General features: G+C 39.2%; 10 protein-coding genes and 1 long non-coding RNA gene across 23 annotated transcripts in view; 8 read left to right on the forward strand and 3 right to left on the reverse strand.

Annotated features, from left to right (window-relative positions):
* Positions 1 to 2,524: 2,524 nt before the first annotated feature.
* zgc:153345 (uncharacterized protein LOC566129 homolog) lies at positions 2,525 to 11,847 on the forward strand. Of its 2 annotated transcripts, none has more exons than XM_022681088.2 (14): positions 2,525 to 3,016; positions 3,634 to 3,719; positions 4,046 to 4,142; positions 4,675 to 4,958; positions 5,704 to 5,867; positions 6,139 to 6,285; positions 7,611 to 7,691; positions 7,783 to 7,888; positions 7,976 to 8,034; positions 8,109 to 8,217; positions 8,363 to 8,447; positions 8,558 to 8,696; positions 9,586 to 9,735; positions 10,189 to 11,847. In XM_022681088.2, the coding sequence occupies exons 1-14, from the start codon at positions 2,900 to 2,902 to the stop codon at positions 11,622 to 11,624; spliced, it is 3,060 nt and encodes a 1,019-aa protein (XP_022536809.2). In that variant the 5' UTR covers positions 2,525 to 2,899; the 3' UTR covers positions 11,625 to 11,847. The 2 variants fall into 2 exon arrangements, with proteins under 2 accessions (XP_022536809.2, XP_022536810.2); XM_022681089.2 differs by having other exon boundaries at positions 8,118 to 8,217.
* A 2,663-nt stretch (positions 11,848 to 14,510) lies between these two features.
* ryr1a (ryanodine receptor 1a (skeletal)) lies at positions 14,511 to 122,185 on the forward strand. Of its 4 annotated transcripts, none has more exons than XM_049468560.1 (106): positions 14,511 to 14,723; positions 25,450 to 25,569; positions 25,783 to 25,875; positions 26,471 to 26,491; positions 29,076 to 29,150; positions 29,292 to 29,370; positions 29,673 to 29,785; positions 30,336 to 30,435; positions 32,443 to 32,539; positions 32,640 to 32,714; positions 33,239 to 33,395; positions 34,254 to 34,418; positions 34,605 to 34,726; positions 35,116 to 35,305; positions 36,272 to 36,407; positions 36,606 to 36,701; positions 37,580 to 37,698; positions 37,779 to 37,912; positions 38,212 to 38,453; positions 38,615 to 38,807; positions 39,398 to 39,614; positions 39,877 to 39,981; positions 40,093 to 40,196; positions 40,462 to 40,545; positions 40,765 to 40,924; positions 42,385 to 42,532; positions 46,126 to 46,331; positions 47,108 to 47,282; positions 47,970 to 48,178; positions 48,337 to 48,695; positions 48,832 to 48,961; positions 49,505 to 49,665; positions 50,144 to 50,306; positions 50,520 to 50,606; positions 50,761 to 50,987; positions 51,317 to 51,761; positions 53,178 to 53,747; positions 53,848 to 54,048; positions 54,972 to 55,083; positions 55,163 to 55,306; positions 56,162 to 56,435; positions 58,157 to 58,271; positions 58,390 to 58,522; positions 58,610 to 58,704; positions 58,959 to 59,094; positions 61,353 to 61,539; positions 62,084 to 62,195; positions 65,492 to 65,612; positions 65,726 to 65,895; positions 66,429 to 66,649; positions 66,782 to 66,872; positions 67,298 to 67,438; positions 67,723 to 67,886; positions 68,000 to 68,078; positions 68,646 to 68,735; positions 68,830 to 68,970; positions 69,131 to 69,208; positions 71,009 to 71,084; positions 71,177 to 71,300; positions 71,877 to 71,992; positions 73,315 to 73,382; positions 73,527 to 73,648; positions 74,063 to 74,112; positions 75,370 to 75,430; positions 75,535 to 75,661; positions 76,056 to 76,167; positions 76,361 to 76,442; positions 77,045 to 77,175; positions 77,868 to 78,188; positions 78,426 to 78,666; positions 79,608 to 79,695; positions 79,839 to 79,931; positions 84,990 to 85,160; positions 85,298 to 85,357; positions 88,352 to 88,486; positions 88,929 to 89,041; positions 89,147 to 89,243; positions 89,934 to 90,040; positions 91,004 to 91,055; positions 91,249 to 91,341; positions 97,335 to 97,434; positions 97,623 to 97,702; positions 97,802 to 97,878; positions 98,018 to 98,091; positions 99,963 to 99,980; positions 105,727 to 105,807; positions 107,093 to 107,181; positions 107,628 to 107,756; positions 108,115 to 108,219; positions 112,124 to 112,205; positions 112,462 to 113,771; positions 115,088 to 115,158; positions 115,457 to 115,625; positions 115,723 to 115,809; positions 116,261 to 116,515; positions 117,241 to 117,371; positions 117,533 to 117,575; positions 117,887 to 118,023; positions 118,858 to 118,918; positions 119,021 to 119,167; positions 119,493 to 119,627; positions 120,230 to 120,386; positions 120,701 to 120,765; positions 121,207 to 121,307; positions 121,403 to 121,454; positions 121,750 to 122,185. In XM_049468560.1, exons 1-106 carry the CDS (start codon positions 14,676 to 14,678, stop codon positions 121,843 to 121,845), a joined length of 15,222 nt encoding a protein of 5,073 aa, XP_049324517.1. In that variant the 5' UTR covers positions 14,511 to 14,675; the 3' UTR covers positions 121,846 to 122,185. The 4 variants fall into 4 exon arrangements, with proteins under 4 accessions (XP_049324517.1, XP_049324518.1, XP_049324519.1 ...); XM_049468561.1 differs by having other exon boundaries at positions 91,249 to 91,323; XM_049468562.1 differs by lacking the exon at positions 99,963 to 99,980.
* Positions 122,186 to 122,352: 167 nt separating this feature from the next.
* il2rga (interleukin 2 receptor, gamma a) lies at positions 122,353 to 129,917 on the reverse strand. Its single transcript, XM_022681086.2, has 8 exons — positions 129,752 to 129,917; positions 127,924 to 128,014; positions 127,641 to 127,825; positions 127,231 to 127,370; positions 125,787 to 125,961; positions 124,717 to 124,816; positions 124,102 to 124,186; positions 122,353 to 123,523 (listed from the first exon to the last, which is right to left on the reverse strand). The coding sequence occupies exons 1-8, from the start codon at positions 129,816 to 129,818 to the stop codon at positions 123,281 to 123,283; spliced, it is 1,086 nt and encodes a 361-aa protein (XP_022536807.2). The 5' UTR covers positions 129,819 to 129,917; the 3' UTR covers positions 122,353 to 123,280.
* Positions 129,918 to 131,206: 1,289 nt separating this feature from the next.
* si:dkey-18a10.3 (heat shock factor protein 1) lies at positions 131,207 to 141,201 on the reverse strand. Of its 5 annotated transcripts, none has more exons than XM_015608414.3 (12): positions 141,034 to 141,201; positions 139,343 to 139,451; positions 139,106 to 139,236; positions 137,949 to 138,064; positions 137,791 to 137,866; positions 136,662 to 136,723; positions 136,034 to 136,160; positions 133,949 to 134,037; positions 133,150 to 133,275; positions 132,948 to 133,041; positions 132,521 to 132,614; positions 131,207 to 132,242 (listed from the first exon to the last, which is right to left on the reverse strand). In XM_015608414.3, the coding sequence occupies exons 1-12, from the start codon at positions 141,124 to 141,126 to the stop codon at positions 132,103 to 132,105; spliced, it is 1,257 nt and encodes a 418-aa protein (XP_015463900.3). In that variant the 5' UTR covers positions 141,127 to 141,201; the 3' UTR covers positions 131,207 to 132,102. The 5 variants fall into 5 exon arrangements, with proteins under 5 accessions (XP_015463900.3, XP_007259469.3, XP_007259468.3 ...); XM_007259407.4 differs by having other exon boundaries at positions 131,207 to 132,239; positions 133,949 to 134,040; XM_007259406.4 differs by having other exon boundaries at positions 133,949 to 134,040; positions 141,034 to 141,200.
* Positions 141,202 to 142,871: 1,670 nt separating this feature from the next.
* Positions 142,872 to 171,139, forward strand: slc9a6b (solute carrier family 9 member 6b). Its single transcript, XM_007259410.4, has 16 exons — positions 142,872 to 143,130; positions 147,589 to 147,788; positions 148,338 to 148,415; positions 156,863 to 156,939; positions 159,414 to 159,526; positions 160,935 to 161,040; positions 161,740 to 161,881; positions 162,431 to 162,536; positions 162,636 to 162,724; positions 163,076 to 163,189; positions 163,831 to 163,942; positions 164,086 to 164,239; positions 164,632 to 164,662; positions 167,931 to 168,010; positions 169,852 to 169,957; positions 170,082 to 171,139. The coding sequence occupies exons 1-16, from the start codon at positions 142,896 to 142,898 to the stop codon at positions 170,280 to 170,282; spliced, it is 1,944 nt and encodes a 647-aa protein (XP_007259472.2). The 5' UTR covers positions 142,872 to 142,895; the 3' UTR covers positions 170,283 to 171,139.
* A 16,983-nt stretch (positions 171,140 to 188,122) lies between these two features.
* Positions 188,123 to 218,818, forward strand: fhl1b (four and a half LIM domains 1b). 2 transcript variants are annotated; one of them, XM_007259404.4, is made up of 6 exons: positions 188,123 to 188,310; positions 207,563 to 207,725; positions 212,965 to 213,139; positions 214,030 to 214,199; positions 216,872 to 217,058; positions 217,733 to 218,818. In XM_007259404.4, exons 1-6 carry the CDS (start codon positions 188,138 to 188,140, stop codon positions 217,885 to 217,887), a joined length of 1,023 nt encoding a protein of 340 aa, XP_007259466.2. In that variant the 5' UTR covers positions 188,123 to 188,137; the 3' UTR covers positions 217,888 to 218,818. The 2 variants fall into 2 exon arrangements, with proteins under 2 accessions (XP_007259466.2, XP_007259467.2); XM_007259405.4 differs by having other exon boundaries at positions 188,232 to 188,322.
* Positions 218,819 to 248,122: 29,304 nt separating this feature from the next.
* LOC125784921 (uncharacterized) lies at positions 248,123 to 248,520 on the reverse strand. 2 transcript variants are annotated; one of them, XR_007427543.1, is made up of 3 exons: positions 248,442 to 248,520; positions 248,244 to 248,333; positions 248,123 to 248,207 (listed from the first exon to the last, which is right to left on the reverse strand). It is a non-coding gene; the product is annotated as an uncharacterized LOC125784921 (long non-coding RNA). The 2 variants fall into 2 exon arrangements; XR_007427544.1 differs by having other exon boundaries at positions 248,244 to 248,351.
* Positions 248,521 to 255,651: 7,131 nt separating this feature from the next.
* On the forward strand, positions 255,652 to 262,556 carry LOC125784905 (adhesion G-protein coupled receptor G4-like). Its single transcript, XM_049469075.1, has 7 exons — positions 255,652 to 255,838; positions 256,289 to 256,418; positions 257,388 to 257,497; positions 257,589 to 257,793; positions 261,786 to 261,954; positions 262,321 to 262,461; positions 262,548 to 262,556. The coding sequence occupies exons 1-7, from the start codon at positions 255,652 to 255,654 to the stop codon at positions 262,554 to 262,556; spliced, it is 951 nt and encodes a 316-aa protein (XP_049325032.1).
* A 40-nt stretch (positions 262,557 to 262,596) lies between these two features.
* LOC111195110 (adhesion G-protein coupled receptor G2) lies at positions 262,597 to 273,563 on the forward strand. Its single transcript, XM_049469105.1, has 10 exons — positions 262,597 to 262,916; positions 263,109 to 263,154; positions 263,347 to 263,450; positions 263,603 to 263,724; positions 265,584 to 265,852; positions 265,947 to 266,046; positions 269,499 to 269,779; positions 272,594 to 272,695; positions 272,799 to 272,963; positions 273,187 to 273,563. The coding sequence occupies exons 1-10, from the start codon at positions 262,773 to 262,775 to the stop codon at positions 273,351 to 273,353; spliced, it is 1,500 nt and encodes a 499-aa protein (XP_049325062.1). The 5' UTR covers positions 262,597 to 262,772; the 3' UTR covers positions 273,354 to 273,563.
* A 2,970-nt stretch (positions 273,564 to 276,533) lies between these two features.
* htatsf1 (HIV-1 Tat specific factor 1) lies at positions 276,534 to 287,234 on the forward strand. Of its 2 annotated transcripts, XM_022681082.2 has the most exons (11): positions 276,534 to 276,639; positions 278,879 to 279,043; positions 279,174 to 279,411; positions 279,827 to 279,874; positions 280,004 to 280,158; positions 280,806 to 280,969; positions 283,155 to 283,251; positions 284,112 to 284,183; positions 285,537 to 285,626; positions 285,748 to 285,885; positions 286,107 to 287,234. In XM_022681082.2, exons 2-11 carry the CDS (start codon positions 278,879 to 278,881, stop codon positions 286,395 to 286,397), a joined length of 1,458 nt encoding a protein of 485 aa, XP_022536803.1. In that variant the 5' UTR covers positions 276,534 to 276,639; the 3' UTR covers positions 286,398 to 287,234. The 2 variants fall into 2 exon arrangements, with proteins under 2 accessions (XP_022536803.1, XP_007259465.2); XM_007259403.4 differs by lacking the exon at positions 284,112 to 284,183.
* Positions 287,235 to 287,331: 97 nt separating this feature from the next.
* The window catches only part of si:ch73-52f15.5 (uncharacterized protein LOC100150557 homolog), a 200,036-nt gene continuing 199,009 nt past the window's right edge, over positions 287,332 to 288,358 (forward strand). For both annotated transcript variants that reach the window (XR_007427504.1, XM_007259401.4), the window contains exon 1: positions 287,332 to 288,120. The gene's annotated coding sequence lies outside the window, so the exon portion shown is untranslated. The remainder of the gene's footprint in view (positions 288,121 to 288,358) is intronic.

Consider the following 288,358-nt stretch of genomic DNA (forward strand, 5'->3'; position numbering starts at 1 on the left):
GGCGTCTCCACAGCCCGTCCGCTCCCCGCCATGAGACGCCTGCCTTGTGGTTTGAGCGCGCGCAGTCCTTCGCGGAACTTATTAACCAACAATTTACGCTGTCAATTCCAGTCATGAATAAAGGAAACAAACATTTTACTGATGCAGGATGACTGTCTCTGTGTTATTAAAACCAGATCAAATCAAAGTTATGATGCAATGTAGAATTGTGTTTATTAATTTCTTATTTTCAACAAGAATATCAGGTAAAGAGGTATTATTTTATAAATATGCAGCTAAAAGATTTAGGTCCAAATGTACAATGTAAAAGGAAATAATGATAATACATAATTAATGCAACGTGTGACAGTAGAGCTGCTTTAAATCTGTAACACTGTATCAAATCAAAATAGCTGGTCTAAAGTCTAATACAATGTTTAAGATGTTTAGTGAATAGGCAGTTCATATAATAATTTGGATCAATTTGATCATTTATTCTAACAGTGGCGTGCACAGACATGTTGGGGGGCAAGTGCACACACACACACACAAACACACACACACACACACACAAACACACACAGCTTATCCAGTCCATGTAGAAAAATGTTGCCAATAGAATAAGACTCTCTGGGTGGGTGTGTGTGTGCGTGCGTGTGTGTGAAGCACTACTATATAAGGCTGTGTGTGTGTGTGTGTGTTTGTGTGTGTGAAGCAGCACTATAACAGGCTGTGTGTGTGTACTATAACAGGCTGTGTGTGTGTGTTTGTGTGTGTGAAGCAGTATTATAACAGGCTGTGTGTGTGTGTGTGTGTGTGTGTGTGTGAAGCAGCACTATAACAGGCTGTGTGTGTGTACTATAACAGGCTGTGTGTGTGTGTGTGTGTGGAAAGCAGAACTATAACAGGCTGTGTGTGTGTGTGTGTGTGTGTGTGTGCGGGCGTGCGTGCGTGCGTGTGTGTGTGGGAAGCAGTACTATAACAGGCTGTGTGTGTGTGTGTGTGAAGCAGTACTATAACAGGCTGTGTGTGTGTGTACTATAACAGGCTGTGTGTGTGTGTGTGTGTGAAGCAGTACTATAACAGGCTGTGTGTGTGTGTGTACTATAACAGGCTGTGTGTGTGTGTGTGTGTGTGTGTGTGTGTGTGTGTGTGTGAAGCAGTACTATAACAGGCTGTGTGTGTGTACTATAACAGGCTGTGTGTGTGTGTGTGAAGCAGTACTATAACAGGCTGTGTGTGTGTGTACTATAACAGGCTGTGTGTGTGTGGAAAGCAGAACTATAACAGGCTGTGTGTGTGTGTGTGTGTGCGGGCGTGCGTGCGTACGTGCGTGTGTGTGTGGGAAGCAGTACTATAACAGGCTGTGTGTGTGTGAAGCAGTACTATAACAGGCTGTGTGTGTGTGTACTATAACAGGCTGTGTGTGTGAAGCAGTATTATAACAGGCTGTGTGTGTGTGTGTGTGTGGAAAGCAGAACTATAACAGGCTGTGTGTGTGTGTGTGTGTGCGTGCGTGCGTGTGTGGGAAGCAGTACTATAACAGGCTGTGTGTGTGTGTGTGTGTGTGTGTGTGTGTGTGTGTGAAGCAGTACTATAACAGGCTGTGTGTGTGTGTACTATAACAGGCTGTGTGTGTGTGTGTGTGTGTGTGAAGCAGTACTATAACAGGCTGTGTGTGTGTGTACTATAACAGGCTGTGTGTGTGTGTGTGTGGAAAGCAGAACTATAACAGGCTGTGTGTGTGTGTGCGTGCGTACGTGCGTGTGTGTGTGGGAAGCAGTACTATAACAGGCTGTGTGTGTGTGTGTGTGGGAAGCAGTACTATAACAGGCTGTGTGTGTGTGTGTGGGAAGCAGTACTATAACAGGCTGTGTGTGTGTGTGTGTGTGTGTGTGTGTGTGTGGAGCATCTGTAACTGTAAATAAAAAGAAAATGTACAAGTCAGCTTTGGTAGAAAAGTGCGAACAGTGGGGAACAGTCATTTTTCCACTTTGTTAGTGCAGTGCTGGTACAGGGTCGTCTGCCGTATTTGAGTCAGTACACACCTGTGTTCAGATAATCAACAGGTCAGGTGCGTCAGTCGTTCACCAGCACAAAAACGACTGCTCAGTGACACTGATGTAGAACAGCCAGAAAGTGACACTGGGCCAGCTGTGGGCCAGAAGTATTTTTCTGCTTGCGACTCTAAACCAGCAGTGCCGACTTAGAAACGAGTCCGGGCCAAAGTCACTGGCTATCTGGGACATTAAATAGACCCAATGCTGTATGAATTAGCATCATTATGGCTACCTCTCAATTTTTATACCATATGCTAATATTATTAGTTATATACTATGTGTTAGTGTAAATAGTGCAGGTTTGGCAGGTTAGTACCCAAAATATTATGTACTAAACTGTTTTAATAGTGATGAAGCATTGCTACAGAAGTCACTAAAAGTCCTCACCTGCCGTTTCTGTTTCACTTGCATCATAATCTACCATTTTTATTATTGCTTCAGACAGTCCTCTTTTCGCATTGCATTGTGGGATATTAGTGTCCATTGTAACTAAAAACCGACTGGTTCTGAGTACACTGCATGCTGCGTTTTATGCTGCCTAAAGGCCACGTTCCAAACAGCACACATGCGCACTTTATGTAGCTTAGCTTTACACTAACAAGTGCACCATTAGTACACTCAGGTTTGTTCACAGAGCGGTTTGGGAGGGCCGTACCACCGTATGGGTTTTGCCCAGGTGATCAGACCTGCAGCCAATCATGCTTCGAGCTCAGACCGACCGTTCAAACCCAACAGCTCCGGCGGGGACAACACCGGTGTGCGCACGTGCTCAGGTGGTGGGGAATTGAGGAGGAAGTGAAGAGGTTTGTATGTACAGTACAGGTGTGTGTGCGCGCGTGTGAGTACAGGTACGTGCTAAAATGCGTGCTGCACCTGGCCAACGGGAGCGCGTGCTCGCAGTTGTGCGCGCGCTGAAAACAGCAGGGATCCGAGTGAGGAACTGGAAGAGCTTCATCCAAACCCAGAGCCAGGCTGAGGTGAGGAGCTCCAGCAACACTGCAGTACAGCAGCAGTAGTCCTGCAGAGAGTACCTCAGTCCTAGAACATGTCTAGAACCACAACAGAGCTTCTGAGTGCCTCCAGCTTCAGTCTCCAGTCCTCACAGGAGAGCCTCTAGCTTCATTCAACTTTCCCTTTCCACCTTAAATAGTAACAGCGGCATCATTTAAGGTGGAGTCGGACTGTTCAAAGAAGAAGCTGGTGAATAAGAAACAGCATAAAAAAATTAATTACTTTATTTGACTGTACTTATTCTCTCAGCTGGTGAAAAACTAAATACGTAAACATGATGTTAACACACATATACTTGAATATAAGCAAAAGTATTGCACCCTAAAAAAAGGCCGGTGTAAAGCTTACTTTATAGAGATGCCCCAAATATTTGTAGACCTAAATTATTGAAAATGACAAAAAACAACCTAATAATTTATACTGAACAATATTGATGTTTGGTGTTACAGGATGTCATTGTTCAATAATAAGTTTATTTTGTAGTGTTGCAATATCCTTTAAAAAAAAGCAAGACAAAAATACTTTTAAATGCGAAAAAGGTGTGTTTCCAAATTCATAACACTGTTTAACCATTCACCCTTAGGAGAATCTCCAACCCTTTGCTTTTGGACGTGAGCTGCAGTTGCTCCCTCAGCGTCATGTGACTGAACTGGATGGCACAGTGCCACTGTAGGTTTGAACTGGGGTTTATGCATTTTGAACAAGATTAAAGTTATTCCTGTGTAGGGCTGCAAACGTACTTTCCACGTTTAAACATCTACACATTTAAATGCTTTTTAAATCTCATGTTCAGCTGTTTTTATTGTTTTTAGAGGTGGAGGACATGGCAGAGATAATCGTTGACTAATCGACTAATCAAAAAAATAATCATCAGATGTCGACAACCAAAAAAAACATTAGTTGCGGCCCTATTCCTGTGCTACTGATTGGCCTGCTGGAAATGACACAGCTAGCTAAATTATATAAAATAGATTAAATTTCCCTTCTGTTTTCAGCTTCTTAGTGGAGGCCTGTGAATATTTATCTCAGCATCTACATACTGAAGGGCTTTTCAGGAAAACTGGCTCCCTCAGTCGCATCCGCGCTTTACGGGTAAGACTGTGAAATTCACTCTTGAAATCTAGCTGTGCAGCATAATATGTAGTGTAACATTAACTGTTGTAAGGGGTTTCTCTGAAGAAAACTTTCCTACATTATAATGTTTATATTATTATGTTTACTAACCCCTCTGTTCTCTCTCCCAGCCCATAAGTCCATATTTAAAAAAAAAACAAACGCTTTAAAAACACTGTTCTGAAACATTAATTCTGTGTCAACCCATTTAGCCCTTTGCTCTCCCATTTTTTTGGAAAAAGATGCAACAAATTATATACAAGCTTATATACACCTTAAGTCTCTTAGATCTCTTTAATTCTAAGGGGTGAATAAAATATTTGGAAAATAGTTGTGTAAAAATAAATTATAAGCATTATTAAAAAAAATGCATGAAGTGAACTAAAAAAAGCAGGCGAGTGAATGGCATTAGTTTGACAGCTTTAAGACTGTATTACTTTGCATTCTCAATAAAAATAATTAATTTAATTAACTCCCTTCTTTGTATCCATTTCCTCCCCTTGCCCATTAGGCAGACCTGGAGCAGGGCGAGCATATTTTCTGCCCTCCCCATGATGTTTTGCTGCAGGCGTGTGATGTGGCCTCTGTGCTGAAGCAGTTCTTGCGGGAGCTGGCCCAGCCGCTGATCCCCGTGGACCTGCAGGGCCCGCTCTGCCAGGCTCAGGCGCTGGAACTCGAACACAACTTTAGAGGGGTGCAAGATAGAGCTACACTTCTGCTCACAGCACTGCTGCCTCCGGCCCACGCAAGAACGCTACGATATTTGTGCAGCTTCCTTAGTCAGGTTGCTCAGAGGTTAGAGGAACTACAGAAATGCACCCGTTTCCCAATAAAATGTTCTGTGATTAAATGTCTAATGTAAAAACTATCAATCTGAAGCAAACACTGTTAAATTCTTAAAACTTAATGTGGAATTTTACAACCATCCACCCACTTTCTACTCTTTTTCCTTGATCAGTTTTTTTTGCAACAAGTCTCATCTGAAAACGTATCTTATATACATTTTATGGGGGGGTTAACAATAAAATGTGTTTAACAGGATATAGCCAAACTCGAATCCAGCCTTGAGCTGAGAATTCGAAATTTAAATTGTGTCCTGATATAACACATCACTCTAAAGCTTATATTTGAATCCCAATCGAACACACTGAAAAGCATTTTACAGTAAAGCCTGTTTACAGAGCAGTGATATAATAGGACATTAGTACTGTGGTACATATATATTTTTTGTAGACAATAAGTTTTGTAGACATTATATTTTGGATCATTTTAATACAATTTTGTACCATTGATCTGGGCAATTTTGAGGTCTGCAAGAAGTGTGGTGATGTACATTAATTTTCTGATAAGTCTATAATGTTATTGTGAAAGGCCTAATTGTTTCATATTTAATATGGAAGTGTTATTAGACTGAACTGTATTTGAATACAGTCTTGATACATGCATTTCTCAAAGTTCTTTTAATATAGTGCATTTATCTAATTTGGCACAAGTGTATTTTTTTTTAAAACTCTGTTTTAATGTTAGTAATTCTGCGCAGGTGTGATGAGAACAGGATGGAGGTGGGTAATCTGGCACTGGTGATGGCCCCTAACCTGCTGCAGTGCCCAACGCAGCCCTGCAGGCTGACCCTAAACACAGAGAAGCAGCTGGACCAACAAACACAAGTCATTAAAGTACTCATTTTACATGCTGACCGCATAGGTAAAACTGGGCAAACAGCTCTTTGAACAACATTAGATATGAGATACAACTAAAAGAATGAATGTAGTTCTGAACACGGCATAATTATTATTATTATAAATAACAATGATTTTTTTTTTATATATTCACTATTTAACCTTTTGTTTGATAGTCTGTATTTTACAGTGTACGAAATGTATGCATTTCATAAATAAATGTAAAAACAGTTTAAAAAGTTAAACTGCTTATTTAACATAACCTTTTAATTATGCATTGGCTCTGGATGAATCAGGAGTTTTGCCGTCTTTTGTACTGGACACACTGGGATCAGTGGAGGTGAGCGAGTCCACATCCCCAGCAGATGGCGCTTTGTTCAGTAGGGGAGCTGGACTCAGTGTGTACAGGAGTCTGAGGAGGCAGAGGAGGAAAAGTGTTGGTGGTAAGATTTCCAAAAGGCACAAGCCTCAAAACCTTCCAGCCTAATTTGTAGCCTGTATTTAAGTGACAAAAGCTTAACCTATACAGTGATGTAAAGAAGTATTTGCCCTACAGATTTCTTTTGCTTTTTTTGTTATACTGATATTTTTCTGATTATCAAAGAAACTTTGAGTAAATTTAAAAAGCACTTTTTAATTAACATTTTTATTTATTAAAATAAAAAACTATCCAAACCTAGACCTGAAAAAGTGTATGCCCCCTGAACCTAATATCTTGCTTGTGCCACTCTTGGGGCAACAACTGCAATCAAGCTTTACTGATAACTGGCAACAAGTCTTTCACATCTCTGTGGAGCAATTTTGTCACACTTTTCTTTACAAATTTGTTTTAATTCAGACATATTGGAGTTTTTTTGAGTATAAACATCCTGTTTAAGATCATGCCAGAGCATCTTAATCAGATTTTGACTAAGCCATTCATTTAGTTTTTTAAAGCCTTTCAGAGGTGAACTTGTTTGTGTGATTTGGTTCATTGTCCTGCTACTGAACCCAAGTACATGTGAGCTTGAGGTTAAAAACAGATGGCTGGAAATTCTACTTCAGGATTGTCTGGTAAACAGCAGAATTTCTGGTTCCATCTATTACAGCAAGTTGTTCAGGCCCTGAAGCAGCAAAGCAGCCCCATACCATCACACTACCACCACCATGTTTTACATTCAGCATGATGTTTTTTTTTCTCAAAGTATGTGCTAGTTTTATGCCAGACCTAATGGGACGCACCTTTCATAATATTTACCCAAAATTTGGGGGATCAAGATATTTTTTGGCAAATGTAAAATAGACCTTTGCGTGCTTCTTGCCTTGGAACTTTCTCATGGATAAAGTTTTTGACCTGACTTTCTTTTTATTGAATCATTAACACTGAATTTAACTGAGGCTTAAATGTTGTTCCTGGTTCTTTTGTGACCTCCTGGATGAGTTGTCCATGCCCTTTTGGAATAACTCTGGTCAGCCGGCCACTCCTGGCTAGGTTCACCAGTGTTTCATGTTTTCTCCATTTGTGAAAAAAAGCTCTCACTTTGGTTTGCTGGAGTTCCTAACACTTTTAAAAAGGGCTAGAAAGGGATAGTTTTTTTTTGTCATCATAATTAAAAAAGTGCCTTTTATATTTACTTAGGATATATTAGTCTGATATTAAAGTTTGTTCGATAATCTGATGTAAGTAGACAAAAATGCAAAAACAAAAGACACATCTGTATGGAGGCAAATATTTTTAACACCAGTGTATGTACTGTTTCTGTTTTTTTTTTTATTATTATGTTTGTAGAAATGTTTGTGGATGCCTTCTCCAAACTGAAGCCTGGTCGGACGCCCACCGGTCCTCCTATAATCTTAGACGCTCCATTGGGTAAATCTTAGAGTATTGTATTCATTTGATCTCATATGAACAATAGAGCAGTGCACTAACAAATAAATATAATTTACATGTTGCTGCCTAGAAGAAAGATTGCCCTCCAACGGTCCGACCTCACAGTCTCCAAACACAGTGAAGCGTAAGGCCTCTGATGGATCCCCCTTAGAGGTGGGCGGATCTGCCACAAAGAGGTAGAGAACAAAGAGATGGAATTTGAAGCTGTTTTGTGTGCATTATGGTGCATAAATAATATTTTTGTTTTTTATATGAACATTCAGGCGTTCACTGCATGACCTCCGAGTGGACACTCAATCAATCAGCAGCCATTCTGCAAATGGTGAGTCAGTTTTAGCATATCTTTTGCATATCTTGCATTGCTCTTTAATCTGTTTGAAGTTTGCGTATTATCAGAATCCACAGGCAGTCAGAGTCCTCAGGCTATGAAGAACAGCAAAGAGGATCTTCATCCCAATGTGTCCAAGAGGAAAAGCCAAGTGAGAGCAAATAGAAAGTCATATCGGTAAGTTTATTTACATTGACCAATGTTACCAGCGGAGTAACATTTTTCAATAATAACGTTCATTTTAATCTTAAATTTAGCATGGGTAATTCACGAAGCAGAACTTTTCTTATTGGACAGATAAAGGGTTGTGTGTTCTTTTTAGGCCTCCAAAGCAAGAGAACCAGGTTCACTGCAGGAGGAGGTCACTCCGCTTCTTCACAATGTCGAATAGTGGCAACAGCAGCCCTGTGAGTTCACTCAATCTTTACATGCCTTATGTATCATATCTGATTACATTGATCAGTTTATTGATGAGGGTTATTGAAAGTTTTTCTGTAAAAGAGCTGTCTTTGAACAGATGCATGGAACAACTGCTGACGATCACCATGAACCCTGCTTGAGTGCTTGTAGAAAACTCCATGATGATAAACCACAAAACTCAGACAGTGAAACTTCACTTAAGATACCCTTCATTCTGATAGATGGGCCAAAAACAGGTTGGGATATGTATTTATTCTAAATAAACTAGTTTCACATATATACAGTTTATATTCAACCCACACTGCATTAAAGGGTTTTTGCAAGTTTAGAATAAAAGTTTAGATAAACATTTATGTTATTTTGTTTACAATCAAATCAAATAAGCACTTGTATAACAGACAAATGCAACTTAAATTACAACAATATTTTTTCTAATATAACGACAAATGTCCTTTTTGTGATTTCTTTATTAACAAAATTATTCAACCCTTAAAGGTTGACACTTCTGTTCTTGAAAGTGGTAATCAGGTGTATCCAATTAGGCCTTGAAAGTATCAAAACCTGAGAACCTCCCTCCGACAGGTCCGGTTGCAGTTCTAGGATTTTCCTCATACTTTTGTTTAAGGTACCGGACAGCAGTCGTTGACCGCATCCTTTTTCTGCCACATGCAGAAATGTAGCGTTTCCATTGTGCCTTTAGCTTTAAACTTGCGAATTATGCTTTTAGTTGTGTCTCTTAAAATGTTTAATGTCTTTGCTGTCTTCTTATATTCATAGTCTTGCTTATGAAGAGGAATTGGCACCTCTCTAGACTTCTTCGACCATCTGATTAATTGCTTCTGATTATAGTTCTGTTCACATCTACAGGTGCTTTCAATGCTTGATTGAATACACGTGATTGAAACTTCTGTTCCTGAGAGTGGAATCTTTGAGGGGTTGAATCATTTTGTCAATGAGGAAATCATAAAAAGAAATATTGTTGTAAATTAATTTGCATTTGTATGTTATACAAGTCCTTATTTGATCTGATTGTGAACAAGATATATAAATTTTTTTAACTTGCTAAAACACTTCACTGCAATTGTATATTGTCAACAAACAATAGACTGATCTTCTATCTTGCAGTTGTTATTGGAAGTGAAGTAGATGATGATCCTGACCTGCTCAACTGTAGTTTTGTGGAAAACGCAAATGATGTTCTGCCCCCTGAGACTCCAAAGACTTTTCCCGATTTCTCAAGGCAGGGGAGTGAGCAATCTACTGGGGCTGAAACAGGTACTTGGCATTATTGATGATGTTTACTGTTAAAAGTTGAAGATATTTCCATTGTTGAATATTTGTTTTTTTGAAAGTCAGTGTGTGAATGTAAGTGATCTAACCTAAAGAAGGCTGCAGCTGTTAGAAAAAGAAACATGTCAAGAGTGGAAGGGAAAGGTGTATTTTCAGTAAAACTAAGACTGAAGCAGTCGAAAGCATCATACAAATCTGAACCTCTACATAAGCACAGCCAGCACCTGAACTGGCTACTGCTGGAGTCTAATCAGTGGAGCTCACCATACTGCATTTTTACTGCATAACCTTTTTACCCTCTTGAATCTAGTCAAAAGAAAATCAATAATGTGATTTTAAACTATATCAATTTAACGATCTAAGCTGATCGTTGATTTTGCTCACATGAATATTAATATATATATATATAATGTTATATATAACATTTGTCTTTTGCAGCCCTAGAACCCAGTGAAGTTGATGCTGATTTTGATGACCACTGGGTCTTACTTGAAGATAATTCAGAAGTGGTTGTACACTACAAGGTAACACACAGTAACGGCGAAACTGACATTCAGGCTCAGGCCACCAGTGACGGTGTGAAGTTGAGAGATGCAGTTCAGATTGAGGAGAAGGATGAGCAGCTAACTTTGCAACCCAAGCAAACCAAGAAAAACTCCAAAAAGGGCCCTCGACCCCGCAGGTCTATCAGCATGCCCGAGGTGGCTTTGGAAACATGTTCTGATGAGAACGTTCAGGTTCAGAAAGTTGACATGAACACATCTGCCTTTGATGATATTTGGATGGGTTCTGCAAACTTGCATAGCCTCAGCAGCAGCGGAGGAATAAAGGCAGGCTGCAAAGAGAAGGAGAGGCAAGAACAGAGCGTAAAGAGAAGACATGGATCAGTCCTGGACAGAAGAAAAGATAAAATGACAGATTCTGACCCTGGGTTAAAGAGGACGAGACTGTCTGTAGCGAATCGGCTGAGAAGTTTCAGTGCTCTGGCTGCACTGCTTCGGACTCCGAGATCTGGTGCCCCTCAGCTCGGTCACCAGAGCGGGACAGTGAGGCTCCGCAGGCAAGGGGCTCGCCGTTTTAGCCGCTCGTTCAGCCACGATGGCGTTCCTGAGCTGCTGTCTGTAGAAAGCCCTCAGGAAGACCAGCAGGCGTTTGTGGAGCTTAGTGAATTTTATGCTGATTCTCAGGATCCAGATTCTCAGACACATTTGGATGGATTCCCTGATCAAACAGTGCTGGGCACAGTTTTTCAAAGCTCTCCTAAACAGACTTCAGTGGAGGATCTTACATTGGTTAGCTCACCACAGAGCACTGAGGAGGAGAAGCAGCTTTTACAGTTCGAAGAGCCTGAGTCTCAGTCTGTGTGTATATTGTCCAAATCAAAGGCTAGGGCTCTCGACCCTGAGTTTGACCTGCATAAGCTGCTGGAGCAGCAGTGCCACGTAGCAGACCAAGGCCAAGATCCTATTGTGCTTTCACCGCTGAGACCCGGTGAACCCCCTGTTGAAATTTGTTATGATCTCTCTCCACCATCTCAACAGCAAGAGGAGTTTTCAGTCTCTTGCATGGAGTCTCCTTACTCTTTCTCACATCATAATACAGTGTCTCCACAGTATAGTAGCTTTGCAGAGCACTACCCTGATCCAGACTCCACACATCCGTATCATGGTTCACCATCAGACCACGCCTGCCTTTCTTTAAATGGATTGATTTCTGTCAGCAGCAGTTTGAGTGAGACATGTTCACTGTCTCTTGAACTTTCCCCTCCTGCCTTTCAGTTCCAGCCGCAGGTCTTAAAGAGGCGCTATAGAGACTCCCCCCGCTGGCCCTCACATGAAGTCCGAATGACCATGTGGAAGCCATTGCCCCTCTGATATTTTCATACTTTAATTGACTTTACTCACTTTACTAATATTGGTGCTTATTTTGGGGTATATATATTTTTATGTACACATTTTTAAAACTTGTGTTTTATATATCAGGAATGCACTGTCACCTAAAGTAATTTGCATTTATTTCTGTGGGACAATGTTAATTTTATTACATTTGTTGTCCGTTTGTGACTTTTTGTTTGTTCTTATTAAAATGCAAAATGTATGTTCTTTTGTTTTATTAATTAATTTTAATAAAATTACATTTTTTAAATATTTGGCAGATATATTAAAAGATTTTTAGGGCTTAAAATTAAAGCTATGCATACTTATGACAGCTAACCACGCTGAAACTCATGATGCAAGAATGAGCTACATTCTAGATGATCTGGATTATCATTAAAGTATTTAAACATGTAAAACTCACGTTCAGTCTGGTGCTGTTAACAGTGTAGCATGTTTTAATTTTAGAGTTTATAAAAGGTTAAAATAATAAAAAAGCAAGCATTAGCTGCTCAGTGATTCTCAGTGCTGGTTCTGAAGCATTGCTTTCCCGGGGGTTTCATAGTTTACATACAATCACTGGTTTATACTAATTAGAGCACGCCTGATCCAACTAATCAACTAACAACTAACTAATCTACTCGCCCTTGCTAAGGGCTTTAGTATGCTGTAAAAATATGACTGGAGCTTTACAGCCGGTGTTCTGAGCTGTTGTGCTGTGATATAAGTTTTGTGTGCGTTTTGTATCTTGTAATTTAGAGGATCCAGTGATGTTTAGGAGGAAAATGTACACAGAATAAAACCTATAGGGTTCAGAACATACTTATTTACCACAGAATGTAATAGTTGAATCTTTGAAAAGCCCATTTATTCTGCCCATTGAGAAATTCAGCTTACACACAGAACCCACAAAGTCCTGCCCTTCAGTAAAAACTACCAGTCAATATGCGAGTTGTAAAGAGTGGGAGAAAGTTGAAGTTATTATTTTTAGTCCATTATTTTGTTAAACACTGTACTGTTCATGATTCTGTTTAAATTTGCATGTTTTTAGCATCCTGTCTTTCGAAAGAGTTCATTTTCAGTTCTCACATGCATTGTTTTTGGTGGTATTGGTAAATTATGTAACTTTATACAGCATACAGTTTATTACAATTATTTTGTATTTGTGGTTGGTGTTCTGATTTTACCACTAGTTATATAAAACATTTGTAAGAGATGAACATTCCTTATTCACAATATTTTAAAATAATGAAACACAGCAGGATGACTTTTGGCATACAAGGGTGCTAGAAAATACAATAGATTAAATCACTAAGTTAATTACAGAAAAGGAATGAGTTATAAACGTATGCTGACTAGTTGCAGGATTTATGGTGAGCCTACTCACATTCTGCTTCCCCCATTGTAGTGGCTTGCAAAAGTATTCATACCCCTCGAAAGGCGATCTGAACTCTGTCTCAAAAACCATGATATTATCTGATCCGTGAGATCCATTACCACATCCGTGAGATCCATTACCACCACCAAGCAATGGTAAGAATGCTGACATGTGACAGAGAAGCCCCTAGTGATTCTACCAGACCTGAGAATTAAATCTGTGTGCTCTTTGATAGTTAATTAGTTAAGCCTTCAAAAAAAACCCACCTCAGACATGGAATACCCATCATTAGGCATCTCTTTAGAACTGAAAGTTATAATTTGGCCCCTGTGTGAAAAAGATAGTCAAGCAAATTCTGAAGAACTTTAGGGAGGGAGATTTCCCTTAATTATGATCACTTATTGTAGATTGTTTGTTTAAAAATACAATCTGACTGTAAAGCAGTTAATGGGAACTTTTTCCAGTTTTTGTCTTTGTATTTTATCCAGAATTAAGGTTTATTATGTTTCATATTTTTTTCTGGCTATCAAATAAAATGGTTGAACTCATTGTGACAAGAATGAAAATAATAAGGTTGAAGGGACAATCCTTATTTTAATGCAGTATGGATCTATTTACCTATTTTTCATTTTTTTTATATATTTTATCCATAACATTTTATTAGGCTTTTTCATTTTACTGACTGCCCAGTAAATTATGCATGCAGTTCTACATTTACAACTGATTATTTCTGGATCCAGGCACCTCTGGGCCTCACATTGTGATAAGGTTTTTAGCTAATAGCAACCATTATTTCATATTTAGGTAAGACAGAGGCATTTCATGGTATTTAGCACATATTTGTTTTGCAGCATTGATTTATATATTTTTCCTTTTCATTTGTTTACTATCATTTATTCACATAACAGAATGGAAATGTTAAGCCCGAAAATCTCCATCTGACCATAAATATCATGGTATTTAGGTTAAAAAAGTGACACTTGCTATTATTTGCAGTCTGTCCTTCAAGAGGTGATGATGCACAGAAATAAATTCTTATTTTTAATAGGGGTAAATTGAACGGTGTGATGCGGTTGAAAATTAACTTGGGATGTGTGTTGAAATTGCAATTTTAAATTATTTAAATTTAAATTGCAAAATTAAATTATCTTTTAAGAAAAAAATATATAGTAATGGTCAGTGAGGACATGCATTTATGTTTGCTACTACTACTACTACTACTACACCACAACACATACAAAAAAAAATTAATATGTTACACCATAATGCCACGTTACACCATAAAGATACGTTTTATAAAATAATGACTTTAAAATGCAGTTTTGTTTCCATTCATTGAAAATCTTTAAAGTAAGGTTAAGCGACTGAAAAACCTCTGTGCTTCACCAAAAATCACCCAAAACTCTCCTCAGACTGTAGAATAAAACACACAGCAGTTGTTCTATTTGGAGTAAAGAAAGATTTTATGTTTATTTATAAACAGAAACAACAGGAATCGCCAGGGTCATCTGTTGCACCCTGCTGCAGCGTGACGCGCGTGCGCGCGAGGTGAAGTCGGATTCCGGCGGGGATTCGGAACTCGGCACAACACCGGGCAGCAGCGGAGCGGAGGAGCAGAGTCTGAGAGAGAGGAGCAGCACAGGAGGGGTTCTGTACCTGCGGCTCCGGGCAGCATGGCTGAAGGAGGAGAAGGAGAGGAGGAGATTCAGTTCTTACGAACTGTGAGTTTAAACTCTTTATATTCGTGTTTAGAGAGTTTAATTAACTTACTAAAGCGCAGTTCTGGTACTGGTGCAGAGCTGTTCACAGTCATAAAGAATGTATTCGGATTATAACAAATAATAACAGTGTAAACACGTACTTGCTGTTTAGATTGGTCGGCCTGTTTACTCAAATTTGTACTTTTTTTTAAAGTGCAAATGTTAGTTCTAAATTAAACTAGTGGATATGCATGTGTAATTTAAATAAGTCTCATTCACTACAGTGCCACACTTCTGCACATTGTGATACACAATTGCAGGTTATTAATTCAATTTAACAGATAAAATAGAAAATCTACATAAAGAAAGGCTTCATGATTTCTGCAGTAAATTTGTTTAATTACAGTTATCCAGTTAGAATTTTAACAGCATGTTTGAACAGGGGTGCTCAAAGTTTTGCACACAACTGTACAAAAATGTGAACCATTCCATTCTTAATTATGAATTGGCTATTAACTTCAGTACTCATTGTACAGATAGTGTTGAGCAGTTTGGGTGGATCTATTTTCTTTTTTCTTTTTTTAAAGGCTGTAGATTGGCGTGGGCAGGTGGCTGGATAGTCAGGCATTGTTATCTATTTTTACTGGAGCTGGAGCTGGAACTGGAACTACGGGAATGAAGCTGACCCTTTTATCAGTCGACCTGAGTGTATGACCAAGGCTAATCTAGTGTTAAAAGAACATTTTAGTGGGAAATTGGATGAACCTAACTGATCATTGATCCTGAATTCAGACAATCAAATGTATTTTGTACAATGAAAATGTGCAGTGCTTTTAACTACTGATGCTGTTGCAATGTAGCTCCAGAAAATCCAGTAATAAAACTAAAGACACCAACATAAAACCCTCAGCAAACAAGCCAAGGTGACAGTGGCATGGTAAAACTCCCTTAAACCTGGAAGAAGAAATATTGGGAGAAAACAAGGCTCACAAAAAGGATCCCATAATATCTCACATAAGTCTGTTGTTATGTGCAGGTGTATTGATATTGTCATGGTAGTGGTGATAAGAACTAATAAAAATAATAGTGGCAATAGGGATCATATTGGTGAAAATAATATTAATAGGATCAGTTCTAGTCCATATATAAACATCAGTGTGGTTGGTATTGGAGGGTGGGAAACTAGTCAGAAACTGGTAGTTGTAGCTGGAGGGGAAGAAACTGGTCAGAGTGAGTAACTGTCAGAGTGGTCAGATAGACATTTACTCTAACTGACCACATCAGTTATAGATCATTTGCTCGGAAAAGGTAAAGAAATGAAATTAGTTCCCTAATTTAAAATTAAAGAAGAGAGCTAGGTAACACAGACATGAAAGCAATCTGAAATACTGGAATCCATCCTCTCCACCAACCACAAAGCTGAGAGATAACATGCAGGTTAACATTAATTACCAAAAGCTAAATTAAACAAGTAAATGTTGAAACCAGACTTGAAGATTACTATAGTGTCTGATTCCCAAACGTTTTCTACAAGGTTGGGGGGGCTTTCAAGTTTTGGCAATTAGTAACAAGCCAGTGTCTTGTGATTTAAGTAATCACAACTGTTCTATTTATATATTAATAGTAGACTTTTATAACTATGCAGTAGTTTTATTTAGGTTCGTCTTAGAAGATTCTGTAACACACAATAGCATTATGCAGTAGCCTAGCCATGAAGAAATAAAGACACGTACTAACCAAGAATATCAGGTTTTGTGCTTTTTTGAGTTTACAACAGGAAATGCTAACTAACGTTGCTAAGAAAAACTGCACTGTCTCAGTTTTTAGCAGTCATATTTGTTTTTAGTTGTATTTTTATTTTTATAAATATCAAATGTAACAACAGACACACATAGAGAAACTGAAGCAATAGACTAAAATGACTAAAAGTGCTGTGATTTTGTGATTACTGAGTGATGAATGGCTGCTTTTGTCCGAGACAGTGTCCTTGCCCTTATACCATAAATAAGTGACCCAACATGGGGTGAAATGTGAGACAGATATTTTCTGTAGTTAGACAGGTTGCAGTAGAATGTGATTTTGGTCATCTACTCATGTTCCCATAGCAACACTGTCTACCAGGGTGCCCAGTAGTGGGGCCCATATTTTTCACGATTTCCCCCTGTAACAGAACAGAGTCTCCTCAAATATTATGTCTGATGTGTGTATAGAAGTAACAGAATTCAATTCCCCAACACACTTGTGAGCTAACCGGAAGCCAGTCAAAACTGGTAGTTTGTGATATTGATATTTTCCGTACTGTAATTGTATCTTAGCCCCATTGACAACACCTGAACATTGGGAAACAGGTGGATCAGAATCATGCATTAAATGTGATGTTAATAAAATAAAACTTTTAATAATAAAGATTTAATGTGATTAAAATTCAGGGTTAGGAATGTTACTTTAGAGTGTTAGATTGTGTTGTCATTAGCTGTTAACATTTTCACTCAATAAAATAAATGGCTAGATTATTAAACTAAAATCCAGACATGACCCAGAGTACTGCGACATCTTAAAAACTCATGCTCGCTTACTCCATTAGAAAGAAACACAGTGAAAGTTGTGATCCTGTTTGCCCTAAAATGTTATTTATGAACAAATGAACAATCAGGAACTGAAACACAGTTTGTTTCATTAAGCAAACCCACTAGCACTTTGGTCTCCACTTCAGAAATAGTTATCTTTATTGTTTTGACTTGTTGCCCATAGGGGTGTGCACATCTTGGCTGACCATTATGATAAACTGACCTCCAGGTTGTGAGGCATGTGACCCTAGATCATTGTGAGTTGCTCCAGCCTGCCTGGCACCAATTGCCTCATTCTTCTAAGAATGGACCCTGGTTTAATTCAGTGCTGTGCAAAAGACTGAAAGTAGTAAATTCTATTGTTAGTAATTTTCCGGTTTTAAGCATTATTTCCATTAATGGAGGAAAAAAGTTTCAGTAGACATTATTAATTAAAACTTGTACAAAGACATAAGTGAAATAATCAAAACATATAGTGGCTTGCGATAGTGTTCATACCCCTTGATTTTTTCAGGGTTAGTTTCTAAAAACATCCCAAGCTTTGAACATCTCAAGGAACACTGTTCAGTCCATCATTTAAAAATAGAAAATGTATTCTACAACTGTAAACCTACCAAGACATGGCCGTCCACACAAACTGAAAGATCGAGCAAGGAGAGCACTGGCCTTTATTGAAGGGTAGCAAGAAGAAAACCATTGTTCAAAGAAAGACATAAGAAGTGCCATTTGCAGTTTGCTACAAGCCATGTAGGGGACACAACACCTGTGGAAGAAGTTGCTGTGGTCAGATGAGACTAAAGTTGAACTTTCTGACCTAAATACAAAGTATTATGTGTGGTGGAAAAGTAACACTGTTCACCGTCCCCACTGTGAAACGTGGTGGCAGCATCATGCTGTACAGATGCTTATCTTCAGCAGGGACAAGGAAGCTGGTCAGTGTGTATAAGAAGATGGATAGAGCTAAATACAGGGCAAAAGACTTGAGACTGGGAAGGAGATTCACCATGACCCTAAACATACACCCAGAGTTACAGTGGATGGTTTAGATGAAAGAATATTCATGTGTTAGAATTAACCAGTCAAAGTCCTGACCCAAATCCCATTGAGCTTCTGTGCCAAGACATGAACATTTCACAGACTCTCCATCCAACCTGGCTGAGCTTGAGCTATTTTACACACCCCAAATGACTTGCAGCTGTAATTGCAGCAAAAGGTGTCTTTACAAAATATGAATACAGGGGGGCATGTCACACTTTTTGATTTATATTTTATTAAAATGTTGAAAACCATGTATCATTTTCGTTTCCCTTCACAATTATGTGCTACTTTATGTTGGTCTATTACTTAAAATCTCAGTAAAATACATACAGGTTTGTGGTTGTAAAGTGAAAAATTTGAAAGTTCTAGGGGTATGAATATTTTTGCAAGCCACTGTGTTCTTACGTCAGATAAGAATGTATCCTGACACAATTTTAGATCATTTCACTGTGTAAGAGGTCAGGTTGCACTGTTTGTGCTGAAGTAATACTGAAGTAATATTGAAAACTGGTACAGAGCCATACTGCTGTGCAATGCGTAACAGTGATGGGACGTCTTTAACATGGCTGAACTATGTTTCACAATGGCATCCATCCAAATCCAGCTACAGCTCTATCTTTTTATAGGGCCATTAGCAGAAGCAGTTGCAAAGGTGGCCAGTGTTTGGTATGGTCAGGACTGTGTGTGTGTGTGTGTGTGTGTGTTTCAGACTGTTGCACAGTGTGTTGTTCATCTGATCCTCCTCAGTTCCTATCAAGTTCCATGTTCTGTACAGGCTAGTCCAGCAGCGACTGACGTTGACAACAGTCCGAGAAAACAGAGAAAGCCTTTAAACGGGTCTGTGAACAACACTGAGGCTGAGAGCCGAAGAGATGCCGCTATTCTAGGTCTATATATACCTCAGAGGAGGGATTAGCAGCTCTCTCAGTCAAAGCATGAGCAACAGCTGGTTGTTTCTGTCTATTTAAAATTTGCATTACATGTTCCCTCTTAATGAGAGAGATCATAGTTTTTGTAGGTTTTTTTTTTGTAGCTTTAGGGGGGATGTGTGGTCCATGGATCTTCAGTGTGGTTTTAAAGGAACATGTTTTCCCCTTTTTTAATAATAAAAAGGCCAATACATAAAAAACGTTTTCAGTACAGTAAGCACTATTATTTACATATGATCTTAAAAGCTCTATTTTGTAAACTCTTTCTTAGGGAAATGAACGAACAATGTGTTTTTTATGCTATGGAACATTTAATGGTTTGTGAATGCTGGTTATTATTAAATAATGATTTGGTGAAAATGTCTTTGTACAGTTCTCACTGTGAGCACAAAACAAGAACAGTAGATTATGTAACAGATAGTGTGGAAATGTTGAGAGCATTCCTACGCAGGCAAAGACGTATCCACTTCCACAACGGGTTCATAAGAGTCTAGTGGGGTGTTTTAAAAAATAATTCAACATTAAAGCAATTTCACTAGTTTTTCAGTGGAATGCTGCCTGCCTAAATGTGATACTTGTGTTTGGTCTGACTCTGTGTTCAACGTGACAAGGGCTCCAGATAACCTTTTAAGCACAGAATTCATCTACCCATCAATGATTGTAAGCTGTCCAGACCCGAATGTTGGTGATGTTTTCATGGTGAAGTGCAGTGCCTTTTTATGCCAGATGTAGTGCAGCAATAGTTCAGTCTTAGTGTCCTCTATCTGTCCTCTATCTTTCCAGCCTTATGCAACAATTTATTTACCGTAGATCCACTAAAAGCTCTTTTTGGTACAGCTTGGCTCACATACATGTATCCTTCTTGTGCAGAGCAAATATAATGTTTAAAGGCACATACAATATGGCACAACCCTAATCAGCAGCATAAACCTGAAACCGGTACAATCTGTTTACGTTTGCTAGAAATGAAACTAGTGTTTCCCTAGAATTGTTCACACCTCCAAACTAGCAGGACTCCAGGTATCCAGGTATAACATTTGACACTAATTAATCTTAATGTATGTCATTAACACAGGGGTTTACATACTGTTTCCACTAGCACTGTTGGGTTTTAATGTTTTTTTTCAATGATTATGATTCAAAAATATAAACATTAATTAAAAATGTAACAATATGTGATGAATAAGTGATGAATTATTTTTGAAACAACTGTATCAAAAAGGACCATTTTTAGCCCCCCCCCAAAAAAAAACTAAATACCCATATAAATGATTTCCATTTAAATATTACATCTTTTTTAAAATAAACTACAACATTCTACAAATGTCACAATTTTGTGATTAATCATAATTATCATGATTATGTTTTTAAATGCTCGTAGTTTCTGGTATTTTTGGAAGGAACACAATAAAAATACAGTAAAAGTGGAGTAATTATAGTGTATTGTGGTTTGGGCCTGGCAGACTTTAAACTAGATTTTTTTACTGTATTATGATATATATGATATTTATACTGTTATTGCATATTCCAGCTTGGAATTTTGAAGGATCAGTATTGGGTTGAAAAGATCCATATCACTGAATTATCAAAAATGTAATATTACGTTGTTTCTCCACAAGTTCACTATAGAATCTGCTGCATGCACTGAGAATGCCCATGCTGCACTCCTACTAGCAGCAACAAGTCATGTCATGAGTGTGTTCTTAGCTGCTTGCACACTCGCACTGCATTTTCCTCCACACTACGGACACAGCGTCATATCAGTCTCCTGGTGTTGGTGCCAATACAAGTTAAGAATGTTATTAGGCTAATTTATTGTTTTCAATTTGTTTCACAGCTGAAAATGTTCTACTAATAAGTAAGCATAAAAGAGAGCCCAATTTTCTAGTTTAGGTCAGTATCTGAAGCATTTGCAGTTGTTTGCTTGCTTACATGCTCAAAATGGCCAGAAAGAAATGAATTTCTTTAGAGATGCGTCTGTCTATTATGTTAATAAAGGAAGGCGATGCAATATATTGCAAATTAACTTAAAATATCTTTCGCTGCTGTAAACGACTCTCAGAAACTGGCTCTGACAAGGACAGAAAAGGAGTGGGAGGCCCCGATGCACAACTGTGCAAGAAGATAAATATCTTAGAGGTTGCAGTTTAGGACAAAGAAGCCTCAAAGGTTTTCAACTGAGAGCTAAATTGAACCCATCAAACATTTCAGTTCAGTTCAAAATCAGTATTTCTTACTGTGACAATGTCTGCAATATATCTCCAATTCACCTGACAGCAAGGGTTTGGGAAACTGCACGATTAAAAGGAATCTCTAGCAGGGGCATAGCAGCAAATTCTGGGCCCTGTACACTCTCAATGTCAGTGGGCCCCTTTCCCTGCCAGTATAGGAGGAACGTGAGCGAAAAAAAAAGAATTTGCGTCAGGTCCACTTCCCCCCCCCACTACCACGCCCATGATCTCTAGTACCCTGTTGGGCTCCTCTAGCCTGGATAACCTGTTTTTGTTTGTTTGATCACAGTGTTTGTTTTTCTTAGAACAGAGTGTGTTTGGATCGTATGTTCAAACTGTTTTTTGATCGGTATGCTTATCCCCAGCGTTCGACCTGACTGTGTACGACCTGATTGTATTTAGCTTCTGTGTTCGACCTGACTGTGTTTGACCTGATTGTGTTTGACCTGATTGTATTTAGCTTCTGTGTTCGACCTGACTGTGTTCGACCTGACTGTGTTCGACCTGACTGTGTTTGACCTGATTGTATTTAGCTTCTGTGTTCGACCTGACTGTGTTCGACCTGACTGTGTTTGACCTGATTGTATTTAGCTTCTGTGTTCGACCTGACTGTGTTCGACCTGACTGTGTTCGACCTGACTGTGTTCGACCTGACTGTGTTTGACCTGACTGTGTTCAACCTGATTGTGTTTGACCTGATTGTATTTAGCTTCTGTGTTCGACCTGACTGTGTTTGACCTGACTGTGTTTGACCTGACTGTGTTCAACCTGATTGTGTTTGACCTGATTGTATTTAGCTTCTGTGTTCGACCTGACTGTGTTTGACCTGATTGTGTTTGACCTGATTGTATTTAGCTTCTGTGTTCGACCTGACTGTGTTCGACCTGACTGTGTTTGACCTGATTGTATTTAGCTTCTGTGTTCGACCTGACTGTGTTCAACCTGACTGGGTTTAACCTGACTGTGTTTGACCTGATTGTATTTAGCTTCTGTGTTCGACCTGACTGTGTTTGACCTGATTGTGTTTGACCTGATTGTATTTAGCTTCTGTGTTCGACCTGACTGTGTTCGACCTGACTGTGTTTGACCTGATTGTATTTAGCTTCTGTGTTCGACCTGATTGTGTTCGACCTGACTGTGTTTGACCTGACTGTGTTCAACCTGATTGTGTTTGACCTGATTGTATTTAGCTTCTGTGTTCGACCTGACTGTGTTTGACCTGATTGTGTTTGACCTGATTGTATTTAGCTTCTGTGTTCAACCTGACTGTGTTCGACCTGACTGTGTTTGACCTGATTGTATTTAGCTTCTGTGTTCGACCTGACTGTGTTCAACCTGACTGGGTTTAACCTGACTGTGTTTGACCTGATTGTATTTAGCTTCTGTGTTCGACCTGATTGTGTTCGACCTGACTGTGTTCAACCTGACTGGGTTTAACCTGACTGTGTTTGACCTGATTGTATTTAGCTTCTGTGTTCGACCTGATTGTGTTCGACCGGGTTTGGGAAACTGCACGATTAAAAGGAATCTCTAGCAGGGGCATAGCAGCAAATTCTGGGCCCTGTACACTCTCAATGTCAGTGGGCCCCTTTCCCTGCCAGTATAGGAGGAACGTGAGCAAAAAAAAAAAGAATTTGCGTCAGGTCCACTCCCCCCCCCCCACTACCACGCCCATGATCTCTAGTACCCTGTTGGGCTCCTCTAGCCTGGATAACCTGTTTTTGTTTGTTTGACCACAGTGTTTGTTTTTCTTAGAACAGAGTGTGTTTGGATCGTATGTTCAAACTGTTTTTTGATCGGTATGCTTATCCCCAGCGTTCGACCTGACTGTGTACGACCTGATTGTATTTAGCTTCTGTGTTCGACCTGACTGTGTTTGACCTGATTGTGTTTGACCTGATTGTATTTAGCTTCTGTGTTCGACCTGACTGTGTTTGACCTGATTGTGTTTGACCTGATTGTATTTAGCTTCTGTGTTCGACCTGACTGTGTTCGACCTGACTGTGTTCGACCTGACTGTGTTCGACCTGACTGTGTTTGACCTGATTGTATTTAGCTTCTGTGTTCGACCTGACTGTGTTCGACCTGACTGTGTTCGACCTGACTGTGTTCGACCTGACTGTGTTTGACCTGACTGTGTTCAACCTGATTGTGTTTGACCTGATTGTATTTAGCTTCTGTGTTCGACCTGACTGTGTTCGACCTGACTGTGTTTGACCTGATTGTATTTAGCTTCTGTGTTCAACCTGACTGTGTTCGACCTGACTGTCTTCGACCTGACTGTGTTTGACCTGATTGTATTTAGCTTCTGTGTTCGACCTGATTGTGTTCGACCTGACTGTGTTCAACCTGACTGGGTTTAACCTGACTGTGTTTGACCTGATTGTATTTAGCTTCTGTGTTCGACCTGATTGTGTTCGACCTGATTGTATTTAGCTTCTGTGTTTGACCTGACTGTGTTTGACCTGACTGTGTTTGATCCCACAGTGTTTGGTCCCACCGACTGTATTTGGTTTGTGTTTGACCTGACTGTGTTAGCTCTCTGTGTTCAGTCTGACTTCTTTTGGCCTCTATGGTCCCACCGACTGTATTTGGTTTGTGTTTGACCTGACTGTGTTAGCTCTCTGTGTTCAGTCTGACTTCTTTTGGCCTCTATGTTTGAACTGACTGTGTGTGACTCATTAATATGGTCGTTTTTGTCCTGGGGTGGTGGAATGTGTGTGTAGCAGGTGCTGCAGCCAGAAATAGAGCAACAGAGGGAAAGAGAGTGGGGGATAATAAAGAAAGGAGATGGTGGAGAACGATCTGAGACCACTATAGCTATCTCTACTGTCACTACAGTCACTTTAGGTGCTATATTCTATAATCTCTGTTTCAGTTTTTCAGTTCATACAGTGTTATTTTATTTTTTGTGCACAATCCATAACTCACCCAATAATAAAAAAAAATCATAGAATATTAAGTTATACTTTTGAATCTATAGTGTACAGAATATCTGTAGCACAGGATATGCCCAACCATGCTGCGGTTTGACGATACTTGTAATTGGCACTGGTCTATTTTGACTGCTTATATCATGCAGCTGATCCCTCTAAAAGTGTTCTGGCTGTAACTGGAGCCTGTGTGAGGATTAGCATCATACAGTCTGATCAAGGTTATTCAGCGTCTCTCACTGCAAATCATTACCCCTGAAACACAGCACACTCGCTGTGCTTCTCAGTTTTTACTGAACCAGGAACGGAAACAAACACTGTTTCAATTGTCACTATAGGTTTAGCTCTGATTAATCTACAATAAATCTGATTCTCCCATTTTTTTTTATTTGATCGACCAAGGCACGTTGGCTAACAACTTATTAAAGCTAATATTATGAGTTAGCATTGTAGTAACTGTGTGTTTTAAATCACTCTCTCCTCAGTCGATGTCTCTAAAAGAATTAAGCTTATGTTCAGTCTGAGACAGAGTATCTACTATCTATTGTTATCTAAAAAATTTTAAAATATTGCATACAGTGTTATCGGTATTTGTTGCTTGTTAGCAACATTAGCCCCGTAGCTCCTCTGCCAAACATGAAGAAGCCGGCATTAAACATGTCTAAACTAATCACTCAGTTATGTAATGTGGTGTGTTTGGTTACTTGTGTGATTTGATTATGTGTCTGTGGACTCCTTGACACTATGTGGACAAAAGTACTGGGACACTTTCATGTGCATTGTTTTTTTTGTAAGGTTTAAGGTATCATTTGGAGCATTGTTGTGTGAACTTGATTGCATTCTGCAACAAGTGTATTAGTGAGGTCAGGTTTTAGATGATCACCACTCAAACTCCCCAGCTCATCCCAAAAGTACTGGATGGACCACAGATCAATACTGGGGGAATTTATAACCCATTAGCCCTTGCCTGACTGGGTTTGCGGTGGGGTCTGGGAAACACTTTAACCTGTTATCTGTGTGTGTGTGTTTGTGTGTGTGTGTTTGTGCAGGAGGATCAGGTGGTGCTGCAGTGCACGGCGACTATACTGAAGGAGCAAATTAAGCTATGCTTGTCCTGTGAAGGATTTGGGAATCGCCTCTGCTTCCTGGAAACAACATCTAATGCACAGGTACTGAACACAACAGTCAAAGGTTTGGGGACAGCATGAGAGGTTTAAGGGCTGACATTAAACTTAAATTACATTTTAAGATTGCTTTATTTTTAATGTGGAAATGAAAACAGATTTCTTTAATATGGAATGTTGAAAACTGTACACTGTGCTCTAGCTGTGGTCTGTAATTTTGTACTTTTGTGCATGAAGCATTGATGTTTGATCTTCCAGAATGTTCCACCGGATCTGGCTATCTGCTGCTTCATCCTGGAGCAGTCCTTATCTGTCCGTGCACTTCAGGAGATGCTCTCTCACACCAGTGAGGTGAGTTCAGGCATGGATCAGTTTAAAATGCTTCACTGTATGAACACTGATGCTTTATACACAGTCATATCAGAATAAAATGAGCACACTTGATTTGGAATAAACTTCACAGATAGCATGTGACAAGCACACAAATCTGTTGAAGCCCGTGAAGAGGACAGACGGAAGAACCTCAGTGATCTGCTGCAGTTGGATACCATAACATTTCACCAGGGGTTATTTCCACTATTTGGTTGGGGGTATAAATATTCTGGTATGACTGTGTATTCACTATGTGAGTGGAAGCTTATAAACGAAAGGACAGTGATGAAACTGTTTAAAATACTACATAGTAATTTATGTTCCATATATAGTATTCAAAATGTTTCTCTGGATGTATACATATTAGCTTTTGTGCATCCACCCATTGACCACTAAAATAGAAATATCTACCTTGTTCATCCATTAACTGGCCACTTTATTAGAAACACCAACTTTGTACTTCTATTCACCGGACACTTTTTAAAAACACTTACACTTATATACACTTTATATATGATTTGTTTGTTGTACATGATCCTGTTTCTGATCTTTCTCCCATGCTCGTCCTGGACAGGCAGTGGATTTGGATAAATGGGTATGTCTGAGTATTGTTTTCTGTCTGTGCTGTGAAGACTAAGTAAATATGTTGATGTAAACAACACAATTGGTTGTCCTGATCTGACTACGTCTTTAACTAGCTCACCACACATGCAATTTTGTCTGTCCCAATAACTGCTTTTGTTTGGGTGATGTACTGTCCCAAAACTAATGGCAACAAAGATCATTTTATGTGACTAATATAATGATAATACAATTAAATTAAAAATGAAAGTATACCCTTTAAAAGAGCAATGACCTTTTTAGATTATTTCCTGGACACTGGAATTGGAATAAAAAATCATAGTTGAACTAAATCCACTGTTTTAAAAACGTAACATACCGCCTCATTCACATTATTTCTTTATTAACAAAAATGTAACGGGCAATTTTAGGGTCAGCAAAAACGATTGAGGACATGTCTGTATGTACATGTATGTCTATGTATTGATAATGATGGTTTGATAATGTAATCATCCTGACAGACCTATATGTAATGATACACAAGGGGTCTTTTCAGGCCGTTGTAAAAATATGATATATACAGTCATATGAAAGTTTGGGCACCCCTATTATTCTTAATCATTTTTAGTTCTAAATATTTGGGTGTTTGCAACAGCCATTTCAGTTTGATATATATAATAACTGATGGACACAGTAATATTTCAGGATTGAAATGAGGTTTATTGTACTAACAGAAAATGTGCAATATGCATTAAACCAAAAATTGACTGGTGCAAAAGTATGGGCTCCCTTATCATTTTATTGATTTGAATACTCCTAACTACTTTTTACTGACTTACTGAAGCAGAAAATTGGTTTGGTAACCTCATTGAGCTTTGAACTTCATAGCCAGGTGTATCCAATCATGAGAAAAGGTATTTAAGGTGGCCAATTGCAAGTTGTTCACCTGTTTGAATCTCCTCTGAAGAGTGGCATCATGGGCTCATCAACATAGTTGTTCAGGGGAAGGATACAAAAAGTTGTCTCAGAGATTTAACCTGTCAGTTTCCACTGTGAGGAACATAGTAAGGAAATGAAAGACCACAGGGACAGTTCTTGTTAAGCCCAGAAGTGGCAGGCCGAGAAAAATATCAGAAAGGCAGAGAAGAAGAATGGTGAGAACAGTCAAGGACAATCTACAGACCACCTCCAAAGAGCTGCAGCATCATCTTGCATCGGATGGTGCATCGGTCAACAATACAGCGCACTTTGCACAAGGAGAAGCTGTATGGGAGAGTGATGCGAAAGAAGCAAACAGAGTTTCTGCAAACAGAGTTGCCTGAGGTATGCAAAAGTCATACATTTGGACAAGCCAGCTTCATTTTGGAAGAAGGTCCTGTGGACTGATGAAACAAAGATTGAGTTGTTTGGTCATACAAAAAGGCGTTATGCATGTGGACAAAAAAACACAGCATTCCAAAAAAAAACACTTGCTACACACTGTAAAATTTAGTGGAGGTTCTATCAAGCTTTGGGGCTGTGTGGCCAATGCCGGCACCTGGAATCTTGTTAAAGTTGAGGGTCGCATGGATTCCACTCAGTATCAGCAGATTCTTGAGAATAATGTTCAAGAATCAGTGACGAGTTATGCCAGGGATGGATATTTCAGCAAGACAATGATCCAAAACACCGCTCCAAATCTACTGAGGCATTCATGCAGAGGAACAATTACAATGTTCTGGAATGGCCATCCCAGTCCCCAGACCTGAATATCATTGAACATCTGTGGGATGAATTAAAGCAGGCTGTCCATGCTCGGCGACCATCAAACTTAACTGAACTGGAATTGTTTTGTAAAGAGGAATGGTCAAAAATACCTTCATCCAGGATCCAGGAACTGATTAAAATCTGCAGAAAGCGAGTAGAGGCTGTTATTTTTGCAAAAGGAGGATCTACTAAATATTAATGTCTTTTCTGTTAAGGTGCCCATACTTTTGCACCGGTCAAATTTTGTTTTGATGCATATTGCACATTTTTTTTAGTACAATAAACCTCATTTAAATCCTGAAATATTACTGTGTCCATCAGTTATTAGATATCAAACTGAAATGTCTGTTGCAAACACCCAAATATTTAGAACTAAAAATGATTAAGATTAATAGGGGTGCCCAAACTTTTTCATATGACTATATATATATATATATATATATATATATATATATATATATATATATATATATATATATATATATTTTTTTTTTTGTATTATGCACTTATTGCATCTGTGTGATCATGTGCCCAATTGCATATCATTCTTAAAGGGGCTGGTAAGAAAACATGCATGTGAAATTGGATTATAATCCCTTCTGGGTTATGAAGTGAAATATGGGACCTTTAATTAAATACCTTGTTGTTGATTTCATTTGATACAATAGTTTTTCTGAACTTTCTCCAGACTGTGTTTTGTTTAACCCAGATTTAGTCCAGTGCGCTCACATGCTTCTCCACACTAATCACAAATACGGTCATTCCTCAGTAATTCCTTAGTAATAATTAAACATACTATTACATACATAACATACCCTATTTTTTGCACACACACACACACACAAACTGACACTGTTCTTGGAATTTTCCAGTCATCACAAGGTGGAGGCCATCGAACGCTCTTGTATGGACACGCCATCCTGCTCAGACACACACACTCAAGCATGGTAAGCCTAAATAAACACATTCACTCATATATACACTCTGATATCTCTCAACATCACATCCCAACTGACAAATAATATAAGTCTCACAGTGGAACAGTATTTCTATTATATTTACTGAGATTTACTCTCCTTATGTTTCAGTATCTGAGCTGCTTGACCACCTCACGCTCCCTCACAGACAAGCTGGCCTTTGATGTCGGCTTACAGGAGGACTCGACAGGTGAGCCCTGATTGAAGCTGAGGCTGTTCTTATAAATTATATTAGTTCTGAAATATGCTGCCCTGGTTATACTTTTATGGGTTACTGAAATTCTAAGAATAGCAAATTAAATATGACATATTCTGCACATGTTCAGACTCTGTAAAGAGTTTTACATGATACACTTCCATCATCTATACCTATATATAGTATATACCTATATACTATAGAGTCTGAGTACAGCATGGTTTAATGTAATATATTGTAATGTAAAAGTATATGATCACTGTCTGTTTAATACAGGTGTGTCTGTTTTCTGGCAGGTGAGGCGTGTTGGTGGACAATTCACCCTGCGTCCAAACAGAGGTCAGAGGGTGAGAAGGTCAGGGTGGGTGATGATCTCATCTTGGTCAGTGTATCATCTGAAAGGTACCTGGTAAGTATGTTTGATGAAATTGATCACATGTTGTGACTAAATGAACACAGCCGCAATACAATATACAACCCCAATTCCAAAAGAACACTATGTGTAATGTAGGTACATTTAAATGACGACAGAGTGCAATGATTTACACATCTAATAGATTCATATTTAAATGACAACAGAACAACGTAACAATAACGTATATAGAACATGAAGGTAGCAACACATCTTAGAAAAGTTGGACCGTGCTGGAAAATAAAGTGGTACAAATAAAACAGCTGCAATAGGAGAAAAATGACTCACTGCATAAAAAAGAGCATGTCTCTCAGAAGAAAAGATGGGCCCAATTTCTTCACCAATGTGTAAAAAGCTGCATCTAAAATTATGAAACAATTTAAAAAATTTTCCTTAATTTATAATTTATTCTTTAATTGGGAAGACACAAGACCCATTCTGTGCCAAACCCATCTGCTCTCAGCTTATATCTATCCACAGTCTGATAAATGTTGCTTTTGGAGAAGCTAGATATCACTGCAACTGAAGTGTTTGTGTGTTTTCTCAGCATCTGTCTTATGCCAGTGGAGATCTGATGGTGGATGCCTCCTTCATGCAGACCCTGTGGAACATGAACCCAGTCTGCTCCGGCTGTGAACTGGCTGAAGGTGTGTTTAAATTAGTTTGTTTTCAAACTGAAGATTTTAATCACAATTTGGAACAAAAACTTCAGTGAATCTTCCAATCTCCTGACTGAAAAACTGAACACCCTTTAATCCTCCAGATGGCGCTGCTTAAAAAAAACATTCAAAAAAAGGTGATAGAACCACCTTAAAACTGTTTAATGCAGAAGGCTTTTGCTTAACCATGTCCAGAAGCAGCAGAGGTGGAAAGTAACTAATTCCATTTACTAAAGTTACTGTAATTGAGTAGATTTTATGAGTAATTTGTAATTTTTAAAGTTGTAGTTTTTAAAATAGGTAATTTTACTTTTACTCAATATCATATTGGCACAAGTAATTTACTTTGCTACTGAGTAAAAAATAAAATGCCGAAAAAAATGAGAAAAAAAACAAATAGTCTGAATAAAAAAAAATAGACTTTTGTTCTCCATGGCAGCGCAGCTGAACTTGCAGTGTTTATTGCGGTTAACGGGAGAGACGCTGTGTGGATCAGCTGTGCAGGCTGGAGTCTGTGTGCACGGCTCGGGGGGAACCAGTATTCTGTTGAGTTATGCTACCCATCGATATGTACTTCTTTACGGCACTGCGCATGCGCCGACCAACAGTTTGTTTTGTATGTTTTCATGTTTTTAATGATAATTCCTTAAGTTTTTATTGGGAACATTAAACAATCTGCTTGAATGTGAAAAAAAACATGTAAATAGCAGTTAACGCATAGCAATGGCAAGTTAAAGAAAACTAATAAACTGTAAAACTATAAAAATACAGTTTATAGTCACCTATATGACCTTAAACTTTTAACAGTAAAGAAAAAAATGGATCATAGAAATATATGCCACTTGTTCTTTAAAAATGTTTTATGGGGTGGTCTGAACAAATACTGCCTGAAAAATCCAATTTACTTTAATAATTATTTTATTTATGATTTGTACTTTTTTACTTTAAATAAACAAAAGTAACTATGTAACTTTTACTCAAAGTAAATTTTTATTTGAGTACTTTTTTACTTTTACTCGAGTAGATTTTTAGATGGGTACTTTTACTTTTACTTGAGTAGAGTTTTACCAAAGTAAAGGTACTTTAACTTAATTACAATTTTTCAGTACTTTTTCCACCTGTGAGAAGCAGCGGCAACTTCGCTTGTGCTTGGCAGTATTTCAGGCAGACCATCGCACAGTGGAAACATATATTGTGGTCAGGCGAGTCAGTATTCCAGATCCTGCTTTGAAGAAATGGATACACCAAAAATGAACAGAACCGTCCAGATGTTATCCCTGTTATCAAAAGCCAGGGTCTGTCATGATGTGGAGTTGAGTCAGTATCACTCCTGTGTGCAGCATTCATTCAGAAAAGTACACTGATATCTTAGCACATCACATGCTCTCTTCAAGGTGACATTTTTTGACTAGGGTTGTGCATGCATTTTTAAAAAGACAATGCTGCACAGATCACAAAGGCATAGCCATGGAAGAAGAGGGTAAAGGTACTGGACTGGCACACGTGCATTCCTGGCCTCTACTCAATAGAGAATCTGTGGAGAATTTTGAAATGAAATTGACAGTGACTGTACTGTTGCAAACCTTAAGACGTTTTTGCAAGAAGAATGGGACAAAATAGCACCTAAAACTATCCTTTTTGGATTGTATAGCAGGTTTGTAATGCTGGATTGGATGAAAATTAGCAAATTAAGTGAAGTTAGGCACACAAAACATGAAATATCCTAGCTTTATACTTTCTGCAATAAATGAAATTATTAATTCAAAGTTTAATTTTATCATTTGCATTTAGGGTTTTATTGTGATTTATGGTTGTAGATCTATTGTAATACTCACTGATAAGTACTAAATTACTATAAACAACTGTATATTTGGCCTCCTGTATAGAATAATCTGTGTTCTTGATAACAGTGTAATGAACAATATCAGACAATTTAAGAAAGAATTAAATTCTGGTAAAACAGAACTTTAACTTTAACTTTGTGTTCATACTCAGGGTACCTGACGGGAGGCTATGTCCTCCGACTCTTCCATGGACACATGGATGAGTGCCTGGCCATTCCTGCTGCTGATCAGGGAGCCGACCAGCGCCGGTAAGAGGAAACACCCAGACACAAGCAAACACACACTCGTATAGCCCTGCAGACTTTACTTATGATGCCTAAATGCATGCATTGTTTGTGGAAACTTCAGAAACGCCCATTATGAAGGAGGTGCCGTGTGCAGCCATGCCAGATCCCTGTGGAGACTGGAACCTCTTCGCATTGGGTGAGTGATGCAGGATTACTTATCAATAAAAATATTGACCAAAATGAGCTAGAATTAAATTTTCCAGATATTGGTACATCCAGAGTCTATCAACATATGAACTATGAAAACTGCTGCAGGTCATACAGTTTGAGTTTTCTGTGATTCACAATGTTATCTCAGCTTTTTTAGATGTGTTTATTATGAAAACTTATGCCATGATAACAAACAATTATTAAACTGGCTTTTATTTGATTTTATATCATGGTAAATTGGTTGTATTGTTGCATCTGCATTTTTTAGTCCAGCTTGAATAAAACAGAAGGACCATTTAAGTGGACCTTGGAAGTTCTATTTTGATGTAAAATAAACTTATATAGACTATATAGACCAAACATATAGTGCAAAATATTTTTGGGATTACCGGCTTTTCAACACTTTTCCCAACAAAGACCAGTTTTGACCGTTTGAACTATATTTCAGCAAATGCTGGTCTCTTGGCGGATAGTTCAGCAAGGGGGTTATAGCTCACTTCTTTTCCACAGGTGGAGTGGCAGCCACATTAAATGGGGTCAGGCCTTCAGAATCCGTCACATCACCACGGGGAGGTACCTGAGTCTAGATGATGAAAAAGGACTACTCTTGGTGGATCCTGAGAAAGCAAACACGAAGAGCTCAGCTTTCTGCTTCCGAGCTTCAAAGGTCAGGCTGTCAGGTGTATAAAGCAGAGACTTGAACAGTGATGAAGTTTCCAATAAACATCCACTTTTTAATTATTTCTTTAATGCAGAAATTGAGAGGGTTTGGTAAGAAATGCTGTGTTCTAGTCAAACTTACCCAGTCAGAATTGATTACAGTGAAGCCAGGTATCTGTACCTGAAAAACGTCACTAAAAGTTATTACACCAAATGATTTACAATACACACAGCTTTACAATATGAACACAAATGCAATGTTCAGTAACAGTATTGGATATGCCTTAAATTTAGTTTAGGCTTCTTAAAGGTTTTTCAGCACTTCAGGCATGACTGAACATATCTGTCTCTGGTTAAAAAGTAGTGAACCTTTACCTCACTCTACCTTACGCTATCTCACTCTCTCTCACTCTTTCCCGCTCTTCCTCCATCTTAGTTATATAATGGGAGCACAGTCTGCAGTGTCAAAAGCTCGCTTTTGTTGCTGTATGCAGGTCATACAGTTTGAGTTTGCTGTGATTCACAATGTTAACGCTTTTTTAGATGTGTTTATTATGAAAACTAATGTCATGATAACAAAAAATATGCAATTTATCTTACAGCCTTAAAAAAATCATATAAAAAGACAGTCTGATGCATGAAAAGACACTGTTTTACCAGAGTTGTGAGGAAGATTGAGTCTTAAGTCATCATTAAAATGGTGGAGGGATACATACATTATGTGACAAAAGTCATATATTTTGTAAAGGTTTTCTACTCTTTTACCATTACTCTTCATGAGTGCATCCTGTATAAAACTCAGGGGATGTGTAGGACAGTTCAGTGGGGATAATCTGCTCTGTCTCTGTGTGGTTTGTTGGAGCAGGAGAAGACGGAGGTGACTCAGAAGCGAGATGTGGAGGGAATGGGGACGCCTGAGATAAAGTATGGCGAGTCGATGTGCTTTGTTCAGCACGTGGCTACCAGCCTTTGGCTCACCTACGCCTCTGTAGATGCTAAATCCGCTCGCCTCGGCCCCCTGAAGAGGAAGGTACAGACGTTACCCCTCTGTTTACTGATTTAGTTCCTTTGCGTGGTTAATGAGTATGAATAATTGGAGGTATTTAACTCTATATTTTTAGTGGCTGGATAGTAGAACCAAAAGCATCTAATGTTTCTAATATAAATATATGGTAGTTGACAATGTCGGTTAAATTAAGTTTGTGTGTTTCTCTAGGCTATTCTTCACCAGGAGGGTCACATGGATGATGCTCTGACTGTTGCTCGCTCTCAGACTATGGAGTCTCAGGCTGCTCGAATGATATACAGCACTGCTGGACTCTTCACACAGTTCATCAAGTATATACATATAAACACACACACTCACACACGCAAACACAAACAGTATCATTTGGCAATTTATTTGAGATAATCTAGAGTCATTAAACCCTGCATCACTCCTTCATCAAGTTACGCAAAGTGGTTTTACAGGGTGTTGAGTGTCTGTTAGCTGCCTGGGCGGTTCTGCATGCACAGCTAATAAACAGTCTGGACCAAATGCTTTCATAATCATAAAGTCACGATGATCTGAAAGCTGATGCCTAAAGTCAGCATCCTCATTCTGTAGGGTGGCATACCTGTGTGTAGCAGGGAGGGTTTCTAAGTTGCCTGACTGTAAGTCATAATAAGTGAGTAGAATCTTAACACATTCTGTCTTCTTATTTGGTGATGGTGTCTCTCTCTTACAGGAGTCTGGACTCTCTAAGTGGAAAAAATAAAACACCTGGTCCTCCACAGCCTCTGCCGCTGGACGCTGTTGTTCTCTCCCTGCAGGACCTGATCTTTTACTTCCGGCCTCCAGAGGAGGAACTGGAGCATGAAGAGAAACAGAGCAAACTGAGATCACTGAGGAACAGACAGAACCTGTTTCAGGAAGAGGTCAGACATAAGTCTCTTGCGCTGTAAATTCCTCAAAATATGATTCCCTATCTACAGTGAAGAATGAGTGATAATGAGAATGAGTCAGTCACACCGGGCTTCCAGTACTGCATGTGCTGAGGACAGACCTGAGATGTCCAGCCTGTATAGCTGTGTGAATGTGCCATACCTCTTGCGGACTGAGCTCATAGGCCCCCTAGTGGTTGTAAGCCCTTATTTGAATGAACTACAGCTATAGCCTCCACAATTCAGGGTGACACCTGTTGAAAGGGGTTTTCCTTTATGAGGAGTGGCACATGATACAAACAGCTGATAATGCCAACTAAAAACAGCTGCCCTATCTATATACTAATGCACAAAACTAGACAAAAATTAGACAAAATATATAATGATCAATCTGCCAATGGGGTAGGCAATTTTTAGTAAGATTTATTTCTTTAGTAAGAAAATAATTGATTGCAAAGTCTTAAAATGTAAATTATTACATATTGCTTATTTTGCATTTGACAGTAAAGTGAATTTTCTAAGTAAGATTAATAAAACAAACAAGAAAAAAAGAAAAGAAATTGATTTATTGTCTAGAAATTAGATAAGACCAGTGCCTGTTGCCCTAAAAAGGCCTTAGGAAGGGATGTTTTTTCAGGGCACACCAGTCTATAAAAACCCATAGTTCATATCCATATATATATCGGTACAGATATCTGTGGCATTTTGCCATTATTAATGAGAGCATTTAGAAGGTAGATTCCACTTTATGCATCCATGGCCAATAGAGCCTCGTTGTCTGAGTGGGGATGTTTAGCTGTGACAATATTCTTAAGTGTGCAGTGGGAGGGGACAAAAGGAAGGAAATGCCATATGGTTTAAGAAAAAGCGAAGGAGAAATCAAAATGTCCCACTCTGTACAATTGAAAGTACATTTTTCTTTCTCTTTGTTCATGCAGTTAAAATGCTTCTCTTCCACAGGGCATGATTACTCTGGTGCTGGACTGCATTGATCGTCTGAATGTGTACAACACAGCGGCTCATTTCTCTGAGTTTGCTGGTGAAGAAGCTGCTGAGTCGTGGAAGGAGATTGTTAACCTGCTGTATGAGCTGCTGGGTATGAGATACTGTATTTCACTTACAGCTCACATCACACACACTACACACATACTGATACAGTGTTAACTACATATCATAATTTACATTTGAAATGATAAACCTTTAAGTAAATGAAGAGCTAAATTCAGTGGATTATCAAACACATAGCCAACAAATTAAAATGTACAATTTGTGTTTTTTTTTGTTTGTAATGTAGCGTCACTGATCAGAGGCAACAGGGCAAACTGTGCTCTGTTCTGTGATAATCTGGACTGGCTGGTCAGCAAACTGGACCGACTGGAGGCCTCCTCAGGTAGACACAACTGCTCTTACATCACATACTGAAAGTTTTAACTCTCCCATGTAGCTCCCCCTTACCAGTGTAAAGTTAAAGAACTGTGTGTTAGCAGTTCTTTAAAGTTCTCATTCCATCATTTTTTGTAGTTCAGCCACTGACCTACTCTTAGAGTCTCTGTAAAACGTAAAATCCTCCAAAGATCATCTATGAACCTATATAAACACACAGAGATGGGTAATTCAGGTACAGAAAGTAGGAGTTTTGTTGGCTGAGCCGCAGCAGAGCCACCCAGGCTGTTGGAACAAAATTTTTTACTTTGAACTAGTGTAAACAGAACTGTTCTAAACATGCACCTACCTATCTCAATTGTACTTCGCTGGTGGTGTTTCATAGACAAATTCTAACCATTTGTTCCTTAGCTCTGAATTACTGGGTAAAGCATAGAACACTGATGTGTTATTTGCACAAATAATACAGGAATGGGCTGTTTCTAGCACTGTAAGCTCCTGTCTGAGGAGACGTGGCTGGCTGCGTGGATTCAGCTCTGTCTGTGGGCGGTCGTGAGCCGAGGTGGGCGAGGCTATGAATACTAATTCACGAGTTGATGTAGACACAATGCTTTTCCTGATCGGCTCGTTTTCTGAACATTTTCTTTTACTAGCTACTGCAGACAATGGAGGTTAAGGAAGTTTTATGTGCAGCATCATATACATAGGGAGACCTACTGTATTCACAAAGAACAGGAAAAAGTGGATTTTAGGCAAAAGGAGACCTTTAACCTTTTAACAGTAGTAACTTTATTTTATATCATGTCATTTATTAGCTTTAATTAAATATGTACTGATTTTATATTAACCATGATGTCATGTGTTTGTTTGGTTTCTGTATTTCAGGTATTCTGGAGGTTCTCTACTGCATCCTGATTGAAAGTCCTGAGGTGCTGAACATAATCCAGGAGAACCACATCAAGTCAATCATTGCTCTGCTGGACAAGCATGGCCGCAATCACAAGGTCAGCACCACACCCACTCATATGATATCACCCACAGCTGACCTATACCTGACCCCAGTCCCATACTTATCCTGTTGCAGGTTCTAGACGTGCTGTGCTCTCTCTGTGTGTGTAACGGTGTGGCTGTGAGGTCCAATCAGAACCTCATCACAGAGAACTTGCTACCAGGCCGTGACCTCCTGCTCCAGACCAGCATCATTAATTATGTCACCAGGTAAATTATCTAAATCATCGCCTGGTTAATTAATTCATTTTAGTCCATTCCAATCCAGTTTGTTCTGACACATGAAGTCCTCAATTAGAAAAACACCTTTGCATTAAACTGAACAGTCAATAGTAGTAAGCAGTATAATAAATCAAATTAAATAACATCAAAGTAGCATGTAACATTATTAACAGTGTTTGTGTTTATAGTGTCCTGAACCGCTGCTGCAGAATATAAAACACATTTATCAAAACCAACAAGAACATAAAGACTAATGATAGTGAATCTCTGTGTTTTATGTTTCACAGCATGAGGCCCAACATCTTCCTGGGAACCTGCGAGGGCTCCACTCAGTACAAGAAGTGGTACTACGAGCTGATTGTTGATCATGTGGAGTCGTTTCTGACTCCACAGGCAGGTCACCTGCGGGTCGGCTGGGCGCTGACCGAGGGCTACAGCCCGTACCCTGGAGGTGGAGAAGGATGGGGCAGTAACGGAGTCGGTGATGATCTCTATTCCTACAGCTTTGATGGACTGCACCTGTGGTCAGGTGAGGGATCCACTTCTTTAGAAAGTGTTTAAGATTGCATATATATATTAACATGCTGTTTTCCTGTTAGCTAGTAAATAATCTAAGGTCTGGCTAGAAGGCAGACTTTAGTGTCTTACTGTAAACTGTCACTAGTCATGTCCCACTGCATCTCTGCTCAGGTCGCGTTCCTCGCCAGGTGGCTTCACCCAGTCAGCACACCCTGGCAGCTGAAGACGTTGTGAGCTGCTGTCTGGATCTGAGTGTTCCTAGCATCTCCTTCCGCGTTAATGGCCATCCGGTGCAGGGCATGTTTGAGAACTTCAACCTGGATGGCCTCTTCTTCCCCGTAGTCAGCTTCTCTGCTGGAATTAAGTAAGAAGCTGGTGTACCATCTAACAAGAACCCAAAACAAGTTCTTGTAAAATGCCAACGTTTGTCAGACCCTCAATGTAAAAAAAAATAGAACATGTTAATTGTTACTCAAGAATTCAGTGCATCATTAAAATCTATGCATTATTCAATAAAGCAACAATATTGATTTTTCAGCATAATGAAATGTTCATTATTTGAGAATAAGCATATTTTACAACTTCGGCTTAATGTATGAGAATCCCAGTATGATTTATGAAAACCTCTTCACAATTTATTTTCCAGAACCCCAGCATAGTTTATTGGATCCCTTGTGTACATTCTCAAAACCCATCATAATTTATTTTACAGATGAGATAATTTATAGAACACCATCCTGATTTTTATTAGATCCCCAGTATAAATAGTATTCAAGAGTCAGGAGTTTATTGTCATATAGACAGTAAAACAGGCAGTTCTACTTACTGTACAATGAAATGTTTTGCTAGTCATCCACTAACACAAGCTACTGAGACAAGTAATGCTACCGAGACAAGTAACCTGCTTATGTCTGAGTGCATTAAAGGTGCTGTTTGTTTTGTCTTGCTGTGCAGAGTTCGCTTCCTCTTGGGTGGTCGCCATGGAGATTTTAAGTTTGTTCCTCCGCCGGGTTACGCTCCGTGCTTTGAAGCTGTTCTGCCCAAAGACCGTCTGCGCATCGAGCCCATTAAAGAATATAAACATGACTTAAACGGCGTTAGGAACCTGCTTGGCCCAACTCAGTCTCTGTCCCACACCGCTTTCACCCCCAACCCTGTGGACACAGTGCAGGTACTCCAACTCCTGCTGCTGCAATGATTTCAGAAACACTAGTTTTTATCCTGAGAAATAGCCAGATTGCTAAAACCTGTCAGTGATCTTTATTTATGAATTGCTAAACTTCTTAAAGTGATGGTTTTTACTGTTAACATCACTTTAAATCACTAGCTATTACACTAGCTAAAACACCTTACATTACAAATTTCAGTCAGACACACTCTGCTGTAGTGGTGTACTGTTTTTAGTGTATCTGTTTCTTCCTGTTCCTGTGCAGATTGTTCTTCCTCCTCATCTGGAGCGAATCAGGGAGAAGCTGGCTGAGAACAGTCACGAGCTGTGGGCCGTCACTCGCATCGAGCAGGGCTGGACCTATGGACCGGTGAGTCAGGAGTTTACTAGAACTGTGTTAAATATTGTATTAGATTCCTGTGATAATAGCAAAAATGATTCAAATATTCATGTTTAATGTGTTTTTAATTGTTTGGTTTAGTTTCGGGATGATAACAAGAAGCTGCACCCTTGCCTCGTGGACTTCCAGGGCCTTCCAGACCCAGAGAAGAACTACAATCTGGCCATGTCTGGAGAGACACTTAAGTGAGTGTGTTTGCATTTTTGTCTGTGTTCATCTAATTGTGAATTTTCAATCCCTTCAAAATAGAAATAAAATTCACACATGATGAACATATTTTGCAGCTGCGGGGACTTTTAACTGGTTTCTAATAGGTTAAAGTAAAAGTACAACATTGATGGTCAGGTCTATGAGGTTAGGATACGAGTTAGGTGTTCACACAATCACACATCATGACAAAAGTGTATAAAATGTCTTTTTGTGTGTGTGTGTGTGTGTGTGTGTGTGTAGGACTCTTCTGGCTTTGGGCTGCCATGTAGGAATGGGGGATGAGAAAGCAGAAGAAAACTTAAAGCGGACCAAACTGCCCAAAACGTGAGCACCAACCTCATTTCTCTAACATAGCAAATATACCTTATACACAGATATTACTTCAGACAGACAGACAGACAGACAGATATAGAGCAGACATAAAACTAAACAAACAGAAAAGATAGTCAGGCAACAGGATAGATGTTAGTGTTGTTAGTGACACTACAGCAGCTTTGTGTAATGATTTTCCAGCTGTTTTAATGCTGTGCTCTTTAATCTCAGCTACATGCAGAGCAATGGATACAAACCTGCTCCTCTGGATCTGAACCACGTCAAACTGACCCCTAATCAGAACACACTGGTGGAGCGGCTGGCTGAAAACGGACACAATGTCTGGGCCAGGGACAGAGTCCGGCAGGGCTGGACCTACAGTATCGTACAGGTATTGTCCCAGTCTAGCAGCGGTTGGTATGCCAGGATATTGAGCAAAAAAAAAATGCAGAACATTGCTTACATTTGTCTTTTTCTCTGCTAAAACATATACAAACCCAGACATAGAGAGGGTTTGCCAAATGTGTTTTAAATGTGCTATGGGAAATCCCAGGATTTTGGTAAATTTCAGGGGTGATCTTCAATTTGATCATTTTTAGTCATATATTTATTAAATACAGGTAATAGACTATCAAAAAGTTTGATTTGTCAAGCTCAGGTATCGAAGCAGTTTTTTAAATTAGATTATGCAATATATTTGGTAACTTACAGTAACAGGGTTGCGAGTAACAGGGTTGCAAATCTAGGCTAAGTTGTGGTTTACCGCAGGAACAGATGCTAACTGTAAAATTTAGCTATGTACACAAGATCAAGGACAAACATGGTTATATGAGTATATAAAGTAAATTTTGACTCTACTCATTATTAGTCTTACAAAATGAGTAACAGGGTTAAGTTCACTGAGTGACACACACAACTTGGACAAACATATTTGGAAAAAAAAACTGAAAATTGTTAGAGCATCTACTCTTGGTCTTGCCATGTGGGCAGAAAATGTCCTTGTGATGTCACTTCCTTTGTGCCAGTAGACAAATATTTTTAACTCTTTCTCTGCAGGTAAAATTCCTTATGGTAGCAGGGTTGAGCGCATGTTGTGGGACACGACTTAATATCATAAAAACTGTAACATGCAATACAATGTAGACCAAAGAAGTAAAGGAGATGCATATCAACAATATACAAGAGGAAGTCATTTATTTAGAGCTTATTTTAATTGTTAAATTTGCCAAAGGAGTTAATCACCCAATGTGTGGGACAAGAGAAAGCGGCCATTTTTTGAGGTGGTGCAAAGGTATTCAGTCTTTTCAATAATATCTAAGGAGCTTATTTTTCCACCATATTTTACAGTTTGTCTTATAACAAGTAAATTTAAAAAAAATAGTAATTTATATATTTTGGATACGTACATTTGAAATTCTGGAATGTCTCCTATATATATATATATATATATATATATATATATATATATAGTTTACATTAGTTTACATTAGTTTACATTAGTTTACATTCTGCAACTGCAATAGTGCTCAAGTTCTCTCTTAAATACTCTGATATTTAAGCCATCATTATATGAAAGTTAACATTTAAATGTTTTATATTCATTGTGTTTTCCTCTCAAAAATAAAAGTCCCATTAATACAATAAAAAGAAAAAATTCAAGTACACTGACCACAATGTGAGAACATGAAGAAACGCAGGGAAATAAGGACCATGCCAGTTTATATAGGGTTATTTATCCACTATTCCTTCATTAGTGGTAAGTGTTTAAGAAATTAGTTGCATTGTAAACTGAATGCAGAAAAGTGATGATTGAGTGTTTCTTTCTGGTCTGTTTATGTTGCTGGTGTTTAGGACATTGTGAATAAGCGGAACCCTCGTCTCGTACCGTATAATCTTCTGGATGAGAAAACCAAAAAGACTAACAGAGACACAGTGTGTGCTGCTGTTCGAACCCTGATCGGCTATGGCTACAACATTGAGCCTCCAGACCAGGAAAGCAGTGAGTGTTTTATGCTGATATTTATGCTCTTATTCAGACTTTATCTCCACAGATTCATTTTCTTTCACTACAATAACACCTGCTAAGCTATGTTTAGCTCCAAGAAACAGCAAAAATAATGCTAGGATAAATTGGTCTGGCACAACTTAAATAACATTAATTGAATTATCTTTAGTGTAAATAATATTTAGAGTTTGAAGTAGTGCTGGGCGGTATACCGGTATACTTCAACTGCTATGCGTTTCTCTCATACTGCCACACCACTAGAGAGCGCTGCGGAGCGCCGTGCAGAACAACACCGTCAAACGCTGGTCTAGCTCCATCCTGCAGAGAAATCAGAACGCCTGTCACTACCCGATCTGTGCCCCCCGTCCGATTTGTGCCGCGCATGTGCACTTCAAAATGAGTGAGATAAACAGGGGCACAGATTGGGTAGGTAATGCCAAGGTGTACTTCCGCCCACACTGTCGCAAACAGTTTGTACACCGTGGTGTCAAATTAAGGAGTTTAAGTTTTACAGAGCTGTGAAGAGTGCATTTTCATTAAATTCAGCATTCACGCCATCCTGCAACAAAGGAACGGGCAAGGAGTGAGTGAGTGTGTTAGTGAGTGAGTGAGTGAGTGTGTTGAGAGGGATGGGGGTTCGCTCACATGCTTTCTCTGAGAGTAAAATAAACTGATATGTTGATAAAGGTGTTGTACCTGTTATTTATAATAATTTGCTGTGTATTTTAAGAATAAAATTATTTTTTAATTTACATAAATTCTTTGTTAGCTTGAGAAATACTACAACTGGTCAAAGACCACTCCCCATGATATGGGTATAACCCAAACAGGTTTGTTATAATGGTAAACTAATTACATTTTTAAAATGTCTTACACACCCGTTAATACTAAACTACTTATACATGTCAACAGATTATTTTCCAATTATAATCAGTTTAAACACCTATCAGTCTATCCAAAATTTAGAAAACGTAAGTTAAGCTTGATCAGCGATCTCACAGCGCCGAAAACTGTTGACAGCCGTGGCTACCCGATCTGTGCCCCCTGCTCAGTTTGCAGTGCGCATGCACAGCACAAATCTGGCAGGGGGAACAGATCGGGTAGTGACAACACCTCCTATTTCTGTTTCTACTGTATGAGTGTTTTTATCCCAGTAAAATAGAGCAGTAACTACAGCACTTTTAAATATATTAATACTGTAACGTAAATGATGATTTGAATGTTTTTAACTGGAGAAAGAAGGGAATTGTAGCTGATTTAAATACTGTAATGCCTCTAATGGCTTCAGGAATAACATATAGTACATTTATATTAAACTTGTATCTAACTTCTGCAATAGAACTTTTTGAGAAATGTCTCTCTGAATACTATTTTAGGTTTGTTTATAGTGTTTATGGAACTATTTACTAAAATATTTTATTATGTAAAATAAGCCGTGTTAAATTTGTTAGCGTATCAATTTTTAAGGACTATTGTTTATCTTATTTCGCAATTTTTCTGATAATAAACTGATTTCTTCATATACAGTGCCCTCCATAATTATTGGCACCCCTGGTTAAGATGTGTTCTTTAGCTTCTCATAAATTGAGTTTTGTTCAAAATAATATAGGACCACGATGGGAAAAAAAGTGAATTTATTCAGTAGGAAAAAAATCCCACATTAAGAAATAATTATTTAACATCAAATCATGTGTGCCACAATTATTAGCACCCCTGATGTTAATACTTTGTACAACCCCCTTTTGCCAACAAAACAGCACCTAATCTTCTCCTGTAATGTTTCACAAGATGGGAGAATACAGAAAGAGGGCTCTTTGACCATTCCTCTTTGCACATTCTCTCTAAATCATCCAACGACCTGGGTCCTCTCCTCTGCACTCTCCTCTTCAGCTCACCCCACAGGTTTTCAATGGGGTTGAGGTCTGGGGACTGAGATGGCCATGGGAGGAGCTTGATTCTGTGTGCGGTGAACCATTTCTGTGTAGATTTGGCCACATGTTTAGGGTCATTATCTTGCTGAAAGACCCAGTGACGACCCATCTTCAGCTTTCGGGCAGAAGCCACCAGATTTTGTTTTAAAATGTCCTGGTATTTTAGAGCATTCATGATGCCATGCACCCTAACAAGGTTCCCAGGGCCTTTAGAAGAGAAACAGGCCCACAGCATCACTGATCCCCCGCCGTATTTCACAGTGGGCATGAGGTGCTTTTCTGCATACTCAGCTCTTGTGTTACGCCAGACCCACTTAGAGCATTTGTTGCCAAAAAGCTCTATCTTTGTTTCATCTGACCAAAGCACACGGTCCCAGTTGAAGTCCCAGTACCGCTTAGCAAACTCCAAACGTTTGCGTTTATGATTGTGAGTGAGAAATGGTTTCTTCCGTGCATGCCTCCCAAACAGCTTGTTGGCATGTAGATAGCGCCTGATGGTTGTTTTGGAGACTTTGTGACCCCAAGAAGCTACCATTTGTTGCAATTCTGTAACAGTGAGCTTTGGAGAACTTTTTATTTCTCTTATCATCCTCCTCACTGTGCGTGGTGGCAAAATAAACTTGCGTCCTCGTCCAGGCTTGTTTACCACTGTTCCAGTTGTTTTAAACTTCTTAATAATTCCTCTGACAGTAGATATGGACAGGTGTAGGCGAGTAGCGATTTTCTTGTAGCCATTGCCTGACTTGTGAAGGTCAACACACATCTGCCTCACTTGAATGGTATGTTCCTTTGTCTTTCCCATGTTGAAGATAAATGGCCTCTGTGTCACGTCATATTTATACCCCAGGGAAACAGGAAGTTGTGAATTACTAATTAAATGTTCCTACATACTCTGATCAACTTCGTAAACTACTGTAGAAGTGACAGAAATACTTTTATTAAATTTATTTCCTAAGAATTGTTAGGGGTGCCAATAATTGTGGAACAGGTGATTGTATGAAGAATAATTATTTCTTAGTCAGGGATTTTATTTCCCCCTTAAAATTTACTTGAGTTAAAGGTTGGACTTTACTTTTTTTTCCCATCGTGGTCCTATATTATTTTGAACAAAACTCAATTTATGAGAAGCTAAAGAACACATCTTAACCAGGGGTGCCAATAATTATGGAGGGCACTGTATTGTGTAATTTTGTGGGAAAAAGTAAATCCAATACTAATGAAAGCCTTAATTTAAAGCCTTAGTGTTTTATATTATATGTACTCTTAACAGTACAGTAACTCACAAACCTAAATCAAAGCCCAGTCATGCCAAAAAAAAAAAAAAAAAAAAAATCCATGATATACCGTGAAACCGTCAGAATCTTGAAAAACACTGTGATATGCATTTTTGTCCATACCGTCCAACACTAATTTGAAGTATATAGTAATTTGTCCAAACAGGATTGTTTTCTTAATGTATAGATAAAGCTAGGCTTTATTCTGATAAACAATGGGTGGGTTTTGAGTGAACACAATATATTAGTGTTACTCATGATCTAAAAAGGCTGTGAGTGTAAGGGGTAGTTTGATGTGGTTTCAGTCAAGTGTTGGTGGAGAAAGAATACATAAAACACTACAAGAACAGTTACAGCATGTACCAACCTCTGCCCTCTACAGGTGGTCATGGTGTCGGTGATGGCAGTGGGAATAAGATCCGAGTTTTCCGGGCTGAGAGGTCGTATGCTGTGACCCAGGGGAAGTGGTATTTTGAGTTTGAGGCTGTGACGGTGGGGGAGATGCGAGTGGGCTGGGCCAGGCCAAGTGTCCATGCTGATAAAGAGCTGGGCTCAGATGACCTGGCGTACGTCTTCAATGGCTTTAAGGTGATGAATGAGTTTAATCCCAGTCAGATCCCCTCTTACCCCAAGTGCAGTCAGTTAGACAAGAATTAAACCAATAGCAGCATCTTGAAGACTGAACTGTGTCCATACTGTGTCTGGTCCCTATAGACTGCTGCCAATAGAATAGGACTCTCTGAAGATTGAACAACATTGATTTGTGGAGCAGTGGAACTATTTTCTAGAAAGATGGTACACCATCTAATACTATTGGAATGAATTGTGGAGTTCAGGATGAGGTGGGGTGGTTATCATCCAACAGCCTGACCTCAAGAACACCCTTGTTGCTGAATGAATCAAATGCTCAAAGCAATTATACAAAATTCAGTAGAATGTCTCTTTCTGGACAGTAAAACAGTAGAGACGGTTACTTCAACAAGCCCTTTATTTCAAAATAACCAATAAATGGGAAGGTGTCCCAATACTTTTGTCCATATTGTATATATAGACACAAAACATAATTCTAATGAAAGTTAAAAAAAAAAGTATAATATAAGCTAATAATACCTCCACACATTTAGGCCTGCAGGTAGCACTATGCTAATTGTTGTACACAATCTTACATTGCTTGTTAGCTACATTAGCCTTGTAAATGTCAGTTTAGGCCAACTTAATCTACATGCATATTTCTGTATTAAAAAATATATAATTAGATTTAAATAATAAAACAACTTGTGCATCATAGCTTTCCATAAACTTTATATTGGTATTCTGATTCATGTTTTGATGAGAGGATGTTTTTTTTATTTGGTGGCGTTCAGGCTCAGCGTTGGCACGTGGGCAGCGAGCCTTTTGGGCGTCAGTGGCAGTCAGGTGATGTGGTGGGCTGCATGATTGACCTGACTGAGCAGAACATTATGTTCACCCTGAATGGAGAGATGCTGATCAGTGACTCCGGCTCTGAGATGGCTTTCAAAGACATTGAAATTGGAGAGGGTAATCAAGCACGCCTTATATTAAAATACAGTCACCTGGGAATGAACATAACAATGTAATAGTCACTAAACAGCCAAAACCATACAAATGTAGATCCTTACAAATACTATTAATTCAGTACAATTCTATTAAGTTTGAAAGAGAAAGCTTTATAAAGTAAACACATCAAAATATCTCCATCCAAATAAAAGTGATTAGTATAAATAATTCAGTGTCAAACACTGTACATTTATTTTATACCAAAAATTACAATGCCATATACAGCCCCCACAAACTCACAAAGATTTCATTAGCATCACATCTACAGTGTGTTTCTGGTCCACCTGTACATAGGGGCTGTGTTTGGAAGCTGTATATTAGCCTTGCTTTTACTGTGAATTGATTGTCTGTCTCTGAATAGTGCTCATTTCAGCCACCATTAGGACGTTTCACATAAAAGAGAAAATCTTCTACATACAACTCATTAAATATACCCTGGAGTAGACACTGTAATGGTAAAGGAACAGCTTTCAGGAAGAATCTGGATAAAAGTTGGATTAAAGTAGGACATATTTACAGATAGCTTTATGAAAATTAGCTGATATGACTGAAAGTACAGTGAATAGATTCTTAAAACAGCATTCAGTCTAACAATTTTAGTAGAATTGTGTGTATATTCTTATTTAATAAGAATGAATTCTTCCTCAGGCTTCATCCCTGTGTGTAGTCTGGGCCTCTCTCAGGTGGGTCGCATAAACTTGGGCCAGAACGTGAGCAGCCTGCGATATTTCACCATCTGTGGTCTGCAGGAAGGCTTTGAGCCGTTTGCTATCAACATGAAGAGAGACATCACCATGTGGTTCAGCAAAAGCCTGCCACAGTTTGTGCCGGTTCCAACCGACCATCCTCATTTTGAAGTAAGTGCAAAAGATTGAAAAGCATCAAGGTTTTCAGCTGTTTAGGGTTTTCTTGATAACCACATCAGTAAGCTTGTGATGCTGGTGCACTTTACTTGTACTGTAAGGCATATAACTGGCTATTCTCACCTGCATTTCTCCACTGATATTACTTTCAGGTGTCCCGTGTAGACGGCACAGTGGACAGCGCCCCCTGTCTAAAGCTGACCCACAAAACTTTCGGATCTCAGAATGCTAACACAGACCTGCTGTTCTTCAGGCTGAGCATGCCCATTGAGTTCCATGAAACCTTCAAAGTGCCAGCAGGCCAAACCCCCCTGACCCGCGCTCTCACCATCCCAGAGGATGAGGTGCTGGAGGTGGACCCCAACTCAGATTACGAGCTCTTAAAGAAATGTGCCACACGCAAAGAGCAAGAGGAGAAAGAGAAGGAGCCCTCAGTGCCTAAAGAGCTTCCTGGCATAAAGGAGGGTGAGAATGAGAAAGACACGACTACAGAGAAGAGCAAAAAGAAAGGGTGAGTCGATAATAGAGGTGGAGGGAAAATAATCATCATTTTAATTATTTGTTTGACAGTTGAAGTAAATCAGATAATGTGCAGAGGCCTTTTACCTGAAGCTGCTTGTGACTGTCTTGTGAATGTTCTTCTCCAGGTTCTTCTCCAAGGCAAAGAAAGCTGCTTTTATCGCTCCCTCACCTGTAGTCCCCACTGTTCCCCGCCTGGTGGAGGACGTGGTCCCAGATGATCGAGACGATGTGGAAATCATTTCAAGCACAACTACTGTACGCTCTTTAAAACAGCAGTATCATTTGTTGTAGTATTGAGTAGTTATTGAAAAGTTTTAAGTAATCAGGGGTCGCTAGTTTGAGTCCGGTCATGCTTCTTCGAAATCAGCTGCCGGAGCCCTGAGAGAGCACAAATGGCCTTTCTCTTTCTGGGTGGGTAGATGGCACTCTTTCCCCTTATCACTCCCAAGGTGATGTCAATCAGTACTAGGCGTCTGTGAGCTGATGTATCAGAACCGAGCACGCTGTGTTGATACTACTTGGCAATACTACATCAGCAGTAGTGAGTCGGTGGCTGATTTCACATTTATCAGAGGAGGCATGTGCTAGTGTTCATTTTCCTGGTGTTGGGGCAGTTAAAGCTAGTAATAGGTGGAGTACAGCTGAGTGAATGTAATAATCATCAGAGCTAAACTGGGGGGAAAACGGGGTTTTAAAAAGTTGTGTTGTGAACTAAAACTATATTGCTACGAAATAGTTAGTTTAATCCTGTATCTCATGAAATGTTTGTGTGTGCGTGTGTGTTTGTTTTATCTACAGTATTACTACTCGGTGCGTGTGTTTGCCGGTCAGGAGCCTAGTGGAGTTTGGGTCGGCTGGGTGACCCCTGACTACCACCAGTACGACCTTCATTTTGATCTGAGTAAAGTGAGGAATGTTACCGTCACCGTGGGAGATGATAAAGGAAACATACATGAAAGGTAAAGATAAGTCTGATATAATACCCACATTAGTACTATTAATATATTCATTTATTTTACTCTATCCATCCATTTCCTGTAAAATATGACTACATTGTCAAAAAATACTCCACTATTTAAATGATATGCGATAATAAAGGCAGGTTTAAAACATATATCCTATCAGAACAAACAGAATAAACAGTGTTTATTGCGTTAGACAGTGTTTTTATAATGAGTTGGTGTAAAAACTATTTATGATGGAGTTTTTAGAGGTTAACACATCTGGATTCATTCACCACCACTGTGAACAATTTAACTGGAACAGGCTGTCTTAGACCAAACCCACTCTAAATGACTTACAGTGTTTTACACAATAGATCAGTTTACATAAAATTACCATATAAAGAATATGTGTAAAATGTGCAGTGCGTGTGTGTTTCTGTGTGTGTGTGTGTGTGTGTTTGTGTGGTTAAAGCCTCTGTTTTGCTTTCTCCAGTATGAAGCGCAGTAACTGTTACATGGTCTGGGGTGGAGAGTTCAGCAGCTCCCAGCAGACACGCATCAGTCAGGAGGACTTTGTGATTGGCTGCCTCGTCGACCTTGATACAGGTCTCATGACCTTTGCAGCAAATGGGAAGGAAGTCAATACCTTCTACCAGGTGAGCTGCAGGCTGCTTAACTGGTGTGCATTTTAGTCAGAATAGAAATGTATATATTAGAAAATGTATTTCTAATTTTGCCACTATTTTTTTTTACCAAGTTTGGAGAGCAAATTCAGCACCCCTTACTCAAAATACCTTCCTGTGGCTATGGCCATTGCAACCCTTTACCTGGACCTGTGTGTGTTAGTGATCAGTTGCTGTGTGTTTCAGGTGGAGCCCAATACCAAACTCTTCCCCGCTGTGTTCTGTTTGCCCTCCAGCCAGAACATGCTGCAGGTGGAGCTTGGCAAGCTAAAGGTTTGTGCTGGAGATTTATATATTTATATTTATATTTATAAAATATTTATAAGGGAAATAAGCTTTTAGCTGAATATCCAAGCATGTCTCAAACCACTTTCTTAACTTCCTTTTTCAAGAGTGTAATTTGATTTTTGGTCCACTCTTTCCTCAGAACATCATGCCCATCTCGGCAGCCATGTTCCGCAGTGACCGTAAGAACCCAGTTCCGCAATGCCCTCCCCGCCTAGACATGCAGATGCTAACCCCGGTTATCTGGAGTCGAATGCCCAACGACTTTCTGGCCCCAGACACAGGGCGTGTGAGTGAGAAGCTTGGCTGGATGGTGCAGTGCACTGAGCCACTCACCATGATGGCCCTGCATATCCCAGAAGAGAACAGGTAAAATATATCAGTTAGGCTTCATCCATTCAGCCTACATCACTTTAGTTCAACCCATTCTGGCTACTTCAGTTTGGCTCCACAAATTTAGCCTACAGCAGTTTAGCTTCATCCATTCAGCCTACAGCAGTTCAGTTTCTTATTCGTTTAATTAATGGCAAACTAGCTCCAACTTTTCAGTCAACTGCAGTTTAGCCCTGCTGAATTCATAAGAAGTGTTTTAGTTTACATACAGGTACAGTAACAGAAACAATGTGTTTGATTGAATGCTATAAAGAGGGTCAGGAACTGAAGTGAATAGTAGTGAAAGTTCTTTAAATTTTCTGCAGGTGTATTGACATCCTGGAACTGTCTGAGCGGATGGATCTGATGAAGTTCCACTATCACACTCTGAAGCTGTATGGTTCTGTGTGTGCTCTGGGAAACAACCGAGTGTCACACGCGCTCTGTAGCCATGTGGATGAGTCTCAGCTGTTCTATGCTATTGAGAACACCTACCTGCCAGGCCCGATCCGCAGCGGCTACTATGACCTGCTCATCTCCATGCACCTGGAGTCCGCTAAACGCAACCGCCTGATGACCAACCGGGAGTTCATTGTGCCCATGACAGACGAGACGCGCAGCATCACGCTGTACTCGGATGCGGAGAAGGCCCACGCCCTGCCTGGCGTCGGCCTGACCACCTGCCTGCGACCCAAACTGCACTTCGCACCAACCGGATTCGTGGGGACCAATGCCGACCTGTACACACTCAGCCCCGTCATACCTCTGCAGGTACACACAGGATCAGTCGTGGCCTTTCTTTCTGTCACTCTATTTCCCTTTTTTTTTGCTCTTTCTCTGCTCCCTCTTGTTCGTTCTCTTTATTTTGTTCCTTTTTTTTATTCTTTCTTTCTTTCTTTTTGCGTAGTGCTGAAATTAATGTCTATGAGGGGTAGTAATAGATATTATTATTAATAAGTAAAGTAAAGTTAGAGTAAGAAAGAGAGCAGGCTCAATTTTGTGTAGCTAGCTCTGAAGAAATGATAAACTGCTGTGTGAGTCTGAGGTAACTGAACTAGCTTAACACTAGCTTAACATCTAGATAGTTAGCTTAGCTAACCTAGGTTAGCTGGATAAGGCTAAGACCAGATAAGGCCAAAGTCTGATAAACCACCACTTGGTGTAAAAGTGAGGACAAAGGCTATTGCCTGGGTTTAATGGTGCAATATTAGCTAATTATATTTTAACTGTATTTTATTATTTATTAAGAATTTGGTCAAATTAAACCCGTGGTGGATTCTGAGGCTGAGGTAACTAGCTCGGTTAGCTGGATGAAGCTGGGAAGATCTGAGTTCAACTGTAAGGGGAAAAAGACAATCAATTGGGTTTATTGTGTAACTTTATATTTTATTATTACCAAACCAGGTTAAATAGGACATGTGATGGAGTCTGAGCCTGAGATAACTAGTGTTACTAGTAATGCTAGCTAGCATTAGCTAGGTTAAGTTAAAAAGCCAGTATCCATTATTTGGCCAACCGTGAGGAATGATTCAAGTAAACAGTATATAGTTAGCTTTTTTGAAAATATTAAAATGTGGTGACATGTTAAACATATTTCTACTGTTTTAGCTACATTAGCTAACCTAGCTAGATAAGGTAGACAGTCTGGCACTTTGTGCATCTGTGACAAAATAATTAATTCCTGGTGTAACATTATGGTAGTAAAGATTTACAATCAGCATTTTAAGTCAATATAATTTGTAATTGAACAAAGATATGGTAATGAGTGCAAGCCAGACTGAACTCTAACAGCTGTTTTAAAAATGAAATTTTAAGAGCTAAGGTTACAAACTATTTCTTAGTTAACACATTTTTAAGTATTTAGTATTATTATATGCAGATTACCCTGTAATTTCGAGACCATAAATTATTGATCTCATAGATTATTGATTTAGCTATTTGTTTATTATTATTTATGTATTTTTATTTTATCACACAAAATTCATGCCTTTTTTATGTGCAAAACATATGTTAAAATCAGTTATGTATAATAATTTAGGCTGAATGTACAGTGATTTACCAAATAATGAAACTTTTTACAATTTTTTTATTTTATTTTTGTATGATAAAAAATGATTAATCAGGCCTCTATCTTGTCTCTTGTATCTTTTCTTTGGCTTTTGTGGTCTTGACTACAACTCTCCTCAGATGCTGAAGGACCACGCCCTGAGCATGCTGACAGAAGCAGTGCAGGATGGTGGTCAGGCCATGCGTGACCCTGTAGGGGGCAGTGTCGAGTTCCACTTTGTTCCAATCCTGAAGCTAATCAGCACCCTGCTCATCATGGGGGTGTTCGAGGACGAGGACGTCAAACACATCCTGAAACTGATCGAGCCGTCCGTCTTCAACGACTCTGACCCCCCAGTTCATGAGGGAGAAGAGGGGGAGCAGCCAGAGCTCAGGAGGGAGGAGGGAGCCCAGGAGAGGAAAGAAGAGAAACACAGGGAGCAAGAAGATGAGCTGGTGGATGAAGGGGTCGCTGAAGAAGAAGAAGAGGAGGAGGAGCTGGAGGAGGAAGAGGAAGAAGAGGAAGAACAAACTGAGAGAGAGGAGGAGGGCCAAGATGCCCTGGCTGAGAAAACCGACAGAGAAAAAGAAACCGATGAAGAGGCGGGGCTTGAGGCGGAGCCTGCAGTAGGCAAGGAGGAGCCTAAGGAGCATGAGGATGTGGGAGAGGGGCTACTTCATATGAAACTGCCTGAGTCTGTTAAATTACAGGTGCTTTTTCATGTTTTTTATCTATCCTTTATACAAATTTTGGTTTTGTATAATCCAGTGTAACGTGAGAAAGTGATCTCTTCCTGTATCTCTCTCTCAGATGTGTACACTGCTGCAGTATTTCTGTGACTGTGAGCTTCGGCACCGTGTGGAGGCTATAGTGGCGTTTTCAGACCGGTTTGTTAATCAGGTTCAGACCAATCAGAGACAGCGCTATAACGAGCTTATGCAAGCCTTTACAATGTCCGCCGCAGAGACTGCTAGAAAGACCAGAGAGTTCCGTTCTCCACCACAGGAACAGGTACAGTTCATACTCACACTCCTCACCTCACCTAAGAACACCACCTCAGAGACCACCACATACATCCTTAGAGACCACCACATACACCTCAGAGAACTCTGCATACGTCAGAGACCACCACATACACCTCAGAGACATCTGCATACCTCAGAGACCACCACATACACCTCAAAGAACTCTGCATACCTCAGAGACCACCACATACACCTCAGAGACATCTGCATATCTCAGAGACCACCACATACACAGAGACCACCACACACATCTCAGAGAACTCTGCATACGTCAGAGACCACCACATACACCTCAGAGACATCTGCATACCTCAGAGACCACCACATACACCTCAGAGACATCTGCATATCTCAGAGACCACCACATACACCTCAGAGACATCTGCATACCTCAGAGACCACCACATACACCTCAGAGACAGCTGCATACCTCAGAGACCACCACATATACCTCAGAGACCACTATAAACCTTAGAGGCCACCAGGTACACCTTAAAAACCTCTGCATACCTTTGCAATATCATTATATATTATTATAATATAATATAATTTTCAAATCAAATACAGCGTGTTGGTTTACATAACCCAAACCATGAATATTGTGTCACTGACCAAATATTTATGGACCTAACTGTACCTCAGAGACCATACTCGTACACTTTAAAGACCACTGCGTACCTAATATTTTTTTATTATATGTATTTAATGAGGGATAATTATATACACTGCATAGACTGCCACATACTTCAGAGACCGCCACATACACCACAGAAGCAATTGCATACCCAAGAGATAATTACATACACCTCAGAGAGCATCACACCTCTCAGACCACCACCACCACACCTCAGAGACCACCATACATAGTACCACTACCCACCTTATCCTATACCATTTGTGTGCTTCTAGGTTAACATGCTGATGAACTTTAAGAACTGTCCAGAGGAGGAGGACTGTCCGGTTCCTGAGGAAGTTCGTAGTGGTCTCCAATTGTTCCACAATGACCTGCTGGCTCACTGCGGTCAGTCTGACTCCAGCTCCCCTGTACAAATTACACCCAGTATGAAGCTAATATTGCTAAAGTGTATCTGTCTGTATAGGAGTGCATATCGAGGAAGAGGAGGAGGAAGAGCAGGTGGACACATCTCTGCGTGGGCGGCTCGTTCGGCTGCTGGAGAAGGTGAAGAATCTTCGCAGGAGAAAGCAGGAAGCAGAACCGGAACCAGAGGATGAGAAGAAGCCCAGTGAGACATTTTACTGTGATTCAGTTCTGTCCTGTTACTTGTCCAACAGCCCATAATCACCAATAATCAAGAAACCAATAAAAAGTACACAATGTACATATTTCCTACTTGTTCTTAGCATCTTTTTTATTGCGTATTTGGGATGTGCCTAGCCCTAACTTAACATCAGTGGGTAGTCTTGCTCACCATGACTAACTATTACTGACTCAGAAGGTTAAGTTAAGTTATTGTTTCTTAATACAGGAAAACAAATGTTTCCCTTCTGTCAGCCTGGGAAAATCAATCCAGAATAGAGTTTCTTCATTGCAGGTTTCAGCCAGCATCAAGTCACACTTTGGCAGTAAAGAAAATTGTAACTTGCTCTTAAAACCTACAACACAGTGGTCTGGCAGTCAACCATTGTATAAAACACTTGAATTCCAAGAACAGGTAGCCCTGGTGGGCAAGACTACATACTGATGGTGGGAGAGTTGGGAGGACATGCCTATTACGCAACTATTTGATGCCAGGAGCTAATATGAATAATGTACATTTTGCCTGATGTACTAAGAAATGTTTAGTAAACACTACTTTATTTTCTATATCTCGCCTGGTCAGTTTAGGTAAAATGGGGTGAGCTCTACCTAAATGGAGTGAGTTTAAATTGTTGTTTCAAATTGCAAAAAAAGGGTAAAGGTAAATTAAACACTCAGAAATAATACACCATCAAAGAGTACACCTAAACTCTTGTTGTAGTATAACCTTAAGAATAAACAAAAAAAAAATCTAACATTTTCCACATTTTCGAGCTCAAGGAATGTGCTGTATAAATGTATAATTTGAGTTTTTTTTATGAATTTGTGGTTTATCTGCAAGGCACACTGCAAGAGCTGATCTCCCACACCATGATCCACTGGGCACAAGAGTCGTTCATCCAGAACCCTGAGCTGGTGCGAATTATGTTCAGTCTGCTGCACCGGCAGTACGACGCTCTGGGCGAACTGATCCGTGCCGTGCCCAAAGCTTACACCATCAATGCAGTGTCTGTTCAGGACACCATGGAGCTGCTGGAGTGCCTGAGCCAAATCCGCTCGCTGCTCATCGTGCAGATGGGTCCTGAGGAGGAGAGACTTATGATCCAGAGCATCGGGTCAGTCAGAGGTCAAAGCGAGTCCAAAACAAATATAAACAGTAAAAATAAATAGGTGGAATAATAAGTAAAATAATAAATAAATAATAAGTAAAATTATTTGTTTGTTTTTCTGTAAAGCTATCTCTTATAATATCAATCAACCTTTATTTTAAACTCGGAAGTACATTGAGGGTCACCCTGTTTTACTCAATCTTAATTATTTATTTTACTTCATGTTTTAGTTCTCTTATTTTTTTATTTTTTTATTTATTTTTATATATAAATATATATATAAAAATAAATAAAAAAATAAGAGAACTAAAACATGAAGTAAAATAAATAATTAAGATTGAGTAAAACAGGTACAGGCTGTCTGAAGGTGGTTAGATATTAAAAGTTTAAAATGATTGAGTGACACCAGTGAGCTGAGTTTTAGTGTTTCCTGTAGTGAATTCCAGCTCGCCGGTGCACTGTAGCTAAAAGCAGATTTTCCCAGTTCAGTAAAAACTCTCGGTACCTGGCAACTGATCCAACCACTGGAGCGAGTCTGATAATTACTGTTATTAAAATTGATCAATGAAGTGATGTATTCTGGCATATGACCGGAGAGTGTTTTATAAATTAAAATTAACCAGTGCATTTCCCTTCGTGCAGCTAATGGAGGCCAACCAGCTTTTCTGTACAGATCACAGTGATGAGTTCTATAAGGGTCACCAGTGATGAACCTTAGAGCAGAGTGATATACTGGATCCAATAATTTGAGGGAACTGGCTGAGGCATATTCATAAATGACATCACCATAGTCTAGAACAGATAAAAGGGTTGCCTCAACAATTGTTTTCCTAGCGTGCATGGGGAAACAAGCTTTATTTCTATATAAACAACCCAGCTTCTGTCTACATTTACTGACTAGTTTATTAATGTGAGGTTTAAAAGTGAGTTTCTCATCCAGCCATATGCCAAGATATTTATATTCTGTAACTCTTTCAATGGTGGATCCTGCCAGGGTAGTAAAATTTACACAATTAACATCACTATTAAGAGATCTGGAAAACAGCATTAACTTTTTCTTACCATTTAAAAATAGTTTGTGATTATTTAGCGCAATCTGTAGAGCATTAAAAGAGTTCTGTAGTTTTATTACTGCAGCATGTATAGAATCAGCTGAGCAATATAAGATTGTGTCATCTGCATAAAGGTGTATTTTGTAGTCGAAGGAAGAAACAGAGGCAGCAATATCATTAATGTATATATTAAATAAAACTGGACCCAGAATGGAACCTTGGGGGACACCCTTAGAAATAGCTAGGAAATCTGATTTATAATTATTGAATGCTGTGCATTGTTGTCTGTCTGTGAGGTAGTTTTGGGACCATTCAAGAGCTTTTGCATCAAAGCCAATCTTTTTTAAATTTCTTAAAAGAAGAGTGTGATCAACTGTATCAAAAGCTTTCTGAATACAGATCATTTAAAACCAGTGTTACTGCCGAGATAGTGCTGTGTCCTTCTCTAAAACCAGACTGATAATTGGATAAAATAGAATTTTCATTAAGAAATGATTTCAGTTGGCTGTTCACTAGAGATTCCAAATTTTTTGCTAGACATGATAATTTTGAAATTGGCCTATAATTGTTCAATATTTTTGTAAAAAATATGATGTTTATAACAAATATTGTTGCAGCAATTTACTTGCTGTTATGACCTTTTACAAAAAAAAAAAAAACATTTTTCTTCTTCAGAAACATCATGAGCAATAAGGTCTTCTACCAGCATCCAAACCTGATGAGGGCACTGGGTATGCATGAGACTGTCATGGAGGTCATGGTCAATGTCCTGGGTGGTGGAGACTCCAAGGTACTGGTCAGCTGGTCAGAGTTAATCAACTGAGAGTCAGGATGGCATGACGTTTGCTGTAGGTGGTGTAATGAAGCGCACATTGCTGATAATTTGATTTTAAATTATTTGTCTTCAGGAGATCCGGTTTCCACGCATGGTGACCAACTGCTGCCGATTTCTGTGCTATTTCTGCCGAATCAGCCGCCAGAACCAGCGCTCCATGTTTGATCACCTGAGTTACCTCCTGCAAAACAGTGGCATCGGGCTGGGTCAGACACTTCATTTACCCTTCCTGTAATTCCTAATAAAGTAGTTTAGAAATGTACAGCACCTAAAGCTGATTATTGCTGTTGCAGGAATGCGAGGCTCCACTCCTCTGGATGTTGCTGCAGCGTCCTGCATTGATAACAATGAGCTCGCTCTGGCTCTTCAGGAGCAGGACCTGGAGAAGGTGAAAAACATTTTGCTTATATATTTTGTGGGGCACAAGGTCATTTTTAAGTATGCAATATAGAAAAGAATTAGTTTAATTTGCAGCATATCACAAACAGTCTTATCAAGAGGGAGCATCCACTTCAGAAATGATTTAAACATAAATAAATTTAAGTAGATTAAAAGCCAATAATAATAATAATAAAAAAAATGTCCAAATCTTTTACTTTAGCTCTGGGTCTCATATCTGAATTGTGATGATTCGCTGTTTAGGTGGTGAAGTACCTGGCAGGCTGTGGGCTGCAGAGCTGTCCGATGCTGCTGTCTAAAGGATACCCTGATATTGGCTGGAATCCCTGTGGTGGAGAGAAATACCTCGATTTCCTGAGATTTGCTGTCTTTGTTAATGGTGTGTAAAAGTCTTTATGTATGGATGGATGAATGGGAGTGGAAAAGATGAAAGGATGACTAATGGAGTGATTGGTAGGTAAAGAAAGGCTAGATGGATGGATAAGTATAGAAGGGAAATTGATGGACTGATAGACTAATGGATATACAGGTTGGTGGATGTACAGGGGCGTAAAAACTATTTGCCTCTTTAAAGATTTCTTTTGTTTTTCATATATTTTTCAGATTATCAAACAAACTTTAATATCGGACAAATATAACCTGAGTAAACATAAAACGCTCTTTTTAAATGGTGATTTCCTTTATTAAGAGATAAAAAATATTCAAACCAATCTAGCACTTGGTGAAAATGTGTTTTCCCCCCATAAATTAACTGTGACTTAATTATATTTATGGAAAGCTGAGTTCAATTTCACTAATCACAAGCCGACCTGATTACTGCCAGACCTGTAGAATCAAGAAATCACTTAAATGGAAGCTGTCTGACAACAAGAAGCAGATAAAAAGATCTCAAAAGGCAACACATTCTGCTGCAATCTGACGGAATTCAAAAACAGATTAGAAAACAAAGTCACTGAGTCTGGAAAAGGTTACAAAATAATTATAAGGCTTTGGAACTCCACAAATAAAAAAAAAATGGGACACTGGTGAACTTTCCCAGGAGTGGCCAGCCGAAATTATTTCAAAAGGGCATGGACAACTCATCCAGGAGGTCACAAAATAATAAAAAAACAACAGTGAAAGAACTGTAGGTCTCACTTGCCTCAGCTAAGGTCAGTGTTAATGATTCAATAATAAGATAATAAGACTGATCAAATATGGTCTTCATGGGCGAGTTTCAAAGCAAAAAACACTTCTGACTTTGTGCATCTCACATTTGCCAAACAATATCTTGATGATCCCCAGGAAGTGTTTGCCCCCTTTATGATCCATGATCATGTTTGTCACTCTAAAATGTTTCAGATCATCACACAAATTTAAATATTACTCAGACAACACAGCTAAACACAAAATACAGTTTTTATAGTTTTCATTATTAAGGGAGAAAAAAATCAAACCTACATGGCCCTGTGTAAAAAAAAGTCTTTGCCCACCCAGCATAAAGAACGTCTCATCTCAAATCCCAGTCTCATTTTAAATTTGCCAGATAATGCTTGATGACCCCCAAGACTTTTAGAAAAATACTTTGTGGACTGACGAGACAAAAGTTGAACTTTTTGGAAAGTGTGTGTCCCATTACATCTGGCATAAAATTCTAAACTCTTACAATTGCCTACAAGGTGATGACAGAACAGGCTCCTTCCTACCTGCACTCACTCCTGAAGGCTTTTGCTACCTCCCGGCCGCTGCGCTCCTCCAGTGAACGTCGCCTCGCTTTGCCAAACAAACATTCACACAAAGCAATCCAGACTGTTCTCATACAGAGTTCCCCAATGGTGGAAGAAACTACCTTCCACTCCCAGATCAGGAGAATCTCTCGCTATCTTTAATAAACTCCTGAAGATAGAGCTCTTCAAAGAGCACTTACTCTCCTAACACCTCTAACTAACTACCTTCCACTACCAGATCAGGAGAATCTTTCACTATCTTTAATAAACTCCTGAAGACAGAGCTCTTCAAAGAGCACTTACTCTCCTAACACCTCTAAACACACTAACTACTTCTAACCCCATTTCCTTCTTCCCCTCCTTCACTTCTCTCTCCCTTTATTTCCCTTCAACCTCCTTTAAGCCCTATCTAAAAATGGTTTATCTTAATTCCTATTACTTTTGTACTTCACTATTGTAAGTCGCTTTGGACAAAAGCGTCTGCCAAATGTAATGTAATGTAATAAAAGTAACAGCGCATTTCAGAAAAGCAACATCACACCTACTGTAAAACATGGTGGTGGTAGATAATTCTGCTGACCAAAAAGTCCTAAAGAAGAATATCCGGCCATCTGTTTGTGACCTCAAGCTGAAATAAACTTCTGCAGCAGGACAATGATCCAAAACACACCAGGAAGTCTTTGAAGTGGACTTTCAAGTCCTGACCTGAATCCTATTGAGATGCTGTGGCATGACATTAAAAAAAGCCCGTTCATGATAGAAAACCCTCCAGTGTGGTGGAATTACAACAATTCTGTAAAGATCTGTAAAGAATTTATTGCAGTTCTTGCTGTTATATATATATATATATATATATATATATATATATATATATATATATATATATATATATATGTAGTGGCTCATTGTGGTGTGGGTGTGTTTTCTGCAGGTGAAAGCGTGGAGGAGAATGCAAATGTTGTAGTGCGTCTCCTGATCAGACGGCCCGAATGTTTTGGTCCTGCACTCAGAGGAGAGGGAGGAAATGGCCTGCTGGCAGCTATCGAAGAGGCCATCAAAATCTCAGAGGACCCTGCTAGAGACGGGCCAAGCGTCAAGAAAGACAGGCGCTTCCCAATGTACAAGCACCACCACACACACACACTTAAGCAGCTTTTAACCCATTGGTTTCTTGCTCAGCTATATGCTACTGAAGAAAATATTGTAAATGATTTGATAGCTATTGGTTTAGCATCTTGTGGAGTCCCATAAAGCTCTATTTTCAGGTCCATGAAACTATATATTGAAATGGCAGTGATGTGGTTATGAGAATGTAAGTGCAGGTTTACGAACAGTGTTTATGGGATTAATATTTTTTAACTGCACACACTGGATAGAGAACATTTTAATTGTGGAGAAAATGGGAAAAAATTGACAGAGAGAAAAAAAAAGAAGAAGTAATTGAGCTCCATCCAACACCTTTGGGATGAGATGGAGTGATAGAATCTAATCATCTAACATTATCATTTATCACACCAGTGTTCCAACATCTAATGTAAAGCCTTCTCAGAAGAGCATTGATTGAGGTGTTGTTCACACACTTTTGGTCATTTAGTGTTTAGAACAAACACAGAGTCTGCTGTGTGTAAGAAAGTTCCGTGTTTTTCTGATGATGTGTTGTAGGTTTGGAGGAGAGGAGCAGCATGAGGAGAACCGAGTCCACCTAGGAAATGCCATCATGTCCTTCTACGCTGCACTCATTGACCTGTTGGGTCGCTGTGCTCCAGAAATGCATGTAAGAACATAATCTGTAGATCATATCTTACTGCTCCCTGGGCACTGCAGTGATGGCTGCGCACTGCTCCGGGCACATGTTCTCACTGGAAATTATGAGTGTGTTCACTGCACAGATAGGTTAAAGGTTATATTTTGCAAGAAATAAAATACAAGAAAATGTTTTTTCCAGGAATGTGATGTAGGGCTGGGGCGACGCGTCGACATAATCGATGTCATCGGTTACGAAAATACATCGATTTGCATAACGTGCGTCGGCGCGTCGTAAACATGGCGGCGCCTGTGGAGAGCATTAGAGGTTAGATCGGGCCCAAAAATTCCAAACCGACCCAGCCCGAGCCCGTGCACGTTCTGCTCTAGCCCGACCCGACCTGAACCATAAACTGGCTGTTTTCGGGCTGTTTGAATGAGCGAAATATGATCAGAATTATGTTAATTAACACGGTAACATAGAAGCATAGAACTATTATTTAATTAAAATGATTTTTAAGAACAGCTAAACACAGTTCTGCAAGTCAAACGCGGAGGAGTTCACGTGCAAGAGAGAGAGAGAGACACACACACACAAACAGAGAGAGAGAGATCTGCTTGTTCTGGTGAGAGCTACTCACAGGTGAAGGTTCTCTTTGATCTCCTCGTGCTCATATTCTAGTCCCACACATAATTCTGCAGCTCCCTCAGTGTTTTCTGTCGTATTTTGCGGCTAGCGCGAGCGCTTACAACTGACACCGCGGACCGCGGGGTGCCGCCGCGCTTGTGCCGAATCCGACTCCCTGCTGAATCCGACTCCCGCTTCGCGGACAGAATCGGCACAACACCCCCGCTGTAGAACTGCGGTAGTGAAAACAGCGCTTATAAATAAATTAGTTTAGTTTCACTTTCAGTTTTCATTATTTTCGTTTTTTTTTAAATAAAAATATAATTAAAAAACAGACGCCTACATCTCGGACTATTTTCTGGAGCCCGGGTCGGATTTACGGGCGGGCCTCGGGTCATGTCTGGTTCGGGCAGAGAATCTAAGCTCTAGAGAGCATGGACTCCGGAGAGCAATCTCCAGCTACAAAAAAAACGCCAGCGGGCATCTAAAGTTTGGGAGCATTTCACGCAAAAGGGCAACAATGTGGTCCTCTGACATATGTGCAAAAGGAGCACTTGAAGCGCAAACATCCAGGAGCACTATGTCAACAGGGTCACACAGTAAGTTACCGTTTACATCAGGGTCTCCGCGGGTGTCCTTAAAAAGACTTAAGGCTGTCTACCAAAGGTTTTAAACCTGCCACAGGCAGAAATTATACAGTTTTGGTTTATATTTGTGCATGGCATTTCGCAGTTTCCAGAAACAGTAGCATTATTCATAAGTTCAGGTGTTTAGCTAAGCTAGCTGCCTTAAGTTATTTTAGCTAGCGCCGTCGGCGCTGCGGTGTTACACCGTTTTCTGTCACCGTCGGAATTTTGTGACCAGTGCTCACGGTTATGAGCGTTCATTGGCAAAACGGAAGCTTTCTATACCTACACCTTACCCTCAGCCCTAAACTGAACCGTTTTGGCCAGTCGGGATAAACATTAGAAACGAACACGTTTCGAATCGGCCAGTGCACCGGTCTGCTGAGAACTACTTGCCCGTGGTCACAAAATCTAGCGGTCACAGAAAACAGTGCAACACACGGTTGTGGTGTATGGGAGCTTATCCATTTTTAGCGTTATAGATCTAAACGTGCTGTACATGTAAGTGATTATAAGTGTGGGGTTTGGTTTAGTAGGCTTGTGTTGTTGTTGTTGTTGTTATTATATATAAATATTAGGGGTGTCACGATCTCGATATTTTATCGAAATCGAATCGAAATGAGGTCACGATCTCGAGTATCGAAGTCAAAAAGAGGATCGACGATCCCTCCCGCGCGCGCTACGCAAATAGCGCAGCGCGCTACGCAAATGGCGCGGCACCAACACAGCGCATCCTATTCATTTAAATAGAGATAGCCACTGCATGAGCGCAGTCGGCGGGAGTGTGATCACTGTTTTTATCTGTCCAACGGGGGAGGGGGGGCGGGGGTTGGGCGCGCAGGTTTTGTATCTGTATCTGACGGAGGGGTGGGTGCGCGCAGGTGAGAGCGTGTGAACTCGCTGAAATGCGTGTGTCAGTGTGACTTGAGAACACTGACTATAGATCACAGTGAGGTGGATTAAAAATCTTAAACTTATAATTGACTACACCTGTTGCTTTCCATTGAATTAAAAAAACATCTTTCTCTCAGATAAAGTAAACACAAGCGTGTTTCTGACTAAAATAAAAGCTTTTCAGGAGAGATATAAGTTATGTGTAAATATTTATAAGACGATACCCACATCACTTATCTAACCAGCCTGTACTGATTTCTGCCCCCCAATAATGCTTTCAATAACCTCTTGTAACCCCTGGGAGCCAGGGGTTACACTCTAATAGCCTTTAATAGTCTTCAGTAGCCTTTAAAAGACTTACCTGGCGGCCGTGGTGTGTCCACTAAACTCCGTAGTTATAAACATCCTGAGGTTAGCAGCGCGCTAACTGACCTGTTTATAATGTAATCCGAGCAGTGCCTCCGTGTCGGCTGTTCTAACCTGCTGCTGTTAGCTGCTTGGGCTGAAAGATGAACTGTAGTGAGCTGTATTATCCGGTTAGTGGGGTTAAAACCTTTATTTGTTTACAGAAACAGTAAAAACGGACTGGCTGAGCCCTGTAGCCCGTGGCTGGGCTGTACTGAAGTAGTGACTGAGTGAAGAGAGCGGGGCTTGTGCTGCTGCTGCTAGTGGTTGGATGAAGAACTGCAGCTTCATGTAATGAGCAGTTTCACCAGCCATCCACACACAGCTCTGATAAACTGCTTGTTTTAATAGTGCACACTGTTGCTACCAAAAAAAGTCACTAGATGGCATTACCATATATATCTTAATAAATAATAATAATAATATTTATAATATTTATAATAATAATAATAATAATAATAAATATATTATTTAAATTTTATGAGGCATAAAATAATAACAAGAAAAAAAAACAAGAAAATCGAGAATCGAATCGAATCGTGACCCTCAAATCGAAAATGAAATCGAATCGAGGATTTAGAGAATCGTGACACCCCTAATAAATATAGTAATTTATCGTTTGCTTTAAAACGTAAAATAATAATTATTTAAATATGTTTCTCAATAAATAGATTAGTCGACTAATCGAAAAAAATAATCGTTAGAATAATCGTTTAAAAAATAATCGTTAGGGACAGCCCTAATGTGATGTTTTATTTTGTTTTGTCTATGCAGCTAATTCAAGCAGGTAAAGGTGAGGCTCTGAGGATCAGGGCAATTCTCAGGTCTCTGGTGCCGATTGAAGACCTGGTCGGTGTTATTAGTCTTCCAGTCCAGATCCCTGCATTTGGAAAAGGTGAGCAGCACATATGCAGGGAATTCTGGTTGTGTATATGTACACTGTTTTGTAGTGGATGGAACTTGATGCGTGGTTCCTGTGTGACTCTGCACTTATTTCTTTTGCTCTAGACAACAGCATCATTGAGCCGAAAATGTCTGCCAGTTTTGTTCCTGATCATAAAGCCCCAATGGTGCTGTTCCTGGACAGAGTGTATAGTATTGATAACCAAGACTTCCTTTTACACGTGCTGGAGGTCGGATTCCTGCCGGACATGCGGGCAGCAGCCTCTCTGGATACAGTGAGCTCCACTAATCTTTATAATATGTCCAATATGTGTTTTTAAATACATTTAGCTTAATCCTGGAGCACACGGCGGAATTGATATCATATTTAATTTTGTAATGTAGTATTTATAGTGTACGGCTCCATTTAGGTTAAAAATACTTATTATTTTTAAAAATGTAAAAACCTTTAAAAAGTTAGCTTTTTTGTTTTTTAATGTAACAAAATTCCATGCATTTTTTTAATGTAATTGTAAAGTTCACCATATTAAGGACAATTTTACGATACAATGCAATGCTTCACAACACTAGCCAACAGCCAGTACCAAACACTTTTGTGGCCCCAAGATATTACTAAGCCAAGGTTTTTTATAAGTCTGGGAACAATCTGTGAATTTAGGACCTCGTTTTATAGGTTTAAAATGCTTCGATAAATTGAATGATTCCAATAAATTCATAATTTAACCAGTTAAGGGTTTTATACCCCTGGTACTGCTGGTACTGGTATTATTTTTATCGAGGTTGATTGTTTTGTTATATGTGTTTTCAGGCTGCGTTCAGCACCACAGAAATGGCTCTGGCTCTAAATCGCTACCTCTGCTCTGCTGTTCTGCCTCTCATCACTAAATGTGCCCCCCTGTTTGCTGGAACGGACCACCGGGCCATCATGATCGACTCTATGCTGCACACCATCTACAGGCTGTCACGTGGCCGCTCACTCACCAAAGCTCAGAGAGACGTTATAGAGGAATGCCTGATGTCCCTCTGCAGGTCTGTGTGATGGTCAAACCCTCAGCTGCCAAACATATGTGCCATGAAGATGTTTAATTTGCCCCAGAAGTTAAGAACTGTTTCTTTAAACTGTTTCTGTAAAGCATCCTCCTTCACACGCATCTGTTTCAGGTATCTGCGCCCTTCCATGCTGCAGCACCTCCTGAGGAGGCTGGTATTCGATGTGCCAATTCTTAACGAGTATGCCAAAATGCCACTAAAGGTGCGTAACTGTCCTGGACGCCTATGGTTCTGAAACACTAATAAATAGAACAAGAATGGAGCTTGTGTTCCTGTTAACTTGTATAAATTATATATTTTGCAGTTCTTAAGTGGTTTTATGGTGTTGCAATGCAGGTAATATGGTATTTCAGGTGTTTCCTAGTGTGTTGCCTAGCAGTTGATATGGTATAACAAGTGGTTGCTAGGGGAGTTTATCAGTTGCTAGGTTATTTATGGTAGTTCTATTGTTTTGCTAAGCAGTTGATGTGGTATTCCACAGTTAGGGTTTGAAGATGAAAATGGATATAAATAGAACCACAAATGGGCAATAATAAATATGTGGATATCTGTAGATTTATCTGTGTCCTGGCACTTCTCAGTACACAGGCCTTTACCTGTATCTGTTTATGTATATGTGCAATACAGCTGCTGACCAATCACTACGAGCGTTGCTGGAAGTACTACTGCCTGCCCAATGGCTGGGCAAACTTTGGCGTGTCGTCAGAAGAGGAGCTTCATTTGACTCGGAAACTCTTCTGGGGAATTTTTGAATCTCTGGCCCACAAGGTGAGAAACTGACAGTAGACTTACAATATTTTTTCACTTCATCGGAAACTCTGATGAACTGCTGAGGCACTGCTGAGGTACGCCTGCAAGTGTCTGATACCCTCATTCTCTTACACATCTACCGTGTCACTGCTGTGCTGAGAACAGTACACCAGTCCAATAATATCTGAAAACACTGACGAAATGTAGGGGTAGAGGAGACTCATGAATTTGTTTTTTACAGATTCTCTCTAGTCTTAAACTGTCTTTAATAAAGTGCTGTTTTTTTGTTTGTTTTTTTACAGAAATATGATGCAGAACTGTTTAAAATCGCTATGCCATGCATCTGTGCCATAGCTGGAGCCATACCTCCAGATTACGTGGACGCCAGCTACTCCTCCAAAACTGAAAAGAAAGCTTCTGTTGATGCTGAGGGCAACTTTGATCCCAAACCTGTGGAGACCACTAAGTACTATACATTTATACATGTTATTCACAGCCTTTCTAATTATCTAGTACTACTTTAATGTAAAATGCTTGAATGCTTTACATATTGTGCATTCCTTTTCTTCCTTTACACAGCACCATCATTCCTGAGAAACTGGACGGATTTATTAACAGATATGCAGAATATACACATGACAAATGGGCTTTTGAACGGGTGAGTTTTGGCAGATAGTCTGCTGTCACTTTATAGTAAATACTCTTAAGCTTTAATGAATGTTTAAAAATGTATGAATACTGTAGAAATCCTTAGTTAGCAGTTTGAACACAAATTAAAGGGACAACTGTGAGCTTTTTCTTTGAAAACAGTGACCCATATTCTTTTATACTGTGTGTTCTCCATCAGTCAGTGTTGTACCCATCAGCTTCAGCAGAGATCTGTTAATAACATACTACAACAGTTTCCCTAATTACTCACTAATAATCAGCCTACTCGTCTGATCAGCCTACAATGTCCTGTGACGGATCTACATGTACATTTTATACAAGCAATATTGTCGATTATTTTCAGCATTGTGAATGGGAACTTATTAAGGAACTTGGTAAGAAATTCTGAGTAGTTTTTAACTTTAACCTAAAATTCATTTTGTTTTTAAATGTTGTCTCACTGTGCCTTTTAATTGTTTTAAAACATTATCATTATAACTAATATTTACGTTTAAATATGATCTGTGCCAAATGAAATTAATATTCTGTTTTTTTTTTTATGTCAATGTTTCTCTAGATTCAAAACAACTGGACCTTTGGTGAGATGCTGGATGAAAATGCCAAGACACATCCTATGCTCAGGCCATACAAAACATTTTCTGAAAAGGTATGTAGCAGTTATCTTGTTTTTGTTCCCTTCGTCTGTATGCTTTGTCTGTGCTGCTCATCAAAATGACACCCTCCTGTCTCCTGTGCTGCAGGATAAAGAGATCTATCGCTGGCCCATTAAAGAGTCCGTAAAGGCCATGATAGCGTGGGAGTGGACACTGGACAAAGCTAGGGATGGAGATGAAGATAAAACGGAGAAGAAGGCAGCTCGCAAGATCTCCCAAACTGCACAGGTAAAGCATGAAAAGACACATTAAAAGGGGTTGATAGAGAATTGGCTGTAGTGAACATATTTATATTAAAGCTATAAGATCAGGGTTTCTGATATATTGGTACAGATAGATGTTTCTAATAAAGTGCAAATGAATGCTTCTTTTCTTTTTCTTCTTCTAGGCAACATATGACCCCAGCCACGGCTACAATCCTCAGCCTATAAACATATCAGGCATGACGCTGTCCAGAGAGCTGCAGGTAACATGATGCAGTACAGAAAGTGTTTTACTGTGGGTTAATATTGCATAAGTGTTTACAATGTTCTATAGTATAAAATGCCTTTACATTAATATGCATATGCTTTTTTTTTTTACTTACAAATTCTTGGTTAACAAACACTACACTGAACACCAGTCATCAGATTACTGTTACCTGTTTTTAAACACCCAAAATCATCATTTGTTTGCTTCATTGCAACAGTGTCAGGGCTTTAAAAATGATACAGTAAAGCAGTGTGAATGGATTATTTGCAGTCATATGAAAAAGTTTGGGCACCCCTATTATTCTTAATCATTTTTAGTTCTAAATATTTGGGTGTTTGCAACAGCCATTTCAGTTTGATATATCTAATAACTGATGGACACAGTCATATTTCAGGATTGAAATGAGGTTTATTGTACAGAAAATGTGCAATATGCATTAAACCAAAATTTGACCGTTGCAAAAGTATGGGCACCCTTATCATTTTATTGATTTGAATACTCCTAACTACTTTTTACTGACTTTTTACTGAAGCACAATATTGGTTTGGTAACCTCATTGAGCTTTGAACTTCATAGCCAGGTGTATCCAATCATGAGAAAAGGTATTTAAGGTGGTCAACTGCAAGTTGTTCTCCTATTTGAATCTCCTCTGAAGAGTGGCATCATGGGCTCATCAAAACAACCTGCAAATGACCTAAAAACAAAGATTGTTCAACATAGTTGTTCAGGGGAAGGATACAAAAAGTTGTCTCAGAGATTTAACCTGTCAGTTTCCACTGTGAGGAACATAGTAAGGAAATGGAAGGAATATCAGAAAGGCAGAGAAGAAGAATGGTGAGAACAGTCAAGGACAATCCACAGACCACCTCCAAAGAGCTGCAGCATCATCTTGCTGCAGATGGTGTCACTGTGCATCGGTCAACAATACAGCGCACTTTGCACAAGGAGAAGCTGTATGGGAGAGTGATGCGAAAGAAGCCATTTCTGCAAGCACGCCACAAACAGAGTCACCTGAGGTGTTTTTTTGTGCTTTTGCATAGGCGACTATGTTTGTGGTGTGCTTGCAAAAATGGCTTTTTTCGTATCACTCTCCCATACAGCTTCTCCTTTTGTGCTTTTGCATAGGCGACTATGTTTGTGGTGTGCTTGCAAAAATGGCTTTTTTCGTATCACTCTCCCATACAGCTTCTCCTTGTGCAAAGTGCACTGTATTGTTGACCAATGCACAGTGACACCATTTTGGTTTAATGCATATTGCACATTTTCTGTTAGTACAATAAACCTCATTTCAATCCTGAAATATTACTGTGTCCATCAGTTATTAGAAACTGAAATGGCTGTTGCAAACACCCAAATATTTAGAACTAAAAATGATTAAGATTAATAGGGGTGCCCAAACTTTTCATATGACTGTATATATAAACTGTATAGACTGACAGTAACTACAACTTGCTTTTTAGTACTGTTCCACTTTCTATCTGGAGCACAGTGATCAGAGTGATACCACACACTGAGCTGAAAGTGGTTCTTATTACTCCACCATTCAACGTCCTCATTCTAAACCACATCTATTTACCAAATAAATGAACGTTCTGGTTCTGAGAGATGGGTTGAGAGATGTTTTTGGAGAGTCCAGTTTAATTTTAGCAACGTTAGCCTAGAGTCTCCTGTTGTGAAGTAAAAACATGGTTTGGCTTATCCATTGAATCTGGGGTCAGTGATGAATTGTGATACTTTAGTTTTTTTACCAAACTGTTTCCTTCTGTTCCCTTGCCTCCTTGCTGTTCCTCTCCAGTCCATGGCTGAGCAGCTTGCAGAGAACTACCACAACACCTGGGGCCGCAAGAAGAAAATGGAGCTGCAAGCGAAGGGTTCGCCTCCCTCCTTTTATTTAACTGTGTGACTATATGTCTTGCTCAGTCTTCAGTTTAACATACCCACTCTCTCTTTCTGTTCTGACCAGGAGGTGGTACTCATCCTTTGCTGGTGCCTTACGACACACTGACGGCTAAGGAGAAGGCTCGTGATAGGGAGAAGGCCTATGAGCTGCTCAGATTCTTACAGCTCAATGGATACGCAGTTACAAGGTACAAGTTCACCAGTCCTACTTCAAATACTCCGTGAGATCACAAATGTTGCACTTAAAATTATTTAGTAAGATGTGCAGATGTGCTGTTTTCTTAGAATTAGGGATGAATTGAAATAAACATTTTTGGCCGAAAACAAATTTACACATTTGGCAAAATAACAGGTTTTTTATTAAATGTACCACATTTTCAACATTAAATAAATCACATAGGCTACATTACAAGACTACAATGTGAAAACGCACAATTTCAGCATTTCTTTGCTTTATTTTACCAGTGCTGTTCTTGTAATGCATTTAGCTAGCTAGACACCTAGCAGTGCTACACTGAGAAAGGCAGTCAGTCTTTTGGTAAAGAAAAAAATGCTAAGGCTAAGGTTTTAATTGAAAACAGATGAAGTTGTGAAGAGGTAGAAACCTACTGTTTCTTGCTATTCTTGCCAGCTCTCTCCCACATTTTCTTTTTGGTATAAATTATTCGCATTAGATATTCAATACCTTTGCATTTTAGAAGTGTATTTTTTATAGATTTATATGATTTATTTTGCTGTTTGTTTGTGTATGTGTTTCGTGACAGAGGACTGAAGGATATGGAGGGTGATGTCTCCTCAATTGAAAAGCGATTTGCTTACGGGTTCCTACAGAAACTGCTGAAGTGGATGGACATCGCACAAGAGTTTATAGCACACCTCGGTATGATATAAACCTATTATGAGCTCATGAAGTAATTCATTTGACAGGAAACCTCCCTTCCATATTATTATTTTAAAACACCTCAGTGTCACTGCTGAACTAAAAATAGTTCAACAATCAGAAAAAAATCTAGTCAACAGCATCCTGTGAGCACAGGGGAAGGACTAGAGGATGACCAACACAAACTCAACAAATGAGCTTCTGTTTCTGACTTAACATCTACAAGGTGGAGCAGCTATAGGTAGGAGTGACTAATAGTGTGGACAGTGAGTGAACACAGTGTTTAAAAACTCCAGCAGCACTGCTGTATGTGATCTGCTGGATTATAACTGGTGCAACACAATAAACCGTAAGTCCTGATTTTTGCCCCCAGCATTTTGTGTTGTTTGCAGCGTTTGCACCTCGAACAGTAAGACAAATTGTGTGTGGCGTGCGGAGCTTTTAATTTTAGCTGTGTGGAAGGCCACTGTTGCTGGAGGAGCTGGCATATGTTCACAGTGTGATTTGTTACTTTGCTATATTGTAATCATCACACCAAAGCTTCATATACATTTAGAATTAGCATTAAAAATGTAGGTCTGCTTTACAGACCATTTTCTTGAGCCTGACCTGACTGGGTCTGAGAAAAGGATTGTGAAATAGGGTTGGGCATCGGGTCAGGCTCAAGCAGAGACTCAGCACTCATGCTATGTGTATCTAGATTTGAGGCTAACTTGGCAAAATAAGCTGCAGAATCCAATATCACAAAAAAACCCTTAAATTTCTGCGCTCTGTTCACCCAGGCACTCTGCCATTCACATCTAAACGTTTATAAGTGGAGTTTAAGTGTGTGCAGAATTTTACACTGTTGTAGCCACGTAAACAGAGGACGCAGCTTACACAAATCCCTCCTCCGGTAATTCTGTATACTGTGGTAATGTTCTGATACAGTTGGTAAGAAAAAAGTCAATACCTATAATACCATAAGGAGGTGGTCATCATAGTCTGACTGGACTATATATAAACAAGAAAGATCTCTGTATAGATAGCCTGTAAATAATCTGAAATCTAGACTAATTATAATGTGTAAGAAATTTCACTTTTTACATTTATTAATTCATTTGTTCTACTGTTTTATTCTGTTGGTGGGTAATGCAGTGTGTTTCTTGCCAGTTGTTTTATAATGCAATAAACTACTTTGATTAAATAAAATGATTTTAAATGTATTTAATAAGTGAAATATGCTTAAAATATTTCAGATTTATTCTTTATTATCTTTACATATCAGTATGATCTTTCTGTGGTAATGAATCTGCTTCCTCTGCGTGGCTGTCCGTGTGCAGAGGCGGTGGTCAGCAGTGGCCGTGTGGAGAAATCGCCTCATGAGCAGGAGATCAAGTTCTTTGCGAAGGTTAGTCATTTTGAAATCTGAATGAACTGGGCTCTTTTATGTGTATGAAGTCTGAACGGCTTCACTTACACCACGTTCATGGCAGGAAACAGACACTGAACTGTTAAGCTCTGTCATATAAGGAAGTGTGTATGTGTTTTGCAGATCCTCCTGCCACTGGTCAATCAGTACTTCAAAAACCACTGCCTCTACTTTCTGTCCACTCCGGCTAAAATCCTGGGCAGTGGTGGTCATGCGTCCAACAAGGAGAAGGAGATGATCGCCAGGTTAATCTTCAGTCTTTAAACCACACGAACAGTAATAATATGTAAAGTCTGGAGGTGTCAAATTTACACATTTATTATGACAAATTAATCACAGAAAAATGAACACCTAAAAAGGTCAATGTAACTGTAATAAACACCAGGACCAGAAGAGACACACGCTGATTAGATTTTCTCAGTTTATTAGCAGTTTATTAGGTGTATGTGTCTTCTATAATTCATTCATTTGCTCACAGAACATTTCATTAATTTTTAAATCGCTTGACAGCCCAAGAAAAATCTGTCATCTTTCTTATTTTCCATTTTTCTGACTATGCGTTCCTTGTTCTCCCAGTGTTTTCCTTTCTTGGTCACTTTGTCTGATTCTTTTCTCTCCCTCTGCTCCTTCCTGACCTTCTGCTTCTTCTTCTGCTGCAGTATTTTCTGTAAGATGTCTGCTCTGGTCAGACACAGAGTATTTCTCTTTGGTAAGATCCCTGCACCTGCACTGATTCTATTCTATTCTGTTCTGCTTTGCATGGTCCCTTTCTTAACAGGGTTCATTTTGACAACAAATTTTGATTTAGTTTTAGTCATAGTCTTGTGACGAAAATGGCATCTAGTTTTAGTCGACTAATTATCATAAGAATATACTCGAATAAAACTACAGTCAATTTAGTCAACTAAAATGTAAAGGGTGTAAATGTAAATGTAGATTTACATTTAATTATCAACTTTACACTTGAAACATGTATTAACCAGTTGTGTAATATTATTATTGATTAAATGTGAAATATATTTATATTTATGTATAATTTAACATATATTTTACATATTAACTTTGAGTCGAGCCCCATAAGTAACAACAGATCACAGGCGAGTCTGTCCTCCCGGGTTTTGTATCTGATCGCGGGTACTGAGAGACGGGTACTGATTGGTTGACAACCCTGCTTGTCAACCCTCTCCTCCTACACTAAGGTAGCAGTGATTGGATCTCTTCCTAACCGGTCCGTACTATTTAGTTTTCGTCTTGAAAAAAAGGTTCGTTGGCGAAAACTATGATGAAAAATATCCGTCAACGAAATTAACACATTAACACTGCTAAATCATTTGTGTTAACAAAATATCATTATTATTATTTTTTCTTCCCACGGGAATGCATTCTGATGTGGCTGTAAACCTTTGTCAAAAGCTTCTACAGCTCTACAGTTTTTTTTTTTTTTAGCACAAACATAAACCTGTAGTATAGGTTTACAAATTTTGTTGTTTGACCATGTAGCGCAGCACCAGTTTGGAGATGATGTGATATGTAAGAAATACATACAAATTCTGAAAGAGTTTATTAGACTTAGTTTAAAGGTGTTTGTGCGTACGTATAATCAATATATTGTCATCATTTTGTATATCATCATCCATTATAACTCTCGCTATGAGAATTATTGGTGAAATGTTCAGAACTTTGTACAGTGACTTTCCCCTCAGACCCCAACTGAGAGAATATACACAGCTTTTTCTTAATTTAGCTTTAGTGTCTGTGTAATGATACAGATATATTAAGTATTTTGTTTGTATAATTAATTTGTATCATTAGGGATAAAACATCTAAACCTGTTGAATAACATTTACCTTTTTTAACATGTTTACTATTTACCTTTAAAGTTAAACATCCAAAAATATTAAGAATGTTATGTGCCTGTTTGTGTGTGTGTGTGTGTGTGTGTGTGTGTGTGTGTTTGGTCATTCAGGCACAGATGCTCCGGCCATCGTTAACTGTCTCCACATCCTCGCCCGCTCGCTGGATGCCAGGTTCATTTGTCATTGCTTGTATTTTTGCATCAGCTTACTCTTCATTCATGTCTCAGTAATCCTTCAGTGAGTGGCTGCTTTGTTCTGCTTCTGGTTCTCTGTAGGACGGTGATGAAATCTGGCCCTGAGATTGTGAAGGCTGGGCTTAGGTCGTTCTTTGAGAGTGCAGCTGATGACATTGAAAAGATGGTGGAGAACCTCAAACTGGGAAAAGTGTCCAAAGGCAACCAGGTAATGAAAGACAGACAGATCACCTGGGGTGAGTTATAGTAAGAGTCTGCTTAGCACTTACATTCTGGCAGTTATGCTTCACCATGTAGGATAGATGAGAAAATTATATAAAAAAAATGTCAATAAAGAAGACCTCCTTAATACATGTGGAGGTGTTTAGTGTGGAGGTGTGAGGTGTTTTGTGTTCAGATTTGTATATGTGGTTTCACTGTTATTTATAAACATGGATTGAAATACAGAGCTGAACTAAACACACCAGCGTTCTAAAGTCTTAATATATTTTTGTCCATATATATTGATTGGTAGATAATAACTTGAATAATTACCTGATAAAACGTTGGTGTTTTTTGTATGTTGTTTGTCTGGTTTAACACTGGACTCCTCTGTGTCTTAGCCAGTGAAAGGTGTCTCCCAGAATATAAACTACACCACCGTCGCCCTGCTGCCTGTCCTCACATCACTGTTTGACCATGTAGCACAGCACCAGTTTGGAGATGATGTGATATGTAAGAAATACATAAAAATATATCTGAAATATATTATTAGATTTATTCGTAGTTCGAAAGTGTTTGTGTGATTCTTTAGTACCATCTGCACTGAGTTTTATCTATTCTTTCTGTACAGTAGACAGTTACACTATGATGTTGTTTCCTAAAGATATTACTTATGGTTAAATGGTTTGTTTGTGACTGATTTTAGTGGATGACCTGCAGATGTCCTGCTATAGAATTATGTGCAGCATCTACTCTCTCGGCACAGTCAAAACTCCTCATGCAGAAAGGTACTTTTAACCATATTCTAAACAATTTTTTATCATAGTCTATTCTATTGCACTTTGTTACAGTTTATATATTTATATATCATTTTATATTATATATTTTTTTCTATACCATGCTGTTTCATGAATGTCTTTAGAGCTGTTGTTGGCAGGCTACAGCCCCCACCAAATGTTTTATTCTATATATTGAATGAGCTTGTGTTTAAACTATTTTTCTAAATCAGCTATAAAGTATGTTTATAAGGTCATGGCTTTCTCTAGACCCCCTAGTCAAGTGTACCCCTCCATTCATAAACATATAATGACATGCTTGCTATGTTCTGTCACAGTGTACTGACTAAACAAATACTTTCTTTTTACTCTTGATATTGTCAGTGGTTTCCTTACGCTACAACCCTGCTAAAAGTTGTTTATCATAGATAGAAAACAGCTGAATCTGCTTAAGAGTGAGTTAAGTGTGCAGAATAATTTGACATATCAATGTAGTTTCCAAGAATTCTAAAATTCAGTGCTATCTGTCTCTTTGTGAAACTCTGCTAGGTAAGACTCTAGAGGTTAATATAAAAATGCTAAATGTTTAATTTGTTTGTGCTCCTGTTTCTCAGGCAGCGCCCCGCTCTGGGCGAGTGCTTAGCCCACCTGGCCGCTGCGATGCCTGTGGCCTACCTGGAGCCTCAGCTCAATGAGTACAATGCTTTCTCTGTCTACACTACCAAAACCCCCCGAGAGAGAGCCAGTGAGTGGATTCCTGTTTACAGCATCTCTGCTGACACTTTATTCTAAAATATGTCCGCAACAGTTCCTATGAATCCTGTGTTCATTATGCAGTATACCTTATATCAATCATCCTAAGCTTGTTTTATAACTCATAAGTGCTTACAGTGACAAACCCTAACACATTATAAAGCACAAGTGTGTGACTTCATTAAAATATGCTTTACAATGCCTTATATTAGTATGTTCAGTGTTCTTATGAACAAATATAATGCATTATGACGCCTCTCTTAACAAAGTTACATACTGTTTTTTGTAATCTACTGTGTACTAGTATAATGTATTATGTATGCTGTATAATGCTTTATAAATGCATTATGAATACAGGATTCATATGAAGTGCAACCAAGATGTTTTATGAAAAGTATAAGAAAGAAGAAAAGCTCTTTATAAAAACCTGTAGAGAGTGGGATTCATTTAGCAATCTTCTTAAATTCGGTCTACATCAGATTACAGAATTTCCTAGATCTCTTATTTCATAAGGATGGATCATATAATCCTTATAAATTGAGCAAATCCCAAATGAGAAAACATTGGTCAATATCAGAATCTATGTTAAAAGTTGTCTGTGTGAGGAAGAAATAAGAGTGGCCCAATATGATTAATGATATATATTTAGTGCTTTTTAGTTACTGCTTTCTCTCTTTCTCTAAGTTCTGGGTCTTCCTAACGAGGTGCAGGAGCTATGTCTGGATATTCCGGAGCTGGACATACTGATGAAAGAGATCGGTCACCTGGCCGAGTCTGGAGCTCGTTATACGGAGATGCCTCATGTGATCGAGATCACTCTTCCCATGCTGTGTAACTACCTGCCCCGCTGGTGGGAGCGTGGACTGGAGAACTTTCCACAGCTGGAGGGGCAGCTCTGCACTGATGTTACCTCAGACCACCTCAACCAGCTGCTGGGAAGCATCATGAAGATTGTTGTGAACAACCTGGGCATTGATGAAGCTCCCTGGATGAAAAGACTTGCTGGTGAGGAGCAGCAACACTGGCACAGACTGCTGACATTAATACAGGGGTGCAGTTGTGTTGTTTTGTTTGCAGCAGTTAGTTATTTATGCAGTGAAGAACATGTAGTTCTGATTGCAATTACTTTGGTACCCAAGCTGTCACTGAGAATTTGGTGTTACCATGCATTAGCTCAGTAACATGTATATTGCGATTAGCTGTTACTGAGAATGTGTGTGTGTGTGTGTGTGTGTTTTACAGTGTTTTCGCAGCCTATTGTAAGCAGGGCCAAGCCAGAGATGCTGAAGTCGCACTTCATTCCTACCATGGAAAAGCTGAGGAAGCGCACAGCAAAGGTGGTGGCTGAGGAGGAGCATCTGCGCATGGAGGGCAAATCAGAGGGAGACGAGGAGGAGGGGACCATTAGGGACGAGTTCGCTGTTTTGTGCAGAGATCTGTACGCCCTCTACCCTCTGCTCATCCGCTACGTCGACAACAACAGGTGCAGCGCCCCCTCACTGTCTTTTAGTTTTTACTCATCCAGCAAGACCTCCCTGAAAATTTATATTCAAGATGTTAAACAGATGAGATGATTGATGATTTAAGTATGATAATTAGCTGTTCAGACATAATCAATCAATGAACCTTTATTTTGAGGAACATTTGAGACACATCCTCATTTTAATGTAACTGAACATTTACCATAAACACAAACTGAGGGAGAAAATAAAAATAATATTTTATTATATTATTTATTATAAACAAAAAATAAGCATGCTAAAACCATTACATATAACTTATATAAAATCAAATTACGATAAAAAAAATAAAATAAGAAGATGATGAAATATATTTTAACATATATATATATATATATATATATATATATATATATATATATATATATATATATATATATATATATATATATGTATATATATATATAAGAAATACTTTAAAAGAAGAAACTCTAAAAACATAACATTATTTTTAGGTAGATGGTTCATAATATATAAACAGAAATAAGGAAAATTAACAAGAACTAAAATATAGAATGGAGGTGGTTAGAAATTAAAATTATAAAATTACTGACACAAGCAAGTCAAGCTTTACTGTTCTTTGTTGTGAATTCCAGTTAGCTGAATTCATGTGACTAAATGCAGATTTTTCATGTTAAGTAAGAACTCTGATCTACGCATTTGAGTATGTTGGATAATGATAGTTATTTATATTTATCAGAGAACTGATTTATGCTGGCATGCCAAACAACCTATTCATACAGTGATGAGTTTTATAAGGATCACCAATGGGTGAACTACTATAATACTATAAGGCTCCAGTGGTAGAGGCATATTTGTGAATTACATCACTGTAGTCCAGGTAATAAATAATAAAGCTTATTAAAGTTTAAGTGTTTTAAGGTTCTTGTTTGGGTTGTTTCAGGGCAAGATGGCTGACCTGCCCTGACCCTGATGCTGAAGAGCTTTTCCGGATGGTGGGAGAAGTCTTCATCTTCTGGTCCAAATCGCATGTGAGAAACTCACTTCAGAAAAGTAGACTAAATGCAAAGGGTTAAACTGTTGTAAAATAATGAACAGCCTAATCTGCTGTAATTTTTAGGAATAGGGTTACACTGATAATCTGAATGGTCGGGACTTCTCTCTCTTCCTGCAGAACTTTAAACGTGAGGAGCAGAACTTTGTGGTGATGAATGAGATAAACAACATGTCCTTTCTCACCGCCGACAGCAAGAGTAAGATGAGCAAGGTGAGATGAGTGGTTTACAGGTCCCGGCTGAGAGGAACATTCAGGAGCACTATATTACCCTCAGGATTTAAAGAACATTTCATTTGTTCTTGTGCATTTAGTTATGGAGCAGAACTGAGTTTCCCAAATACCTGTTTGCACAAAGCCAGTGATAAATAGTGGAGCGATCATCACACTAAACTCGCTCTTTTCCAGTAACATTATTTAAATGCTACTGACCTAAGTAAAGAAAAAAAACCTGATTTGTGGATGAAAACGTTTCCATCTCACATCATTCTACAATTTGTTGTTGGCTAATAGTAATATAATATAAATCAAGCTTCTGACAAGACTTTCAACATAATCAAATAAAGTAATTAAAACCTGGTAACCAGGATTAAGTATGGGGTTGGGATTATGCACAGGGCTGTATTTGATTTACCTGCACCCCAAAAATTATATTTTGGCAGGTGAAAACAGGCTAATTGATATATATGTATATATAATACAGACGTTCTCATCATGAAAGTATTGTATGTAGACTGTGTAGGACTTTTGCATGCCTATATTTTTATACTAAAACAAGGTGATTGAATTACCTGCTTACTGAAAGAGCTCATTTTGTAACATGATACAACTATTCTTAACCTAATGTAAATTTTATAAGAAAGTAAATATTTTCTAAAAAGAAGTATACTATTGTCAGTATCACATAAAAAATATTTTACTTACTGGCAGTTCTTCCTGACAATGCATCAGAATTTTATGTCAAGTCATTTTTAGATTATTAAGTCAAAAGAAATGTATATATTTATTGTATGTCACTGGTCCTATCTTTTTTTTCCATTGTTTGAACCCTGTATAAATATTTCTGGCTAAATAGATCAATAGAAATGCTCTATTTTACACTGACTTCCATTCATAAGTAAATCTAAAATCACAATTTCTCGTACATCTTCGTCGAATCACATTACATTATTTTTACGTTCTGCAATAATTTAATAATGAGACATATTTATTGTCGAGTAACTACATTTGAGATGATTTCACTTCTCAAGTCATCCAATTTGCAGTCTAAGGTTAGGATTAACTGACCTAATTTACCCTCTAACATGAGCAGCATGGTGTTGATGAACCCTGTTCTGAAACAAAAGCAGATCATTGTGTTAACCCAACAGCCTGGATGCTCATCCACATGAAAAGGTAAAGTATTAAAGTGATGTTAAAGGCTGGTCTGGACCTACTGTCCAGTGAGTAATGGATGGATGTTGTATGGGTTATATGAAACGAGGCTGTCTTTGTGTGCGTGTGTGCGTGTGTGTTTTGTTAACGGATTTCTCTTTCTGACTGTTCCTTGTCCCTGTGTTCGGCGTGGACGCTGCTGTGTTTCTAGGCTGGAGACTCTGAGGTTAGATGCTCTTCCTGCACGCCCGCTGTGCTGCCGCATGGCACCCCACATCCTGGGGGTCTTTTCATCAACCCCCCTGGCACACTGGCACCCACAGCACTCCAGCACCTAGTACACTAGCACCCAGTGCATGCCAGAATATAGCAGCAGCTTTGGATGAAGCAGTTAAAGCAATAAAAACTGCTTTTGCCAGAGGTGTCATTAAGCTGATTGTGACACATAGTGTCTTTGGCTTCATATTTTGCTTTTGGCTTTAGTTTATATAAAACTTGATGTAATTTGTTTTAATAAAACCAGAATATGGCATTTTTTATTTTAGACAAATGTAAAAAAAAAAAAAAATCTGATTAGGGAAAAAATGTATATCTAAAAGATTGTACCAGTTATTTCTATACATTGTACTTGTTTAATGTAGAAAGATATTATGACCAGATGTATGCATAATTTCTTGCATTATTAGTAATTTTAAAAAACATTATTTCAAATGTATTCGACCAGCTATAAGGCTATGTGTCTATTTTATAGCTCCGTTTACATTACCAGACTTGGCTACTGCGCTTGCAGAGATCTCCACACGGGGAGAGGGTTGAGGGTGATTATCATAACAGGGGTTAGCACAACAGGTTAGCACATCGTCGTGTCTTTGATTGAATGTTTTTGTTGAGGGCTGAGACTTTATCTATGAGCAGACCCCTTATGTTGAGCTTTACAGGAACTCCCATTAATATTTGAGATTAAATTTAAACAATAAAATGAAAACTTAGTCTAGGACTAGACTTAATTCTTGTCTGAGAAAACACTTACATTACTTGAAAGTTATGTTAGTCTTTACACAAACATGTGTAACTGCATAATTTTAGCCAAACAATCACTGTAGTGCTTTAAGCCTCGTCATGCCTGTGGACAGAAATGCGCCCCCTGGCTGATGGGCGCCTCCAGTCCTGCCGGTGTGTGCAGGGGGGAGTCTGAATGGGGCGTTTGATGAAAGTTTCTGTAGCAGACAGTCAGGCTCATGGCTCTTGGCTTCTTCATCATAAGCTGGAGCCTTGAACCATCACCCTGACCGCTCTTTTAGCCTGCGTGCACCACTGTCCGGGATGGGATCATCACACGTATTGTTTCAGAAACAGAATCAGTTTCTTGTGTTTTTTGTTAGAAAGGCTGGTTGCAGAGTTGGCGTCCAGGACGGTTCAGCTAAGCCAGTTTATGAGATCCACTCAATATTGAACCGTATATTTCTGTTTTTCTCATGAACTGGCTGATCTGAAGGGAAACTGACTCCAGCCTGAGTGGTTGGTTGGTTTGTTTTGTTGGATTTTTGGATTGCAATACAGCTTCCTTGAGGCCAAGGAGGCAATCAGGTCCATCTCATTAATTCCTGTTGTTCTAACAGTTGTCTTACTGGAATATCGTGGTTTTAAACTCCATGTAACTCTTGAACCCCTCCCCATCCTTCCCCTTTTAACCCATGACCCCTAATGCAATCAAACATAACTGATTGAAATGGGATTGTGGAAAAAAGGGTTGTTAAATTTGCAGTAGGCAACTTACAAATTGTGCTTTATACCAACATTACAACAAGTCCTCATGCTTGCAGACAAACCAATATGAAATTGTCCTCAGTGGGCCAGTCAGTGAGTTCACTGGTGCTAAACAACACAAAACAATGCAAAAATAAGCACACACCCAGTGTGACCCAAGGAGGTCCTGATATAGTCCCTGTTGGGATTTAAGAGTGATGCTATGCTGTGTATCTTACTGGAATACTTAACGCTCAATGCCAACTTCAGCTTTGAGTGGATTGTGGGATTGAGTATATAATAAATGTTCAGAGAATAAAAATCAACTGTAAAATATATGTGTACATATCTTTAAAATGTACAGTTGGTTTGACATCACAAGAGGACATTTTGAGAAAGTGTATTATATTGATTAATTACTCATATAGTCCTGCGTTTTTGACAAACATGTAAACGCAGTATTTACTAGCAGCTTTAGCCTGGTACCTCTCGTTGTGTACTAAAGAAGCACATACCAGATTCCAAACATGTCTGGGATGAACAAATACAATTTTCAGCAGCTATTTTGCAAAATCTATACATTTGAAAACATACTTTTACATACTGAAACAAGGCAGTTAGATGGTTTGCAGGTTAGTATCAGTATGAGCGTGACTGTCAGGGTCACATATCCTACATCACTTAGCAGATAGAGCATGAGCTTTTAGTGTTGTGTTAGTGTGACTTTGTGATTTGTGTCTCTGTTAGCGCAGATAGGCTTTACCTGCAGCCCTAATGCATGAACTCTGTATGTTTGAGTACAGTGTGCATGCTTCACATTCCCATAATACAAGCATGTGCATCTTCCCTCTGTAAGATATTAAACTGATCTCTAACTGGTCTCTCTCTCCCTGCAGATAGAACAGATAGATGAGCTCAATTATCCTCCTTTCCTCCCTATCTCCTTCACTAAGCCTCCTTCTCTTGTCCTCTTTGACGACAAGTGATATTAAAAGTTTGTGGCTACCTTCCCATTAATGATCCCAACATTTAAAACACTAAATCAGCCCTCAGACTAAGTTCATATATGGGCTTATTCTGGTCATTAGATGAAGGAGGATTTAACTAAGTCGCATACCAAATTTTGAAGCCACTCCAAAGAAAGTGCATAGAAATTAAAAACGTTCTGAAAATTGTGTAGTGCAACATGTGTTGATTTTGAGTTTCCAGTTTTAATTCCAATCCTGAAATTCCAATACTGAAATCCTTTAGCCCTCATCTTTACAAATAAATATATAAGCCAACATAATAGCAGCTGTCAAATAATTCAGCATTATATACCTTGGCAGGTATATTTGTAGTGCTATAAATTCGACTTAAACATTTCTGCAGATTTCTCTGCGGCTGTATTTTCTATCAAGTTGCAATCTGGTATGTAGAGTCTATTAGACATTCAACAAGTGATACAAAAAAAGCAAGGCACCCGAATATTAAATAGATTCTGGATGCTATCAGCCAATTAGATTTCAGGTGGTTTGTGACAGGTACAACAACCCTCCAGGTGGGTAGATGGCGCTCTCTCCCCACATCACTCCTAGGGTGATGTCCACAACACAGGGCGTCTGTGAGCTGATGTACCAGAACCGAGCTGCTGCGCGGTTAAAATTAATGGGTGCTTGTAAATATTTTAGGTTTATAAAACATTTCAATATTAAAAAACAAATTACATTTATGACAAAGCCTTTTTAACTAAACATTAATAAAGTAGTTTCTAATTAAAACCATATAAAATGATTAAAAGTAAAATGTATGTTTGAAAAGGTAAAAAAAGTGAAAACACATTACAAATGTTCAAAACAGCTGCTGGATTTAGTTTAGTAAAGAGTTTAATGGAATGGCAGCAAGATGTGAGACTCAGGTGTTGGACAGGAGAATGACCTGCTAAAAGCAGTCAGATATCTTTGGTTTCTTGGTTTATGCTGTTTTTTACCAATATAGGAAGTTAATTAGATAAATAGTACACTGAAGGGGAAGATTTTGTAGGAGTGTTATTGTCATTTGTGCTCGGTTGTTCTTGTGTTGTTTCTCCAGGTGGTGAGTATAACGTGATTATGGTTTTGTCTGTCTGTGTTCTGTCTGTGGTCATGCTGTGCTGTCTGGATCTGACTGCAGGCTGGCGGCTCAGACGTAGAGCGTACCAAGAAGAAGCGACGGGGGGACCGTTACTCAGTGCAGACGTCGCTGATCGTTGCAGCACTGAAGAAGATGCTGCCCATCGGACTCAACATGTGCTCTCCTGCTGACCAGGAGCTCATTAACCTTGCCAAGATCCGCTACTCTTTGGTAGAGTGACCGCACACAGAGAGTATATTTAACCTTCACACACTGACTGAAGGCCCCACATAACAAAAGATTAAATGATCTTTCATCTGACCTAAATATGTAATGTATCGTTTTGTGTGTTTATTACTGTTCGACAGAAAGATACAGATGAGGAGGTGAGAGAGTTCCTGCAGAATAACCTGCACCTCCAGGGCAAGGTAAAGGACAAATACAGCCAACAGCTTCCCACTTACAGCCTCTTCCTGCTGGAACCCAGCCTGACCTACAACACTGCATCTGAGCCCGAACCTGACCTAAGCCTAATCACTTTGTTTTAGTAGTTACACAGTGCAACAAAATAATACTGTCTTGAAAGGCAGGGTCAGAGCTCACTGTCAGCCATGTTTGTGTCATTTCCACAATAAACAACAAAAAAACCCAAATGTTAAAACTGTACAAACTGGTTTATTAATATTTTTCGGAACTTTAGGGTCGGGTTCAAGGACAAGGATTAAGTCTTGACCTTGACTAAATGTTCCTGTCAGTTGGAAAACTCTATTCAAAATGCTGTTTAGTCCAAAACTAGGCTGAATCGTTGTTTGGGAATCTGTCCCTCATAGAATTAAACCATTCATGTTGTTAAGCATTAATAAAGTTTTGGGACATGGACCAATTCTCTATTACTCTAGCTCCTCCCCTTAGTCCTATTTATACCTCCCAGTCTCACCTCAACCTCGCATGACTTTTGTCTCAGGCTTGCCTGTCACTCCCGCTGCTTTGGATCTCGAGCTGGTTGCCCGTGATCTCCGTGCCTGATACCCATGCTGGCTTGGCGGTTTCCGGATCCCTGGCCCGACGTGCCCACTTCCCGACACAGCATGGCTCTCGGTGGGACCGCTCTCCTGTGGCTTCGACCTTCCAGACGCTGCATCCTCCGTCTTCAGCCCCTGCGACGTGTGCGGACCTTCTACACACCCGTCCCTGCCTGCACGCTCGTGATCTCTTCTTGGCACTTAGGCTGTGTGCAATAACTTCGCCGCCCGGCTCGTTTTTGACTGCAAGAACATCCCCAAGATCTTTGATTGTCTCGCCAAGGCTCTTTCCTGGATATTGCTTTACGTTTGCGCCGTTCCATTCATTGTGCATCTGCTGGACGACTTCCTGGTTCTGTATGCCCTGTCTTCTCTGCCTGCTCATTGTGTCTTTTTCCCTGCCATCCGTTTTTCACAGGCTGGGCGTTCCACTGTCCGCCAGAAAAAGGTGAGTCCTTCCAGTTTACTTTGTTTTTGGGGGATTTTGCTTCTTGATTTTCTGGAACAACCTCATCGTACCAAGCAGCAGCAGCTGTCACTTCCTGGCCATCTCAGTTTAGCCATGCCCATCATTCCACAGGGTCATGCTTTTATTTCTCATCTCCTTCATCTTGCATCCTTTGTCACATCTAATTTCCAGTACATCACCCTGGACGATTCTTGCCCATCAGAACTACGTTTCTGGCTTCTACTGCACCATCACTGGAATAACATAAATTTTTCTTTGACGAGGCAGTTTCTGACCCTGAAGACATCCGTCTCTTTACGGACGCCGCACCGTCTGCCGGCAGATTTTACAGTAGCAGATGGTTTGACTCTCGCTGGCCTGGTGAATTATGTCAGCTGCCCCCAGGTCATGAAGGGCAGATGAAGCGTTGAGAGCTTTACCCCGTACACATCGCTGTGCTGCTATGGGGACACGAATGGACACAATGCGTCATCTTTACTCATTCCAACAACTTAGCTGTAGTCAATGCCATCAACAAAGGATGCCATATCTCCGGCGTCTCACTTGGCACTCCATAACGCACCATTTTATTCTTAAAGCTGTATATATTCCCGGTGCTTCTAACCCTAATGCTGACTCCTTGTCTTGTTTTCAATTTCAGAGATTCAGGATTTTGGCTCCGCACTCAGCACTCCATCCAACTCCGACTCCACCTTATTTGGACACCATCTTCCCTCTTTATGTTCCCTCTACCAGCTAAACGCCGTTTCTCCCAACACTCTATCAACATACTGGACAGGATGACAATGTTTTCGCCAGTTCCACCACTTTTATTAAATTCCCTTTCCAACTTTCAATCTACAAACCACTGCTAACTGCCTCACCTTTTCCATCAAATCATCCTGCTACTAACTTCTTTCACAAACTCCTCCACAGTTCACCTTATCCTTTCTCCAGTCATTACCAAGTCACCCTACGGTCCGGACAATACTCTCCTAATATTTCCCCTACCCTAGAAGCTATGATCCTACAAGCTTTCTTTGTTTTTCACCACTCCCTCGATTTCTTTCAATCCCCTCATTTTCAACATCAAGCAAAGCAAAACAAATTTGGAATACATACTCGTGTTTACATCTTCAAACTGCACTCTCCTCTCAGTCCCTACAAACCTCTCCAACTTCGGCACACTCAAGGCCCATCTCAGTTCTGAACTGTGCCCAGGCATTATAATCTGAGTTCACGCCCCCCTCGCATCATCAGGCTCGGTCCATTATAACAAAATGTTGTTAAGCATTAACAAAGTTTTGGGATATGGACCAAGCCTCTATTGCTACAGCTCCTTCCCTTAGTCCAATTTATAGCTCCCAGTCTCAACTGACTTTTGTGACGTTCAACCTAGCACCCAATAACACCCCATCATCTCCCATCTCAAGCAGTTCTAGCAATATAATCTGAGTTCACGCCCCCCTCGCATCGTCAGGCACGGTCCATTATAGCTAAATACTGTAGGGTTTTTTTCTTCTTCTGTATTTCCATACACCGGAACCCTGTCCCGAACCTATATTTGAATGACTTCAAATGTAAATACCCAAATAACATTGTTTACATACAGTTTAGAATAATGAACCATGTAAACCAGTACAGTTGGATAAATTGTATTAAGTAGAAAAATTAAATAAAATGAATAAAGTAATGAATAAAGGCTATGACAAAAGAGCCAAGTACTATGTATGAATAACACTGAAATATTTACATGTATTAAAGGAAGATAGAAGTGAGAGGAAATAAGTAAAGAGAGAAAGAAAGGGAATCTGGATGCTCCAAGGTGCCCCATAATGAAAGAGATCCTGATTTTATTTTTAATATTCTGAACTGGTTTGGATGAATATATGTGAAGCCTTGGAGTATGGACTCTTTACTCATGTCTCTTTTACTGGTCACCCCCTCTTCAGGTGGAGAACCCCTCCATGCGCTGGCAGATGGCTCTGTATAAGGAGATGGCGGGGAAGGCGGAGGATGCGGATGCTCCTGAGAAAGTAGTGAAGCGAGTGCAGGAGGTCTCTGCGGTGCTTTATCACATCGAGGTGGTGAGTACCTCACACTCATTGCTTTCTCTGAACATCTTGAAGATTACACTGACATTGGCATTGCTACCATTACATCTGGGGAGGGGGGGGTGTCCCCCTAAAAAAGCTCATTTTAAAAGATCAAAATTTATCAAAAGATAAACTCATTAGCAAGTTATTGGAATTACAGTTATTACAGAAAAAAATGTTGTAATAAATGTTGGAGCTGCCCATTTTTCCTTCTTCCAACACCTCAATGTCAAGAACTGACTGTTTAGTTACTGATTATATGCCCCCTCAATATAGGTGCCATTAAAACAACCTCATCAATGTTATTAGCCAGCAGTGCTTTAAATGTTATGGCTGCTTGTCCAAAATACAGATAATTGTGTTCACAGACTGTCAGAACTGTAGGAATTCACTTTATAGTTTTTATACAGTTGCACTCTCTTCTCTCACTCAGACGGAGCATCCTTTCAAATCCAAGAAGATGGTCTGGCATAAGCTGCTGTCCAAACAGAGGCGTAGAGCAGTGGTGGCCTGCTTCAGGATGACCCCTCTCTACAACCTGCCCAGGTAAGACTGATCTGCCTTTTAGGAACAATATGATTTGTTGATATATTAATTTTGTTTCTATACCAATGTGAAGGGTGGGCAGATTAATCAGTTCTGCTCTCCCAGGCATCGAGCGTCCAACATGTTCCTGGATGGTTATAAACGGAACTGGCTCCAAACTGAAGGATATTCTTTTGAGGACAGGATGATTGATGACTTGTCTGTAAGTGCAAACACCACTCACACACCGGTCACACCGGTCACATCTTCATATGATCACAATGTATCATTGTATTTTGCGTCATTATAGTGTAGAGTGTGACCGTCTGCAGTACACTTTACGTGGGGAAACAAAATGAACTGACTCTTTTACTCTCTAAAGACTTTCACCACAGTTTAGTCATTTTCAGCCCCCCTTAATTTAGAACTCCCCATCACACAATGCTGCCAATGCTTGGTGCAGAATGGAGGCTATCATGCTCTTCCAACACCTGTAAAGGTCAACCATATCTTTTCACAATGCAACTCAACATGCCCACGATGGCTAGCACCACCTATGCCAATTTTTGGGGGTGAGGGAGGGCCATCCTGTTCGAACAACATGGTCAGGCTGACCACATCTTTCCACCAAACTAGTCAACTTGTATGAATATCTAGTCCATTAAACTCTATAGAAACATACACTATGCTGCTCAGGAGATAATCTGGTTAACCAGGTAAAGCAGCTATCTTATTTGTATAGGTTGTATTTTCCTCTGGATGAGCAACTTTTCAGCAACCCAATCAACGATAAACTTAGACCATCTGAAACCAGCTTTTTGCAAAGGCTGGTCTGTTCTGATCCGATTATTGTTATATACTGAAGAGTGGAGAGCAGCTTATTCCAGCAATTATGATGTAATGTTTTATGCAGAAAGCAATGGAGCAGGAAGAAGAGGAAGAGGAGGAGACGGAGACAAAACCCGACCCTCTTCATCAGCTCATCCTTCACTTTAGCCGCACAGCCCTCACTGAGAAGAGGTGAGAGAGCTCAGGCTCAACCTTTAAACACAACACAGTGTGCAGGCGCATACTGAGCTTTGTTGGAATTGTGGTCAGCTGAATTGTTAGAGATATAAGTTGGTGTTGAGCTGTTTTTTATCACATAGCAGAAGCAGTGAATGCAAAACGGACTGTGCAGCCTACTTCTGTTCGTATATGGGCAGTGTGCACTGGAGAAGCGAACCGTATGTTTAGTATCTTAAACGCCCTTATAAGGCGGTAGGGAGCCCAAGACTAAAGAAACTAAAGTCACGCTGAACACAACAGAGAGATACGGCAGGGATGTAAACAAAAGTTTGCCAGAGACGCATTTTATTTATTTTTGTATTATTTTTTAATATAGTTCAAACAACCTCACAGGCCAGATGTTTCATGCTTGCCTATTGCCGACCCCTGCTCTACAGTGTAGCAGGCACAAGTTTTTTACGCTTTTCTGAGCATTTATAATTGGTGTTGGTGTGTCTGTATCGCTCTGCAGTCTGTAGTCTCTGCAACTGGCACCACAGGTAAACATACTCCAAAAAAATGACACCAAAATCAGCAGCATGGAATTACTTTGAATATCCCCTACATGAATGGTGTGTTTAGTTTATTCACAACTATCAGCGAATAATCCAGCTTGGAAAAACGGATATTATTGCTTATTTCCAAGGCCAGCTGTTATTGCAGCAGTGCCACATGAACAGTGATGAGCCCTGCTGTTGTGTCTGTTGTGAAGGCGGGAAAACAATGCTCAGTGGACCAGTTGCTGTTATCTGCCTTGCCGCAAGATTTAGTTACATTTCTGGAGTAGTGTGCCTCAGGCTATGGGATTGGTTACAGTGCAGATTCAATGTAGAAGAATAAATTGACAAAAAGCTGCCTTGTGGTAGGAGTCCTAATGATTATATGCCTTTATTTACACCTATTTATGTTTACTACTGAAATTCATTACTTTTTCAGCAAACTTGACCTGGACCATTTGTACATGGCATACGCTGATATTATGGCCAAGGTGGGTGAACTTTCTTTTTGCCTGTATTTTACTTTTAAAATGTAAAATGTATTTATAATAAGTCATATTCATAAGTCATATTGTGACGAAACACTATAAATGGTTTTATTCTGATATGGTTAGACAAGAGTGACTACTAAGCAGCAGTTTGATGTTCAGCTGATATGTAATGAATTTGTACACCTGTACACAGAGCTGCCACATGGGTGAGGAAGATGAATGTGAAGAGGAAGATCAGGGTGGAGGAGCAGAAGAGATGTCGTTTGAGGTGCGACAGTCAGAGACGGTAATGTCGGCCGGGGGCAGGGGACAGGGACACCAGAGCGGTACAGAGGCCAGAGACTTCATCTTCATCATCCTCATCCTCATCATTAGCCCCACCAATACACCCATTCTTCACCACACATCCCACATTTGTGTTAAATTAACACCTGCTGGCTAAAACATATTTTTATTAAGAGACTTATAGTCTTATGTGCAGTGTTTCTGCTGACAACCTAATCATTAAAGTTTGAATAAAAGACAAGAGCAGCAAATGCTTAATGGACTGTTGACCACTGACACTTAAAGTTTACCTCAGCATATGTATGCAATGTGCAGTGGCCTGGTGCAAAAATAACCTAGTGAATATTCTCACATCCTGCAAACTGCATTGTTTTCAAATACCTCCAGCTTTTTACCAGTCATTCAGTTTTGTTCTGGAGTAGCCCAGTCAGAATTGTTTACAGCGGTGGTATATGGTATCAGATGTCCGAACCTCATAAGCATCCTAACAGGAAGTTAGTACATCAGATGGTTATTAATACATGGCCTAAGATGCCCAAGTTATTTTTAGCACAGTTCTGAAACTACATTGATCTTAACTGCATATCATCAAAGTATCTGAGGGATACATGCAGTGCACTATGCAGCAATAATAGTCCCCAGATGTTACCATCATCCTCACTCCAATTTTTAGGCTGATCATGGCTGGTGGAACAGGACACTGGTTCTGAGGCTGTCGCATATCCTACAGTGAGATAGTCAAAGGTTGTAGGAGAACTGCAGGTGTTATTTTAACACTGATGGTTTTGCTGTGTGTCATTTACATTAATCATCTGTGTGTGATGCTGAGCTACAGCATCCTTTGCCTTTGAGGCACGGTGGTTACTCTAAGAAACACCCTTTTAAATTATTTCTCACTTTGCATGTTGCATTTATAAAGGACACTATTAAATTATTTTATATTTTTTTATGTTATGTTAAAATGCTAATAGACATTCTACCTACAGGAAAACATTGTGTCTGGTTCTGCTAACATGTGCTTATTTGATAAGAACCCTTTTAAGCCTTTTTAAGCAACATGTATAGAACCCAAGCAGAAAAAACAGGCTGCTACTTCTGAAGAATTTATTTTTTTAAGCAAGTTGATATCAAGATTAATGGTCCTCTTATACAAACAAAGATGTGATTTTAATAAAACAGCAAAGAGAGCAAAGTGAGTATTAAATGATGCACACAATTGATTTTGTGCGCTTATTGCACAGTGTTTACTCAGAGAAACCACCCCAGAAATTACCTTTGACCTTGCACCTAAAAATTACGCCCCAAATCTGCTTTTGCTCAATGTTTTGTAAATTGTCCATATGAATAAATCTGACATTATAAAATGAAATTCTTTGTGTGTGCCTGAAGGGGTTAATACAGGCAACCCAAGCCTTTACAACTTGTGAGCTTTTTTTAGTTCAGTCTGAACTGGTCTGAGCATTGACACTGTGTGTTCTTGTTTTTTTACCTATTTTATTTAATAATTTATTTATAATTGTGTTCTGCAGATTGTCTTTCTGTAACCCTATTCTGAGTTGCATCCTAATTCATGTGTTTTTCCATTTTGTGTGTTCTTCCTCAATTTTGAACTCTTTCTAAAGTCAACCTGAAATCAAAATGAACTTTTTTAATATTAGTTGAAATTAAAAAAGTTAAAGGAAGATTTATTTTTACAATTATGATAATTCCATAAAAAAATTAAGTGGGTTAGCCAGCTGAACGCCTACAGTGAGTGTGACAGTGTTTAATACAAAAACAACTTGTGACATAAACGCCTTCAGTTACTTTAAGTTAGACCCATTGATGACACAGGTTGTCTATTTCCTGTAGAGAAGAATTGGCAATAGAATAGGACTTTCTGGAGCAGATAAACAAGAAACGATTGGCACCGTGCATAATGCCAGGTGTGTGCTAGAGTTAAAAAGAGATTAATTAGAGCTCTGCATGACACGTGTTAACGGATAAAGTCCTGCCTTTTAACAATAACAATCAGCTCGATGGTTAAACCAAAAGCAGAGCGCTAGTGGGGAAAACCCACTTCTTTTATTAAAGGTATTTGATCTTGAGTTTTGACTCAGATATTGGTTTCTCTCTGTTTATACATATAGAAGTCTTCTCGTGTGTGACTGGAAAAACTGCCTTGCAGCTTTATGAAGATGTCAGCTGAGTGACAGCGGACTTGCTTATAGACTTTTGTATAAATCACCCAGTATTAGGAGTAGTGGAAATATTCCATTCTGTACATGTGGGGTGAGTTGGGGAGTTGAGTACACAACAAAAGGTTGATGTGAGTTAAATATTATAAAGTTGATTTCCACAGTTTTTCAGGGTTAAATAGCTCCACCCACTTTAAAATGAAAAACTTTCAAAATAGTTTAACATTTAACACCTTGTCAGAGTTCCATTTTTACAGGTGTGTTCGTCTAACTTCTTACATTGTTAAGCTAACACTGAAAAGATTTAAAAATTAATTACAAGATGATTATTCATGCAATATGACTGACAGTTGCTTATTCAGAGAGTGTTAACTTCTGCTTTTGGCTCTTAATTCTCTATAAATCACCCTTGCTTCCCCTCTGCCAGTCTATTTTCACATTGCATGAGAAATGTATTCCAGCACAGTGTTGCTGCATTGCAGTTCTCAGTGCATTGCCAGTACTTTACAGTACAGAACGTGTAACTTGCTTTTATAGCCTACAACATGGTGACCAGACAAGCTGTTATGCAAATAAATAATAGGACTATTAGATGTTGTGTTACGTACTAAAAAAAATGTTAGGTAAGCTTTACCTTATTCTTGCTAATACTGTAGGTCATTTTTACTGCAAATATGGGGTAAAATCTAGCCAAAGTGAGTAAAAAGTGTTGCTTCCTATGTATTGATATATTGTGTTGTTTTTGAAGTCTACATTTAGATAACATTGTCTGGTGTCTCCAACCAAAGAAGTGAAATAAGTGGGCAAAGATTAATTATATCTCTGGGCAGTATATTTGTTTATTTGGATTAACACTAATGCTTTTGTCTTTATGTGTATATGGGGCATTGATTCACCCATAGGAAGTCTAATACAACAACTTAAAGACTTGTTACAATTCTAAAAACTTAATTTAGGAACACTGTCCAGTGAATTATTAATATGCCACAGCACAAATTGCGAATTGGTTCTGATTTTTGTTTCACGTTGACTTTATCCTTGTCAAAGTCAGTACAAATGTTGTCCTGCAGTTTTTTTTGTACTAACCAACTCACACTGACTACAGTCAAAGCCAGATGGGGCACACACACACACACACACACACACACACACATATATATATATATATATATATATATATATATGCATGTATAGCACACAAATACAGTGCTCAGCAGACCACAGAGGGACATGGTAAGACTAAAAAATACATACACACAGCACATACTCACAGGTAGGTTGGGAAGATGCCAGGTTAGCAGGAGAGTGGGAGGTACTTTGGGTTGGGGGAAGGGAAACTGTAATTGAGCAGATGTAACAGATTTTCTTTTTATATATATATATATATATATATATATATGAAAAAAGTATTTGCCTCCTACAGATTTTTTTACTTTTTTTATCATACTGATATTTTTCCAATTATCAAAGAAACTTCAGACAAAGATGATAACCTAAGTAAATATAAAAATCACTTTTTAAAAAATACTTTTTTAAATTCCAGACCATCTCACTACTTCCCACATGTTTTACGTATGTATGATGTTCTGAAATAATTTTTTGGTTTTACGTCGTATGTAACGGGAAACACACCCTCCAAAAAGTCACGTCACAGCAGTCCAAAAATTCTTTTGTCATGTCAGTCCAAAGAATATTTACCCAAAGACTTGGGGATCATCAAGATGCTTTTTTGCAAATGTGGGACGGGCCATTGTGTTCGTTTTGGTCAGTAGTGTTTTTTGCCTTGGAACTCTTCAATGGAGACCATTCAACCTGTCTCTATCTTATTATTGAATCATTAACACTAAACTTAACTGAGGCAAGTGAGACCTGCAGTTCTTTAAATGTTGTCCCTGATTATTCTTTTCCCTTAATAAATCATCATCATTTTAAAAGTGCTTTTTATATTTACTCAGGTTATACAGGTTATATTTGTCTGATACTAAAATTTGAAAAAAATAAAATAAAATAAATCTGTAAGGGGAAATACTTTATCACACCTCTGTATATTCTATATGTATCAATGGCTCACAAAACCTTGTATCTTTTAAATGTTACAAAAAATAAAAAAATGTTAAGTACTTTCAGCTGCAGTTAAGCTTTTAATGGCAATGATTTGTTATTAAAGCATTTCTTTTAATCTGTTCATCATGAATTGGTAACACAGTCAATATCTACGACTGCCAGATATGACTTATGTCAAAAAGTGAAAAACTGCAAAAATGGATATATGAGGTTTAGGCGTGACAGAGATGATGTACATGTGTACAGTCTTATGCATCTCTGTTTAAATGTTTTTTCATGTTCATTTTTGTATGTTTATGTTTGACTATATTTATTTCCTCTTAAGAGAAATATATTTTTGGATTATATATATTATTCCCATTATTGCAAAGTAAACCATTCATTATTATAGTGACTGATGAGTAAGTGAATGAGTTGCTTAGTGTCGCATATAATAAAGATAGTGTATACAATACAGTATGATTATACAGTATCACATGTTCTGCTGTATAGATTGGTCCAGCACCTGTAGGTCAGTAACACCTGGGTGACTCCTGCTCCTGGAGCAAAATCACCTTTGGCTTGTAACTGTAGTCCAACGTTTGTTCCAACGGACAAACGTGAGGATTGAAAATAACAAACTCCACAACTAATCAGACTGAGTGGGGTAAGAGTGACTTACAGGAACTGTTTGGTTAAAAAACAGATACAAACGATTGATCTTTGACCCCAGATACAGCCAATCAGCCAGTACATGTTTGATATGTGATATTTGTTTCTTTAGTTTGCAATGTGAGATGCTAAGCTATCATTATGAACTGTTCCAGTATCATTTCTGTAAACAAATTCTTCCGAAAAACAATAGTTTCTCAAAACAGGTCTACTGTAAATCTTTTACCTTTAAAATGTTAGTTAACTAGTTAACTTTGACAAAAATGCTTAAACCAACATTCGAATAGTAAGCTAACAGGAGAAAGAATGCAGATTGTAAGTTCTGTTAAATTTTATTTAGATGTTTAGTGGCAGCTTGGTTAATCACATTTTTAGTAAATTAAGACTGATTTATTCATACTTGATAAAAGGATGTGGTAACAGTCTGAATTACTTTAGATTAAAAGCACAAACCGGAACCACTTTTACCACAGATCAGTGTGTGGTATCACTGCGCCTCAGGTGAAAAGGTGAATGGTGCTACAAAAAGGGATGTTTTGAGAATGATAATGTAGTTCCAGTTTTATCTTCTCTTAATGTGTAAATAACATTTATCCACGCCACTTTTAATTATTTGTAAAGGTGTTTACATGCCTTCGTTTTTTAAAAGCTTATTAATATTTGGTTGCGTAATTTTGGGCATTATGGTGTTGATAGTCCTAGTCCAGTGTTTGTTAGAAACATTAGCCTGACATCTCTTATTATAAACTGAAGAGACACAGGATACAGACCAAATATATTGAGACTGATTGACTGCACATGAGGTCAGTGATCTATCAAGTTTATCTGATTTTTTAATAAATTGTTACTTTAAACTCCTGAATAAAGTCAGAACTCCTCATTAGTCACATGTATTGTAACATTGTAACAAAATGTGTTACCTTAGCATACATGAACTGAGGAACAAAGTGCTGATTTACTGTGAATTGTAAATGGTACATTCAGAAAGCTCATCCTGAGAGTGGTAAGTAGTTCAGAATTACTGAAAAAGACTCTGAGAGGAACGTGTGTATGTGTACTCGAAATGCTGGTGGAGATGGTTGATTGTGTGTTTTCTGTATAGGAGAAAGAGATGGAGAAACAGAGGCTACTGTATCAGCAGTCTCGTCTCCACAATCGTGGGGCAGCAGAGATGGTCCTGCAGATGATCAGCGCCTGCAAGGGTATGACCCAAACACACACAAAAACCACTCACTAAATATTCACCCACCAAACTCCCATTAAACACAGACCAATCACTTACCAAACACTCAACACTTATCAATCACACATCTAACACTCAACAAACACACATCAATCACATACTAAACACAATACATGTTTTCATAATGTTAAAGCTCTCGTCTTCCAGGTGAGACGGGTAGTATGGTGTCTTCCACTTTAAAGCTGGGCATCTCCATTCTGAATGGAGGGAACAGTGAAGTCCAGCAGGTCAGTATAGCACCTCCTGTCAGAGCAAGCTGTAATTGGCGTAAAAATGTTCATATTTGATTTACATTCTTTCAACTGGACTATTTTATCCATTTGTAGAAAATGCTGGAATACCTGAAGGACAAAAAGGATGTTGGTTTCTTCCTGAGTGTGCAGGCCTTAATGCAGACCTGCAGGTATGATGATTTTGTAAAGCTGTACACGTAGCTTGTCTTTCGTCTTCTGCCTCTCTCTGATTACTAGTTTCTGATAAAGTGGCCAGGGGTGCAGTTTACTGCAGTTTACACTAACAGAAGTTCCTGCTGTGTTTTATAGTGTTCTGGACCTGAATGCCTTTGAGAGGCAGAATAAAGCTGAAGGTTTGGGAATGGTGTCTGAGGAGGGCACAAGTAAGTTTATTACAATTACACCACTCTCTCTAAACACACACACACACACACACCAAACAAATGAGACAAATGTATAAGACTAAAGCCCTGTTTGGGCTGGACTGGTTTCCCTGGGGATTATATTAATTTTTACAGGACACTGTCAGTGATTTTGAAGTGTTTGAATGCCACCAGTCAAATCATCATTTGTGAACCTAGGATTAGCAGTTCATTAGAAGATGAAATTAGAATCAGATTTTCAGTCAGATGACAATCAGGTGTGAGTGGGTAAAGCCCTGTTTTATTTAGATTACTCACATTGGTTAATATTTTGCTGCTGCTTCCCGCCATTGACTGAACAATGAATTCTAAATTCTTCAACTAATTCAGAAAATGTGCAGTTTTGTCCCAAAGCACAGTGCCACAGATGTTGCACGTTTTGAGGGAGCGTCCAATTGGCATGCTAACTGCAGGACAGTTCACCAGAGCTGTTGCCCTTGAATTGCATGTTCATTTCTCCACCATAAGCTGTCTCCAAAGGCGTTTCAGAGAATTTGGCAGTACACAGGTGTAACCACACCAGCCCAGCACCTACACATGTTAAAAACAGAAAAAAGGCAAGCCTAGGAATAGGAGACTGACAACTTGGTTGTAACATATTCAAAACTTCAGGCAGATGTTGTGGGTGGCACCAATGTTATGGCTGTTACAGGGTTTACTCTTAAATGTCTATAGTTTAGAAGGTTGTTTTGCTATGCAATTAAAATGTGCTGATTTATATATGGGACCAGTTACATTTTGTTTCTGCACCCATGTTTAAATAAATGTAAACAATGGAATGTAAATGGTCCAAGTCTTCTCTTCTGACATTTATTTTAAAAGGCAAAAAAGCATACATTTGTTTTATCTAACTGTAACTGTGATTTATATGGGTTAACATGCTTGCAGAAAGATGGATATGAGTTGATGTTAGCATAAAGTCCACTTTATCTTATTATTTGTTTGCATTATTCTGTGACTATTATAATAAAACCATGTTCTTCCATCTGTTTTCTGAAAGAGATCTAATATCCTGAATGCTTCAGAAAAGAATGTACAAATCAAGGCCTGACTGATATATCAGTTAACCAATCAAATCAGGCAATGTTACAATTTTTCCTATATAAGAAGACTTTCATGTCCCTGGGGTGCTAACAATAACCAGTCATCCCCAGACAGAGCTGGTGAATCCATAATAATGTTCTTACAAATTAAAACATCTAACATGCTTTCAGACTTACCATTTAATATGAAGGAAACATAAAAAACAACTATGAAGAGAAGTAACCAGTAAAATGATTACACAATGAATTCAGTGACCAATGGAAGGACAAGGTAGGTGTTTCTAATAAAATGTCCAGTGTGTGAAAGCAAAAGGTAGGTGTTTCTAATATAGTTGCTAATGTGTGAAAGTAAAAGGTTTGTATTTCTAATTAACTGGCAATGAGCACGCACAAGGCAGATGTTTCTAATAAATTGGCCAGTGAGGAAAAAGAAGGTAGGTGCTTCTAATAAAGTGGACAATGAAGCACAAGGTAGGGTGTTCTAATATCCAGAGCCAGCAGTAATTCAGCAGAAAGCCTGTAAAATAGCAGAAGTAAATAAACTCTATAGCATCTTCACTAACCAAAAGGCATTAGTCAGTGTTTACAGATTTTCTAGATGTATTTTTTTTTATCTAAATGAGTGTATGTATCTTATCTTATGTGACTTTGCTTTTATTGGCCAGATCTGGTAATAATACAGTGCTTACTCCCAGTCATCTCACCTTCACCTTCCCTCTCTCCATTACCATCCTCTCTCTCTCTCTCTCTCTCCACTCTCAAACTCTTTCTTCTCTTACTCGGCCCCAGACATGAAGCGAGAGCGGGGTAAATACTGCCTCTGTGCTTTTTGCCCTATTTCCTCTCTCTGTCCACTCTCTCTCTCTCTCTCTCTCTCTCTCTCTCTCTCTCTCTCACACTTTCTTTCTCTCTCTCTCTCTCTCTCTCACTTTCTCTCTTTGTCTCTTTATCTTTCATCGTTCTCTGTTTTACCTTCTTGATTTTAACTTGTCACTCAAGGACAATACCTGCAGTCCAGAGTGTGTCTGATTACACTGAGCGTCCAGTTTATAAAATACCAATTGTGTGCCATACTCGCCTCAATTCTCTCCTTACTTTACTTTTCCTCACTAGTAGTTTCAGCACTAAGAATATAAACATTAGCGTGAGATAACAGCACATCCAGCTCTTCCCCCCTGAGATCCAATCTCACACCACTTCTCTATTTCTCTACTAACTAAACACACTGCTTCTTATACGGTTCTCCGGTATATGTAAATGTACTTTGTTCTGATTGGATGCCCCGTGTTGTGACTGATTAGCAGTCCAGATTGAATAGCAGTCTTTATAGCTTAAAATTGAATGAGTGGAGCTAAACTGCTGTAGGCTGAATGGACGGGACTTAACTGTTAAACACTTCCAGCAAGTGGAAGCCCAAGGTAGGTGTTTCTAATAAATTAGCCAGTGAGTGGAAGCACAAGACAGACGTTTCTAATAAAGTGGCCAGTGAGTGGAAGTACAAGGTAGGTGTTTCTAATAAAGTGGACAGTAATTGTAGCTGCATATCAGGTGTATGTAATAAACTGGACACTCAGGGTGTATTCACATGCCCTGAATGTGGCTGAATGTTTTTTTGGCCTTGAGTGTCTTCTTGTTGATCTACTGTAACTCCATAACTCTAAAGTGTTTCTCAGTCTTCACCATACTGACCAGTAGATTAATTGAAAATGATCATTTTTTTCAGCCACTGTGAGCTCTGTGGTCTTGTTTCTATTCTTTTCTCTGGAGTGAAGTTTCAGTTGTGCAGTATCTGAGTGAATACACTTAGATGATAAGTTCACTGAGGAATGGTTAAAATTAGTTATTTTTTTTCTCAATAATAAAACACATGTAATTATGTGCGTTTATGTGACCCACATGCTTTCATGAAAAAATCATATATATCCATTTTGTTTTTATTATTTAAAGCCAACCACTGTCATTTGCAAATGTTATGAAAACCATCAAATACCCTTAGTCTGCCATAGTAAGAAAAGTTATTTTCGTTTCTAGTTAGAGAAACAAGGTTATGTTTCATTGCTAGCGTAGCGTTGCTATCTCCGATCGGCTGCATGCAATGCCCGGCCATCCTGGAGCCCTATGACGGACACCGGCTGTGCCCTTCTTGCCTGGGCTTGGACCATCTGCGCGAAGCGCTCTCTGATCCATGCATCGACTGCGCTATGATCCCCATGGCTACCCGCCACGAGCGGCTAGCAGGCCTGGAGGCGCGAAGTGAGGCCTCCCTCCCCGCAGCAGCACCCAATGCTCGCGGAAAAAGGAGCGTGGATAGCTCGTTAGAGCCACCACGGAAAAAGAAAAGCTATGGAGCGCTTTCTAACCGCGTGGACTCGGTAGTTTCGGAATTACACCAGCTAAAGAGCCTGACAAGACCCCCTCGGCCGAATTGATAGAGGCTGCATCACCAAGGCGGGAGGCTGATTTTGACATCCTGTCCACAACTGCCTCCAACGCGGATTTCACGCAGGGATCGGCTCTCGAGCATGAGATGGAGCTTGGGTCTTTTCCGACCGACAGCTCCCCTGTACCTCCACTCTCCATGTCTTCAGGTGAAGCGAGGACCCACCCTTCTCGCAGGGCTTCGGTGGAGGAAACAATCAAGTTAGCCTTGGCCAGGCTTGGCCTGGACACACCAGCAGCGGGGAGTGTATGCTCTAATGCGCTGTTCAAGCGCCTAGAGGCAGGAGATTTCGCGGTGCCGTCATGTCAGGATTTCGTGTCCGAATTCTCGGCTGCCTTTAGGAGTGAAAAAGCATGTTGACTGACGGAAAGGGCGCGCATGCTAGCATCCATGGCCGGAGCGGCTGACTATGGGTTGGCCTCCATGCCCGCGATCGACCCCTGTGTTGCTTCCACGGTGGTTTCGCCAGACGAAGCGCTTCGGCCGGAGCCTCGCTGCCCAAGCACGGAGTGTAGGCGCACGGACGATGCACAACTCAGCGACGCGGATAGGGAGACTGCTGAATTCTCTCTGCATTCTGCTCATTGCGCTGCAGAATTCCCCCGCATCCACGGAGGACTCACATAGCTCAGAGGAGCTCCTGAACTTGGCCCTCTTGACCGCGGGCTATATGAACCACGGTGCTGGTCTGCTCATAGCTACGAGCCTACATGCTCGACGCCAGGTGTGGCTAGCCCAGTCTTCCCTGCCTCTCGCGGGAAATCAGTTCTCTCCTGGCCAGAGGGGTTATAGAGTTTGTAATCCCTCAAGTTCACCCCGAGGGGTTCTATTCAATTTATTTCGTTGTTCCAAAGAAAGACGGCGGTTTGAGGCCAATCTTGGATCTCCGTCAGCTGAACAGGTTTCTGAAGGTTCTCCCATTTCGGATGTTACACACCGCGGCTGTTCTTCACGCGGTCTCCAAAGCAGAGTGGTTTACCCTGGTGGACCTCAAGGATGCTTATTTTCACGTTCCAATTGTTCCTGAACACAGACGTTTTCTAAGGTTAGCTTTTCAAAACAAGGTGTTTCAGTTCAGAGTTCTGCCGTTCGGCCTTTCACTGGCACCAAGAGTGTTCACAAGATGTATGCGGGCGGCCTTATCCCCCCCTCATGGCCCAGGGGCTAAAGATTTTACCGTATCTCGACAATTGGCTGCTGTGTGCTCCCTCGGAGCAGCTGGGGCTCGCGGTGAACTGGAACAAGAGTGCTTTGACTCCAACTCAGAAAATAACCTTCTTAGGCATGGTCTTGGATTCACGTCGCATGCTGGCCACCCTACCTCCAGCTCGCGCTGCGGATATATTATCGGCCATTCACAGCCTCAGATGAGGCACCAAGGTGCAATACTTGAGGCTTTTGAGACTGCAGGGACTTCTCACAGCTGCTGCACAGGTTGTTGCATTGGGAAAGCTCCACATCCGACCGTTCCAGATGTGGCTCATCAGCTTAATGTTTGACTGCCCTCGATGTCTGGAAATCTGCACCCTTCCTGTTGTCAGGGGTGACGATGGGTCAGATTCTTTCTCGCAGAGAAGTGATCACTACAGACTCTTCAGCCACCGGTTGGGGGGCCGTTTGGAACCACAGAGCTGTACAAGGAACTTGGTCCAGGCGGCAAGCACAAGATCACATCAACATCCTGGAGTTACGAGCGATAGCGCTCGCTCTGAGACATTTTCTCCCGGTGCTCCGCGGCAGACATGTCTTAGTGAGATCAGACAATATCTCAGCAGTCTATCACCTGAATCACTTCGGCGGAACGAGGTCCCGCTGGCTACTGGCACTTGCACAAGAGCTCTGGACGTGGGTTCACCCCAGAGTGTTGTCTCTAAGAGCATCTCATGTGACGGGCACCACCAATGTCACGGCGGATGCACTCTCGCCATTCCCTTCACCCAGGGCAATGGAGACTGCACACAGGTGTAGTGCAGCTGGTGTGGGAACGGTTCGGAGAAGCTGTTTGTTTGTTTCTCTGCTGCAAAGTTGGGAAAACCACTTTCGAAGCAGCGTTTATCCCACTGGCTGGTGGAGGTTATTCAAGGGGCCTACAAGGCTGCGGATCGTCCCCTGTCTCCTCCGATTACAGGACATTCTGTTCGAGGTATCGCCACATCTTGGGCTGCGCTTCGAGGAGTGTCTCTATTGGAGATTTGTGCAGCGGCCACATGGTAGTCACCATGCACATTTTCTCGTTTCTACAGTATGATTGTGGCAGCCGCCGAGGGCTTATCTACGGCGGTTCTGTCCGGAGTCTCCTCGTGACATCACTGGTATGCTTCATCCACATTAAAGCACCGCCCTGGCGGTCAGGAACTATGAAACGTAACGCTAGTTACGTATATAACTGTGGTTATGTGAATAGTGGATGACCGCCAGGGTTCTTGGTCACTCGGATTGCGAGAAGAACCAGGACTTGAGGAGGAGCAGCGAGTGCCAGGGGGTTTTATACCCCTTCATTCGTCACACGCTGTGTCACGTGAGTGACTTCGTTGGTATACTACTCTCGGTTCGCCGTGGGCACGGCAGTGATACATTCACATTAAAGCACCGCCCTGGCGGTCATCCACTATTCACATAACCACAGTTACATACGTAACTAGCGCTTTGTTCACAAAGTGTCAAAGTACTGGTTTCCCTACATAGAGAAAATTAAGTTCACAGAGTACTGTAGTGGTTTTTGGTTATAAATATAACTGTTAATACTGTTACTATAATTTTACAATTTAATTTTAAATTATGTCACAATATGCTATTCTGAGTGTTATGAATAACTGTAGTGTATGTGTTTCATTACAATAAGAGCGTAACCAGTGCAGTTCTGTGTTAAATGTTAAATACTGATCCTGTCACACAAAAATCTTTTATCTCTATCAAAATAAGTCAATGTTAAAATATTGTATTTCAATTTATTTTAAAGCATTTTTATTGGTCTTTTTATTTAAAAATTTTGGGTAGCAAAAAGCTGTCAGCCAAAAAGGAGGTGCAAGCTTTTTTGCATAACAGCCATGATATATTTAATACAATTTTTATTTTTTATAGTATATATGGTTCTGCTGGTTTTGTTTTATTTGCTGAATCAGTCTAAGATATACATTTTTGTTCCCACTGCGCGCTACTACCTCATAGTTCTCTGGATCATATACATTTCACCTCTAATCCAGAACCCACATCTTATAAACCTACCTGTTTTTAGGCTCATTCCTTATTAAACCCACCTGTTATCAGACCCAATTCTGTCCTGTTATCGACCCACCTTATAAAACACACCTGTTATAAAACGTTATCAGACCCATCTCTTGTGTGAAACCCCACCAGTTATCAAACCCACCTCTTCCACCTCTAATGAAACCCATCTATTATAAAACCCACCTGTTATCGACCCCACTAGCCTCTACTGAACTGACACACACCTGAGTTTAGGAGTTCAGTAGTTGTGCATGCTGAAGTGCGCATTACTGCAGCTCTGCTTTCTAACCTTCACTCTCTTCCCTTTGTCCAGCAGCGTCTGTGTGATCATATATCTGTCTCATATCCATGTGTACATACACATCTTTTACAGTGTCTTTGTGTGATGTGTGCACAGTGAAAGGGTGCTTGGGTTTATGTTTGAATATATGTCTGTCTGTGTGTATATGTGTGTGTGAGAGTAGAGTGTGTTTAAGATTGAGCAAGTGCATGATGAGTAGAGTCCTCCTCATCATGTGATTTTGTGGCTGCAGTGTTAAAGAAGCTTAAATGGGAGAGTTCATCCAGACCGTGCCAGGATAGTAGTGTTGGATGAACTGTCACTTTAATGCTGAATCTGTTCCTGCTTTCCTTGCTGTGTTGCTGCTCACATCTGTTTTTAGAGCCTTTTTTATATTCTTCCTTTCCTTTTCTCTTCATATTGGTGTTGTTCTATCTTTCTTTCTCTGTCTGTATTAGTTGTTCTCTCTTTCCTGTCAGTGTTGGAGTTGCAGTCTCTCTCTCTCTTTCACCCTCTTTCTTTCTGCGATCACCCGCTGTGGGTGTAGCTTCACAGCTGAACAGCTCTCTCTGATGTGTTCTTACTTCTCTCTTATCCCATGTCAGGTGAGAAAGTGATGGCAGATGATGAGTTCACCTGTGACCTGTTCCGGTTTCTGCAACTGCTTTGTGAGGGACACAATAACGGTCAGTCTCTGTCTATCACTGCCCTTCACACCATGTGAGGGAGATCTCACTAGGAGGGCTAGTACGTTTTTGGATAAGCAACAAACACTCCCGTATGTCGGTCAGGACATAGAAGACAGAGAGGCATAGGATGGTTTAGGTGGCTTTATGGATTTGGCAGTTAGCAGTAGTATTACTTTGAGTCTGCAATAACAGAGAAAATACATAACAATATATATTATATATTACAATAAGAGCAATTACAACACAATTGTACAAGTAGAACAAAACACTATAATTTCACTGCATAGCATTCCTATACACTGCATGCTCTAAACTAAATAATAGGGAGTTAGCACCACCTTATGGGCAATTTAACTGACTCCGGAAATTTCCACATACAACACTGTTAACCAGCTCAACTACACCATAAATAATTCAGTATGCAACACAATATCACAAATATTAAGGAATAACACTAAACATACACATATATGCAGGTAAATATACAAATATACTACTAAACTTTTAATCCTATGAGCTATAAAAGTAGTAGCTAACTAACTAACAGGAATTAAACTAGTAGCTGATAAAGGAAAAAGTCCAGCTTACTTTGTGTCACAGACTCAAACTGCAAATCACCAAAGTCCACACTCAAACAACTCAGGAACTGTAAAGCTTCTTAGGAGGAATGGGGGAACATGTCTGCCTAGTTCCTTTCTTCTTCTTTCACTGCACATTGTTGCATGACCTACTTCAAAATGTGTAGTAATTTGTTTTAGCAGCAATAAGCTAGTAGGCTGTTGTAGTAAATTACATTATGGATACAGTAAATTAAATTACAGTATATGTTTTTAGACTGAATTCCCTTCTCTGTACATTTCAGCTACATATCAGCTCACCTGCTGTAGCTTTCTGTGTCCATAAAAAAACGTATAAATGATATAAAGAGATATTTCACCTGCATAATGATAAAAACTAGCTAGTATCTGAGTTTGTAAATAATAAAATGTAGGATTTATGTAGATTCTTGTTTAAACTGCTGAATTAAAGAATCCTTTTCCTCATCCCATCCCCATGTTTACTGTAGAATTCACCCGCAACAGAATTGATCAAATGAAACTTGTGCAGATGTATAGTTACATGCTGTATACAGGTTCTATGTCCTGCACAAATGTGTTTATTATACAGTAGCAAGGCTTTGGAAACAGAAAGAAATTGCACAACTAAAATGTGTCTTTTTCCACTCTGGTCCAGACCATGAGAACCCAACCACTCCCTAAATATGTGTTTTGTTCCCCTGCAGACTTCCAGAACTACCTCAGAACCCAAACTGGAAGCACCACCACCATTAACATCATCATTTGCACAGTGGACTACCTGCTGCGCCTACAGGTGAGCCATCAGGCTCTTTAGCACTCAACTGCAGTTATTGACTTCAACACCTGCAGTTAAAAAAAAACTCTCTCTTTGAGACTCACATGCATTGTAAATGAGGTCTTTGTAAAGCGTAAAGCTTTACACATCATTCGTGCTTTACTGGCCTGTAATTCATTGGGACCTGATGATTGCCAATTGCATAGTAATTTGACAACCTAGTTTGCATAACAAATTTCACATTTGCTTTAATGCCACAGCACTACATGCCACATTTGCCTGGTGCAAAACAGTACATTGGTTAAAACTGGAGCATATCACAAGCTGTTTCCTTTCTGAATATAGCGACTATAGAGTCATTCAGAAAAACATGAAATATTCTATAAAAAGAGTTGTTAAATAATTAAAGCTATCAGTGGTTCTTTTCTGTGGTGATTATAAAGGATTTGCTTTTTTGATTGCAGGAATCCATCAGTGATTTTTACTGGTATTACTCTGGTAAAGAGATCATTGACGAGCCAGGAAAGAGAAACTTCTCCAAAGCCATGACCGTCGCCAAGCAGGTCTTCAACAGCCTGACTGAGTACATCCAGGTGATAAAAACAAAAAAAAAGTATAAAAATAAAAAGACTGTTTGGGCTCATGTTTTATCATCTTCAAGATATTGTAATAAGCTCCAGACGAAGCTTTCTAAGATAGAGTGCCCCAACAGATCTGTGTTTTTTTGTACATTTACAAAAGAATTCACCCCCCCATTACAAATTAGATTTATTAGCAAAATTCATCAACTCTTATTTGTTTGCAGTAAACCAATCAAACAAAATCATTAGTTGCATCAGGAACACTGGTTATATTCCTGTATGTGGCAGAAATTAAGAATCAAGATATATATTTTTTATTATTATTCCATATGTGGTAATTTACTCCCTACCACACCTTTTTTTCTTTCAGGGACCCTGTACAGGTAATCAGCAGTCTTTGGCCCATAGCAGGCTGTGGGATGCTGTTGTCGGTTTTCTTCACGTCTTTGCTCATATGATGATGAAACTGGCTCAGGTGAGCAGCGTACAGACAGTCTACACTGGTATTTCTGAATACAAAAAAAGGTTTGGACACACCTTATAATTATTGTTTTCTTTCTTTTTTTCCTGCGTTTGTTTCCTAAATGAATATTAAAGTCATCCAGACTATAAAGAAACATACAATGCCTCTGTGACGCCCCAAACAGGAGTGAGATGCTTGCCGTAAAAATTAGCATTAGCGTTAATAATCAGAGCTAAACCAAAAACTTGATATGAGTACAAGCAACAGTACAAACCAGACTGACCAAAACATTAGAGCCAAATCACAACCAATAGGGATAAACAAAACAAACAAAAAATAAGGGTCAAAAACAGAACAAACAGCCAAGAGAACTAATGAAAAGGGAAGAAAAAAAATCAGAGACAAAAGCCAAAATATAGGTCATACACGAAAATAGATAATCCAAATAATAAAAACAGTATTTAATCAGAACACAGGTGAGGCTGATCTAACAATCAGGAGCTGATTGGCTGGATGTTGGAGTTTGTGAAGGGGGACATTGGAAGAGGCATTGGAAGGTGTGACAGCCTCGCCAAAAATTGATTGCTGCACACATTTGCTGTGGCATTGTTACGATAAGCTTCTGCAGTGTTACAAGATTTATTTCAATGCAGTGTTGCATTAATTTATCATCAAGATCATGCAGCATTGATGATGGTAGAGTCTGACCAACCGCTGCACAAAGCCTTCTCCAGCACATCCCAAAGATTCTCAATGAGGTTAAGGTCTGGACTCTGGCTGTATGCTCCCTGAATCACTCTTTCACAATTCCAGCCCCATGAATCCTGGCATTGCCATCTTGGAATATGCCCGTGTCATCAGGGAAGAAAAAATTCATTGATGGAATAACCTGGTCTATATTCAGTATATTCAGGTAGTCAGCTGACCTCATTCTTTCAGCACATACTGTTGCTGAACTTAAACCTGCAGATCAACTGCAGCATCAACCCCACTTCATTTACTCACTTAAATCCAGGTGGAGACTTCCTTTGTCAGGCAGTGTAGAATGAATCATGTAATAAACTTAAAATAAAAGTGTAAAATGAATCAAAATTTTCTGTGATTTATTTAGGTGCTCTTATCTGGGTTGTTGTTAACTTGCGGTTTCTGAGGCTGGTAACTTTGATGAACTTATCCTGCACATTAGAAGTAACTCTTGGTCTTCCTTTCCTGATGAGAGCCAGTTTCATCATGTTGGATGGTCTTCACAACTGCATTTGAAGAATACTTTTAAACTTTACTTAGTTGAGAATTTCTTGCCATAATATGGATTAGAACATTACTTTACGTAGGGCTATTGACTGTATACCAACTCTACCTCTTTACAACTTTACAACTGATGCTCTCAAACACATTAAGAGGACAAAAAATTCAAGTAATTAACTATTAGAAGGTACAGCTGTTAACTGAAAGCTGTTCCAGGTGACTCTACCTCATAAAAGCTGACTGGGAAAGTGGCAAGATGTGTATAGCTGTCATCTAAGCGAGAGATGCTACTTTGAAGAATCTAAAATATAAAACTTATGCTGGTTTATTTAACACTTTTGGTTTACTAAATAATGTCATGTTTTTTATAGTTTAGATGACTTCAATTTGAGAACATTTCAAAATAATGAAAAAACACTGAATTTAAGGTCTGTCCAAACATCTGACAGGTACTGTGTATAAAATGGTCTTTATTCATTATTACAGAATATAAAGAATGTTTGCTTTGAATAAAGAATATATATTTGTTGAGACACTTGCTTAAAAATGTATATGCACAAACTGTATGCACATACAATAAACATATATAGACACATACTGAATGAACATACTATACATAAAATGATTGTAGTGTTTAATGGTGTGCAAACAGCTACACATTATTACTTTCCACTAAAAGTGCTTACTATAGTGTCTAATAACGAGCTGTTTTTATTCTAGGTGCATGAGAAGGGTAGAGCTGTGTTTGTCATGGCTTACACAGTCCTGTTTAGATTAGACACTAGAAATGTGTTACATTCCTCACTGAAACTGTACGATGCTTTGGAATGTAATGCTGTTTTTGCTCTGAAATGAAGGAATGTTTTATTAATCAGTGCAACTGTTTTTCACCTGGTCTGTGCAGGGACGAGTATGTATCATTCTATTTATCTATCAAAATGATTGTGTTTTACCCTCTCTACTCCCAGCCCCCCACACTGAGAGTGTCTATATCCCCTGCTCTTTACACAGTATTCAACCGTATTTGTAACTATTTGGTGGAATAGCTTTCTGTGTGGAAGCTTTTAGAGATTCACCACTACTGTGGATTATTTGAACAGAATAGAAGGCATTGTAAGTGTGCGGGCTTTGCAGTGAGCAGATGAAGAATGTGTAAAAGCAGTTGGATCAGACAGCCTGAGAAGAACATGGGGACTGTTCAACCTTTCCTGATTAACTTGCCTTTAACCACACCTTTGTGTACTCTATAAGCAGGGTTGGGGAGAAAAAAATGTTTTATATATTTGATATTGAGCAGTAGTGTGGACCCTCTCTATTTCACAAATATAAATGTTGCGTATTGTAAACATTCTTAAGCATAATGTGTGTTCCACATTTTGCCCAGACAAGTTTAAATATTGATTTATTTCACTTCATTAAGTTTAACACAAAAATATTGTATCTATTTGTCAAAACATAACCTTCCCAGCCCTGACCAGAATAATGTTTTGTGATTTTTGTGACTTTTTTTGTGACTATATGTACTTTGTGGAATTATTTCCATGCTATAATTTAATGCTATAGTGTCCATGTTTCCAAATTCTAGTGTTTGTAACACACCTGCTGAACAACAACCTGACCTGCTCAAATTGATCAAGGTGCTCAAACTGGTTGACCATCTTTATCATTTTAGCACAGTGGTTGTTTAATTTGAGTTTGATGGTCTAGATCAGTGGCTTGCAAATCTTTAAAATCATGTACCGCCCGTGATCAAACTTTGCAGGGATGCAGACACACTTAGGCTAGATTTGGTCTCCGCACTTCATACATGTCTTCTCTTTTGCCAGTGGATATTCAGCCTTTGTGTGGGGCTTACCTTATTTTACAACACGGCAGATTGTTTTTGGCAAATGTAGTACAACTGCTGAATCATTTTGCACACTTTGAGACAACTGGAAACAATGCGAACACTAGGTGGCCTAGTGGACTGTGGTATCCATGCAGTCTTTATAGCACTGAATACAAACAAATAGTATCTAAACTACAGGTGACTACTTTTTGAGTTTTAAATTATTTTTAAGCTCAACTGTTCATCTGCTCTGTCACTATGATCATTATGACCCAGCAGGCTGACCAGCATGACCATATGGGTCTACAATCATGACAGGCTTGACCAAATGAGTCAAACAGTATGAAGCATAAAGATTAGCTGGATTACCTGATTGACCAACTAGTTTATAAAATTAAAATAATAAAAACACACTATTCTTGTTGAGATCAAACTAATCAACCAGTCCTTCAACCTAGAGCATATTATCACCAAGATAATACTTTAAAACCACCTCGACCATCAATGCCAGAAAGATCATCTAGCCTAGAAGTAGATTCTTTAGCAGGGATCACATATAACGTGGTTTGGGGAATATGCTTTTTTTTCAGTGCATGCATTTACCTTGCAGTAACCTCAGCACCCACATCTGCCTTTTCCACTATGAAACCTGTAAAAAATAAACTGAAAAAAATAATCCACTAATTAAAAACACACTACACATCACACATATTTACATTGTATTGTTAATTTGGACCTTTATTTTGAAAGTTTTAATTTTTTTTCTTTTAATTAATTCAGCTTTGAGCTTTGTATTGTAATCCATGCCACAGGCTGTAGGGATTTCTCTGTGTTCTGTTTCAGGACTCGAGTCAGATCGGCCTGCTGAAGGAGCTTCTGGACCTACAGAAGGACATGGTGGTCATGTTGCTCTCACTGCTAGAGGGTCAGTATAATCTTCTTTGAGGACATGAACATCCAAACTCATCTTAAGTGTCAGATTCTGTAGAGTAATCAGAATTTAACGCTCCGTTTAACGCTCTACAATTAACAGACATTATTACTGCTCTGGTTTGTCTGGTACTGCCTGACTCATTAGAATCAGCTGATTTTGTTAGCTGAACAATATGTTGATGGGTTTAATAGTACTTGGATACCTTTGCTGATTCCAGCCTTAAAATAATTCTACCTTTGTTCTTCAGGTAATGTCGTGAACGGCACGATCGCTCGTCAGATGGTAGACATGCTGGTTGAATCCTCTAGTAACGTTGAGATGATCCTGAAATTCTTCGACATGTTCCTCAAGCTGAAAGACATTGTTGCTTCTGATGCTTTCCGGGACTATGTGACCGACCCCAGGGGCCTGATTTCAAAGAAGGACTTCCAGAAGGCCATGGACAGCCAGAAACAGTATACACCTTCCGAGATCCAGTTCCTCCTGTCCTGCTCTGAGGCAGACGAGAACGAGATGATCAACTACGAAGAGTTTGCCAACCGCTTCCAGGAGCCAGCGAAAGACATCGGCTTTAACATTGCCGTGCTGCTGACCAACCTGTCTGAACACGTCCCTCATGACACCAGGCTACAGAACTTCCTGGAACAGGCTGAGAGTGTGCTGAACTACTTCCGCCCGTTCCTAGGCCGTATCGAGATCATGGGTGCCAGTCGGAAGATTGAGCGGATCTATTTCGAGATCAGCGAAGTGAACCGGCGACAGTGGGAGATGCCGCAGGTACGCGAGTCCAAGCGGCAGTTCATCTTTGATGTGGTAAATGAAGGTGGGGAGTCAGAGAAGATGGAGCTCTTTGTCAACTTCTGTGAGGACACCATCTTTGAGATGAACATCGCATCGCAGATCTCAGAGCAGGAGGAAGAGGAGAAAGGAGAGGACGATGAGGAGATTGGTGACACAGGAGAAGGAGGAGGTGGAGGAGGAGGAAATGATGAAGAAATTGGTGGAGAAAACGGACAGCCAGAATCAAGCTCTGCTTTCGCAGACTTTCTCAACGGTGTGGTCAACTTTTTTGGCATGTTCACCTTCCGTAACCTCCGCAGGCAGTACCGGAAACTCCGGAAGATGACTGTGAAGGAGATCATTATCAGCATTGCAACATTCCTTTGGACAATCCTGTTGGGAATCTTTCATTTTATCTTCAGTGTGTGTAAAGGACTGTTCCTGCTTGTCTGGCACACCCTATTCGGAGGTAGTCTGGTGGAAGGAGCAAAAAACATCACTGTGACTGAAATCCTGGCCAGCATGCCGGATCCCACTCAGGATGAAGTACACGGAGACCTTCCCGGAGAACCCGGAGCTGGAGAAGAGCAAGAGGCCGGAGGAGTAATGGACTCTGCAGAAGCAGCAGGAGGAGAGGAGGAAGATGAGGAGAGCGCAGAGAAGGATGTTGGAAAAATCCCTGGTATCGATACCCCAGGTGGCCTGGGGGATATGGGAGACACCACTCCAGTTGAGCCCCCGACTCCAGAGGGGTCTCCTTTAACAAAGAGAAAGATGGTAAGGCAACGAAAAAAGATACTGCAACCAGACATCATCATAACTGCAACAACACATATAGCTGTTTTAATTACTATCCAAACCCACCAGTAAAAGTACGTGTTCCTTGTTGATTGCTGATAGTTACATTTGACAGTCTGAATCAATATTTTTATTTTACTGATGTGTTTTTAGATGCAAACTATGGTAAAATAGTGTAGTGGGATCATGCAGTGTATTCATTACTAGTTGATGCAATTAAGAAGGCTAACCTTTATTTAGATTCAGAGTATATTGTGGGTGACCATACCTGTCAAGGCTCCCGTTTCGGCCAGGAAACTACCGTATTTGGTATTTGTCCTCCTGTATTAGTATTTTCCTGTAAATTTATCTTATTATATTAAAATAAAAATAAAAACGTGCATGTGCCTCTCCAAATGTCACTAACCTGTTCTCATGAGGTAAGTGACATTTGGAGAGGCACAGGTATTTTTTTTTATTATAAGGAGGGTTTATTTTATTTTATGTCAGAGGGTTTCATTTAAGCTGTATTATAAGAATTCCATATCTAGGATTGTCCACAGAATTTCAGTGTCAACAAAGGTAGACCTATCAGATTCTGATCATCTAATTGTAGTTTGTAAGTGATTCACAGGTGGTTATTTTAGATTTCTATTAGTCCATTCATCAAGACATTTTGACACAGTGTAAAGGACAGTTTGTGAGTTCAAATTATGTAGTAAACTTGAAATCGACAAAAATGAAGATACTTGGTTTTCATTGGACAGCGACAATTTACAAAAAAATCTGATTGTGAAATCTTTTTTGTTTAAAAAAAAAAATAAAAATTTGGGATCTGTTAATAGGTTTGAGTTGAACAGTCTCTGTGAGAATGTTAATGTTATATTTCTACTTAATACTCATTGTACTCATTGACTGGCTGATTGGTTGATTGTAATGATTACTGGAATAGTTGGATATTCATTTCCAGTTTCATGTATTCATTTTAAATTAAATACAAACTGCAATATATTGTAAAATATGCAGGCCAAGTAGGTTGGGATGAATCTTAACATACATACAGTTTTAGAAAAGAATCAAATTGTGAACACACCTCTTCATAGAGAGGAGATTGAGACAGAGAATGAGATCATTTTGATATCAATATTTTTTTCTGATTCAGTCCACCACCAATAGGAAGAATTCTGACTCTTTAATATGTCAAATGCTAAAGTTTCTGTAAATCAGAACTGAAATGTTTTAAGAGTCTGACTGAATAATAAATGGAAATATGGTTGGAGTTTCTTGTAGCAATGCGTGTAATGTGTTTATTTCAGCAGCCAGAAGAAACTGGAGGTGAGCAGACCACAGTTGCTGAAGAACCACCACCGGAGCCAGAGAAAGCAGAGTGAGTGAAGCTGTGTTTACAATAGAGGTCTGCTACCTGACACAATCCATGTCGACAAATCCAAGGTCCTACAAAATGGTCTCACATACAGTACATACACATACATACAGTAGTCTTGGGCTGGAGTGCTGGAGCACTGTTGCACTCCCCCTCACTCTTTAGAGACACTTTAGGGCAGGCAGGTTTGTTTTGATTGAGTCTTAAACTCACAGGAATGGGTCAGGTTGAAACCAGATCAGCAGTTTCATATTGCCTGTTGTGTGTTGGCTGTTCTGGTAATTTGTTGGTTTTCCTCCAGTACGGAAAATGTAGAGAAGGCAGAAAAGGAAGTGGAGGTGAAGACTGAGGAGCCACAGGAAACACTGAAGGTTGAAAAGACCAGCAAGGCCAAGAAAGAAAAGAAAATGTCCAGAGAAGAAGGATTTGAGCTTTGGAATGAGCTGGATGTTCAAAGAAATAAATTCATGGTAGGAAAAATGCAACCCTAATCAGTTGAGTGTTTTGCTTATGCTTATTATGCTTATGTTTTATTTACATTTACTTGTGTTTTTCTTTCATCTGTAGAATTACCTATCCCGCAATTTCTACAACCTTCGCTTCCTGGCTCTGTTTATCGCATTTGCCCTAAATTTCATTCTGCTGTTCTACAGGGTATGTATAATTTAAATGTTAAAATCTCACTTAAGACTAGACTGTTACTTTATGAGTTTATGATTCAGATTATTACATTTTTAAAGTGATAGTTTAAGAGAATATTCAATTTTGTAATTACAGATTTTACTTAATCACAAATATAGTTGCTTGGCTGAAACTAATCCTTACAAGTGGTCTAACATTAGGACAGAATCCAGGCTTCCAGTCACATACTTTTAGACATGGATTTTAATTTGTGAAATAATCATTTTAAACAATCCCTTGTATTTGAACATGCAGTGCTATTTGATGTGGTATACACTTCTATTTTCTTAGCTACATTAGCCTTGTAGCTCCAGTGTAAAAATGATGATGGCTTGTGCATATATTGGCTGATCAACTGCACTTGGGGTAAAAGGGAAATTATGTTTAGCTAATAATTTTTTTAATTTTGAACTGTTGCCTGCAGGTGTCGGACACTCCTCCCGGTGAGGAGTTTGAGGGTTCAGCCATGTTTGAAGGATCTGGTATTTTTGAATCTTCTGGAGAAGAGATAGAGGGTTCGGCAGCTGAGGACAGCATGGGTGACGATGATGATGAGGAAGGCCCTGTGTATTATTTCCTGGAGGAAAGCACAGGATATATGCAGCCCACGCTGTCCTTCCTTGCTGTGCTGCACACCGTTATCTCCTTCATCTGCATCATAGGATACAACTGCCTCAAGGTTCAGCCTCTTCAAAAACACTTCTAAAATGCTCCAAAAACTATTAGAAACCTTCTCTGTGCATTAGAGACTGTTACTCCAATCAATGCAGATAACTTTTTTTAACACAAGTAGAAACAAGAAAAAACAAGTTGTGAGTTTTTTGTTCATATAATGTATGACTCGAGTATGACTCATGTGAGATGTCTTGTTCGACTCTATAAAAAGTTCCATAATGCAGTAAAAACAGAGTTTGTTTCCGATGTTCTGAACACCACTCTTTTTCCTCTTTGGTTGTTGCTTAGGGACAACTTTAAGAGTGATGTATCAAAAACAACTCTTTTCAGTTCGTTTCATTTTAATTTCGATTGCACTTTTCACAGTAAAAAGCTACTACATCTACATCACTGAAAGACTTATATATCATAAGTAGTATTTTATAATTTTACATTTTTAATATTTTATAAATTCAGAATTTAGTACTAATGTTTCCACATTTCATAGTCATGGTGAGCAGCCCTTCAGCTGCATTATAAATGCTTATAAATGCTCTTTTAAATTGAGTATTTTCTGAAGTTAGGACAATATTTTATAGATGAACCAGTAAGTGGTGCTGGAATGATTGGAAACCCATCTACATTTACAATATTTGAATTGTTGCGTTCATCAGTGTCGAGACCTAGAAGTTAGATCTCTGTTTTATCAGAATTGTAAGTCATCCACTTTTTAATTTCTCTGTGCTGCAGATCCCGCTGGTCATCTTTAAGAGAGAGAAGGAGCTGGCGAGAAAGCTAGAGTTTGATGGGCTTTACATCACTGAACAGCCTGAAGATGATGATATCAAAGGACAGTGGGACCGACTTGTGCTTAACACACCGTGCGTTCATTTTTTTTCCATTTTTTTGCTGCTTTTAAATTTATTTTGTCAGTATATCAGAGGCTAAACACATTGTTACACATTTATATTTATTTATATTTACTGCCAAGTAATGGTAGCTGCTAAATGTATGTTGTAAATGCATGTATACTCTATTTCAGCTCATACCCTAACAACTACTGGGACAAGTTTGTGAAGCGAAAGGTAAGTAAAGAAATTAATGTTATGGCATTTTATGAGCATGTTGTTGCTAATTGGTGAACTGTACACCTGAGTGTTCATAATGCACCTGTGTATAATATTCATCACAGATTTATTTCTTATTTGTAAATGTACAGTATTTTAGTGTAGTGTGTGCTTTGCAAAAGAAAACTATTCTGATTCTGAAACAGGTAACAGTTTAGAAGCTGGAGAGTGTTATATAAAATCCAACTGTTTTATAATGCACAGATATAACAGTTTTTAAGCGTTGGGTGGTCTTCAATCTCTGATTCAGCGCTGCTGCCTTTTCCCAGGTTCTGGATAAGTATGGGGACATCTATGGCCGGGAGAGAATTGCGGAGCTGCTAGGGATGGACCTGGCCTCACTGGACGTCAGCAAACAACAGACTGATAAGAAACCTGAGGAACAGGACAACTCCATGCTGGCCTGGTAGTAAAATCATGTACAGTGTGTAGTGTGTGGTAAATGCATAATATCAGCAGCACTGTTTCTATCTGTGATGCTAACTTCTTTCATCTAATGTCAAAACTAGGCTGAATGGGTGGTGCTAAACTGCTGTAGGCTGAATGGGTGGTGCTAAACTGCTGTAGGATAAATGGGTGGAGCTAAACTGCTGTAGGCTAAATGGGTGGAGCTAAACTGCTGTAGGCTAAATGGGTGGAGCTAAACTGCTGTAGGCTGAATGAGTGGAGCTAAACTGCTGTAGGCTGAATGGGTGGAGCTAAACTGCTGTAGTCTGAATAGGTGGGGCTTAACTGCTATGAAATCATAAAGTTGGACTAAACAGCTGTTAACTGAAAAGGTGAAGATAAACCACTATTGAGTAAATTGGTAGAGCTAAACTGCTGTAGGTTGAATGGGTGGGACTTATTTGCTGTATGTTGATTGGACAGGGCTTAATTGCTGTAGGTTGAATGGGTGGGACTTATTTGCTGTAGGTTGATTGGACAGGGCTTAATTGCTGTAGGTTGAATGGGTGGGACTTATTTGCTGTAGGTTGATTGGACAGGGCTTAATTGCTGTAGGTTGAATGGGTGGGACTTATTTGCTGTAGGTTGATTGGACAGGGCTTAATTGCTGTAGGTTGAATGGGTGGGACTTATTTGCTGTAGGTTGATTGGATGGGGCTTAATTGCTGTAGGTTGAATGGGTGGGACTTATTTGCTGTAGGTTGATTGGACGGGGCTTAATTGCTGTAGGCTGATTGGTTGCCTAAATGTTAGCCTCACAGTAACAAAACAGATTCTTGTCTTTGGGTTTCAGGCTCACTGCAGTCGATCTCAAGTATCAGGTCTGGAAATTTGGAGTCGTGTTCACAGATAATGTAAGAGCAATAAAGTAGTGTACTGTATAGTATTCACTGATTCTAAGTGTACTGTAGTGACTGAATTAACTGTATTGATTAATCTTGTTCTCTTCTCTTTAGACATTCCTCTACCTTGTCTGGTACACTGTGATGTCGTTGCTTGGACACTACAACAACTTCTTTTTTGCATGTCACCTGCTGGACATTGCCATGGGTGTGAAAACACTGCGGACCATTCTGTCCTCAGTCACACACAACGGCAAACAGGTAGAACAGCACTGCAAAAGTGTAAAGAATGATTTTCTGAATTCAGAATACATTACAGGAATATCCTAAAACTTCCTTATTTGGAGACACTAGAAGACAGTTCACAGACTGTAACATGATGCTAATTGGCTAATGGATTTACATTGCTAAGTTTAGATGAAGTCAGTAAGAGATGCTAAGCTAACATCGCTAACAAACACTTGATGAAGATTGCTGTGAAACCCATTTCTACAACTGCTTAATTTTTTTCGATGCACTGGTAGCTTTCACAGGCTTCTGATGGAATTAAAATCTTGCCTTGTTGTGTGTGTGTGTGTGTGTGTAGCTGATGATGACTGTGGGCCTGCTGGCAGTAGTGGTGTATCTCTACACTGTGGTGGCGTTCAACTTCTTCCGCAAATTCTACAATAAAAGTGAAGATGAGAATGAGCCGGACATGAAGTGTGATGATATGATGACTGTGAGTCGGTGAACATGCTGAGTCAACAACACCCCACACTTAAAACTGCGCAATAACACAGAGAGATAAAGTTGTAATGTAAGATATATATATAGATATAGAGTCTGTGGTTGCAGGCACAGAACTGAAGCATAAGTAGATCAGTTCACCAGCACTGATATCTCCCAGTACAGCAGCTGCTCAAGTGTGTTGCTGTAGTTATATCACAATACTGTTGATGTTTACTATTTAAAGATACTGGATTATTATTATTTTTTACATCTATTAAAAAACAGTGGTGATCTGATCTTGGACTGATGCATTTAACCACTGAAGAAAGTCCATGTCCTCAATCATATGAAACAGACTCTCCTTGTCCATTTTGGGAGTTTAAACATGCTTAATCACCATAACTCTGGTGGCAGAGTTGCATTCCTGTAGCACAAGCAAACATCTTTTACCTTAAAAACGAGTGAAATACACCCGTTACTACTGTGCCACAAAACAGTTGTACAAAACATGTTAAGCAATAATATTTCTCATTAAATAATAAAGTGAGCTTTTTTTCTTTCTGTGTCTGAGTCTCTCTCCCCTCTCTCTCTCTCTCTTTCTCTTTCTCTCAGTGTTACCTGTTCCACATGTATGTAGGTGTGAGGGCAGGTGGGGGTATAGGTGATGAGATAGAAGATCCTGCTGGTGATGAGTATGAGCTCTACCGTGTTGTCTTTGACATTACTTTCTTCTTCTTTGTTATCGTCATCCTCCTCGCCATCATCCAAGGTGAGTCCACACACCCTTTCTTTAGTTCCTTTCAGTGATTCTCCACATGGCAGATGTGTGACATATTAAATAAGAATATTACATTTTGATATTGAATTTCAAACATTAAGTTTGTATTAAAAGGGTTCATGCTTATGTTAAGAGTAACATCCTCTACTGTCCAGACTGTGTACATCTGTATCTGTGCATTTTGGCAAAGTAGCTGAAGACCTTAATTGAAAGAGGTGTCCACAAACATTCTGACTGTATGAAAAGCACTTGTTATGCTGAATTATTGAATTGTTGTTTATTCTACTCTGCTATTTTTGGTGCAGGTTTAATTATTGATGCTTTTGGGGAACTGAGAGATCAACAGGAGCAAGTGAAAGAGGATATGGAGGTAGAAAAATCTGAGCTTATCCTTATTAGTGTTTCTGTTTGTGGTTTTTGTTTTGTAGATTTCAGACCTTTTATTTGTAGCTGAGGGTTAAACCCTGAATTACTGAATACATTAAATACTGGATTCGGAATTTGATTCCAGAGGATCATAATTTGGCCTGACCGGTCTCAATCGAATCAACTGTGGTCTGGTTTGTCTACAGTTATTCTTATTATATACTTTCGAACCAATTGCAGAAAGTTGAGGCAGTCTTTCGTCAACCAATAGAACGATAGAAAAATAACCGATGTTGTGCTGAAATCTGACTCCCATTTACATGCACACATCACACAGCAGTATGGGCTCAAAAGATGATGCTGTTGATTCATGTATCTACCGTATGTAAGTGTGTGTGTGTGTGTGTGTGTGTGTGTGTGTAATTAATGGTGAACTCTCCCTCAGACCAAGTGCTTTATCTGTGGGATCGGCAGCGATTACTTTGACACGACTCCACATGGGTTTGAGACCCACACTCTAGAGGAACACAACCTGGCCAATTACCTGTGAGTGCTACCAGCTTCAAACACATAGACACACATACCCCTACATGATGTATAAACTGTAATTTGTGTAAATGTGGCAAATCTCTCCCGTATAGGTTCTTCCTGATGTACCTGATAAACAAGGATGAGACAGAACACACCGGTCAGGTAAAGCTCTCTCAATCACAACAGTCTTCAAAACACAACTGAAAAGAGATGTATTTTTTAATTGATTTAGATTGAGATTTTTCTTTGCACATTTACAGTGTGCTTAAAATAATCCATTAACCTAAATACAGAGTTTAACTAAAAATCCTGAAATCAGTTTAAAATTGCAGATGTATATTGTGCATAGATGTTAATATATTATTTTGTTTGTATTGATTTATTGTGTGTGTGTGTGTGTGTGTGTGTGTGCGCGTGCGTGCGTGCGTGTGCGTGCGTGTGTGTGGTTGCTTTGTAGGAGTCATATGTGTGGAAGATGTATCAAGAGCGATGCTGGGACTTCTTCCCTGCTGGAGACTGTTTCCGAAAACAGTATGAGGATCAGCTGGGTTAACCATGAGCATTATGTTCCTCCTACATTAACATACACAAAGAATAGCTTATTATAGTCAAATATATTAAACCAAAGAAAACATTTTTAACTAATTTAACATTTGAACTAATTTTAGTTGTAAGGCTAGGCTGAGCATGAGAGTGTTTGAGGTGGAAGAATCAGTATTATTATACTGTATTAATAACTACATTCACTTCTTTATTTCATTTTCTCAGTTCAAAAGCAGGAAGGCATTTCTGTACCCTTTCAGAAGTGTAATGGCTGAGTAGTGACTGTAGATGGCAGGCTTCAAACCTAAACCTCTGTAATTATATTTAATAAAATCTTCTGCGAAAGTGTTGGTCATGGTTTTTATGTTTTTTTAAGAGTATTGATGATCTACTGTCGGACATAATGAATAATGATACAGTTGGGGTTGGGGGGCTTAACTGGACTGAATTTATTAATAAATTGTATAGTAATGATATATAAATATATAATGATGTATAATTTTGTACTTGGACAATCTTGGACATGGGGTGAAAAAACTTTATTTAAAGTTTTATTTACTTTCACATTTATAAACACTAAGAAAAACAGAGTTCTCTTTCATTTGCTCCAAATAGTAATAGCACTTTAAAATATTCATTACTGAAGCTCAAACATACAGTGCAATGTAACAGCAGAATAAAAAGTTGCATTCAGTGATTCATATTTTTTGTTATTTTACATTCATTAATATGGAAAAGTGGCAAACTGTTCACCAAAAGACCATTAACATACATTTTATATTTACATTCATTGTATCCTGAAAATTGGCACAAACCCTGAAAACTAGACATTACATCATTAAGACCCATCGCATGCCCTTCATCTTGCTTTTGAGTGGTTTGCACTTGACCCTCTGTTCTGTTGTCCTACATGTTGGGCTCTGAAGTGGCAAGTAAAAGCGTGAGAATGTTAAATGTGCATTAGCATGGTGACTATAGATTCATTTTTAATGTTTTGTTGTTTTTGTCTGTGGATTCAGTTCTATTAAACATACTTAAATTCAGTACAAGATGTACTGGATATACTAATTTAATTTCATTTTTATGAAATACCTCCACATCTGTACTACGTTTGCTGTTTGCATGAACAGTAGCACTCCATGAATAATAGTTCCCGCCTGTGTTCATACTGACACAGAAAGCCACAAGATACTTGTGTTTATATTAGTAAAACAGGGCAACAGGGCTGTCATCTCCTGTTATAAACTACAGGAATGGCTGTTTTACTAAATCCGTCATCACTGATTAACCATGTTGCTTATTGTTCAATAAACTCTTCCTTTAAGATGAGCTATACTGATATCAGCAGCCAACCCTGAGCTGAGAAGGGGCCCTCTGCTGAGTTTCCTGTCAACCTGTGGCCTCAGTAACACCCATCCTCCTCCGCTGTGATGCAGGCTGCAGTGTTACAGCATGCTGGGGGTGGTGGGAGTTGGCTGGGTGGTTGAGGTGGTGGCTGACACGGTGGAGGCGGAGGAGTAGCTATGCATGGGCTGATAGTCGATGGAGACGTCGGTCAGACCAGAGAGAGAGCTCTCGCTGGAGGAGCTGCTCTGAGGAACCTGCTGGTACTCCCGGACCGGACAGGTGCGCTCAGTAAAATTAGGTTTAAAACCATCCTGCAGCTCTTTAGAGATGTTGATCCACTTCTACAGTAAATAGTTATAGAGAAATAAACACAGCAAGAAAGATTTAAAAGCACAAAAATAAAAACATTGATAAGCCAGCATTAATAAAGATCTCATTCCAGAAATAATGCTACTAGAACTTTATTCTAAAAGTTATTTTATTATAACCTCATTCTGGATTTTATGGTTACAGGAACTTCATTCTGGATATTAATGTTAGTACATACAATTAAAGTAATAGAATATTATTGTTATTGTAATATTATTAATATTATAAATTTATTTTGCAGGAATCATCTAGTGCTGTTCTTTATTTTGGACATGCTGAAAATTTCTAATTAGTTTTAACATGTATCTAGTTTGTTAATGTTCGTTGTTGTATCGTTTGTTACTAAATATGTGTAAATTTCAGCAGCTGTTCTACTAATGAACACATACATATATAATAATTAATGAACACATAACATATATTCTGCATGTTGGAACATTACTGTGAAGATAAAATTACATTTCTTAACTTTTGTAATTGTAACTTTTGTAATCTTCATGAGTCTAGAATATGTGCAGGTTGTTGAAAACAGTGAATAAAAGTGAGTTACCTCCACATTGCCTCCATAGTTCTCAATCAGCTCTGCAAAGTTTTTTCCTGCGTTCGGGACCACAGGGACAAGGATGACCCTCAGCCTGACCAAAAAACATTTGTACAATTTACTGCCATTATACACTGCAAAAAATACAGAGTTATAGAAATATATGTATATGAAAAAAAAAAAAAATATATATATATATATATATATATATATATATATATATGAAAGTAAAATGTAAACATTTCTTAAATAGTTTAATCAATATGTATTATTCTTCACACAGTTTCCAACTTAGTGAAGTTTATTCTAGATTTAATGACTTTTTTTTTTACTTTTCAGTTATTTCCTCAACTAAGAGTAACAACAAACCTAGCAATGCTTTGCAGCTAAAACCTACAGCTACATCCCATACAGTAGAATTACCCACACTGCCCAACGTGCTCGCTCCTTCCCCTCATAAACTGATGATAAATTAATGGTTCAGATGCATTTAACATTAACATTAACATTTGTGTGTAGCTAATGTACCCTTTTATATAAATATATATTTAAAATGTAATGTCTTTAGAAGATGTAAGTAAAGCTGTGTGAAAAGTGTGCAGTAAGGATGTTTAACACACAGACCTCTCACTGTGGATGAGCAGACAGGACAGTGTAAGGAGGATGACCACTGCCCCGACCGTGTACAGGACCATCAGAGTAACAGATGAACTGGACCGGGGCTCTGCAACACGGCACAAACAAGTTTCACCAACACATACTCTACACACACGCACAGTTAACACAGCCTTTAGCACTTCTGAGAGTGTGGAGCTTTATATACAGAGTGCCAGGGCCAAACTCAGCCTTCTGAATTCTATTGCAAAGTAAAGTAAATCCAGTACAAGGCTTAGTCCCTGTCCAGCAGGAGTAAACGTGTTTTACAGATTCCACATTTTCCACTGTCCACATTTCAGTATTAAAGGTCCATAAGGACAAGTAAGAATTATGAACCCCATTCAACCCACAATGTACAAAATATAACTGTTCATCCAAAACAATTCTAACTAAACAGGTGGACAAAATTGATGGTACTCTCTTGTTAAAGAAAGAAAAACAGCTTAAAACGTAATAATTATTTTGAATATAGTGGTTCATTCGAATCATTTAAACAAACAATTAAATAAAACTGGCCTTGACAAAATGATACCCTTAGCTTGTGCTTCGAGCTTTGAAGGGTACCTTCTCCACACTGCATGTTTCTACCTCTCAAGTGTTCAACTCATTGCTGCTCTTATTTTTCCTTCTCCTCATATCAATTTAGCCATCTGCTCATGGCCCTTTTCCATATTTTTTATGCCACACTGACTCAAATTGTATATGTATCAAATTTCAATACCACATATTAAAGTGGCTCAAATCAGTTCAAACTAACAAACACATCAGTGTCGCATATGATGTAAAAAATCATCAAGGTATAGCTTAAGTAATGGACTGTTGTTTCATTCAGTCTAGTCCAGGTCTAGTTCAGTTTTGGGTGCAGGATTAAACTGGAAGGGGTTTAGGGTTATTCTGTAATTTGGTAGAGTTAAGAGGTTAATATGGCAGTGTTAAAAGGTTTATTTGGTAGAGTTAAAGGATAATATGGTAGATTTAAGGGTTGATCTGGTATGGTTAAATAGGTCATTCTGGTAGAAGTCTGGTAATTGATGTACCGTTGTCAGTGTCATTTCTAAGTGATTTCCAGCAGACTGGCTTGCTCCAGTCGCTCCACATCTCAGACAAGCCGCAGTTTTTAGACATCCGAATCCTCACTTGGAACTGGTACACACTGCGAGTGTTCGGGAACGGCACATTGAAGGAATTGCGTCCAGAGTTTATCCCTTGACTCTGCAGAGAAACCAGAAACATCGACTGTGATTTTTCTCACATTTCCCCCTTTTTTTCACAGCCCCCCTACCACTAGCTTTATTATATGATCTTTTCAAACTGCTGGCCCAACACAACTGCAGCTCAACAGGCTTAGAGGAGACACTGTTGCTCTGTATTTGGTCCCGCTGAGACTCTCTGCAACAGGAACATGATTGTAAAGCTCATGCTTTGCAAAAAAAAAATACATACATTTTATTACTAAAAAAAGATAATGGCAGGTGAAAAATGAATTTATGCTGGTTTCAGACTTCTTTCTGATAAAATTGGACTGATTAATGAAAAGATGCACAAACACACAGGAGATATGCATATAAACGTGTGCCCCCTGTAGGACTAATTTATATTTCTTACTATCATTTGTTTTAATGAGCAAAAAAAAAACTCAAACAACTTGGATACCAGCAAATCTGAATAAATAATATTGAATCCATTGTTGACAGGAAATAATAGGAGAACATATCTGTGCTTTGTCTATTATAAAATACTAATACTATGTTTCTCTATATATATTTTTATTGTCTACAGTTATACTATATATATATATATATATATATATATATAGTATAACTGTAGACAATAAAAATAAAATATAGAGAAACATACCTTAGAATCCAACCTAGGATAAAAGGCAGTGCACTGATGAATACAACAATGTTAAAGTGGCGCAGGTTGTTATCATAATTAGACTGTCTAATATCCGTTATTAACACTTAATAAAATTTGACTCTTACTTTTAAAAAGAAGAAGAAAACAACAAATGATCAATACTATAGATTTTTTGAAGATTGTATTTGTGAGAAATTTTTACATTTTTTACATTTCTTTTATATGTGAAATATGTGAATAAATTATCATTTATTCATGCCCCATTGTAGTGATATATGTGTCTATATTTGACGCTAGCATCTATAGTTAATAATTGTGATATTCCTGTACTCACTTTTTATACTGTATCACTCTTTTTACTGTTTCTATTACTGTGCTGTATTGTGTAACTGCTATTGACGGCTAAACTTCCTTTAGAATCGATAAAGTATCTAAAAACAATCAGGGATCAAAGTGCATCAGCTAACATTCCTCACACTGCTACAGTCTCCTCTCTGTCTCCACCTGTCTCAGACTCTGTATTTGGAGAAGTGTTGAGAAACACCGCTACATTAACCTCAGATCACAGAGGATCAATCCGTTTTTGTTTAGACATTGTTTTAAATGAGAAAATCTGTTTACCCGACAGTCTTTGTCATCGAGACTGTACTGAACTTCACTCTCTACACAGTGCGGTTTGGCTCTGCTGCTGATGTTCCAGTAGAGCCACAGCTCAGGGTTCTTCATCTCCACCGTGAGGTTAAACGCAGGATTCAGCTTCACTGATCAGCGCAGAGACACACACACACACACACACACACACACACACACACACACAGTTATTATTCACACATGATACTGAAACACAGTATAGGGGATCAGACATGGGGGCAGTTGTTTGGGGCTTTCTAGAATTTGTTTAATTTAAAAATCATTTTTAGCATAGACTTAGAACATGAAATGAGGATTTTTTGCCATAAGACATAAGGGAATATCTAGTATGTTTGAATATGTTGATTATGTTTATTTTTTTTTTTCTGTAACTATCTTACCCTCGTTGATGAGTGAGTGTTTATCTTGCTTCACCAGGTCACCGTTAACTGTGTACAGCTCAGTAAAAAGGGTCCTAAATCTTTCTGCCTCTTTTTCCTTGTATGAAAACACGCAGCCCACGTTGACACCATTAACCTTTAGATAGGCTGAGCATTCCTTTAAAGCAATCCTGTTTGAGTGAAAACTGGAAGAAAGAAAGAAAGAAAGAAAGAATAACCATATCTAACACAGTCCCATCCACACAGACCTGAACATATATGAGCTGTACAGAAACACACTGACCTGCTTTTAAAGGTGTAGCTCTCCTGAGGAATGCTGTCCTCACCCCAGGTGCAATTTACATACTCCAGATCAATGATCATACATTTTACACCTGAATCAAACAGAGGAGCAGGGTTTTATCATAATGCTGTTGTTTTATATGCGTTTTTAACCAAAAGCATCCCATAATTACATAATTTTCAGTAAACTAATTACTGAATAATTATTCCACACTATATAATCCCAATACTAAACACCACTAGTTACAACCTATATTATACGCTACTAAATAATATACTAATAATAATAAACTTTACTGTACACTAATATCTACAACAATCCAATACTATAAACCATAACTGTATAATTAGTATTTATGGAACTAAAATAAAACAGAACTATATACTATTAAATAGAAATAATAACATTTTAGACAGACACAGTCAGTCACAAATATCACCATACACTGCACTGTCCACTGTGGGTGGTAATGCCTTCTGTGACATTATGTTAAATGCCCACACAACTTCAGAACTTCAGAATTGAAACATCCCATCATCCATCTGCACCCACTCTCAGGCCTCAGTCAAACACCATGAACACGATGGCCAGCATTCATTCACAAGACAGCACCTCACAACTTATACAGTTGTTTGTGTTTCCAAGCCATCCTCTCAGGTAAATTTGTGTGATTGTACATAATGTAAAAACTTCTGTCATCTCAAACTATACTGCAAACTAAAACCATAAAATAATATATACTTCTGCATATAACTCCAAAATATTACACCATATTTTTCACCTTACACAACAAATAAACATACTAGCACATTTCCCAACATTTTTTTGCTAATGCTTAATGCTCAATCAACTTCATAAAAACAATCATTCCAGTTTTGATTTGTTTTACATATTTACATATATAATATTGATATAAATAAATAAGTTCATACAACATAAAGGAATACCATATGCTTTTATATGATATATTGATATGATAATAGTTAATAATATGTAAAATATATAATGCTACAAATGTAATACTACCCTAAATGATAATAAGTGATAATATTATTTACTAAAAACAAAAGTGAACCTATTTTAGAACAAACTGATATTATTTAAAAAATGTTCCTTAGAAAATCTTTCTGTTAAATTACTGATAAAAACTAAATGACTGATTACTGAAAGTTTTCCCTAAGCTTCTACTACTAAACTAGTATCAGGTCAATAAAACACCGTAAAATACTGATAAATACTATTTAATACTAAAGCAATTTCAAATCTAACAATAAGTTATAATTACTTTCAAATATATATTTCTTAGTACAATTTCTAAGTAATTGTATGTTGTATAAAATATGTTTATTTAATCTTATATTTACTTCTATTTAATATATCTGAAGTGTAAGTGGTATTTAAGAAGTTATTTGTAAGATAAAGATAATTACATATAGTTTAAGTTTAAGTGTTTGTTTTAGTAAAAGTATATTATATGATATAGTATATTATACTATATAAGTATTTATATAGTTCTGGTTTATTGAGAAGCAGACTCAGTATCAGCATCAGTTCAGAGGAAATAAAGAATAGAGTGTAACGCAGCTACGCCACACACACACACACACACACACACTCAGGTTTCCTGTACATCCTGTTCTGGTCTAAACACTGAAACACTATATTATAATGATATTTAGGTGTTTATCTTTACCATTATGTAATGATTTTAAACCTGTTCACGTATCAGAGCAGGTTAAAAATGTACATCAGCATAAAACATTACAATAAACAGATAAAACAAAACTTGGAGGATAAAAGTTATGTAAATAAAATAAATGAATCTCACTTGTGTTGTGTTCAGAAGCAGATCCAGAACAAGTCCAAAAAAGAACAAAAATTAAAAGTAAAGTCATACTGCAGCAGCAGCAGCTTCTGGAGGTTCACGGTTTCCGTGTGCTTCTCTAGAACTTCAGCAGCTGTGTGTGTGTGTGCGTGTGTGTGTGTGTGTGTGCGTGTGTGCGTGTGTGTGTGTGTGTGTGTACGTGTGTGGTTGTGTGAGGTTTCCGGTTCTTGCTGGAGCTAAAACTACATCAGTACTGAATTAGTACTTTGAGTTTAAAATTCTTCCAGCATCTCTCAGCACAGCAACCACAATACTGAAACTGTCTTCATTTAAAACTGAATCATTAAAATCATTTAACTGTCTTCTTCATTTAAACTTCACATTCCACCATAACTAGAATAGCTTTTACAGCAAGCTTTTTCAGGTATTTATTTAAATAATATGTAGTTTAATCTAGTAGTATGGGATATCCTTTACTATTATACAGTTTGTTAGTAGACTAGTATCAGCTTATATATGTTTGTAATTAGTACTACATAGTATTAGTTAATATTTTATAGTTTGTCAGTAATAGTGTAGTAATAATTGAGTTTTTCCAACAAATCATCATATATAATTCTTCTTTTTGGGAGTAATAAGTTATTCTTTCTTTTTTATTAAAAATAAACCTTCATTTGTAAAGGCACCTAAAATAAAAATTACTTCCATTAGTAAAGAAACTAAATGTAACAGAAAGTCATTAATGTTTAAATGTATATAGAAACGTAAAGATAGCTTAGGCTATAAAAAGATTGCTAAGATCCTAAAACTGAGATACAGAACGATGGTCAAGGTCATACAGCAGTTTTACAGGATGAGTTCTACTCAGAACAGGCCTCTCCAGGGTTGAACAAAGAAAATGCAACTGTCCCTTGTTTACAGTGAAGCATGGTGGTGGTAGAATCATGGTCTGGGGCTGTATAAGTGCTTCTGGTACTGGGAGCCAAATTCCAACATGTACTGTGACATTCTTAAGCAGATTCACCTCCTTCCAGCAACTGGGCTGCATGACAGTTTTCCAACTTAATAATAACAAATCCAAACACACCTACAGGATGATAACTGCCTGCAGAGGAAGCTAAAGGTAAAGCAATTTATTATTTAGCAACTTTTGTTGCCAGTGGTTTAAACATTATTATTATTATTGGCTGTGTGTTGAGTTATTTTGAGGGCACAGCCGTACACTGTTATAGAAGCTGTGCACTACTTTATATTGTATCGTAATGTCATAACTTCAGTGTTATCCCATGAAAAAGTGATGAGTGTATCTCTTAGTTACATAGTTTATTGGGTACTTAACATTACGTTTATATAGTTAAGTAAAAATCTAGTAAGATATAACAGATAATAATTGATTTTGTGGTAGTATGAAAACTGTACACACAGAACTGACAGAATGGACAATAAATACACCCAGTATGATGTCAAAATCTATTTATTTTTTTACCCATGACCTATTTATTATATTCACACAATGAATAAAGTGATAGTTGAGATATTATACAGTTTGTACAGGTTAAGAGTTAAAGATCTATTTTGTACAATATTCATACATGATTTTCTGGACAGGGATTACGCCTCATTTTAAACTATAAAAATGCTGTGTAGTCTAAGACTAGGCTTAATCCCTGTCAGGGAAACTGACCCTTAATCTTACAGGTAAAATAAACTGAAAAAAGTTACTGTACACTGCTACAAAAATTATGCAGATATGTACTGTGTGTGTATGCGTGTGGTGTGTGTGTGCGTGTGTGTGTGCGTGTGTGTGCGCATGCGATTTCCTGTGTAGATAGATGTGTGTGTAGATGACACACACATGCACCCCTCATGCCAGTAAATATGACTAAACATGTTCAAGATGGTTTATAGTTACTTTCTTAAACAAAAAGCTTGCTCAGTAATGCTAATGTTGCTAATAATTAAAACTGAATAGGCAGAAGTTAGCATCATGCTAATTGGCAAGCAGCCTTAACAAAGCCTTCAACCACTTGTGTAGCCTGATATTCATGACATTTTCCACAAATAATATAACAGTGTCTGTAAAACCTACAAAAATATATCTGTACTTCAGTTTGCAAATATATGCAAATCTACATTCATATACATTACATTTCGTTTTAAAGCACACCGCTGTTGCAGTTTTTTATTTATATTGTGAGATGGTTGTGGAGAAAAGTAAGGTAAAATGCGCTGAACTGGAAATGTGAAAAACTGAATTTAAAGTGAGAGATATTCTGTGCTACGTACTGCAAGTAACATCATTATTTTGTACATACTTTGATTAGCTGATCAGGAAGAATGCTGTGTGTGTGGTTTTATACAGAGAGTGTGTCCGTGTGTAGAGGAATGGAAGCTTCCTGTGCCAGCCTCAGCAACGAGGGTAAAATATCAGCTTCTACTGAATCCCCCCCAAAACTCAGGTCCTCATGCTGCAGCACAGGCCTCACTATTCCTGCTATAGAGAGCGAGAGAGAGAGAGAGAGAGAGAGAGAGAGTATTAGTATACAGCGAAGAACTAAACAAGAACTGCTGTTTCTGCTGTCCTGGCTTCATAATGATGTGCAGTGCTTAGACCCACACGATTGCTAATAATGAAAAATGACGTTTAAAGGTTACGACAGTCCGAATGAGTCATTGAGTTCTATATGAGTTTCAGATCAGAAATAAACATAAGATGATGTTTATTTGTGAATTTATCATTTACACACAGTAAATCTGCATGTGTGTGTGTACCTGTATATTTGTAAGAGTGTGTATTTCCTCCTTGCTTCGTTTCTCGTTTCCTCTTCGGTGTATGTGTATCTGATTCACTAGTGGGCCTAAAGAGCTGGCAGGAAAACCACACAAGGGAAACTTCAGAAAACACACACACACACAAACTCTAACACCTGTCTGTCACGATGTTACATATTTAGCTGTGATACTACATTTCATGCGTGCTGTTCTGTGTCAGACCGAAAGCCCAGAATGATCCTACAATAGTGTAGAACCATAGCATGTGTACTTCACCATCCAGCACCTGTGCTGACAGAAGCCATCTAACAGTGCAGCTCCTACATCCTGGATGTTACGTTCAGCACTGCATTTGATTTTGTCATGAGTTAAGGTAACAAAGAGAGAGTGAGAGGAAGAAAAAGAAAGATAGAGAGAGAGAAATGACCTCATCGAGGGTGTCCAAGCTCGGGGACAGTGGATAGGCCTGAATAGCGGCCAGGCTTGAATCAATCAGTGACAATGGGTCCACCAACTCATTCCTAAACCGCACGGGAGAGAGTGAAAGAGACGAAGAGGGTTAGTTATCAAATCCAGTCTCTCATCAGGGATAAAAGAGATTTTAGTGTTCTAGTGGACAGTGTCCTCACCTCTCCGCAAGTTTCTCTGCCATGTCCTGGCCTGCAGGATCGTCCAATAGAGACAGAGTCAGATCTACTGGGGACAGGGCAGGGGAGAGAGGAGAGGTCGGGCAGGTGTTCTCTACCACTGGATCGCTAAAGAAACAAGATAATAACATAAACGTTTAGGAGTCTGTGTGTGGGTCCACACTTCAGGCTAACACTCTCCAAAAGCTCCACAGCTCATACATTAGCTTTACAGTTAATTCCAGATTTTTATATAAAATGCAAATGAATCATTCTATCATGCTACAACTTTCTCCCATAATTCACTCTTTTCACAGAGCCTGGAAGCATATCAGTCTTATTTAGCGATGCAAACACATGACATTACATTAAAATTTATTTTGCAAGATGGGTTAAATCTTGAAATGAATGTGCTTCCTTATCTTCTCTTTCTTTAGATTCTCTCTCTCTCGTCACCCCCCCCCACACACATACAGCTGCTGCTCTTGTAAACATATTTCCTGTGTCATTTCCTCTCTTACCTGCGTGATCCATCCATTTATCTGTTGTCAGTAGTGTTTAAAAGTAGAAGTTGTTTTACAGTTGTTCTGCGTCCTTTATTAAAGCTGCTGTTGTCCAAGCTTGACTGTGTTTGATGCTAAAGCTCTCCCTGAACGCTCTCCTTTACTCATCAAATTAGCACTAATAGAACTAATAGATACTAAATCATTTGTAGTGAAAACTAAGCAGTTCATAGTGGATATGGAATAATTCATAGTAGTAGTTTCAGGTGTAGATTGTATAGAGGTGTGTCTTGTCTCACCTGTCCTGCTCAGGAAGAGGCTCGAGGAGGTGTGTGATGTCAGAGAAAACCATGCCATTAGAGTACACGCCAGGAGAGAGCGAGTCCAGCTGCTGTATGAAACCCAGAGCAAAGTTAGCATTCTTTTTATATCGGCACAGGAGAAATCAAATCTGATACAGAGTTAAAGCCTGCAGTACCCCACACAATTATGTGATGTCAGAATGCTGAGACTTCACACTGCACTCTGGAGATAAAAACGGTATATAAGGTAAATCTATTATCAGAAAAAGCTCAGGCATTAGGAGTTCTTCAATCAGGTCATGTGAGGAACTGTAATAGGTAACAGGCCGTATGACAAATTAATTTAAAAATATATACTATTACGTAAACAGTCTAGCAGGTTTAAAACTCATCTCTGTTTGTTTGTCCGGTCAACAGAACATCCACTGATCTGAAACAAATTTATAATAAAGTTTAGGATCTGCTAATTATGAATAAGTTTTCGAATCAGTAGGAAATCAGGGCCACAGAAACATGATATTTCTTTTATTTGTAATGACCCATATTATACAGATGCAGCAGATAAAGTTGAAACATTTAGTAGTTTTTGATGAAAGCAGCTGAGGGGATCCATGAGGGGAACTCCACCAACTTTTACAAATTTTCTGCGTAACTAAACTGTTATTAAAAAGTAATTCAGTCAGTGTAGGCTGGGGGAAATTCTTTTGGAAAGATGTTGTGTCTAAAACTGTTTAATAGTTTCCTAAATGGTCAATGCAAATGACATTCTGTATAACTTCATGACAAGTTAAGTATAAATCCAATTTAATTCAATTAAACCAATGATAAGAGTAATTTCTTTTGAATAAAATACAAAAAATGCGCTGTTCCCAATTATTACGCACAATAGAGTTTAAAATGTATAGCTTGTAAAAAACTGCAAATGGTCATTTTTTTTTAATTTGCAGCATTAAGTGGTCACTTTACTAAAATTTAAAAGCTATTTTAATCCAAAACATCCTAACAGGTCAATTTACATGTTAACATAGAAACCCTTCTTTAATATCACCTTCACAATTCTTGCACCCATGGAACTTCAGTGAGTTTTTGGAGAGTTTCTGCTTGAATTTCTTTGCATGGTGTCAGAATAGCCTCCCAGAGCTACTGTTTTGATGTGAACTGCCTCTACTCTCTTTTTTTGCTTGATGATACTCCAAAGGTTTTCTATAGGGTTGAAATCAGGGGAAGATGGTGGCCACACCATGAGTTTCTCTCCTTTATGCCCATAGCAGCCAATGACACAGAGGTATTATCTGCAGCATGAGATGGTGCATAGTCCGGCATGAAGATGATATTGCTCCGGAAGGCACGGTTCTTCTTTTTGTACCATGAAAGAAAGTGGTCAGTCAGAAACTATTTATACTTTGCTTGGACCCTAAAGGGGCTACCAGCTCTCTCCTCATGATTCCGACCCAAATCATGACTCCGCCCCTTCTTTGCTGATGTTGCAGCCTTGTTGGAATGTGGTGGCCATCCACCAACCATCCACTACTCCATCCATCTGGACCATCCAGGGTTGCACAACACTCATCTGTAAACATGTCTGTTTGGAAATTAGTCAAATAGTAGGTTTATGCACAACAGCAACAGCCTTTGAAGGATTCTACACGTTTAGTTAAGCGGGACTCCAGAGGTACCAGCAGCTTCAAATACCTATTTGCTGGTTTGTAATGGCATTCAGCAGCTTCTCTCTTAATCCAATTTATTTGTCTGGAAGAAACCTCTCTAATCTTGCCTTAAAATCTCATTTTAAGTTTTTATTTAAAATAATGCTGTTATTATTGGGAGGTTTGTTCAATAACATTGGATTTATACTTAACTTGTTATGACTTTGCATTGACCATTTTGTGTAAGATCACTTGTGGGTAATCATAGTGATGACACCTGGTTTTGTTTACCACCACTGTAAAGAAATTGAATTTTCTCATCGTTTTGTTATAATTGTAACACCAAATTCCATGCTAAATGTTTCACTGCATTATGCTGAACATTTTTTTAAAACACGTGTAATGATAATGGTGAAGTGTTATACAGGAGACTTACAGGAATGTCCTGTGGAGAGGGAGTCTCTGGCATGGAGAAAGAGGGCAGGTTTGAATCCACAGATGAATCAGATGGTCTGCTGTACTTTGGAGCAGAGTGGGTCTCCCCAGAAATCTCAATCATTGGACTAACAAAACAGATGTGTGAAGTGAACAAAATGTAGAAAAAAACACACTAATTTGAACCTCAGCTAATGAAAAATACCCTTACTTTAATTTTTTGTTCCTGAAATGAAGGGTATTAAAAAGAGTTTATTCTGTTTTTGTTGCAAGCTAGTAGCAAGCCTTCTGTACAGTATACGGAAAGTTTGCTACTAGTGTAGAATTGCTGTGAGGTTCTGATTGCATTCAGCAATAAGAGCATTTGTGAGGTCCCCAACCACTACTCCCCAACATTTATACACCTCTAGCCCATGCATGGCATTAGGCATGGTGCTGGTAGGTTAATGTTATCTGCTCCAGAGAGATGTATTTCATTGGGGCTAAATGAGCTGTGAGTGCACATTTTCACTTGAATGTACATTTGTGCAGAATGCATTACTTAAATGGGGTTGAGAAAAACATTTGCTATGTATAAATGTATAAACAATGATTATATTCAAAACTTTAAATTCATTTTGTGCACTTACAGTTTCCTCTTTAAGCCCTTCATTCCTTTCGACCCCACAGTGTTGATGATGAACTGCATTATCTGGATGTGGGAAGATATTAAGAGAATGAGACAATACAGTGACAAGCGTTTTTCCCTTTTTGGAGAATTTAGTTATTTTCTTTAACACTGTAAGTTATTATTTTAAGTGCTTGTAAAAAGAAAATGAGTGGTTAAAATGAATGAATAACTAATTAAAAATGAAGAGAAAACAATTCATTTTTCTTTTTTAGAATAATGGTTGATTATTTGAACTGGAAGGACTCATTTAAACTTGCCTAATTCTTTTTAACACATTTAAAATTAATATTAAAATTAATATTAATATTAATAATAATTGTGTTTTGTATCATCCTGATCTCGTTCTTCAGTAGTTGCAACAGAAACACACTCTAAACTCACCAGGGGTGCACATACACACACTCAGGCAATCTAGACCATGTGAGGATAGCCTGGATCATCGATTAGTGTGATCATTAAACTCCATATCGTGCATGCATTGCACTTAAACATGAATTGAGTTATGCTGCCTCCATAACAAGTTATATTATTATTATTATTATTAGTAGTAGTAGTAGTAGTAGTAGTAGTAGTAATGGTATTAAGCTGCTTGTTCTACATAATTGACAAATCCATAAGGCATGTGTATTTGCAGTATGATAAACCCTCGTAAGATTAAATTATATGAATATTAAATATGTTATTGGTCAGTTGATGCTAATTGAGAGTAGACAGGGTTTCTTTCAGCCTAATATCTTTGGACTGGCTGCTATCTTTCTGTGTAAAGTCCTGTGAATGCACAATCCAAATTGGGCAGCAATAAAGCAACATTTTAATATAAGCATGCTCAGGCATAGAAAGTTGAGCAAGATACAAGTCAACCATAGTGAGTACACACACACACACAGATCACAGTAGAAAACACTGAACTATCTGTAAAACATCTTTCCATTTACTTCTGTTGTTAGTGAGTTTAGTGTGTTTCTGTTCTTTTCTAAGTTCAGGAAAACATGTTGAAATAATGGTTCATGGAGATATGGGATGCCATAATCTACAAATACAGCTAGAGATGGAAATATATCATTATCATTCAGTTTGGTGTCTCTGACCTTGCAGATGATTCTGTGTTGCTGCTGGTGCCTCTGCTGCAGGGAGTTTAGCTCTCTCCATAAACTCTCATTATCCCTGAGAAAGAGAGTAAAACCTGACTGAAAAACATACAAACAAAACATGCTGACTGTTCCAAAAGGCACAGACTAGACCGCACCTGCAGAGCGCCATGAGCTTTAAGTCAAATGAGTCCTGCCAACCACGCGCCTGGCTGATCTCCACCAGAATCTGAGAGATCTGTCCAGCATCGTCCACTCCACGGCTTACTGATACCTACAGCATACAAAACACCCTTTCTGTACACGTACATTCAAGGTTGAAAATGTTGATACCAAGTGTTGAAAGTATTTCCACCAGAAAATTACTGCAATTACAAATGTTTTTATATACATATGTATTTCCTCCTTGTGTATTGGAAGAAACAACTTAAAAATAAATTTAAAAAGGTAAATTTGACACTAAACTGAATTGATTTAAACTCCAAAATGGGCTGGACTAAATAATTGGCAACTTTTCAAAGATGTGGGTAAATAACTTTGTCTCCACTTTGAGCATGTGATGCTCATTTTAACTCATCTATGGCAGGTAACAATATAAAGGTAAAGCACTTCATTATACTGTTTACCAAAAATTGAATAAGGCCTACAAAGAAAAGTACGCAGTACCTTTACTCAAATAAGGTGGAGGTTCAACAGTCTTTTGGGGTTGTTTTACTGTGTCTGGCACTGGGTGTCTGTGCTCAAGGCATCATAAATTCTGAAGATTTCCAAAGGATTTTGGATCACAATGTAGGGAGCAGTGTCAGAAAGCTGGGATTGCGTACTAGGTATTGGGTCTTTAAGCAGGATAATGAGCCTAAACATACTTCAAAAGGCACCCAGAGGTGAATGGAAACAAAGTGTGTTCTGAGGTGGCCAGCAATGAGTCCGGGCCTAAATCCCATTGAGGAGATTGGAGAGATCTTGGAGACTAGGAGCATTTTGCTAAACAAGAGGGGTCCAAAAATTGTTGATGGTTATAGGAATCAACTGATTTCAGTTTTGGTCCCAAAGACTGTGTGGTTGAGGGTGCCAATAATTTTGTCAGGCCCATTTTTGGAGTTTTGTGTAAATATAAATAAAGTTTGGCTTTATTCTCTGTTTTTGTGCTGTTTCAAAGTGTAGAACAAAACGTGTAATTGTAATAATTTTCTTTGACCTTCATTTAAAAAATAAAATCATGGGTGCCAACACATTCAGTTATAAGATAGAGTTATAAAGTACATTTATTAGGTGTCTGTGTGTACACATGCACGTTCTCTGGGCTTGTAAAGACCTTTCTGTGGATGAGGGTGAGCAGGTGTGGTTGATCTTTGCGGAAATGCTCATGCTGAAACTCCACGCTGTCTCCGCGGCCGTCCTCCTTCAGCAGTCCCGAGTCCAACGGCACAACCTTGTGGAAGCCATCTGTAGCAACAAGCAAGAAAAACTTTTGACAAGCAGCCCTAATCCTCAGATCTACACTGTGTGAGGAAGCATACACTAATAAACACCAGGAAGGATAAACACGCACACATGTTGAGCTGGCGAATGAAGCTGGTCATGTTGCAGTGTTTGTAGTATAGTGGCAGGACCTCTTTACTGAAGCGCTGCTCATCCAGCACAATGAAGCTGCAGCCCTCCTGAAGAAACACAAACACACATATTTAAAGATTTCTGTTCATGGCCATACCTTAAGTTCTACCTAAAACAAAGGAAGGTACACTGTGATAAATCAACACTCAGTAAATAATGTGACTTTGTTAACTAAGGTTAATAGAACAAATAAAGCTACAACAACAATTGAGAAGAAGTTGTAGTGAACCTGATCCAACTGATCTGACAGTGTACATCACTTCCAGTTTAAACTCAGCTTTGTCTAAAAATAACTTGAGAAAAGCTACTTCTGCAGAATGACCAGCCACATAACCCGACCCCTATAGTTACTCTGCAGTTCAGCTTTAATGAAGCCTTAATACAATTTAAATACACCCACAAAAACAGATGTGTTTATGCACTTTGCTAACCTGCAGCTATAATATCACTCTGGACTGTTATATATAATTATATTTTTATATGTAATTCTGTCACTTGCCAATGCATTTATCAGTACAGACAATGTAATATTATTAACAGATTGTTATTTGGTAACTATTTTAGAACATATTTGAATTCATTGCTTATTACTAAGTTATATAATATATTTTAATTTAATATTAAAGTAGTTGGTTAACATTTTACAATTAGGGTCATATAATAACAGTACTTAAAACAGTAATAAACATCGTTAAACGGTTAAGTAATGTCTCAACTAAATATTAATTGACTAGTTAAGACATTACAGAACATACTGAATTACTGAATACTGTAATAATAAAAGTAATAAAGAATTTAGACATTTCTTTTAATCAATAATGTCTTACCTAGTGTCAGTTAATAATTAGTTCAGCCATTGTTTGGTAAGTACTTTTAATTATTAAAGCCTTATTATAAAGTGTTACATAAAAAATTCTTTTTTGTGTCATATAAATTTTTATATAGTGTACAGCCTTATTTGTGTGTATATGTTACATCTGGACTGTGTTAGTGTTATTTTAGGCTGTTTATGTAACTAAAGAGTGTTTAGTCTGTTTTATTGTTGTATATGGCCTCGTGCTGCCCTCTTCCGGTGCACGGGCATGTTACAGAATATGCTAATTATCCCGCGCACTGCAGCCACTCCGAGGACGAGCTGATTACATCTCGGTCTAGGATTGGTCTAGAAGTTACCCAATCAAAAGGCCCCATTGCCTGCGTGTGTACAATGCACGTGTGTGTATGTTTGCGGGTCACGCAGAAAAGCGGCAAGAGGACAAATAATAATAATAATAATAATAATAATAATAATAATAATAATAATAATAATAATAATAATAATAATAATAATGGGGATTAAAACAGTGAACTGTAGAAATAAAATGTTATTATTACGTATCAAGTGTCTGTATTATATTATAATTATTAGTATTGTAAGAGTTACATTTGTATAGTACAGTTGTACAGTTTACATTTGTATGAAACAACAATATTTAGTTTTATGGAGACTTAACACTAGCTATCGCATTTATTTAAAAATAATTATTATTAGATGTATAAGATATGAATTTAATACAATATTGTGAACCACGTCATTACTTAAATAAGCTGTAATAACTATATAAACACACGCACTGTGTGTTTACTGACCTCACTCCAGCAGACCAGCTCATTAGTGCAGGAATCGTCTACAAGAGTCCAGAGTTTGGTGAGGAAAGCTGGAACCTGGTAGTTCTGCTTCATCTCCTCTGTTAAGCTTTTATCTGGAAGTGGGTCAGTGTGTGTTCCTCTCTTCTGGCAGCACAGCTAATTTAACCCCAGCCTCAGCTCACACGCGTGATACTTTCCACCGGGACACGCCCCCGTACCAGTCCACGAATCACAGCACGTCTGGCTGACACTAATTCTGATTGGCTAGTATTATAAGCAACCCGCTTTAAAGGAGAACTCCGTGTAAAATGGACTTTTGATGTAGTAAAACATGATAAAAATATTTACCATTGTTAAATAGCACACCTCTGCTCTACAACCTACTGAGATTTTGCCCCGATAAATCACTTTTTACACCATTATCCATGCTCAAAGTAGCTCCACACCTCCTTGATAGAGCCCTGACATTTAGATTAAGGCATTAATAATTTAAAAAGTGCACAAGTATTTAAAAAAAAAAACACTGTTTACATCTCATAGCGCTTCCTTGTAGCTCCAGGGGCTGCCATCATTGTACTGATATTGATTGACATATATACGTAGCAGCCGGAAAGAGTGCATTTATTTACACTAAGAAAGGTGTTTAAAACACCTATAAAAAGTCATTTTTAAACCGGAGTTCTCCTTTAAAGCCAACCCAAGCGCAGGAGGTGTGGTTACTTTCCATTAACAGCCCTGTGGGTGGGGCTAATATTTCAAACAGTGGAAGATGTGAAGATGCTTCAGGTCCTTCCACAACACTTCGATTGGATTTAGGTCTAGGCCAGGACTTGGCCATTTCAAAACATAAAGTTTATTCCTCTTGAAACATTCTTTGATAGAACAGCTTGTGTGCTTGAGGTCATTGTCTTGCTATATGAATGACCTTTTCTTGAAATTCAGTTCATGGACAGCTTATCTGATATAATTTAGAATTCATTGTTCCATCAATGCAGGCAAGCTGTCCTGGCCCAACAAACAGGCCCAAACCATGATACTACCACCACCATGTTTCACAGATGGGATAAGGTTCTTATGCTGGAATGCAGTGTTCCTTTTTCCAAACATAACACTTTTCATTTAAACAGAAATGTTCTATTTTGGTCTCATCCATCTACAAAACATTATTTTAAAAGCCTTGTGGCTTGCCCATATGATCTTTAGCAAACTGCAGATGAGCAGTCATTCATAGTAAATTGTTTCTTGATAGTTACAACTATGTTTTGGGAAACAACTTTACTACAGCTGCATCATATTAAAGATGCTGAAAGATGCTAATATAGTTAACAACTAAGCTTTAGGTAAGAAATGCACCCCTGAACAGAGGGCATGTCCATTAAACAATGATAGAACAGGAGGGAGGTTCATAAACTAGTAAAAGTGCAGAAGGTCAGACTAATACCAAACTGAGAAGACCGAGCTCATGGCCAATAATAAGAGCCAGGTCCTACTAGCCCAAACAGGGCAAGGGGTGTGACCACTCAAATATAAACACTATTCACAGTAGAAATTAGTACAATTACCATAATTACAATAAATTGCTATATTATAAAGAAAATTCAACTGATAATTAACTAATTCATTGATTAACTAATTTATTGATTAACTAATTCATTGATTCATTGATTGTAATAACAGATTCATTGACTGTCTAACTGAAGTTTGGAACAGTCTGGACTTCTTTTGTGGCCTCATTAAGTGTGTTTAGTGTTTAGGGTGTGTGAGTACCAGCAGAAGAGTGAGTGGGAGTGTCAGGGTGAGTAAAAGTGTATGTTTTGTTGGCCTGTGCAGACTGTGTGTGAGTGTGTGTTGGTGTGAGGAGGATGGTGCTGTGGGAAGTATGTGTGCTGTTCCTGGCTGTGCTGAGTGTGTGTGAGTGTGAGGGCCCGGGGCTGGTGGACGCTGTGTCTGAGAGGAGAGCTGAGGAGAGTCACCGGCAGAACAGCGCCATCGCCCTGCTCTTCACCCTCCTGCTGACCGCCACCATCCTCACCACATGGCTCTTCAAACACCACCGCCTCCGCCTGCTGCACGAGACCGGGCTGGCCATGATCTACGGTCAGACATCTTCACAACACAAACCTGAGGTTTATTTAAACTAGTAAAATTATATAAAAAAACAATTAAAACATGTTATTATTATTATTATTATCAAAAAGTATAATTATTTTTATTGTGTAATAAAATCAGCACAGAACTGGATCAGTAGTGTAACTAATATGTAAACTGTATAATGTATAGACGTTTTTACACTTTAAACTGTGAATGATTTACACAATTTGGGTTTCTGAACCTAAATGATCATGAAACATAGTTTGAACACAAATTAGAACATAATTGAAATAAACATAAATATACATATTTTAATACAGAAAATACAATTTCACTGTTAAAATGAAATTATGTGCAAACATTTCATCTGTCATTCTAAAAAAGGAACTGAAATAGTGTGATATAAAACAGAACAGTTTCTAAAAGCATTTAAAATTACACTGAATGAAAAGTTTACTTTAGTGACAGGTCACACGGCAAACTTTGAATTGAAAAAAAAAGAATGTCTTCCCATAAATACACAAAGGACACTGAGGTACTGGGGTGTAATATCATAATTTTTTTTTTGCAGTATGGTTTCTGTTTTGATTATAGTCTTCTTTGGCTTCCACTTTTGTTTGGACCCTGAGTTTAGATGAACATCATCAGTTGTGGTGTTTTTATAGTGAATAGTTGTGTTACTGAAGAACACCTGAAGAGGCTGGAGATGCAGTAACTGTTGTTGTTCATGTAAACAGTGGCTATGTCAGGAGGTGTTATGACCCAAACTGGCTGGTTAGGAGAAAGCAGGTTTGAGGATGAGGGATGGGAATTTTTCCATCGTGTATGTGTGTGTTTATGTGTGTGTGTGTGTGTTTGTGCACAATAAGGGTTCATGTGTGTGGTGAGTCAGCGTTAGCATTAGCTAACCTCAGTTCTGAGAACAGTGTAGTGAGGTACCTCACAATACTATAAATAAACATAGTAATATATATATATATATATATATATATATATATATATATATATATATATATTTGTAAATATAATAAAAAAGTGAGCTAAAATAAAACAGAACCCTACAACATATATAGTAATAATACAGAACTGTGTCAAATACATTTACGTCTTATGTACTCAATAAGCTATAACATCTGACTGTAAGTTTACAACAAGAGGCTAACACTGCTAACAAAAGCTGAACTTTGACCAATGCACCAATCTAAGATTCACACAAAACATACATCGTGTTCTAAATTACTATGCAAGTGATATTTTTCTCAGATTTTCCCAAATGGTCAATGCAAATGACCGGCAGTATAGTTTAAAGTCATGACCTTTTAGTATAAATCCAATTGTATTGAACAAACACCCCAATGATAACAATATTGTTTTATCTAAAATCTCAAAATGCACTATTCTAAAATATTATTCACAACAGAGATTAAAATTATTATTATTATTATTATTATTTTTTTTTTTTTTAATTTGCACAATTTACTAAAATCAAAAAGCTATTTCATTTATATTATAATTTACATATTACCAGGCCAAGTTACATGTTAACAGAAGACCCTGAGACCACCTTCACAGTTCTTGCATACATTTCAGTCCACTTTTTGGACAGTTTCTGCTTGGTTTTTTTTGCAGGATGTCAGAATAGCCTCCCAGAGCTGCTGTTTTGATGTGAACTGCCTTCACTCTCATATATCTTTAGCTTGATGATACTCCAAAAGTTCTCAATATAGTTGAGGTTTAGGGGAGTTTCTCTCCTTTTATGCTCAGAGCAGCCAATAATACAGAGATATTCTTTACAGCATGAGATGGTGCAGTGTTCTTACTTTCATGAAAGAAAGTGGTCAGTCAGAAACTCTATTTACTTTGCTGAGGTCATTTTTACACCTCAAACTTAAAACGGGACCCTAAAGGGGCTACCAGCTCTCTCCCCATGATTCCAGCCCAAATCACGACCTCCCCTCCTTGCTGACGTCGCAGCCTTGTTGGAACGTGGTGGCCGTCCACCAACCATCCACTACTCCATCCATCTGGACCATCCAGGGTTGCACAACACTCATCAGTAAACAAGACTGTTTAAAAATAAGTCTTTATGTATGTCTGGTAGATATTCTCTGCTGAGCCCGAGCCCAACCTGATGCTCGACACAAACAGTTTTTTTTAGTTGCACAAGTTAGAATGTTATCACACAGCTCTGGGGTGCACACATTGTCCACATTATGCATTTGACTTGTAGCGATGTGTGTATTGTTCTTAATAAACATTTTTCTCAAATAATAGGTGCTTCTTCAGTCTTGTAATATTAACTAACATTACAGTTACTGCTTGTGAGCTCTGGTAAGGGGTGGCCGAATAGTAGGTTTATGCACGACTGCAAGCCTCTGAAGCAGCTTCAAATACCTGTTTGCTGCTTTGTAATGGCTTTTTACCAGCTGCTCTCAATTGGGTTGAGGTCAGGACTTAACCGAATGAAGCCATTCGGTTGTTGATTTACTTCTATGTTTTTGGACATCGTCCTGTTGCATCATCCATCCTCTGTTGAGCTTCAGTCTGCGGACAGATGGTCTTAGGCTTTTCTGCAAAATGTCTTGGTAAACTTGGGAATTCATTTTTCTGTTGATGACGGCAATCCGTTCAGTCTCTAAGCCAGCAAAGCAGCCCTAAACCATGATGTACCCTCTACCATATTTCACAGTTGGGATGAGGTTTTGATGATGGTGTACTGTGCCTTTTTCTCCACACATAGCGTTGTGTGTTCCTTCCAAACAAGTAAATGTTGGTTTAATTTGTCCACAGTATATTTTGCTAGTAGTACTGTGGAACATCCAGGTGCTCTTTTGCAAACTTCAAATGTGCAGCAATTTTTTTTTGGACAGCAGTGGCTTCCTCCGTGGTGTCCTCCCATAAACTCCATTCTGGTTTAATGTTTATCTTATTGTAGATTTGTCAATAAAATGTAAGTCTTCAGCTGACACTCTAGAATTGTTCCTCACCTCATTGATCATTCTGAACTGTGCTCTTGCAGTTATATTTACAGTCAACAATTAATGAACGTAGGTCATCTGAGAGCTCTTTTGTGTGAGGCATGATTCACATCAAGCAATGCTTCTTAAAAACAGCAAACTCAAACTGGTGTGTGTTTTTTATAGAAAAGGGCAGCTTTAACCAACACATCCAATCTCATTACATTGATTAGACTCCTGGCTCCAATTAGCTCTTAGAAAAGTAATTGGCCTAGGGGTTTACCAGTGGCGGATGCTGGTCTTTCAAGGAGGGGAAGCTCAATTTCGGCCTACATCTTAACACACGTAGTTTTATTTATACGTAAATTCTACTCTCCCAGAGATGTTTTTTTTTTTTGTAAACAAAAGGCATCATTTTCAAGTTTTCACTACACAACATAAAGGTACCCATTCTTTACATTGAACAATTACATGAAAAGACGCTATAACATGAATAAACATAAAATGATCAGTAAAAAAAAAACATTACGCAAAATCTTTAAAGTTGGAAAAGTGAAAAATGCAGGTAAATTTATTTCCTTTTTGGACAGTTTTAATTTCCTTGAGTAATCCCTTTATTATTTTTAATGATAACACAATACTTACTACTTGCCCCTGTTCATTTATGTCCTGAGATGGTTTCATCAAGAGGAATGGCCATCAGTACATTTTATTTGTTACAGCACTTCCAGTCAGCCAGCTCACTTTATCATACCAGGACAGCTGAAAATACCTGTTACTTTTCCCCACCTTTTACAACAAATTACTCTGAGCAGTTGATCTGCCCTGCTGTTTAACTCTAAGTTTTTCTTCGTAAGGAAGACTGTCAAATGGCTTCACCGAAATCCGGTCCACAACATTAAAACTGTCTGGCATATGTGCAGCTTGCACTGGCGCGAGGCAAGTGTGAAGTGTGTCCGTGTTTTACACTAAAAGATCGCTGATTCGCTCATTTCGCTGTCAATCAAAAAGGGACTCCGCCTCAGACAGATCATCCGATCATCATGCATAAGCTGAGCGTCCGGGCCGGCTGAAGCCAGCCCACTGCCCCATAGACCCCCAGAGACGCTGAGCGTCCGATGGGCGGGACAAAGCCCAGCATTTACTTTTTCTTGCAACTGTAAATAAAAAGAAATGCAATTGTGTGTGTGCGTTTTAAAGAGTGACAGAGAGAGAGACAGAGAGAGAGAGAGAGTGAGAGAGACTGGTGGAGAGGAGGGAGGAGTAGGAGAATTTGAGTTGGTTATGAGATTTTATTAATATTTTAACACAAATAAAGAGTAATCTACCTTCTGAACTCGGCAGTAGTGACACTGTGGCTGTACATCACCAGGGTCTGTGAAAAGAGTGAATTATGGAAGGACATTGGGATTTTTTACCTTGATAAAATGATTCATTTGTCCTAAAAAAAAATGTATGTGTTAAGGTTACAGATAAATTGTTAACAGACCTAATTTTGTTGTTTCAGGCCTGTTGATGGGTGTTATCCTCCGTTTTGGGGTTCATGTGCAGCCAGACCTTATCGATGCTCCGTTAACCTGTGTGTTTAACTCCAGCCCCAGATCTCTGCTGCTTAACATCAGCGGACGTTTATTTGAATATACACTGAGCGGAGAGGCCAGTGACACACCAAGAAAGGATGCCCCAAACTCACAGATACTGAAGAAGGTAAAAACCACACACGATAGGTTCATACTAGATTTTAAACCTTATTGGTAATCACTGATATTACAAGAACTCTAAAGCTAATGTTACTACAGCAGTACAGTACAGCAGATCTGTGATAGTACAATGTTATTAAATGTATTATTATGATAAGTTGTGTTGTTTGGCTTGATTGTGTGATTCGTGCTTGGATATTTAATCAGGTAACTGTTTTTTTGCACAGCATCAGATTTTGCAGATTCATCCATATAATAAATGGGGTGGAATAAATGGAGTTCCACCCTTCAAACCAACCACATATGTTACCACTCCAACCACACCTAATCAACCACCTTAGACACTATAATAGCCTGTTGGGACCCCATAGAAATGTCTGCCTTACAATGGAAACCTTTCTGTGTCAACTATTTATGCAGAAATCCAAGTAATCCAAAGTGTTTACATTTTTTTTCTTGCAACTGTATGAGACTGGTGTGTGATTACACAGCAGATCCCATGATTAACAATGGTAATGATTGTAATGTCTCTGAAATGTTTTTTTTTTACGGTTAGGTCACTTTTGACCCGGAGGTATTCTTCAACATCTTACTTCCACCCATCATATTTCATGCTGGATACAGCCTTAAGAGGGTAAAAATTTTAAGGCACTCTTTGATCATTACATTTATTATGTTTCTCTCTTTGTTTAAAATGCACTAAAAGACAAACCTAACTTTTTTACACGAAAGTAGGATACTATATATCAATATACTGTAGTATAAACACTAAATATTTTGTGTTTTTTCTGGACAACTCCAGTTCATTCATTGATAAAGATCCATTCCTGCATTTCATGCCTGCAACACATTCCAATAAGAAAATGTGGAACAAAAGCAGTATCCACAAAACTAAAGAGAAGATGGACAGAGAGAGTAAAAATGTGTGCTGCCAATGTTAATGCATTAATGAATGTGATTAATCTGACAACTAAAAACACCTACATTTTTTTGGAAGGAAATTTTAATAATAATTTGGTAATAGTTAAACTTGGTAATAATTTTACCAAGTTTGGCCAAAACGTCCTTCCTAATTATTACAGAGCCTAGTGATGGGATTTATTTAGAGATGTAAATGATGCTACTGTTGTGTGCAGAAGCTGAAAAACTATTTATTAATGCTGAAATATTAATAAAAAATCTGATTCTAACTCTCACTACCCCTCTCTCTCTCACACACACACACACACACATTCTCTTTTTTCCAATCATACAGTCATTATTTCATTTACATTTAATTTAATTTAATTTAACTTAAACACATATCAAAGAAGAAAAAGAGTGATTAATCGCAATGAATCACATAATGTTCTTTTGATTAATCCAATAATTATTAATCAATTGACACCACTAGTAAAAAATTCAGATAAAGATTGAAAGTGATTGGCATGTTTTTGCCTCTACATTGCATAAGATCGTTACACAATTCAAGGAATGAAGGGGAATTTCAGGGCCTAAAGGGAACAAGTTTACAAGCAGTGACTTCTGTAGGCTTGGACTTCAAGATGTTGTTAAAGGCATGGCTGTGAAAGAAGAGAATATAGGTACTGCACTGGCCCGTCTCCAATTGAGAATGTGTGGAGAATTTTGAAGTGAAAAATGTGAAAACAATAACATTGTTCTGTTGCACACTTGGTAACGCTTCGTATTCTCTTGATTACATGTGGTTACCTCTTGATAACAACTGGTATTCTCTCGATAATGCTCAATATGCTCTTGATACTCACGCTCCTAGTTGAACACCCGGGTTTGGTAGGGCTGCAAGTGGAGGCTGAAGAGGGAAAAGCATGGCGGTGTACTAGGCAGACTCAGGGCTAATTCTAACTGACCCTTTTCCTGCACTTTTTCTGTCTAACGTCCACTCTCTTGACAACAAGCTAAGTATGAGTGTTTCTGAGGAGATGAGGAACTGTGCTGTGATTTGTTTCACGGAAACCTGGCTACACAATACCATGCCGGATTCAACCTTCCAGCTGCAACAAGCTATCTGGGAAAGCCCATATGTGTCTAGATAAACCTAGCTTGGCGCACAAACTGCATGTTGGTAAACAGCCACTGCTCCGAAGCGACAGAAAAAAAGCTGCTGGCCTGGACCCTATCCCCAGACAGGTGCTAAGGAATTGTGCTGATCAGCTCTAAGACATTCTGGTAGAGATGTTCAATGCCTCCCTCATCCAGGCAGCTGTCCCCACTTGCCTGAGAACCTCCACCATCATCCCAGTCCCCAGGAGCTCCGCAGTGACAGGTCTGAATGACTACCGGCCAATAGCCCTCACTCCGATAGTCACAAATTGCGTTGAAAAACTGGTTCAGACCCACATCAAAGCCACCATCAACGTTACTGTGGATCCACACCAGTACGCATACAGGAAGAATCGATCAATAGAGGATGCCATATCCTCATTACCCTGACCCGCTTGAAGCATAATGATTCCTACTGTATGTTCGTATGCTCTTTGTGAATTTGGAGGCTGGTGAAGGCTTCACAGAGGACTGTTGGAGTCAGCTTCCCCAGCACCACAGACATTTACACCTCCAGATGCATGAAAAGGGCCACCTGCATCAGGAAGGATCCCACCCACCCAGCACACGCACTTTTTGTCCTGCTCCTCTCAGGCAGGAGGCTGTGAGGCATCAAGTGCAAAACAACAACAGCTTTATTCCAGAAGATGCAAGACTGTTAAACTTAATTAATTTTACTCTAAACTTAATTAATTTTTACTCTGGATTCCATTGTGGCTGCTACATCACTACTATCCTAATTATCATATGTATTTATCTTGTTATCTATTTTGTTCTTAATTTGTATTTTATTCTTATTTTGATTTATATTATTTTAACTTACAGTACAGACCAAAAGTTTGGACACACCTTCTCTTTTTCAATGCATTTTCTTTATTTTCATGACTGTTTACATTGTAGATTCTCACTGAAGGCATCAAAACTATGAATAAATACATGTGGGGTTATGTACTTAACAAAAAAAGGTGAAACAACAAAAAAAATATTTTTATATTCTAGTTTCTTCAAAATAGCCACCCTTTGCTACTGCTTTGCACACTCTTGGCATTCTCTCAATGAGCTTCAACAGGTAGTCACCTGAAATGGTTTTTCAACAGTCTTGAAGGAGTTCCCAGAGGTGTTTAGCACTTGTTGGCCCCTTTGCCTTCACTCTGCGTTCCAGCTCACCCCAAACCATCTGGATTGGGTTCAGGTCCGGGGACCGAGGCCAGGTCATTTTTCTGTTAAGTACATAAAACTCCACATGTGTTCATTCATAGTTTTGATGCCTTCAGTGAGAATCTACAATGTAAATAGTCATAAAAATAAAGAAAACGCTTTGAATGAGAAGGTGTGTCCAAACTTTTTCCTGTACTGTACATAACAAATGCTCTTTGGGTCGAACTGAACTGTGAGATTACAATTTTATTCTACCTCATGTATCCCATGTGGGAAACACTTTATTTTAAGGAACACAAATTTTGGCGCTTATTCATGTCTTATTATTTGCTTAATAAAGCCTTAATTAGACATTTGTAAATTATTTATTCACTACTTTTATTCTGTGCAAGAATTATTGGTGCTTAATTATGGATCTATTATGTGGAAATAATTAATACTAACTGTATTAGTTCTTATACTTCACAATAGACAGTTATGTTAGCACCCTGATAAGCCGTTTGATCTATATGAATTTGGTAAGGTTATGGTTGTGCTGGAGTATATTGAGTTAATATGGGATTAATAAGTCACTAATAGACCAAGATGTGTACCATATTCTAAAATGAAGTTCAATCAGTCACAGACCCCTAATTAATCGCCAATAACACTTACACAGAATAAAGCCTAATTGGTAGCTAATAAATAATTTACAAATGTATTTAATAATTAAGGCTTTATTAAGCAAGTAATAAGACCTCAATAAGCGCCTAATTTGTGTTCCTTAAAATAAAGTGTTACCCACATGTGATATGAATGACAATAAAGTCTCCTTAAATCATTGTATTTGCTCGATATACTACTTGATATCCTCTTAATAACTTTTGGTGTCCTATTGCTAATGCTTGATGTTGGCTTAATAATGATCGGTATATTCTTGATAATGATTGGTAAACTCCACTTGGTATCCTCTTGATAACTCTTGGTATACGCTTGGTATCCTCTTGGTATACGCTTGGTATCCTCTTGATAACTTCTGGTATCCTGTTGATAACTTTTGATATTCTCTTGATAACGCTTGGTATCCTCTTGATATTGTCTTGATAACTCTTGGTATCCTCTTAATAATGCTTGTTATCCTCTTGATAACTTTTGGTATCCTCTTGATAACGCTTGATATCCTCTTGATAACTCTTGATATCCTCTTGATAACTCTTGATATCCTCTTGATAACTCTTGATATCCTCTTGATAACTCTTGATATCCTCTTGATAACTCTTGTTATCCTCTTGATAACTCTTGATATCCTCTTGATAACTCTTGTTATCCTCTTGATAACTCTTGATATCCTCTTGATAACTCTTGTTATCCTCTTGATAACTCTTGTTAACCTCTTGATAAATCTTGGTATCCTCTTGATATTGTCTTGATAACTCTTGGTATCCTCTTAATAATGCTTGTTATCCTCTTGATAACTCTTGTTATCCTCTTGATAAATCTTGGTATCCTCTTGATATTGTCTTGATAACTCTTGGTATCCTCTTAATAATGCTTGTTATCCTCTTGATAACTTTTGGTATCCTCTTGATAACGCTTGATATCCTCTTGATAACTCTTGATATCCTCTTGATAACTCTTGATATCCTCTTGATAACGCTTGATATCCTCTTGATAACTCTTGATATCCTCTTGATAACTCTTGATATCCTCTTGATAACTCTTGTTATCCTCTTGATAAATCTTGGTATCCTCTTGATAACTCTTGGTATCCTCTTGATAACTCTTGATGTCATCTTAACAACGCTTGGTATCCTCTTGATATTCTCTTGTTAACTCTTGGTATCCTCTTGATAAATCTTGGTATCCTCTTGATAAATCTTGGTATCCTCTTGATAAATCTTGATATCCTCTTGATAACTCTTGATGTCATCTTAATAACTCTTGGTATCCTCTTGATATCCTCTTGATATCCTCTTGATAACTCTTGATATCCTCTTGATAACTCTTGGTATCCTCTTGATAACGCTTGTTATCCTCTTGATAAGTCTTGGTATCCTCTTGATAAATATTGATATCCTCTTGATAACTTTTGGTATTCTCTTGATAACTATTGATATCCTCTTGATAACTTTTGGTATTCTCTTGATAACTCTTGATATTCTCTTGATAATGCGTATTATTCTTTGTGCTAAAATGCCTTTAAAGTGTTGTGAGCAGGAATGGCAACATTACAATGTTATACAATGTTTAATGTCACACTGTGATGCCACAAACAGGAGTGAGACGCTTGCAGTAAAAATCAGGAGTAGCTTTAATAAACAGAGCTAAACCAACAAGCCTGAACTGAGTACTAACAACAGTACAAACCACAAACAAGACTGATCAAAACATCAACCAATTAACAGTCCTAAAGGGATAAACAACAAGTGGAGTTATGTATCATAACTAAGTTTTGGGAGTGATCCACGCCCTCACTCCTCCCACTTCCTTCCCTATTTAAACCGTCACTTCCTCTCTACCTGCTCATTGAACAAACCTCGCATGTGGTGTTGGCTCCTGCTCCTTACCTGGTCCACTTTGGTTCTGCACCTGTCTGTCTCCTGCAACCAGCTGCTCCCGTCCACCCTGACTCCTCCACTGCCACTGCTCCAGGCTGCTTTCCCTGCTAGTGGTTTTATCTTGTCTCCCCTGTCCTCCCTGCCCATCCTCCATCATCCCAATGCCAGTCCGTCTGTCCTCCCTGCCCATCCTCCATCATCCCAACGCCAGTCCGTCTGTCCTCCCTGCCCATCTTCCTAACATTGGTCCTGAGGCCCGCCCTCCCCTTTTACCTGTGCAACCCGTGTTTTCCGCTGGCGGGCTGTGGCTCCGACTCCTTGCAGTCTCGTCGGGCGTGGCCACTCATTTTCTCTCTCCCATTCCTCAGTCTGTCTGTCCTCCCTACTCTTTTTCCGTCTCCCGTTGCTGTCATCTTCCCACTCCATTGCCTCCGTCTTCCCACTCCGTCTTCCCACTCCGTCTTCCCACTCCATCGCCCCCGTCTTCCCACTCCGTCTTCCCACTCCATCGCCCCGTCTTCCCACTCCGTCTTCCCACTCCATCGCCCCGTCTTCCCACTCCGTCTTCCCACTCCATCGCCCCTGTCTTCCCACTCCATCACCCCCGTCTTCCCACTCCGTCTTCCCACTCCATCGCCCCCATCCCCCCCCCCCCACTGCGCTTCTGTTGGACGGTCAGGAGCACCCCTTCTACCTTACCCGGTCGCTCCTGCTACGCATGTGGGTCGGTGGCTGCTTTTGGGGCCTTTAAACTACATGTACAACATGTGCATCATTCCACTAAGTCGTTCAACACTACATTTCCACTTCAACCGTTTTCTGCCTCCAAGGACCTCACCCTCCATGCTGTTATTCCTGTACAGCATTCCTATACTTGAATAGGCTAGTAGCACCTTCAAACACCTTACTTAATTATTCCCTACCTTTCTTTCCTTTGACTTCCACACTGCCTTCCCCATGCATTGGTTCATCCTCTGGCTTTCTCAAAGACTACAAGGTCGGACTTCCAACACTCAGTTGCTGGAGTTCCCAAGCCTTTCACAGTCAGACCTCTTCTTAAATCCTTGCAGTGGTTGAAAGTTCTGATTTAATTTTTGGGGCTTCGGCTTCACGCTTTACAGCGAAGCTGCCCCGAACTCCATCCCAAATACTCTGAGTTCGCTCCCCCTCTTTTCTTCTTCTCTGCCCAGTCAAGGGTGTGGGTCAGTACTAGCAAAATGAGAAATAAGGGTCTAAACCAGAACAAAATAGCCAAGAGAAATAATAAAAAGGGCAAGACAAAATCAGAGACAAAAGACAAACAATAGGTCATACATGAACATAGATAAACAAAGAAATAACGCTCGGTATGCAGCTGAAAAAACAGGGGCAATACTTCACAAAAAACAGGACAAACAGACTTTTTACATGAAAAACCCCAGTAATTACTTAGAACACAGTTGAAACTGAATCGAAAAATCAGTTGCTGATTGGCAGGCTGAAACATGTGACTGAGAGGTGCATTCTGGGAGTTGAAGTTTTTGAAGGTGGAAAAATCAGTAGAAGCATTGGAAGGTGTGACAGCAACCCCCACCCCCTCAAAAGAGTCCGGGTGGTGCAGGTCTGTTGGGGTGCCGCTGGTAAAAGTCAGCCACAATACCTGGATCAAGCATGTCTGAAGCAGGAACCCATTTATGTTCTTCCGAATCGTACCCTTCCCAATCAACCAGGTATTGCAGAACACCCCTCTTGGTGTCTAGAGTTCAGCAACTGAGGAACAGTGAAGGCGTGCGTCCCATCAACCATAACCGGAGGAGGAGGGGTCTCGCCAGGCATAGCCTCATCCAAAGGTCCTGAGACAACAGGTTTAAGAAGAGAGACATGGAAAGAGTTAGACATTCGAGATTGGCTTGGTAAGTCCAATTTATAAGTAACTTCATTGATCTGCTTAAGGACCTTATAAGGACCAACAAATGTAGGTGATAATTTTCTACCTCCCTCAGTGAGTCTGAAAGATGGAAAAGGAATGAACCTAACTCCATGAGAAAATCTATCAATTATGGTGAGTATTAGGGATGCAACGGTACAGTGTGGCCACGGTTCGGTCCGTATCACGGTTCTTGGGCCACGGTATCGGTTCGGTTTCGATATCAATATCAGAGCTTAGATTATCTGCCTAAACCCGACCCGACCCGGGATTTCCACCACATTCCTCGGGCAGGGCTCCAGGAAATAGTCTGTGACATAGGCATCTGTTTTTTTAATGCTATTTTTATTTTATATAAAGCTCTGGCATGATAATCACCATATAACCAAGTAACCAAGTATTATCATTAACGAAAATGAACGAAATAATGAAAACTGTAAGTAAAAAAATATACATTTTTGTTAACTGAAACTAATAGAAATGGTAATTAAAAGAAAAAAGGTAACTAACTGGAACTGTATTGAGAGTTTATAAAACTAAAACGAACTGAAATTGCTGACAGTATACCCTTCTTTGTGTTTGTTCATTTATTTATAAGCGCTGTTTCCACTCCAGCAGTTTTGCAGTGGGCAGTGTTGTGCCGATTCTGCTCGTGAAGCGGAGCTGTATTCTGCGGGGAGCCGTTCGTTCGCTCTGTTAGTGTGGCACCGAAATACCACGGTCCATCCGGGTGTATCGAACCGAACAGGTCGAACCGAACGGTTCGATAAAATACCGTTGCATCCCTAGTGAGTATACAGTAGTAGTTTTTGACTGAGAGACAGGGAGATCAGTAATAAAATCTATAGCTACATGAGACCAAGGATGTGCAGGGATGGGCAGGGGTACTAATTAACCAGCTGGCAAGTTTTGGGTGTTTTACACTGCGAACAGGTAGAACAGTATTAAAAAAACCTTTGGATGTTATTAGCCATACCTTCCCACCAGTATCTATTGCTGAGTGCGAGTCTCACCAGTATGACCAGAAGAAATTGAGAAGTGGGCACACTAGGGACTTAGTTGCTCCCTTAAGAAGTAATGAAGGAGGGCAGCAACACTGCTTAAGTTCCAGAGTTAAAGTTTGTGAAGGTGGAAAAGTCAGTAGAAGCATTGGAAGGTGTGACACACACTTTGTGTTTGGAATGTGTTGCAGGAACAAATGAAATGAAGTTTATCAGAAATATCCTGGGTTCATACTGCCTGCAATAAAATGATATTCAGAGTAAATTTAAGAAACACTGTATTTTTAAATTAGCATTTTGCCTACTGTGCCAGACTTTTGTGATTTGGGGTTGTAAATAACACAACTCATTTTTGTGAAGTATATTGCTGTATGTATGTGTGTGTGTGTGTGTGTGTGTGTGTGTATTTGCTTTTCAGAGATACTTTTTCAGAAATTTGGGCTCAATCCTTTCCTATGCTTTTGTGGGAACTGTGATTTCCTCCTTTGTAATTGGGTAAGTTTTCTGTATGTAATTTTTAGATGAAGGTAACATGATGAACTCACAGGTCCACATGGAGGCAGTGCAAGCAACACAGTCTCTTTGTTTACGCTGTTTAATTTCTGACCATTTAAATTAGTTTAAACCAGCATAGGATTCATAAATATTTAATTATGTTCAGGTGTAAAGCTACAGAAATGTAGGTGAATATTACCTTAAAGGAACTAGACCCACTAAACATTTTAACACAAATGTTAAATTTTTCCCTGTGATCCTTGGTCACAGTGTTTGCCATAAGATATCATTTTCTTCACTGCAAAGCATGACTTTATGCTGGGTGTGAACTGCAATACAAGATATTTGTAGTGTCTATGCTGCCAGTATTTTACTGTATATTTACAGTGAAATTCTGTACAGTGATATTCTAGTTGATTTTATAGTACTCTATTGACAAACTGACAACTGAAATCTGTTAAAACCAGTTTCATCATCAACTGTATTGTGGCACTGTTACATGTTTGTGACCTAATACAAAAAGGTGCCAAAAATTTGATACATTTCATATATTAAAACTAGACATGAAAAGGTTTGGGCACCCCTGATCATTTTCGTGATCAGCAGTTGCAGTTAAATATATCATATAGCAGATGAATACAATGATATTTGAGAAGTGAATTAAATTTTCAGGATTTACAGAAAGTGTGCAATAATTCTTTAAACAAAATTAGGCAGGTTCACAAAGTTTGGGCACCCAAAATAAATATTACATTAATATTTTTGAATTATTATTAATAAAATATTGGTCTCACCTGTGTATGTAGGTCAAGGGTCAGTTAGTTTACCAAACAGATTTTGTGTTCCAATATTTAGTGCTAAAGGTATTTAAATCAATAAAACGACAAGGGTGCCCAATTTTATGCACCTGTCTACTTTTGTTTAAAGAATTATTCTTCATTCTTTCTGTAAATCCTACGAACTTAATTTCACTTTTTAAATATCACTGTGTTCGTCGGCTGTATATGTGCGATACATCTTTAGATGCAGTGCTAGGGCACATTATCATGAGTTCATCAGGTGTTTCGGGTCTTTCGAACATCAGACACCCATGTTTAGGTTACCCTAGCAGCGCTCGGCCACGGATCTGCCCTCTTTAATCAGCCACTCAGAGGCTTTTTCTGCTGCCTCTGTGTGGTTGTAGATGGCCTGCCTCTTTCTCTCCCCTGTAATGTCGAGTGCAGCATAAGCTCTGCAGAGAGACTGGCCTGCAAAGCCTCTGCACCTATCCTCTACAGGTAGGCACCTAGCCTTCCAGCCTTTTCTGTGGCAGTTGTTGACTTAGAACATCATGTTTCCCCTTCTTCTGCTCAAAGGCCTCCTGCATGCGATCTTCCCAAGGCATTGTGAGCTCCAGCATGACAAGACTTTAAATTTCTCCTCAATGGCTCTTAAGGGGAGTGTAAGCTTGCCAGTGTTTCCATAGAGGGTGATGTTGCTCAGAATCCTTAACAGCTGACTTTCCTGTCCAGCTCTGGGATGGAGGTGATTGGAAACTGATAGAGTAACAGTGGCCACAGTTTTCTTGAAGAATTCCATGTTGGAAAATCCACGCTTTGAATTTTCCCTGAAGGCCAGACTTGTCATAGGGATTGGTGTTTCTGGTATGAAGAAGCGGAAATTGTCTATACCTCCTACCTCCAATCTGTGCCATTCTAATGTTACTGAACTTCCAGAGAGGCTGAAATCACTGTAATAATATAACATTAGGTCTATAACAGCAGCTGGAACATGGTGCCTCTTCAGAGTCTCGAGTACCAGCTTGTGTGGCATTGAGATGTAGGCATTGGCCAGATCTAGCCATAGTACCACTAGATCCCTCTTGTTTGATGAGTTGTAAGACCACACCCATGTGCTCTAAACACCCTGGTATCCCGGGAATGCCGCCTTTCTGCACTGAGGTGTCGATGTATTTATTCTTGAGAAAGAACTCTGCCAGTCGCTTAGCTAAGATGCTGAAGAAAATCTTACCTTTAACACTGAGCAGCGAGATGATGTGAAACTGGCTGATGTTCTTGAAGTCCTCCACCTTAGAAATCCACACACCCTCTGCAAAATCACCACTGCTGCACTATTTTCCTCCTTCTCCAGATGACCATTAGAATCTTCCAAAGCCGGAGTAGAAGCTTGGGGACAGTTCTTATAGATCTTATAGGAAGTTCCGCTTGACCCTGGTGCTGACCCGGACCTTGCTTTTCGCACCACCTCCTGAACTTCTCCCAGGCGTGGCTCCCTCATCAAAACCTATTTGATTTACTTAGCATAATTCTTATAGACTTTAAAACCGTTATAGACTCACATAAAATATATGTAAGTTAGTTTTGATATATGTCAGTGTATGATTGTACATGTGTTTTGGGTAATAATAGTTACTCTGTTGGGTGATAATAGTTACTTTTAGGCTTGTATGATCGTAAATGCTGCTGTTTCTGCAGGTTAGTGATGTACGGATTTGTGGCATGTATGAGTGCAGTCGGTCAGCTGGGAGGAGATTTCTTCTTCACAGACTGTCTGTTTTTTGGAGCCATTATCTCTGCCACAGATCCAGGTAATACACAGTTTACTCAGATTTGTAAAGGTGAGGAAAATGTTCTGTAAAGAGAGAGCAAAACCCATATGTATATATGTTTACAGGAGCCGTAAAAACTTACTGAATTGCTGAATTATATATCATTAACCATTAATAGATTATAAATGATTTGCAGCTCACACCAAGTATTTAATAGTATATTCTGATTTATAGTAGTTACTAAATAATTCATAGTGGATTTAAATTATTTATGGCAGTTACTGAATAAATCATAGCAGATACTAAGTAATTGTTTGTGGTTAATAAATAATTGAAATGCTGTAAAATTGATTAGTTGATTAGTTCGAATTTGGGAAACCGTTTGTGTTAAAGAAGCTATTATTTAAGTTATGTTTACTATTTAAGTATTTAAGTGTACACAATTTTATTTGAGTTGTTCTTTAGAGTTGTGAGTTTAAATAGCATAGTAAATCTGAATTACAATTTAAATGTTGGCAATGTTACTAAGTGATACCAGTTAAGTTAATCTAATATACCTGTTGATTTCTGGCATTGGTTTGCATAACGTGCGTCTCTCTCTACCACTATGGAACTCACCACCAGTATGTAGTCTAGATGCTATTAACCAATACAGAAGATGCATGGGTTAATCTGGAGCTAAGTAAAATAAAATCTATTAAACTACAGCAACTAAAATATACTTCAGTGAGTGTGAGTTACAAAGTGTGAGCTAGCATTTAAATTAAATTTGACTGAATTTCAAGTGCGAATTTCATGTGTTCAGTATCTGGAAAGTTCTCATGCACCACTCCTCTGCACATGCTCACTGAAGAACAGGAATGGGTGAAGTAGTTTACTCAGGTGTATTTGTTTATTTACAGTCTTTTATACAAACATTTATTAGGATCATAAATTATTAGGATATTGTGAAATCAGTTCACTAGTGTTATTTGAGAAAGAAGTGATATTACATTTTACAGTGTAGTAGAATTGTGAATACTGAAAAATTATTAAGTATAATTCATAAAATAAACTAAATAATCCAGCGTAGATGACACTATATTTATTATTTATAGTAATATTTTCATAATTCATAGCAGATTTTGAGTATTGAAAGTCATAGGACAGCATAGTTTGTATTGGATTATAAATTGGATTAGAAATATAAGTTATTCATGAATAATATTTCGTAGTAGACACTGATTATTTTATACTAGAATTTGAATAATTCATAATAGACACTGGATCATTCATAGTTGTTACTGAATGCAAGTTATGAACATATCTATGTTGTAAATGCCAAGTACTTGAAAAAAACTCAATAAACAAAGCTTATTATATAATAATAATATAATAATTCATGTTGAATAGTAAAAAACATGCCTGCTGTTTGAGTGGTTAAACTGTGTTGAATTGTGTGTTTCAGTGACTGTTCTGGCCATCTTTAATGATCTAAAAGTGGATGTGGATCTTTATGCTCTGCTGCTCGGCGAGAGCGTGCTGAATGATGCAGTAGCTATTGTTCTGTCATCGTGAGTTCTTATGCATCACACACACACACACACACACACACACAGGGTTGTCATGATACCAGATTTTTTACTTTGATACTAATACCATCTGTAGTATCATGATTCTTGATAATAAAACGATACTTTGAAGAAGAAAAACAACAATAACAACTGAACTGAACTGTCTGAACTGGATTGAACACGGAACAATCTGATTGCAAAAGTTTTTAGTTTAAAATGAAACATTGTTATAAAAACAAGTTACGTTACTGTAATGTTAAATATAATGAACTAAATATTTACTAAAACCGAAAACCACGATCTCAGAGTTTCAGCTTAGCCAGAAAAACAAACATGGTTAATCTTGTCCTCCTTGGACTGCAAATTAATTCACACCATTCACACAGCAAGACGGTAATCTAATTAGCATATCCCTGACGCTTAAATAGTTGGAATAGCAGTTGCAAAATCTTAGTAAAACTTCAGAGTGTATCTTAACTAACTTCACTAACCTCTCCACTTCTCAGCTCTTTCAAGAGATCAGTGGAGGAGATCTGTGATCTGTCTCCCCTATAAAAGTGATCTTTAAAGCCTCCAAACTCTATTTGTTTGGACAGTTACTGGTTAATTCCATCTGAAGCATGATTAAACATTTCATGTGTAGTTTTTTATGTATTGTATACATAGCTTTTCTGTGTGTGTGTCTGTGTGTATGTTTAGATCTATTGTAGCCTATCAGCCATCTGGATCCAGCAGCCACTCTTTTGAGGGAGAAGCCATACTGGTGTCTCTGGGAGTGTTCCTTGGGGTCCTGAGCGGATCCTTAGTCCTCGGCACAGCAACCGGGTTCATCACCGCTCTGGTAAACCTACTCACTTCTACTGCAGTAGATCAGTGAGGACCTTATCATCAGCTCAGTTTAGGCATTTAGTCATTTTAGTTCTTAATCAATTTGATTTAATTTGGCTGGTTTAGTGTTCTAAATTCAAATAATACTTTAAGATGACTTTTGAAATCGGATCAGGAAAGATGGCATCATCTGTGCTGATTAGATAAAAAAAAGCTTAAAAAACCTGATAGGTACACTGTTTATTTAAGTAAAACCAACTTAATTTGAGTTTTTACTTTATTTAGCTGCAATATTTTGTGAACTAAGTTGTTTCAATGAAATTTGGTGACCTTTTCTATTAGTGTTCTGGGCAGATTATGAGTAATGAATTATGGAATGAAAGACTAAAATGTTACTAAGATATGAGTTATTCTAATGTACACTCACTGCAGTGTTTTACACCACATCTTCTATGAATGACAGTTCACAACTCTTAAATTATGCAACAGTTATTTTAGGAGTGCAGGTACTTTGATTTGATGTTAATAATAAATAACTCAGTATGTGTGTGTGCATGTGTAGGTGACGAAGTTGACCAGGTTGAGGAATTTTCCACTGCTGGAGACCACTCTTTTTTTCCTCATGTCCTGGAGCACCTTCCTATTGGCTGAGGCCTGCAACATCACTGGTAACCATTATCAACCATGCAAATATATGTATTGTATCACTGTTGCCTTGGAAATTTGATATAAGAATTAAATTCATATTGTTCTGTGTCTGTGTCTAGGTGTGGTAGCTGTGCTATTCTGTGGAATTACTCAGGCTCACTACACTCGCAGCAATCTATCAGCAGAGTCCAAAAAACGAACAGAGGAGGTAAACACACACACACACACACACACACACACACACACAGATGTTTTTCACACATTTGCAATAAACAATTCAGTATCTTGTATTAAGCATTTTGAATCTGCTATTTATTTTAAAGTATTTGGAATTAGTGATTTGTATATATTGCAAATTATTCAGTATCCACAAGGAATTAATCAGTATGTACTATAAGTTATTTAGTATCTACAATAAATAATGCAGTGTTTGCTATAACTTTTTCAGTATACACTATGAGTTATTCAGTGTCCACTGTGATTTTTTATTTATCCACTATGACATATTCACTATGAATTGACAGTTTATGTTGTAATATGTGTGTGTATGGATCTTCAGTTGTCAGAGTTGCTGAATTTTCTGGCTGAAAGCTTCATCTTCTCCTACATGGGCCTCACACTCTTTTCATACCAGAACCACGTCTTCAATCCCGCCTTCATCTCTGGCTCTTTTGTATCCTGGAAAAAAAAAACTCTCGGCTACTTATTTTTGTTATTATTAATATTTTACCCACTATTCTTCCTGCAGTGGATAATGGTGTCAGAACATCATAGTGGAGAAAAAAACTGCTCCTCCGTTGTGACTGACTGCATTTTGTGTTAGCATGTGTAGCAAGCAGCCTTTTTAGCCTTGTTATCCCAGCTGCACACAGACCACTGATATGAAGGCAAGCAATACAAGTTAAAATGCATGTTTCTAGTAATGAAACCTAGTGGTTATGAAATTATTTGGCTGAAGTAGCTTATTTACCTGTTTAGCAGAACAGTAGCACCTCAGCATCTGTCTTGTAGCCAAGGCTTTATAGGCTGTGTAGCACCTAAGGATTGCTTGCTAGCTTCCATGGCTGGAGAATGTGTGTAAGATATCCATCATATACTGTACGGTTCTAGTAATAAAATACTGACCTTATCTTTGCTGAAAATAGATGACAGTGCTCGAACTTTACATGTGTCTGATGACACATCCTGGTCATTTTATCATTTACTACTGAAAATATAAAACTGAATGGTCCTATAGAGTTGAAAGATTTTGTTCAGACAGTAGTGATATAATATTTAGGCTTACATCAATACCCTTGACTGCCTCCTGCACAGCTAGCTATTCTCCTCGGTAGAGCAGCCAATATTTACCCACTGTCCTTCCTGCTGAACCTTGGTCGCTCCAACCGCATAAGTAACAACTTCCAGCACGTCATGATGTTCGCAGGTAAAACTGCAGATAGCTTAATGAGCTAATCCTCATCTTCTCATTATTCATCAAATTTAGATACAATAAAAGTATTTTTGTACTGTTTGCCATGCTTTTATTATAAATAATGCCAAATTTAAAGGGGTATTGTGACCTCTCAGGGCTGCGGGGGGCTATGGCCTTTGCCCTGTCCATCAGAGATACGTCCACTTATGCAAGGCAGATGATGTTCTCCACCACACTCCTCATTGTATTCTTCACTGTGTGGGTGTTTGGAGGAGGCACCACACCTGTACTGAGCAAAATGAACATCAGGTATGAACACACACATACAAACATACATGCATGTTCACTGTTTCACATGGAGCAGTGGTGGCTCAGCGGTTAGAGCACCGGACCATCATTTACATTTAGGTTTGATACCCGGGTCTGGCAGACTGATAATGTTGGGCTCTTGAGCAAGGCCCTTAATTCTCACTGCTCCCTGGGCGCTGTAGCTTAATGTTTTTTTTTTTTTTTTTTACACTGGTCATTCCTACTGATTAATTCCCACTGATTACTTGGTCTGTTCACATTGATTTATTATCCCTGTATTTACACTCACTTACACTTATATGTATAGACTGGAAGTATTTAATGTCTTTAGATTTCTATTAAAAAAATAATCTGACGGATGTTTGGCCATGTTTGTTTTTGATCTTCTCTAGAGTGGGTGTGGAAGAAGATGAGGAGGAGTGTGTGAGTATATTTACTGGATCCATATTTACTGGACTAACTGTAAAAAAGGTTTAGAACTGCATAAACAAACAGATTAAATCAAATGACTAATTACTAATTCACTAAAGTAAAATAAAATTATATATATATTTTAACATATACCTATAATAACAATATTTAATACATCAAAGTGTATATTATTCAATATAATAATTATACACTGGGAAAATAAGTACTTTATAAGATATATTAGTGTAAGTTTTTTTATAAGAATTTTTCCACAAGAATGGAAAGATCTGTAGTGATTATGGTAGGTACACTTTAGCTCTTAGAGACAGGATCTAAAAAAATCCAGAAAGTCTCATTGCAAGATTTCTGGCTCTTACAGACCTGTTTGTTTTCTTTAAGAAGCCCTCCTGTTCTGCACTCACCTGTATTAATTACACCTGTTTGAACTGGATACCTGTATAAAAGACACCTGTCCACACACTCAACCAATCACGCTCCAACCTCTCCACCATTGCCAAAACCAAACAGCTGTGTAAGGACACCAGGGACAAAACTGTAGACCTGCACAAGAGACTGGGATGAGCTACAGGATAATAGGCAAGTAGCTTGGTAAGAAGGCCACAACTGTTGGCTTAATTATTAGAAAGTTGAAGAAAAACACAAGATGCCTGTTAGTCTTCCTCAGTCTGGGGCTCCATGCAAAATCTCGCCTTGGTAAAGACGACTCTAAAGGTCAGGAATCAGCCCAGAACTACATGGGAGGACCTGGTCAATGACCTGAAGAGAGTTGAGACCACAATCCCAAAGATTACAGGCCCCTCTGAAGTTTGACAGTTAACATCTAAATGATCTACAGGAGGCATAGGAGAGGATCATGAGGTCAGATTAGATCAAAATAGAGCTTTTTGATATCAACTTTACTCACTGTGTTTGGAGCAATAAGAAGGATGAGTACAACCCCATGAAAACCATCACAACCTTGAATCATGGGGATGGAAACATCATACGCTGGGGTGCTTTTCTGCAAAGAGGACAGGACGACAGCACCGTACTTGAAGGGAGGATGGATCGGGTCATGTATCACAAGGTTTTGGCCAACAATCTCCTTTACTCAGTTAAAGCATTAAAGATGAGACGTGGCTGAATCTTCCAGCATGATAATGACCTGAAACACACAGCCATGGCAACTAAAGAGTGGCATTTCAAGATCCTGGAGTGGCCTAGCCAGTCTCCAGACCTAAACCCAAAAGAAAGCCTTTGGAGAAAGCTGAAACTCAATGTTGCACAGTGACAGCCCCGAAACCTAAAGGATCTGGAGAAGTTCTGTATGGAATAGTGGGCCAGACTCCCTTCTGCAGTGTGTGCACACTTGGTCAAGAACTACAGTAATCCTCTGACCTCTGTAACTGCAAACAAAGCTTTCTGAACAAAATATTAATTTCTTTTTTTCTGTGTGATTCTCTGAATTTAGATTTCAGATTCTGCCTCTCACGGCTTAAGTGTACCTACAATAAAAATTACAGACCTCTCCATTCTTTATAGGTGGTGAATATACAGTGCCCTCCATAATTATTGGCACCCCTGGTTAAGATGTGTTCTTTAGCTTCTCATAAATTGAGTTTTGTTCAAAATAATATAGGACCACGATGGGAAAAAAAGTAAAGTCCAACCTTTAACTCAAGTAAATTTTAAGGGGGAAATAAAATCCCTGACTAAGAAATAATTATTCTTCATAAAATCACCTGTTCCACAATTATTGGCACCCCTAACAATTCTTAGGAAATAAATTTAATAAAAGTATTTCTGTCACTTCTACAGTAGTTTACGAAGTTGATCAGAGTATGTAGGAACATTTAATTAGTAATTCACAACTTCCTGTTTCCCTGGGGTATAAATATGATGTGACACAGAGGCCATTTATCTTCAACATGGGAAAGACAAAGGAACATACCATTCAAGTGAGGCAGATGTGTGTTGACCTTCACAAGTCAGGCAATGGCTACAAGAAAATCGCTACTCGCCTACACCTGTCCATATCTACTGTCAGAGGAATTATTAAGAAGTTTAAAACAACTGGAACAGTGGTAAACAAGCCTGGACGAGGACGCAAGTTTATTTTGCCACCACGCACAGTGAGGAGGATGATAAGAGAAATAAAAAGTTCTCCAAAGCTCACTGTTACAGAATTGCAACAAATGGTAGCTTCTTGGGGTCACAAAGTCTCCAAAACAACCATCAGGCGCTATCTACATGCCAACAAGCTGTTTGGGAGGCATGCACGGAAGAAACCATTTCTCACTCACAATCATAAACGCAAACGTTTGGAGTTTGCTAAGCGGTACTATGACTTCAACTGGGACCGTGTGCTTTGGTCAGATGAAACAAAGATAGAGCTTTTTGGCAACAAATGCTCTAAGTGGGTCTGGCGTAACACAAGAGCTGAGTATGCAGAAAAGCACCTCATGCCCACTGTGAAATACGGCGGGGGATCAGTGATGCTGTGGGCCTGTTTCTCTTCTAAAGGCCCTGGGAACCTTGTTAGGGTGCATGGCATCATGAATGCTCTAAAATACCAGGACATTTTAAAACAAAATCTGGTGGCTTCTGCCCGAAAGCTGAAGATGGGTCGTCACTGGGTCTTTCAGCAAGATAATGACCCTAAACATGTGGCCAAATCTACACAGAAATGGTTCACCGCACACAGAATCAAGCTCCTCCCATGGCCATCTCAGTCCCCAGACCTCAACCCCATTGAAAACCTGTGGTGTGAGCTGAAGAGGAGAGTGCAGAGGAGAGGACCCAGGTCGTTGGATGATTTAGAGAGAATGTGCAAAGAGGAATGGTCAAAGAGCCCTCTTTCTGTATTCTCCCATCTTGTGAAACATTACAGGAGAAGATTAGGTGCTGTTTTGTTGGCAAAAGGGGGTTGTACAAAGTATTAACATCAGGGGTGCTAATAATTGTGGCACACATGATTTGATGTTAAATAATTATTTCTTAATGTGGGATTTTTTTCCTACTGAATAAATTCACTTGAGTTAAAGGTTGTATTTTACTCTTTTTTTCCATCGTGGTCCTATATTATTTTGAACAAAACTCAATTTATGAGAAGCTAAAGAACACATCTTAACCAGGGGTGCCAATAATTATGGAGGGCACTGTATAGTGTTTCAAATACTTATTTTCCCTACTGTATATAATATAATAATATATAGTAACTATAGTATATATGTACACAGTACAATCTAATTGTGTGTATACATTTATCTCTCTCTTTCAGATTACAGAGCTTGATGACATGGTCAGTGGAAGCTGCAGTGCAGCCTGGCCAATCAGATTGTGGTACAAGTTTGACCACAAGTATCCTTCAGAGATGTCTGTGTCTGTTAAATAAGGCAAAACAGTACTCCTCAGGTATCAACAGCAGAGGGCACCCTGTATCATTCCAAATTGCATCTCTGAAAATATTTTACATTTAACCATCGCATACTCTGTGTTTACACATAAAAACAACTGCTGGACAACTGCTACCCAACAGCAAACTGAACATAAGCCAATGCGACTAAAGTGTTGAAATGGAGCACTGGCTGGGCATATATCCCTAATTTTATACTTGATATACTTCATTACAGCAGTATAATTAAACAGATGTAGTTGACCAATGCAAGTCGCACGATCACTGCTAAACTATTATTATAGGAGTAATAACATTGTTTGTTTCTGCTATTAAGGAACTCACATAAACTATATGGCCAAATGTTTGTGGACACTCCTTTTAATGAATTTAATTAATGAACTTTAGGTTTAACCCAAAAATGACCCTGAAGTGAAAATGCACAAACAGCTTGTTTAGTTCAGTGGTGATTGCTCTAAGACTGCAAGGGAAGCTCAGCTTCCCTTAAAATGTAAAAAAAAATAAGTGATTACATTACATTACATTACATTTGGCAGACGCTTTTGTCCAAAGCGACTTACAATATTGAAGTGTATAAAATATTAAAATATTAAATATTAAATATATACTGTTGTGTGTACATGTCACTGATTAAATATGCGCTACACCGCGCTGAACTTAGTTCAGAATCAGCTTCTTATTGCTGGTAACGCCGCAGCTTTCCTCTCACTCATTCCCGCAGCTTCACAGCGCTGCTTTAAACAGTGCGGACGCTGAGCGTCCACAGAGCTCAATAGCGGAGCAAAGCGCGCGGCGAAACGAGACGAGTCATTGGATAAACGCTGGGCTTTGTCCCGCCCATCGGACGCTCAGCGTCTCTGGAGGTCTATGGGGCAGTGGGCTGGCCTCGGCCGGCCCGGACGCTCAGCTTCTACATGATGATTGGATGATCTGTCTGAGGCGGAGTCCCTTTTTGATTGACAGCGAAATGAGCGAATCAGCGATCTTTTAGTGTAAAAATCCATTTGATAGTCTTCCTTACGAAGAAAAACTTAAGAGTTAAACAGCAGGGCAGATCAACTGCTCAGAGTAATTTGTTGTAAAAGGTGGGGAAAAGTAACAGGTATTTTCAGCTGTCCTGGTATGATAAAGTGAGCTGGCTGACTGGAAGTGCTGTAACAAATAAAATGTACTGATGGCCATTCCTCTTGATGAAACCATCTCAGGACATAAATGAACAGGGGCCAGTAGTAAGTATTTTGTTATCATATTTTTTTTTTAAATAATTTAAATTAATAAAGGGATTATTTAAGGAAATTAAAAAGGAAATAAATTTACCTGCATTTTTTTCCTTTACCAACTTTAAAGATTTTGCGTAATGTTTTTTTTACTGATCATTTTATGTTTATTCATGTCATAGCGTCGTTTTTTATGTAATTGTTCAATGTAAAGAATGGGTTCCTTTTTGTTGTGTAGTGAAAACTTGAAAATAATGCCTTTTGTTTACAAAAAAAATCAATCTCAGGGAGAGTAGAATTTACGTATAAATAAAACTACATGTGTTAAGATGTAGGCCGAAATTGAGCCTCCCCTCCTTGAAAGACCAGCATCCGCCACTGGTTTAGTTACAGTATAGAAATATTGCCAATACAATAGACTGATGTAAATCTTTATGTTGTTGTTATATATTAAGAATGTTTGTTATATATTAAGGATTAGAAAGGACAGAGCTCATTTACATATTAGTATTAAAGGCACAGTGATTGTAAGGATGTGGATATTCTGACTGTCTCCTTGACCTGTTCAGTTATCTAAAGCCCCTCCTGACTCACAGTGGTCCTCCACTCAGTGGCTCGCTACCTGCCTGCTGCGCACCTGTAGCTCGCTGCCTCGCCAGCTCTCAGGAATACAAGGTGGACACACACACACACACAAAAACACACACACTGTCAGAAGCACTAAAGAAGCACATGTTGGTGTTTTTCTAAAGAGCTAAATTTGGGAAGGAGTTGATCTAATTTAGTTTTTATTCTGTAGAGTGTCCAGCAACCACATGACGACGACTCAGAGCTGATCCTGAATGAAGGGTCCAGTCTCCTCTACAGTGACCTGCTGATCAGCTCCGATGACCCCTCTTCTGGTCAGGCTGAGATGACCGAGGACACACCTGCACCCACCCAAGAGCCTATACAACCACTGGCCCAGTCCCTCTCAGAGTCGCTCCGTCTCAGACTGTGACCAACTCAAGACTGTTATTCATACACCTGTCCATCACCTTTTAGATGTATAACATTAACATTTTCAGGTCACACATTTTATGTTCTTCCATAGCGACAGTTGCTAGGTTGGACAAGCTTTAAAGAACACTGGTATCATTTCAATTTATCCCTAATGGGAAACTGTAGCTCCACCCCAAACAAATGAACTGAAAAGAACCACCAGACCAGCCCAAGAGCTTTTTTGGTCTTAAAAGAATAGTTAAACCATGCATGATAATATTTCTAACAATGAATGAAAGTTAGTAATTAAGTCATGATAATCATTGATGTTTACTCACTATAATTGTTAGCATCAAAAGCATGACTGACCGAACCATAACAGGGATGCAGTATTTTGGCTGCCTGGGCAAAGAATCCTGGTAATAAAGTTCCTCTCTGTCTTTTTGGGTTTGAATAGTTGGTGTTTTTGTTTTCCTCTGACCACAGTATAATTTTGTTGAGCTATGGGTGTTTCAAGCTTTTGGACTTTTAGCAGTGTTTATTTATTGGTCTTGCATAAATTATTATGGTTAAAGAACTGTGGATTTTCCCTCCCTGGTCTCAAAAATACCGTAGAGAGAGGTCAATTAGAGTAGCACCCATGATCACGTGCATCAGCCTCATGCAGTCTGAGGCGTGTGTATAAATATATTTTGCTAACATTTGCTACCACAGTTTCTGCCGTGGTGCAGCTCAGTGACTCCAGGATACAGAACATTATCAAGGCAGTTGTTTTCTTTTTAAACACACTGTCCTCAAAACCCCATTTAAATAGTTTTTTGTTTATTTGTTACTTTAAAAAGTAAACCTGAAATAAAGTGCTTCTGCTATACACAGGGTTTCTGTTAATTGTCATTATGTGGAGAAGTGATGAGATGGTCGTTGTGAAGTAGAGTTGTCAACTGTCTTATCAAATACAGAATCATCCTGTAATATAAAACTAATTGATATGCTCTTTACTGTGTAAAGGCAGTCTGCAGTCTGTAAGCTCAGACAGTTCCTAGACAGAGAAGATTACAGAGATACTGAGAGGAAGGGAAAAACAACTATCACTAGGTGGAATGCAGGAGGGAGCTTGGGTACAAAGCCAACTGCTCCGTCTGACACATGCTTTTATAATCTCTAGCTGCTATTTACTTTTAATTTCCAATGTAACTTTTTTGTTTATGTGAAATTTTAAATATGACCCTTTTTGGGTAAAGCTGTATTTTAAGAAAAGCAACATAATGGCATAATGGCATTTCAACAACCCTGCTACACCTAAGCAACCCTCCAGTATACCACAGTAACACCATACCACACCATAATAACAATATACCACAGTATACCATATTGCGATGATTATATAGGGAATTATACAGTAACATAAAATGTACTGTTGATTCTGTTATAGGGAGTGATTCTGAATGCAGCTCTGGCATACCCCAGCAACTGCCTAATAACATTCTTAAAAAAACAGACAAAGGATAACATAAGATACCTTGGCAACCACCTAGCTGCACTTTTAAAGCTTAGAAATAATCTAGTTACACTCTGAAATACACATTAACTGAGTAAAAAATGGTAAACACAAATATGAACCACTAAGCACACAAAAACATATAATGATGACATTTATAATTGTAGGTGTATATTTTACAATGCCCTAATAACAGACAACATTAAATAAACCATCACATGCAAATTGTTTTGTTTTATATTTGTTTTGCATTATATATTTTAATGTTGATAATAGTAAAATTACACCACTACACGAACTATTTTTTGGCTTCATAAGTACTGTCTGGCGTTTAAATTCTGACATTGCATCAACATTCTGACATTGGATCAAATTACGTCATCAAGATGGCACTGAGTATGGATGACTTAAAAAGCCCTCCCCTGACCCCCGCAAATCAGATCACTCCTCCATCCTGCTCCTGCTCATTTACAGGCAGAAGCTGAAACAGGAGCTACCCACCACCAAAGAGGTGCGCCGCTGATCAGACCAGCCAGACTGAGGCTGAGGAAAGCCCTGCACTGCCTCCACCTTGCTGGGCTCTGTGCTTATCCTAAAGACCACATAACCCAGGAAAGTAAGAGAGTTTTCTGGAAGGTTGCATTTCTATAGATTTAATGTCAGTCCGGCTCAGTGGAGACACTTAAGCACTTCTTGTGGTTTGTTATTATTAATATTATGGTTGTTATACCTCACTAATTAAAAAGGGTTCATTGTATATTTTCAAGTCTGTAGTGAGGGTCTGTCGGACACTTCTCAGCTACCTCTATCCTTGACTTAACACTGTAGCATTTGTGCAGTCCCGTATGTTATCCCCCCTTAATATTTTTGTAGCATTAATGTTATTGAGTTCTTTAGGATTACAGTTACAAGGTGCCCCCCCTAAACAGGGACTTCTGGTGTTTTAGCTATTTTCGCTTTTATCTGTGTTCATACGTGTATCTTGTGTAATGGCATTCCAGCAGTTGGAGATGGAGGCTGGTACCTCACCCCCAGTAGACTTCACAGCTGGCCCATTTGTCCCAAGACGGGATGCAGTCAGTGATATCATTGACACCTTGAGCCATCTGTACCTTGACAGACCTGGAGGTTATGGAACTGGAAAAGACATTGCTGGACTGTTTTACCAGAAGGGACAAACAGCTGGAGGAGAGGTTTAAATCTCTACTGCCCGTAATCTCCACTCCCCTTTCTTCATCCCACACCATGGTACACACCAAAGGCCCCCATCAGGCTCAACCAAGCACCGTCGGTGACAGCTAGACTACTACATAATTGAGTTCCCCATTAAGCTGATATAAAGATCTCAATGAAGAACAAGATCCCTAAGCTTTTATTGAGAAGTGTGAAGTTTCTTGCTGTCCAACCACTGAACGACCTGGAGACCTGGAGGGGTGTGACGAGATCTTGTGGTTCTCGTCAACCTTAATCCTGTCTTGTGGAAAAAAAAAAGTTTAGCGTAGACTTTTCTGGCAACACAGTAGTGATAGCAGCGAGTGTTGTGGCTTAACAGTGAGAGCAGCTCTCAACAGAAGAGGAAAATTCAGACATTTGTGTAACATGGAGGAGGAGGCAGGATGCAAGTGCAAGTCTTTTTTATTATCCATATTTAAACTAACAAAGAAAGGAACACTAGAGAGTATAAAAAGAAAAGGTAACTAAAACAAAACACTATGAAACAGAGGATAAACTAAAATACTGAACCAAACAAGCAAACTAAGCAAACAAAGAAACAAACTAAATAAACCTGAGACACTGAGGACAAACAACACAACAGGTCTGAGGCTAAACAAAACATTTAAACACAATCTGGAAAGATTAACGAACACGGTCAAACAAAAAGCGCGAAAGAGAACAATGGATCACATGAGGTATTTATACACAGGCACACACTAGGGACACCTGTGGAAGTAATGAGGGGGCGGAGTTACAAATGAGACACAAGGTGACAACACTAATGGCTTGGGCAGGGCTAGGGCGGGGCTAGGGCGGAGACAGAACAATAACAAAACAATGCCATGTGCTCAAAAAAGCACATGGCTGGAAACACAAGACAGGAAAACAGGGCAGGAGCACAGAAAACCAAAAGAGGGAAAAACACAGGACAGACACAGGCTAATATGTGACAATTTGCATATAAGATGCTTCTGCTACTTTTAAGTTGTATGTCTGGCTGCATTTTGGCTCCAGTGGAAACAATAAACGGTAACAGAGTGACCAACAAGACACAAACCATATGTAAATACTGTTAGTAAATCATACACGTGACTGTTTCATAGGCAATTTTACTAATCCCTTCGCTCTGTACTGTATTTAAAAAAATGTTCTGTCTCTGTTTGCACTTCAAGCATAGTCTTAATATGACTGGTTATGGTTATGCATAGTTAAATTAAGAGATTAAGAAGAAAAAAACACAAACCATAGGCTTAAGTTTGCACTTATTGTTTGCACTATATAAACCTAGAAACGTTTTATTTTTATTTTTTATTTTTATTCTTATTTCTTATAAAATCAATGTGTGAGAGAAACCCGTCTGTTAAATTTGTGTTATATGATTTTGTCAAATAAAACTCTAGTTTTCAAGCCATTTTTCATTTTTGACGTTTTCTTTAAAATTTTATTTTTAAATCTTGTCTCGTCTCGTTCTTGTGAACCCAATATCGTGTTGTGTCTCGTCTCGTGATATTAGTGTCTCACACCCCTACCTGGAGATACTGACTTCCCTCGTGTCCACTTTGTCAGGTACAGCTAAAGACTGGTGAAAGGTAGAGAAAAAGGCTGGCTCAATTCAAAACAGTCGCTCTACTCTCATTCTTGTCAGAGGACTATAAAGCAGAGGCGGAGCATCGGCTGAGGGACGGCAGACGAGGACTACATGAGAGTATCAGAGACTTTGCTTTCCAGTACCGATCTCTATGCCTAAAATGGAGGAAGGACATGGCTAAGGAGGACCTACTTCAGACTATTCTAAGAAAATGCCATCCCAGGCTGGCAAGCCTATTGAGAGGGACGTTAAAGACAGTGGATGAGCTTGTGAGAATGGGAACACTGGTGGAGAGAGACCTGCCTGCTTCAAAGAGAAACTGGAATCAAGTACAGTAAGACACTGCTGGCAACATACTCCAGGCCTCCAAGGCTGGCTGGAAAGGCTCCATTCAGAGCCCTGCTAATGCAAATGTATTTCAATCTGCTCCATCTCCCATTGTGTTGCTGACCACTCTTGATCCAAGAGTCTCTGTGGGAAACACTGAAAGGGAAGAAGGTCTGGAAGCCTTGTGGGGAGAAAAAGTTCCTCCTTGCAGATGGCTAGGCCGAAACTGCTAGAGGTCCAGTGGATCTAGACTCCCAGCTGCATACTCACCATAAGCATCACCCATTTTACATCATGGGCCATAGAGAGTTGGCATTTCATCTTACAGTAAGGAATCACCACTTACAGCAAACATACATCGCTCAGCCCATCAAAGAAGCCCCTCATGCAGAGTTACAATGGCAAGTAGAAGTCTAGTATTGAGCGCCGATGTTTTAGATGATCACAAACAACAAGAAAGCTGTTATACCAATGGCCATCAGTGTGCTCCATCAAGCTAGGGCAAACATCAGATCAGACCGTATCACCACCACTGATGAACTCCCTGTCCGCCAAAGGCCCTACTGACTATCAATGGAGAAACAACAGTTCATCTAAGGGGAAATAGAAGAGATGATGAAAAAAGGCATAATCTGATCATTTACTTCCGCATAGGCAGCTCCGGTGGTACTAGTGCCCAAGGAGGATGGAGGCACAAGGTTCTGTGTTGACTACAGGCAACTGAACACTAAAGCCCTAAAAAAATATAATGCCTCAAATGCTGAGATCTTGGAGTCCCTTTATGGAGCAACCATTTTTAGCACCCTTGACCTTAAAACTGGACACTTTCAGGTCACCCTGCAGAGAGACAATATCCAGAATCTGCATTTGTCACCTGTGAAGGATTTTATGAATTTTTGGTTCTTCCTTTGGTCTCAAGAATGCAGCTGCAACATTTCAACACCTGAAGGAAACAGTTTTTATGGGTCTCGAAGAGAAAACAGACTTTGTCTATATAGATGACATTGTGGTCTACTCCTCTTCGATCCAGCAACAGCTAGGCCTTCAAGCAAAGTGCAAACAACTAACACAAACTGTAGACACAACAATTATATACACAAACTCCTGAAGTCCACTGTCATCTCTTTTGTCTTGTCAGTGTTCAGGATCAGGTTGAGGAGAGGATGAGATGTGGGGGCCCACCCTCTCCCTCTGGAAGCGGTTTGTTAAGAAGTCCCTAATCCAGAGACATAAAGAGTGGGATATTCCCAAGTGAGACAGTTTTGTCACCAGTCTGTTTGGGCGGAGGGTATTGAAGGCTGAGCTAAAGTCCACAAAGTGTAGCCGTACATAGCTCCCCTGGTGCTCCAAATGGGACAGTGTTTCATGGAGAGGATTCATGGATAAGCTCTGTAGGCAAACTGATGAGGATCTAACCTGGAAGGGAGGCAGGAGATGATGTGGGTCCGGACCAGTTTCTAAAAAAACACTTTATGATGATAGGTGAGAGTGCTTTTGGGCGGTAGTCGTTCATGCAGCTGATTTCTTTGGTAGTGGGACAGTTCTGGATGACTTTAGACAGGGTGGAACAGTAGCCTGCCTCAGAGATCCTAGTAAAAAATCCTAGTAAATACCCTGGCCAATTGAAAGGCACAGTCTTTTAGCACCTGTCATGAGACACCATCAGGTCCTGCAGCTGCCGTGTGTCTCACCTGGTGCTAGTCCACTGTGAGGGTATAGGTGCCCGGAGGTGGTGGATGCAGGATATTCGTCTCCGGCGACTGTACCTGGAAGCGAGCAAAGAAGTTATTCAGCTCCTCTGCCAGTGAGGCACCCCCCTCATTGGCTACCAGGTTGCTGGGTTTGTAATTGGTGATGTGCTGTACCCCCTGCCACACCTGTGTGTAGTTGTTGCTCTGGAAGCAGTCCTCTATCTTCTTTCTGTATGAAGCCTTTGCCCTTCTGACGCCCTTTTTCAGGTTGGCTCTGGCAGTACTGTACAATACTCCATCCCGAGGCCTGAAGGTGGTGTTTCTTTTCCTGAGCATGTGTTCAATACACATGTACTTAACAAAAAATGACCTGGCCTCCACAGTCACCAGACCTGAACCCAATCGAGATGGTTTGGTGCTAAACACCTCTGGGAACTCCTTTAAGACAGTTGGAAAACCATTTCAGGTGACCACCTCTTGAAGCTTGCTTTATTAATGAGGAGACAGACCGCTGTGTGAATGGGAAATCTCTTAACCCTAATCATCTTCACTGTCAGATTTAGCAGTGGGATTGGGCTGCAGCATCTGATTTTAAAACATATACAGCAATTTTTCTAAAAGAAAGGTAATGGTAGGCTAACCATGTAAACTGTGATGATATGTTTCTGATAGCTGGTTAAAAAGACGTCTCTAAATCAGCAAACAGATCAAACCCTCTGTGTGATTAATAAACTGCAGCTTGTGTCTAGTGTGGTGGAAAATAATGACAGGAAGAAAGAAATTTTCAGAGTCTCTGAGTCTTGATCAGAATGAGTAACAAGATTTATTGAGAAGACACACGTATGAATACAGAGTGAGCTCCTGCCTTGCAAGAGTGCCATGCTCTCTTTATACCTTTTAGATCCTCCCATCCCTTACTTCCCAATTATGGGCACAGTGCCACCATTGTGACACGTCAACTTCTTCTGACAGGTGGTATGACATAATCCCTTAGTGAGCATATCAGACTGGTTCTCAAAACACCGCAAGCAGAAGGAAAAATGACCCTGGCGCCAGAATTGTAGACAGAACAATCCGTGACGTGCACACATACATAGACACACACTGCTTTCCCCAGATAGAAAAACTCTCACTCAGCATCTTAGATATGCTCCTGAGTACACATTATCATCGCATGGAACAAAAAGTAATATCATTAATAGTCGTCATTGTTTATGAATCATCACACGTCATTGATTATGAATCATTTCAATAAACACCTTCCATCACACTCCCCCCTTTGATTCTGAATCAATAATAATTTTTTACAGATAATTTTTTTTACCTTCATCAAACAAACGGTCCAGCCTAAATGCAGTATCTAACTCTATTGTATCTACTGCAACTTGCAGGTACTGGCCTTTCTTCTGCATATGGCGGAACAAAAATTAATAGATATATATTAGAAAACAGTAAAAGTACATCAACAAATAAAATCTCGATAGATCAACACATTCGCAACCCATAGAGAGAGAGAGAGAGAGAGAGAGAGAGAGAGAGAAAGAAAGAAATAAACTAAAGCCAGTCGAGGGCCAGAGAGAATTCCTCATACTTCATCCAAGCAGTTATACATTTTATGCAAATGACATGTGATTGTACAGAACTTATCAATATGATTACGTCAGCAGAGTCCAGTTAACAGCATGTTGTCCAGTTTTAATGACGTGATTAGCTCCAGCCTGTCTGAGCAACAAGTTCTTATCATGATGTTGTTCAGCACTGTGTCCTTCATGAACACAGCAGACAGTCCTTAAGTGTCCTAAAGTCTGTGAGAAGATGAGACAGAGGAAAAAAGTGGATGGAAAGATCTTCTGGCTATCTGAGGAGAGGTTTCCAGCACTTCACTCAGATAACTTGTTGTCTCCTAGTTCATATGCACTGGTCCCAGAACAGCAGAACAGCAGTGAAGCTTCTCTGCCACTCAGGGTCACGTTCTCCTCACAGCTCTCATTGTTGATGAAAACACTCTGACCTTCCTGATTAAAAATAATAACTGTATATATAAATGTATAAAACATTTAAGAATAAGAGTGTGAAGGTGTGGTTATCTCCAATCACACCCTTCACTCCCCCCTTCTAGACCAAATGGAATCATCCAAGATTCCATGATGGTCTACATAACGCCTAAGAAGCCCCGGGAGTAATGACAAGTGTCCGCATACAGAGCATGAGAACAAGTGTTTCTTCATCTCAGCTGTGGACATGCTGGGGCCTATTGCACACCAGTCCCCACGCCGGACTCTCCCTGCCTCGTCATGCCCACCATGGATCTGAGAAGATTCATAAACAAATTTTACTACATTAACTTTCTCTTTTTTTTTTTTTCCCAGAATTACAACATGAAGTTTAAAAGTGTTAAAATCAAGTCAATGTTTTTCAACATTGTCACTGTTTTCGCTCTAGACTATAGAATACATAGTCTCAACATTTATTTATCAAATGCCTTCATATTTTCTTTTAACCTTTCACATTGTCTAATTTAATCTTCAACCACAATAATGTATATATTTTTTATACATTAATTAGACATTTTCTTACACTAGATGCTGAGAAGCTGATCTACACCTTTGTTTTGATTAGAGTATTGTAATGCATTATTCTCTGGATTACAATTATTATTCTCTACAATTTACAAATTACATCGTGGTCAAAAATGCTGCAGCTACAGTTCTAACTCACACATAAAAAAGAGAGAAGATTATGTAGATTGGATTTTAATATTCATTTAGTGTGAAAAGTGTAAAAATCTCTTAACTGCTTAGCAGCTAAGTATATATCAGGACTCCTGACAGATCGACAATTCCAGCTCATTTGTTGAGAACATTTAGCGTTGCATTCTGTATTTATGCACCAAAGATTTGTAACTCTCTATCAGTTTATATCCATCAGGGATCACCTAGTTCTTCCTTTGAAGCCCATCTAAAACTTATTTGTGCACTTCAGATTAATCTTAGTTTTATTTATTTTAAAATAGTTTGTTATGTGCCAAAATTCTTAATGCCAATCTGTAGACAAACAATCCTCAACTTTACACATACTCAGAAATCCTTAAAGCATTGTTCAGAATATTTAGTCTGATTAGTGCTGTTATTTGAGGGCGAACACACAAAGAGCATAAAACACCCCCTTTTTATTTTAGTTATTGAGTAGAGAGTTCAGTTCTTCCAAAACACTGATGAGTATGATGCAGTCAGTGCATTTCCTCTATATCCTTCGTAAACTTATTTTCCATCTGTTAACCTGAGTCTAAAAACATTTGGCTGATGTTAGAATTTTAATGTGTGTGGAGTTGTGTCCACAAGCTGTTGTAGGGATGGTCCACCTAAGTTTAGACTAACTAGTTCCTATGACAGTGATTTTGAAGCTATGAGCTGCAGTGGTCCTGTTAGAAGTCATTAGCCTAATATTTATTTTCCTTGTTCAGTTCCAATATATATTTTTGCGAACTGTGCTACCTGTAAATTAATTGCAAAAAATAAAAACATATTTAAGTTTCACTTGTTTGGCATAGTTGCAAGACTGTTAGCTGGTGGTTTAGCAAGCTAGTTATTATTATATATATTGAATTAATTTAGCATTAATATTAATGCACATATAAGAGAAAGATTTCTATCTTACCCTATATATATTTTTTTTAAAAACTTTTGGAGCAAGCAAAGCTCTTTTTGTAGTTGATAGTCTACATTGATGTATTAATAAGATTTTAAATGGTTGATTTTTATTTAAGCCAGCATGCTTGGTTACTTTAGCTAGTTACAACTACATCTGAGTTTATATGTATTAATTTGGTCAAAAGCCAGTAAACAACTTCCCTTACATAAGCCTTAATGGAGATGATTGTTATTAAAAATGTTTTATACAAATCATAGTCATTAGGCAACATAAATTACATAATGTAAATCTAAAAAAAAAAACTTTCCAGTGAAAATTGAGGGTCAATGTGTGATAGGCCTCTAATGTATTAATCTGCCCAGCAACCATGTTTGGCTACTGTTTACAATGAAATTAAAGATTTTTTTCCTGAACTAGATATTATTTTTAATTCATCAAAGTTTTTGATGAGAAACACTATTTAAAAGAGAAACAAAAAAAAAGCTAAAACCTCCCTTTTTTTGTTTTCCTTAAAAAGAAAGGTAAAACAGTCATAATTTGAGTCACCACCAGATTTAAAGTTTAACCAAACATTTTCTACATGAGGCATAAACATCAAAAATTAAATAAAATCACTCCTTTTAATGGAAAAAAAGTAAACAGGCATAAAAATAAAAAATCTGGTCTCACGTCTCTGTTGCTGGCTCAGGCTGAGGGGTGGATCCACTGGGCTGATTGGCTGCTGGGGGTGGGTGGTGTTGATGGTTGAGCAGGTGCTGTCTGAAGCGGTCTCTGATCGCTCAGTTCTTCTAGATCTGAAACCAGTTTCCTGGACCAGTGCTGTAACATTTCAATCACAGCAGGTCCGGTGAAGACGCAGTCCAGCCATCGACCGACAGCTGGACCAAACACAGTCTCTCATCTGAGACTCTCCTCATGAAGTGCTCTGGTTCAGATGATGTTCACAGTACTGTTGCAGAGTACCCTGTCTCTGAGGGTCAAAACTCCTGTGATGAGCACCACCCCCGCCTTCTCAAACACCCAGAAAACAGCACTGAGCAACAATCAGTCAAAAGAGAAAAATCCCTCCAAAAAAAACCTTAAAAGAAAAAAATAATAATAAAAAAGAAATCCTGAAAGGAATTCTAACATGGTTAAAAATTGTTTAGCCTCATGAAATAACTAAAACAAAAATTGTTTCCAGCCAAACGATGCTTGATATTTCTAAACTGTATAAACATTAACATTATATTGTTGTGCTCTGATGGGGACTCAAAATATAGCCAAGAATATGCAAGCAAGTTCTTCATTGCGAGAAATAGAAAACATATGGAAAGCAAAACAAAAAGCTCCATTTTTTTTTTTTTTTTTAAAAACATCTGATGTCTCCTTGTTTAAAAGTCAGAAAGAGAGACCCAATTCACTGCAGCTCGTAATAGATACAATATTAAGTTTGTCAAATTAAACCTTTCCAAAGAAAGTAAGGTCTTTTCTTACTGGTTTCTAAAATCTACTATCCTCATTAAGAGAATCAAAAGATCAGCATAGACTGAGATACATGAGAACCACTAGAGAAATTAGATATGTGTATTCTTTAAATCTCATTCAGCTGAGACTGAGCTGAAGTCAGTCTCAATAAGAAAAGAATAAGAATAGAAAAGGCCTAAACCACATGAAGACAGAAGCTGTGTTCAGAATGGCTCACTCATTAACTGTTTCACTATGTAGCATTTTCTATTTACTAAACGAATTATGGAACAACCAAACAATAAAGCATGTTTGTCCTGCTCTGAGGACGTCTGATACGACAGCACTGCATTGCATTATAGTATATTTTGGAATTTCTAAATTTTGTGATGCATTAGGTTTTTCATAGTGAACTATATAGGGAACAGAATGTACTGCTGCGGTTTTAAACAGTATTGCAAAAATGGTTTATACACTATATAGTGCACTATTTCTGGAATAGGGAGCGATTCTGACACAGCCACACACATTATATTCATCATTAGATTAGCTTATAGAATATCAGAGTTAGACAAATGTTAGAAACATACACACTTACACACACGCACAGACACACACACACACACACACACCAAATGTGATAGAAGATAGCAGAGAAGAGATGTTTTGTCTATCTCTCTCACTGCTTTATTCAACACACGCAGAAACACACACACACACATTGTATCAAAAGCCTGGAATCCTCATATCTTTTCTGTTTCAATCAGGGATGACTTTCACAATGTGGACATTAGTACATAACTCATCACTACTACTCAAACATTAAGCTGTCTCACATATTCACTAAACTGTCATCCTCAGAATTCTACAGCATTTTCCATAAAGATAATGAAACATGTTACATTGAACAGTTCCAGCATGGCTCAATATTCTGCCCTACTTTAATATATGTATATTGGGTTAATATGCTAATGATTCCAAACCTTTGAACAACACTACATAAACACACACACACACAGACATACACATATAGTCTTGGCTCATTTGATTGAAAAGAGCTGCGTCATGAATTTTTGGATTAAATTTCAATTCTTTAGTTACTTGGGATCCCATTTTGTTCTCTCATTCGATTTTAATGACTCAGAGTAATTTAGCCCCAATAATCACGTCTCACCTTCCTTCTTCTAACCCTGCTTAATACACAATCAGTACCCTGTACTATTATAGTATTATTTATGCACTCCTCCCCACGGTCCCGGGACCTATTACTCTAATGACACGTCTATCAATAGAGGCCTCGCTATGACCAGACTAGTCTTCTCTTTACTTTAAAGATATATTTACATACATCAATAAAGGCCTCACGACCAGGCTAGTCTTGTACACCGTCATGTAACTATACACTGTCCAGGGCGGAGTGCTGAAGGAAGGATGGAGGGGAGTAAATTAATTTAAGAACAAAATTTTGTATTTAAAATTTTCTTAATGAGTAAATTAGTTAACCTGTCACTCACCACCAATGTTTGTCGATGAGGCCTGGATTTTGCGAGTGAGGGGTGAGAGGCCGCACCTACCCCCGCGGTACTTCGTCCTTATTCTGTGGAATTTTCCCTTGCTTCTGGGCCCAGCTGTTTTGCTGGAGAGCGTCCTCGGCAGGTGCTAGTCTCTCCCCCTCCGCCGCAAGACCATGCTCATCCTGTTCCGTGACGCCAAATTGTGGTGGAAAATAATGACAGGAAGAAAGAAATTTTCAGAGTCTCTGAGTCTTGATCAGAAGGAGTAACAAGATTTATTGAGAAGACACACGTATGAATACAGAGTGAGCTCCTGCCTTGCAAGAGTGCCATGCTCTCTTTATACCTTTTAGATCCTCCCATCCCTTACTTCCCAATTATGGGCACAGTGCCACCATTGTGACACGTCAACTTCTTCTGACAGGTGGTATGACATAATCCCTTAGTGAGCATGTCAGACTGGTTCTCAAAACACCGCAAGCAGAAGGAAAAATGACCCTGGCGCCAGAATTGTAGACAGAACAATCCGTGACGTGCACACATACATAGACACACACTGCTTTCCCCAGATAGAAAAACTCTCACTCAGCATCTTAGATATGCTCCTGAGTACACATTATCATCGCATGGAACAAAAAGTAATATCATTAATAGTCGTCATTGTTTATGAATCATCACACGTCATTGATTATGAATCATTTCAATAAACACCTTCCATCACACTAGTCAGTTACCTTAACTTTGGACTTAGCTAGATAGTGAGTCAAGGTTTAAGAAAAAAAATAAACTATATATGTAATGTTGCCCTGATGTGCCAGATCAGCCAATAACTATTTAATTTTCAAACTGTGTTTATAAATTTAGGATTGCAGAAGTTACTGTCAGCTAAAATGACGCCTAACGTTTATATTAACTTCTGCCAAAAATCTCTATAAAACGTGAAGTTACATTCTTTTTCATAAAAGGACACCAAGTGCTTTCAGTAGAAAAAAATTAAAGCGCAGAACCCAACACGACTGAGTTAAAAAAAAAAAAAGAGTGGAGTAAATTTACAACAGAATTGACATGCCAATACATAATAATAATAATAATAATAATAATAATAATAATACTAATAATAATAATAATAATAATAATAATAATAATAATAATAAATTATAATAAACTAATCTGTTATAATATTTTTTTTAATATTAGGTGATAACTGATCAGATTTTGTCATATGTATAAAATTCAGACATTTTACGCATAATCTACCGCTGAACTGTTCTCTGCACACTAGTGGGAACCTGCACCCAAGTTTTTCACTCACATGTACACCTGTACTGAATCTTAATTCTTGAACCTTTATTTAAAAGTTTTGAATTGTTAAATGTCTTCTACGAGATTGACATTGATTCATTGTGTAGCCCTGTTTAATTTTCAAGTTATGTAAATTAAGAAAATCCTAAAAACAAGTTCATTTTTATTTGTATAAAAGTTTTTGTGCTCACTCACGGTAGTTAATAAATAATTGTGTTTACTCATGTTAAAAAACTTCTGTTAAAATATATATATATTTTTGGAGCAAGATAATTGGTTATTTTTCCTGTCAGTCAGAACTCTTGAGAAGTGGGTGGAGCTAGCAGCTGCGTTGTGAGCAGCAGGGGGGCAGCAGGAGAGAGAGAGAAGGAGAGAGAACTAAGCAGAGTCAGCCATGCAGCACAGGAGCTGTTTGTGCTCAATATAAGTCCAAAATGTGGCTAACGGCCAGTTTAAACCACTTGTGTGACTTTCTGTGACATCTTTGATGAGGTAAATTGGGATTTGTTCACATTTATATAAGATTTGTCCAATTAGTAACTCTTTACACTCTATTGTTTGTAAGCTAGTCAAAATGGTGTGTGTTTGCTAACTCAGTAACACTGAATATGATCTGTAGCTGCTTTTGTGCTTGAAATATGGTTAAACCCTGCCTAGCTAAGCTTAATTATGTGAATACAGGACACGGACAGTGTTTCTGACGAGCCCAGTGAGCTACATAGAGCTTGGGAGCTGACGAGGAAGCTGTTTCATGACTTCTTGGCTGTTCCACCATTCCATGAGCATCGCTCTCACCCTAAACTTCTACTAGACTGCCTAAACTACATCTTCACTGATTCTACGTTGTCCTGCTTTCACCAGACACCCAGAACATTCTCTAGAGAGGTCGTGAGTACTGAGTGTGCACAAACAAATATATGCTTTGGTGCAGCTCTAGGGGGTCAGGACGAGATCCAGTACCAGAGGTATGTCTCCCAACTGAAAAAAGATCTTCAACACGCTTATCAGCTTGCCTCTAATGCAGCTAACAAAAGTCATCAGCGGAACAAAAGTCGCTATGATCAGAGAGTAAGGAACCAGCCCCTGGGAAAAGGTGATCGAGTTCTCATTCGTAATGTTGGTCTTACTGGCAAGCACAAACTTGAAGACCGATGGAAATCCTTTCCTTATATTGTTGTAGGACAACTACCTAACCTTCCTGTTTACCGCGTGAGACCGGAGAATGGCAGTGGTGTTGTGAAGACCCTTCACCGTGATCATCTGTTGCCAATAGGATACTTGGTGCGGATGCCTAAACCAAAGATTGTGGTGGAGCATCCCCGAAAACCTACCACTCGGTCTCAAAATGTCCAAAAACTAGACAAGACATATCAACCTGACTTGACTCTGAATGAGGAGGGTACAGATAGTGACCAAGACCTTGATGAATCAGGCTTTCATGAAAGTATCCCCTCATGTCCTCGAGACATCATTGATGAAGTCCGTAGACAATGCCGAACAATTACAGATATTCAAGAGACTCAACTTCCTATTGAGGTAAACATGGAATCCGAAGGCGAAGATCACCACAGCCTCATCAGCGATAATGATGGATGTGACGGAGTATCCCCTTTGACAGCCATGGAACCAGTGAATTCCCAACCTCCAAACCCAGACACTGTGGTGGACACAGAACTGGAAGAGGGAGACGTCCCTACCTCCAGCAGTTTGGCAAGGAATGAGGGGACAGAACCGGTCCGTGTTTCCAAGCGGGAACCTAAACCCATCATTCGTCTGACATACGATGAACCTGGAAAATCCTCAGACCAGATGTTGACAATTATACATAAAGGGATGATCATTCAAATAAGCCAGAACATTGAGCTGATAGACACTAAATAACCCGTAACACATATCAGTCTTTAATAATTTAACTAACATTTTCAGGCATAAAATGTTTAGAGGTGTCAGATGAGGGCATCTAGACATTTAGACAGGGGGGGATGTAGCCCTGTTTAATTTTCAAGTTATGTAAATTAAGAAAATCCTAAAAACAAGTTCATTTTTATTTGTATAAAAGTTTTTGTGCTCACTCACGGTAGTTAATAAATAATTGTGTTTACTCATGTTAAAAAACTTCTGTTAAAATATATATATATTTTTGGAGCAAGATAATTGGTTATTTTTCCTGTCAGTCAGAACTCTTGAGAAGTGGGTGGAGCTAGCAGCTGCGTTGTGAGCAGCAGGGGGGCAGCAGGAGAGAGAGAGAAGGAGAGAGAACTAAGCAGAGTCAGCCATGCAGCACAGGAGCTGTTTGTGCTCAATATAAGTCCAAAATGTGGCTAACGGCCAGTTTAAACCACTTGTGTGACTTTCTGTGACATCTTTGATGAGGTAAATTGGGATTTGTTCACATTTATATAAGATTTGTCCAATTAGTAACTCTTTACACTCTATTGTTTGTAAGCTAGTCAAAATGGTGTGTGTTTGCTAACTCAGTAACACTGAATATGATCTGTAGCTGCTTTTGTGCTTGAAATATGGTTAAACCCTGCCTAGCTAAGCTTAATTATGTGAATACAGGACACGGACAGTGTTTCTGACGAGCCCAGTGAGCTACATAGAGCTTGGGAGCTGACGAGGAAGCTGTTTCATGACTTCTTGGCTGTTCCACCATTCCATGAGCATCGCTCTCACCCTAAACTTCTACTAGACTGCCTAAACTACATCTTCACTGATTCTACGTTGTCCTGCTTTCACCAGACACCCAGAACATTCTCTAGAGAGGTCGTGAGTACTGAGTGTGCACAAACAAATATTTTATTTTGCTTACTTTAAGTAAGTGAAGCGGCTATTAAAGTTTTGAGCCTCAACGTACCCAAGCCACGACTCAGGCCTGCAACTTTTTGTTTCTTTTATTTTTCTATTACTTTTCTGAGTGTGTGTGAGTGTGCGTGTGTGGGCCCACAAGTTAGATATTTCTTTGTTTATTTGTTCAGAGCTGTTATTTACATTTTTTGGATAATATTTTGGGTAACTAAATTGTTAATAATCTGCAACACAATAATTCTAATATCATTTCATTTGTAATTTAAAACTGTGATACCTGACTTTCCAAAATTCATACAATAATCTGAGTAAAAGAAAGGTAGCTAAGCATTAAAACTCATTTTTTTTGTTAATAGAGTGTTCATTTCAGTAAGTACTGGTTATTTATTTATTTATATTTCTTTATTTTCCTTTTTTGAATAATCTCTATTAAAATAGGCTGAGTGTGTGAAACGGAGAGATTTCTAAAAAATAGAGTATACTAAGTCTACTTATTTTGTTTATACAAAATTTGAAATGCATTAGTCTGTACCAATAATCATTGGGACCCAGGGCCCTGCCTTTAATACATAAGTGGTTAGGCAGGGTGTTACAATTGCATTAGAGCTTTACGTCGATTCAACATAGCTCTGCTATCTGGGATTTTATATAATTTATTAAAGTTCTCATAAATAATATTTTGATTTCCTTTCAGCATTAAAGGGTTCGTGTATTTTGAATAATTATAAACTAGAGTAAACCGAAATCCCTCCTTATTACAGAAATACTGCACTATATGGTGCGCCAGGCTGTGAAGAAAATGCTACGCAGTGAGAGAGTAAGTGAAGTGTTTGGATGGTAAAAGGCTGGGTTGGGTTGTGTTGGGTTGGCACGGAGTTGTTTGGGTTCCGCCCCGCGCGCGGCGCACTTCAGCGCGAGCTCAGCGAGCACAGCAGCAGGGATTCAGCGCGCGCGCACTCAGTCAGCAGCAGCAGCAGTAAGACGAGAAGGAAGAAGAGGAGGACAGGGTGAGTGAATTAGTAAGTTATTTAGTTTATTCTCTGTGCGCGCAGTGGTGTTATTACATGTATCGTGTGAAGTAGAGCACGGGGCTGGACTTGGGGCTTGTTTTTGGAACTCTCCGCTCCACCTTAAATAGTACAGCAGTTCCACTCTAGCCCCGCGCCGCTGCACCGCTGTTTAAGGTGGAACGGGGAGTTCTAATACACAAAGAGTTTGTGTAAATTACTGATATCTGATTTTCATTACTGAGTTGGTATTGATTAGTTCTGTTATCAGGAGGTTATCTAGACCTCCTGAAATGTGTCTCCTCACAAACCTGAACCCAGGAATGATGAATGTATGCTTATCTGATCATGTAAACAGTCTGTAAATTTACATTACTGCTGTAATATTGGAGTGTCAATTAAACAATATTCTGTTACAGATTACTGTTTACCCAGTAAACATTTTACTGTAACTAAGGGTGGGAATCACAGAGCGTCTCACAGTACAATATTATCACAATACGTTTCCCATGAGAACGATGATTGCGCATCAAAAAAGTGATTCTGTGATACTCGATACATCACGAGACAAATCGCTACGATACTTAACGGCATCTGTGTTACTGAAGAGGATAAAATACTCCTAAATAAGCAAATAACAGGAATTATGAATTTATTGGTTTTACAGAATTTGACAACCCATAGCAGATTTACCCTATTCATATGATCAGCGCCACCACGTGGAGTAATGAAGATATATTGTCCCACCCCTAATTGGAACATAATCCGTATTTACTATATAGGATTAATGTAATCTAATTTTCTTCAGTTTTTTAAAAAAATAATTTAATGTTTTTTTTTAAACCATATATTCAGGTCATTATTAAAATGCTGCACCGTTTGGCCCTTAAAACCTTTTAAACAGTAACTTAACATTTGCCATTCTATTGACTATTCATCATATTTGCGGCCTTGCAAAGACAACATTGTTACATGTTTGTCTTAAAGGTATCTAAAATAAAGTGAAAAACTGACTTCTCCCAAAGGGAACAAATTACACAGTGTGAGTAGGACATTTAAATAAATATGTTGCAGACTCAAAAGGTATGTGATACTGATATTGACCCATTCAAATAAAATAAAAAAACACTTTACATATAAATTTTCAAAAAAACGTCCAGTGTCTATATGCAAAATACCAAAGATACCTAATTGCATTCCAGTGTCCTCATAAAATAAATCCACTTGATGGATTATCTATACCATCACTGCTGGAACATAATAATAAAAAAGGAACTTCACATATGAAAGTAAACAAATCTTACATTTTCAGTATTAATGTACAAGGATTGTATTTTGCATAATTGGTATTAAAACATCTTAAACTAACATAAGTATTTTAGATGGTTTTATTATGTCAGTGAGGTTTTCCCAAGTGAAAATAAAGGTTGATTGATTGATTAGAGAATTACAAGAAATACAAACAATTGACAGTAATGCTTTTTTCTTTTTTAAAGTTAGATAATAACCTAGTAAAGACATATTTAAATCCTTGCAGGGAATGCAAGCTCGCACTGTCACACTCAAAAACAGCAGCTTCTCACAAACACGATTAAAGAAAAACACGGAAAGAATAGTGATCCTTATAAGCTGTAAAATAATATATGCTTGTAATCATCCTATAATGTGCCTGTAATCCAATTTCTTATTTTTAATTGTAACAGTTATTTTTTGTATCAGTTTTTTGTAATACATAACACACGTACACAGTGGTTAAAATCTGTGTTTGACTGATGTTCGGATGGAAGTCTGGCACTGAGGCAGAAGACGGACTGTCAGGGTTGACCCAGGCAGAGAGACGAGGAGGCGGACGTATGTGCAGTTAAGGTGAGAATTTAATAAACAAAGAGACAAGTAAACAACAAACAAAGAAAACAAGAAACAGAGGCGAGCTAAAACTAACAAACAAACGAGATACTAAAGATAAACAAACGGGAAGACTATAAAACTAGGCAGGATAAACTAAAACAGGGCAAGGGAATAAACTAGGGAAAATACAGGGAACTAGAAAATAACAGAATAAACAGGAAGATAAATATATACTACAAACAAATAGGGAGGCTGACAAAAACAAACGAGGAAAACAATAAGGAACTAAACTAGATGGATAATAACTAACAAACAAAGCGGGAGTAGATAAACAAAGAAATAAACTAATAACTAAAGCTAGACAATGAACTAAACAGAGCAAGGATAATTACAAGGATTAAACTAAGATAGACACGGAGAGAAACACTGAGAGAAACACTAAGAGGAAATCTGGGAACACGGGAAGACAAACGACAGGAGACAGTGCAAAGACCGACCAGGACAGGTGACAGAGGAAAGCTATTTAACTAAACTGGAAACATACTGGGAGTGGAAACACCTGGGGAAGGGGTGGAGCTACAAATGAGACATGAGGTAATGGAAAAACACAGGCAGAACACAGGGGCACGGGTCACGTGGGACAACACAGGCACGAGGACAGACAGGAAACAGGGCCAGGCGTGACAGAAACCTCCCCCTAAACGCGCAGCTCCCGAGGCGCGTAAAAACAAACCCCGGGGGCCGGCGGCAGGGAGAGGCCGGGGAAAACAGGAGACCGAACGGGAGACTGGACAGGGAACTGGACAGGAGATGGAGACAGGACAGGGGACAGAGACTGGACAGGGAACGGACACTGGACGGGGAACTGGACAGGAGACGGAGACTGGACGGGGAACTGGACAGGTGACGGAGACTGGACGGGGAACTGGACAGGTGACGGAGACTGGACGGGGAACTGGACAGGTGACGGAGACTGGACGGGGAACTGGACAGGTGACGGAGACTGGACGGGGAACTGGACAGGTGACGGAGACTGGACGGGGAACTGGACAGGTGACGGAGACTGGACATGAGACAGAGACTGGACGGGACCGGACATGGGAACAGGGACTAGAACAGTGACGGGGACGGAAACAAACACAGTAACAGGGACAGGAACAGAGAAACCACCGGGGACAGGAACTGGAACGATCACAGATACGGGGACCAGGACAGGGAGAGACAGGGGTACAAAAGACATAGGTGGGTGCCCAGGACTGGTAAAAGTCTGTGGGGACAGCCTGGGCACATAACTAGGGGCAAAGTCAGGAGGCCTAGGAGCAGGCCTGGAAATACGGGGCCTGGGCCCAAACATAGTTCTGGGAGCTGCAGGTGCTTGAGCTGGAGCTGGAGCAGCTGGGACTGCTGGTGCTGGAGCAGCTGGGACTGCTGGTGCTGGAGCAGCTGGGACTGCTGGTGCTGGAGCTGGAGCAGCTGGGACTGCTGGTGCTGGAGCTGGAGCAGCTGGGACTGCTGGTGCTTGAGCTGGAGCAGCTGGGACTGCTGGTGCTGGAGCAGCTGGGACTGCTGGTGCTGGAGCTGGAGCAGCTGGGACTGCTGGTGCTGGAGCTGGAGCAGCTGGGACTGCTGGTGCTTGAGCTGGAGCAGCTGGGACTGCTGGTGCTTGAGCCGGAGCAGCTGGGACTGCTGGTGCTTGAGCTGGAGCAGCTGGGACTGCTGGTGCTTGAGCCGGAGCAGCTGGGACTGCTGGTGCTTGAGCCGGAGCAGCTGGGACTGCTGGTGCTTGGGAGAGCGGCGCGGCCGCCGCTGAAAACTCGGAGAGCGGCGCTGCCGCCGCTGCAGTCTGTGAGCGCGGCGCGGCCGCTGCTGAAGTCTCGGGGAGCGGCGCGGCCGCTGAAATCTCGGAGAGCGGCGCGGCCGCCGCTGAAATCCCGGAGAGCAGCGCTGCCGCCGCTGCAGTCTGTGAGCGCGGCGCGGCCGCCGCTGAAATCCCGGAGAGCGGCGCTGCCGCCGCTGCAGTCTGTGAGCGCGGCGCGGCCGCCGCTGAAATCTCGGAGAGCGGCATGGCCGCCGCTAAAGTCTCGGAGAGCGGCGCGGCCGCCGCTTGTATCATGGGGTGCAGCGTTTCAGACGCGTGCTTCACGGGGCGTGGCAAGAAGAGATCCGACGCTGCAGCACTGGAGCCCGAAGCTGCGGTCGAAGTGAAAACCCGGACTGGAGTCCTACTCTCTCGTGCAGCGTCAGGTGTGAGTAGCGCGGGGAGCGCTGGTTCGCCGGTGAAAGCTGGCGCGGGGAAAGTCTTTGACCGCGGCTGGCTCGCCGCGCAGGGGGTCTCGGAGCGCGGTTCTGCTGCCACCGTGGAAGGAAGTAGCGGCAGACGGGCTGGTGCAGGAGGATAGTCCTCTTCCTCCTCGCTGGACGCAGGTGTGAGGAGATCGGAGTAGTCCCAGAGAAAGGACTCCTCACAGCCTGCATCCAAGTCACCCCCGTCCTCCTCGGGGCGAGGACCGAGGCCGACAGCACACACCCCCAGCGCCCCCCCAAAATTTTCCCCACTCCGGAGGGAGTCCTCCCGCGCCTTGCGGGCTTTTCGGGCCTGTTTCCTCCGAGACTTTTTCCCCTTATGAGTCTTGGTGGGCACCGCTGAAGCTGGGTTCACGGGCTCCAACCCAAGGAAAGGCGCCGGGAGCGGGTCATCGCCCCGGATTCGCTCGGCGAGGAGGCGGAGAAACTCCAGGTCCGCCTTCCGAGCAGCATGCCACTGGTTTACGTCCATTTGGTCGGTCTTTTTGTCAGGATTAAACCCAGGCAGAGAGACGAGGAGGCGGACGTATGTGCAGTTAAGGTGAGAATTTAATAAACAAAGAGACAAGTAAACAACAAACAAAGAAAACAAGAAACAGAGGCGAGCTAAAACTAACAAACAAACGAGATACTAAAGATAAACAAACGGGAAGACTATAAAACTAGGCAGGATAAACTAAAACAGGGCAAGGGAATAAACTAGGGAAAATACAGGGAACTAGAAAATAACAGAATAAACAGGAAGATAAATATATACTACAAACAAATAGGGAGGCTGACAAAAACAAACGAGGAAAACAATAAGGAACTAAACTAGATGGATAATAACTAACAAACAAAGCGGGAGTAGATAAACAAAGAAATAAACTAATAACTAAAGCTAGACAATGAACTAAACAGAGCAAGGATAATTACAAGGATTAAACTAAGATAGACACGGAGAGAAACACTGAGAGAAACACTAAGAGGAAATCTGGGAACACGGGAAGACAAACGACAGGAGACAGTGCAAAGACCGACCAGGACAGGTGACAGAGGAAAGCTATTTAACTAAACTGGAAACATACTGGGAGTGGAAACACCTGGGGAAGGGGTGGAGCTACAAATGAGACATGAGGTAATGGAAAAACACAGGCAGAACACAGGGGCACGGGTCACGTGGGACAACACAGGCACGAGGACAGACAGGAAACAGGGCCAGGCGTGACACGGACATTGGGCAGCTGCAGAAATGTGGGCGATTAAAGAGTGTCTCACAGAAAATCTGGTTCTTATTAAGCCATTTTTACTCTGGAGAGGACTGACAGGGTCAGTTACTGTACTGTGGCTCCTTAGAGTTAGTGTGGAGTAAACTGTAGCACTCTGAAGGCTGTACATGAAGCTTTTAGTGTCAGAACATGCCGACTTAAAGGAGAACTGCGGTGTGAACTGGACTTTCAGTGTATTAAAATGTGACAAAAAGTTCTTACCTTTGTTGAATAGCCCACCTCCATTCTCCCACAGCTTTCTGAGATCCAGTATTTTGTGCACTTTGCCTAAACATCGCTTTTGCCACCGTTATCTGAAGCTAAAAAGCTGTACACCTTAGCCAACGCCTAAAGTAAAGAAATAAACCACCAAGCAAGAACAGCTTAATGATACCATAATACACACTTAGCAACACCTTAGCAAACACATACATTTTAGAAACCTCCTGGAACACCCTAGCAACAACCAGGGATACCATAGTAAATGCAAATCAACATCCTAGCAACCACCTAGGACACCACACACCTAGAACACTATAGGATACTTTTTTTTCTAGTATAACATGGTCTCTCTGTAAATGTGTCTGGTTGTAGGTCATGTGTGTGATCAGCACTGCTTTACAGCAAGGACAGGCAGATAGACTAAGACTCAGCTGATCTCAGAGGGAGAGAGACAGCCCTAGGCCTAAGAGAAGCACTGTTTTGTGTGTGTGTGTGTGTGTGTGTTTATTGCTATGAGTTTATTAATAACTACCTAAAGAGTTCTGTTCCGTTTAAGTGTTCTTACCTGTGTTCTCCCACGTGACTGTAATCTGTAGCTCCGCCCCCTTGTTACCTGTTTCCCCAGGTTTCCCATTTCCATTTACCTCAGCTTTTCCTGTTTTTTTGTGTCGGTTATTTTAGTTTTAGCGTCAGGCAGGTTATGCATAGTTCCCTGATCTATGTGTTTCTTTATTTATTTTGTGCTCAGTTTGTTTATTTTCTTTTGTTGTTAAAATAAATATAAATCCTCGCGTTTGCGTCCACTCTCCGTATCCTCTCCTTGCTCCTGCTGCTATTCTTGACAATATGGCCAATTTACTAATTTACCAGGCTTCGGAAAGCTACTGTTAATATGTATTTTATTACTGATTACCCATTTAAAAATGTAACATATTTACTAAATTAAAGTATTGTAATCTAATTACATTTAGTTAGCATTGGGTCACTATTTAAAGCCAACAATTTAGAGAAAAACTAAAAAGAAAATTAACATATAAGTTCCTCTGTCCTGTTTGCTTTTTAAAAAGAAAAAATGTTCTAATGTATGAGATAAAATGATTTCATGCTAGTATTTGGATCATTTATATTGGGTTATTTATCATTATATGTTCAAACACGAACGTCATGAATTTCATGTTTATGTTTAAAGTTTAGAGTATCTTGCTTTGTCAGGGCATTGTAAAGGACTGCTGCCTTTTTAAGGTTATGTGCGAAACTAAAATAATGGGTATTCAATAGAGGTGTGCCAAAAAATCGATTCACATAAGAATCTTGATTCTCATTTACTACGATTCAGAATCGATTTAAAATGTCCCAAAATCGATTCTAAGGTCCAATCCCATTTCTTCCCTTGGCCCTACCCCTCACGGTAAGTTCACACTGCAGCGGCACGAAGCGTTTTTCGCTCCGCCTCCCACTGCCCAAAGCGACCGTGGCCGCTGCAGTTTGAACTTACCGTCAGACCCACACAGAGCGTAGGTGTATGAGAATCACCGGTAAGATGGCAGAACAAGCGCTATATTACCTTAGATTAACGTGTAGTTTTAATGTTTTATGGCAGAATGCTTCATAACAAGCATAAAAAAGATCGCTAGTAGTTAGTTTCAGTTTCTGTTAGCTAGCTAACTAGCTAACTTTCCAGTTCCACCTTAAATAACGCTACAGGTGGCAGCGGGCTGCAGCATTTAAGGCGGAACGGAAAAATAACAATAAGCTAATCAGAGCTAATTTCAGCTCCTCATCACAGAGGAATTAAGGAATGGACAATATGAATTAATTTCTCCACCTCCTGCCCCCTTTCTGAAGAAATACAACGGCCTAAAATTAACTAGTTAATCAGCAGCTGCTCCTGAACTTTAGCGCTCCACTGCTATCATCACATCAGCCCAGCAGCGTCACCTACACACCACCGCTAGTAGCCTGGTAATAAAGCAGTGTTATTTATTATTTATTTATTGTTCATTAACGTCATTGTGATATCCCAGTGATTCCTCTGTCACTGAAGACCCACATTCCTGCACATTTTATTGTTTTTGTAACACATTACCTTCTCCAGGACCAGTGTATATTTTGGAGGCTTTTTTTTCAATAAGTTTTCAATAAATTTTTATAAATCAAATCGTTTTGAATAAAAAATCGATTTTGAATCGAATCGTGGCCCCCAAAATCGGAATCGAATCGAATCGTGAGATAGTAAAAGATTCCCACCCCTAGTATTCAAGAAGGTTTTATTATGTCAGTGTGAACAACACAACATCCAGAAATAAGGATAGGTTAGAAAATGGTATTTATAGATGTTTAATAGAAAACACACAACATCATTGTTCTTTTTTTAATTAAAAATGTAGACACAGATGATACAACAGTGATTAGTCCCAACTATAATATTTGGCACAAAGACACATTTTTTTACTTGATTTTTCTTGATATTTACATGACTCACTGCTAAAAAAATTATATTTTGTTTTCGCATTGAGATAACAACATAATCCCCTATTACAACACCGTTCCGGCTTTTTTACAGTCATATAATGCAAACTCTGAAATGTGTCCACTCTAATCAAGTCTAATTGGTTTTGTTTTAACATTTTAAAATGTGGTTTTGCCCCAAACGTCATGGAGGGCACTGTATTTGACGTAGAGTGGCGGCAGCATTTGAATAGGCTCACACTTGCTCCAACCTCTTGTAACGGAACACAAGGATCAGCCATAACATTAAAACTACCTGCATACTACTACTGTTCTGTTTCCAATTATGCATTTGAAAACAGCTCTGACCCGTTAAAGCATGGACCAGGAGTGGCCTATTAGGGTTACATAAATTTAGATTAATACAAAGACATTGTGATTAGGTAGAAGCTGTTCTGAGATCATCTCTATAGGGATTGTCTGTTTCCCCTTTGCCGTCCGTCAGGGCCTCTTTGAACATGTATGTGGAAGCCATTACATTGATGACTCAAGGGAATTTATTCTGTACACCAACATTCCCTGCCATAATATCCCACTCCGTACGCACACACACACACACACATACCCTGGACTACACATTCTGCTTCATGCTAATCAGCATCATGTTCTATTTCTGCTAAAGTAGGGGTCATTTAACACTATTTTACCCCTTACTCCAGTCAACCTGTAAATAAAAAAATTAAAAGATATTATTTTTCCATATTAAACTGATACAGGAGACACTTTGTAAATTATTTTTATGAAATGAGAGCTGCTAACTGAAAGAAAAGTTTTTTTTATAGAATTTTGCAAACAGACGATAGTGTACGCACAAAAATAGCACACCTGACAAGTGATGTCACAATACCAGATATTTTGTGGTTAGTACCAATAAAAAAATCCAGCAACGAGAGTGTAACCGACCCTTTTTATATTTTAATATAACAAAACAATAGTATGTATTTTTCAATTACTTAAATCAACAATAGTGTGTAAAAGAGCATGTAACAGTAATGCCCAGTCTGGTCATTAGAAACAAACAAGTGAACAAGAAGAGCACTGACCTGGTTCATAGTATTATGTATAGCACTGGCACACACATTGGTCATTGTCATTACATTTATAACAGCTTCCTTTTGTAAAGACTCTGCTGAGCAGTCAGATAACTGAATCTCAGCACTTCTAGGTATAAACAAGTTGGACCAACACAGTGCTTCTAGAGTTGAGAAAATGCCAGAGGCTGCTGCACAAGCAGCAGCATTAATGGTTGGAACCAACACAGCTAGGGTTGGCAACGATCCTGTTGAACACATGTTCCACATTGAATTATTATAGGATGTGCTTTATTTAATATTTTGAAGTTGAGGTGTTTTGTGTTAGATAAACCTGCTGCTGCTCTTCCTCAGCCATGTTCTAATACCCAAAAAGAGCAGCGCTTCTCATTGGTCAAAAACTATTCTGTCAACCATTAAGCAGTGTTGTCAAAGTTGCTATGAAACACCTAACAGGGCTGTACAGAGGGGGTCGGGGACCTCTGAGTCTGAGTCTCTGAACTCAGTCCACAGCTCAACACAAAAGATTACAGATCACGGAAGATTGGGGAAATGACCACCAATCTTGGGAGAATTGTGTACAAGCTCAGCTGAAAGTGTCCCCTGGGTTTCTTCACAGTAGTTGGAGCTTCCCAGTCCAATACAACCAGTCAACTAGTACACATTCATAATTCCAGCTGTTTAGTCAATAGCTAGTGTTACCATTTAATTTTATGACAAGATTTGGCTCAAATCAGTCATCGTGGTTACACCCAATGAGTGGCAAAAAGAAAGACCTGTAGCGTTATTGTTCAGTCCTAAGGCAGAGAAAACACAATGACTGTCCAAACCAGAGACTGTAAAAAAGATGGACGCCGTGCCTTCGTTCCCATTCATTCAACGAAAATGAAGCCAAAATCTTCCGCCATGTTGGCGATCCTGATACCCGAGTCTGCGCAGTAGAGACCAGAGGAGGGAGAAAGACTGTGGAGAGACCACCCACTCATTTAAATAACCCCGCCCCTGAGGGCTGCCTCGCGGTCACAGGCTGCAGAGCGGAGCTTTTTGAATAGAGCTGAATAACGTTTTAAAAACGAATTCTGTGGGGATATGAAAATTTGACAATATAAGCAGAGGTTACACTAGCTGTTGCATTTAAATAATGGAGGTAGAATTACAGTATATTGGAAAAAAACGTGATTGAAAGTTGTCAGTTTTGCCATTAAAACCTATGGGGATGGGTGGGGTTACACAGCTTTCTGAAACCAAACAGCAGGGGGCGCCGGACCTGTGGTGGCTTCACTTTTGAGAGACGAAGCTCTGCCCAGCTATACACAGTCTATGGTTCAAACAGATTCAAGAAATTCAGAGCTATCCTTTTACAGACTACATAAAGCTAAAGTTGTGAGAAATATATTGTAGCAACTGGAATCCTAGCATTAAATGTACATGCTTTTCAGGCTTTAATTGCCACTGCCTAATGCAGTGGTTCTCAAACCTGGCCCTGGAGTACCACAGCAGGTTTTAGAGTTCATACTAATTTACTAGTTAACAGCACACCTGATCAAACTAATAAGCTAACTGACAAGCCCTCGCTAAGGCAAACTGTGGCCGTTTCTCAATACAGAGTTCGACTCGTGAGCGCATACTTGGACGCAGAACATTTATCCTGTAATTGAAATAGCTGCGTACTTGATGTCTATACTGGTGCGAGGTGCATTCTGGGATGCCAGACTGTAAGAAGTCCACAAAAGTCACCTTCCATGCAATCTCAATAATGTGGGAGGAGCGAGAACATATCCGGGAATTTTGATGTTAATGCATACCCACTGTATAGGCTAGTTGAGAATAGAAAAGTTAATCCTACACAGTAACTGCTTAAGGTTTGTGAAATTTGCATGGGCATCCTGCTGAGTAGAATTATCCAGAGCTGCCTCTTCATTGGCTTCAATTCACCTTTCTCTACAAGTATAAACATGTCAGCGTAGTTGTGGTGGTTGTGAAGTAGTTCGCTTGTGCTCATTTATCTTCGGAAGTTTGACATGTTGAGAGGGACATGTGGGTAAGATGGCTGAGTGCAGTGCTGTTTGCAGTTGGGGTAGGAAGCACTGATAAAGATTGTTTTATGGTATCGCTCAAGTCTGACTGTGTGTGGGTTTATAGATGTTTCTGTACTGTAGTGTGAAACAATTTTATATGTAACAAATGCCCCACCAATAGCTCTAGCACTAGAGCTTTTTGGCTAATGTAGCTAACAAGTACTGGAAGCATATACCACACCAATTAACAATTACCTGTTGTAATTAACATACAATAAAAAGTATAGGTAACACTTTACTTGGATGGTCCACTTTATGGCCTTGTTGATGCTCAACTGACATTCAACTAACACTGAATTGAATGTCGATTAAATGTAACTTAACCCTATGTTGAATGTAAATTATTCAAAATAAGAACCTAACTCTACACCTAACCCTAACCTTAACCCTTAATCAACCACAAAATCTAACCCTACACCTAACCCTAAATTTAACCATTAATCAACCATAAAATCTAACCCTACACCTAACCCTAAATTTAACCATTAATCAACCCTAAAATCTAACCCTACACCTAACCCTAACCTTAACCTAAGCTTAAAATCTAAATCTACACCTAACCCTAACCTTAACCTAATCTTAAAATCTAACCCTACACCTAACCCTAAAACTAACCTTAACCTAAGCTTAAAATCTAACCCTAAACTCAATCCTAAAATATTAAGTTAAGCGTTTGGATTAGAGTTGAATGTAGGGTTATACTCAATAGAGAATCATTTACTTTCACCTTTCAGTTCAGTTGCATTTAATATACATGTAGTTGAATGTTAGTTGAATGTCAGTTGAGTGTCAACAAGGCCATCAAGTGGACCATCCAAGTAAAGTGTTACCAAAGTATATTCCACCAATTAGTGCTGGAACTGCGAAGGTACTGTAAGTATTAATATTTAAAAAGCTTATGATCAACCAATTTCCACTAGAGCAATGAGGCTAATGTAGCGAACATCATCAGTGCACACTGAAGCTGTGGGAAAGAACGAGTAATGGATGCTTATTCAGCCTAATGCAGTTTAACCCCACATCCAGATCTTCATTATTTTGCTAAATTATAAATGAATATAATATTTGTCCTGGTTAACTGAATCACAATTAAAACTTGCTTATAAAGCTTTTAACCCAAATACTTTTTGGAGTTTGGGCTCAGTAATCAATCATTTTGCTGTAATTTTCAACTGCTTCTTTAAGGTATGTTTGTTTAGTCTTTATGTGTGTTCATGTAAGAGCTGCAGCGCTCCTGTTCTCTCTCTTTGTTTCTCCAGCTTCCTGTTTCCATTCTTTAGCATAGAGTTAACACTCAGCGCTGTGTTTTCCCAGCTGCCATGCACAGTGCACACGAACGCACACACACACACACACACACACACTCACACATGCTCAGATTACACACACTGAAAGTATATTAAAGTTATTTCTGCATAGTTACACACACTCAAAGTCTGTGCGCACACACACATGCAGTCCATCTGTTTGTGGATGTGTGTGTGTGAGAGAGAGAGAGAGAGATTGTCTGCGTCTCTAAGAATGCTGCGGTTTTTGTGAAGGTGATATTTTGAGTGATGTCACTGCCCAATTTTGAATTTTGCTCCATTTCTTTTTTTACTGCAGAACGGAATGTCACCACACCCAATGGGAGAGAGAAAGAGAGAGAGAGAGAGAGAGAGAGAGAAAAGGAGGAAGAATGAAGTCAGGGAGAAAGAAAGAGAGCGACTGAGAAAGAAAGAAAGATTGGAGAGAGAAAAGAGAGGCAAAACTGAACTGAATGAAACTAATATTGAGGTATAGAGAAAGAGAATGATGGAAAAAAGAAGAGAGAGAAAAATAAGCGAAACAGAAATAGAGGGAGGGAAAAGAGAGAGTGTAAATTACAGTGCGTGAAAGAAAGAGATTTTTAATGGCTAAAGGAAATCGTGCCGAGTTGTAAGGCCAGTAGGTCGCACTCCATCTCGCTACTTATAAGATGAGCTGATCATCCTGTAGGGCCTTTTAATTAATAGTCATTCAATGTGCAAAATAGGTTACATTATTACAAAAAGATTTTTTTAACTTTAAGGAATCTTGTGTGCTCAGAGTAACTTCTTCTGTTTCCTAATGATGCATCAGGCCTTGAGGAGCTGAATGGTGCTTGGCTATCTTGAATAGAATTTTCAAATTTTAAGATTGTGTCCATCTAATGACAATAACACAAATAAGGATTTTTTGCAAAGTTTTTTGCTGGTTATCCAGTGTGTAGTGCTGTTATTATGAAATACGTTTTACTATATTCACAATGGTTTTAGATATTAAACAAAGTGACTGAGAAAAATTTAATTTATTTGTTTTATTGTTTAGTGCTGCAGAGTGAGTGTGTGTGTGTGTGAGTGTGTGTGTCTGTTGTGCCCGCTGGTCTGGGCATGCTCTGTTAGCACGGCTGCTGTTTGCCTTGGCTGCCATGCTAACCCGCCTGTGTTCCAGATGCTCATGCATGAGGTCATTCAGAACGCAGACTCCAGACTCAACACCCTCCCCACAGCGCACACAAAATACCTCACCCTGTGGGGGGTGGGGGGTCTGGACACAGTAAAACCAGAGGTAACCTTTCACACTGTCACACTGATATAGGGTTAGTCCCATCTGTTATTTCAGCCCCTCAAATACTAAATGAAGCTTTGTGCTTGCTTTGTTGTTAGAGTCACTACACTGTTTCTGAGCAACACATTTAGAATGCAGATCGAATCAGTAAGGAAATGACTGGTTCATCACAAGAACAGCCAGCTTATTGTGCGAAATTCCAAAGTAACTTCCAATGTTAACCACAAGGCCCTGAGGGTTCCCCACTGTGCTGTACCCTCAACACCATTTCTCTGCACATTTTATGGTATAATTCTGTTGTGTTGGCAAATATATACTGTATAAAAGGTGGTTTTGCTCAGCACCTGGTGTCTAAACTTATCTTCATAAGTTATGACTGTAGATTATTATACTGCAACATTTGTAATATTTTTCATTTAAAACAAATTGTTGTTACTATTTACAGTGTTTCTAAAATGTTCCAGATTTCCTCTGTCACATTTCTCAATTCATTTCAAGAATTCAAATAAATTCACACAAAGAGCATCACACAATAGATTGGCATCAAAAGTCTGACACTCATTTAGAATCCTTGGTTCATATCCTAAAAGTAAGTATTTATATCAGTAAATGTAAGTGATGTCTGAATGACAAATGTGTAATTGATTTTGATAATTAAAATGCTTAGACATGAGTATATCAGTATACTATCTTGGAAACAAATCAATTTGCCAAACCCAACATGTGTTTAATTAATGGTTTTAGGCAGGACAGAGTTTATTTTATCCCTATAGAACAACAATGTTGGTCTCATAATAAAACTAGCTTAGCAATATTTTTCACAGTGAAGGATGAATTATTTAAGGTAAATGTTATTCTAATAAAAGTAAATTACTGTTTGTAGACCTTCATTTGAGTAAACGTTTAAAAAAAAAGTATTTGCCTTCAGATGTACTGAAAAGGAAAATTATTGAAAGATAAAATTCCATGATTTATTTTGCACTTTCCTGCTACACCCATTTAAATAGAATGTTATTAATTAGTCAGACACTGATGTCTGTTAAAATTGTCATACACAACAACAACTTAAAGCAAACAACTTCCATTAGCTAGAACCTATAATATATCAACTTCCATAGGATAGAACCTATAATATAACTATAATTTAAGATATTAAGTTTGAGAGTTTTAGATTTTGGTTTATGTAGTGGAGTTATTGACTGTTTGACTGTAAAATATTGTGGAAATGTTGTAAAAGCCACCATAATGAAAATATGCTTGGTACATTTTTCAAGTTCAGAGTATTTGCACAACCATTTGTACATTTTATAATAATTAGTACAAACATTTCACAGTAGATTACTAGCATATTGTAACAGTAAAATCTTAAAAGTGAAGATAGTATTACAGACTGCCTGTGAGTGTCTTTTGCGTGTTTATTTAGAATGGATGGGTAACAAATCCTTAAATGTTGTTAAATTAGTGCTTGTTTTATTTTAAGGAAATACTCTTGAAATTAATGTAATTTTCCTGGGAAATTTCACAGGGACACAATGCTGGAGTCGTTACACTGTTGGAGTTGTACAGTTATCAGTTGCCAGCAGTTCCTTTTGGGCTGGACTGTTGGATGGAAATTTGACGCTAGCTTCCTGTTAGTGCCTGCTTTTAGTGCTGATGGAGAAGTGGAGGTATTGTTTGCGCGTATTTATAAAACTGAACCAGAGGAAACACTTGTGAGTGAAACACTGACAGCTGAAGCTGATTTGTGTTCTTTTATTAAAGTCTCTAGTTTTGCAAAAACACCAACCAGGCCAGGAGTCACAGACTCCTCAGAGATCGGATTAATCAGCTCTTTTCCCTAAGGATTGTCTGCAGCTGCTTGTAAAAGCTCTCAGGCAAAATGAGATCATTTGGAAAAGCAGCATACGAATAATGCTGAGGTTCCAGCATGTAATGAGCAAGCTGTGTCTATCACAGTCACTAGTCCAAGTAAGAAAGCCTTCAGCTTAGTTCAACTTCTATAAATCCTGTCATATTCTAAGCTCAACTGCTTTATGCTGGCTGACTAGTATTGACCTGTGTTCTGGTCTGGTGATAGTTGACCAACAGAGCAGTGTTAAGAATTCAAGTGTTAAAAACAGAAGATTCATGTTAATGATACTCGTCTGGTTCCATTTGACCAGCATACCAGTTTTCAGAATCCAACAAATGCTGATTTATTTTTATTTTAAAATTGTCTGGTGCTGGTGTGGTACAGACTGACGAGCATATACAAAACAAATGTATATATTGGTGTATTCTGGTCTGTTACATGTGAAATACAGGAAGATCAGTATACCACTGTTCAAAACCAAACATATACTGGTTTATGCTGGTCTGGCACTGTTGTGATAGTGAACACACAATTTAATGCTTTCCTCTCATTGCCCAGTGTGCCCGTCAGAGATTAACTGAAGCCTGTCCAAGTGGTTTGTACACAGGGTTAATTTTGTACAGGGCTAATGTATTCCTAAGTCAAAAACACTTGCTGTCAAAATGTTGCAGCTCCCATTGCGCTAATTTAACAAGTGGTTTCTATAAATTCAGCAAAAAATGCCACAAACTCAAAAATATTACTGAACTAGAGAACAATAAGGCCAACAGGGAGCAGTCATTCAGCCTACAGCAGTTTAGTTGCTCCCATTTAGCAAGTAATTTATTTTTAAATATATATATAAAAATTACAATGGGATTCCTGTTAACATATATTATATAAAAAGAGCTATATAATTTTTTTATATAGCACATATATTATATAAAGTACAATAGATCATTAATACATTTTATTTTAATTTGATTTTATTTTAATAAAATCACCACACTCACCTCAATCTCTCTGTTCAGTATCTCTATAGACTGTACTATGAAGTACTGTACCAACATTGGTTGAAACAGTAGCATTCTGACCCCTGACTCCCTGCAGATGATTAGGAAATATGCGTTGGTGTTTAAGGCTGATAAAGAGGAACAGAAAGAGAACATGGAAAAATGGTGTAAGAGGGAGACGTTAGGGTGGAGTGTTCAGATCTGACTGGGATGGAAACTTTTTTGGTCCTTTAGCGAGACTCTTGGGGCCTCTTGCACAGCTCGTATGTTTGCTCACATTTTTATGTGAAGTTTGAGTTTCTCTTTGCTCATAAAGTTCAAAGCACAACTGTTAGAACTAGACACAGCTAGAGCAAATTCTTCAGCTTTTATTTCTAAACCCTAATGATTGTGCCCAGCAATAAAACATAACAACACAGCCACTTTAAATAAATGTATTAATTAACTTAAAGAGCTAATACATGCAAAACTAAAATGTTAGCCATTAAACAATTGGAGATAATTCATCGCATTGATAAATTGCATTAATAGCATTAATAAAGTGAAAGTGGCATCTAATGATCTTTATCATGAAAGTATAATATCTTAGCATTAATAATGTTGTTATTAGCTTTATGATACTTAATATGCTAATATTATTAAAGTTAGCTGTGTCAGAGCATGACCTTGTGAGGAATTGCATTGAAAAGTGCAGCAATGAATACCATATGTACTGTAGTTGTCACGTCCTCGCCCTGTTCCTGTCTGTCCTCGTGCCTGTCTGTTATTCCCATGTGACCCCTGCTCCTCTGTCTCTCCTGTCTCAGTAGTTTTCCACCAGGTGTCTCATTTGTAGCTCTGCCCCTTCCCCAGGTGTTCATTGTTTCCTGTTCCTACTTATAGATCTCCTGTGGCACTTTGTCTTCGTCGGTCTTTGCACCTTCCCCCTTCCACGTAACTCTTCGCTCTAGTCGTTTATTTGCTCCGTGTTTACCTCTGTTTATTTCTTTTTCGTTTGTTTTTTCTAATGTCTTGTTTAGCTCCGTTATCCCTAGCTCCCCTGCTTTGTGTTTATTTCTAAGTTTATTCCCTTATATATATTTCCCTGTTTAATTATTACCATTATCTCTAGTTGGTTTAGTTTATGTTCTCTGGTTTGTTTTGGTTATTGGTTATTTGTTTATCTAGTTTCAGTTATTTAGTTCACCCCTTGTTCCTTGTATAAATCTTCCTGTTTTATGTTTACGTGTTTACTTGTTCCTTGTTTATTTGTTATTTATTAATTAAATATTTATTTCTTACCTGCATTTACATCCGCCTCCACGTCTTCCCTACACCTCACCGTGACAGTAGTCTAATATGAAATATTGAATTGAATGAATTGAATTGAATTTGATTTGGAGAATGTCCTGTTTGAAGTTTCCTCTACTTTAAGATTGGATTTTGACCACATGCCACAGCTTGTGCTAACTTGATTTGACTTTTATTTATTGTAGAAAGATTTAACTAAATAAGACTTAGGTGTCTAACAGTAGATAGTGTCCCACGGTTCATAAAAGTATCTATATGCTATGTCTCCTTTGTTTAATAATATATGATGAATAAACAAATCAAAGTGCAGATTAGATGATCTTATAAAGCCAGATGTTTGTATGTAATCTGTTTCATGTTATATTATATAATTGCACTTGCATTGCATCCCCTTTGATTTCCTGAGCTCATGCAGAGCATTATTGAATTAAACATGATAAATGAATGGATTTATTGAGTTAAAGAAGGCAAGCTGCTCCGGCTGTTCCACAATATTACTGCCTTCATCCATTAAAAGGATCCTTCAGAGTTTTCCATTCTGATGATCTCAGTCTGCTATATCTGCAGAGTACAATAAAATAACACAGATCAATGTTTTCCTGAACATAAAGAGAACAGAATCACACTGACTCTAATTCACTAACAATAAAAGTCAAAAGCAGATTAAGGATTAATCCCTAGCTGTACAGTGTTTACTTTGTTACCACAGATAATACTGTTATTATAATGAACATATTTCCTTTATATTGAAAATGAACAGAAATATAATGGGCTGAACAGGTGAGACTAAACTGGTCTAGGGTAAAGGAGTGAATAAATGGATTTTTTTTTTGTTTTATAACACAGAAAGAATTACAGAATATTGCAGTGACCTTATGCATAATTGGGACTGAATGGCATTTGCAATGTATCAACCTCACATTAAAAGTGAGTTTTTCTTTAATCTCTGTGAGAAGAAAACATACCTCATTCCTGTTGGATGGGTTTACACTATTACTATCAGATTTAGGTAGAACTACGAGTGTGCACTGGGTACCTACTTGTTGTTGCCTATAGTAACACAACACAGTCAGTCAACAATGCAGAAAGGGAACAAAAGAGCAAACACTTTCTTATCAATAAAAGCCTTTCAGAGCGGAATTTCATCATGTGTTTTTCAGCCTGTCGTTTGTTGGTAAAATGAGTCACAGTTTAACCAATTAGGTCAGCATGCTGAAGTGATGTTGCCTGCCTGACCTTACTTTATAACCCTGATGTGACCATTAACAGCTCTGCCTAGCCGACTCACTTCCTCCTCTTTGCCTGTCTGCAGTTCCACCATGACGGATCGATTCGACTGTTTCTACTGCCGCGACCACCTTGGGGGCAAGAAGTACATTAAAAAAGACGACAGGCCAGTTTGTGTGCGCTGCTTCGAGAAGTTCTGTGCCAACACCTGCACAGAATGCCGTCGGCCAATTGGCACAGACTCAAAGGTAAGACCAGAGGCTGTCCAGGGTGAACGGCTGTCATTTTCAGGTTAATAATTCAAAAGGTTTTGCTGCAGGAGCCAGACAACCAAGGCTTACACAGGTAACAATAAAAATATTTAAGTGTGTAGAATTATCAGGTCTTGATTTTACCATCACAATGAAGTAATGAATATTGCGTCATTAAATGTGTTCTAATCTTCATCAGTAGACAAACACAGTCTGCTTAAACTTATACCACACAAAAAATTATATGTTTGCATGGTTTTATTGAACAGAACATTCACAGTGCAGTGCAGTGTGGAAAAAATTTGTGAACAATTAGGCTAATGACTTTTCTAAGAGCTAATTGAAGCCAGAAGTCTAATCAATGTGATGAGATTGCATGTGTTGGTTAAAGCTATTGAGTTGGCTGATCTTAAGAAGCATTGCTTAATGTGAATCATGCCTCACACAAAAAAGCTCTCAGAAGACCTACGTTCAAGAATTGTTGCATGAAGCCAAAAATGTTTACAAAAATATCTCTTAAAGCCTTGTTGTTCATGTGTCCACGGTAAGACAGACTGTCTACAAATGAAGAAAGTTCAGCACTGTTGCTACTCTCCCTAGGCGTGGTCATCCTGACTGTAAGAGCACAGCGCAGAATGATCAATGATGAAGACTAACATTTTTGTTGACAAATCTACAATAAGAAAAACTTTTGAAGTGAGCATTATGTCTCCTACCTCTTTCGAATATCTTGCTGTTAAACTATCAGGCTCAACCACTGTGATCTTACTCTATCGTCCACCTAAACCTAATCCAACATTTCTGCTTGAGTTGTCTGAGCTGCTTACATTGGCCTGTACAGTCTCCCACCACTTGTTGCTGGTCGGCGACTTTAATATTCACGTCAACACTCATGACTGCAAAACTGCTGCTGAGTTTCTGTCTGTTCTTGAGTGCTTCCAATTTACTCAACATGTACATTTTCCCACACATGATAAAGGCCACACCCTTGACTTAGTCTGTTCAAATTCCCTGCCTATTCTCAACCTTCATTCTTTACTGTTTCCACTTTCTGATCATAAACTTATCCTGTTTACAGCTCCGATGGCCTTTTCCCACCGCTCTACCACAAAACATATTTCTTTCCGCAAGACTCAATCTATTGATCCTCTTCTTCTTAACCAATCTCTTTCTCTTATCTTTCCTGTTACCTTGGCTCCCTCATCTCCTGAAGCACATGCAATAATGCTAAACACTGCTCTCTCTGAATCACTGGAAACATTAGCCCCTCTGAAAACCAAAACAGTGACCTTCGCTACGTCCTCCCCCTGGTACACTGCTGATCTTCGTACCATGAAGCAGGCTGGACGCCAGCTTGAGCGGCTATATAAAAAGTCCAGACTTACTGTTCATGCAGATGCATATAAGCAGCATTTGTCTGCCTATAGAGATGCTCTTCAGGATGCTAAAACAAGCTATTTCTCCAATCTCATAAACAATCAGCATAGTACTAATCAGCGGTACCTCTTTTCAACAATTACAAAACTCTTTAAAGCCCCCGACAACACCCTTGTTCCCTCTACAACACTCTGCAATGCTTTTTTACACTCATTTAATTCAAAAATAGCAAATATACACAGATCTCTGATCTCAGATTCCTCTGAACCCTTTTCCCATCACTCTTATACCAACCGCCCCTCTCTGTCCAGCCTATCTTTTTCCTCCCTGAGTGCTTTTAACTGTGTCGACTCATCTTACATCTCTAACATTGTTAGGTCCTCCAAGACTACAACATGTGCCCTTGATCCACTTCCTACCAACCTATCTAAAGCCTGCCTACCCTCACTTCTTCCCCATCTCACCCTTCTTATTAATCAGTCACTCCTCCTTGGACAGGTCCCATCTGTTTACAAAATTGCTGCAGTTAAACCCATACTTAAAAAACCTGGTCTTGAACCTTCGGACCTTAACAATTACCGTCCTATCTCCAATCTCCCCTTTCTGTCTAAGATTCTTGAGAGAACTGTAGCCAGCCAACTGAAAGAGTATCTCGAAACCAACAGTCTCTTTGAACCTTTTCAATCTGGGTTCCGACCATTTCACAGTACTGAAACAGCTTTAGTGAAGGTCGTGATTGATCTGTTGGTAGCTGCTGATGCTGGGTCTCTCAGCATCCTTTTGCTCTTGGACCTAAGTTCAGCATTTGACACAATCAACCATTCCATCCTCTTGTCACGGCTGCATGAACTTGGCATTGTTGGCACTGCGCTGGATTGGTTTTCATCCTACCTAACTAACAGAAAACAGTACATCACACTCTTTGGCTATTCCTCCTCTACCTCTGTGATTACACAAGGGGTTCCTCAAGGATCAGTCCTTGGACCTCTTCTCTTCATCATATATATTCTTCCCCTTGGACGTATATTGCGTCACTTCAACATTAATTTCCACTGCTATGCGGACGATACCCAAATTTACATCAATACCAGTTCAATCAATAATCCACCCACTGCACATATAGAAAGCTGTCTAACTGAGATTAAAAGCTGGATGAAGCAAAACTTCCTCACTTCCTCATGCTAAATGACAATAAGACTGAACTCATACTGATTGGCACTAAGTCGGTCCTTAACCACACTCCCCCTCTCTCCCTCAAAATTGGTGACATACAGCTCTCACCATCTGCACTGGTTCGAAATTTGGGTGTCGTCCTCGACTCCACTCTTTCATTCACAGCACATGTAAGCACTGTCGTAAAAACAGCCTTCTTCCATCTGCGTAACATAGCTAAGATTAGACGGTCCCTCTCTCAATCAGCTGCTGAGCTCCTCATTCACGCATTCATCTCCAGCAGGGTAGACTACTGCAACGCCCTATTGGCTGGCATTACCTCTTCTTCTGTCCACAAACTCCAAATGATTCAAAACTCTGCTGCTCGGTTGCTCACCTACACTCGCACTCACGATCACATCACACCTGTTCTTCAAGATCTTCACTGGCTTCCTGTTAAACACCGGATTCACTTTAAGATTCTCCTACTTACCTATAAAGCCTTAAATAACCTGGCACCTCCCTATCTCTCTGACCTTCTTCATCCCTACAAACCTTCCCGCTCTCTCAGATCCTCTACTGCTGGGCTTCTAAATGTCCCGTCATCCAATCGTCGTAGTTTCGGTGATCGGGCTTTCTCCAGGATCGCTCCCCGACTATGGAATTCTCTTCCAACTGCAGTTAAGCTATCTCCCACTCTTCCCATATTTAAATCAAATCTTAAAACTCATCTATTCTCTCTTGCTTATGGTCTCTCTTCTGCTTAACATTATGTTTGATCTCACATACTATAGTACTGCTGAGTTGGAGCTCCACTGTAAATGTTGTACCTGTATTGTCTGTGTATTGTATATCTGTATCTTTGTACCAATAATTGTAAGCGTCTTTGGGTTTTAGAAAAGCGCTATATAAAAATAAAGTATTATTATTATTATTATTAAAAACAGAGGAAACCATGGAGGAAGATTGCCAGTATTCCTACCAATATATGATAAGAACTTGTACTAATAGCTGTCTAATCTGTCATAGTGTCCACTGCAAAAACAAGAAAAAAAAAACACAGCGTAGAGTGCTCCTGTCATAAAAGTCCACATACAGTAACAAAACTATAAACATATTCCAGCCCAGCATGCTGTTAATCATCAACTTCATCCATAGAAACCCTGTTGCTCGTGAAATGAGAGTAAGTGAGACACAAAGTGAGCCAGGCTGTACTAATGGTGAGGTAGCGATGTTGGATTTGGTTGGGAGTCTGTGTGCTAATGTTGTTGAAAGGTTGGCTAGTAAACAATCTGTTAGTGCCATTAAAGGGAGTAATGGCATTGAAATAAACGGCGTTTCTAACGCTGTTACTTTTTTCAGTAACAAGTAATCTAACTAATTACTCTGACTACAACACCGTTACCATTTCCCACACCCTGTTACTGCATGTTACTTTAGCCACTCAATAAACCTTTTTTTAAATTTCGCGCATACAGACAAAGGTGCAAGTGTGTGTGTGGGAGTCACAGAACAGGCACAGAACAGAACAGCTGCCTTTCAACCAGCTGAAAACAGATTTATAGAACTATAGATCACAGTTATCAATAGTTACTTTTACTGGTAACTAGTTACTTTTATAGTGGAGTAAATCAGTTAGTAACTAGTAACTATAACTAATTACTTTTTTCAAAGTAACATGCTCAACACTGGTTAGTGCTGAGAAAATGTATGAGGCCGCTAGCTGCCATGCTAATGCTGTGGCAGCAAAGCTGGGTGAGACTGGTAGTGAGTTAGAAACATTGTTGAGTCAGCATGCTTTCACTACTGATTTTGACACACATATTAATGCCATCTCTTTGCACCATTTTCCCTTACAGTACTTTTCAAAAAAGGGGATAAAAGTTCAGCTACTCTAAAAATACATCTTTTCTTAGCAGTATATGCATGAAAATTAAGCTTTTTAACTACAAGTCTGAGTTTAAGGTGCCTGTACCTGTTGTTGCCTGATTGTTGCTCCCATTCGCTTGCCTGACGATACACAGCACGCATAAGACTGGTGCTGCGGACAAGTTGAGCTTGCGTGCGCAGGTCTACATCACAAATCATTTTTTGAGCCCGACCCGACAGGGCCCTAGGAAAATGGTGGGAAATCTTGGCCCCAACAGCTCAGACAATCTAAACTCTAGTGCACTTCCTTTAAAAAAAAGCATAAAGTTTTTAGATTGCACTACATTTTTTGCTAAATTGTGCTGTTTGTAACAAATGGCTTTTTCTGATTAATAAAAGACAGTCAGGCCACAGACTGACAGACTCACTAAAACTGACTCTCAGCTCTAGGCCTGCCTCTGTAAGAACAATAATATAGTAACTATCATAACAAACCCCGTCATGGTTCAGTGTTTGTTTTAGTGCTGCAGGTTAAAACCTAAATTTTAACTGTGCAAGCTAGCCTGTTCAGAAAAGATCAGGTTGTATCTTTTTGTTGATGCAGTAAAAGAAACACTGTGACTTATATTTTTTAAATTCCACACAGTGTGGAGCACACGTGAACAAACTGTATTAATATTCAGTACTCATTTCACAGTTTGGGAGAAGTCCCTTCCCTCCCTTATATTAATATTCGGATTGATTCTGCCTCTGAGTTTGAGTGATTAAGCTATTATTGTCTTTTTTCTTTTAAAGTATTTTGAATCTTCTTTACTAGCTGGCATCTCTCTCTCTGTAGGAGCTTCACCATAAGGGTCGTTACTGGCATGAAGACTGTTTCCGCTGCTATAAATGCTATAAGAATCTGGCCAAGGAGTCGTTCAGCACTAAAGATGACCGGATCCTGTGTGGTAAATGCAGCTCGCGTGAGGATGCCCCCCGCTGCCACACCTGTTACAAACCCATTCTGGCAGGTAGAGTACTATCTGAAAGTAATGAGGTTTAACTGTATGATCTTTATCAGTCACTTTACAGACAGTAGCACACACAGAAAAAAACATGGAGATTGATGAACGAATAGGCAGCTCTAGGTATATCCTGATCTGGCCCTGGCATATTTTAAAGGATAATGTTTCGGCTATTTTAATCATGATTAAGTTCTGAGTCTTTGTTTTTATAAAACGTAATATAATATTTGAAGTTGCAGAAAAATGATCCAGAATGAAGACCTGAGGAGTTTAAGGTATGTCACTATGATCCAAGAATCAGCAGCCGAAGTCGGAGAGAGAGCAGCACTGTTGGCTGTTGTATCAGAGGCAGGTCTCTGAGCTGAGTGTATTAAAAAGAGACGGTTGCTGGCTTCACAGGATGAAAGATAGATATGATAGATCGTAGTCTAAGCATTTACACTTAGTGTTTGAGGCACAGTCCACACATACACGCGCATATAAACAAACACACACAGTTAAGGATTGACTACAGGCAGTAGTCAAACTGGATTATAGGGTTTAAAACACACTATTACGTAGTAATATTATTTAATAGTAAAACTGAACTAAATAAATTTCAGATTGTTATTTCTAAGTGTCACATAAGCCTCTGCTTCCCCTACATAACTCTACCAAAGAATGACGCTACATTCAGTACAGTGCAAAACATAGGTTGTATTCATTTTACTATACATCTCAGCATCTTAGATCAGTAATGGATTTGATCTGTTCCTGTTCTTTACTACGATGTTATTTGGGGATTCATTATTTTAGGATGCATACAACATTGTTAAATGTTTTCTTTACCTCACTGATATTCAGTGTAATTATCAGCTACAAGTCTAAACTGATTTCCATTGTTCTCTTTGCTGTAGGTACAGAGAATGTCGAGTATAAAGGAAACACGTTTCATGAGGAGTGCTTCACCTGCTACCAGTGTAAGAAACCAATCAGCTCTCAGAGCTTCCTGACCAAGAATGACAACATCTATTGCACATCCTGCCATGAGAAGAAGTTTGCCAAGCAGTGTGCCGGCTGTAAGAAGGTAAGAGAATGTGTGTGCTTTAATATTTTTTAAGTGAATATAAGTTTGTCTCCTAAAACAATAAGTTTGTCTCCAAGGGATTTGGTTGTATTATTTACAGTGCTGTAATGTTTGTTGTAGCATTATAATATGTTATAATGTGTTATCCTGTAATGTGTCAGTGTATTATTGTCACAGTTTAGCCCATGTCTGTCTTGTGTTTCTCCCTCTTGTCCTCCTGCCCCTCTGTTTTCCTGTCATGTGTTTCCCAGCCATGTGCTTTTGTTGTGTTTTTGTACCTGTCTCCACCCTAGCTCCACCCCAGCCCTTCCCTAGCAATTAGTGTTCTCACCTGTGTCTTGTCTGTAACCCCGCCCCCTCGTCATCCAAGCCCAGGTGTTTCTCACTCTCCTCGTGTATTTAAGCCCCTCTGTTTGAATGCGCAGTGTTGAGTCTTTTGGATTGTTGTCTTCTGTGTACTCTAGTTTTGTGTTCCGTGGTCCCTGAATCCAGGTCTGTTTTGATATCTTAGTTAGTTTTCAAAGTTTGTTAAGTATATGTTTCTAGTGTTATTATAGTTATTCTGTGTTTTATTTATTAAGTTACACCTAGTTTTGTTCATAGTTTTCTTAGTTCTGAGTTTTTTGCGTTACCCGCGTTTTGTTTACTGTTTTGATTTATCTTGTTTGTTTAATAAATATATACTTTATCACTATATTCTGCACTTACGTCCATCCCCTTACTTACGTATCAATTATACAGTGCATCCGGAAAGTATTCACACCGCTCACTTTTTCCACATTTTGTTACGTTACAGCCTTATTCCAAATTGTATTATATTAATCTCTTTCCTCAACAATCTACGCAAAATACCCCATTATGACCATGTAAAAAAGTTTTCGTGAGAGTTCTGAAAATGTATTAAAATAAAAAAACTAAGAAATTACATTTACATAAGTATTCACAGCCTTCGCCATGAAGCTCAAAATTGAGCTCAGATGCATCCTGTTTCCACTGATCATCCTTGAGAGGTTTCTACAGCTTAAACAGAGTCCACCTGTGGTAAATCCAGTTGATTGGACATGATTTGGAAAGGCACACACCTGTCTATATAAGGTCTCACAGTTGACTGCATTTCAGGGCGCAAATGGAAGATATTTTGGAACCACCAGGACTCTTCCTAGAGCTGGCCGGTCAGGGAGGTGACCAAGAAACCGATGGTCACTCTGTCAGAGCTCCAGTGTTCCTTCGTGGAGAGAGGAGAACCTTGCAGAAGGACAACCATCTCTGCAGCAATCCACCAATCAGGGCAATCTGCCTGTATGGCAGAGTGCCTACTCCTTAGTAAAAGGCACAAGGCAGCCCGTCTGAAATTTGTCAAACGGCACCTGAAGGACTCTCAGACCATAAGAAACAAAATTCTCTGCTCTGATGAGACAAAGATTTAACTCTTTTGTGAATGCCAGGCATGTTTAGAGGAAACCAGGCACTGCTCATCACGAGGCCAATACTATCCCTACAGTCAAGCATGGAAGTGGCAGCATCATGCTATGGGAATGTTTTTCAGCAGCAGGAACTGGCAGACTAGTCAGGATAGAGGAACAGATGAATGCAGCAATGTACAGAGACATCCTGGATGAAAACCTGCTCCAGAGCGCTCATGACCTCAGACTGGGGTTCATTTTTCAGCAGGACAACGATCCGAAGCACACAGCCAAGATCTCAAAGGAGTGGCTTCAGGACCACTCTGTGAATGTCCTGGAGTGGCCCAGCCAGAGCCCAGACTTGAGGAGAGATCTGAAAATGGCTGTGCACAGACGTCTCCCATCCAACCTGATGGAGCTTCAGAGGTACTGCAAAGAAGAATGGGCAAAACTGCCTAAAGAGGGGTGTGCCAAGCTTGTGGCATCATATTCAAAAAGACTTGAGGCTGTAGTTGCTGCCAAAGGTGGTTTTACAAAGTATTGAAAGACATGAAAAGGCTAAAAGGCATTTAAATTACACTAACTAATTGACAACGGATTCTTTAAATAAATGTTTTTTTTTTCACCTCAAATATGCTAAAAACAAGTGCCACATAAAAAGAGAAAATAAGAGTAAATAAAAAGTGCAGTTTGAGTTTTACTTTTTATTTTTTTATAAATCTTAGCTGAAACAGTGTTAGGTCTTTTACCCGTGTAAAGGAGCTGATTGGTCAGTTGTGGGTAGTGTGAGAGTGTCTGCTCTATAGATCATTGTTTAATAGTGATGCTTCACCATAGCTCGCCATCTGAATGAGCTCTCTCCTTATCTCACACCACCCTCAAATCTGCACAGGTCTGATTGGCTGAGAAATATCTTTTGGGATATTTACACACATGCAGATGGTCTGATTTTTTTGCACCGTGAAGACCCTATTGTAAAGGCTAATAAAGTTATGCTGCCTAAAATAAAATTAAATAGTTCTTAATAGTTCACCAGCTACTATAGTTACTAAATAGCTCCTTTTATGTACCTTCTGTCATGTGTTACCCTTCTCTGTGCTCCTGCCGCATGGCAAAGTGGTGGGGGAGTCGGGTTTACTGAGGAAAGAGAGAAAATACAATATTTTTCCAGCCCTAATGTCCCATGGAACTCTGCACTGACCTGTGGGATGCACATGTGGTGTCTTTATATTGTGTCATGTGTTCACGTCTCTGCGTGTGTGCGTGCAGGCCATTACCTCTGGTGGGGTGAATTATCAGGACCAGCCGTGGCACTCTGCATGTTTTGTGTGTGCTTCATGCCAGAAGCCGCTGGCCGGGACTCGTTTCACCTCACATGAAGACCGGGTTTACTGTGTGGACTGTTATAAAAACAGCGTAGCCAAAAAGTGCTCTGCCTGCCAGAACCCCATCACTGGTGAGTTCCACATAAACTCCTCTAACTCACGGTTTGCTATGAACACAGACTGACAGTCAACTAACATTTCAATAATATGAAATGTTAGTTTACTGGATAATATTCTTACTTGTGATTGATTGTCAGCATTAAGGTGAATGGGAAAATGGGTGCATTATTTTTGTCACTTGAAACGAATTATATTAACAAATTAAAAAAATATCATGTCCTACATTGCCCCTCTTCTGAGCTCCAATTCTAGTAACTGAGATAGATAAGTGAACCAATCATTCATAATTCATTTTAACTTCAAACTCTTTTTATCCCTTACAATTAAACATACTGTTTTTGTTACTGTCCCTTTAACAATGCTATATGTAAATTACCTCTGTTATAACTCAATTCAAATAGAATTTTGTTGAAGAACAGTCTTTCCAACAATGTACATGCTAAAATAATGTAAACTAAATGCTTATTTGGGACACCACAAAATATACATTTTAAACTGTCTGTTTTTGTAACAGGACACACCTTTAAACATGTTCTGTATCACACTCTTTTATTTTAAAGAACTGAGAAAATCATTTTTTCATGATATGGGCACTTTAAAAGTACTACATTTCTGACAGGCCTGATCCTGAGTACTGCACTAATGTTCTGCTTTGTGTTCACTTTGTCTTTCACTCTCCATGCAGGGTTTGGAAAAGCCACTAATGTGGTGAACTATGAGGGAGGCACTTGGCATGATTACTGCTTCAACTGCCGGAAGTGTTCTCTGAACCTGTCTGACAAGCGCTTCGTCTCCAAGAATGGAGACGTGTACTGCAGTGACTGCTCCAAAAAAGTCTAGATTCCATAGCTGGGCCAGAGTGGGAAAAACTACCAGTAACAGAGTTTGATCAGAATAACAGACGACTAGCAGCACTACATTAAATGCAGACCTGCTCTTAGTGTCTTACTGTAGAACAGTGCTTACCCTACAAGATAATTTTACGCTTCTTCAGTATCAAATATAATCATTACCCATAGTGTCATGGATCTGTAAAAAAAATATTTTTATCTTTTCCCCCCGAAAACACTGCATTTAAAGGGGATTATGCAGAGAGGGCTTCATTGTACAAATTGATTTTGGAGATGAATGAAACCAGTAATTTTATTTACTATCACAGTCCAGCAGTGGATCTTATATGCAATGATGTGATGACAAAACCTTCTTTAGACTATTTTATGCTGTACAACACCCTGCATGTCTACATACAGAGTTTTACTTGTATATGATTTAAAAAACACATCCACCTCTCAAAACTATAGCGTCTCAGGTATCAGGCAGTGTAAAAACTTTGAGGGAACTTTAATATTCAATGTCTTGATTCCATTCGCTACCACTACTATGATCTGTTCTGACTTGGTACGTTTCTATAGAGTGGTGCATTCTACACCATTTTCATTATGTAGGTAAAGGGATTGATTTAGCCTTTAAATGATTTAAATGTGCACATCTTAACAGTCATTTCCAGCAGTGTTTTATGACATTTTTTGTGTCTTAATGAGCTTTAACATGTACCTTAAATGTGTAATAATGCTTATATATGCCTATACAGTATAAATGGACTAGATCGCTATATGTATTTTAATGTGCATCAGTAACATTTAGTAAACATTTCATAAACGTGATTCATGTAAAACCCAATAACTTCTTGGCCTTTGTAATCACTGCTTCATTTGAATGGTGTGATTTTGTGCAGCAGAAGCAAAATCAAAATAAAGTGGATTCAGAAACAGTGCTGTTTTCTTTTGTAGACTTATTTAAGGCTTTACAACAGCGCCATCTGCTGGATTACTAAAAACGAATACAGCATAATATTGCATTATAGTGTTTTGTGGAGTCATCGGTGTATTCTCATATTAGAATTGAGTTTTTTTTTCCCAAGTCACTTGCCTCCATTATTAATACCATTTCTCGTCAAGTTTGTGCAAGTGAATGTGTACACTTATTGATTGCTTTATTCATCGAAATGTACAGTGGCCCAGAAAGGCACATCACAACAACATTTACAAAGCAAACAAAAAGGTGACAACGCAGCTACACTAAGAAAATGCAGTCCTAAAATGCTTTATTGAAAAATGTGCCTTAATGAACTAAAACTACAATACAGAAACCCAAAACGTCTCTCATTTATTTCACTGCATAAGAAGCTTGATCAGAATCTTCATAAGATAAACAAACCACTACACTATGATCCGCATTACTAACCCGCTGTAAAATCCAGAGTTTGATGGTCTAGCTGGTCTTTCAGTGGTTGGACAGTTTGATTAGAACTGTTGTAGAAAAGAAAATGAAAGGTGGGTCAACACCCACCTCTCATCCGGGGTACAACTCCCCTGCGTGTTCGTTTGATAGAGAGAGTCAGACAGGTGGAGTGAAGTTGAAAGCAAACCAAGTATTTATTACAAAGTACTGGATCCAGGAGAACATACAAAACCAATTATTAGCTGTCTCAGTATAAGTTCTGACCCCCCCTCTAATCTGACTCCATGTTTATACCCCAAATGACGTGAAACCTGTTGATGAGGCGTTACTAAAATCATCTCATGTTAGCATGCGTAATTTCACGTGTTAGTACTCAAGTTTCACAGGTCTGACCGGACCACTAGTGTTTGGCCTTGACTGTATCCAGCCGGACAGTGTGGTATTGTTTTAAGAATTGACTGGGTCCAGTCAGACAGTGTGATATTGTTTCAGTAATTAGACAGTGCCGCCCTCCCTATGTGCGCATGTCCTCATCCCGCTTTGGTAGGTGAAGAACTTTGCACGCACAGAGAGAGAAAGGCCGCACTGTTCGTCCCGAAGTCTCCTTTGTATCAATTCAGTTCGTACAGAGTGCACTAGCTGATGATTGATGGCCGTTAGTCAGAAACATGCAGTGAACGAAATGCTTCAAGCATAAGCTACACACGTCACACAATGGATTCCATATATGTTACTGTGTTAGTAGCGCGTGGTTAGTCCGCCATATAATAGGTCCTATGTGTTAGTATACGCCTTATGTATCATGTGGGTTAATTTGTCATAATAAGGCCGGTGTTAGTCACATGCCTGATCAAACAATGTTTTACTATATATGTAAAGAATATATTGTGATTATTGGTTAATCTTCTATATAAATGCGTGTAAAATACACTGTGAGTAATAAAAATGATCAAATACAATGTGAGTATTGGTTATGCATATAAAATACAAGGTTTCACACAATGATTATGTAATTATAGATACTAAGATGAGTAATCATAATTGAAAGATATTTGTCAATACACTCAAGGTAAAATAAACAGTTACTCTTCAGAACTCAGTTTGAATAGTAATACTAGTACATAAGAATAAAAACACTCAGAACAGCCATTTGCTTCTGTAATTAAACAAGCTGTCTCAGGTACACTGATAAAGCATAATACAGCGTTTAAAGCCTGGTTCTGGAGAAACACTGTGCTGCTTGTTTTAGTGTTTTCCAGCTGTCTCAGCGAGGGCAGTTAGTTCATTAGTTTGATCAGCTGTGCTGTAATATGCTAAAAATATACCACCGGAGTGTAACATTAAAGCGAGTCCGCTTGCGTTCTGAGCCGCTGTGCTGGGCTGTCAGTTATGTGGGCTGAGGATCCAGTGATGTTCAGGGGGGAAATGTACAAAGAATGAAATAGAGTATAGAGTTCTCTATAGAGTTCTGAACATATTTATTTACCACAGAATGTGATAGAGGTGGGTTTTTAAAATGCCCATTCATTCTGCTTTACCATTTAGAAATTTAGCTTAGACACGAAACACCAAATATGGCCATAAAAGGACTACAGAATGACACTCAAACTGCTGTTGTCTATTGTTAGGCTGATTTTAGGGTGGTTATAGAGGCTAACGTTTTTTTTATTAAATCTGTTGATCACAGAATTAGGTTTCTGTGCTGGATAGAGTAAGTTCTGCAGTTTGATATGATATGTGTATTACAGCTCTGGAAAAAAATAAGAGACTAACCAAAAATGATATATTTCTTCAATTTAACCAATTGAAAACCTCTGGAATATAATCAAGAGGAAGATGGATGATCACAAACCATCAAACCAAGCTGAACTGCTTGAATTTTTGCACCAGGAGTGGCATAAAGTTATCCAAAAACAGTGTGTAAGACTGGTGGAGGAGCTGTATCTGTATTTTACTTCAGCCTTCCATTGTTATGTCAGAGCACACGCATGTAGTTAACATAGTGGCTTATTGCGGCCCTCGTGGGTTCTGTGAGATAATATGCAGCTACTGAAGCTATTCTCCATTACCTGCATGAGCCAAAAGAAAACCATACACCCGCGATGATGTTTCTGTTCTTTTTCTGTTCATTCATTCATTCTCCTCAATCTCTTTTAAACAAAATAATGTACAATAATATAATAATATACATGTTATTAATGTAAAGCACACTAAAATTCCTTGTATTTTGTATTTTATATATTTACCTAAGGGTAAATGCAGATCTAAATCAATACATGTTTCTATTAATAAATACTAGCATTTAAATATTAGGTAGGCCAGGCAAGATTGAAAAAATGGAATAGTTTTGATATAATATCGTTTCCTACTTATAATGTATAGGCCTTTTGCTCCTGAATTACTCTTGTTACAACTAAATTAATGAGTTTTTTTCTGAAACTATATTTATGATTAAGTTAAAAGTGTATTTTAATTCAGTACAACACAAAACAAAAACAAAGACAAAAAAAATACTTTAAAACTAAGTAAAAAGATTCCTTCTAACAAAGACAATGTATTGCCATTCAGAGAAGCTGTATGTGCATGGCAATGGCAATTTCTTAGGCCAAGTTCAACTGATGGCTCAGTTTTACCCTGTAATGAGGGACTATGTGAAGAGGGTAGCTGAAAAAGCAGTCCATGAGAGTTACTTCAGTAAAATGATTCAAAATGAGTTGATTTGCTTGTTTGGAAGCTGTGTGACGAAAACAATAGTGGAGAGGGTGAAGAAGTCCAAATACTTCAGTGTCATCATGGACTGCACCCTGGATGTCAGCCATGATGAGCAGCTGTCCGTGGTGCTGAGGGTTGTGGACTGTAAACCTGGCGAAGGAGCTTAACAACAAAGCACTCTGTGTCCCATGTGCCAGCCACACATTAAATCTGGTGGTTGGTGATGCTGCCAAGTCTTCTGTGACAGCTTTAAGTTTTTTTAAGCGACTGTATGCTCTTTTCAGTGCTTCAGTTCACCGGTGGACAATCCTTCAAAAACATGTGATAGATTTTACCATTAAACCTCTCAGTGCAACAAGATGGGAGGCTAGGGTGGAGTCCATGAAAGCTGTCTGAACCAGCTGCCTGAAATTTTGGATGCCCTGACCGCCCTGAGGGAGTTTGCTGAGGAGAAGCAGGACTCTAAATGTGCCTCCAATGCCAACAGCATTCACAAAGAGATGAAGAAATGGCCTTTCCTGGTGAGTACTGTTATATGGTACAATGTCCTATTTCACATAAACAAAGTCAGCAAGCTTTTGCAGAGCCCCAGTGTGTCGGTGGAGGTGATGAGGAGAGAGGTCCTTGCAGTGATAGCATTTCTGAAAGATCGAGAGGATGGATTTAACTAAAATAGATGCCAGGGAGATTGCAGAGAAGATTGATTTGGAGATGGCCTGGCCAGAGATGCGCCAGAGAAAGAAAAAAAGGCAGTTTGAGTATGAGGGGAGAGAGGAGACAGTGTGTACTGCAGAAGATCATTTCAGAAGGGAGTTTTTCCTGCATATGGTGGACACAACCCTGGTCACAGTCAGAGAGAGATTTTCACACATGGAGGGTGTTTTTGAGCTATATGGTTTCCTGTACTCCACTGACCAGATGCAAAATGTTGTGCAGGGAAAGGAATTAGATGAATGTTGCCACAGGCTCGAGAGGAAAGTGAATGATGTTAATGCAGAGGACCTAAAGCAGGAAATAATTCATGCAGTCAAAGCATTCCCCCCACACGTCTCTTTGGCTTTCCAGATGCTGGATTATGTGTACAGGGAAAACATCCTTGACACTTACCCAAATTTGAGTATAGCACTGAGACTACTGCTCAGTCTCCCTGTGACTGTGGCATCAGGCGAAAGAAGTTTCTCATCACTAAAACGACTCAAGACTTACCTGAGGTCCACCATGTCTCAACACCGTCTGCCTGCCCTTGCTGTTATCTCTATTGAACATGAAATCACAAAAACACTGGACATGGACTGGACAAGTGATCACAAGATTTGCAGGAGCCAAAGCTAGCAGGGTCAGACTGTAGAATGTGTACAAGGCCTCTCAGCTATACACAGCTGATGTCAGATAATTCAACTTCAAATAAGAGAGAATGAGAAAGTTAAAAAAAGTTCAAAGTTCAGAAAGTTCCAAAACAATAGAAACTTAGCATGGACAAGAACAAGAAGAACAGACTAGTAAGACAAAAGGAGAGAATGAGACCTTATAATGGGGAAGGAAAAGCACATGAAGAAGAGATGAGTGAGACAGGCACAAAGTAGAGGAGACTTGAAGGCAAAACAGGGTCACAGAGGAGAATAACAGGGATACAGACAGTGAAAAGGAAGAGAGGGACAAAGAGAAGGTAATTGTAAAAAAAAAACATTGACTTGGATATTCATTTATAACGCTCCATGATTCACCTGGTGTTGATTTTTGTTGTAGTGAGAAGACAACAAAAGAAAAGACAGATGAAACACAGTGTATTGAGTGTTTTTGATCTATTGCTGTGTATGTCTTTTTATTTCAGGTTGGGTTCCACACTGCTGCTCACCCCTTTTCTATGATATGAAGACTTTTGAGAACACGACAACAATAGGACTTTGTGTTTACAAATGCTTTTTGTCTTGCTTACACACACACACACACACACACACACACTTACACTCACACACACACTTACACTCACACACACACACACACTTACACTCACACACACACACATACATACATATTTAGCTTTGCCACTCACTCACTCACACACACACTGTTTTGTCACTCACTCAATCTTATGAAATGGTGAAGGCAACATAGAAAATGGACATTTGAAGATTGAGAACTACCTGCAAACCTAAACTCTCTCTCTCACTCACACACACACACTGTTTTTGTATCCATTTTGTATTCTAGTTCTGTTAAGCGTAACAACATTTTGTATCCCTGGCAGTGGATATATTATTTGATTTCACATTACTTGTTTCATTAAAACATGGCTCTGAATAATAAACATCATTTTTGCAAATGCTGGAGCAATCTGAAGCTGATTTTACTGTGGAGAGTTGAGACCATTGTTAGTGGCAGTGCACTATATGTTTATTGCCATTCTTTAATCTCAATTTAAAGCAAGAGTACTAGGATGGTTATTTGGTTAATGTGTGTGTTTCAAGAATGAGGCCCCTTGTTTATATTTTGCCTAGGGCCCCAAAATGGCTAGATCCACCCCTGCATCTAGTGCCCAAGACTGGAACTATACTGTCATTTTAGCTTTACTGATGACCTACATTACATCTCACAGCTTAGTGGTGTTAAACATACAGGGAGGAGAAACCTGCATATGGTGAGTTATGGTGAATTATGTAATAATGAAAGAAAAATATAAATAAAAAGTCACCATTAGCAAGCTCTAAAACCATTATACTCCAGTCCACCTTAATTGAAACGTGATAGATAACGTGCGGACGACCACATACAGCCCCGGTTCTGGACTGATTTGCCAAGAAGGATGCTGCTTTAAAGGCAGTGGAAGGTAAACAGAAGTTAACTGAAGGACTTAACAATGACTGTATTTAGTTATATTTTATATGTATTTTATCAGTTGGTGTTGTGACATTTTTCCATTGAAAACTCACGTTTAGAGAATGTTACAAATAAAAGTCAAATTTCATTCAACATGTGCATGTAATTTTTTTTATAATGAAGTGTTCCACGTGCTCTAAAAAGTGCCCTTTTTCCCCCCTGAGCACTGGCCCCCAAAACGTCTGTGCACACCACTGTTAGTGGTGTTAAACATACAGGGAGGAGAAACCTGCATATGGTGAGTGCATAATAATATGTAATAATGAAAGAAAAAATAAATAAAAAGAAGTCACTTCATTCAACAGGATGAACAATACTGCTTTGCAAATTTCCAGTTGCTCACCGTTAGCAAGCACTAAAACCATTATACTCCAGTCCACCTTAATTTAAACCTCCTTAAATGTAAGCTATACATCTCACCTACCAGTGCACCCAAGACTTCTGCTTTCTCACTATATAGCATTACCACTGACCTACATAATGTCTTGCAGCTTAGTGTGCTGTGGTTTTGCTGGTTTGGTGTGTGAGCAGTGCATCTCTTCTATAAGCAGTGTAGAACGTTCACTATTCACCATATTTTTTTAATCCATAGGGTTTAATATGATGTCGGCCCACAACCTGCAACAATAACAGCTTTAACCTTTCTGGGAAAAGGCTTTCCACAAGGTTTAGAAGTGTGTTTATGTGATTTTATTTTTGGTTCTTTCAGGTTGAGGTCAGGACTCTGTGCAGGCCAGTCAAGTTCTCAAACTCAATGCTCATCCATGCAAAGTTAGGAGCATAAAATTGTCACAATTCTCTTGACATGCTGAAATATTAAGTTCCTCAAAGTTTATCACCTTTTTGTTAACTAAATAATTCCATGTTTTACATTATGGATGACTTTAGTACAATGAATACAACTACAGACAACATTTCTCCCAAATAAAATTTCAATTAAAAATATTGTCATTTAGACAATATTTTATAATAAATAAATAGAGGCCACACAAAGCAGTTTAACTTTTAACTGTTTTTATATTTTATTACGATTTTTTTTTAGACAGAGGTAAAACATTTGACAGCTTATTTTTATCACAGAGAACTGGAAGGTTAGACACAGAGCAGAGGAACTTTACTTCAGCTGCTGCACTTTTCCAGACCGTGAAGGACTGTAGTAATGCTGGTGCTGAACTGTGCATCTGCTGATGAGAGATGAAATCCTAAGACAGCAGTGATGCTCAGGACCCTCAGAGTGAAGAAGGTGGTGGGGAGGTTTTGTCTCCTGCTGTTTAGATTTACCTGCTGAGGCTCCTCCACCTTTCTCTGCCTTAAACTGCATTTATATTTTCCTCCGTCTCATTTTACTCTCTGTTAAGTTTATATATTTACTCTGTAATTATAAATCTTTATTGTGTTTAGTATCATTTTTAATTTTGATTTGTTTGGCAGAAACCTAAACCTAACAAGCTAATAATAATAAATCTACTTGTATTAACTGTATTGTAGCATTGTAGTGTTAAATTAGTTTGTGAATACTGTACAAAAAGCATATCTATGTACATTTTTGAGATTAAAAAAAAAATGTTTTATTTGTTTTAATTTAATCTTTGCTTCGCTATTAATACGTGAGTTCATTAATAGTGAAGAATTAATTGATTAGTAATAGTTTATTAATTAATAAGAAAATAATAATGCTTACATTTCTTTTTGACCATGGCAGACTTAATAAAAGCACTCACCAGTTTAGATGGAATTAATATATTTAACTGAAATATTAATTATACATTCTATTATAGTACATAAGAATAATAAATAAATAAACTAAATAATTATTAGTTACTATTAAGTAAAATTAATATAATTTATAATGATTTATTATGAAAGTGTCAATAAAACTGAAACTGGCAACCATATTGGTCTTAAAGGTACTCTGCCTGAATATACATGAATATAAAATCTTACATAAATACAAAATTACACTGGCTAATGTTACTGGTTATTGAAAGCTTTAATTGTCTGCAAGGTGATCATATTGATCAGGTCTAAGGAAAAACTCCCTCAGGTCAAGAGGAAGAAACCTTGAGAGGAACCAAGACTCAAAAGGGGAACCAGTCCTCCTCTGGTCGACACCGGACAGCCCAACAGATCACTAAACTAAATATATAGATAATAAATAAATATATAGCCTTGGGAACCTTGGGAACATTCAATTAAACACTAGCTACTTGAACATCAAGAAGGCTTGGGACATTAGAAAAACGAGGAAGAACTGGTAAGTATGTGTTGTCGTTTTGTCTCTCAGCGTTTCTCTGTGTTTTCATATCCCGTTTCCTAGTTCAGTGTTTATCTCGTTTTACTTCTAGCTCCTTGTTTATTTTGCTTCTTTTCTCCCTTGCCCAGTTTAGTTAATCCTGTCTTGTTTTAGTTCCTTGTTTGTTAGTATTTGGTTTATTATTTTATTATTATTTGGTTATCCTTGTTCTGTTTAGTTATTTTAGTCTTGTTTCAGTTACTCGTTTGTTTCTTTAGTCTCCCTGTTTTGTTATCGTTAACCCCTTATTTGTTTTGGTTATTGGTTATTTGTGTATCTTTGTTTCATGTTACTTGTTCCTTGTTTTCTTGTTATTTATTTATTAAATTATTATTTATTTTCACCCTACCTGCACTTGTGTCCGCCTCCTCGTCTCCCTGCCTGGGCCATCGTGACAAGTGATAAAACATCATATTCCATATTTTGAAGAATATTATGGGATTAATGACATTTCAATCTGCATTAATAGTTTTTGCTTTATCTACACTAAAAGAAACTTTAACCAGATATATAATTTCCTAATTAGACTAATCTTTTGCACATACTAAAAGAATGTGAATAAAAACATTAAACATTGAAAGGATTAGCAAAAACAGATAAGGGTATGTTTAAAGAATACAAACTACAGTCAAAAGATATATATTTAAAATCATTTTAAAGATGTTTAAAATATAATGTATATAATATAAATATATGATATATATTGTAATATATTCAGGGGTGCACATAACTTTTTTAGTGAGTTACTCATGTGAGCACCAGCAAATAGTGTTTGGTACTCACCTCATCTGTGATAAGTCTTAAAAGTCCTCCTCACTATCCACCGCACTGTCGCCCCCATTGTCCTCCTCAGTGTCGCCCCCATTGTCCTCCTCAGTGTCGCACTTATTGTCCTCTGCTTCAGCATCCTGTGTGGCAGATGATGCTGCTGCTGTAGATGTACTTCCTTGCCCTTGGTTGAGCCTCCAGTTGGCTGTCTCCATCCACAGGTCAACAGCTGGCTTTGGGTTAAATGTCTCTGTGGTCTCCTTTGACAGGTGGATGTGCATATGGACTGAGAGACGAGCATGTGACAGGCGGGATCTGTATTTGTTTTTGATTATGTTAAGATGTGAAAAACCTCTCTCACAAGCTGCACTGCTCAAAGGCAGTGCAAGAGACAGCTTAACCAGCTCTTTGATGGTGGAGTAAGCATCCGGGTTACTTGGATTTTTTACTATTTGGACTAGGTCATACACAGAAGATGCTCCCAGCCGTTTTGCTGCCTGCTTTAAGTGCATCCATTCTGTCAGAGTGATGTCTTTATTGAGCTGCAAGATGGCCTCGTATTTTTGGAGAATGTTGCAAATTGTTGTGTTTCCAAAACTGTGGAGGCCTTGCATTTCCTGAGGCCAGGTTGAAGGGTCAAATACTAAGAAGTGATCACATGACTTAAGGGAGTCATATCTAGTTTCAAACTCTTCAATTAATGCACTGAGTAAGTCTGTCTTGTCTATGTCAGCCTCAGCTTTAGAAACAGTCTGTGCACTATGGTGTCCAGCATCCAGCATAAGTTTGAATTGCCCAATGGCCACCATGAGTTCTTCCTTACATTCCCCTATGGTCAGCTTTTCTTTCTGAAATCTGATTGATGTGGTCTTCAAAATGTTGCCAATGTCAACCATAGAAAGCATTGCAAACGCTCTGTGCAGATATGCTGCAAGTCAGGGTTATCACTTGTAGCCAATTGCATTTTAATGGCTGGCTATAGTCTTGATATTTTTAACAGTACTTCGTGCCGCCATGCAGACCACCTAATATTATGAAACTTTCCCAATTTCACAAAGGAGATCCCATTTTCTTCACATAGCTTCTGCAATGCAGCTGTTTTTTTCGCACCACCTTTCTGTAAATAAAACTGCAGCAGCCTGACCACAGACTGATTGAAGGTTTTGCAGTACGGAACCTTGCGGTCAGCTGATTTTGCGCAATTCTCCAGCGTGTGTGCAGTGCACAGAATGTGCACAAGATTGTCTCCAATCGCAACTAGTCCCTTTAGTTTTGGCACAACGCCGTTGTACACCCCGACGTTAACAGCTGCGCCATCTGTGCACACAGCGACCAACTTTGTTCTCCAGTCGTCCAAGCATGCGTCCTGAAAAAGTTTTACCAGCCCGTCTGTTATTGCCTGTGCGGTGCGGTCGGCACCCAATTCTACCAATCCGAGAAAGTCTGACGAAAACTCTCCATTGGTGGATACTGACACAATGTACACAATCTCCTGCTCAGTTTTTGTGATGTCTTCGGACCCATCAAAAAGCAGTCCCCAAAACTGAGCAGCCTGCAACTTTGCTCGTAGCTCCTTGTGCCCCCTTCACGTGAATGATAAGCAGTCCCAACATTAACTCCTAGCCGCTTCAGCAACGGAATATCCTCCGCAAATGATGACATGGGACGGGTGTGTTTTGCTTTATGGAAAAACGTTAAAAAGGGCTTGCCTTTGTTGATCAGTAAGCTTGTCTGGCCATCTGCTAAGTGGACGACTTGCTATGTCTTCTCGGCTAGCTTGTTTATTAGCAATGGCTTGCGCCACAGTGGCATGTTCCTTGCTCTTTTCGTGTTTGTTAAATAACGGATGATTGAAATTCTTCGACCCTTTATAAAACGCACCTGTTTTGTCTGCTAGCTGTGGATGGGCACGGCAAATCTTGCACCACATTTCTGTTCGCTCATCATTAGCCTCAAGCCACGGCCTCAACACCTGAGCTGCTCCTGATGTTCTCCTGAGGAATCTCCTCTCAGACCTGGATTAAAGCATCAGTTAACTCCTGGACAGTCTGTGGTGCAGTGTGGTGTTGGTGGATGGAGCAAGACATGATGTCCCAGATGTGCTGGATTGGATTCAGGTCTGGAGAATGTTCAGGCCAGTCCACAGCATCAGTGCCTTTATCATGCAGAAACTGCTGACACACTTCAGCCACATGAGGCCTAGCATTGTCCTGCATCAGGAGGAACCCAGGGCCCACTGCTCCAGCATATGGTCTCACAGTGGGTCTGGGGATCATCTCGGTACCTAACCCTTGTCAGGGTACCTCTGGCGAGCCTCCCCAGACATTACTGACCCACTGCCAAACCGGACGATGTTGCAGCAGCAGAACGTTCTCCACAGCGTCTCCAGACTCTGTGACATCTGTCACATGAGCTCAGTGTGAACCTGCTCTCATTTATAAAGAGCAATGGCAAATCTGCCAATCTTAGTGTTCTCTGGCAAATGCCAATCGCCCTGCATGGTGTTGAGCTGTAAGCACAAGCCTCACTTGTGGACATTAGGCCCTTATACCACTGGGTCTGTTTCTGAAAGTTTGAGCAGAAGCATGGATATAAGTGGGCTGCTAGAAGTCATTTTGCAGGGTTCTTGCACTGCTCCTCCTGTTCCTTCTTGCACAAACGTTTAGGTAGCGGGCCTGCTGCTGGGTTGGTGCCTTCCTATATCCTCCTCCATGTCTCCTGGTGTACTGGCCTGTCTCCTGGTATCTGCTCTGTTCTCTGGACTCTGTGCTGACAGACACAGCAAACCTTGCCACAATTCGCATTGATGTGCCATCCTAGATGAGATGAACTGAGGAACTTCTGTGGGTTGTAGACTCCGCCTCATGCTACCTCTATGGTGAGAGAACTGACAAAATGCAAAAGTAACCAAAACATCAGCCAGAAAGGATGAGAACAGAGAAAAGGTCTGTGGTCACCACCTGCAGAACCACTCCTTTATAGGGGTTGTCTTGCTAATTGCCTTTCATTTCTACCTGTTGTCTGTTCCATTTGCACAACAGCAGGTGAAACTGATTGACAGTCAGTGTTGATTCTAGTGATGCTCCTGCAGGCACCTGTAACTGCTTCACTATTTGGGCAATTTTAAACTAATATTGGACAGTATAAACTATGAGTATGTGTTCAGTGTTCACTGTTCAGTGTTCAGTGTACAACTCCGTGGCTATACATGGTTTTAGACTTTTATTTACTAACAATGAACAATCGCTTTATATACTGCTTGATATGGGACATTAACTCTCCCTAACTTTACAAAAGGGGGAGACGGGAGCAGGGCTGGACTGGTAATCTGGCGTACTGGGCAAATGCCCGGTGGGCCGACAGTCCTCGGGGGCAGATGCTGATTTTTTCTTCCTTTTTTTTCTGAGAGACCGGCCCGCAATTTAGAGGGGACCGAACCAATCAGAATATAGGAAAAAAGAGGCCACACCCTTTCTATGCATGGTTTAGCTCTGAGCACATGGGTGACCTGAGAGTGCACGCAGGGTCCGGTGCTCGTACTGTCTCTCTCTTTCTCGCTCGCTCGCTCTCTGTCTCTCTCTTTGACTGTCTCTCTCTCTCTCTCTAAAGCTGATATTTCTTTAAAAAGAACTCAAACACTAAACTGCATTCAGTAATTAGAAAAGAAATATTTGTAGTTAAAGTAATGCTGTTGTTTTTGTTTTTAATAAAGCGCCACAATCAGGCTCACTGTTTGTTTGTTTCACCAAGATCCAAAAAGATCCTCTCATTATGAGAGCAGGAGAGAACCCTGGTTTCAAGCATTTAATAAAAGAGCTCGAGCCCCATTAAACATTCATCCCCCAAAAAAACATGATTATACTAAAGTTCAATTTTTATTATGAAGTTGATAATGGTAAGGCAATACAGAATGCCCTGTTTGTAGCCTGATACAAAAACATGTTATAGCTGTTTAAAGAAGGAAGCACCTTTAACCTGAAAAATTTGAATTGAACTGTTGTATCAGAGAAATGCATATTAGAGGTGATTTTGATAAAAAGGATAAAAAATCAATTGAAATACACAAAAATGTAGCAGACAAAAATTGTGGAGTTAACAATAGACACTAAACTATTTAATATGTTGACGATACATTAGGCAATTTTTTGTCCCAGTCCAGCCCTGGACAGGAGCCTTTGCGGGGCCCTTCGCAGTGAGCGTATAGAGTGGTCTGTCTCTGCAGAGAGGGATTTAATCTAGCTCAACAGTGGTTTAAAATTAGTGTGTACTAGATTTTAGAACTCATTATCTACTGACCACAAAATTGTGGATGCTGTCAGGATACTATAAAGGTCTTGGGTCTGTAGGAAAAATCTTATTTTTTTTCCCCCACTTTGAGTTAGGAATTATGTAGCAGTACATAAAAAACGTTTATTTTATTATCCATGCAAAACATTTTTGAGAAATCTGCAATACTAGTGAACCGAAGAAGGCAAGTTGTTTCCCCCATGGGGAGGGTGTGGCCTAAATTTGCGCTATATATGAACACAATGAAATTTTTGACATCACAAAATATAGACCATACTGGTATGAAAGCTTTTAACCTAAAAAACCTTTAAGCTGTGTATGAAACTGTAGTGAACATGTAGTGAAAAGGCTCAGTTTGAGACACAGCTTTAGTGTTGTATTTTATGGGTCCTTTTATGCTGCACTGTGGGATTCTCTGGATAAAAAACGAAGGCACAGCACTGTGGATGTAAATCTAAATGTAAACATGGATGAGTTTAATATGTAACTGAGGGTCCAGCAGGAGGGTGTGGTCACTCACTGTCTTGCAGTGTCCTCTAGCACCATCATCTAAAGCAGGTATAGATTATCAGAAAACACACCACAGCCGGAGAGAGAGAGAGAGAAGTAGCACAGGTCAGTGCTGAGAGAGGTGAGTTCTCTTTTGGAGAATAATAAGATGTTTGTAAATGTGTGTGTGTAGAGTAAAAAAGTTGAAATTGTGTAAATATAGAAAAATGTTATTTTTTTAAACACTGAGGTTAATATGAACATATGGAACTGCTCTGAGTGTAAACTGGTAGATACCCTGACGGGGTAAATACACATACAGAGCTGCAAGAATTAAATTGGTCAAGATGAGAAATAAGCAAGGTAAGATTAAATATAACATATGTAAAACAGTATCTTCTTACAGTCTTAAAATATACAAAAATCATATATGAAAGCACATTTTGAGCACATGAAATCTGTTTATTAAACAAAAAAATGTTGTTTCCTCAGTAGGTGAATGGTGTGTGAAAAGTATGGATCTGTTGACTAAGTAATGTAACTAACTTGAGTTCAGTTTATTTATTTGTTGTCATTTGTTGGAATTTCTCAGAGTGTAATGAATATTTGCAGTGTTTATATGTCACAAAACTTATATTTTTGTATAAACAGCACCTCACAATGAATAATTAGCTAAAGGTCGTATCTGGCTCAATATTCTTAATTAATTAATTAATTCTTAATTCTTAATTAGTGTCCCAAAATTACATATGTAACAAAATTTATGCCACTGACTATGTACAAGATAAGGCCCTATTTAAGGGATCTATAGCGCACTAGTTAATTGCACTTTGCGCCGCTGGATTTAGGCCGTGTCCTGTGTCTTTGGTATCTTAAGGGCTCAAAAAATAGCCTTGTGCAGCTCGAAATGCTCAAAAGGCAAATACTAATTCTCTTTATTATTTTGGGCGTAACAGGAAATAAACCAATCAATGTGCTGGGCGTCATTTTCTATACGAGTGAGGTGCACTCTGACTTTTGCGTGTTGGTATCTTAAAAGCACTGCCTTTTGTGCATCTCAGCAGAAGATACTGACTACCCGTCACACTGTGAAGATACACCAGCAGGGAAGAGTAATGTTATTTTATTCTTTATTTCTTCTTATTGGTGATGTAAAAACTGGGTTTGCAACACTAAATATCAATTCATCAATCAATCAACCTTTATTTTCACTGGAGGGTGACCCTCATTTACAATGCCTCCTAGCATTTACAGTTTAAAAGGCATTTAAAATGTTTAATAAGAAATTAGAAATAGTAAGGAACAAAATATTAAAAAAAACAATAAAATAAAGACAATACAAACTTTAAACTGACATTTAATATAGATAAATAAAATATATATGTAAAAAGAATTTTAAAAAGACAATAAAAATTACGTAGTAATTAGTAACGAAGTAACGTAGTAACGAATTTATAAAATATAAAATGAATCCACACACCGGTGAGAAGCAGCAGCCAGTAGTGCACAGCGTACTCTCAACCGGAAACCACCATCCACCTGGAGGTCTGCATCGGGCATTACAGCATCATACATACATACATACATTTACACATACAAACTTACATACATACCACACACATAGACACCAGGTCAATTTAGAGCACCAGACTAATTTAGAGTTTTTAATTTACCAGATCAGTTTAGAATATCCAATTTACCAGATCAATTTAAAATATCCAATTTATCAGATCAATTTAGATAGGGACTTGAACCCAAGACCCCAGTGCTGGGAGGCAAACGTGCAAACCACTAAGCCAAGGTGCCTCCGTACATACGTACGTACATACATACGTACATACATACAGTGATTATAGTGTGTTTTATACCATTGCTTTGCTGTTTGAACTACATTTGATCTGACTTCTTTATTAAAACACTTTTTTTACAAAACAGAGGCAATGCTGCACACAATGCCGTGCACTGCACTGCACTCCGCCCTGCCGTATGTGCGTAGTTTTAGAGCGCTGGTTGAGATTTTAATTAATGAATTAATATGTTTTAATAATGGGCCCTGTTAATAAGTAAGGAATGCTTTTTTTTTAGTTTTGAATAGTTGACGGGCAGTGCCAGATGCCAGAGCGCAGTGACAATGTGCTTTTATGTTTTTTAAATATAAAAAATATAAAAGTAAATTTTAGAAATAAAATAAATGTATGTTCAGTCAAAGTGCTTTTCTCTTTTCTTTTTTTGATTGAGTGAGAGATTGAGCATCTGTCAAATTCTCAAACAGCAGAATGCCTATATCTGCTGTATTATGCTACAATTATTAGGTCCATGTACTGAACATAAATATAAATCCTTCCAAATGTCAGAAATAAATATAACTAAGAATAACTTATAGTTACTGTGCACATTTATATTTTTTTATAGTATATTTTATTTTATGGCTGATTGTTGGCCTCGGGTGTGGTGTTTTTTGCTGTGGTAAAGAAGTGATGTTGTGTGGTATTTTGCTTGGGGTGTGCAGTGCTCATGGTGATTAGTGATCCAGTCATGGTTGCGCAGCTGACTGTTGACTGTTGTCGGGGTTTAACTGGCTCAGTGACGCAGCTTTATTTTCTGCTGCCAGAAAAGATAGAAACACGCCAGAAATGTACCTGTTGGTTTAAAAATGCATGAATAAGCAGATGAAGACTGAGTTAGCTGTTGTGATATCTCCATGTTCGCAGGAGCTCTTGTATCAGCATCTTTTGCAGCTCTGCACTTGCTCATGTAACCAGCCTGTCATAGACAGAAAAAATGTCCTGGGACCTACCAGACACCTTGTTTTCAAAATGAATATGTGTGTGGGAATGTTCTGAGCTGCAAATAGAAAAATAAACTGATGTAATAAACAATAAGCTGTTTTATTCCCGTTCTGCTTGTTTATTGGTTTATTATAGAGACTGTTAATGCTGAATGAATTGGCTGCTGAGGATTGAAAAGTACAGACTCTCATTCCCATATGTGGTAGACAGATTTCTGGAGATTTCAGGTTGAAATTATGATTTTACTGTTTGTACTATAATTTGTTGAACAATAATGTTATTGTTAGAAAGAATATAATGTAATATGCATATGTATAATGTTAGAAAGAAAAGCTGCTTTTCCATTGTCATAAATTGCAACATTAATGAGCACTTTTTAAATACTTGCCTACAGAAGATTCACAAAATGCTCCTCTGAAATATTTAAAAACTGATTCATTCATTGTTATTCTAAAACTTAGCTTATCTAGTGTGTACATGCTTTATTCAAAATATACAATAATATGCTGCTAAATAAAAGTCTGTTCGTATCTCTAGAAGCTAATTTAGGAACTCTGTGAATTGAATGCTGTTAAATTAATCTGATGGGGCAGCCACAGGATCTTTACATATAGAGCATTGTTATTGGTAGACTCTAAATAGCACAGTTGACATTTAGATCTGCAACTTGAATTTATATTGGCTTGTATTTTTCTGTGGCGCCGAATGTCCAGGTTAAGGTCACTTTAATTAAAATGTTCTTGACTGCGTGTGAAGCAGAAAGAGTCTTGAGAATATGGATGTTAGTCCCGGCCTCTGTGTGCTATATTATATTTATTATATTTACTCTTCTGCTTTACGAGGTTGTACCTATAAACTGGCTATAAATCTTAATCTCCATACTGTTCTCCTGACCAGAATCATTTATCACAGCCAACAGACCATTTACATTGTGTGTATGTGTGTGTGTGTGTGTGTGTGTGTATTAGCTCTGAAAATGTTTTTAAGAATGCTTTAAGAGAAAATAAATAGATCTCACAGGTATATCCATTTCCTCCTTTTAGCATCAGTGCTGGAAAAAAGCCATGAGGACAATCCAACTGTGGGTCATCCTCCTCACTTTGCTCATGACATCCTCAACAGGTACATCATCAGCAGGTAAAGACTGATTTTTGGGGTGTTTTTATTAGATACATGCTGCAGATGACAAAATCAAGCTTGTATTTTTCTGTTACTGTTACTTTTAAAACAAATGAGTTTTTACATATTAGATGTATAATAGACTGTGTATAGCTGGACAGAGCTTCGTCTCTCAAAAGTGAAGCCACCACAGGTCGGGCGCCCCCTGCTGTTCGGTTGCAGAAAGCTGTGTAACCCCACCCATCCCCATAGGTTTCAATAGCAAAACAGACAATTTTTTTTTCCAATATACTGTAATTCTAGCTCCATTACTTAAATGCAGCAGCTAGAGTAACCTCTGCTTATATTGTCAATTTTTTATATCCCCACAGAATTCGTTTTTTAAAACGTTATTCAGCTCTATTCAAAAAGGTGTGGTTATTGTAAAAGGGCTGGTGTTAAAAGTGTTCTAATTATTTGCTCAGACTTAACCTACGTGGCGAATAATAAGCGGAGTGGAGTCTCTCAGTCTCTCAATAGAACTTGAGCATGGTCGTCCTCTTGAACATGCTCCACTCAACTGCACACAATGCATCATTACGTCACACGCTGTATCACATAAGTGTATTGATTGGCTGTTGAACCATATACACCTAATATTCCCTATCATAATAAGAGCGTTACATCATATGTAACACCCCCACTCGCTCTTATTCCATTGCATCACATAGAAAACAAAATAACAATTCATTAAACCAGAAAATATAACTCATTACATTCAATTACCAAACATGTGTCTTACAAAGCTTCTCAATTTTTGTTTAGTAGCTGGCTTGGTCAAAACATCAGCAATCATTTGCTCAGTAGGACAATACTCCAAAATAAACCTTTATTTACATTTTCCCTTGTGAAGTGGTACTTCATGTCAATATGCTTACACCTCTGTCTGTTTACAGGGTTCTTAGCCAATGCTATGGCACCTTGATTGTCTTCGTACACCTTTGTCTGTGCATACTGATAATTGTCAATACCACTAAGCAGTTGCTCTAGGTAAATGCCTTCCTGTAAGGCCATGTATTCTGCTTCACATGTTGATAAAGCCACTGTTGGTTGTCTTCTTGTTTTCCAGGATATCACATCAAAGAGCTACTCTCACTTAAACTGGCACAATACCCTGATGTACTTCGTCTGTCGGCCAAATCTGATGCCCAATCAGCATCACTATAGACTCTTAGGCCTAGTTTTTCAGTTTCATTTCTCCTGAAGTACAATCTCTTTTCCATTGTACCTTTGAGGTATCTGAACACGTGTTTGACTGTGTTCCAGTGCTCAACAGTGCTGAGAGAGTTTACTGATCACAAAACTAATGTCTGGCCTCGTAAATGTGGACAAGTAAATTAAGCTTCCTATGGCTTCCCTGTATTTTCTTGGTTCTTGCATTTTCTCTGCACTTTCTATGTATTCTAGTTTAGGTTCACATGGTGTTTCCCTAGGCTTGCAGTCCTGCATGCTAAATCTGTCTAGAACCTTGTTCACAAATTTTCCTTGTGACATTGTTATTACACCATCTGTTTGTTCAAAATCGATCCCTAGGAAATGTTTCCGATTTCCCATGTCTTTCATTTTGAACCTTTCAGTGAACATCCGCTTCACCTTTTTCATCACATTCTCATTGCTGGCAGCAATGATGAGATCATCAACCCAAATGAATAGGATCACTTTATCATTGTTTCTTTCCCGTGTGTAAACACATATGTCAGCAAGATTTTGGACAAAATCATTCTCAACCAAGCATGTGTGCAGCATCGCATTTCAATTTCTCCCCGATTGTTTTAACCCATAAATTGATTTCTGAAGCTTGCATACTAGCTTCCCACCCTCGTCTGATTTCTTCTCAAAACCCTCAGGTTGCTTCATGTAAATTTCATAATCAATTGGAGCATGCAATTAAGCTGTCTTAACATCCATCTGGTGTAAGACTAAGTTATCCTGGGCAGCTTTTTGCATCACAACCCTCACACTTGTCATATCAGCTGTGGGTGAGAATGTTTCGCTGTAATCTGTACCTGATTTTTGACTGTAGCCTTTTGCTACATACATTCATTGCCTTGTATTTGTCAGACCCATCAATTTCTGTTTTCAGGGCATAAACCCATCTACCCCCCACTGTCTGTTTGCCCGGTGGCAACTGGGTCAAGTTGAAGGCTTCGTTGTCCTCGAGAGATTGCATCTCCTCTCTCATGGCAGCTTTCCACTGCTTTGCTTTGGTTGATGCAATGGCGTCCTGGTAAGTATGAGGCATGTCGCACACTGCCCTGTAACAAAAGTCTATGCAAGTGTTTAGATTGTCCTCTGTGTCACCTGTGTCATTGTCCTGCAGGTGATTCGGTCTCCTTTTGGCTCTTGGTGGGTTTTTTCTGGTGACTTCACCTTGTTGGATACGTTCAGTCTTTTCAGGCGAAGAACCAGCACCATCGGTTTGAACACTCTGACATTGTGCATTTCTCATCAACCCTCTCATCAGTGTTGTCAACGATGATATGTATGTCCCCATAACCTGTTTGAGACTGAGCTGTTTGTGTACCTTTCTCGTTTGTCGTCTTTGTTGTAAATTTCACCAGCCTATGCTTTTGGACCTTCTTTGTGTCTGGGTAGTACACTAAGTACGCCAGGCTGTTTTTGTCGTAGCCTATGAAAACCCCTTGATCACATTGCGATTCCATTTTGCCTTTCTCTTGCTCGTAAGCAAAACACACAGATAAAAATTTCTGCAATTTGGATAGATTGGGTACATTTCCTGTGAACAGCTCGTATGCTGTCTTCTTTGTGCGCTTATTATAGCACCTATTCCTCACATATGCTGAGGTCTGAACAGCGTAGTTCCAAATGTTATCAGGTAACCCGCTTTCAATCAATAGGCATCTGCTCATTTCATAGGGTGTTCTCCAACCTCTTTCTGCAGTGCCGTTTTGGTGGGGCGAGTAAGGTGCAGACATCTCGTGCCTGATCCTGTTTTTGAATAACAGTGTCTGGAATTCATGACCTGTAAATTCAGTGCTGCTATCTGAACGGATACACTTGACTTGTCCATAGGGGGCTACATCTGCCAAGAATTTCTCTGTTGCCTTGACTGTGTCACTTTTGGACCTGAGAAAGTACACAAACATAGTGCCTGAATAATCATCTGTAAAAGATTGTACATATCGGCGCATGAGGCCTGCTAAATCAGTGTGTACTAGCTCTAGGGCCCTTTTTGCTTTCCTATCTGGTTCCCTATTTCATGTCTGTGTGAATTTTCCTTGTGTGCACACCTCACATGACATATTCAACCCAGATGAACCTCCCTTAATCTCCATGCCCTTCACCACACCTTGTAAATTTTTCACATCCTCAAAATTACAATGACCCAATATCTGATGTCTGGACATCATGACATACTTTCAATTGGTCAACATCATTCTCAACAGTAGGTAAGTAATACAAGTTATCATTCTCATATATGTCAAACCTGCGACCGTCGTTGGTGAGTATGCGACTGTCCCCATTCTCGAAGATCATTGTCGTACCCCTGTTGACTGCTCTCGACACCAAGAAGATGTCGTGTGGGTATGTAGGCATGTAGTGCGCATCCCGGAGCTGCGCTCTGCGTTGCTGCTCCCTGCTGTCCAGGCGGTTCCTCTCTGTTGTGCCATCCCACTGCACTTGCTTCCATCCACTAACTCCACAGAATGGGTGCTTAGCTGGAACGAGTGGTCAAAGCTTTCGGACTTGCTGATGTTGCTGACGATATGGGAAGTCGCTCCCGAGTCCACCATGATACCCTTCTTCTTCACGTTGCCCGGTGGTCTCTCTCGCTGGACGTAGTTGGCCATGAAGAGGTAATCGTTGGCTCCATCTTGCTCCTCCATGAATTTCCTGGCGCTATCTGGCCCATGCTTCTTCTCGCAGAGGGACTCTACATGCGTGGCATTCTTGCAATGGCCACATTAGACTCGCCTTTAGCATTTTTGCGCCCTGTGCCCCTTTGTTCGACACTTGTAGCATGTAATGTCAGCATCATCATCTTTTCTTCCATTTTCTGGTCTGCTTTGCCCTTTGCCCTGTCTTGCATACGTCTTCATCACATTGTCTGAACTCTGTTCTTTCGTTTTCATTTTCTTTGATTCTTCATAATCTCGCAGCCTTCTCTTGAAGTCGGCAAACGTGACATTGTCCTCATTCTGTGTCACATGCACTGCTAGCGGCTTGAACGAATCTGGTAGCCCGCCTAGTACCATGGCCACGATCAGTCCATCACTGAGGGCTCGGCTAGCCATCTTCACCAGAAGCTCGCTAGCTTTTTCTTCAGCTCCAAATGTTTCTTTCCTGCATAATAAGTCGTGCTTAACTAACTACTCAAGCTCGCTAATCTTCAGCCCTGGGCCCATAACCTGTTAAAAGAGTTCTAATTATTTGCTCAGACTTAACCTACGTGGCGAATAATAAGCAGAGCGGAGTCTCTCAGTTATTTTTCTTTATTATAAACACGGAGTAGAACTTGAGCATGGTCGTCCTCTTGAACATGTTCCACTCGACTGCACACAATGCGTCATTACGTCACACGCTGTATCACATACAGTTGTGGTCAAAAGTTTACATACACTTGTAAAAAAACATAATGTTATGGCTGTCTTGAGTTTTCAATAAGTTCTACAACTCTTATTTTTCTGTGATAGAGTGATCGGAACACATACATGTTTGTCACAAAAAACAGTCATAAAATTTGGTTCTTTCATAAATTTATTATGGGTCTGCTGAAAATGTCACCAAATCTGCTGGGTCAAAAATATACATACAGCAACATTAGTATTTGGTTATATGTCCCTTGGCCATTTTCACGGCAACTAGGCGCTTTTGGTAGCCATCCACAAGCTCCTGGCAAGCTTCAGGTCGAATGTTTGACCACTCTTCTTGACAGAATTGGTGCAGTTCAGCTAAATGTGATGGTTTTCTTGCATGAACCCGTTTCTTTAGCACTGTCCACATGTTCTCAATGGGGTTTAAGTCAGGACTTTGGGAAGGCCATTCTAAAACCTTAATTCTAGCCTGGTTTAGCCATTCCTTTACCACTTTTGATGTGTGTTTTGGGTCATTGTCTTGTTGGAACACCCAACTGCGCCCAAGACCCAACCTTCGGGCTGATGGTTTTAAGTTTTCCTGCAGAATTTGGAGGTAATCCTCCTTCTTCATTATCCCATTTACTTTCTGCAAAGAACCAGTTCCACTGGCAGCAAAACATCCCCAGAGCATAATACTACCACCACCATGCTTGACAGTAGGCATGGTGTTCCTGGGATTAAAGGCCTCACCTTTTCTCCTCCAAACATATTGCTGGGTGTTGTGGCCAAACAGCTCAATTTTTGTTTCGTCTGACCAGAGAACTTTCCTCCAGAAGGTTTTATCTTTGTCCATGTGATCAGCAGCGAACTTCAGCCGAGTCTTAAGGTGCCTTTTCTGGAGCAAGGGCTTCTTTCTTGCACGGCAGCCTCTCAGTCCATGGCGATGTAAAACACGCTTGACTGTGGAGACTGACACCTGTGTTCCATCAGCTTCCAAATCCTTGCAGACCTGCTTCTTGGTGATTCTTGGTTGACTCTTGACCATCCTGACCAATCTCCTCTCGGCAGCATGTGATAGCTTGCGTTTTCTTCCTGATCGTGGCAGTGACACAACTGTTCCATGCACTTTATACTTGCGTATAATTGTCTGCACAGTTGCTCTTGGGACCTGTAGCTGCTTTGAAATGGCTCCAAGTGACTTCCCTGACTTGTTCAAGTCAATAATTCGCTTTTTCAGATCCACACTGAGTTCCTTTGACTTTCCCATTGTAGCTTTTGTAGCTGAGTCTAATCACTGGGTCAAATGAGCCCTATTTAAATGGGCTCATGAGAAGTCAACAGCTGTAGTCAATCAGAATCACTTACAAGAAGTGAAGAGGCCATGACATGAAGCTAATTTGATTGACACAACTCGCTACATCACCAAAATTGACAAATTCTGTTGCTGTATGTATATTTTTGACCCAGCAGATTTGGTGACATTTTCAGCAGACCCATAATAAGTTTATGAAAGAACCAAATTTTATGACTGTTTTTTGTGACAAACATGTATGTGTTCCGATCACTCTATCACAGAAAAATAAGAGTTGTAGAACTTATTGAAAACTCAAGACAGCCATAACATTATGTTTTTTTACAAGTGTATGTAAACTTTTGACCACAACTGTAAGTGTATTGATTGGCTGTTGAACCATATACACATAACATTCCCTATCATAATAAGAGCGTTACATCATATTTAACAGCGGGGTTACACCTAGCCGGAGTGGGACCAATGACTGTATGGGCGGGACCATAGACTCTGTGAGCTCTGTGGAGGAAACCCTTAGGGGTGGGTTTATGTTAATGAGTAGGCTGTCTCTCCACAGTCTTTCTCCCTCCTCTGGTCTCTACTGCGCAGACTCAGGTTTCAGGATCACCAACATGGAGGAAGAGTTTGGCTTCATTTTCATTGGATGAATGGAAACAGCGACACGGTGTCCATCTTTTTTACAGTCTCTGAGATGTACATATAAGATTAAATTAAAAGCAAACTCACAAGCCTTACATGCTATTAAGCTAAACGTGTATTGCAGTAGTATGTCAGCTGCATACACAAGCTGCAAAACATTACAAACACTAACAGATGTAGTGAAGAATGTTGATTATGAGTGATTATCCAGGGTGAGGATCTAGGATCTCTGTTGTAAACAGTTGTTTCTTCTAGTCAATGTATTGGATGCGAACTGCGTAAAGAGAACTGCTGGCAGTATGAACGTCAAAAAACACACTGATTTTGGGACACTTTAGTATGAGACACTGGTATCCATTAAAATATCTGATATGCAGCAATACATGTAACAGCCATACTGGAATTCGTGATTTCTAAGTCAATCCAAATTGACATTGATCATAAATGCAGCATGAAGAAAAATAGGTCACATTAAGCATTATTATTTGCATATATTTTTCATTCACATATTTAGGTCACATTAAAAATACAGACTAAAAATCGATTTGCAAAGAAAATCGTAATCGGGTCCAATTTACCTGCTGCTGCTGTGTAAACATCTGTTATGTCCGGATTGGTATGTTTAGAAAATGTGTTTGAGTGTTGCACAGAAGGACCTACCCAGAGGTGGAAAGTAACGAATTACATTTACTCACGTTACTGTAATTGAGCAGTAATTTGTAATTTTTTTCATTCATTTTTTAAGTTTTTAAAATAGGTAATCTTACTTTAACTCAAGTTCAACTTGACACAAGTAATTAACTTCGATACATTGGAAAACTCCTCGTTACTGAGTAAAAAAAAATGCTGGGAAAAATAACAAATGTCTGAATAAAAAAATAATAATAATAATTGGCGCGGCAATGACGTCAATACAATATGTGCCCCCCGGACAGAGCTGTCAGTTTTCAAAACTTTCACATCAAACCTGCGAAAGCATGTGGTGGTGAGTTATATGTATATTCTAAATTCACTGGTTAGCTGTGGATTTACTTTATAAAGACCAGTAATCTCTGTTCATATGCAGCTACACAGATTATACAATCTACTGTATTTAGTAAAATATCCAGTACAATAATACCTTTATTAAAAAATTTAAATTGTACAACATAAGCAAATTCTTTGACAGAATTCAGCCTTCAGGGTTTTCTGAAAAACAGTGAAGGTTAATGGAGACAAAGGTGTTTGTTATCCTGTATGTTAATTAATCGACTAACATGTATTAACGCCTAAATTAATAGTATATTAAATGAAAGCTGTATGAATTGCGTTGGTCGGCGTGATGTTAACAGGCGAATATAACTTAAATACCTTAGCTAATGATCATGGATTGCATAGATCCCTTTTAGACATTAAACAATGCTGAACTAAACTGAAGACAGTTTACCTTTCTGAAAGTCTTGGTGGTTTTCTTCTCCCTGGCAGCACAGCTAAACTTTTCCTAGCAATGTTTATTGCGGTTAACGGGAGAGACGCTGTGTGAATCAGCTGTGCAGGCTGGGGTCTGTGTGCACGGCTTGGGGGAACCGGTGTTCTGTCAAGTTATGCTACCCATCGATATGTGCTTCTTTACGGCACTGCGCATGCACCGACCAACGGTTTTTATGATTTTATGATTTCATGTAAATATCAGTTAAAGCAAAGAAAAAGTTAAAAAAATAATAATGAACTGTAAAACTATAAAAATACAGTTTATAGACACCTATATGACCATAACTTTTTAACAGTAAAGTAAAAAAATGGATCATAGAAACCTATGCCACTTGTTCCTCAAAATGTTTTATGGTGGTCTGAACAAATACTGCCTAAAAGTTCCAAATTATTATGTGAAATAATAGTTCATTAAAAACAAATTAATTTATGATTTGTTTTACTTTTTTACATTGAAAAAAATTAAAAGTGACTATTTAACATTTACTCAAAGTACATTTTAAATTGATTACTTTTTTACTTTTCCTTGAGTAGATTTTTAGATGGGTATTTTTACTTTTACTTGAGTAGAATTTTAGCAAAGTAAAGGTACTTTAACTTAATTACAATTTTCTTTGTACTTTTTTCCACCTCTGGACCAGTGGCCAGATACCCAAACAGAGAAAGAATATTAACTGGTCACAGGGCAACATATGAGGCTGCAATGTGTGAGCTTGACAGGGGCTATCCTGTCTGGTTGGAGCAATCAGAAAGGCTACTGAGGCACAAAAACAAATATGTTAAATTAATAATGGCTCTGGGAGGAATATTTCATAACACATATAACAGCAGCAGACTGGTTAAAGTGCCCGTGCTGGCTCCCGTCCACCTACAATAGACGTGCAATAAATGAAACTGGACCTCATTTGTCTGCTGAGTCCAGTTCTTTTTTCCCTCAAGCTGATGGCTAGGTGGGTGTTCTTTGATTTTCTGTTGGAGATGATGTATATGTGGCCAAGGTTTACCTAGCAATGCCCTGGAAGTATTTTTTTATTTTATCCTTCATTTTTCTTTCTGTATTTGAGTTCATGTAGTCTGCATGTTGTTGTTGTCATTAGCATGCTCACCATCATTGGATTATTTATTATCATTCTGTAGGTGCTGGGAGTCTGTGGGGTATGAAGGCTGTCCTGCGGCGGTCAGGATGTCAGTACTGGGCACTTAAACCCGACCACTCACTGCCCGCTCTGGAGGAGTTTAGCGTGTGTGTTAACATCCAGAGAAGCATCAACAATTCTGCCTGGACAGCCTTCACCTACCTGCACCCGGACCAGAGCAGAGTGGACCTGGGGCTGGGCGGGCGTGGTGGAAAACTGCACATCTGGCTGTTTGGAATGAACTGGACAGTACCAGACACTCTGACTGTAGGACAATGGTACTCAGTCTGCATTACCTGGTCATGCTCACTGAAGCAGCTCCAGCTGTTGATCAGTGGGAGAGATGCTGTGGTGGCGAATATACAGCCTGTAGGAATGGCCTGCAGACTGGCGGCTGGGGGGTCGCTGACACTAGGGGTGGCGCATTATTTTGTTGAAGGGAAGCTGACGGTGGAAAGTGGGACGAACCTGCAGGGAGACATAACTTTATTCAGGGTTTGGGGGGAAATACGTAGCCCAGAGCTCCAGTCATCACACACCTGCACTGATGGGAATGTGCTGAGGTGGCATGAGCGAGCCTGGGACACATACACCTGCCCAGCTGTGACAGATGACACACTTGTGTGTGGTAAAGGCACTCACACATGAATTTTGCAATAAGTGCTAGCTAGTGCTAGTTTTCAGAAGACACACTGATATAGAAAATGTTAAAATGTTAGAGTTTTATCAGTTAATAATTTGTGTAATTTGTTCAGAACACTGAGCATTGTACCACCTACAGTGAGACACAATCATTATGCAAATAAAATGCATTCCTTTTCTGTAGGGTTTTCTCTAGAGTTGGTACAAGTGTAAATCACTTTTACACCACTGCAATAAATACAATTTGTAAGCACCTTCACCTGGTACACAGGTACTGTACAAGCAGTAAAAGTGAATCATGCGGTAGAGTATTATTATTGGATTTTACGCCATTCGCCCTGTTATAGTCAGTTTACAATTAATATGATACTAAAGCTGCTGTTTAAAGGCACAGTTACTACACAATGTTGCGTTCATTAAATAATTGTAGTCATAATAACAACAGTTTCTCTCCTCCTCTGCTAGCCTGGTCTCTGTATGAAGTTAAAGCACTGCTTCTCATCCGCCACTCCAAAGGACATGTCAACAATTATGAAGCCAAGGAAATTGTTCATACCTGGGTAAACCACAGCTATTCAAAACACAATGTTATTTTTTTTTGACAACAGAGTGAATTTATATTTTTAACATTCTCCCTTATTTTCTAGCTGAGACAGACACTTCCATCAAACATTTACATACACAAAGTGACTGTGTCTTCAGCAGCAAGGTAATCTGCATCACATGCTTTTAAAACTGTTCTGTAATAGTTTAAAGTAATTTGTTGATGGATATAATACCTGTGAAATGGACAAAAGACCAGCAGACAATCTAAAGATCAGGACAGAAGTACAGAGGTTTAGAAAGTTATTTAGTAATTCTTTGTACATGTGCCTTTTCTCCAGCTCTGCTCAATCATATCGAAACCGAAAAACTGTAAGTAAATGTTTTTTAATGACCTCTATTTCACACCATATAAATATGATCTCTTCAACAAGTCTCTCAATTCTCTTCTTATTATAACAGGACAAAAAAAGAGACATCCCTAAAGTCAACCGGTAACGTTCCTCTCTGTTCAACACCCCAAATGAACAAACTGTATATCTAACGATAAAAACAATTTTCTAGTCATATACATCTCAATTAAAACAATTTAGGATGCTTGTGAACTTACTTATGAACTCTAGAATTTTAATTCATAATCAGCTTTACATTTCATGTCAAAGCACATGATAATAATTATCTTTATGAGCAGCTGTGTTGATTTCTCTGTTGATCTGTGTAGGTTTGATGGTGTGGCCCATCTCACCGTTATTCCCAGCAGTGATGTGGGAAAAGTCCAAGACACAGTTTATCAGCTCCTCAAGAAGGACTTTTACGCAGCGGAATATGATCTGTACACACATAATGAGTTTCTTCATGTTTACTCTATTGGTAAGACATCAATGCTGGGCTGTTTTAGATATTTTACACATTCCTTTAAAATCCACAACACCTTATAACATCCATAACACAGGTTCTTGATGTTTTTAACCTGTGTTAACTTCTCAGATGGGTATGAGATTCCTAAATTAACATCAAAACCAACCACCACACCAACAACTGCTGCAACCACAACACCAGATACAACCACAACAACTGCTGCAACAACAACACAAGATACAACCACAACAACTGCTGCAACAACAACTGCAGCAACCACAACACCAGATACAACCACAACAACTGCTGCAACAACAACTGCAGCAACCACAACACCAGATACAACCACAACAACTGCTGCAACCACAACACCAGATACAACCACAACAACTGCTGCAACCACAACAACTGCTGCAACCACAGCAACTGCTGCAACCACAACACCAGATACAACCACAACAACTGCTGCAACCACAACAACTGCTGCAACCACAACACCAGATACAACCACAACAACTGCTGCAACCACAACAACTGCTGCAACCACAACAACTGCTGCAACCACAGCAACTGCTGCAATCACAACAACTGCTGCAACCACAGCAACTGCTGCAACCACAACAACTGCTGCTACCACAACACCAGATACAACCACAACAACTGCTGCAACCACAACACCAGATACAACCACAACAACTGCTGCAACCACAACAACTGCTGCAACCACAACAACTGCTGCAACCACAACACCAGATACAACCACAACACCTGCTGCAACCACAACAACTGCTGCAAACACAACACCAGATACAAACACAACAACTGCTGCAACCACAACAACTGCTGCAACCGCAACACCAGGTACAACTACAGCACCTGCCACTGTCACAAAACTGACTGCCACTACAGCATCTGGTTCAAACTCAACATCAAACTCAACCACACCATCAACGCTTACAAACCCAGCATCTCCTCAGGGCACAGGTTAGCAGCTCACTGATACTGAAACAATGACATCCCCAAATAAGAGACAGTATGGAAAATGCATTTAAAAAGCACAGTGTTGCTTACATTTCTTTTGATTTTTATTTGATTGCAGACCATAAGGACCCAATATATATTTTATGATTTATCTGGGTCATTTTATTTTTTTTAATTTGATTTATTTATTTCAGGACTGCAACATTTTCCAAAAAAGGTTGGAATGGTAAAGCATTTACCATTTAACACTAGCATAGCAAAAAGTATAGCTTGCCCTAGCTACATGAACCCTATTGTTAACCACACCATCCAATTTCAGTACTGTGAGGTGTGATATACTGTCACCTTCAAAAGTATTAGAACAGGTGAATTTATTTTTGCTCTAGACTGAAAATATGGATTCAAACTTGCAGATTACTGGATGGTCATTTTATTTTGGCATTCATTTCATGGTATATCCAAGCCCAGGATTTTTATTCAGGGAGGATTTTTGATTTTTTTTTAGTTCTTGTAGGGGGGTTTCAGCGCTGATGTTAAAACATATGTGGATATACGGCGATTTATGTAAAAGAAAGGTAACAAAGCTAACCATGTAAACTGTGATGAGATTATTTCTGATAGCTGGTTAAAAAGACTCATCTCTGAATCAAAACACACAGATCAAGGTTTGAGAAAATAAAACTATATATGTTAAACTTGCCCTGATGTACCTGATCAGCCAATAACTATTTAAATTTAAAATGAATACTGTGTTTTTATTAATTTAGGTTTGCAGGATTACTGTAGGCTATAATTAATGAAAATGTATTTAGCTAATCAGTTAGCTAGAAGCTGGATGTTATGTCATGATGGGGTACAGAATACAGACACTCGCGGAACCAGTTAAGGATTTTATTAAAAACCCACAGGGTACAAAACAAAACAGTAGCAGCAGGTAGTGAAGACTGTTCAGCAGAAACTAGGAGGGAGAGACCATAAAAGGATAGTGAGGCAGTCCAATGGTCGTACACGAGGCAGGCAGTATCAGAGAAGATCCACAATCAGAAACAATACACAGTTCAGAGTTCATACACGAAGCAGGCAGTATCAGAGGTAATGCAAAAAAACGTAAACGATAAGCAGTCCAGGTAATACACAATAATCCACAGAGTAGGCAAGGCAAAAATCAGAGTTGAGAAAACAAAAGCAAGGTCATACACGAGAAAACTATAACAGAGATAAACACTTTGTAATGTGGGCGAAACCAGGCAATACGCGGCGTGTGTGCGTGTGTTTGAGCAGACCTTAAATAGTACAGGTAATCAGTATTCAGGACTTCCTGGCCGGGGCAGGTGAGGTGTCACATGATCGGCAGAGTGTGTGATGTCAGTGTGTGGTGCATTCTGGGTGTTGTAGTTGATAGACTGAGAACCTCCGTTGGAGCTAAGTGTGGAAGGACAGGGAGCGCCTACAACACCAGACGTGACAGTACCCTCCCCCAAGGGAGTTGACAAGGAACGGGGACGACCATGACGACGCCCACCCGACGAGCAGGGAGTACCGGCGGGAGGAACAGGAGTCGCCACAGAGGTACCGGACAGGCGGGGCTGCGAGACCGGGAACCCCGACGAACCGAAACCGAAGAGGAAAGTGAGCGCTTGGGACGCCCACGGGGTCTGGGAGCAGGCTTGCCCGGGTGACGAGCATGAGACTCGGTCAATAGAGCAGGGTCCAGCACATCCCCAGCAGCAACCCAGCAACGCTCCTCGGGGCCGTAGCCCTCCCAGTCGATCAGATACTGGAGCACACCACCGCGCCTGTGAGAATCCAGTACCTCCCTCACCGCATACGTGAATGAAGCCTCCCCCTCCACTGCCGCGGGCGGAACATCCTCAGGAGTACCCTCAGCGAGCGGACCTGGAACAAGAGGCTTAAGAAGAGACACATGGAAAGAATAATGTACCTGATATTGAGCTGGCAGCCCAATCTTATAGGTGACCTCGTTCACCTGCGAGATAACCTTAAACGGGCCAATGTACTTGGGTACCAGCTTCCTGCACTCTCCCTCAAACCTCAAGTCCCGTGTAGACAATCAGACCCGATCCCCCGGTTGGTACTGGGGGGTGCTGTCAGACCTCTCCTTATACTGGCGCAACGCATCCGAAACCTGCTGGTGAGTCTCCTCCCACACCTGCTCACTCCGTTTCATCCAGTCGTCAACTGCCGGAACCTCAGAAGACACGGCTGTCCACGGAGCTAAAGGAGGTTGCTACCCTAGAATGCACTGGAATGGAGTGAGACCAGAAGTAGAGTTAGTGAGTGAGTTTTGTGCGATTTCAGCCCATATGAGAAACTGGGACCAGTCAGTAGGGTGTTTATGACAGTACAGCCTAAGGAATTTACCAAATTCCTGATTGACACGCTCACACTGCCCATTGCTAGTGGGATGGAAACCAGAGGTAAGGCTAACATGAACCCCTAAATGTTCAAAGAATGCCTTCCATACTCTAGAAGTAAACTGAGGACCTCGGTCCGAAAGAATATCCTCAGGGATGCCATAGTGTCTAAAAATGTGAGTGTAAATGGCCTGAGCAGTTTGTAAAGCTGTGGGTAATGCAGGGAACGGAATAAACTTGACACCCCTAGAAAACCTGTCTACAACTGTGAGAACAGTGGTGTAACCCTCAGACTCAGGTAAGTCCATCACAAAATCTACTGCAATGTGAGACCAAGGTCGTTCAGGTACAGGAAGAGGAACAAGCTTACTGGCTGGAAGGGTTTTAGGAGTTTTGCACTGAGCACAGACGGAGCAGGAGACTATGAAAGCGTGTACGTCAGCTCGCATGGTTTCCTACCAGTAACGAGCTGAGATTAACTGCAATGTGCGTGTGACACCCGGGTGGCCAGAGGTAAGGGACGAATGAGCCCAACTAATGAGACGGTCACGAAATTGCACTGAAACGAACGTTTTCTGAGGTGGACAACCCTCAGGAGGAGGTGAGTGTTCCGAACCTTGCTGAATGAGCTCGTCTAATTCCCAGCGAATAGCTGCGATCTTTACATTGGGTGGTAGAATACGCTCACACTCAGAGGACTGGGATACGCTGCCTTAGTGTTACGGCTACCGGCGCGAAACGAAATAGAGAAATCAAAGCGCGAGAAAAACAAAGACCAATGTGCTTGACGTGGGTTGAGATGTTTGGCGTTGCGCAAATATTCAAGGTTTTTATGGTCAGTATAAACAGTAAACGGATGAGCGGACCCTTCCAACCAGTGACGCCACTCCTCGAGAGCAAGTTTGACAGCCAGAAGCTCCCTATCCCCTATGTCACAGTTGCGTTCAGCAGGAGTCATCTTTCTAGAAAAGAAGGCTATGGGGTGAAGTTTAGGAGGAGAACCACTACACTGAGACAAGACAGCCCCCACTCCAGAGTCAGATGCGTCGACCTCGACCACAAACGGAAGATCAGGCTTAGGGTGAGCGAGAGTGGGAGCAGAGACGAAAGCAGACTTGAGTTTCACAAAAGCAGCATCAGCTGCAGGGGACCACCTGAGTACCTTGGTGGCGCCCTTGGTTAACGCAGTGAGTGGGGCAGCAATACTGCTAAAATTCCTGATAAAGCGTCTGTAAAAGTTAACGAACCCCAAAAAACGCCGTAAATCTTTCACTGACTGGGGGACAGGCCAATTGGTCACGGCAGAAACTTTAGTATCGTCCATAAGGACACCCTGAGGACTAATGACATAGCCGAGAAATGTGACCCGTTGGAGGTGGAATTCACAGTTCTCGGCTTTAGCATAGAGACGGTGATCTAAGAGACGTTGGAGAACAGAGCAGACATGCTGTACGTGAGAGTCAAGGTCTGGGGAGTAGATCAAAATGTCATCAATAAATAGGACCAAATACTTATTAATCATGTCACGGAAGACATCGTTCATGAATGACTGGAAGACTGCCGGGGCGTTAGCAAGACCAAAACTCATGACTAAGTATTCGTAGTGCCCGTTAGTGGTAGTGAAGGCAGTCTTCCATTCATCTCCATCACGGATGCAAATGAGGTTATATGCACAGCGTAAATCCAATTTGGTGAAATATTTGGCCTCTCTAAGTTGTTCGAGTGCACTAGGGATAAGAGGAAGCGGATAAGCCAATTTCTTGGTGATGTCGTTCAGACCCCGATAATCAATGCAAGGTCGCAGACCACCATCCTTCTTCTTAACAAAAAAGAAACCCGATCCTACAGGCGACTTAGACGTGCAGATAAACCCCTGCGCAAGAGCCTCCTCAACATAAGTAGCCATAGCCTTCTCTTCATCAAGAGTGAGTGGATAAACCCTAGCTTTCAGAAGAGTGGCACCTTCAATGAGGTCTATGGCACAGTCATAAGGCTGATGAGGTGGCAGCTTAGTGGCACTAGCTTTACTAAATACCTCAATATAGTCGGAATACTCAGGAGGAATTACAGGAGCATCTACAGCTTCGGGGCTCTCAATAGAGGTGGACTGTAAAGCTACATCAGACAGAGTAAGAGTAATGTCCCCTTCAGGCCAGGAAATCACTGGGTTGTGAGTCTTGAGCCATGGCATGCCCAAAATTACTGGGTGTTCGGTGCTGGGGAGCACAAAGAGAGATAGTTGCTCATGGTGGAGTGCGCTGGCTTGAAGAGAGATCGGCACAGTCTGAAGAGTCACCGGTCTGGAGCGCACCGACTTCCCATCGACAGCGTGGATGGACAGAGGACGGCGAAGTTCTCTCGTGGGGATGCCATGTTCGTTCACCAGCTCCAAGCTTATGAAGTTCCCCTCCAATCCGGAATCTACAAGTGGTGAGACGGGAAAAGAACCAGTAGGTAAACTAATGATCATAGCTAATGAAAAATTATTTGAATCACTACAAGGAGTCAGATTACGTACCACGTTTCCCGGAGCAGAAGACTTCCCGGATCAGGTCAGGAAACTACAGTCAGCTTTGCGGTGGCCAGGCTCTCCACAATAGAGACACAGATGTAAGTGGAGACGGTGTTGACGTTCTGCTGCCGATATCTGGATATCCATGGGTTCGGAGACGGACACAGGAGTAGGTGGTGGAGTTTTTCCGGAACCGCTGGTACAGACGTGTGGATGATCCGCCGCAGTAGAGTCGGAGTTGGTGTTGGGACGACGAGACAGCAGCTGATCCAGCCGGATCGAGAGAGAGATGAGCTGATCAAGGGTGAGTGAATCGTCCTTACATGCTAATTCTCTCAAAATGTCCGGGTTAAGTCCGTTTTTGAACACGGAAAGCAGCGCTGCGTCGTTCCATCCACTACCAGCAGCTAGTGTCCGAAACTCCAGAGCATAAGTAGCAGCAGACTTGTGACCTTGCTTCAAAGCCAGTAGTAACTCCCCATTAGACTGTCCATAGCGTGAGTGATCTCAAAAAATGTAGTTGCACCCCTGCAATCAGCTATAATGAAAGCCGTTTTGAGTTTAGACTGCAATTAAATAAAAGTCGAAGCAAATGTGAGAAGCACTGCTCTCTCCCAACTTTTTCAGATTTGGGGTTGTAGGATATTTATGTGCTGTACATGTGTTCTTCATGTTTTTGATACCTTGTTTTACTTTGCTGTGATTCAGACAGTTTCTTCAAGGTCAGAGTCAATGTAACCATGGGAGGATCGGCTGAAGACCCCAATGACGCCCTTCAGACATGGGTAGAAATAAAGGAAGCTCAATACAGACACAATGCTTGTACAACAGAAAACGCTATGTTCCACGAATGGGTGATGTAATAATGGTTTGCTTCACAACATTATTACAACCTTTTAACACAACATTCCCAGCTTGACCAAGTAACATTCCTAAATCTAAAATTGAAAACATAAACACAAATGTCATTGCAGTTTTGTTAGCAGAACCTTTAAACTCAAAATTCAGAAAACTTGCAGATTGTACATTCAAAGAATGTTAACTGTAACATTCAGTAAACATTGTTCTAACCATAAATTAGCTGGGTATGTTCCGTCTGATAAAACTTGACTACTTCCTGTAAAGAATACTGGCAATAGAATAGGACCATCCGGAGCAGATAGACTTGATAAACTTGAATGTAAACTATTGGCACCAGGTCTAAAGCCAGGCATGGGCTAAATGGTTATGAGTGGCCAGCATTGAGCTGTGGAGCAGTGGAACTGTGCTCTTTATGTTGAAGGTGCTCCCTTCTGTACTTTTAGAATGATTTGAATAGTTGAGGTGTCCAGTGTACTGATGTCAGCAGCTCACAGCGATGCTCCTAAATCAAGCAGAAAGCCTTCTTCTCTGACCTGGTGGCACAATGCCTAATGTTTAATTGCTTTCATTTATTTGTAGCTTTATTGGACTCTCTCCAACAAAGGAAGAGTGCTGAACTTCCATCTTACATCTCTTTATGCAAAGACTGTCTGGTAATATTTTTTTATAACACTAATTTAAAAAATGTTGAATTTGTTCTGCACTAATTGATCAGAATATTTTTTTTTTTATATTTCAGTTTGGAGAACTGCAGTTATGAAACAAAAATGGTATGAAGCTGGTTTAGTTCTTCTGATCTGCATTGTATTGTCTATTGATATTTCTTTCTTTTGATTTCTATTGAAAGCATCACTGACTGGCAGATTTTGCTTGCTTTTTCTACAGTCTTATTTCCTCACAACTATAAGGTAAAGTAATCTCAACAGGAGTAACTGTTCACTCCAGACTCCATCCTTTTTTATTGTTTAATTTAATGGGTTAAACAGGCTTTAGAGGAACCCTGTTCAAATCCAGTTTAACTGCTCTCTAAACCTTGTCTAACCTATCAAGAATAGCCAGGAAGAGCATTGTATTGTGGAGGTCAATAATCAACAAAAAGTGATGATTCTTATTATGTCTGTACATGGCACACTCTATTCTGACAGCCACACATGTTTCCAGCCACAACTGTGAGTTTCAGATGCTCGTGCCGGCCTGTATAGATGTTGAAGAGACAAAGAGACAGATCCATTATTTGCTGGATAAACCCTACAATAACGGCAGCGTGAGTCTGGATGCCGAGCCAGAGGACATCATAATATCACACATACGTATGTGTCTGGGAAGCACACACACACAGCATGACCAGATTCCACTACTTTCTAGGGCTGGGAGATATGCACAAAACCTAATAGTACAATGTTTGGTTGAAGTCAGAGCACATTTTACCAATAATTACACATTTACTGTACATGTTTGTATGTTTGTTCTTATGAACTTTAAGTACATTAATATTTTTGTTTACCTGGTGACAAAGTCAGAACTCAATTTTATCAGCTGCCTTTGCCATTCCTTTCTAAGGCTTAAATACAGTGGCAGCTCAACAACTGCATCCTCAGCGCTAATTTTGAAACATAAAATATATTAAATGAGGCCCTACTGGCTCCATGATCACACTCAGTGCTAGGGTTCTGATGAGCCTTTGGAAAATAATATAAGGTCAGACACTCTTTTTGCTTTTTGTGTTTTTGCATATATATACATGTGTGTGTGTGTGTTAGAGCCTGGCCTATGTCCTCAACTGACCCAGCAGACACGGCAGGGCCTGTACTCGTGGCCCTCGACTCCGGCTGAGCGCACAGCTCAGCAGGACTGTGAGGGAGATCGGAACATCACAGCCTCACGCAATTGGTAAGACTTTAGCTACCCATCAAGATCACTGACTCACATCCTGTGTGTAGGTCACAGGAATGATCCACTGAAGGACTGCTTTTACACCATCTTTACATAAAATCTGCAATATATGTATTAGATTAAAAGGCATGCCCGTTGTGCTGGAGGCTTTAAGTGGATTTAGAACATGTTATTTTAATCAGTCATTATACACTATCAGTTATTATAATACAGGATTTTAGATACTGTAATCATATAAGACTAGCTGGACTCATAAGACCTATGCATAAGTAAACACACTTAGCTCATTACAGATATTTGATCTCCCTATGTTTGTGTTGGGTATCTTAATGACTCATTAATCATGCAGTTATGCTTTCTAGCACTCCACAGTTACCGCCTTCACTCAGCCTGTCCAAAAACATACAGTCAAATTTCCTATGTAAGGTTCCGTCGTAAACCAATTTGTCAGAACGTGTTGAAGATAGCAACAGTAAATCTGCTTGTTATCTGTGCAGTTTTATAGCAGGTGCAATGAACCATTTGCCTCAAGCTAAAATAAAGTCATTTTAAATTGGAAGTGTGCATACAAGACATTTGACCTTTAACTAAAACATGTTCCAAATTATTATGCAAGTGATATTTTTCTCACATTTTCCTAAATGGTCAATGCAAATGACAGTCAGTTTAATTTTCAAGTCGTGGCCTGTTAAGTATAAATCCAATTTTATTAAACAAACCTCCCCTTAAATGTAAATTTAAAGAACTTAAATTTTAATTAACAAAAATATCTTAAAAGGCCAAGTTACATGTTAACATAGGACCCCTTTTTTGATATTACCTTTTTATTTTATTTCTAATTTTTATCCTATTTTTATGATGTAAACAATATCATAAATAGATGTAAAAAAGTGTAGCTAAACAAATAAAACTGGAGATAAAAACATCTATAAAACATGTCATCTGTTGTCTTAATAATGTTTGCAGTCTAGTAAGCGGTGAGACAAATCAGGCAGCATGGGATTCTGCAGAACTGCAGGGCTGCCCAACTGTGGTGGCCAACTTCTCCAACCTGGAGCAGATAAAAGTTACCAATGGTCAGTCTTTCAAAACATCATTCAGACAGGTGTTACTGGTGTACACATATCATATATTAAAAGCAGGTTTCATACTGGCCCCACACTATAGAAACAGCTGAGGATGTTCTGCATATGGTTGAGGACATGCTGAAGGAGCACCACTCTTTGGACGAGGACGACCTGCTAACTGTGCTGAACCTGATAGAGACTGTACTGAACGTCACTACAGTGACCCCTGGCCTCGCCGAGGTCATTGTCAACCTCATGTCTGACATCCTAGTTTCAAACAGTGACCTGCAGCCCTTCACTAACAAGTGAGTGTGATCTTACTGCACAAGAAAAGCATAGCAGTGTAATTATTGCAAATATTTGTTGTTGTTGACATGTTTTTGTATGTATTGTTGTAAGAATTATTAGAATTACCACCATGAGGAGGTTTTATTATTCTCACAACTACCATTATACACATTTCCTTTATTAATCATTGATTGTTCAGATCAGCACTTTGAGTTAAATATATCATATAACAGGTGAGCACAGTGATATTTGAGAAGTGAAATTAAGTTTACAAAAAAATGCAATAATTCTTTAAACTAAATTAGGCAGGTGCATACATTTGGGCACCATTGGTGTTTTATTCCAAGACAAACACTTGCTACTCACAGTAAAATTTGGTGGCGGACAAAGTTAAAGTTGCACCGGGGCTGGATACTTCAACAAGACATCGAACTTAAACACTAAACACTGCTCACAATCTACTAAGCATTCATGCAAAGGAAAAAGTATAATGTTCTGGAATGATCTTCTCAGTCCCCAGACCTGAATATTATTAAAAATCTGTGGTGTGATTTATAGGGGCTGTTCATGCTCAGAAACTATCAAATCTGACTGAACTGGAGATGTTTTGTAAAGAAGAATGATCCAAAATACCTTCAACCAGAAGCCAGAATCTCAATGGAAGTGTTTAGAGGCTGTTATTTCTGCAAAAGGAGGATATACTAAATATTAAAGTATTCTTTGTTGGGGTGCCCAAATGTATGCACCTGCCTAATTTTGTTTAAAAGATTAAAAGATTGCACACTTTCTGTAAATCCTATAAACTTCATTTCACTTCTCAAATGTCACTGTGTTCATCTGCTATTTAACTGAAATTGCCCAAAATTGTTCATATACCTGTGGTTATATCAGTTCATTCAGATTAACATTGTCATTACTGAAAAGAGACAAAAAAGGCAAGGAATAACTCTTTGTAATGTGGGTAAACTAGAAAATATTTGGCAAGGTGTGGGTTGAGTGAAAGTGTATTTATAGGTGAAACAGGTGAAATCAATACTCTGATGATTGACTTCCTGGTGGTGCCGTGTGCAGTGTCATGTTTTTGTGTGAGGGTGTGATGTCAGCGTGAGTTGCATTCTGGGTATCATAGTCTGTATATTGGAGATTGAAAGTAGAGCCGAGTGTGGGAGAGACAGTAGCGAGATTTTAATTGATAGACCAACACAATGTAATAATTCTTAAGTGGAAAGAAAATTATATATGGTTATTAAAAAAAAAATCTGAAAAGTGTCCAGCCCCCTTTACCCTAAAACCCCTAAATAAAATTCTGTTCCATCAATTGCCTTCAGAAGTTACTCAATTAAGCCAGGCAGACACTGTGCGATTTTTTTAATCGGATGCGTTCTGGAGAGCTCACACTGCACGTTTGAATCGTTTGTTGTGTATGAACAACGCCTGCGATTCATCTGCACACACTGTACGGTCCGACTGACCTGCTGCGAGGGGGGAGCTTACACTGCACGTCTAAACGCAGCCTGTAGGCGGAGCTTTCTTTGCGTACAAACTCTCGCTTCAACACAACATGTCAGCTTGCAAAAGAAAGCGCTTAGCTTTACTTATTTGTGCCCTGTTGTGCGCTGAAAGTCCACGGAAGAGACGTACATGGACTCGCAGGTGGCTGAGGCGACGTGGACTCTACGGGTTGTCCGTTTTACAGAAGGAGAGCGCATAGAAAAATGACTGCGCGTCAGGCTGCGAAAGAAACACCAGCAGCTTAAATAAAATAAAATAATTTGATTTTTTATTCTGTTTATTGTTTATGTAAAAACTGGTTTTGCAACACTGAATATTAAACAAGCAATCGATTATTCACACTGGATAGGGACCCTCATTTACAGTGCCGCTGAGCATTAACAGTTTAAAGGGATTAAAAAAATATATAAAATATAGAAATAAAAACTGACATTTATTATAGACGAATAAAATATATACGTAAAAAAGGAAAAATAGGACCTTAAAAAAAGATCATAAAAATTGACATAAAAGGTAAAAAAATAATATTTTATAAAGATATATATTTAATGATTTGATTAATAAAAGAAGAAAAATAATTAAAATGAATAAATAAAAAATATAAAATATAAACTCATTAAAAATTCGTTTAAAATAACCCAGGCTTTCTGCAGAATAATCAAAGTTTCAGTTAGTTTCAGTTTCAAATCATGAAAACAGCTCACCAAAACCTCAAACTATTCTTTATATTTGACAATATTTACTTACAGGTCCTTTGCTTGTACTTACAGGCCCTTACTTATTTTTATTCAACTGAACTGAGTTTTATATTATCTGTAGCCTCGTGCTGAATTCAGCTCCGAGCTGCGAAAGAGAGCGAGAGAGAGGCACAGCGCATTTTGTCCAATTTATCTTGATTAATTATCAGTACATTTATTAGCTTTAGTAAGTTTAATAGCATTAATTTTATTACACTTCTCCGACCTTATTTATTAAAAGGTTTATTTTAGAAGACAGAGGTTATTCTGCGCGCAATGCCACGCGCTGCGCTAAGCTGGCTTTGCGTGGCTAATATTCTGGAGCACTGGACAGATTTTAATTAATAAATTAATATATTTATAATTTTAATAAATTTGCCCTGGCGAAAAGAAACTAATTATAAAATATAGCTTTATATTTCCGTGCATGTTTTAAGTTTTATATAATTGACGGACAGCACCAGACGCTGACAATGTGCTTTATTTTTCAGATATAATAGCAAAGTGAAATAAAATAAATTTATTTTACATTACATTACATTACATTACATTACATTACATTACATTTGGCAGACGCTTTTGTCCAAAGCGACTTACAATATTGACAAATTTATGTTTGTCAAAGTTATTTTCTCTTTTAATTTTTCTTTTCAAAAACTCCAGCTATTGACTGAGAATAAGCATCTGTTGAAATTCTTAAACAGCAGAATTCCTGTGTCTGCTATATTAAGCTATAAGTCTGTGTACCGAACATAAATATAAATCCTTATAACTGACAGAAATAAATATGACTAATAATAATTTATAGTTACTGTGCAGATTTTTGGGAAAACAGGTCGTGACGTTAAGAAATCGGGCCGCAAAACAGCTCACACTGTGAGACAAGCGACCAAAATTTCTGGCATGTCAGAAATCCCTGGTCGCGTCCGACTGCTCATTCGCAGCTCGTATGGGCAATTAATCGGACATCGCTTCCCCTCTCACACTGCACGACAAACGACGCACGATCAAGCTAAAATTCGGCCCGATCATGAAATTCAGTCGCATCCGACCAGATGGAGCTTAAAATCGGGCTAAAATCGCACAGTGTCCGCCTGGCTTTAGTTAATAGAGTCCAGCTGTATTTTCTTTCAGTATAAATACAGCTGTTCTGTAAAGACTTCAAAGAACACTAGTGAGCAAACAGCATCATGAAGACTAAGGAACTCACCAGACAGGTCACAGATAAAGTTGTGAGGAAGTTTAAAGTAGGGTTAGGTTTTAAAACATATCTTAAGCTTTGAATATCTCAAGGAGCACTATAAAACCCTGTTCAACCTGGCTGACCTTAAGCTATTTTGCCAAAAAAATGGACAACAAGATGCACAAAGCTGGTAGAGACATACCCCAAAAGAAAAAAAGTGGCACTATTAAGCACAGGTATTGGGGGAGATATCGCCACACTTTTTAGATATTTATCTATTATGTATTTTTTTGGAGTCCCTTCACATATATGTGCTACTTTGGTTGGTTAATCATTTAAAATCTCAATAAAATAAGTTAAATAAATAAATACGTTTGTGGTTGTAAGGTGCCAAAATGTAAAAAGGTTTACGGGGTATGAATGCTTTATGAATGCATTTATTAGAAAGGATAACACAAAATGTGGGTCATAGTGTACAGCAGATAGAGATTAGGCTATAGAACACTGTGTTATATTTATATTGTATGTGGTGTGTACAGTACAGTATGGGTGTATGGGCTTTCTGTTTTTTCTGCAGTATCCTGAACATCACAGAGAAGGTTGGAGACCGAATGTCAGGCTTCAGTGAAGATTCGGTCAGTTTTGTGGCTCCAGCTTTAGCCCTGTCGGTGGTCAAGGTTGACACAGAACATGTCCACAATCTTACATTTGGAGTGAAATCAGCACAAAACTGTCCATTTCCAGAGGTGCGTCTATACACACTTACATGAACACACAGCTGCTGTAAATGAATGATGTTATTGTCATTTTTATCCCCAGACAAAGAACTAAACTAAAAAATCTGAACCAAAGTAGAGGAATATTAAAACAAAAAAAAAACATAAATAAAATAAGATGGGTCATGGAAATAGAACAATATTTCTTGTTATCAGAAAGTGGTTCTGTACATTATTTATAGTAACCCCATTGAAACATAGTGGAGCAATTTCTATGGGCTCTAGAGAACCATGTACATTATGAAAATACATTTTATCACCCACATTGTTTTGAAGTTGTTGCTATGTAGAACACTAAATTCACCTGTGTGTTTGGTTGTTGATGGTTTGCTACAGATTTACATTAATCAGGAACCGTTTGATGGCACAGTGGCATTTATCTCTCTTCCTGTGGCTCTACTTACAAGCTTTGCTCAGAATAATCTCACACTCCCCCGTGTTCAGTTCCAGTTCTATGGAGTTCCTGCACTTTTTAAGGTATGGGTTATTATTTATTTGTTCTCGTTACTTAAATGTTGTATGTATGAATTTATTTATTTATGTATTTTACACTATTTGTGTAGTCACCATAGAAATTTAAGTTCAACTTTTAAAAGGGCAGAAAACCAGATATCCCACTATACTATAAACTCCAGCTGTGTGCATTTTTTGGCCTGTCATAATAATAACAATATGTACAATATGGCAATAATTTTTGGGACAATACATCTTCCAAAATAAAATAGTTATCATGACAGGCCTAGTCATTTGAATGAATACCTACTGTTTCCTAAATCATTATTTCATACATGCTCCTCTTCCCTGAGGACGGTAAGGATGGTAAGACCCTGAACACGTACGTGGTGTCAGCAAGTGTAATTAATGCTGCAGAGCCGGTAGAGGGCCTGAAGGAGCCAGTCATTGTCCGACTTCATCATCTGGACACTCATATAGTAAGTATAGAGTGTGTATGCTCAAGATGAGACTCATTTACTCTCATACTTTTAACTTTACATGGCAGAGAAATCTCTGTGACCAGCGGTCCTGTCCTTGCACATCACTATATTTAATCCAGCATTAGTCCTGACTGGTTGTTCATTACAGTACTGATTCTCTCTTTTCACTCTGACTTCACTTTCTGTCAGACTGACGAAGATGTGCGCTGTGCGTATTGGGATTTCAACAAGAATGGTGGGTTGTTAACAATTTAAACTATATTTGAATAGCCTGGTGGATGAACTGGGTGATATTTTTGTATTTTATTAAATAATTATTAATTAAACACTATTTAATAAAAAATCTATTGTGGGTTTTTTTTATCATAAATGTGCATTCTATGTTATTTTCTTCAGTTCCCACTATAAAAAAGTGTGTGTGTGTCAGGTGGTTTTGGAGGCTGGAGTTCAAGAGGCTGTTGGAAGTATAATGTTTCCTCAGAATACACAACTTGCATGTGTGACCACCTCACACACTTCGGAGTGCTGCTGGTAACATTAAAGCCATACTTTAGCAGAAAATCTTTTCTCCAGATAAAAACACAATGTAGCCTACATGGTAACTGTACTTTCCCAGTACTTTAAAAATGCATAAAAATAGTGTGTATTTGTGTGTTTGTTTTTTGTGTGTATATGTGTACTAGGATGTGTCCAGAACTCCAATTGATGGACCAAATGAGACAATTCTCACAGTCATCACATACATCGGCTGCGGACTCTCCTCATTCTTCCTGGGCATTACGGTGCTGACATACTCTCTGCTAGAGTGAGTCATACACACTAGCAGGTTCATTATCACTATATTACATTGCAATGGTGAATAAATACACTAACAATACATACTGTTTAATACATTTACAATTAAAAACAGAGTACATATAAATATATTTACACAAATGCTTTCCCCAAATGTTTCCCTTTGCTTTTATAAATGGAATCAAGGTTAATTTATTGATCTCTTATTTCAGTTGCTTAGGATTTTTACCCTTTTAGGGTAGTCATAAGTGTGTTATTTATTTTTATATTTTTTGGACAGCAGTGGCTTCCTCCGTGGTGTCCTCTCATGAACTCCATTCTTGTTTTCCTCATTGTAGATTTGTCAAAAAAATGTTAGCATGTGTCAGAGATTTCTGTAAGTCTTCATCTGACACTCTAAGATTCTTCCTCACCTCATTGATCATTCTGCGCTGTGCTCTTGCAGTTATCTTTACAGGACGACCACGCCTAGGGAGAGTAGCCACAGTGCTGAACTTTCTTTGTAGACTGTCTGTCTTACCGTGGACACATGAACATTAAGGCTTTTAGAGATAATTTTGTAACCCTTTCCAGCTTTATGCAAGTCAACAATTTTTTAATGTAGGACTTCTGAGAGCTCTTTTGTGTGAAGCATGATTCACATCAAGCAATGCTTCTTAAGAACAGCAAACTCAAACTGGTGTGTTTTTTATAGGGCAGGGCAGCTTTAACCAACACATCCAATCTCATCACAGCTCTAATTAGCTTCTAGAAAAGTCATTAGCCTAGGGATTCACATACTGCCCCCTGAACCCCTAAGCTAATGACTTTTCTAAGAGTTAATGGGAGGCAAGATGTGATGAGATTGGATGCGTTGGTCAAAGCCACTCTGTCCTATAAAAAACACACACCAGTTTTGAGTTTGCAGTCCCTAAGAAGATTTGCTTGATGTGAATCACAGCGCAGAATGATCAATGAGGTGAGGAAGTATCCTGGAGTGTCAGCTGAAGACTTATGGAAACCCACTGCTGTACAAAAAAACATTGCTGCACATTTGAAGTTTGCAAAAGAGCACCTGGATGTTCCACAGCAGTACTGGCTAAATATTCTGTGGACAGATTAAATCAAAATTGAGTTTTTTGGAAGGAACACACAATGTTATGTGTGGAGAAAAAGGCACAGCACACCATCAAAAAAATCTCATTCCAACTGTGAAATATGGTGAAGGGGCACCAAAACATAAATGTAAATCAACAACCGAATGGCTTCAACAGAAGAAAATATGCCTTTTGGAGAGTCCTGACCTCAACCCAATTGAGATGCTGTGGCATGATCTCAAGAGAGTGATTCACACCAGATATCCCAGGAATATTGCTGAACTGAAACAGTTTAGTGAAGAGGAATGATCCAAAATTCCTCCTGACTGTTGTGCAAGTCTGATCTTCAACTACAGGAAACGTTTGGTTGAGTTTATTGCTGCCAAAAGAGGGTCAACCAGTTATTAAATCCAAAGGCTCACATATTTTCCCCCCTCACTGTAGCTCAGCTTAGACTTGTGCTCTTACCCTTTACACACTAAAATTCCTCCTGATTCCTTTAATGATTTAAGTACATTATGCACTCTAGAGGAGACATATGCAAATTCTTTTCAATTGTTCTTTAAGAAACATTGTTTATAAACATTTCCACAATTTTCAAAATCTTACAAACTAGCCTTTTGTGTATGCTGCTTTAGTTCCAAATTATCATCACAATGATCTGTTGGCATCACCTGTTTAAACTGAGTAGGACAGTATCTATAGTATCGTAATCCTTTTGTTTTCTCTTATGTATGCCCATGGGACTTTTAGTTTCACTTTAATTTAAATAATAAATGTTCTTCTGTTTCAGGAAATTAAGGAGAGACTACCCATCTCAGATTCTCCTGAACCTCTCCATTGCTTTACTGGGTCTTAACATCGTTTTTCTCACCAATTCCTGGCTCTCAGCTTTCACCATTTATGGTCTCTGCATTGCTGTAGCGACGGCCCAGCACTACTTCCTTCTGGCCTCATTCTCCTGGATGCTGCTGGAGGCGGTGAACCTGTACTTTGCACTGGTGAAAGTTTTCAACGTCTACATTCCTTCCTACATCCTCAAGTTCTGCGTCCTCGGCTGGGGTGAAGTTTGGTCACATTGTTCTGCAGAATCATTAAAAATTCACAGAAGCATTTGTCTGTTAATCTCATTTTTTATGATGGTTGGGGTTTTCAGGAGTTCCTCTGCTGATTTGTTTCCTGGTGCTGGTGGTGAAGCAGCAAGCCTATGCTTCTTTCAGTGATGGCCTGGAACGTCTGGAAAATGCTGAGATGTTGTGAGTTATTCTGTATTTTGGATTTTCTTTAGAATCTGATTTGCTAGTATTTCCCCACGTCCTTGACTGAAAGAGAACGAAAAGAGAAGTGGGGCAAACTCAGATGATTGGGCAGGAGCTCGGGGCAGCTTTGCTGGAAAAGCGAGAAGCTGAAGCCCCCCCCCCCCCCCCTCCCCCCAAAGAGATACGGGAAGAGAAAGGGAGAAAATAAATGAAGGAGGAAGATGGGGAGGAGGTGGGTGCGAGGTTCTACACGCAGGCAGAGAGGAAGTGACTGCTTATATAGGGAGGAGAGTGGGAGGAGGAAGGGCGTGGATCAATCTCCCAAAATTAAGTTATATAACTCCACTTTGCTAGTATTGTCCCACTCCCTTGACTGAAAGAGAAGGAAAAGAGAAGGGGGGTGAACTCAGATGATTGGGCAAGAGTTTGGGGCAGCTTCGCTGGAAAAGCGCAAAGCTGAAGCCCCAAAAAGTTAAATCAGAAGTTTGATTACAGCAAGAAGATTTGTGAGTACGTTTGTAGCTGTGGTAGGCTTGGGATGTCTAGTGTTAGAGAATTTGGGATGTGTGATCGGGTAGTCCTTGAGCAAGCTGGAGGCTGTGCTGATTCTAGCTGGTGAATTTATGTGTATGATTTGAGGGTAAGGGTTATTTATCTAGAATAGTGAGATCTGTCAGACAATCGTGAGAGCAGATTTACATAAATAGAAGTGGTTAAATCCAGGCAATGAAACTAAATGAGCTGGAGGTAATGGTTTTAAGGTGTTGCAGGGTGAAGGGAGAGACGTAACCTGCACAGGGCATGAAATACAGTAGGACAGAATATAAGAAGCGAAGAAGATGCTGATTGAAAGCGCGAGGCTCTCGTTGACGTCTCTGATGAACAGAGAATAGGTGGTGGTTGAAAAGGGTGAGAAGATCGGAGTAGCAGTTGAAGATGGCGATTAACATGGCCATGAAGGTGATGATGATGTAGGCACGTAGGCAGAGATGGTGGCGATGATGACGATGGTGATGAAGATGGCCATGAAGGCGATGATGAAGATAATTACGGTGATGTAGGCAGAGATGGTGGCGATGATGGCGATGACATGCTGCTAGTGTAGAAGAGTGCATGTCAGGAGACCCCCAGCTGCCTGTGACATCCCTGCCGTGGGCCGGCTTGCTGACGGCCCGGAACTGACGTTCATGTGAATGCTGACCTCGTTTCGGAATTGAAGACATTTATCCAACGTGGTGTCAATCCTTTGAGCGGGACAGAGGTCGCATTTGCTCCCTGCTTCCTGCTTCCGTCAGGTCGCATTTGCTCCCTGCTTCCGTCATAATCATCCTCGCCATGATCATAATCATCTTCGCCATCATTATAATTATCTTGCCATCATATTCGTCTTTGCCATCAGCATCTTCACCTTCGTAATCGTTGCCACCATATCTCTGCCACCATCGCTGCTCTGTCTATTATATTGTGCCATTGTTATCACCACGATCCGTGGCACCCTCATCATCCTCACCTCCGTCATCACCATCCCAGTCGTCATCACTATCACACCCTCCATCACCTTCATCGCTTTCACTTTCACCGCCCGCCATCTGGGACATAATCTCGCCCTCATCATTCCAATCTTTCCTTGCCGTCATAACAATCACCTTCACCATACTAACCTTCATCAACATCGTCGTCGCCGCCGCCATTGTCTTCGCCTCCTTACCCATCTTCGCTACATCAGTCTGTCTGTCTTCCCTGCCCATCCTCCATCATCCCAACACCAGTCTATCTGTCCTCCCTGCCCATCCTCCATCATCCCAACACCAGTCTATCTGTCCTCCCTGCCCATCCTCCATCATCCCAACACCAGTCTATCTGTCCTCCCTGCCCATCCTCCTTCATCCCAACACCAGTCTGTCTGTCCTTCCTACCCATCCTCCATCATCCCAACACCAGTCTGTCTCTTCTCCCTGCCCATCCTCCATCATCCCAACACCAGTCTGTCAGTCCTCCCTGCCCATCCTTCATCATCTTAACATCAGTCCGTCTGCCCTCCCTGTCCTCCGTCTGTAATTTTATTCTCTTCTCATGTTCCTCCATCAACCCAACATCAGTCCGTCTGTTCTCCCTGCCCATTGTCCATCATCCTAACATTGGTCCTAACATTTTTCCTGTGCAACCCGTGTTTTTCCGCCCGGCCCACTGGTGGGCTGTGGCTCCGCCTCCTTGCAGACTCGTAGGGCGTTGCTCGGGAGTGGCCACTCATTTTCTCTCTCTCCCTCTCTCTCCCATTCCTCAGTCTGTCTGTCCACCCTACTCATCTTCCATTGCTGCCATCTTCCCACTCCGTCTTCCCACTCCGTCTTCCCACTCCATCTTCCCACTCAGTCTTCCCACTCAGTCTTCCCACTCAGTCTTCCCACTCCATCGCCCAATCTTCCCACTCCGTCTTCCCACTCTATTGCCCCCCCCCCCCCTGTCTTCCCTCACCGTCGCCCCACTTCTTGTTGGACCATCATGAGCACCCCTTCTACCTTACCAGGTCGCTCCTGCTATACATGTGGGTCGGTGGCTGCTTTTGGGGCCTTTAAACTACATGTACAACATGTGCATCATTCCACTAAGTCATTCAACACTACCTTTCCACTTCAACCGATTTCTGCCTCCTAGGACCTAATCCTCTATGCTGTTATTCCAGTACATTCCTATACTTGAATAGGCTGGTAGCACCTTCAAACACCTTACTTAATTATTCCCTACCTTTCTTTCCTTTGACCTCCACACTGCCTTCCTCATGCATCGGTTCATCCTCTGGCTTTCTCAAAGACTACAAGGTCGCACAAGGTCGTCAGACCTCTTCTTAAATTCTTGCAGTGGTTGAAAGTTCTGATTTAACTTTTGGGGCTTCTGCTTCACGCTTTACAGCGAAGCTGCCCCGAACTCCATCCCAAATACTCTGAGTTCTCTCCCCCTCTTTTCTTCTTCTCTGCCCAGTCAAGGGCGTGGGTCAATACTAGCAAAGTGGAGTTATGTATCATAACTAATTTTTGGGAGTGATCCACGCCCTCACTCCTCCCACTTCCTTCCCTATTTAAACCGTCACTTCCTCTCTACCTGCTCATTGAACAAACCTCGCACCCACCTCCTCCCCATCTTCCTCCTTCTTTAATTTTATTCTCTTCTCATGTTTCTCTTCGTGAGAGGGGGGGCTTCGGCTTCACGCTTTACAGCGAAGCTGCCACGAACTCCATCCCAAATACTCTGAGTTCGCTCCCCCTCTTTTCTTCTTCTCTGCCTAGTCAAGGGCGTGGGTCAGTACTAGCAAATAAAAAATAAAAAATAAAAGATTAGATTTTATGCTGTCTGGTTGCAATACATCTGATAGTGTACATTAGAGTTTATCACTGATAATGGCATTTAATTACTCCCCCAGTCCACAGTTTATACCTGCTGTTGTGTTATAGCTGCTGGATTCAGGATGATGTGGTTTTCTACGTGACTGTGGTGGGCTATATCGGGCTAGTGCTCGTCTGCAACTCCTCCATATTTGTGGTGGTACTGCTGCAGATGAAGAAGATGCGCATGAACCAGCCGGCTGGAACGCATCGGGACCTGCTGAAGGACCTGAGGGGAGTGGCCAGTCTCACTCTGCTGATCGGACTCACCTGGTCTTTTGCTTTCTTCACTTGGGGTCCAGCCAAGGTTCCTCTGCTCTACCTGTTTACCATCCTGAACAGCCTGCAAGGTGAGATATGGAGTCTCTATTATTTGATTAACCAACTAATATAACAGTATTTAACATAGCTCTCTCTGCCATCATGTTCAGTAGTGTATTACAGTATGTCAAAAGATAAAATTAACTTTTTAGAGCATACATAACATAGGCAGTGTTGGGAAGTAACGGATTACATGTAACGGCGTTACGTAATCAGATTACAAATTATAAGTAACTGTAATCCTGCTTCAATAAATGGTAATCAGATTACAGTTACTCTGCTAAAATTAAAGTATTACATTGCGGTACTTTGCTATTTTTGCTCTTTCAACACTGACAAAACGCAAATAACATTTTGCGGTGAAATCGCTCTGATATGAAAGGGAACTAACTGTCTGCCCCTCGTCCCATCTCGCTGCACACACACACACACACAGGGAGGAGGGGCAGACAGCGGCTCCGCACACACAACGAGACGAAATTAACTGACATTTTGGTCAACGAATAAAAACAAGACGAAAATGTTTGGCAGGGACGAAATCCAATCAGAACTGATTTAGTTCTGTGAAAGGTAGGGACCAGTTAGGAAGAGATCCAATCACTGCTACTTTAGCGAAGGTGGAGAGGCGGGATAAGCGGGGTAGTCATCCAATCAGTACCCGCCTCTCCTGCAGTAGCACCGCGCGCTCAGTTACAAACCCGGGAATTAAACTGTCGTTACGGAGCTCGACTGGAAGTTAACTCGACAGTGTTCAGCAGGGAGAGAGAGAGAGAGGAGTTCTCCTTTGACGTCGCGAAAAACAAGATAACGTGTAAACCGCGTGGAGCGACTCCATCTCCGGTAAAAACACCACTAATCTTTCAGCTTCTGCAGACCAGAGTCACACAGATCTCCATGCAGAGATCAGCGTTTTAATACTGATGTTATTTCATGAGCTGATGGGGTGTTTAACTCGGCAGTGCACTAAAACACAGAACTGATACAGAACCCTAACTCATTAAGATCAGATCATCTGTTTAGTCTCAAAGTGGGAAAGATATAGCTAGTGTTAAATCAGCAGCAGGTCAGAAAGGAACTCAATAATATATCCAAAATAAAACAATAAAATAAGTGAATCTATGAACCCAAAAGTCTGTGTAAAGTTCCTTACAGCACTTTCTCATAAGTTTCTCACTTTAACTCATGAAGTCTCTCAGTACATCCTGAGAGCATCTCTACAGGACAGTGTGTGAAGGTGTGTTTTTGATCTCATTTATAGACTGTAGCTCCAGTAGGTGTGCTGGGTTACTGCTGGAGATAAAACTAGATCATTTAAAAGCTGTTTTTGCATCTACAGCTCTGTTTAAACTATAATTTAACTATTCAGTTGTTTTATGACCTGATTTCTAGAGCAAAATTTTAAATGTAAAATATATATAGTCACACACCTATAATAATAATAATAATATACATTAAATCATATATAAATATATTTCACATTCAAACATTAACAATATTACTCAAGTGGTTATTAAACGTTTCATTTCATATAAGTGTATAGTTAATAATTCAAGGGAACTGATGAAAAAGCATTTACATTTACACCCTTACATTTTAGTCGACTAAATTTACTGTAATTTTAGTAGACTATATTCTTATGACATTAAGTCGACTAAAACTAAGTTGACTAAATTACTAAATTGTGACTAAAACTAAATGCTATTTTCGTCACAAGACTATAACTAAGACTAAATCAAAATTTGTTGTCAAAATTACACTGGAGGCAAACCTGCAAATAGATAGCTTACGGTTGTTGTTACATTGTTTGGTTTTAAATTGTTTTATTATCAATTTATAGAAGTGTTTCATAAAATTGTTTGATGAAATGGTTTCATAAGTATTTTTATAGAGTGATTGAAAAGGCTTTTTTATTTGTTTATCTATTTGTTAACTGGAAAGAAAAATAAAAGAATAATATGCAATATGTGGTTGCTACATTCATTCAGGCTTAAAAAAATGACAATATTTAAAGTAATCCAAAGTAATCAGATTACGTTACTCACTTGAAGTAATGTAACTGATTACGTTACAAATTACATTTTGAGTGATGTAATCAGTAATCTGTAAGGGATTACATTTTAAAAGTAACCTTCCCAACACTGAACATAGGTGGGTAGGGGGGGTTGGTAGTCACGCTTCTGCTGCTCCTTCTGTTCTATAGGTGTTGCGTCTCATAGCGCTGGTAAAGGTGTATATTCTGTCTGTTAAGCTACTGCTTGGAGATTAGTACAACTTTAGTGGCTCTTAAATTGTTGTTTTTGTTCATTTCTTTATTCTTTTGGTGTTTTTTTGTTATTTCTTTGTTTGGTTTCGTCGCCCTGACCCAGTTTATTTACTTTGGGATATTTGCGTTTAGTTTTTTTTTGTTTTTGTTTTTTTAATATTACTTGATTTTTCTACCTGTGACATTCAGAAAAATATTAGTATGTCTTTTAAAACAACTCCTAAAAATACAATTTGTTCAAAAATAACAAATTTTGTGTAAATATAGTGTATAATTACTACCCACCTTTGAAGAGCCCCCTTACAATTCCTGTAGTGTATTATGGTCCATTAGTGAATCAATTGAATCAATTGAGAATTAGTGAATCAAATGAACATTACACAAATTTAAACATTATAGAGTTCAAGCCCTTTCTAATCTAAGTGTGAATCATATGAACATTTACAGAACCCTATGCACTTCCTGTGATGTTGCAAACCAAATGTCTCAGCAGATCAACTGAATCTGGGTTCAGTGATCAATCATGCTACTTTGATTTGTAAGTGAACTGCTCCTTTAACATACTACTTTTTTATTTCAGGTTTCTTCATTTTTGTTTTTCATTGCCTCTTGAAGGAAAATGTGCGTAAACAATGGAGGGTCCACCTGTGTTTCGGACGCTTTAAACTTCAAGATCACTCGGGTAGAGTCACTTACTCTTATTAAAAGCTAAAATAAACTAACATAAAATAAAATAAAAAACACCTATTAATAAAGAATTATTTGTTTTTTATGTTTCTGAACAGACTTGAGCCATACTGCGACTGTTACTGCCAAACCCAAACAGTGGCAGCTCCCAAAGTTTCCTACGGTGGCTTCATTCAGGTCCAGTAAGTCCAACTCCACTCAGAGTTCATCAGCGTCCTCAGACTCCAGCCAGCGTCATGTGTCTATCAGGAGACCGAGTCTGGGTGAGGAGAACCGGCTACCTACATAAAAAAAAAATTAATTAATACACTTTATAAAAGGGCACTTTTTGGGGCACCCCCCCCCCCCCCCCTTAGTGTATGACAACCAGGATGGGTTTATGTGCTTTGCCTTTAGCTAGAATCCTATTAGAATTCCATAGCAGTGCTAGCATGATTCTCCACTCCTGAAAACACTCATATTTCCTGTTCTTCTCTGTCTCTCTAGGTGTGGTGTACCAGCAGGGTCTTGTTCTGCCCCGAATCCACTGCGACCCCTCTTTCCACCATAGTAATAATTCTATTGCTAATGATAATCTCCCACTGGCCAGTGAATACGAGATCCATTCCTGGATTCCTAAAGATGGATTCAGCTGTGACAATTACTTTACCTAAATCTGACTGTGTGTTATTGATCTGTTGTTTATATTTGTAGATGAATATGGTGCCGAAGGTATTTCGATTTGTATTTGAAGCTTTGCTAGATAAAATTAGCTTAAGCTTGTTGTTTCTTTTTCCCATGTATTCACTACAAAGAACTATGAGTAAAACATTGTGTACACACTGCCATTATTAAAAAAGCTAAACATATTTCTGTACATTTAATTTGAGGGTAAAAAAATATATATAATTTAATTATCCAATGATATCTATTAAATAAAAATGTGGTGTTGCAGTTCCTGTTAAGTTTTGTGAATTTGAGCACAGTACTGTTACACAAGACATAATGGTAGGATCCAAATTCAGGTTTATTAATTCCAATACAGGAAAAACCAGGCAAGTAAAACAGAGAGACAAAAGCAAATACAAATATTAAGGTCAAAATTACAGAACGTGCAAAAAATACTAGAACAACACTAGAACATAAATAATGCTTTAAAATGCCGTAAAAGATACAAACAAGACGTTGCACCACTGTTCAGGTGCGGCGTTCTTAAATAGTGCAAACAATGAACCCAAGTGAAAACAGGAGAGCACAATTAAAACTTGGGAAAGAGCGCCCTCCAGGACCATTCTGGAGAGGTACCTGTCACAAACAGTACTGTAAAAAAAACTGTGGTGAAGTCTACCTGATCAAATGGGTTACTAAGTAAGTACCATTGTAAATCATGTCAGAAAATAAAAACTGTGGTAAACTACTAAATCATCAATAAAACTGTCAAATTTCTTAACCATGCTTGCTTTACACTTACAGATTTTAAACTAGGACACAGTAACTATATTTAAAAACACAAAAATCATACTTTCCTGGCTACAGTTAAAAATCTAAAAACAGTACATTGCCTACATTTTTAAATATTACACAATACCTTCCTAAATACATTTAAATATATAAAATTCATACTTAACCTAGTACAGGTTTACATCTGAAAGCAATATAGAATATACAATATGAAAACAAATAACATTATATTAAAGTAATACTTTCCTAACTGCAATTTAAAATATAAAAAACAGGGTTTTGGACAAACCCAGACTTCACAAGTTAGGGGCGAGTTAATACAAAATGCTGTCAATTTGTAATGGTTTCCCAGCTTTAAAAGAAATGGTTCGTAGATAGTTTCCCTATTGTTATATTTTGGTTGTAGGAACGTTTTCTGGGATATTCCCTTAACATGAGTTTGTCCAGCTTTGTTAATTTTCTCAGAAAGTTTTTTGTAAGGTTACAGGAAACATTCCCACAGTTGCCTTAACATCATTTGCAACTTTAAAATAAAATTTTCAGAACATTGTTTAGGAATGTTCTCAATATTCATCTGTAAACAGGCTTCAGCATGAGCGGCCTTTTTCTACTTGGCCGGTCTCCACTTAGTATAACATACTTTTGTTGTAGGACAATAAAAATAGGTTTTTGAAAAATCCATTCATTCTGGCCATATAGATATTCAGCTTAGACAGGGAACCCCAAATATCGGCATATGGGACCCAATAATGAAGCACGATTCTGTGGTCTACACAAGTTTTTAATCAGAATGAACATTTTGTTGAGTTTAAAATACTGATATTGTTATTTTGTTGAATTAGCTGTAAAATACTGCCATTTTCTAAAGTTTGCGGCAATGACACTAAATATCAATTTAAAGGCGTTAATATGTGTCTGAAATGCAGTAAATACTGACTACATGACAAATTCACCCTGCTGCTGCTGTTGTTGAGGTATGTACAGCTCACTGCCAGATATGGGCATTAATCTATAAATTAGCATTTTTTCCTCACGAAAACAAAAGTCAAGATTAATAGACTATGATTCAGACATTGGGGGCTTTGTGCCTCAGAATCCTGCCTGAATCACAGTCCTGTTAAAGCAGCACTTCTTATAGCATATAGCAAAAGTAAAATATGTTATTGAAAACATTAATAAAGACTACTAGAAACACTAGAGAACACTAGAAAAATAGCATTTATTACCTGTCCCCACTCTCAAACTACAAACTTTATTATGAAATATAATTATAGAATGAAAATCCTTCAGAGATGTATAATTGACTCCAAATCCCATCTATGTTTTAAAAATTATTTTTTTCATTATAAATCCATAATATTTAAGTTACAATACACATTTTAGTTGTGTTCCTGAGTTTTACTTATTTCTGTTACCGTAAAACATTACTTCATCTGAAAGATCTGGAATATTCTACAAGTCACATCAAGTAACATCAGCTGGTTCTTTGGAAGACCACAGGAAGACCAACTTTAAATTCCCTCATTTGTTTTTCTGTATATTGTAATAATGACTGAGTAGGTCAATCTCAACACTCATTCCTGTTTATTCTTAGATCTTATTAGTTTATTTTTAAAATACAAATTTTGGGAAAATCACTAGAATGTGCTCAGTGTCCTCATGCTATTAGCATAGCTGGCATTTAGCTATTTTTCATGTTTTTGCTCATTCTATGCAAAAACTAATTCCTGTTACTTTAATTCCTGTTACTTAAACATAAAAAGAAACAGGAATGAGTGCCAGTAACAGGAGTGATTTTTTTGTCATAAATATCAATAATAACCTGCAGTCAGCCATTTCTTTAAAATAAACACTTTTTTTAAGAGAAAAAGGAATTAGTGGACTTGCTTTTAAACATGCTTTTTAAAAGTCACATGAGTTTTGTAACCACCTTCAGCTTAGAAACATTGTAAAAAAAAAAATAATAATAATAAACAAAGCTGTCCGAGATTGACTAGTACATGTTGTGAATAGTAAAATTTATGTGTTATTAGCGTTGAAAAAAAATATTTTTCTCACCCACACCTGCACGTTTACTTCTGTTCCCAGTACCTCATACGAGCTTTTATCATAAATACTCTTTATCGGCTAAGTAACGTTACTTTCCATAGTCCACAATGAGCCATTCTGTTTTTAGGATTTACCTAAGAACTGAGACTGAAGCTTTAATACTGTAAAGAGCTCTTATTTCTCTTTTTATCTCCTGAACTAAGCAGTCAAAATGAATTTACAGCAAGCTCTCTGTATTCCGTACAGTTAAACACACTGTCTCTTTTACTGTAGCCTTTAGTTATATATTAATGAGCATAAAACGAAATTATAGAGAAAAAAATATTTCTAATGTTAAACATGAAGCGCTTTCACCGCCTCGGAACTAACGATCTGCCTGCACGTTTAGTCCGGAAGGATATCCAGGACGTACCGGGCTGTAGTGTCTCTGTAGTGTTGTGGCGCTGAGAGGTGAGTGTGGTTTAATGGATTTTAATTTGTAAACGCGCCGTGGCGGTTCAGGTCGGGGTCGGGTGTTTCTGTTAGATGTTCCACGGGCTCGGATTAAAGTGGGGGAATCCTGGCCGGTTCGCTAGTCTGTGAGAATGGATCAGATTGCAGCACGCCAGGCTGAACATGGGGACTGAATTTAGTCAGTAATATTATCTTGTATTACTTCTTAACATCCATGTGCTTTATAAAACACGCTATAGTGCCTTCTTATGGCCGTTCCACCTTAAATCGTGGAGCAGTTAACCTAAACTAGATAGGTTAGCTACCTACATTCTGGCGCCCGAGGCTGAAGCTTAGTACTAACCGTGCTCTGTCTGTAGCTACAGATAAACACGCTGTGCTTTTAAGAACCGCTCTGCTTTTAAGGCTGCCCTGCGCTGCGTCGAGAAGGCTCTCGCTGCAGCTATATACTGTTGGGGCGGGGTTGGACATCCAACTCCGCCCACATTCGGCCGCGCATGTGACCGAAATGGATTCCTATTTACGTTAGGTACTAACGAGTCTGTCGGCCATTTTTCTGTGAATGTCCGAGTTAAAATGTGATTACAACGTAATTTTGAGGCAATATGACCCCCACAATGCATCATAATTTACAGTAAAAATCGTAGAACGAGCTACATCTCAGCAATGCGCTACCTGAGTCTCGTTACTAAGCAACCGAACGCGAAACGTATTGGAGCGGACAGCGAGCCACCGGGGTGCCAGATAAATCTGGTTTCAAATCCAAACAAACATCATATCAAAATATCTTTTCCGATAATTGATCCAAATAAAATATAGTTAATATTATAAACTGTATTTTATGTTTTAATATCTGGAATTCTTTTTTTTCTGTTGACATAACCATGAAATGTTATTAGGCACAAATATTTGTGACCAACAACATACCTGTTTCAGAGATGTAATAATAACCACATACATGTGCACACTGTAAAAAAAAGTACTGATTAAAATCTTACACAAATGACTGTGAATTAACACCAAATCAAAAGTGAGTAAATTAATTTAACTTCAATAGATAGAATACAACGTAAACCCGAATAATAAATAACGGAATAATTAGTGTCACGTCTGCGTTATGCTACACGTCAATTAATAAGCGTAAGGATGTTATATGCAGTGCCTTAAATGAACGAGAGCACAGAAACGGCGGAGTTGGATGTGAGGCGGACCAACCCCAACCTTCCTACAGGCTGCAGCCAGACATACTTGTCTATGTCTGAATCGTAAACCATGCAGTACTCAGAAAGGAATCTAAGAGCTCAGTACTGTTTCTAACTGTCTTTACAGGCCTAGATATGATCGCTAATGCTAGCTAGATAGATAGTTAAGAGACAGTGTTACTTGATATTACATTAAATAACAGTACTGTGGGCTATAAATAAGGCTACAACAGGACACGACATAACGAGGATTCACCACATCACCGTATTAAACAATGTATGTAACGTTTGTATCAAATAAACTAAGATTAGACAACACTACTACCCATTTCTCATCGCGTTTATTAAAAGCAGCACCAGTGCACCATTTTTAACATAATCAACTAGTTTCATCTAGCTGATTATTGGTCGTTGGGGTGGGGTGATTAAAAAGCTGCTAATCCAGGTAAACAATTACCTGATGCTGTTAGACATGCTGGTTGAGTAGCTTAGCTTTTTAGCAGCACAGCATATGATTTCAATTGGTTCCTTGAGTCTACAAATGTGTCCGAAGTTGAAATATTGATGGACGAGTGTGTTCAGGTTCAGCACATATTTATTTACTGCAGAACGTGCTTGAGACTATATATTTAATAACATTTATTTTAGCCATTAAAATTTGAGGACTAAAGAATTACAAATGCCTTTAGTAGTCTATGGGCAGAACTAAACCATTAAGTGGATGCGTATTACTGTGTTGGTGGTTGTAAAGTCACAAAATCAGTAAGTTTAAAAATGTGTAGAATGCATGAACAATAGAGTAAATGTCTCTAACACTTTTGTCAGTTTTAAAGTTTGATTTACGCAGCATAAAACTAACTTGTGTCTATTCAACCCCAATGTTTCTTAGTAATGTTAGCTTAATATTTCAGATCAGACACCAAACATGCCTTGGCTGATTGACTGTGTCTGGAATCAGGGATAAATTAGAACTGTTGGTTTAAACACTCTCGTTGTTGTATAATATTTGTCTTTTTGCTCCGATTGTTGTGCAGATGAGTGGAGACTCAGACGGGAATAAAGAGTTTCATGAACAGCTTCGGCTGCAGGAGCTCTACGGCCAGAAACGGGAGGCTGGAGATGACCCGTTCACATATGTCGATCCAGAGGATGGAACTGTGTACGACTGGGACCATGACAAGAAGGCGTGGTTTCCAAAGGTCTCACCAAAGTATATTTTTTGTTGTAGTATTTGTTTTAAACTTCTTTACTCTATTATCTGGATGGGGCTAAACAGCTGTAGGCTGAATAGATGGGGCTAAGGATTTTTTTTTTTTTTTTCCGGAGCAGATCACAGAGGACTTCATCGCTGCGTATCAGGCAAACTACGGCTTCAGTGAGGATGGAACTCCTGATTCAGAAGCTGCAGGACCCCCCAGTGAAACCTCTGAGAAACCTGAGGAGATGGAGAAGCCAGAGGAGGAAAAGAAGAAAAACGAGGTGAAGAAGCCAGAGGATGGAAAGCAGCCAGAAATATCCTCCACTAAAGAGGGAAAACAAAAAGGAGAAAAAAGAAAAGCAGAACCAGGTACTTGCACACAGCACTGCTGTAGTGCTGAAATAGTAATATTGTTTTAAGTGTGTAATTCTAATTTCAGATTAACTTTTTAGACCTGCATTCATTAAGAATGATAACGGTAATTGCACTAGTATTAAAATAATGATGAAGATATTTATGTTCTGTTCCTTAGAGCAGTTAGGATGACAGTGATTGTTGTAGTAATAAAACTATTGCTAGTTGTTAAATGTTTTTATTTGTAGAAGTAATATTATATATCATATTGCATTATATAATATATAATTATAAAACCTTTTTCAAATATACATATATAGAGTTGAGTAATATGTTTATTTATAACTTACTAAGCCACATATATATGTTTTATGTTTTGTTATTTTAAGGGCTTTAACTGGGTTAATAGTGTCTCTTCTAAATCTTACAGGCTGGTTTGATATTGAAAAAGATAAGAACACTAATGTTTACGTGTCGGGTAAGAATTTGTCTTTTTCACATTATTTTTTTACTGAAACTACTGTACACTCATTATCTTTCTGCACTTGCTGTCAGTTCGATTTCTGCAGGACTTTTGCATATTTTTTATTGTGTGTGTGCGAGGCAGGTCTTCCTCCTGATATAACTCCTGATGAGTTTGTGGAGGTGATGTCTAAGTGTGGGATCATTATGAGGGACCCGATTACAGAGGAGTATAAAGTGAAGCTGTATAAGGACAGTGATGGAAATCAGAAAGGAGATGGCCTCTGCTGTTACCTCAAGGTGGGTTTGTACACTGATTAGCCAAATCATTATTGCTTCAATTTCTTGTTGTCCATTTTATCACCTCCACTGAGCATATAGGACCATGTTGTAGTTCTCTGAATACAGTCTGTAGTTCTTCTGTTTCTCTGTATACTTTATTTCTCGTACTTTTAGCCTGTTGATCAGTGGTCATTCTCAGCTTTGTGGTGTCACTGATGTGGTGGTGTGTCAGTGTATGTTGTGCTGCTGGAGTTTTTGTAAACCTTAGTGTCACTGCGGGACTCAAATAGAATAGTCGACTAACCAGAAATATGACCTTCCTGTGGTCAGCGTCATGAGCACTGATGAAGGACTAGCAGCTGGTTAGGAGTGACTAAAAGAGTGAACAGTAAGTGAAAATAGTGTTTAAAAACTTAGGCAGAACAAACTCTGTAGTGGTCCTAAACATTGAAGAACTGAGTGAATCGTTGATAATAAGTAGAAGGTGGATGAATAAGTATGCAGAAAGAGAAGGATTACAGTCTATAGTAACAGAACTACAGAATGCTCCTTTATGTTAAGTGGAGCTGATAAAATGAAGTGTAGAAACAATAATGGAGTGTTAACATGATGCCGTATCACTTTTAGCAAACTGCAAAAGTCTGTGTCTGTTTGTGTGTGCACAGAAAGAGTCTGTGGCTCTTGCAGAGCGTCTGTTGGATGAAATGGAGATCAGAGGCTACAGGTTGCATGTGGAGGCCGCCCGGTTTGAGCTGAAGGGTCAGTACGATGCCAGCAAGAAGAAAAAGAAGAGCAAAGAGTACCGCAAAAAAATGCAGCTGCAGCAGAAGTACGGTCTAACTGTGTTCTCCACACTCACAACACACACACATCTCTGTAAAGAAGTGCAGGATTACAACAACATACTATTATTAGGCAATGTATTGTTAATGTCCCAAAAAAATTATCTCAAATTAGCAACCATAGGGAGAAGCTAAAAAAAACTTCTTTACTTTTAATGGTGTAAAAAGATTTCATTCCAAGTAATTTTGGAGCATTTATATTTCTCAGTTCATAATTATTTATATAATTTAGCTGATTTAATAAGTTTACTGCCTTTTAGACATGAACCCTTTTTAGTGTGGGTTTATTCTAACAGAGACAGACAAAATATCAACAGAAAATCCAGAAGAAAAACATTAAATAAAGGTTAGAAATTAATTTGCATTTGATTAAGTGAAATTAATATTTCATCCCCAATCAGAATTCTGACCCCCACAGACCCATTAAGCAAGTAAGTTCTGTGCCTTTAAGAATGCACCCTAAATCTCACCTCATTATGTGTATAAAAGACACCTGTCGCAGAATCAGTCTCTTCCATTTTAAACTCTCAACTACTATGGACAAGGCCAAAGTGCTGTAGGGGGGCATTAGACAAGATTATAAACCTCCACAAAGTTTGGTAAGAAAGAAACCACTGTTTGTGCGTTAATTCAAAAAATGGAAGTAAAACAAGATAACAGTCAATCGCCCACGCTCCTTGCAAGATCTCACCTTGTGGGGAAAGGATGATTCTGAGAAAGATGAGGTGTCAGCTCAGACACTACACAACTTCAACAAAGACTCATGTACAGCCCGCTGAAGTTTGCCAGTAGGCACCTGACAGAATCAGAAAAATAATATGGAGAATATGATGTGATCAAATGACACCAAAATTGAGCTCTTTGGCGTCAATTCGACTTGCCGTGTTTAGAGGCAAAGAAATGCTAGACATAACCCCAAGAACATCATTCCCACTGTCAAACATGGAGGTGGAAACATTCTGCTTTGGGTACAGTAAGACTTTACTGCATAGAGTGGTTAATGAAAGAGGCGTGTATCATAGATTCTTAAATGAGAACCTTCTGGCCTCAGGCAGAACACAGAAGATGAGTCGTGGATGGGTCTTCCAGCATGACAATGACTTATAATATAAGGCCATAGCAAAAAAGAAGTAGAGGAAAAAGGGGATGTGAGCAAACCTGGTGACCAATTACAAGAAACATCTGACCTTTGTGCTTGCTAACAAGGGTTTCTCCTCCAAGTATCAAATACTTATTTCCTGTATTTAATTTATTAATTTATTAATAACCTGCTGCATTTTTATACATTTTCTGTCTCTCTCTGTAAGAATTAACCTAACCTGAAACATCACCAGACGTTTACACAAAACTTAAAAGTAAATAAAAAGAACCCTATTAAACCAAAGAGTAAAAAATATTGTACTTGGTCATTTATTTATTGTGGAAAATTATCTAATATTATATATTAGTGTTAGTGTATATGAGTGTTAAAATTATGTGAACCTTTGCATTCAGTATCAGTGTGTGACACACTGTGAAATTTGGTGGAAAACTCCGAACCCCCCCTGAGTGACAGAGGCAAGAATAAACTCCCTCAGAACTTTCTCATAGTATACAAATAAAAAAAATCATTTTTTGTAATCTACATACTCTAGACAGTGGAATAAATCACAAATCTATATAGTCATGCAAAAAAATATTATGGCGCCTGGTAAACCCACAATATACTGACACACTGTCAGAAACCCCTGTCCACCAAACTTTGCACAGTGCAGTCAGAAAAGTACCATTTTCCTAGCAACCTCCAAACCCAGTCAGAGAAGCATGATTTGTCCCTGCTCTACAGTCTAATGGTGGTGTGCTTTACACCACTGCATTGGATGCAAGACACCCGTTGCATAAAACTCTCTGCGCTCTGCTGTTCTTTAGCTAATCTGAAGGGTCTGTAGTGATTGACTCTGTAAATAGTTGCCAATTTCTGTGCACTATGTGACTCGGCATCAGCTGACTCCCCTCTGTTGTTTTATGTGCCATATAGCAGCTGATTTTGTTATAGAATATTGTACAATGTATTGTAAAGATTATGTATCACATAGTCAAATTACATGTGTCCAGCAGATGGTGCTGTAGTGCTGAGTAGGCTGGCTGTGTATTCTAAAGTAATGAAGGATGTTGGTGGTTACTGTTTGCTAGGCAGCTGGACTGGAGGCCAGAGAAGACAGCTGATGGGCGTAAAAGACATGAGCGTGTGGTCATCATACAGAACATGTTCCACCCGAAAGACTTTGAGGTAAAGGGTTGTGTGTGTGTGTGTGTGTGTGTGTGTGTGTGTGTGTGTGTGTGGAGATATATTTTAATGTATGATCAGGGAGGTTAGGCAGATTCCATTGACCGTTGTACTGACTTCTGCATTGTGTTGTATTAATCATTATGCCTCGGGTAGATGCACTATATTGCCAAAGCTATTCGCTGAGTGGCATAACATTTTTAACCCATAGGGTTAAATATGATGTTGGCCCATCCTTTACAGCTGAAACAGTTTCAGATCTTTAGATCTTGCCCATTCTTCTAGAAGTGCTATGGTGCTCACTGATGTTGGACAAAAAAGCCTTGCAGTCTTTGCACCATAATTTCCCCTCCACCAAACTTTTGCACTTGCCACAATACAGTCACACAAACACCACCAAACCCAAACTGGTCCATCTGATTGCCAGACGGAGAAGCATGATTCTTCACTCCAAATAAAACATATGCAGTGCTCTACAGTCCAGTGCATGCATGCTTTACACCACTGCATTACACCTGGCACTTTGCATTGCGCTTGGTAATTTAAGGCTGCAGGTGCTCGGCCATGGAAACCCATTTAATAAAGCACTCTACACTCTACTGTTCTTAAGCAGTGGTCTGTGCCAACTGTGATCCTCAGCATCTGCTGACCCCGCTCAGTTATTTAAAATGGCAAATTTGTTTCATTCTCATTTGCTTCCAATTTGTTTAAATGCTACTAAGATTTAACAGGAATATATGCTTGGTTTTATACACCTGTGGCCATGGAAGAGATTGAAACACCTGAATTCAATGATGTAGATGGGTGAATTAATATTTTGGCAATAAAGTGTATGTAAATAATCACAGGTGTGGTCTGTTTAGATACTGGGTTGTGCAATACGAGTCCATTTTTTCCCCTGCTGCCCAAAAGGTTCCTCAGAGGCTTACTTTTGGGTAATGTACTTTTTTTATGTTTGAGGGATCATTGACTGCCAGACAGTCCACTATAATGATATTTTTGACAGGGATTGTATTAAACACACCATAAATTTATAATTTAAATAAAGTTGTCTATTTAATAAAACATTTCAGTATTTCATAATGTCACATATTATAAGCTATTTGCTACAACAAACTGATTATACTTTAGTATTAATTCATTAACACCACACCTTACCTAAACTTTGTTACTGTGTTATTTATATAAACACAAAGATCAGATCCGATCGGTTTCAGCGCAGTGTTAAAACATTGTTTGGATCATGGCGCAAAAAAATGTTCTCGTTTTTGTGTTCGGCTTGAAGTACTGAGATGCCTATCAATAGTGCAGCAGGTTTAACTGCATTCCTGAAGTAGGTGCATCTCCTTATCACAAACAAATACACACACTAGAATGCAGGAGTGGCATTTACTTTAGTTTATTTTAGTGGGCCACTAGAGAAGTAACAGCAAACCTAGTTAAAGCTCACCTTCCGTCGTTTTTTCTTTCATTTTAAAATGTCTAGTTGTGGTCTCTAGTATGAATGAATGACATGTGAGCCGTTTTTGTAAAAAAAAAAGTGCTCAGGTGTCTCTGTATAGCTCTTTTTTAATGGACTGTTTTAGGGGTGTGTCCAAAATGACCGGATTCCAGCTTTGCTCATGAATATTCATACATGCAAACAGCATGCAAATATCTCTCCTCTGATTGGCTAGGAGCACTGCGACGCCCCTCCACCGCTCTGCCGCTCTTTGCCTCCCACCTCCTAACTGATGAGCGGTGATGTTGCGTCGCTTCAGCTCCGCCTCTAGGAGTTTCTCGAGCCAAGGTGGGCTGGTCTGTGAGTTTCTGCCTACGTAGGCAGAAAGATAATTCAAAATTCACCCGTTTTTCGGAGGGGGGGAGGGGGGATTTCTTTGCTTAGCTCCTGCAGACAATGGGGGCTGCAAAACAGTTTAATGTGCAGGTGTACACATTCAACTCGGAGAGACCTACTGTATTCCACAAAAAAACAAGAAAAATTGGATTTTCGCGGAAGGTGACCTTTAAGTGCAGTGAAAAGTGTCCAGATTATGCATCTGATTTAAAGTGGCTGATACAGATATACAAGAACATCTGTCTACATAGAAAAGCATTGACCAATAGAACTGGACACTCTGGAGCAGCATGAGTCTCTGTTGCCTATGCTAGCATTGAGCTGTGAAACAGTTGAACTGTGTTCTATGGAAAAATGGAGCTCCATCATATATACATTTGGGATCATCAGACATAATTACCTGTCCTCACTGTTCTGTGTCTGTGGGTGTGTGGCTGTGTGTGTTATTCAGGAAGATCCACTGGAGCTGAATGAGTATCGAGAAGACCTGCGGTCGGAGTGTGAGAAATTTGGTGAGGTCAAGAAGGTCATCATCTTTGATGTGAGTCTGTGCCTTTGCTGGTATTCATTCATAAATCAGATTTACCTTTTAGAATCTTGTTTCTGATGTGTGGTTTCCTTTTTATGTGTTGTGTGTATGTGTATCTTTGTCTGTATCTCAGAGGCACCCTGACGGCGTGGCCTCTGTGGCGTTTAAAGAGCCAGAGGAGGCAGACATGTGTCAGACGGTGCTGGATGGACGCTGGTTTGGAGGGAGGAAGCTTTCAGCTCAGCTATGGGATGGAGTCACAGACTATCAGGCAAGAAACTAAACTGCATTGTGCTAAACACACACACAGTTCAACACTAGGGCTACAACAATTAGTCCAGAATGTTTATTAAGCAGTAATTGATCGAACAGCCCACATCCTACAGTTCCCCTTTATTGTACTCCACTACATGCAATTAAATCATTCTTGCAGTATTGTTTTAACATCTTATGTTTACTTGCCCCCCTTCTCTTTCTTTCTCTTTCTCTCAGGTGGAGGAGACATCACGGGAACGTGAGGAGAGACTAAAGGGGTGGTCCACATTTCTGGGTGATGAAAAATCTGCTGTGGCTAAAGCCCAAACTAAAGACACTGACGGAGGGAAAACAGAGGAAAGCAGTCAGGGGTCAGAGCCAGCATTAGCCCAGCCCACAAATTGTACACCACCTTCACAGGCAGAGGCTGACAAAGCACCAGAACATGGACAGTCCATAGAGGAGCCAGAGGAAGAGGGTGTGGGTTCCACAGACAGCAGCCTTGCAGGCAGCGATGACGAGGCTTAAATCCAGAATTTAAAAACACAACATTTTCTGAACATTCCCATTTTAAACATTGATCTTTGATTGCTGCCCACAGTCTGCCTACTTCCTCAGATGCTGTTGTGCTTTTGAACAAGCCTTATAGCACACCTAGGCAGTTTAACATCAAGTTTAAGCAGTTTGTTGAGATCTACATTCACCACATTCAGATTCTTATGAATTAGTGTTAACACCAGACCTCTGTTAAATCGACAAAAATATTACTAATAATGCGCAACCTTTTTAACATGTCATTGCTGTTCTTCGGAATCAGTATGGGCATTATTACAGCACAGCATAACCTCTCCTTTAGTATCACAAAACTGTTTAACACTTTTAACCCTTTAAGCCCTTTAACTTTAACTGCTTGTTATTTAACAGAAGCTACATTACAGCAGGTACTGAACAATTAAGGCGATTGAATAATATATTTTACATCAAAGATTTATTCATTACATTACTTCGTAAAACTGCTTAACTACAGCTACCGCAGTGTAACATTTAAAATCGTAAATAAAAAAGTGAATCCTAAATATACCAGCACAAACATGCACACACGTATAGAAAATTTCTATACTATACTACTAAAAGCTTGTCACAGCAGTAGCTGTAGAAGAGCATGTTAGTGGGCAGACTCTGGAGTGGGAGCACTGTTAGTGTGGGTGTGTGTCCTGTCATATCAAAAGCTGGGTAAGCCCCGAGTCAGTGATGTGGAATTGGATTGTAAAACAGCCATTGTGTACAAATTCTCTCATAATGATAGACTCCTGTTTGTATTTTCTGGAGTGGAGTTTATAATTAAAACAAATGTGTGAAAGTGTCTATTCCTGGGTCTTTTATGAGCTGTTTAACTGCAAAAAAAGGATTTTATTTTAACAGATTGCTTTCACCAGTGAAAATATAATCCCAGTGTTTAAAGGGGAATTCCTTTGTTTTTTTTTTGACAATATGTGGATAATTACACAAGTGTGAATAAACCCATTCTGAGTGGGTTTGGTGTGAACCACTCTGTTGTGTAGAAAACTGTAATTAGAAAACTGCTGGTGGATGAGCCAGGGGCCTCTTAAAGCTTCTTCACAGGAAGTTATTACACCAGAGGTAAAGAATGTTTTGCCTCATGTCACAGACCACTGATGTGCCAGAGTTTTGTGTAACTTGCGGGTCTAAAATACGTTTTTCATAGATTTAAAATGATTGAGGGATACATGTAGAGGTGTTGTGTATGTGGGGTGAAAACAACTATTCTAATGTGCCTTAATAATTAACATTCAGTATAAAACTCTGAAACTTGTAGGTTAACTGGTGGGTGGGTTTGGATAGTCATGTTTCTCTACAATTTTATACACTTTCCCACTGTAAATGTTCTCATATCAAACAGAGAACTTAGTAACGTAATTTGAAGCTTGGGTTTAGCTTGAGAGAAACTAGACCAGGCGTGAGTGTGGTGCGGTTTAGTTCCCTGAAGCTCTGAGGTGATGAGCTCGCCCGTGTCTCAGGAGATATTTTTTCCTCTGTACATTTTTCCTCTGAACCTAGATGTGTTGGTGTTTCTGGTTAAACTGGTCAGGCTGCATTTTCCTCTGTGCCGTTTGAGGTAACAAACTGCACACACTCTTGTGTTTGGTGTTCGGCTGCAGTGTGCGATCCATGAATGCCACAATAATGTGGGACATTAAAACTGTTAATTAAATCTGCAGTTCAAGACCCTGTGAGTATTAAACCTCATATTTATTAATATCTAACCTCAGGATTATAATTAAAAGAGTAAATCATTTAGGTACGCTAGCAGTACGATATTGTGTACTATTGCACTAACCACTAGCTTTATTTGCTAGTCTGTTAAAAGATTTCTGTAAATCTAATTAGTGACATCAGTTGTAAAAAGGGCTATATACATATATTTGATTAGATTTTATAAATGCTGTTTGATGTCTGTAAATCAAATC

Source organism: Astyanax mexicanus, chromosome 20 (genome assembly GCF_023375975.1).
Source record: "Astyanax mexicanus isolate ESR-SI-001 chromosome 20, AstMex3_surface, whole genome shotgun sequence".
NCBI lineage: Eukaryota > Metazoa > Chordata > Actinopteri > Characiformes > Acestrorhamphidae > Astyanax > Astyanax mexicanus.

Bases quoted from the DNA above. Each gene is read 5' to 3' on its own strand.
- zgc:153345 (XM_022681088.2), top strand. From the start codon at position 2,900: ATGCGTGCTGCACCTGGCCAACGGGAGCGCGTGCTCGCAGTTGTGCGC. The intron at 7,889-7,975 runs GTAGAGAACAAA...ATGAACATTCAG, and splicing joins GGCGGATCTGCCACAAAGAG to GCGTTCACTGCATGACCTCC. The intron at 9,736-10,188 runs GTACTTGGCATT...TGTCTTTTGCAG, and splicing joins ATCTACTGGGGCTGAAACAG to CCCTAGAACCCAGTGAAGTT.
- ryr1a (XM_049468560.1), top strand. From the start codon at position 14,676: ATGGCTGAAGGAGGAGAAGGAGAGGAGGAGATTCAGTTCTTACGAACT. The intron at 14,724-25,449 runs GTGAGTTTAAAC...GTGTTTGTGCAG, and splicing joins AGATTCAGTTCTTACGAACT to GAGGATCAGGTGGTGCTGCA. The intron at 51,762-53,177 runs GTACACACAGGA...AACTCTCCTCAG, and splicing joins GCCCCGTCATACCTCTGCAG to ATGCTGAAGGACCACGCCCT.
- il2rga (XM_022681086.2), bottom strand. From the start codon at position 129,818: ATGACTTTACTTTTAATTTTTGTTCTTTTTTGGACTTGTTCTGGATCT. The intron at 127,826-127,923 runs GTCAGTGTGTTT...TCTTTCTTCCAG, and splicing joins AGCTACACCTTTAAAAGCAG to TTTTCACTCAAACAGGATTG. The intron at 123,524-124,101 runs GTAACTCACTTT...TATTTACTGTAG, and splicing joins ACTATGGAGGCAATGTGGAG to AAGTGGATCAACATCTCTAA.
- si:dkey-18a10.3 (XM_007259406.4), bottom strand. From the start codon at position 141,126: ATGAAGCAGAACTACCAGGTTCCAGCTTTCCTCACCAAACTCTGGACT. The intron at 139,237-139,342 runs GTGCGTGTTTAT...TTGTTGCTACAG, and splicing joins CATTCGCCAGCTCAACATGT to ATGGCTTCCACAAGGTTGTG. The intron at 137,867-137,948 runs GTGCGGTCTAGT...TCTCTTTCTCAG, and splicing joins AAGCTCATGGCGCTCTGCAG to GGATAATGAGAGTTTATGGA.
- slc9a6b (XM_007259410.4), top strand. From the start codon at position 142,896: ATGGTGCTGTGGGAAGTATGTGTGCTGTTCCTGGCTGTGCTGAGTGTG. The intron at 159,527-160,934 runs GTAATACACAGT...TGTGTGTTTCAG, and splicing joins TATCTCTGCCACAGATCCAG to TGACTGTTCTGGCCATCTTT. The intron at 163,190-163,830 runs GTATCCTGGAAA...CCTCCTGCACAG, and splicing joins CCTTCATCTCTGGCTCTTTT to CTAGCTATTCTCCTCGGTAG.
- fhl1b (XM_007259404.4), top strand. From the start codon at position 188,138: ATGGTAAAAGGCTGGGTTGGGTTGTGTTGGGTTGGCACGGAGTTGTTT. The intron at 207,726-212,964 runs GTAAGACCAGAG...CTCTCTCTGTAG, and splicing joins CAATTGGCACAGACTCAAAG to GAGCTTCACCATAAGGGTCG. The intron at 213,140-214,029 runs GTAGAGTACTAT...TCTTTGCTGTAG, and splicing joins TTACAAACCCATTCTGGCAG to GTACAGAGAATGTCGAGTAT.
- LOC125784905 (XM_049469075.1), top strand. From the start codon at position 255,652: ATGGCACACTCTATTCTGACAGCCACACATGTTTCCAGCCACAACTGT. The intron at 256,419-257,387 runs GTAAGACTTTAG...TAATGTTTGCAG, and splicing joins ATCACAGCCTCACGCAATTG to TCTAGTAAGCGGTGAGACAA. The intron at 261,955-262,320 runs GTGCGTCTATAC...GGTTTGCTACAG, and splicing joins AAAACTGTCCATTTCCAGAG to ATTTACATTAATCAGGAACC.
- LOC111195110 (XM_049469105.1), top strand. From the start codon at position 262,773: ATGCTCCTCTTCCCTGAGGACGGTAAGGATGGTAAGACCCTGAACACG. The intron at 263,725-265,583 runs GTGAGTCATACA...CTTCTGTTTCAG, and splicing joins CTGACATACTCTCTGCTAGA to GAAATTAAGGAGAGACTACC. The intron at 272,696-272,798 runs GTAGAGTCACTT...GTTTCTGAACAG, and splicing joins TAAACTTCAAGATCACTCGG to ACTTGAGCCATACTGCGACT.
- htatsf1 (XM_022681082.2), top strand. From the start codon at position 278,879: ATGAGTGGAGACTCAGACGGGAATAAAGAGTTTCATGAACAGCTTCGG. The intron at 279,412-279,826 runs GTACTTGCACAC...TAAATCTTACAG, and splicing joins AAAAAGAAAAGCAGAACCAG to GCTGGTTTGATATTGAAAAA. The intron at 280,970-283,154 runs GTACGGTCTAAC...ACTGTTTGCTAG, and splicing joins AAAATGCAGCTGCAGCAGAA to GCAGCTGGACTGGAGGCCAG.